The sequence below is a fragment of the Neofelis nebulosa genome, chromosome 7 (genome assembly GCF_028018385.1).
Source record: "Neofelis nebulosa isolate mNeoNeb1 chromosome 7, mNeoNeb1.pri, whole genome shotgun sequence".
Classification (NCBI taxonomy): domain Eukaryota; kingdom Metazoa; phylum Chordata; class Mammalia; order Carnivora; family Felidae; genus Neofelis; species Neofelis nebulosa.
In genome coordinates this window covers 58810241-59098598 of record NC_080788.1, presented here as the reverse complement: position 1 = coordinate 59098598, position 288358 = coordinate 58810241, and the positions used below count along the sequence as shown (strand labels likewise).

General features: G+C 41.7%; 5 protein-coding genes, 1 long non-coding RNA gene and 1 pseudogene across 19 annotated transcripts; 6 read left to right on the top strand and 1 right to left on the bottom strand.

The window, feature by feature from the left end:
* The first annotated feature begins 27808 nt into the window (after positions 1-27808).
* Positions 27809-46580, top strand: AFG2B (AFG2 AAA ATPase homolog B). Of its 4 annotated transcripts, none has more exons than XM_058737853.1 (8): positions 27809-28983; positions 30461-30646; positions 35559-35717; positions 38588-38797; positions 39313-39505; positions 43359-43489; positions 44632-44757; positions 46288-46580. In XM_058737853.1, exons 1-8 carry the CDS (start codon positions 27889-27891, stop codon positions 46453-46455), a joined length of 2268 nt encoding a protein of 755 aa, XP_058593836.1. In that variant the 5' UTR covers positions 27809-27888; the 3' UTR covers positions 46456-46580. The 4 variants fall into 4 exon arrangements, 2 of the variants coding, with proteins under 2 accessions (XP_058593836.1, XP_058593835.1); XM_058737852.1 differs by having other exon boundaries at positions 39313-39537; positions 43355-43489; XR_009264176.1 differs by lacking the exon at positions 46288-46580 and having other exon boundaries at positions 43355-43489; positions 44632-44754.
* Positions 46581-52990: 6410 nt separating this feature from the next.
* On the top strand, positions 52991-56781 carry C7H15orf48 (chromosome 7 C15orf48 homolog). Its single transcript, XM_058737880.1, has 5 exons — positions 52991-53132; positions 53245-53306; positions 53479-53564; positions 54407-54467; positions 56391-56781. The coding sequence occupies exons 2-5, from the start codon at positions 53271-53273 to the stop codon at positions 56457-56459; spliced, it is 252 nt and encodes an 83-aa protein (XP_058593863.1). The 5' UTR covers positions 52991-53132; positions 53245-53270; the 3' UTR covers positions 56460-56781.
* Positions 56782-68734: 11953 nt separating this feature from the next.
* On the top strand, positions 68735-201898 carry BLOC1S6 (biogenesis of lysosomal organelles complex 1 subunit 6). 4 transcript variants are annotated; one of them, XM_058737873.1, is made up of 7 exons: positions 68735-68900; positions 69862-70123; positions 76721-76804; positions 187190-187331; positions 196683-196770; positions 198731-198817; positions 199235-201898. In XM_058737873.1, exons 2-7 carry the CDS (start codon positions 70006-70008, stop codon positions 199352-199354), a joined length of 639 nt encoding a protein of 212 aa, XP_058593856.1. In that variant the 5' UTR covers positions 68735-68900; positions 69862-70005; the 3' UTR covers positions 199355-201898. The 4 variants fall into 4 exon arrangements, with proteins under 4 accessions (XP_058593856.1, XP_058593855.1, XP_058593857.1 ...); XM_058737872.1 differs by having other exon boundaries at positions 68735-70123; XM_058737874.1 differs by lacking the exons at positions 68735-68900; positions 69862-70123 and adding an exon at positions 74061-74598.
* Positions 88944-120331, bottom strand: SLC30A4 (solute carrier family 30 member 4). Of its 7 annotated transcripts, none has more exons than XM_058737864.1 (9): positions 120245-120331; positions 119193-119697; positions 111646-111792; positions 98653-98806; positions 96984-97182; positions 95969-96074; positions 94694-94828; positions 91400-94089; positions 88944-91356 (listed from the first exon to the last, which is right to left on the bottom strand). In XM_058737864.1, exons 2-8 carry the CDS (start codon positions 119581-119583, stop codon positions 93935-93937), a joined length of 1287 nt encoding a protein of 428 aa, XP_058593847.1. In that variant the 5' UTR covers positions 119584-119697; positions 120245-120331; the 3' UTR covers positions 88944-91356; positions 91400-93934. The 7 variants fall into 7 exon arrangements, with proteins under 7 accessions (XP_058593847.1, XP_058593846.1, XP_058593848.1 ...); XM_058737863.1 differs by lacking the exon at positions 120245-120331 and adding an exon at positions 119829-119943; XM_058737865.1 differs by lacking the exons at positions 94694-94828; positions 120245-120331 and having other exon boundaries at positions 119193-119731.
* On the top strand, positions 133130-137283 carry LOC131516622 (cAMP-regulated phosphoprotein 19-like; annotated as a pseudogene).
* Positions 201899-206435: 4537 nt separating the features above from the next.
* On the top strand, positions 206436-209648 carry LOC131516613 (uncharacterized). Its single transcript, XR_009264174.1, has 2 exons — positions 206436-209412; positions 209528-209648. It is a non-coding gene; the product is annotated as an uncharacterized LOC131516613 (long non-coding RNA).
* Positions 209649-219189: 9541 nt separating this feature from the next.
* Positions 219190-267818, top strand: SQOR (sulfide quinone oxidoreductase). 2 transcript variants are annotated; one of them, XM_058737851.1, is made up of 10 exons: positions 219190-219323; positions 240131-240371; positions 243340-243510; positions 249990-250043; positions 252400-252594; positions 254599-254808; positions 260576-260759; positions 265819-265886; positions 266171-266349; positions 267500-267818. In XM_058737851.1, exons 2-10 carry the CDS (start codon positions 240138-240140, stop codon positions 267555-267557), a joined length of 1353 nt encoding a protein of 450 aa, XP_058593834.1. In that variant the 5' UTR covers positions 219190-219323; positions 240131-240137; the 3' UTR covers positions 267558-267818. The 2 variants fall into 2 exon arrangements, with proteins under 2 accessions (XP_058593834.1, XP_058593833.1); XM_058737850.1 differs by lacking the exon at positions 219190-219323 and adding an exon at positions 221184-221335.
* The last annotated feature ends 20540 nt before the right edge of the window (positions 267819-288358 follow it).

Below are 288358 nucleotides of genomic sequence, written 5' to 3'. Positions count from 1 at the left end.
GTTTTCCAAAGCTCACTGATGGAAGGCACCAGACAAGCAGGATGGCAGGGGAGAAAGAGCCCTGGAGAGGGAATTGGGAGAACAGGGTTCACGTCTTGACTCTGTAATAGACTACTATGTGTCTTCTTGAGTAGCAATCTTCTTATCCTCAAAGGGAGAACACTTGCATTTATTGTCCCTAGTACACAGGGTTGTTAAGGGGCCAAAAGGAGAGATTGTGCATGCGGAACGTGGTGTGGCCCTAAGAGCTATATGAATATGAGGTAATATTTTACCAGCTCTAACAATAAGGAGGCCTCCAAATGTGATAATAGGGTGAAAGGAGTCAGTAAGTCTAAGGCCATATCTTAGCTCTGCTACTAACTTACTTTGTGACTTGGAACCAAATTCCTTCTCCTTTCTAATGAAGGCATCACACTTCTAGTGAAGGTTTTGGCAAATCTCTAATATTTCTCAAAATTTATAAAGTACCTCTCCCAGGAATTAAATGCAGAAAGTCTAATTTTCTAATGTACTTGCAATGGTCAGAGATGTACTCCTCAATAAGGGATTTTTTTTTAATTTTTATGAATATAATTTATTGTCAAATTGGCTTACATACAACACCCAGTGTTCATCCTGACAAGCGCCCTCCTCAATGCCCATCACCCATTTTCCCCTCTCCCCCACCCCCCATCAACCCTCAGTTTGTTCTCTGTATTTAAGTCTCTTGTGGTTTGCCTCCCTCCCTCTCTGTTTGTAACTTTTTTTTATCCCTTCCCTTCCCCCATGGTTTTCGGTTCAGTTTCTCAAGATCCACATATGAGTGAAAGCATATGATATCTGTCCATCTATGACTGACTTATTTCACTCAGCATAATACCTTCCAGTTCCATCCACATTGCTGCAAATGGCATAATTTCATTCTTTCTCATTGCCAAGTAGTATTCCATCGAATATATGAACCACATCTTCTTTATCCATTCATCAGTTGATGGACATTTAGGCTCTTTCCATAATTTGGCTATTGTTGAAAGTGCTGCTATAAACATTGGGGTACAAGTGCCCCTATGCATCAGCACTCCTGTATCCCTTGGGTAAATTCCTAGCAGTGCCATTGCTGGGTCATAGGGTAGGTCTATTTTTAATTTTTTGAGGAACCTCTACACTGTTTTCCAGAGCGGCTGCACCAGTTTGCATTCCCACCAACAGTGCAGGAGGGTTCCCATTTCTCCACATCCTCTCCAGGATCTATAGTCTCCTGATTTGTTCATTTTAGCCACTCTGACTGGAGTGAGGTGATAGCTCAGTGTGGTTTTGATTTGTATTTTCCTGATGAGGAGTGACGTTGAGCATCTTTTCATGTGCCTGTTGGCCATCAGGATGTCTTCTTTAGAGAAGTGTCTATTCATGTCTTCTGTCCATTTCTTCACTGGATTCTCTGTTTTTTGGGTGTGGAGTTTGGTGAGTTCTTTATAGATTTTGGATACTAGCCCTTTGTCCAATATGTCATTTGCAAATATCTTTTGCCATTTCGTCGGTTGCCTTTTAGTTTTTTTGATTGTTTCCTTTGCAGTGCAGAAGCTTTTTATCTTCATGAGGTCCCAATAGTTCATTCTTGCTTTTAATTCCTTTGCCTTCCCCTTCCCTCTAGGATTTTGATGGTTTCCTATGCTCTTTCATCCATTTTGAGTTTATTTTTGCGTATGGTGTAAGAAAGTGGTCTAGTTTCATTCTTCTGCGTGTTGCTGTCCAGTTCTCCCAGCACCATTGGATATTCTTTTTTCCATTGGATATTCTTTCCTGCTTTGTCAAAGATTAGTTGGCCATACATTTGTGGGTACAATTCTGGGTTCTCTATTCTATTCCATTGGTCTATGTGTCTGTTTTTGTGCCAATACCATACTGTCCTGATGAATACAGCTTTGTAGTAGAGGCTAAAGTATAGTAGGTACATATAACAGAAAGTATTGACATTACTGTATACCATTTCTGTTTGAGATCTGAGGACACCCTCATATTATTCATCAAAGACACTTTTAATTTTGGAGATGTAAGAATTGGAAATGCTTGGAAATAATTAAGCCAAGATGTCATTAAGGTTTATATAAAAGAAGCTTCATGGGATGCCTGGGTGGCTCAGTAGGTTAAGCATCTGACTCTTGATTTCAGCTCAGGTGAATGGAATCAAGCCCTGAGTTGGGCTCTGCGCTGACAGTATGGAGCCTGCCTGGGATTTCCTCCTCTCTCTCTCTCTCTCTCTCACTCTCTCTCTCTCTCTCTCTCTCTTAAAATAAATAAATAAACTTAAAAAAAAGAAAAGAAAAAAGAAAGACTCATAGCCACAGAACATATCCTAATCTCCCTGGAATCCAAGGGAAAGTTTGTGGATAAAGCCACCCAAACCAGTCCTATTGCTATAAAAGCAAGCCAAAGCACTTAACTCACTCTCTTTTTCTTTCTTATGTGTGGATATATGCATTGCTTTTGAAAACATTCTGTAACAATTTTTAGATTGATTTGATCAACGGGAAGCACAAGCCTTCCATACTGGTTTGTTTATCTTATATTGTGTGTCCAACTCTCCAAAGTATTGATGGTGATACCTGGCAACTCCTTGGTGTTCAGATACTGCTTTTTTTTTCTGAAGAAATGGAATAGACCGTGAACTCTTGTCTTCTTCTCCTTCTTTGGCAATAGGTTAGTGTAACACCAATTATTTTTATTGAACCAATAATTTTAGGATCTTGGTGGTCTCATAATTAATGGTTATGCATATTCATGTCTAATAGTAGTATACTTTTGTAGGTTAATCTAGAGGCATGATTTAGGGTCATGTAGGGATAAAAGGACAAGGAATAGGAAACTCATCAGAAGCATGGCAGATTATTCTGCTTTCCAATTTCTCCTTCATTACCATTGCTTTGTGGACCATACCCAGCTCTACCTGGTTCCAGCCAATGAAGTACAGAGTTTGAGAAATGTGTCCTGAGACTAAAAAAACCCAAAAAGCTAGTGCAGTCTTTGGGTCAACACAATGAACAACAGAAGAGCCTATTGTAAGAATTCATTATTTCATTGTCATGGTTAACATCAGAATCTGTGCATAGGAAGCAGTCATAATGTGTTCCTAGAACTTAAGAGATATGGGTACTCTGTGAAACTAGTAATACAGGCGTATACACACACACACACACACACACACACACACACACGGTGGATGAAATTAGCTATCTTCAGAAGTCAGCCTTTCTTTTTTTTTTTTTTTAAATTTTTTTTTCAACGTTTTTTATTTATTTTTGGGACAGAGAGAGACAGAGCATGAACAGGGGAGGGGCAGAGAGAGAGGGAGACACAGAATCAGAAACAGGCTCCAGGCTCCGAGCCATCAGCCCAGAGCCTGATGCGGGGCTCGAACTCACGGACCGCGAGATCGTGACCTGGCTGAAGTCGGACGCTTAACCAACTGCGCCACCCAGGCGCCCCAGAAGTCAGCCTTTCTGAGAGATATTTGTACTTATAGTTTAGGGGACAGGATATCTCTCAAATTAAATCAGAAAAAGATAGGACTACTCAAGTCAAACAAGATGACTACAACATATTCTCATGACTAGAATGTAATAAAAGAAAGATGCAATTTTTTAAAGTATTATTTGGGGGACACCTGGCTGGCTCAGTTGGTAGAGCATGTGACTCTTGATCTTGGGGTTGTGAGCCCCCCATTGGGGGTAGGGATTACTTTAAAAATTTTTTGTTTATTTAAAAAAAAAGTAGTAATTGGACTGCATCAATAAAATGTCTCTGTATACACAAAACAGTGATAACAGAAATTGTGTGGAGGGCAAGGGCCTGGGTCACTGTGGAACAGGGACAAGAAGGAGGTTTTTCACTGCATACCCTATTGTACTTTTAATTTTGAACATTTGAATGAATTTCCTATTAAGCAAATAAATATTTCAAAGACTGCATTTACAGAGGTGTGCTTGTCAAAATGGAGCTTTAAAAAAGGAAGCCAGAGTGCACAGTTTGTCAGAGTCTGTTCATCCAGCTCTATCTAAGGATGGAATCAGAATATTCTGGTCCCTGAAAAGGTAATACCTATTGAGGACAAGAATAATTTCATGGGTTTTGATGGAATATCCTTCTAGAATATTCACCTCCTCCAGCTTCTGAGTTCACTAAGCAACCTTATCATTCCTGGAAACCTTGACATGGGGAAAGGGTTCACACTTCAGGCTGAGCACAAGTGACAGAGCTGGGAATGTGGAACTTTCATTGTAAAGTTTTACATCAGTATTCTAGCTTATCCTTCACAGTCTGGTGTGTTTCAGTCCTTGCTCTCAAAGTATATTCCTCTTCTCAATGTTCTCCCTTTTCTGTCTGCCTGCTCAACTCTGGGTGAACTGATGGAATCCAGTTTCTGCCCCTGAAATTCTGCGGGACTGGCTTGCTACCACAACACCGTGTTCTCCTAGCTCACAGCACCTCTCCTGCTGCTCTGGAATTGCCTTCTTAGCTGTCTGTCTTTTGCTGGACTGTTCACTCCAACGGGGCGGGAAGCCTGTTTTATCCACTACTATATCCCCGGCACAGTGCCTGTCACAACACGGGTCCTCAATCAATCTTTCACTGAAGGAGGTGCTGCTCAGAAAGCCTGGACTAGAATAACCGGACCTCCCTCTTTGCTAACTATCTTACAGTCTTTGATTTCAGCATCCTTTATGTCTCTGGAAATCCTCTCACGTAACCTCAGCTATTCCCACTATTCAGATGATTTCCAGTAGTTTTAGAACCACTTTCTACCCTGGGTACCTGACCTACATTTTCAAGTACCTGCAGGTCAGAATGGTAGCCTGGGAGCTCTGATACCAATTTTCTCTTCATTCAGCCTGGGATTTCTCATCTGAAATTAAAGGCAATGGTCACTAGATAATCTCAGCTTTAAAAATGCCATTTCTACACTGGGATTTTGTCAGCAGCTCAAACTCAGTCTGTCTGCAGTGGAACTCACACCAGCCCTTCCTCCTTCCTCCTAGAAAGGGTTCTACCTTTTTCTAATCATTTAGGCTTGGAACTCTCTAGACATCTTTGCTTCCTCCTCCTAATCTAGTCCTCCATACCCAATGAGTGGCAAAATCTTATGAAGGCAGTTTCTGCCCAGTTCTCTTACAAAGCCTTTTAGGATTTTTATTGGCAACATCTGGGTCATTACTGCCAGCATGTCTTAGAGGTGGATTCTTTCATCAGATGACAACTGCAAAACAGTAACTCCAACTAAGTGAAATCCAGCTCTTTCCAAGTATTTAAAATAATCTCAGCTTAAGTCAGCACTCAAACCCATCTGGCTTTAAGAATATTGAAGAAGGGGGGCGCCTGGGTGGCTCAGTCGGTTAAGCATCCGACTTCAGCTCAGGTCACGATCTCGCGGTCCGTGAGTTCGAGCCCCGCGTCGGGCTCTGGGCTGATGGCTCAGAGCCTGGAGCCTGCTTCCGGTTCTGTGTCTCCCTCTCTCTCTCTGCCCCTCCCCTGTTCATGCTCTGTCTCTCTCTGTCTCAAAAATAAATAAACGTTAAAAAAAAAAATTAAAAAAAAAAAAAAGAATATTGAAGAAGGAACGTCGAGAGTCTGCTCCAAGGAATCTTATTTCTTTCACATCAATCTTCAGATACCTTTCTGGAATCTGAAAGCAGTAAACACTATTCTCTTTTAGGTCCTAACTAAACTTAAACTAAAAGGCAAAGGTCATCGCCATCTGTTCGTGTCTTGATACCATGAGTATATGGCAGGAAAAACAGCTGCATCTCTTGCGGTCTCACCCCACTATTTTTTTTAAAATAAAAAAATAAGTAACAGCTTTGTTGAGATATAATTCACAGAGCATAAAGTTCACTCTTTTAAAGAGTACAAGGTCAATGGCTTTTTACATACTTACAGTATGTGAATGTAAGTACTCACATACTTACTTGTTCATCTATCACCACGAATTCAAGTACAGTTTCATGATTCCAGCAAGAAATCCTGTCCCCATTAGCAGACACACTCCTCCTTCTTCCCCCTCCCACCCCCTGGCAGACACTAAGCTACTTTTTATCTATTGATTTGCCTATTCTGAGCATTTGATATAAATGGAACCATGCAAATATGGTCTCTAGTGTCTGGCTTCTTTCGCTTAGAATGTTTTTAAGGTTCATCCATATTGTAGCATGTATCAGTACTTCATTCCTTTTTAAGGCCAGATACTCTTCCATTATATAGATATACCTGATTTTGTTTATCTGCTCATCAGTTGATGGACATTTGTATTGTTTTTTGCTACTACAAATCATGCTGTTATTCATGTACAAATGTTTTGTGTGGATGTAGGTTTTGATTTCTTGTGGATATTGCTGCATCATATGCTAACTCCATATGTAACACTCTGAGGAACTAGCAAATTGTTTTCTGGGGTGGCTACACCAGTTTTGCATTCCCAACAGCAATATGTGGAGGGTTCCAGTTTCTCCTCACCAACACTTACATGTCCAACTTTTTTGATTATATCCATCCTAGTGGGTGTGATGTAGTTTATCACTGTGGGCTTAATTTGCACTTCCCTAATGACTAGTGATGTTGATAATCTTTTTATGTGCTTATTGTCCATTTGTACATCTTCTTTGGAACACCTGTCTTAGAACAGAAAAAAGTGAAATACCTTTATTTAGGGAGGAAGTGATGCCCATTTACAGGAACTAACATTCTTCTTTCAAATGAGGCAAAATTAATAGTTCTTTACAAATACAAAGAGGGAACACTTCTTTAAATACATTGCCTAAAGGGGTGCCTGGGTGGCTCAGTCATTTGGGCGGCTGACTTTGGCTCGGATCATGATCTCACAGTTTGTGAGTTTGAGCCCCACATTGGGCTCTGTGCTGACAGCTCAGAGCCTGGAGCCTACTCTCGATTCTGTGTCTCCCTCTCTCTGCCTCTCCCCTGCTCAGGCTCTGTCTCTCTGCCTCTCTCTCTCTCTCTCTCAAAAATAAATAAACATTAAAAAATAAAAATAAATAAATAAATACATTGCCTAAGACTGGGGTAAAAACACCTTTTATCTTTTAAAAAATCATGAAAGGTAACCTTAGCGCTAAATGATTGAGAGAAAATTTCATTTTTAGAGTAGATAAATAAATAAACAGTAACTTCAGTTTACTCCTGAAGAATTAAACATTGGGCTTGTGAGAGACATTGTCACCAATATTACTGTCTTTTGGAGGAGCATTTGAGACTTGCTTAGAAGTTAGTAGATAATGCAACAGATCTACTATTTTGAAAAAGGTCAAGTTATTTTAATATAAATGAACCCATGTAGACAAACTCAGTTTAGCAATCCTTATCAAAATAACACCAGCATTCTTCACAGAGTTAGAACCAACAATCCTAAAATTTGTATGGAACCAGAAAAAAACCCTGAATAGACAAAGCAATCTTGAAAAAGAAAACCGAAGCTGAAGGCATCACATTCCCAGACTTTAAGACATATTACAAAGCTGTAATCATCAAGACAGTATGGTACTGGCACAAAAACAGACACTCAGATCAATGGAACAGAATAGAAAACCCAGAAATGGACCCACAAATGTATGACCAACTAATCTTTGACAAAGCAGGAAAGAACATCCAATGGAATAAAGACAGTCTCTTCAGCAATTGGTGCTGGGAAAACTGGACAGCGACATGCAGAAAAATGAACCTGGACCACTTTCTTACACCATACACAAAAATAAACTCAAAATGGATGAAAGACCTCAATGTAAGACAGGAAGCCATCTAAATCCTAAAGGAGAAAACAGGCAAAAACCTCTCTGACCTCAGCCACAGTACCTTCTTACTCAACACGTCTCCGGAGGCAAGGGAAACCAAAGCAAAAATGAACTATTGGGACCTCATCAAAATAAAAGCTTCTGCACAGCAAAGGAAATAATCAGCAAAACTAAAAGGCAACTGACAGAATGGGAGAAGATATTTGCAAATGACATATCAGATAAAAGGTTAGTATCCGAAGTCTATAAAGAACTTATCAAACTCAACACCCAAAAAATGAATAATCCAGGGAAGAAATGGGCAAAAGACATGAATCGACACTTATCCAAAGAAGATATCCAGATGGTGAACAGACACATGAAAAAATGCTCAACATCACTCATCGTCAGGGAAATACAAATCAAAACCACAATGAGATACCACCTCATACCTGTCAGAATGGCTAACGTTAACAACTCAGGCAACAACAGATGTTGGTGAGGATGCAGAGAAAGAGGATCTCTTTTGCACTGTTGGTGGGAATGCAAACTGATGCAGCCACTCTGGAAAACAGTAGGTTCCTCAGAAAACTAAAAACAGAACTACCCTATGACCCAGGAATGGCATTACTAGGTATTTATCCAAGGGATACAGGTATGCTGTTTTGAAGGGGAACATGCACCCCAATATTTATAGCAGAGCTATCAACAATAGCCAAAGTATGGAAAGAGCCTGAATGTCCATCAACTGATGAATGGATAAAGAAGACATGGTATATATATACAATGGAGTATTACTCAGCAATCAAAAAGCACGAAATCTTGCCATTTGCAACTACGTGGATGGAACTGGAGGGTATTATGCTAAGTGAAATTAGTCAGAGAAAGACAAAAATCATATGAATTCACTCATATGAGGACTTTAAGATACAAAACAGATGAACATAAGGGAAAGGAAGCAAAAATAATACAAAAACAAGGAGGATCACAAAACATAAGAGACTCTTAAATATGGAGAACAAACAGAGGGTTGCTGGAGGGATTGTAGGAGAGGGGATGGGCTAAAAAGGTAAGAGGCATTAAGGAATCTACTCCTGAAATCACTGTTGCACTATATGCTAACTAACTTGGATGTAAATTAAGCTATACATAAATTAATTAATTTTAAAAAAGAAAGAAAAACTAAGTTTACATAAAAAATAAAGCATAAGTGTGTGGGGGCATCTGTCATACTGTCCTGCCCCTAATTTTACTCAATTAATATTTGTTGACTAATTTTAAAATCACCTTCACTCTACTTAACAATCATGGCTACTATTGACTGAGTGCTTACTGTGTGCCCGATAAGAGCTTTATCTCTGTTATCTTAATCACTCATCGACAAGGAGGTATTCCTACAATAATCTCCTGTAGATAAAGAATCTCTGAGCCTTAGAGAAATTAAATAAATTGTCCAAAGTCAGTTAAATAGCTGCCCAGTTCCTGACAGAGCCAAATGCAAACCCAGGCCTCTAAGACTCTAAAACCTATGCTCTTTGCCTGGGTGGCTCGGTCAGTTAAGTGTCCGACTTCAGCTTAGGTCATGATCTTGTGGTTCTTGAGTTTGAGCCCCACATTGGGTTCTATGGTGACTGCTCAGAGCCTACAGTGTACCTCAGATTTTGTGTGTGTGTCTCTCTCTGTCCCTCTCCTGCTTGTCCTCTGTCTCTGTCTCTCTCAAAAATAAATAAACATTAAAAAAAAAAAAAGCCTGTACCTCTCAGTTTTCTCACAATTCTCAGAGAATATCTATTCCATAACACAAGGTACATATGTAGCCCAACTACTTCCAATATTACATACTCTCCTGTAAGATTTATGTTGTATCACATGTTCCCATTTGTACTTCAAGATATCTGAGTATTTCTTCCGGGAGCCATTTATCAGATAATTGCCCTTCTTAGGATAACACTGTACCTATAAAGATTGTGTGGTAATGAGTCTTTGACAAATTGAACATCTGTAGTTCAGCTCTAGCTGAATGCTGACGATAAAGACCAGAACATAGTAAGAGTCCTCTAAACAAGTGCAGAAATAGCTGAGATGCTTTACTGAGAACTCTCTGGAGGCAAGAGAAGGTATTTTAGCAGAGTGTAGCTGTTGCCTCCTGGTCTGCAGTCAAAGAAGGGAAAATCTCAGGAAGGGGAAGATGCTCCAGAAGGCTCTATCCCATTGGGATGGCTCTGGAAATAAGCTACTTATTCATCCCCACTTGAGTCCAACCTTAAGCCTTTTAGCAGGGGCTAAAATAGCTCTACTCACTCTGCTGGAAAAACTGTGCCTCAGCTCTCCCTCTCAGTTGGCATTCTCCCCCTAAGTTGACACTTCCCTTTCCTAACCCAATAGCCAGGGGCACTGGTGGTGCTGGCCAGGGGTAGCCACAGCCAGTCAGCACCGCAAGAGGGAGAAACACATATTGGCGAATTCTAGAAATAATGCAGAAGTTAATGAGTCACCAGCATTATGTTATTTGGTGAGGGTGCCACAAAGATGACTTTGCTGATGAAAAATTCCTTGTTTTGCAGGAAATATGCTTTGGATGCCTTAGTGTGGGCGGAGGGATGGAAGGCAGCTGTCGCTGGACCCTCTCTCTTATCTCATTATTTCAGCCCAAATTCCTCTCCCAGTATTTTTTCAACCCTTCTCTTCAGTGTGACTCCCTATTTTCATTTCTGGCCTACATTCTCAAAAAACAAAATAAAACCCACACACAAAAAAAAACGCAAAACACCAAAAAAACTCCAAACAAAAACAAAACAAAACACTATGAAATAAACAGATTGAATGACCAACAACTAGAGAATGGTTAAGGAAATTGCAACACATTTGGCATTTACCCCCTAAGTGAATAAATGCATTTTTCTTAATGTCCTTTCTTTTTTTAAAATAGGCTCCACACCCGGTGTGGAGCCCAATGCGGGGCCTGAAATCATGACTCTGCGATCAAGACCTGAGCGGAGATCAAGAATCTGGACACCTTAGTGACTGAGCCACCCAGGAGCCTCTTAATGAATATTCTTAAATGATGAATACATTTAGGATTTAGAATACATAAATTTCATTGTAGGATGAAAGATGCAGCTACTAACAAGAATGTGTACAAAGAGTTTTAACAATCTAGGACAATTCTTTAAAAAAATTTTTTTTAAAAGTTTATTTATTATTGTGAGACAGAGAGACACAGAGTGTGAGCAGGGGAGGGGAAGAGAGAGAAAGGGAGACACAGAATCTGAAGCAGGCTCCAGGCTCTGAGCTGTCAGCACAGAGCCTGACTTGGGGCTCGAACTCACGGACCGTGAGACCATGACCTGAACTGAAGTTGGATGCTTAACTGACTGAGCCACCCAGGAGCCCCTGGGACAATTCTTATGTCATAATAGTAAGAGAAAAAGGATAGAATATGAAATTATCCACACAGTAATCTCTTAACCATGTTGAATATCCATGCATATAAAATCCTGGAAAGAAACTCACTAAGTGGCGACTCTCTTTGGATAGAGAGATAATGGGTATTCTTTATATTCTTCCTTCTACTTTTCTGCAACCTGTACAGTTTTCTCTATAAGCCATTATTACTTTTTATAATCAGAAAAAGAAAACATAAATGCCAATTTTTTTTTAAGAAGCAAAGAGTTCTGTGTATGCCCAGAAAGAAGTCTCTTATTGTCACAGATGTTTTCCCTTGAAGCTCTGCCCCAAGAAAACTGTAGACACTGTTCTGGGAGAAAACCTCCCACAGCCACCTGGCTCCTCTCATGTGTACCCCCGCAGAGATCTGGCAGGACTGGGAGATTAGCGTGGGAAGGCACTTCTGTCTGTCTGTCGTGCACTTTGCCCGTCTCCCTCAGGTCTGTACTTGCTATTTCACTCCTATCTGTCTCACTTGTTGCTGATAAAGTGTTTTCCAGAATTATGACTCCCAGCAAAAGGCACTTTTCCACTTGGGCCCTGGGAAAAAGAGAACTAACATTTGCCAGTTTTCTGTAACCCTCTGCAGCAGTCCTCCTTGGCTTGAGCAGCATTCCAGCAGAAAGCCCCCATCCCCACCCCTCGAGACCATGTAAGTGACAAAACTTCCCCCACAGTCATGTTGTTCTCCCTAAAGAAAGGTCTGCCAAGGTAGAAAATTCAGAATTTGCAAGCTTGGGGTCAAAGTAGGAGCCAGTTTTAAACTTTTCCTTAGGAACCCTACATTTGTGTTTCGACCATGCTGTTCAGAACGTAAAAGCCCAACTCTATACAGGCTTCCTCTGCTATCTGAAAGTTTGGGTCACACCACTCTGCTTTCACAAAAGACCTACTACGTTAGTACCTGTTTTGGTTAACAGAAGGAAATCCAAAAAGGATTTTTCCCTTTTAGGAAAAGGTGATTGTTTCTTCGCTCTCCACCATTTCACCTTACGAAATGTTTCATAGGAGCGTTGTACTTTTGGAACAAAAGAACATGAGCAAGGGAAACCCGTACTGAGACAGGCTTGCAAAGCCTGTGCAGCTGTAAGATGGAAAGAGAATGATCTCAGAGGCATGGATTATGATGGCTTGATTTAGAAATGACAGAACATGACAGCCAACACACAGCCTTTTCTAGAAAGTTATGTTGTTCATGTGACAGTTAAAGCACCTCAGGGGACAGATTTCATGCATATCGACCAGCATTCCCAAGAGAGTGCATCTGCAACGTGAGACACTTGTGACTTTCTGGGCCAGCTCTGTAGCAACCCGATTTCTGATAAGCAGCCAGTTTATGGCTGGGAAGTCCAGTGATCCCACGTTTTCATACCCAGCCAGTTAAAATAAATGTTTAATATAGGACCAATTCTTCACTGACTCTGGTTAGAACAAATGGTAGTATTTCATGGTCTTCCTAGTTGTCAGGTCCTACGCCTTCTGTAGCCTGCACAGGCAGAGTGAAGCAGTTCCTCCCTGTGCACCAGCGCATGTCTTGCTGCCTCCTTTACAACACTTAATCACATGGCTGTAACAGCTTGTTTACAGATCTGTCTCTTTCACCAGACTGAGACCTCTGGAGGGCAAGCTTTATAACCCTTATACCTAGCACAGTGATTGCCGCTTAATAAATGTTTGTGGAATTAATTGCCTGATAAAAATGTTAATTTTAGCTCCTCCTTCCACTATAAAGCTTTGACTGTACTTTGTGAATAATCCATATTTATTCAGAGCTCTTTGCAGCATGAGAGAAAAGCTCTGCCCTGTCAGGGGAACTCCCTGAACTCATAAAGCCCTGTCAACAGCCAGACTATGAAGTTTCTATGTGGGATTCCCTGGGTCTGTGATTCCCAAAGAGTACTCTGTGTATGTATGGACCAGCAGCACTGGGAAAACCTGAGAGGTTGTTAGAAATGTAGAATCTCAGGCCTGAATCCATCTTCCTTTTAACAACCTCCCTGAGTGATTTGTATGTGCTGTCCTGGATGCTTTTGTGTATCTCTGATGTAGAAGTAAGGCTGTGATTATTGTACCCTCACCCTGAGGTAAAAACCTTAGGTTGAAAACAAGAAGTCTTTTGTTATTCGGGGACATAGCTTCATTAATACTGTCTTATAGTTACTAACTTGGGTTAGAAGAAACTTGAGAGGTCATCAAGTTCAGCCATCACCGCTATCATGAATTTCAGTATAATGATCAACTTTTGTAAAAAGGTTAAACTGTTCAGGATATTCTGTTCAAGAAGGTGAAAGCCTATAATACATCTTAGAAAGGCAGCCATTTAAGAATGGACAAATTTGTATATTAAAAAGACTTTTGATGATTAAAGGAATAAACAGTTATCTGGAAATCTTCTAATATAAGCCAGAGGAAGGAGAGAGAATTGTCTTCCTTACAAAAACTGCTTTTGAAGTAAACATTTCCTCAACTCTGTGTTTCCTTTGACGTTGAAAAGAAGTACCCAGACTACATCAAAAAGACAATAAGTTAGTTTTATGTAGAGATGAGTTTTGTGGAGAGAAGTTCTACTTTTAGAACTTGAGGCTTTTTTTTTTTTTAAGTTTATTTATTTTGAGAGAGCATGCGCAGGGGAGGGGCAGAGAGAGAGGGAGGGAGAGAATCATAAGCAGACTATGCTCTGACAGCAGGAAGCCTGACACAGGGCTCAGTTGCATGACCATGAGATCGTGACCGGAACCGAAATCAAGAGTCAGATGCTCAATCAATTGAGCCACCTAGGCGCCCCTAGAACTTGAGGCTTCTTACCCTAAAATTGCACTTGAGGATTTTAGTAAGGCACTCACATTTTTAAAACTATGATTGTTTCTACTACTATTTTCTCACAAACAGGAAGTAGGTTTGTCTGTCCTTCAAGTTCTAAGCCATACCAGCCAAACACTCAGTTGCTTTCATATTAAGCTAACATGACATACAAAATTTACTTATTTAAATATGTAATGAAATTGTGATTCTTGAGTGAAGTGTAGTGTCTTCATTAGGGCAACAAATGTAGGGTTTTTTTGAATATGAGAAGGCTTTCACATCATTGTATATGTGACAGCAGCCTGTCTGAAGTAGTTCTAGTCAGAAGTGCAGTGCTAAGGAAATGCATGCTGACATAGAGACCCGACTTCTAGCCCCTGCTCAAACATTAACCACTTGAATAACTAACTACTTGGACAAGTCACTTAACCTCTGCAGGCCTAACTACTTAATCTCAAGGTTTCTCTCAAGTCCTGGTTTTTCACCACTTCATTCTGATGTCTCAGAAAGATACTTTGCATACATTTCAAAACAATGTTGGGGCACAGCTGGCCGGCTCAATCAGTAGAGCATTCAACCTCGATCTCAGGGTTGTGAGTTCAAGCCCCATGTTGGGTGTGGAGATTACTTAAAAATAAAAATTTAAAAACAAAACAGAACAATGCTTATCCCTGTTTAATCCCAATGCCATTAATAAAGCTGATTCTGCCAAGTTTGCGCCTAACCTTTGAACAAGTAGCAGCCTGATATTATCATATTACATGATATCATGTAATCATCAGAGGAAAAATAGCTGAGATTTTGACCTCATTTCTTGAATAGATATATTTATGGTTGTGAGCTAGCTAGCTTTCAGTTAATATTATACAGAGTTATTGCTAAATTATCCTTTTCCTCAGATAATGAATAAAAATAAAAGTTTATAGCATGAGTTATTGCCAGTCGATTAGATTCTGAATTTATCACAGCAAATGTTATGTTAGAGTTGATTTAAAAAAAAAAGACTCAGGTTTCACTGACTAGATTATAAAAGACAAAGAGGAAAAATGCTGACTGCTGCTTGAAGAATTTTGGCTTGGTAAATATGTATCTAAGACAATGGTACGCACTAGTGCAGAGTGAAATACAGTAAGAGCATGTGCTCTAGAGCTGTACTTCTAGGCTTGAAGCCTGACTCTGCCACTTCCTGGCTGCAGGAACTTGTGAGGTTATCTAACCCTCTGTATCTCAACTTTCTTGAATATAATAGGCATAATACTAATACCTAACCATAGAATTGTTATGATGATTTAATGAATACAGGTGTTTCCCGGTTGAGGATAGTTCGACTTACGATTTCTCGACATTATGATGGTGGACGGTGTGAAAGCTAGATGCATTCAGTAGAAACCATACTTGGAATTTTGAATTTTGATCTTTTCTCAGGATGGTGATGTGTGGTACGATACTGTCTCATGATTCTGGGCAGCAGTAGGGAGCCGCAGCTCCATCCACCACACAATCACAAGGGTCAACAACGCACGCACTTACAACCATTCTGGTTTTCACTTTCAGTACAATATTCAATAAGTTACATGAGGTATTCAACACTTTATTATAAAATAGGCTTTTTGTTATATGATTTTGACCAACTGTAGGCTAATGTAAGTGTCCTGAGCCTGTTGAAGTCTAAGCTATGATGTTCAGTAGGCTAGGTACATAAAGTTCATTTTCTACTTAGGATATTTTCAACTTACAGTGGGTGTATCATGATGTGACCCCAGCTGCATGTAGAGCGCTTACAATGCCACTCAGTAGAAATTAGCTATCATCATCATCACTATTATTATTAGGAACTGAAATGAGGAGAAGGGGAACAAGGACAAGAATGTAAGGACAAGAATTCACATTAGGAAACCAAAAGATGTTGAGAGCAATTTCAGAAATGGGGGAGATAGTACTTTGCACATCTGCTCCTACATTAAGTATTCTCTGTACGTGACTACAGCACTCTTATATAAAATTCTTTACTATTTGCATGCATGTGTGTGTATAGCACTTCAAAGTGATATATATCATTTGATTATCAGCAATCTAGGGAGGTAAAGTCTCTTATGCAACCTAGCAAAGACTGCTGAGTCCCTCAGAATGTGGGTAAGACAAGCCTAGGATGGACCCTGTGAGCACCAAAGCACAGCACAGGAGAGCACAGCAGGCCCTCCCTTTCTGTTTAGAGTCTGAGGGTGGTGCTGGGCAGAGATGTCATGTGGGGCTATTTCATTTCCCAAGATGACCTCATCATACATTTCTTGGAAGCGTTATATTTGATCATCTCCATAGCTTCACATTCACCAAATGTATTTCATATTCCTTGGTAGTAAGCATATTTTGCATGGCTGGCCTGGCCTTAGCTATGCATCAGAAAGTACCTATTTAAAGCACTTTCTGTATTTAGCGCTGAGAAATTCTTGCACCATGTTTTGTTTTGCTTCATTTTTGCTGTGATAGCAAGTAATATCCTATAGAACAGTGCCACAAAAATGTTTCAAATGACAACATAATCTCTAGCCAAGTAATAGGAAATATGTATCAGAGAAGTTACTGGCTTCTTACAACTCACTGAAATAATAATTAACATTGACCACTTACTATGTGCCTGTCAATATGCCAACTGTTTTATGTGACTGTAGTCATCATGATATTACAGTTTGCCCAGCATGTAGCAAACTGTAGGAACTCAATAAATACTGCTGAGTAAATGAATCTGAGGTAGGGATTACCTTTATCTATTTTACAAATGATGAAAAGCAGGTTTAGAATTTTAAGCTTTGCTTAAGGTCACATAACTATTAAGCAACAAGTGAACCTAGTTTGTAAAAGCCCACATTTGATTATAGCATTGCATAGCGTGGTAGCTCAGAGTGGGAACTTTGGAGTCAGTGAGATCACCTAGTCTTGAATCCAAGCTCTGCCACTTACTAGCTGTGTCACCTTGGGAAAGTTACTTAACCTTTATGTGCTTTAATTCCTTCATTTGTAAAGTAAAATAATAATTCCAACCTGCCAAGGTTATTGGGGGGTTAAATGAGCACTTAGAACTGTGCCTTAGTGTCCAACTTCAGTTCAGGTCATGATCTCACCATTTGTGAGTTCAAGCCCCAGTTCAAGCTCCTGACAGCTAGGAGCCTGGAGCTTGCATTGGATTCTGTGTCTCCCTCTCCCTCTGACCCTCCCCTCCTCACGTGCTTTCTCTCTCTCTCTCTCAAAAATAAGTAAACAAAACATTTTTTTTAAAAAAAGTATAGAGTTTGGGGCGCCTGGGTGGCTCAGTCGGTTGAGCATCTGACTTCAGCTCAGGTCATGATCTCACGGTCTGTGAGTTCGAGCCCCGCGTCGGGCTCTGTGCTGACAGCTCAGAGCCTGGAGCCTGCTTCGGATTCTGTGTCTCCCTCTCTCTCTGCCCCTCCCTGCTCATGCTCACGCTCTCTCTCTCTCTCTCTCTCTCTCTCTCTGTCAAAAATAAATAAACATTAAAAAAAGTATAGAGTTTAGTAGAGCCTTATATACACCAATAGAGCTTTCTATTTTCCAAAATAAATGTCCATAAATTATCTCATAATGTTCTTAAAAGGTAGACAACAATAATTACAGTTAGTATAATACCATGTCATTTAGTTTTCACAATAATCCATTTTATAGATGACAAGAATCAGGCTCAGAAAGGTTAAATGGATTGCCCAAGGTCACACAGCAGCAAGTCAGTAGCCCCCATTGGGAGAAGAAACAATGAAAGATTTAAAATGGCTAACACACAGTGTCAACTCTTAAAATCAGAAGAGACTAGAGGGAATGCAGATAGGAAAACAACCAGCTCATTTAATGATAAATGCAGCCATGTGCTGAAATGGGTGCACACTATATGCTGAAGAAAGCCAGAAGAATCGATGAATTCTGTCTGGAGGTAGTATGTTTGCCTAGAAGTCATCCCAATGGCAACAAAGCAGGTCAGGCGCTGTTTTGTGGTAATGAAACATATTGGGTTTACTTGAAGGCAGAAAAGTTTGTAGGTCTGGGAGTAACAGAACAACAAGTGAAAGAAGTTGCCCAAAGAAAACTTTGAAAAATGCCTGGGCATTCATGGCAACTCCTACACATTTCTGAACGTAGGAGGGAAACAGCGACCTTCATTTTAAGGACAAATGAAGTATTCAGTACCAAGGATAATGTGAACAATGTGATTATTCTAAAGAAAGTTCCCTATCTGCTTGAAGGGATTCAGACTGTGTATCTTCTTCCTTTTATCTTTAGTTTTGCTACTTTGGAACCTAGTGGATCAATTTCTTTTGGAGACAGACCTACCATTTTGAGGCCTTAGGGTTATGAGATTTTCTCTCTCTCTCTCTCTCTCTCTCTCTCTCTCTCTCTCTCTTTCTCCTCTCTCAGGGCTTGTACACTTCCAGCAAGATCTTGCCAATCAATGAGATATCATGGTGCAGCAAAGATGATTCCTTCTCCTCTGCCTGATCTTGGTGGCTTGGAAACTAGAAATAAAAGATTTTACTCCTATTTGGATGGGGTGTGGCAAAGCACTAGAGGAAAGTTTAATGAAGCAGATATCTGTGAATCACTATGAATAAACCATTTTCAGATAGTGTCTTCCCTCTTTCTGTAGACTGGCTTTGTTTCCAGCTCAGTCCCCAAGATGATATCTTAGGTTAATTCCTAGACAAGTCTGAGAGTGTGAAAGTTCTAGGATTCATTATGATAGACTACTGTTCTCAGATCCAATATATCTCAGGTGTACTACTCAAACCAGATTTTCTGAGATTCTTCAAGCTCATTCTGCTAAATTAAAACCAAATATCTAGGTGATGGAAAGAACATACATATTTAATTATTAAGCAACAAGCATTTTGCTCAATGTTGGGGGTGGGGAGCAAAAATTATAAAATATTCGAAAAAGGTGGTAAAAATCCCAAATCACTTGAAGATCTCACTGGAGAGAGAATACAAAGTTGCATTAAATAATTGCCTAACAAATACAAACAGAATGCAACTAGATGCATAAATGTATGGATAATGCTGTAGGACCTCAGACTAAGGCAAGAGCAATTTGAACCTCGATGTGGAAGAGGAAGTTAGCTTTGTATTGAGGATTTATAAATGAATGGACTGGAGTAAAGAATGTATTTGCAGGAGGGAATACCATTAACTCTGTCCTCTGCCCCCTTGTGGTGCTTTGAGTATTTCATTCCTGCCCATTTCTCAAGACATTGCCTGGCATGCAAAATGAACAAATGAAATGGTATTCAAGGCTTTCCACAACTGAGTCCTATATTACCAATCCAGCCTTGCTACTACTTATTCATTCACTCAGCAGATTTTTATTTTACAGGTAAATGCATTAGACTCTGTGGTAGGCACAGAGCATCCAGAGAAGAACTAGACCTATTTTTTGCCCTTACAGAGTTTAGACAAAGAGAGCAAAGCTATGATACAGTATGATAATCACTCTAAGAGGTATGTTCAGGCTAGTGAGGAAACCCACAGCAGAAACACTTATCTCAGAGGAGAGAATGCCTCAAGGAAAGTTATCAACTTTAAAGTGATCCAAAACAGAATTTTAAAATAAAGTTTACTAAAGTTTATCAAAGTTTACAACTTTCCTTGAAGCCAGTATGAAGAAAACATTTTCAGATAGTGTCTCCCCTATTCCTGTATACAGGACTTCTTTGTGGCTCAGTCTCTAAGATTAGATCTTACATAAACTTGAGTCCACTCTTCGACAAGTTTGAGTGTTTGAAAGATCTAGGATTCATGAAGATAGATATAACCCCTAAGCCAGTCAAAGTATAGTAGTTTCCTGACTAGATTAATATAATGGCAATGTGAGGAGGGACTGGAAGGGTGGAGTTTAGCTAGGAAGCTGTTGTAATAATTGGAAAAAAAGTGATATGAATTTCTATTGATAGTAGAAGAGAAAAAGGAAGATGAATGTTTAGATAAGTCAGCAGCACATGAGTTTCCAATTGGCACATTACAGTCAACCTTAAGATACAAATATTTGAACATTCGCAAGGATTCTGGGAACAATCCTGAAATTTAACAGACTCTTATAAAAATTAGTTTAACTGAAAATTTTAAAATGTCAAAAGGGAGAGAGATGAATGATAGAAATGGAAGAGGGGTAGCCTCAGACAGGAGCAAGAACATCCTTCTTGAAGATTACCCTTGAGGCCTACCTGAGTCTGCCCTGAATAGTGTCTGATGTGTTTGGATAGAACAAAATCTAACATACACAACAAGTCACCAGACTCTGTTCTCTAATTTCAATCAAATTCAATTCAACAAATATTTGCTGAGCACAAATATATTCCAGCACACTACCAGATATTTTTAAAAGTGTACCACAAATATTTTTAAAGTTAGTTTCTATCTTTATGTAACTTATTGTATACTCCGAGTAGTAATAAAGTATCTAGCTAGAAGAGAAGTATGAGTAATAAGTGTTCATCTATTTAGAAAAAATTGGAATGTAAATACCAAAGATATGGTTAAAAAAAAAAAGTAAAACATGCGTACACACACACACACACACACACACACACACACCACAAAAAGCTAGCCTCCTTTTAATTTCTCCAGTGTAGCAATCATGCTCCACCCTCGGGGCAGTGGCATAGCCCTTCCTCTAACTAGCACACCCTGCCTCCTATCCCCAATTCTCCTGCCTGGCTCCTTCTCTTCCTACAGGTTTCAGCTTAAATGTCACTTCCTCAGAGAGACCTTCCCTGCCTCCTATGTGAACTGGCCCTTTTCTGTTTTATTTCTTAACAGCAATTTTCATCACTTTTAATTATCTGGTTTATTCACTTATTGAGTCCTTTAATGTATGACTTCCCCACTAAACTATAAATTTCATGAAGGCAAGAATTACCGTTTTTTTTTTTTAACCATCATACACTAAGACTCTGGGACAGTAAGTGGCACAAAGTAGGTGTTCAATAAATATTTGTTTAATAAATATATGAATATTGTTACTTTCATTAGTTGAATAGTTTGAACTAACATCAAAGAGGATAATTATCATAAAGACTTAACTTGTAAAAAATGATGAAACAAGTAGTTTCTGAAAAATTTGCAAGAAGAGACTTTGCAAATGGTGTTCTGTGAACCATAGTCTGCAGGTCATTTGTAGTCCAGCCAAGATTTCTAATGGCTCTAATCACTTCCTGACTCTGGATCTTGCAAAGAATAATTCTAGCCTTGATATATGAGAAAGACTAAAGATGTCCAATTTTAAAGAACAATTTTAATGATGTCCTATTTTAGAGGATTTTCATTATATACTTTAAAATAAGAAACTCTGGGGGCGCCTGGGTGGCGCAGTCGGTTAAGCGGCCGACTTCAGCCAGGTCACGATCTCGCGGTCCGTGAGTTCGAGCCCCGCGTCGGGCTCTGTGCTGACAGCTCGGAGCCTGGAGCCTGTTTCCAATTCTGTGTCTCCCTCTCTCTCTGCCCCTCCCCCGTTCATGCTCTGTCTCTCTCTGTCCCAAAAATAAATTAAAAACGTTGAAAAAAAAAAATTTAAAAAAAAAAAATAAAAATAAAATAAAATAAGAAACTCTGTTTGGCATATTAAGTATCTGTGGAAATAAGTCATTTGATATACCTACAGGAACATGTTGAGATGAGAGCATTTGCAAATATGCCTTTTCAAGTGTGGTTAAATGATTCTCTATACTTATCGGTTACAGCTCATAATCATTACTACTGCTTAAGTATATTAGGGTTGAATGTAACATGTTCATAATATGAAAATGGAAACATAAGAAAGATTAGCATATGACTAACTTAACCATTTCCTTTAAATTTTTTACAATTATGGTATTTCACATCCTGAAATACATTATTTAATATGTAATATTATTGATGCTGAAGGCATACAATAATGTAGAGTCATTATTCTAAAAAACAAACAGTTCTGGGGCACCTGGGTGGCTCAGTCGGTTAGGGGTCCAACTTTGGCACAGGTTTTTCATGGTTAGTGAGTCTAAGCCCCACGTCAGGCTCTGTGCTGACAGCTCAGAGCCTGGAGCCTGTTTTGGATTCTGTGTCTCTCTGTTTCTGCCCCGCCCCTGCTCGTGCTCTGTCTCTCTCTGTCAAAAATAAATAAACATTAAAGAGAAAGAAGTAAATAATGAACAGGTTCCAACTACTTCTTTTGAATTTTAGACTTATTGCTAATGAAGAATGTTTACAGTTAATTTAATATTAAACAGATTGTAACCTTGAATGTAGCAACTAAAATGAAGAGGAATTATTTGTTAAATGCATCTCTTCAGGGAAATCTCACAAAAGATTTTGTTTAGCAAAGATATTTGAAACAACTCAGAGCTATAATTATTTCTAGGCTATCGCAAGATAAATTCATTTTGTTTGGATTTTGATCCACTAATAAATTTGGATTGGGGAGAGTGTCATTTTGATATTTAATACAACAATTAAATTATAACTTGGAAAGTGAGTTCCAAATGGCCTGAAGCATGTAGAAATTATGTGAAAAATAAGTAACTGTATAGACCAAAGACCCTTTCATACACCTGGGTGTGAGTCTTGGGAAATCTAACAGTCACAGATGAGAATTCCTCAGTATCCACAATCCTATAACCTTTGTGCTTGTTTGGTTTTGAACTCCCTCTAGTGGTTCAACCTTTTGGTGCTTCAATTGGTACTCTTCAGTTCATAGAATCACCAAATTTGGGGTCATATTAAAAACAAATAAGAAAAAAAAATAAAGCAAAAGAACCACACGACTACTATTAGAATAGTTTTCCACAAGGAGAAAACTATGTCACTAATTATTAAAATACTTGTCTTTTATCATTGATAGGATATATGTAAACATTAAGATAGTTGAAATAATAGTGTTGGAAATGGTTTGACCTAAAGGGAAGGGCTACCGTGAATTTCACCGGCTGACTGGAAAAGCTGGTTATAATTCTGCTGAGAGTGTGTGGATAAGGGTCGAAGGTCCAGAAACAGGATTCCTGGATGCTTTTGTTTGCAACCTAAGGTGAGAATGGGAACTTTTGGAGAAGGGTAAAGTAAATATTTTCTGGGCATATGGGTCCTACAAGTCAGAGAACCCAAAGCAACATGTATTTTCCTTTACATCAAATGCAGAAAATTCTAACATTGATTTAACTTTACTTACCTCCCTATGTTGGCTTTGGTTATGCCTCTTAGCTGTAGCATATAAAAACTCTTCATATAACCATATAACCATACTCAAAATATGAGGAGGAAGACTCTTATATTCGTTCCATTAACCTTTCACTTTCTGGACAATTCTGCACTGCAGATATATATAAATCTAGCAACTCTTTTATATGACAGCCCTCACATATTTAAGACAGTTATCATTTTCTCATTAAGTCTTCTCCCCCCGCCTTTTTTTTTTTTTTTTTATCTTCAAAGCTTCTTGGGACCAGAATAAAAGAACATCTGTGATAGAATAACTTGATGGGCATTATATCCACCCCTACAGGGGTCAGTGAAAATACTGGCTTTTTATTTCAGAAAATACAAAACTTTTCTTGACAAGTCTTACTTTGGAGTCTTTGTTCTCCAAACAGGCAATAAGATTAAGAAAAAGAAGAAAATGGTATGTAATGGGTGACTTATCCAGTTCAGAACCTCTCCTAGGTATGCTATTTCCTGATTCCTTTTAAGTTGTTCTAGCACTGGAGCTGGAAACATACAGCAGGAGACCAAATACGTGAATGTGGAATCTAGAAGTCAGTCACAGTGTCTGCCCTGAGGTTTGAGTAGAATAAAGGGAACTGGCATTGGTCTTAAGATCCCAGATCTCACAGTACTTTCTATTGAGAATACATTGCTAGAAAGTCCATAATAGATTATTTGTATTAGCAGAAAGAAACCCACCAGCCCCCAGTGACTTACGCACTCTGTCTGCAATCTCAGTTTTGTAATAAAATAAGTTTGGGGTGCAATGAAGTGGAAAAAATAGAGGTAGAGAGATGTGAGTAAGATAAAAACAAAGCATATTTTCTTGACCTTGAAAGATCTGGAGCCCTTTTTCCTGAGCAGAATTTAAAAGGATAGAAAATGTATTCTAGCTGATACAGAGGAAGAATAATAATCTAGAACAAATACTGCTAATGTCCATACTACCCAAAACAATCTACACATTTAATGCAGTCCCTATCAAAATACCAACAGCACTTTTTCACAGAACTAGAACAATCCTAAAATTTGTATGGAACCACAAAAGACCCTGAATAGCCAAAGCCAAAGAAAAACAAAACTGGAGGTATCACAATTCCAGATTTTAAGTTATACTACAAAGCTGTGGTAATCAAAACAATATGGTACTGGCACAAAAACGGACACATAGATCAATAGAACAGAATAGAAAACCCAGAAACAAATTCATTAATTATATGGTCGATTAATATTCAACAAAGGAGGCAAGAATATGCAATGGGAAATTTTGTCTTCAACAAATTGTGTGGGGGAAAACTGGACAGTTACATGTAAAAGAATGAAACTGGACCAGTTTTTTACACCATACACAAAAATAAACTCCAAATGGATTAAGGACCTAAATGTGAGACCTGAAACCATAAAAATCCTTAAAGAGAGCACAGCCAGTAATTTCTCTGACATTGGCCATAACAACATCTTTCTAGATATGTCTCTAAAGCAAGGGAAACAAAAGCAAAAATAAACTATGTTTGATTGGGACTACATCAAAATAAAAAGCTTCTGCACAGCAAAGGAAACAATCAACAAAACTAAAAGACAACTCTCTACTGAATGGGAAAAGATATTTGCAAATGACATATCCAATAAAGGGTTAGTATCCAAAATATATAAAGAGTTTATACAACTCAACACCAAAAAATAAAAATAAAAAAAAATAAATAATAATAATCCAATTAAAAATGGGCAAAAGACATGAATAAACATTTTATCAAAGAAGACCTATAGATGACGAACCGACACATGAAAAGATGCTCAACATCACTCATCATCAGGGAAATGTAAACCAAAACCACAATGAGATATTACCTCACAACTGTCTGAATGGCTAAAATAAAAAACACAAGAGGGGCGCCTGGGTGGCTCAGTTGGTGAAGCATCCGACTTTGGCTCAGGTCATGATCTCATGGTTATTGGTTCAAGCCCCACATTGGGCTCTGTGCTGACAGCTCAGAGCCTGGGGACTGTTTCAGATTCTGTGTCTCTCTCTCTCTCTCTCTCTCTCTCTCTCTCTCTCTCTCTGTCCCTCCCTTGCTCACACTCTGTCTCTCTCTCTCAAAAATAAACAAATATTGGGGCGCCTGGGTGGCGCAGTCGGTTAAGCGTCCGACTTCAGCCAGGTCACGATCTCGCGGTCTGTGAGTTCGAGCCCCGCGTCGGGCTCTGGGCTGATGGCTCGGAGCCTGGAGCCTGTTTCCGATTCTGTGTCTCCCTCTCTCTCTGCCCCTCCCCCGTTCATGCTCTGTCTCTCTCTGTCCCAAAAAAAAAAAAAAAAAAAAAAAAACGTTGAAAAATAAACAAATATTAAAAATTTTTTAAAAACACAATAAACAACAAGTGTTGGTGAAGATGTGGAGAAAATGGAACCTTCATGCACTGTTGGTGGGAATGTAAACTGGTGCAGCCACTGTGGCGGTTCCTCAAAAAATTAAAAATAGAACTACCCTCTGATTCAGTAATGACTCTACTGGGTATTTACCCAAAGAATATGAAAACACTAATTTGAAAGGATATATGTACCCCCTATGTATACTGAAGCCTTATTTATAATAGCTAAATTATGGAAGCAACCCAAGTGTCCATTGATAAATGGATAAAGAAGATGCGGTACATATGTACAATGGAATATTCAGCCATAAAAAGAATGAAACCCTGCCATTTGCAACAACATGGATGGAGCTAGAGACTATAATGCTAAGCAAGATAAGTCAGAGAAAGACAAATACCATATGATTTCACTCATATTGGAATTTAAGAAACAAATGAACAAAGGGAAAAAAAGACAACCCCCCAAAACAAACTCTTAACTATAGAGAACAAACAGATGGTTATCAGAGGGGAGATGGGTGAGAGGATGGATAAAACAGGTGAAGGAGATTCAAGAGTACACTTATCTTGATAATGATAAGCACTAATATATAGGATTGTTGCATTACTATATTGTACACCTGAAACTAATATAACACTGTTAAATATACTGGAATTAAAATAAATTCTAAAAAAATTTTAAGTTAAAAAAAAAGAGTAATCCCCTATGTGGAAGGGAGAAGAACAGTGGGAAGAGAAGAGCAGGCAGCAGTCTTAATGATGTAGACCACCATCATCTCCAATACAGGCCTTAGTACTGCTGTGCACCAAGAAGACAATAAACACATGAACAGAAGAGTTTATAATTGTTGTCAAAGAACATTCAGAGAAGTGTAAGGAAGGAGCATTCTCTCTCTGCCTTTCAAGATCTTTCTGCTAGACTAAGAATTAAATTTACACAAGACCAATTAAAAAGGGGAGAAAACCCAAAGTTTTATTGTTATGTATGCAGAGACCCAATAATGAAATTGAGACATAAAGAAATGACCAATGCAGGCAGTTTTTATGCTTCTTAGACAAAGAGACAATAAATTTGTGAGGAATTGACAGGATCTAAAAAAATGCTTGGGAGTTGTTTTTGTTTGTTTGTTTGTTTGTTTTATTTATTTTGAAAGAAAGAGATAGAGCATGAGCAGAGGAGGGAGAGAGGGAGGGAGGGACAGAGAGGAGACAGATCCCAAGCAGGCTCCGTGCAGTCAGCACGGAGCCCAATGTGGGGATTGAACTCAAATTGTGAGATCATGCCCTGAGCCAAAACGAAGAGTCTGATGCTTAACTGACTGAGCCATCCAGGCGCCCTGGAAGCTTTAATTAGTAATGAATTCTAAATGGAATTTGGGCTGAGGTAGTAGATTAGTAAAAAAGCAACAAGGTTTATTTCTACAGCTTTCTCAGTTTTTAAGTTCCTACTTCTTACTACCTTTCACATGGGAGGTTTATTTCCTGCTTTCAGGGGTACAGAGGAGAGCCTGAGTGTCCTTGCCCCAAGTAGCTTTAATTCAAAATAATCAGTGTGCCATTGTGGTAGTTTACCCAGCCTGCCCTTGCTCCCTACAGGAGTAAGGAATCTGAACAGAATGTATTGGTGTGCCACAAATAGGTTAGATGGCCTGGTTTTCCTTCTTTTCTCTCTCCTGGGGATTTAAAATGCTACCCTGTGCTTCTCTTTTGCAATCCTGGTGCTTTTCCGTAGGAGGGGCATGCCTGGATCTTCAGAACACGTTAGAATCCACATTCATCAGAGGTGCCAAGTTTTTCTCAGCTACTCTAAGTCACCTTAGATATTAGCACCAGAGCACTCCAAAATATTTTGCCCACCAGGACAGTTGAGGTTTTTTCACAAAATACAGCCTCTAAGATGATAGCCCAAAAGTACTGGTGGTGATGCTCGGCTCTGAGAGCCAGGGAGAGCATGCTATGCAGGGGACTAAGTCACCGGTATATATATATGCTTAATGGCCTACTGAAGCTAGCTTACGCAGCCTCCCAGACACCCATAACTAAAGCCTTTTCCTTAAAGTTCTGGAATGGGCCACTGAGTTTTGTCAAATCCAACACCACAACACCGACAGCCACAGCACAGTCTAAATTCCGATTGGCCCTTTCCGCTTCCGCTCAGGGACTGGCAACTGAGGGCCATCACTACGCATGCGCGTCACCTGTTTCCGGCCGAAGAGCGGGGTGTTCCCGCTTTCCCAGGCCGGGTGGAATTCCTATCCCACTTTCCTCGGCTTGAGTTTCTCTGTGGGCAATGGCTCCGGACTCAGGTCCCCTTCCTGAAGAGCCGCTCTTAAAGGTGCTACCCTTAGACACTAAGGACAGGGGCACTCAGCGCTGTCGCTTGGGCCCGGCCGCCCTCCGCGCCTTGGGCGCGCACTTGGGCTCGGCGGTGAAGATCTCTCTGCCTGACGGCGGCTCCTGCGTCTGCATCGCCTGGCTGCGGCGGGACGGAGCAGACGGCTTTGTGCAATTGGATCCGCAGTGCGCGAGCCCCGGGGCGGCCGTGGAGGCTTCAGTGTTCCGGGGGAATCTCCGCTTAAGCAGCCTCCGCCTGGTGTCCTGCCCGTCGCTGCGGCACCTCAGTGTGTGGCCGGTGTTGCGGGAGGGGGCGGGCGCGCCCGGTGCCTCGAATCCAGCCGCGGTGCTGGAGGTGGCGCAGGAGCTTCTCAGGAACCGACCTGTCTCCCGGGGCCACGTGGTGACCGCTCCGCCGGGCGCCCCGGGTCCCGTAGCCGCGCTGCACATCGTCAGCGGGGCGCCCAGCCCGGATCCGGCCGGGCTAGTCACTCCTCGCACCCGCATCAGTCTCAGCGGGGTGCCTCCGTCGGAAGCGGAGCCGCGGCCCGAGGTGTCCTTGGGGGGCCTTTCGGAGGCGGCCGACTCGCTGCGGGAGCTCCTCAGCCTGCCGCTCCGCTACCCTCGCACCTTGGCGGACCTGGGGCTGGCAGTGCCTCGCGGGGTGCTCCTGGCGGGTCCCCCCGGAGTGGGCAAGACTCAGCTAGTGCGGTCGGTGGTCCGGGAAGCGGGCGCGGAGCTGCTGGCAGTGAGCGCCCCCGCGCTACAGGGCGCCCGGCCCGGGGAGACCGAGGAGAACGTCAGGCAGGTCTTCCGGCGCGCGCGGGAGCTGGCCAGCCGCAGACCCACCCTCCTCTTCCTGGACGAGTTGGACGCTCTGTGTCCCCGGCGGGGCGGCCCACACCGAGCCCCCGAGAGCCGCGTGGTGGCCCAGGTGTTGACGCTGCTAGACGGCATCAGTGGGGACCGCGAGGTGGTGGTCGTGGCATCCACCAACCGGCCGGACGCTCTAGACCCAGCGCTGCGCAGACCGGGGAGATTTGACCGAGAGGTAAATAGGCAGGGCCAGTCAGACATCTGTTCCTGGAACCTCGGCCTCTTCTGGCCTTGATTGGCTTCCCTTAGGCGTTGCCACTTAGGTTGGCAGTCGGTGAGGCTGGAGTGGGGCTTTGTGTGGTGCAGAGAACCTGTTCTCTGTCCTTGTGTGATCTGTGAGCGGGGACCTGTTTTTCCCGAGTCAAATTGAAAAGCAAGGTGGCCTTTAGGGATGAGTTTTGTTGTGCAGGTCCTGAAGATGAGTACCACCAGTAATGTTAATTTTTTAGGGAACTAGTTCAGCCATAAGTGTATTCAACTCTTATGGATTTGGAATGAGAATTAAAATTAGGATAGCTTCAAGAAATGAGTGTGTTGAAATAAAAAGGGAGAAGTCGGGGAAGAACTAAATCAAAGCAGACATTAATTCTTCTGGACTTATTCATTCCTTGTCAGGACACCAGCATCCTGACCCACAAGTGAGAAATCACCCACAATTGCTCCCTGAGTTGCTAGAAAGATTGAGTACTCAAAAGCTGAACTATTTTACAAGCTTTAGTCTCAAATTGATTCCTGATTAAATAGTTTGAATAGTGGTTAATTTAAGTGATATTTGAACTTTGTGTTAGGAATCTAAAGAGACAGATGATAATTGCACACTTTTAGCTTAATCTGTGCAGAACTTGAGCACATTTGTTTCTTTTTTGCATCATCTAGTACTTGTCTCCTGAATAAAATCCATAAGGGCAGGGACCTAGACTATCTGGTTTACTGTCGCACCCCTGGCTGGTAGAACTTGGGAAGTTGTAAAAAATAACAAAATGTTGTTAAATGACATACAGAGGACCTCTGATTTTATGGTGGTGTGAATGCCATAGTCATTCAGTAGGAAACGTATTTTGAATTTTGATCTTTTGCCAGGCTAGCAATATACTGTAAAATGCTCTCTTGTGATGCTGGGCAGCCACGAGATCATGAGGGTAAACAGCTGACATGTTGACAATCGTTTTGTACTCATCCAAACATTCTGTTTTTCACTTTCATACAGCATTCAATAAATTGTATGAGGTACTCAAAACTTTATTGTAAAATAGGTTTTGTGCTAGATGATTTCGCCGAACCACTGGCTGATAATGTAAGTGCTCTGAGCATATTTAAGTAGGCTAGGCTAAGCTGTGATGTTCAGTACGTTAGGTATATTAAATGCATTATCCACTTACTTTAATTCCAACTTACGATGCATTTATTAGGATGTAACCCCATCTTAAGGTGAGGAAGATCTGTATGTAATTTTCATTGTGCAACTATCCAGCCAGTGTTACTCCTCTGGAAAATTAGGATTTTAATATATTCAGAATCTATGGCATCCTTAAGAGTACATAGTTGTAGTTCCAAATTTGCTCAGTAAGTATACACCTTCGAGAGGATATAAATATTATACAATGTTTTAAGCTGTGTAAGCTTTAATTTCTCTTTTTTTGCTTTGCATATAGGTTGTCATTGGGACTCCCACACTTAAACAAAGAAAGGCGATACTCCAGGTGATTACCGCAAAGATGCCCATCTCCAGTCAAGTCGATTTGAGCCTCCTTGCAGAAATGACAGTTGGTTACGTTGGTGCGGACTTGACTGCACTTTGTAGAGAAGCTGCCCTGCACGCTCTCCTTCATAGTAAGAAGGTAGGAAGCACTGATTTATGACTGTGTATGTTGGCCTTTTCATTAATATAGCAAATTAATTTGGGATTAAACAAGTGGTAAGTACATTTTTTTGGAACTTTTGATACCTTCCACAGTTATTTCTTACCTGTATTTCTACATCTCTGCTCCATGGGAATAGCATAAGACTGAAGGTGGGGATAGAGGGCTGAGTCTTCCAGGTCTACCAGGACATTTTCCCTCATTGCCAAAGGAACCGCCTAGTGCAGAAGCCCAGAGCAGCTAGGGAAAAGATAGCGTGGCCCCCAGAAGAATCAAATGTATTTATTTTTAATTTTTGGTTTTATTTATTTTGAAGCAATTTCAGACTTAGAGAAAAGTTGCAAAAACAGTACAAACAATTTCTGTATGTGCTTTACCTGGATTCTCCAAATGTAGCATTTTTCCAGTTTTGCTTTATCCTTCTCTCTTCTGTGTTTTTATATGTATGTACGTACATATATATTTCTCTTCATATATATGTCATATATATGATATATATATGTCTAGTGTGTGTGTGAAACATTTGAGAATGTACTGCAGCCATGATGTCCCTTTAACCTTAAAATCTTAAGTATATATTTTCTAAAAACAAAGACTTGAACCACAGTATAATTATCAACATGAGGAAATTAACACTGACATGATACTTTTGTATAATCTCTGTAGACCTTATCCAAATTTGACTCTATCCTATTAATTTCCTTTCTAGCAGAAATTTAAAAAGGAAAAAAAATAGTAATCCAAGATTACACATTGCATTTAGTTATCCTGATTTCTTAATATTCTTTAACCTAGAACCATTTTTAGTCTTTTATGGCTAACTTATTAAGACTACAGGTTATTTTTTCTATAGAGTATTCCTTGATTTGGGTTTCACTGATGTTTCCTCATGATTGGATTCAGTTTTTGCATTTTTGGCAGAAGGGTCACAGAAATACTGTGTTCCCATTCCATCTGTTTTTTTCCTTATTAATAAATATTTTGTAGGGAAAATAAACTTTTCTTTTCTTTTTTTTTGAAAGTAAACTTTTCTAACCCAGGAGAAGATTGGGCACCTGAAATTTTTCTCTAAACTTGTCTTTGACATTGAAATCCTTAATTCATGACTACTTTTCTTTAAAATATTTAAGATGTTAGCTTTAAATATAATAGTTTTCAACACTATGGATTGAAAAATCTCTTCACTTTGTATGTAATAAGTAGTCATTAATCCCTAAACCCCTTCAGAAAAAAATTAATTTCAGCACCCTGAGGATTCTAGGACAAAGTTTTCGATCTCTATTGTAACTATTATAACATTAAAATTGCCTTTAATCTTGTAATTTTTAAAAACCAGTTTTTAGTTTGTTTAAATTATAAAAGGATGATTTATCTTCCAAGGTTTGGGAAACCTTTTTACCTATATAATTTACATCCTTCCTCATTTCCATTTATTTTTACATGTACTCTGAAGGTGGGAAGGAGTTATGTGAACTTATAAGTTCTCTTCTTCTGGGTTTAGAACCAAAACTGCTTGAAGACTTAATGACGCTTCTCATGCATAGAGGTGTGAGAATATATGCCTTTTGAAGGGAGGATGAGAGCACCAGGGTTTGGGAAGGGAGATTTACATTTAGGATTCCCTCTGCTTTGAAGTTCCAGGTTTGACCTTAAACACCCTGGCTTAGGTGGACCAGCCAGCTGCTACTTCAGGAGGGGCCTTCCCAGGCATAGCTACCACAGGTGATGGCTGAGTTCATAAACAACCAGGGGAAGTGGAAGGAAGAAAGGCAAAAAGGAAGAAGGGACAGAGGCATCTGGGAAGGTACTGGCTTCACCTTTTTCTTCTTTACCCCTCTGGCAGCTGAGGGGCTCCTGCTGCCTCCATCTATACCAGGACAGACAAGGGATGCATTGAAGTTTGTTCAGCTTTTTGTGAAGTAATCCCATTAAAGGGTTTGAAATAGAGTTTAATATATACACACACAGGGGAAAGAATTTTATCTGCCTAAAAGGGTTATTAGAATCAAGTGAGATAATATACATATAAATGATCTTAGTTAGTGTTACTTAAAAATTAGTTAGGGGGTGCCTGGGTGGCTTAGGTCATGATCTCACAGTTCATGGGTTTGAGCCCTGTGTCGGGCTCTGTGCTGACAGCTCAGAGCCTGGAACCTGTTTCAGATTCTGTGTCTCCCTCTCTCTTTGCCCTTCCTCTGTTTGCGTTCTGTGTGTCTTTCTCTCTTTCAAAAATAAATTAACATTAAAAAAATAATTCAGGTACCCAATATCTAATACTCCTAGCCAATTAGGAAAAAAAACTATTAAAAAAATTATTTAATAGTTTTCTTTGTGAGAAATTAAACAAAATAAAAATATTATAAAGAAAGTAAAAATTGCATGAAATCTCACCTCCCAGAGATTCTAATTTTTAGGAACATTGTTCAGAATAGCTTTCTCTCTCTCTCTCTTTCTATATATGTATGTACTTATATAATCTTATATAAATGGGATAGAATAGTTTCTTGTTGAAAATGGGAATTTTTGGGGCGCCTGGGTGGCTCAGTCGGTTAAGCCTCCGACTTCAGCTCAGGTCATGATCTCACGGTCCTTGGGTTCGAGCCCCGCGTCGGGCTCTGTGCTGACAGCTCAGAGCCTGGAGCCTGTTTCAGATTCTGGGTCTCCTTCTCTCTCTGAGCCTCCCCCATTCATGCTCTGTCTCTCTCTGTCTCAGAAATAAATAAATGTTAAAAAAAATTTTTTAAAAAGAAAGAAAATGGGAATTTTTTGACAACTAAGTGTTCAGAATTTGATATGAGGGTAAATCTTAAATATAGTACAGATATTACAAATAGATATTATAAATATAAGCAGTTTTTAACTGTAACAAAAAATCTGTTTCACTAGAATGATCAAGGAAATTGCAAGAAAGATTCTCCACAATGTAATCTTAAAGTGAAGGTGGACTTTCTAAGCATAACATAAAACCTAATGCCAAAAAGGAAATGGTTTACTAATTTGACGATTTGGGGATGGCAAAACAATATATAAACAAAGACAAGACAAAAGACAGACTGGGAAAAAATACTTTGGCCTATGACAAAAAGACCAATTACCTTGATATAGAAAGAATTCTCACAGATCAATAAGACCAACAATCTAAGAGAAAATGGATAATAAAATATGAACAGGTAGGAGACAGTAAAAGGATTACAAGCAGCCAATAAACGTGAAAAATCCTCAACTTTACTTTCTTTAAAAATTAGTCTCTTTCAGTTATTTTTTAACTTTTTATTTTGAAATAATTAAAAACTTTAAGGAAAGTTGCAAAATAGAGAACTCCTGCTAAACCCTCCATCCAAATTCACCAATTTTTAACATTTTGCCAAATTAGCTTTATCATTCTCTCTCTCCTTCTCTGTCTCTAATTGTACATGTGTATACATATTACTTATTTTTTCTGAATCAATTGAGGCTGGGTTGCATGCATCATATCCCATTAGTTATCTATTTCCTAAGAACAAGTATGTCTTTATACGTGACCACAATATGATTATGTATAATCATTATATTCATGAAATTTAACACGGATACAAAACGTTATCAAATCTACAGCCCATATTCTTATTTTGGTAGTTGTTTCAATCATCTTAGCATTTTTTCCCCTCCAGTACAGGATCTTGTTCAGGTTAATATATTGCATTTAGTTTTTAGTTTCTTTTAATCTCCAGTACTCCCTTAGCTTTTTTAAATGACACATTTTACATTGACATTTTAGGTCAGTGATTTTATAAAATGTTTTTCAATTTGGGTTTGTCTAATATTTGTTCATAGTGAGGTTCAGGTTATGCATGCCCATTTGGAATACTCCATAAGTGATAGTGTGTCCTTAGGGTAATACACATGAAGGCACAGGATGTCTGCGTGCCCCTCGTTGGTGTTGTCTCTCATCGGTGATTGAGGTGATTAGCCAGTCCAAGTTTTGTCCAGTTTCTCCACTGTATAGTGGTGTGTTTCCCTTTGTAACTAATAAATCTGTGAAGAGACTCTTTGAGATCGTGCTCCTTGGCATACTTCCCTCCCCTTTTTTGTACCCATAGATGATTCTTGCCCCAACAGCCTTTACTTTAAATGGTTGCAAAATAGCTAACTTTCTAATTCCATCATTCCCTCTACCTCACTCTTGATTGAAGAAATTTAATGAACGCAATAGTGGTTACGATTTCCTCTATCACATTGGCAGAAATTTAAAAGTTTGGTGATCTACAGTGCTGGAGAGGTATGGGAAGAACAGCTTTATATTATTGGACAGCTTTGAGAGCAGTGTGATAATACCTGTCAAAATCATAAATGTGCATACTCTTAAATCCAGTAATTCTACTTGGAGGAAATTATATAAAATACTTGAACATGTGCACAAGCACTTTCAGCTGTAGCTTTGTTTTTAATAACAAAATACTGGAAACAACCTAACATTCAACAGAAAGATGCAGTTGAATTATGGTACACTCATACAATGGTGTCAGAAAGAGTGAGGTTGAACTATATTAATTGATAGAAAAGATTTCTAACATAAGTGGCACAAAAGTGCAGGTTAATTTGTACAGTGGGGTCCCATTTATATATCTGTTTGAAAAGATGTATGTGTCCTTACCGTCATAAAACATACTAGTGGCATACACAGAAAGTGGTTGACTTCCTCTAGAGATGTAGTGGGGAGAGCTGGGAGAGGAGAGGAGACTGTTCATTTTTTTTGTATTGTGTGTGTAGGATTCTTTATAATGATAGCAAAATAGATTTATAAATCAAAAGAAGGTTTAAAAAAAAAAAAAAGAAGAAATTGTGCTCCTGTATCACAAAAAGGCCCTGTAATTTTTGGTCTGATTTTGCTTTTTGGGGCATATTTCTTCAGAACCAGGACAACCCGACTATCGATGAAGCAGACTTCCTTGAAGCTTTTAAAAAGATTCAACCCTCATCCTTTCGAAGTGTCATTGGACTGATGGACATCAAGCCTGTTGGCTGGGAGCAGATTGGTGGCCTCGAAGATGTAAAACTGAAGTTAAAACAGGTGATTGAGAGAGTTTGCTTGCGCCAGTAGAATGGTGGAGTTTAACACTTTTGTGATGAAGACAAACTGCACTTGCTGAAACTAATGCCATCCGAACATCTGAATCCAAGGGTTACTTCTCAGTCCTTGTTTAACTGGGCTTCTATAGGTGTCAGATACCATTCATCATATTTTCCTACCTCACCCTTCTCTTGTTTGTTGTTTTCTTTAAAGACTGTATAATCTAGAGTGGAGTGAGCAGACTTTTTCTGTAGAGGGCCAGAGAGTAAACATTTTAGGTTTGGTGGGCCATACAGTCTTTATTGCAACCACTCAACTCGGTATTCATGGCATGAGAGCAGCCAAAGACAATATGTAATCACTACTTGCATTCTGATGGAACTTTATTTATGGACACTGAAATCATAATTGTCACACGTCACAAAATATTCTTCTGATTTTCTTTTCAAGCATTTAAAAATGTAAGAGTGGTTCTTAGTTTGTGGGTGGTACAAACACAGATTTTTAGTTTACAGGCCCGAGTTTGCCCTGGGACTGATAAAAGCACAAAGTTATAATACACAGTATGGCCTGGGTGGCTACGGTTCTCACAGTGGATGCTAAGGAGCACAACTCTCCAGATCCTCTCACTGGCACTGCAGTTTCAGAAATTAATTTTGTTCATTTACCTTCAGGTGATCCTGCCATAAGGAACTAGATTTCTCTAACCCCATACAAAAGACTGATGTATAAGTGTCACTACAATTTATTCATCATAACTAGAAGCTATGTCTACAGTGAACCCTAGAATCCTTGTGTCCGTGGATCAGTGCATTTATAACATTCCCTAATTTTTTACATGCATTGTCTCATTTAATCTTCACAAAGTGCGTGAGAGATCAGCCACACTTCCTGTTGCGAACACTATTTCTTTAGCTTTGAGATGTTAAGCTTTCTTGCCTTTCTGAACATTCCATTCCTTAATGTTGCCATAAGTGTTAGTACTCCAAGCTCCTAGGAATCCTCTTTTTGCATTCTGTGAGTCCATGATCTCAATATCCAGGGCTTTAGCTGTCCCCTGAAAACTGTTAACTCAAAAATCTTTATATCCAACACAGATAGTTCTTTCGATCATCAGAGCTACTTAGCTGTCTGCCTACCAGGTAACTTCCAGGAATCTCAAACTCAGGACATCCATAGCTGAGCTAATCAACCCACCCTCCACACCTGGATTCTCTACCTCTGTGAATAAAGCCAGCAACCCATCTCCTAAGTCAGAAACCTGTCTTCTAAATGCAGGGGTCGTGCCATACGTGCACGTAAGTTCCCCTTTGGATTTAGAACATAGTCCCTGCAGGGGCGCCTGAGTGGCTCAGTCAGTTAAGCACCTGACTTCAGGCTCAGATCATGATCTCAGGATTCGCAAGTTCAAGCCCCTCATTGGGCTCTGGGCTGACAGCGTGGAGCCTGGAGCCTGGAGCCTCCTCAGGTTCTGTGCCTCCCTCTCTCTCTCTCTACGCCTCCCCAGCTCACATTCTGTCTCCTTCCTCTCTCAGAAATAAATAAAAACATTAAAGAAAAAAAAAAAAAAGAGAGAGAGAGAGAAACATGGTCCCTGCATAAAAGAGTTAATTTTATGTTTCAAATCTATCCCTTCCAGTGCCTGTGACACATCCAGCCTTACTATTTTTGTAGTCAGAATTATTGCAAGAGACTTCTAACTGGTCGCCCTGCTTCTGTTTATTTCTTTCCAGTCCATTCTCCATCCTGCTTCCTCAGTGCTGACTAAAACTTTCAAGGCTTAACACAATCTGACTCCTACTTCCACTTTCATTCCATTACTCCTTGCTTCCCCTATTCTCCTTTCTGTTACTACTTACTGTTGGGATGAATAAGAGTTTCAAGTGTCTCTGTGTGTATTGTTCCTTCCGGTGGAATGCCCTTTTCTGGCCTCATTGTTAGTTTACAAGCCTGCCTCCCCAGCTAAAATCTGAGTTCCCTTGCTACCGGGATCTTATCCTTTTTTAATAGAAAGACAATACATCAGTAGTTAAGAGTTTGCACTTCCTGATTTACATTGCCTGGTGGGGGGGTGGGGGAGGGGGACAGCCTTAGTTCTGCTGCCTCACTAGAAATAAGACCTGGGTGAATTACTTCACTGTTGTAAGTCTGAGCTTCTGCATCTATAAAAGTATGATGACAATAAAACCACATACTCAGAGGTAATGGGGACTTGTTTACTATTTAGTTAACATTTGTAGAATGTTTACTTTGTGAAGGTGTCATTCTAGGTATGGGAATTTAAGTGGTAAACTTTATTTACATTCTAGCAGAGCAGAATGACAAACCCAACATGGAAAAATAATAATTTCAGATAGTGAATGAGTAAGTGCTCCCAAAGTAAAAGATGGGCAGTAGAATAGATTGGCGGGCGGGGATGGGGGTGGGGTCTACTTTAATTAAAGTAGTTAGGGAAGACCTCTCCAAGGAAATGACATTTGAGCTGAGACTGAATGATGAGGGATAGTCACACAGATTTTGAAGGAGTGTTCAGGCAGAGAAAGAATAGCAAACAAAGGCCCTGAGATGGGAACAAACTGTGGTGTTTGGGAAACAGGCTGCATGAGGCCTTGTAATAGGAAGGAGTGGTAGGAAGGAGTTCAGATGTGGCTTTTATTCTAATTCTGATGGGAAGTCACTGTAGGATTTGAAGCAGGAAATGATGTGACCTGACTTAGGTTATAAGATCACTGGTTGCTATGTGGAGAGTAGACTGCATTTCCAGCTCATAACAGGTACCTGAGAATTGTTGAGTGAACACTTGAATTTACTGGATCATATGATGTTTTATCATTATACTAAAACAATTGTCTCTTTTTGTGTACTTACAGAGTATTGAGTGGCCTCTAAAATTCCCTCGGGAATTTGTCAGGATGGGCCTGACACAGCCAAAGGGAGTTCTCCTGTATGGTCCCCCTGGATGTGCTAAAACCACCCTGGTGAGGGCCCTGGCCACAAGCTGTCATTGCTCTTTTGTTTCAGTGAGTGGAGCTGATCTCTTTTCTCCTTTTGTTGGAGATTCAGAAAAAGTCTTGTCTCAGGTTTGTTTGTTTATTTTCTCCCATATAGTTAAGTGTCTTTTTGAATTTTCATGATATGCCCTAAGGATAAACCTTAGTTATTAAAAATATTACTGGCCTTTTTTTCAACTAGAAAAGTTATGTATATTTGTTTATAGAAAATTTAGGAAATATAGGAAAGTGTTAGGTAAGAAATCCTTTGTAATCTCTACCTACTGTTAACGTTTTGGTGAATTTCCTTTATTTTTTTGCTTTTGTTTTAAACTTGAGGGCAGATTATATCTTTATCATGATTTTTTAAAATCATCATTTTTAAAACTCCATAGTATTAAATGTTTTGAAAATGTGATTTTTAACCTGTACATAATACTCCATTCTTTCTTGTTCTATTTATTCATTCCCCAATTCTTAAACATGTAGCATCTTTCTCTTCTTTTTACATTTTAAAAATTATAAGTAGTAATACATAAAGCATATACTCACTTGAATACTGAGTAATGTATAGCTTTTCAATAATTTTATTTTCCCAACAAAAGGTATTTCGACAAGCAAGAGCAAATACTCCAGCAATTGTGTTTTTGGATGAAATTGATTCAATCTTGGGCTCTCGATCCATCAGCAAAACAGAATGTAATGTTCAAGAGCGTGTTCTTTCTGTTCTCCTGAATGAATTAGATGGTGTAGGACTGAAGACTACAGAGAGAAGAGGAAGTAAATCAGATCAACAGGGTAAATACAAGGAGCTGAGAAAAAACGAAGAGGTATTTATTAGCCAGAATATACAAAACCCAGGCCAATATTAAATACAGTGCATATACACTAGCTTTCCCTATGTGGATTCATCTCATAAAAGGAATTATGTAATTTCAGTTTGGCTGGATGTTTACAGAGCTGCTAAAAATTGTGATTTGGCTAGAAAAGATGAGGTAAATTTTATAAGTTATCTTAAATATATATGGATGTGAATTTTATTTTTCCTGAGATTTAGAAACCTAACGTTACATATTGCATAGAAAAGGGGTTTATTCTTATTTTTATATCCTGAAGAACCAGTGTTCATCCCTTTCTAAAAGTTTTTATATGAAACAAAACAAAACATTGTTATTACCAATGATCTTAGTAATTCACAACTTCCGATTTTCTTGAGGAATGGGTTTCCCTGCTTATAATGAAATTAAAATGACCTTCAGAAGCCCCTTCTTCCCTTTCTGAGTCTCTTCCTAGATAGAGTTTGATACCCTTAAATTACCCAACAGATCCGTTTTCTTTTATTCTTTCCTTGTTTTTACTTGTTTCCCAGGTGAAAAATCATTCCACGGAAGAGTCTTATAGCTCTTGAGAAATATATGACACTAGAATCTGAAGGGACCCATGAGATTTTCTAATCAAATTTTCTTGTAACACAGGAATTCCTTCTACAGCATCTGACAGGTGTTCACTCACCTCTGCTAAAATTTTGCAGATACAGGGAATTCACTACTTTGAGAGATCACATTAATGGTGAACTACTCTGATTATTCAGTTCAATTAAAAAGAAAAAAATGTTTTAATTCCAGTGTAGTTAACATATAGTGTTATACTAGTTTCAGGTATACAATTTGGTGATTCAACAATTCCATGTATTACTCAGTGCTCATCACGATTACTCTTTAATCCCCATCACCTATTTTACCACCCACCCTGCCTCCTCCCCTCCCCTCTGTTTTCTATAGTTAAGAGTCTGTTTTTTGGTTTGTTTCTCTCTTTTTTTTTTTTTACCTGTGTCCATTTGTTTTGTTTCTTAAATTCCATGCATGAGTGAGATCATATGGTATTTGTCTTTCTCTGGCTTATTTCACTTAGCATTATACTCTCTAGAGTATTCATGTTGTTGCAAATGGCAGGACTTCATTCTTTTTTATGGCTGAATAATATTCCATTGTATATATACCATATCTTTATCCATTCATCTGTCAGTGGATACTTGGGCAGCTTCTGTAATTTGGCTATTGTATGATGCTACAGTAGGGGTGCCTGGGTGGCTCAGTAGGTTAAGTGTCCAACTTTTTTTTTTTTAATTTTTGTTAAGGTTATTAATTTTTGAGAGAGAGAGAGAGAGAGCACGCGCACACGAGTGGGGGAGGGGCAGAGAGAGGGAGACACAGAATCTGAAGCAGGCTCCAGGCTCTGAGCTGTCAGCACAGAGCTCTGCGCAGGGCTCGAACTCACGGACCATGAGATCATGACCTGAGCCGAAGTCGGACGCTCAATCGACTGAGCCACCCAGGCACCCCAAGTGTCCAATGTTGGCTCAGGTTGTGATCTCATGGTTTGTGGGTTCCAGCCCAGTGTCGGGCTCTGTGCTGACAGCTCAGAGCCTAGAGCCTGCTTCAGATTCTGTGTCTCCTTCTCCCTCTGCTTCTTCCCCACTTGTGCTTTGTCTCTGAAAGCTTGTTTCCCTTGCCTCAGGAGACAAGAAAAATGTCGTTACGGCTGATGCAGAGAAATTACTGCCTGTGCTCTTTAAGGATTTTTATGGTTTCAGGTCTCACAATTAAGTCCTTAATTCATTTTGAGTTTATTTTTCTGTATGGTGTAAGAAAATAGTCCAGTTTCATTCTTTTGCATGTAGCTGTCCAGTTTTCCCAACACCATTTGTTGAAGAGACTGTCTTTTTCCCATTGCATATTCTTGCCTCCTTTGTTGAGGCAAAGGCACCATATAATTGTGAATTTGTTTCTGGGCTTTCTATTCTGTTTTATTGATCTATGTGTCTATTTTTGTGCCAATACCATCAGTACCATACTGTTTAGATTACTACAGCTTTGTAGTGTAACTTGAAATCTGGGATGATGATGCTTCCACCTTTGTTTTTCTTTTTCAAGGTTACTTTGGGGTCTTTTGTAGTCCCATACAAATTTTAGCATTCTTGTTCTAGTTTTATGGCAAGTGCTGTTGGTATTTTGATAGAGATTGCATTAAATCTGTAGATTGCTGGGTAGTATAGACATTTTAACAATGTTTGTTCTTCCAATCCATGAGCATGGGATGTCTTTTCATTCTTCAATTTCTTTCATCAGTGTTTTATAATTTTCAGAGTACACAGGGCTTTCACCTCCTTTGTTAAGTTTAATTCCTCGGTATTTTATTATTTTTGGTGCAGTTGTAAATGGGATTGTTTTTTAAATTTCTCTTTCTGCTGTTTCATTATTAGTGTATAGAAATGCAATGGATTTCTGTACATTGAGTATCCTGCAACCTTACTGCATTCATTTATCAGTTCTAGCAGTCTTTCGGCAGAGTCTTTTGGATTTTCTTAATATAGTATCATGTCATCTGCAAATAGTGAAAGTTTTACTTCCTCCTTGCCATTTTTGGTGCCTTTGTTTCTTTTTGTTGTCTGATTGCTGTGATTAGGACTTTTAGTCCAGTGTTGAATAAAAGTAGTTGAGAGTGGACATCTCTGTCCTGTTCTTGAGACCTTAGGGGAAAGCTCTCAGTTTTTTTTTTATCACTGAGTATGATGTTAGCTGTGGGTTTTTCATATATGGACTTTATTATGTTGGGGTGTGTTCCCTCTAAACCTATTTTGTTGAGGGTTTTTATCATGAATGGATGTTGTACTTTGTCAGTTGCTTTTTGTGCATCTATTGAGAGGATCATATGGTTCTTGTCCTTTCTCTATTGATGTATCACATTGATTGATCTGAGAATATTGAACCACCCTTGCATCCCAGGAATAAATCCCACTTGATCGTAGTGAATGATTTTTTTTAATATATTGTTGGATTCAGTTTGCTAATATTTTGTTGAGGATTTTTGCATTCATGTACATCAGAGATACTGGCCTTTAGTTCTCTTTTATTGTGGTATCTTTATCTGGTTTTGGTATCAGGGTAATGCTGGCCTCAAAGAATGAATTTGGAAGTTTTCCTTCTTCTTCTATTTTATGGAATAGTTTGAGAAGAACAGGTATTAACTCTTCTTTAAATGTTTGGTAGAATTCCCCTTTGAAGCCATCAGGTCCTGGACTTTTTGAACTCTCAACAAACAATTTTGAATGCTTAGCATTCAATTTGAATGCAAGGCCTTGCCCTGACTGCTTTTCGGTATTTCTTACCTTCATCTAGGATTTACCCATCTGCGGCTTATGTTGTCATATTTCTGCCTCTGGAAAGAAAAATAAATAAAAAGTAAAGTAAATCTCCATCTTCCAGGACATTAGAGCCAGGGTGTTTCATAGCCATACATCTCTACCTGTTAGTCATATGCTTTGTCTTTTCAAGTCATCTACCATTCACTGGGGCTCAGGTACATTCAGTAGGTGTTCTCTGCTGTGGTGTAGGCTTTCCATTGGTTCTCACATGGAGAGATGTCCCCCAGATTTGGCCAGTTCTTTCACCACACACAGAAAGTAGTTCTTTGGTTAATAATTTGTATTTGCATACCTTGAGATCAAGAAGGGGGTATAAGCGTTCCCGTCCCAAGAAAAGGATATGCTTATTTAAAAATAAATGGACCCTTCTTATCTATATTTCTTAAAAATGTAATAATGAACAACTTACTGACATTACTTTTGTGTTGTGTATTTTCCCTCAGTTAGAGTTGCAAGAAGTTTTTAATAGAAATGTCATGATTGTTGCTGCAACAAATAGACCTGATGTATTAGATGATGCCTTATTACGACCTGGAAGATTAGATAAGATTATTTATATTCCACCTCCAGATGAAGAGGTAACTGTACATGTTTTACTCTATGTTAGGATTCTTTTTTTTTTTTTTTTTTTTTCAACATGAACGGGGGAGGGGCAGAGAGAGAGGGAGACACAGAATCAGAAACAGGCTCCAGGCTCCGAGCCATCAGCCCAGAGCCTGACGCGGGGCTCGAACTCACGGAGGGCGAGATCATGACCTGAGCTGAAGTCGGACGCTTAACCGACTGCGCCACCCAGGCGCCCCTATGTTAGGATTCTTAATACATCAGTGTTGGAGCTGTAAGGAGCCTGGCAGCATTGAATCCCAAACTGGATATATGTGTACCTGGTGTGTGTCTTACACTGGGCTCTGCATTCTTCCTCGCCTGGTGGCCCTTCATAAAGTCATAATTTTGATCTGCTTTTGCTGGATACTCTGGGCATATTTTCAGAGAAACATAAGCCTAAAAGTTAAAAGTAGTTGCCTTATTTCATTATTGTGGCAGACTCAAAATATCGAGCTTATTAGGTATACTCAACATTATTTTACAACTAGAATGGAGGAATCCTAAAATGTCTGGAGAATATTTGTATCTGTATCCTTATTTTACAGTGGGAAAATCTGCTGTTAGAGTGATTACACAATGTATCCATAGTCAAAGAATCAGTAAATCTTTTGCCCTTAACATCCACAGCCACCGATAGGGAGAGACTAATGACAAAGAATGAATTTTTTCCTCCCTTCCTAAAAAAATAAATAAATAAATAAATAAATAAATAAATAAATAAATATTTAAATGTCTGTTTATTTTTAAATTATGTCTGGATAAGTCATGTGTTTCCTTCTTAATCCATGTCTGATAACACTATTTGTACCCAAAAGAGGGGATTCATCATGTCTCTTAAAGAAATATATCTACAATCAGCTATTTTAAAAATGATTATAAAAGTATTAGAAATTTTTCATGTCATTATTTTTACCACTGTCATATGAGCCATTGATGAGGTACTCTTTCTTAACTCTTCAGAAGTGATTCTTTCTTATTGTTTAATCATTAAAGTATACATAACACTTTCTCTGTAGTATGACAGGAAACACTCCCTTGAAATATTTTAATCTAGCTTTGTGTCACACATAAATGTTATAAGATTATAAACATATTACTTTTAATTTTGTTCCAGGGCAGGCTTTCTATTTTGAAAGTCTATACCAAAAACATGCCAATGGGACCCGATGTTTCCTTAGAAAACCTAGCAGCAGAAACCTGTTTTTTCTCTGGTGCTGATCTTGGAAACCTTTGCAAAGAAGTAAGTTAATTAGTGAAGGAACATATGGTTGAGAACATTTCTTCATTTATTCAGATCTTCATTCACTTGGTAGCATTTACTGAAAGACTGCTATGTGGTGGGCACTGTGGAAGGTGAAACAGATGTGGCCACTGCCCTTCCCTTCCAGAGCTTACAGGTGCATGGCAAGTTGCAGAGAGGCAAATTGTAGTACTCAGTTGGCAACTGAAAATATGTGGTGAATCAGGAAATTCAGGGTGCTGTGGGACTGAACCAGACTTGGGGGCATCAGAGAAGGCTCTCTTGTGTAAACTGAGATTGGAAGGATGGTGAGACCATTGACCAGGCTAAGGGAGGGGAGAAAATGTGCGGACGACTGGAGTAAGAGATAACATGCCTTTATTGAGGAGATGGACAATGGCCAGATCACACAGGTCCTTGTAAGCCACTTTAAGGGATTTAGACTTTATTTTGAGAGCAAAAGAAGCCATCGTAGGTGTTTCCTTTTCCATAACCTTTTATTAAATATACTGTTCAGGAAAATGCACAGACCATAAGGATATGGTTCACTGAATTAACATAAAATGAACACACTGTGTAACTACCAAGAAAGAGAACATTATCAATACCCCAGAAGCTTCGCTTGGGGCTTTCTCAATCTCTCTCCCAAAAGGGAAGTACTCTTCTGACTTCCAGCACTGGAGATTAGTCTGCATATTTTTGAACTTTGTAAAAATAGGACCATACTGTACACTTTTATGTCTGCTTCTTTAACTCAGGATTATGTTTGTGAAATTCATCTGTGATTTTGTGCATAACAGTAGTTTGTGCATGCCCATCACTTTATGGTTTATGAATATAGTGTGTTCATTCTTTTGAATGTTTGGGTTACGACTTTTTTTTTATAAATTGTGCTGCTATGAACAATCTTGTGTATGTGTCTGTATATACTTATAGAGAGAATTGCTATGTTATAGAGTATGTGTTTGACCTTTTCCTTTATGATCAGTGCTGTGTCCTATTTAAAAACTCCTACTCTGGGGTACCTGGGTGGCTCAATCAGTTAAACATCTGACTCTTGATTTTGGCTCAGGTCATGATCTCGTGGTTCGTGAGTTTGAGCCCCGCATCAGCTCTGCACTGACAGTGTGGAGCCTGCTTGGGATTCTCTGTCTCCCTCTCTCTCCCTACCCCACTCATGTGCACATACTGTCTCTCAAAATAAATAAACTTTAAAAAAAAAAAACAAACTACTCTGAGGTCAGGGAGATAGTCTCTCATCTGTAAATATTTTTATGGGCTCATAGTGTATATATTATTATTACAACTTGCATTTTCTTTTTTCCCATTTAAGGCTAGAGTTTAATGTAGAAGAAATGATGATCTATTGAGACAACTTTTAAACACCGTATTTAACTTTTTAATATTTGGTCATGAGTATTGGAATTCTGAGAAGTGGGACTGAGGTTTTTACACTTAGGTTTTGAAGTATTGCCATAAATTGTAAAAAATGAAGCACATTAATTACTTCCTATTGTTTGTCTCTTATAGGCTGCCTTGCTGGCTCTGCAAGAAAATGGACTAGACGCAACCACAGTGAAACAAGAGCACTTTCTGAAATCACTGAAGTCTATAAAACCGTCCTTAAGTCACGCGGACTTGACTTTATATGAAAACTTATTTCAGGAACAAGGATTATCTAACTTAGAGGATTTTTAAAAATTACGTTACATCCCTGCTCAAGGATTAATTGGACTGTGAACTTGCTCTATGATTTGCAACTTCGCATTTTTAGAGTTTGTGTGTATCATTTCCTGTAAATAAAAGGGATAAGCACCTGATAAGCTAAAGTTCATCTTATTTCTAAAAAGTATATGAAAATACCATAATTTGGGAAGAGAGTATATGTATGTTGATTTTTGTAATGGGGATGGTGGATGCTTTTGTTTGGGGTTGGTTTTTTTTTTTTTAAGTTTTATTTATTTTTGAGAGAGAGAGAGAGTGAGTGAGCAGGGGAGGCGTAAAGAGAAAGGAAGACAGAGGATCCCAAGCAGGCTCCATCTGCCAGTGCAGAGCCCAACCTAGGGCTCAAACTCACAAACACTTAGATCGTGACCTAAGCCAAAATCAGGAGTCAGATCTCAACCAACTGAGCCACCCAAGCACCCCGGGTTGGTTGCTTATAGGAAAGTTGCAAGAATTGTACCAAGAACTCTTATGTTCTCTTAAACCAGATTCACCAATTTTTAACATTTTGCCGTATTTACTTTCTCCTTTTTTATATATACATAAACACAGTATTTTTCAGAACTATTTAAGAATAGATTTCATGTATCATGCCCCTTTACCCCTTGATACTTCAGTGTACATTTTTTAGGATTTTATTTTTAAGTAATCTCTACACCCAACATGGGGCTCGAACTCAAAGCCCTGAGATTGAGTCTCATACTCCACCAACGGAGCTAGCCAGGCGCCCCTTCAGTGGATATTTCTTACAAATGTGATTATTTATTATGTAACCATGGTGTATTTATCAAGCTCAGGAAATTTAACATGGATACAATATTTTAATCTAATAAATTTCATCTATGGTCTCCACAGTAATGTTTTTCTAGTTACAGGATCCAGTCTCAGATCATACATTGCATTTAGTTATCATGTATCTTTAACCTCTTTAGATTTGTAACAGTTCCTCAGTCTTTCTAGACCTTGACATTTTTTAAGGAGTACAGACTAACTACTTAATAGAACCACTGGCTTCTGATTTGTGTTTGCCTGCTTTTGCATCTAGATTCAGGCTATGCATCACCAGCGGTGCACTGCATAAGTGCTGTGTTCTCAGAGATCACAGCTGGAGGCACGTGAGTCTGCTCATATTGGTGGTGTTGATTTTGATCACTTGTTCACAGGATTGTCCAATTTCTCCACGTATAGCTGTAATTTTCCTTTTGCAATCCTAAACAATTTTTAAGGAGCTAGTGATATGTATGTTTTTATTCCCTTTTACTACAAAAGTAATAGAATGTTAGAAAATACAGATAAACACAAAGAAAATACTTGGATATTTAACCTTTTAGACCCTTATGCCTGTGTAGATCTTTTTTTTAAAACCGAAAATGCATGGTATAGCTCTTAACTTGTTTTTCTCACCTAACAGTGTCTGTCTGGTAAGCATCTTACTGAGCCTTTCTTCACCAAGGAGGTGCCATACGAGATGCCGGAGTGTAAATGGATGAGATGGACATGCCGCTGTAGGCCGGCTGTGAGCACAGACCTCAGACAAATCATGCAGTGAATTAAGCACAATGAAGATGTGCTTCAAAACAAGTGTAGGGTACTGGAGAGCATAGTGCGTGACACATGCGAGTTATAAATGTCGGGAAGTTTCCTATTTTTTTTTTTTTAATTTTTAATGTGTATTTATTTTGAGAGAGAGGGAAAGAGCATGAGCAGGGGAGGGGCAGAGAGAAGAAAGAAAGAATCCCAGGCAGGCTCCGTGCTTGGGGTTTGAACTACGAACCAGGAGATGATTTGCTGAACTGAAATTGAGAGTCGACACTTAACCGACTGAGCCACCCGGTGCCCCTGTTTTGTTTTGTTTTTTTTAATGTTAAGTTATTTATTTATTTTTTTTTTAATTTTTTTTTCAATGTTTTTTATTTATTTTTGGGACAGAGAGAGACAGAGCATGAACGGGGGAGGGGCAGAGAGAGAGGGAAACACAGAATCGGAAGCAGGCTCCAGGCTCCGAGCCATCAGCCCAGAGCCTGACGCGGGGCTCGAACTCACGGAGGGCGAGATCGTGACCTGGCTGAAGTCGGACGCTTAACCGACTGCACCACCCAGGCGCCCCAATGTTAAGTTATTTTTGAGAGAGAAAGGGAGGGAGATAGGATCCGAAGCAAGCTCAGAGCTGTCAGCACAGAGCCAGATGCGAGGGCTTGAACTCACAAACCATGAGTTCATGACCCAAGCCACAGTCAGCCGTCCAACCAACTGAGCCACCCAAGTGCCCAGAAAGTTTCCTATTTCTGACTGGAACCAGGTCTGTTGATTAAGCAAAACCTCACTACTTGGGAATAATTAAAAGACCGGTCTTATTTATAGGCATAAAATAGAATGCAATTAAAATTATTCTAACAAACTGACCCCTTTTGAATAGTAGGGAAGACACCCAGAAACCTTATTAGAATTCTGACAGTTCATTCATGTTCTCTCTCAGCTACTGATTTTATGGGATAAGGCAGCCATTAAGGCTTCACCATCCTAGTCCTGAGACATCTTGGCCCTTAACTCAGACTCTAGCTATGGACTCCTTGTTTTCCCTAGAAAAAGTTTCTAGTGTCCAGACTGGAAATGTAGTACCTGCACATCGTTTAGAGGAGTTTTGATTTGAAAATGTCTTTTTAAATTGTAATGGTAACTTCTCAACAAAACTTTGGAAGCCCCCTGAGAACAAAAACCATGTGTCTCCTCTCATTGAAAAACTTGATAAATAATGAAGTCAGATCAAGGATTTCTTTGGATCAGTTTTAATGTGATTTGAAGATGGCTCTGGGCAACTTGTAAAAGCTGTGTTCTTAATCAGTGAGAAAAGAATACTTCAGCTTCCGAGCACCTGGGAAGTGTGAACAGCTTTCCCTATACACTGAGCTCAAACTCTTTTCTGAGCCACAATTAACAGCCATAAACAATATAGTGTACTCCCAGACATTCCAAAATTAAGCAAATGCAGTTTTTACTAAACCTGGTAACTAGGTAGACACTGAAGGATGGGCAGAAAGAATTTCAACCAAAAATATTTTTCTTATAAAGACTAAGCTGGGCTGATTAAAATCTAAGTTGAAATTCTTAGACTGGGAGCCAAGCAGCCATGGTTCAACACCCCTGTAAAGGGCATCAGCTAGAGAAGGTTCTAGAAGTTACTGGCAATTAAAGTGCAGTGGGGAGGCTTCCTGAAGGGATTATAGGCTTTGGAGCAGATGCGGACAGTGATGCTGGTGAGTGTCCTAAGTGGGTTCTTTGGGAGCTGCCAGAGTTTGAAGGGTGGGAGCTGTGCCTGCAAGTAATCCTGGAAAAAAACAAACTACATATTGACCTTGAAGCTCCCACAAGGTCAGTAAAATGGCATTAATTTAAAGGAAGGTAAGTGTGGTTGTCTGGGTCTAATTTTCATTGCCGCAAATAGAAATAAGCAGATCTTAAAGGTTATATGGGCACATTATATCTGTGTATATAATTTGTAATTTTAAAAACATTTTATTCTGAACATTTTCAAACATACAATAGTATAAAAAACTCCCACATACTTACCACCTAGACTAATTAATATTTTACTAAAGTTGACCATTTGTGTTTTTTTAAAGATGTTTATTTTTGAGAAAGAGAGTGCAAGCGGGGGAGGGGCAGAGACAGAGAGAGAGACAGAGAGAGAGAGAGAGAGAGAGAGAGACAATCCCAAGCAGCCTCCATGCTGTCAGCCTGATGTGGGGGTCAAACCCATGAAGCGTGAGATCATTGCCTGATGAACCCCTGCTTCATTTGGTTTTTTTTAGCAGAAATATTTTAAAGTAAATCTCAGTCAGGGTTCCTGGGTGGCTCAGTCTGTTGAGCCTCCGACTTTAGCTCAGGTCATGATCTCATGGTTCATGAGTTCAAGCCCCACATTGGGCTTTCTGCTGTCAGAGCAGACCAAATTTGGATCCTCTATCCCCCTCTCTCTGCCCCTCCCCAGCTTGCACTCTCTCAATAAATAAACGTTTAAAAACTAAATAAAGTAAATCTCAGTCATTATATTTCTCCCTTACAGGGCACCTGGCTGGCTCAGTTGGTAGAGCATGCAATTCTTGAGATTGTGAGTTCAAGCTCCAAGTTGGGCCTAGAGCTTACTTTAAAAAAAAAAAAAAAAAAAAAAAAACACAAAAAACCCCCAAAAAACAAAACAAACAAACAAACAAAAACAAAATTTTTTTCCACCTGAGTTGGGCGGCCGACTTAGGTTCAGGTCATGATCTCACAGCTCATGAGTTCGGGCCCGCATCGGGCTCTGTGCTGACAGCTTAGAGCCTGGATCCTGCTTCGGATTCTGTGTCTCCCTCTCTCTTTCTGCCCCTTCCCTGCTAACGCTCTGTCTCTGTCTCTCTCTCTCTCTCAAAAATTAAACATTAAAAAGATTTAAAAAGATGTTTCCCCCTTAAATATTTTCATATATAATCTCTATAAAGGGGGGGGTATTTTTTAACATAAACATAATATCATTATCACACCTAACAAAATGAACAATACTTCTTTAATATTCTTTCATATCTGGTCTGCATTTGGTTTCCTTAACTGCTGCCAAATAAACATCTTCACCTTTCGTAAGTTTTCTCAAAGACCGCCTTGGTGGAATTATTCACCTGCCTTTGGTAGCCACATCATGCCTGGGGTTATTTACAGGCACTAAATTGTTAAGAACCTTGAAGTAAGGGACTCATATCCTATTAATCTTTTAAATTTACTGTGCCCTTGTCCCCAGGTTAATGCCTAGATTACTACAAAACAGTACTGCATTTTGAAAAGAAACGGCATTGGCGAAGCAGTTTACAGACGTCAGTGAGCAAGGGCTACACTCTAATTTTAATTTGGGGGCCATAATACATTCTCGTAAAATTTCTTTCTTCCTCTTTCTTCCTTCCTCCTTCCCCTTCTCTCTCCCTTCCTTTTTCCTCCCTTCCTTCCTGGAAACACAAGACGCTTTTTAAAGAAACTTCTGACAAAAGTAGTTTTAGAAATCCCACAGGAGCATTAAAAGGCTCCTTTGATTCTATTCGAAACAAACCACAGAGAATTAATGTTGAGTTTTCTTTGATGTATTGATTACTGAACCGAACCAACCAGAAAATGTCTCCAGTTACAGCTCTGGGGTTACATAGGGAGAATCCTTATCAGAATAAGTGGGTGTGATGCTACATTTATGATCTTCCTTATATAAAACAAAACAGATATTTGCAAATAGTAATTACTATTTATTGATGTGCTTTACATACATTCTAACATTTTTTCCAACTGCCTCCCCTGCTAGGTTTGTTCCCATTTTACGGATATATAAACTGAGACTCATAAAGGTTAAGTTTCATTTCCTCAAAGTCCTTCAGCTAATGAAGTGTAGCAGGGGTGGGCTCTGAATTCTGGGCCATTTCACTGCAAAGCCGGAGCCTTAAACTAAAAGGGGGTTGAAACAGATCTTGGGTCTGATCATTTCCAGGGAACATGAAGGTGTTTCCCTTTTAACGTTAACTGGTAGCTTGAACCTCAAACAATTTAAAAATAATTGTTTTTAATAACTATTTTCAAATAACGGCGCTTGTTTTCTTGGCTTAATTGCAGTATCTAAGAGCGCCACCATGCAGAAAGAATAGGGGTGTTGGGTGTCAGACAGGCATGGGTTCTGATTACATTTCCGCCTCTTACTATGTGACTTGAGTATCTCTGAGCCTCTATATAACATACTCACCTTGTAAAAATGCCGAGACGATTCCGGCACAGAGTCTAGCACATGGGCTTGCTTTAATGGAGTTTTTAGCATTATTTCCGTGGTTTTGCAGCTGCCTGCATGCTCTGTGCAAGGCGAGACTGCTAGTTAAAAGGAGACTTCCAGACGACGCCAAGGACTGAGTCGACTCCGAGAAGGAAACCTTTCCAAACCTGATTCTCTCTGTATCTTCTCCCTCACCTGCTGATTTTTTCCATTAAAAAAAAAAAAAAAAAAAATGGGGGGGAGGGGGATGGAAATTAAAATTTTTTAAGGAACAAATCAGGACACCATGGGAGTTCTGAAGTGAATTTTACATTTAATTATAATTATCTCCATATGTGGAGATACATCTTATTTTAGAGCTTTTAATGTGATTGGATGGATTTTAATTTACCTGCCTGTTCCTGGGAGCCACACACCCCTCCATCCCTCTAGACCCCGGCTCTCCGGCTTCTTTTCCAGGCCTCCTTTTAGGGAGCTTGGTTTTCATCCAGGCCTTGGCCATCAGAGAGAGCTCCGCTTGTTCTCGGTGCCGCTCTCTTGCAGGCGCTGGGCCCGGCTGGGAGCAACCTGGGGCATCAACGCCGAGCCTCAGCTCTCTGGGCGGCAAGTAAGGACCACGCCGGACGGCAGGGGGCGCCAGCTCCCGCGTTCTGCTGCTGCGCGTCCTCCAGCTGGCTGTCCTGCAGGGGGCGCCCGGAAGCCGGGCGCCGGGAAGGGAAAGCGAGTCAGGCTCCGCACGCCCCCCGCCAGGCCCGCGTGACCTGAGCGCCCTGGCCCGGCCCATCATTTGCGGTCCGTATATAAAGTGAGGACGCAGAGGGCTAGTTCGGTTCGGGGCGTTTTCATCGTCCGCGCGCCGCTCTGCCCCGCCTCCCAGGTGAGCTGCCTCAGGCTGCCTTGGGGAGTACGTTGGCCGGTTGGAGCCCGCCAGATTGGGTCCTTAGTGGCTGAAGTTTTCAGCAGCATCTTGGATTTTTTTTTAATTCTAGATTTGGCATTCAACACTGAAGTCATCATGAACCTCTTCCAACTCCTGAGGAAAAAGAAGGAAGTAAGTTTTAAAGCAATTGAAATTCTTGACTTAAAATATTAATTTTTAAAGATGAAAAGATGGTGCAAATTTTGAAGAAAGTATATAAGATGATATATAGTTATTCTGTTATATGTCACATGTTTCACATTGAAACATGGGAATATTCACCCTCAAACCTGTTCTCTGTTAGCTTATTCCTTTGGTGCTGATCATGACCACAGCAGCGGGTGGAGCTTCGGCTTTTGCAGTATATTCCCTTCAAAAGACTGATGTGATGTAAGTAGCCATCATTTATACAAACGTTTTTAGCAGTGCTAGATTGACCTTCCGCATATGAAATGCATGGTGTTAGTTTCCTAGTTTTACCCCCAGGATAAGAATGTCAAATTGTCAACTTGGAGTTGGGACTGGAAAGCAGCCTGATATCGGAAGACCCTTGAATTATGATATTAATAGGATAAGTTTGTTCCTTGTATCTAAGTATCCTTTCATCCACTGACCCTCCTCTTCTTCAGCAAGGTTTGATTTTTTTTTTTTAACTTAAGTTTTGAAATTTAAAGTTCTTAAATGGCCTTTACAGATTCATTTGTCTATAGTGAACCTAACCTCAGCTCTGGATATAGGCAGGTAAAATGCCATGTATCCTGGAATATGAGGAAGAAAGAAACTTGAAACTGATCTTGGCCCAGTGCAGGGCTGGAGAGGGTGGTAATGCCAGGCTCTGGCCCAGGGGCCTTGCACCTCGGAGTTCACCATCTACAGAGTTCAAGCCCGGCCCCTCTGCCTGTCCCAGAAACCAGGGCAAGAATGTTTTTGCTTGCATTTATCCTGGCATTTCCACCCCCATTGCTGTTCAGCTTATGGGAACATTCTCCAGTTCAGCCCAATAAAAGGAATACAGACCTTTCACCCTGCAGAGGAATCGATCCTTAATGTTTGAGCCAAATCGTGAAGTTCCCTTAAGTAACCTTCCATTAATTTCATTGAACTAACAGATATATGCCTGTTTGTCAGTCTAGGTCTGTCCTGTGATGTCCCAGCATGTTTATAGACCCACTGTCAGAGTTGGTTTAAATTTACTTACTTTGATGTTTAATCAGCTTTCTTTTACTTTTTAGCATTGATCGGAAAAAAAATCCAGAACCTTGGGAAACTGTGGATCCTAATGTACCTAGCAAGGTATTGCTAAATTAAAAAGTGGTTTACATTTACCCCAAGCTTTAGTACCCTTGTCAGCAAAATGGATTTAATACCTTTCCCTTTTGGCACCTGGGTGGTTCAGTTAGTAAAGCAGCTGACTCTTGATTTTGGCTCAGGTCATGATCTAGTGGTTGGTGAGCTCAAGCCCCTCGTTGGGCTCTATGCTGACAGCGTGGAGCCTGCTTTGGATTCTCTCTCTGCCCCTCCCACACTCATTTTCTCCCTCTCTAAATAAATAAATAACTTTAAAAAATACCTTTCACTTTCAGGGTGCCTTTGAGTGTAGTGGTAAAGGGAGTGCCATGGAATTCTGGAGATCTAGTTCAAATCCTTGTTCCATTATTCACAGGTGATTTTGGACAACCTGGCCTTTCTGAGGCTCTCAGAATCTCTAAACTGGGCTCAATAATAGGATTCTACCTTGGAGTTAAGAGGATTAAAGAATGTAAAATACATAACGCCCTTTAGCATAGTGCCTAGCCCATAGTCCATACTTAAATATTAACTTTCATCATTATTGTAATATATTATCTCATTGTATCCATTGCTTATCTAAGGTTAATACAAGGTCTATTGTGATAAATAACAGGGGCTCCTGAAAACAGGAGTGGCGTTCTCTTTATGCAAAATCACCTAATAGTCGCTCATTCTTTTAAGACTATAGCAAAGACTTTTTTATATTTCTGAGTCTGTTGGAATCAACACTACTTAGATCTGTCAGGAAAGCTTTTTTTAAACAAAACTTTCAAATAGTTGAGTTTGACCTAGTGAGGGACATTTAGAATCTTTAAAACTACCTGCATCTCTAAGCAAAATAAGTCAGGGAAAGACAAGTACCATATGATTTCATTCATATGTGGAATTAAGAAACAAAACAAATGAGCAAAGGAAAAATGAGAGAGAGACACCAAGAAACAGATTCTTAACTATAGAGAACAAACTGATGGTTGCCAGAGGGTGGCGGGTGGGAGGATGGGCGAAGGAGGTGATAGGGATTACGAGCACACTTATCATGATGAGCACTGAGTAATGTACAGAAACGTTGAATCACTATATTGTACAACTGAAACTAATATAACACTGTAGGTTAACTATAACTGAAGTTAAAATTAAAATTTTTTAAATTTTTATTTATTTTTGAGAGTGGGAGAAGGGCAGAGAGAGAGGGAGACCAAGGATCCAAAGCGGGCTCTGCACTGACAGCAGAGAGCCCCTGATGCAGGGCTCCAGTTGACGAACTGTGAGATCATGACCTGAGCCAAAGTTGTTTGCTCAACGAACTGAGCAACCCAGGCGCCCTCCAAAAAATTTTTGAAACAACAAAAAAAAACCCTATCTACATCTCCTGTGTCCTGGGGTATGATATGTATGGGGTATGTCCTATGTCCTGTAACTGTGACGATAAATGAGAACCTCTGAATTTGAGTTTTTGGGAAGTCAAGGACTATCCACAGCTCTGTCCCTTTTCCCTTACTGCATAACTTAGATCATGTGTACCTTTGTCGAGTAATTACAATGAGGAAGTTTGGTTAAGAGCCTACTGTGTGCCAAGCCCTGTGCTAGAGCATTTTACATCCACTCACCGGGAGCAGACACACTTTTTGAACTTATAGTTCACCTAAAGCCATAGGAAGCTTAGAAATCTAGAACCTGTTATGTGAAAGTGGGCAAATGTATATGACCTTTCTTGATGATCCTATAACACTCAGGAACCCAAAGGCTTTTTAGAGCTCATATTACTGGTTTGTGCATGTTCTTAGAGATGGGAAGAAATGGTTCTTTGACTACAAATATTATGGTGATGCTCTTTCCAAAAGGGAGTGTGGACAAACCCTAAAAAGGGACATGAGGATGAAGGACAGATCCTGAAAAACATTTGTATTTTCCTTCTTTTTTTTCAAGCTTATAACAATCAACCAACAATGGAAGCCCATTGAAGAGTTGCAGAAGGTCCGAAGGGCCACCAAATGACCAGCTCTTGCTTCTTTCTTCCAAAGAGTACTCTATGAATCTAGTGGAAACATTTCTGCACAAACTAGATTATGGATACCAGTGTGCGGAAATGCTTCTGCTACATTTTTAGGGCTTGACTACATTTTTGGACTCTGGATAGGAATTATAAAGGTAGTGCAGCAATAACCACGTAGTTCAAAAATAAGTTTGTGTTTATTTTCTTGTTGTGAATTTAATGTTGCGTATTGAAATTTTTATGTTTATGATGCCTGAATATTTTCCTAAAGTGTATAAAGATTTGTAAACTAGATTGTCTATAATAAAATACTATTTGTGCAAGGTTTCTTAAAGATACATATTTAAATAGAGGAGAAAGTCTTTTTATGGAAGAAAAACATATTTTGAAGCATGGAGCTTCATTTTCTAAAACAGCATACAGTGCAAATTTGTGTGTAAACTTTTCTTCCAAGTTTATTCATTCACCAGAAATTTATTGAGCCCCTGCTGTTAGCTATGCCCTGTTCTTGTGCAGGTGAGATAAAGCAGTGAATAAAACCAAACTTTGGAAGGAAATGAATAAAAGATGGTAAGCACAACGAGGAAAATGAAGAAGATATGGGGGATGAGACTTGCATGACAATTGGGCTTGGAAGGAAGTGCTGGGATTACAACGTAGGAAGGTGGGGCACACCGAAACCGGCCTTGCAGATGCCAAGGATAACATGGTTCTCCCGTGAGGGTGGGGGAGGCGAGAATGGAGAGCTTTGCCCATGCACGATAGAGTCCAGGGCCACTCTTGACTCTGGCCAATGGTGACTTGGAGACTAAAGGTGCAACCAAACCCACATGTTCCTGGGCTCCCCGTTGACTTTTCTTAAAAATAGGACCAAGTATGGGGCGCCTGGGTGGCTCAGTTGGTTAAGTGTCTCACTCTCGGTTTCAGCTCAGGTCATGATCTCACAGGTAGTCAGTTCAAACCCCAAGTTGGGCTCTTGCACTCATAGCATGGAGCCTTCTTGGGATTCTCACTCTGCCCCTTGCCTGCTTGTTCTCTCTCTCTCAAAATAAATAAACTCAAAAATGGGACCAAGTAGGGATTGCTTTTCATTAAGTTATTTTTTTAAAAAGGAGGTATAATTTATTTAAAAAAGGAGCTATGAACACACCATAGTATTCATCCATGTAAAGTGCACACTTCATTGGTTTTTAGTGTATTCACACAAAATTTTACAACCACCTCCACCATCTGACTCCAGGATATTTTCATCACCCTAAAGAGAACCCTCTACCCATTAGCAGTCATTCCCTATTCCTGACCCCTCTGCTCCCAGCCCCAGGCAAACACTGATAAATTTAATCTTTATGGATTTGCCCATGCTGGACATTTCACATAAATGAAATCATACATTATGTAGCCTTTGTCTCTAGCTCTTTTAACTTAGCATAATGTTTTCAAGATTCATCCCTGTTGTGCCATGTGTGAGTATTTTATTCCTTTTTATGACTAATTTTCCGTTGTATGGATGTACCATATTTTGTTTATCCATCAGTTGATGTGGATTGTTTGCACTTTTTGGTTGTTACATCAGTAATAGTGCTGTGAACAGCCACGTCCAAGTTTTTGTGTAGCCATACATTTTCAGTTCTCTTGGGTGTTCATCACCTCTTTTAAATAAAGATGATGCATGCTTTTAAAATTTTCCATCTGAGGGGCTCCTGGGTAGCTCAGTCAGTTAAGCATCGAACTTTGGCTCAGGTCATGATCTCACGGTTCGTGGGTTTGAGCCCGGCGTTGGGCCCTGTGCTGATGGCTCAGAGCATGGAGCCTGCTTCTGATTCTGTGTCTCCCTCTCTCTGCCCCTCCCCTGCTCCTACTCTGTCTCCTTCTGTCTCTCAAAAATAAAGAAAAGTTAAAAAAATATTTTTTTAATAAAAAAATTCCATCTGAGGAGCACCTGGGTGGCTTGGTCAGTTGAGCGTCCAACTCTTGATTTCAGCTTAGGTCATGATCCTGTCATGGGATTGAGGCCCGTATCAAGCTCCACGCTGACCATGGACCTGGCTTGAGATTCTCTGTCCCTCTGCTCCTCTTCATCCCTCGCAGCTCTTTCTCTCTCAAAAAAAAAAAAATAATAATAATAATAATTTAAAAAATTGTTTTAGTTTCCATCTGAATATAATAGAAATTTGAGAGAAGGGGTGCCTGGGTGGCTCAGTAGGTTAAGTGGCCGACTTCAGCTCAGGTCATGATCTCGCGGTCCGTGAGTTCGAGCCCCGCGTCGGGCTCTGTGCTGACCGCTCAGAGCCTGGAGCCTGTTTCAGATTCTGTGTCTCCCTCTCCCTGACCCTCCCCCGTTCATGCTTTGTCTCTGTCTCAAAAATAAATAAACTTTAAAAAATAAATAAATAAATAAAACACAAAAATTAAAAAAAAAAAAAAAAGAAATTTGAGAGAAGGGCTAAATTCCTATCACCTTCCCAGCAATAAAAAATAACTAGCTCTTGCTAGAGACTTGGCGATTCTGAAAGGATTAAAACAAGACTACTTCCGCCAACCTTTGTGATTCCTTATTACCTCATTTTCCCAGATGAAAATCTCCAGTGGTTGATCTCACGGTATTACCCGTACCAATTAGGAAGCAAAATTTTATTTGCTTAAGTTTTTAAAGTGCACTATGGTACCCTTTAGGCAAATAAAAATGAACAACTTTGTGAAGTTTGGCCAACTAGGAGAACAAACTGCAGAGTGTTGTGTGAGGGGTAACCTTTCAACTTTAAAACACAAACCTGACTGAAATGCAGTAGCTTTAAGGGATGGGCATGGCAATGGAGGGTGGCAGGTTTGGGAGGAAGAAACCCCAAGAGCAATATTGATAATTAAATTTCAACACTGACTGATTTTATTTTTGCTTGTGTTCTTAGCATTTGCCCCAAATGTTTTATTTTGAAAATTTTCAAATATGTGGAAAAGGTGGAAAATCAGTACAAGGAATACTCACAACTTTTAATCAAACATTTTGCCACATTCGCTGTATCTCTCCGTATATTATTTTGCTCTTTTAAAATGAACTCTTTGAAGGAGTGCCTGGGTGGTTCAGGCAGTTAAGCATCCAACTCTTGATTTTGGCTCAGGTCATGATCTCATAGTTCATGAGATTGAGCCCCACACTGGGACAGTGTGGGGCCTGCTTGAGATTCGCTCTTCTCTCTTTCCCTCTCTCTGCCTCTTACCCGCTGTGATCTCTCTCTCTCTCAAAATAAACAAATAGAAATTTAAACATATAAATAAATAAAATGAACTCTTTGAAAATGAGTATACACCTCATAAAGCTTCTTATACCTAATACATTATACATTATACATTATAGTATATATATACGTATATGTATATATATGTATATATATATATATACATTATACATTATAGCTAACTGTAATACCATTACCATTCCTAAGAAGATTCACACTAATTCAATTGTATCACCCAACATACAATCCATTTCCATTTTCTCTAATTGTAATGTCCTTTATAGCTGTATTTTTTTTTTTGAGAAATGAAAACATTTTATTTCTGTCTTTTTTTTCTATAATTTATTTATTTCTTATAATTTACATCCAAGTTAGTTAGCATATGGTGCAACAATGATTTCAGGAGTAGATTCCTTAATGCCCCTTACCCATTTACCCCATCCCCCCTCCCACACCCCCTCCAGTAACCCTCTGTTTGTTCTCCATATTTAAGAGTCTCTTATGTTTTGTCCCTCTCCCTGTTTTTATATTATTTTTGCTTCCCTTCCCTTATGTTTATCTGTTTTGGATCTTAAAGTCCTCATATGAGTAAATTCATATGATATTTGTCTTTCTCTAATTCCACTTAGCATAATACCCTCTAGTTCTATCCACATAGTTGCAAGTGGCAAGATCTCATAATATTCCATTGTATATATGTACCACATCTTTATCCATTCATCCATCAATGGACATTTGTGCTCTTTCCATACTTTGGCTATTGTTGATAGTGCTGCTGTAAACATTGGGAGGCACGTGTCCTTTTGAAACAGCATATCTGTATCCCTTGGGTAAATACCTAGTAGTGCAATTGCTGGGTCGTAGGCTAGTTCTGTTTTTAACCTTTTGAGGAACCTCCATACTGTTTTCCAGAGTGGCTGCACCAGTTTACATTCCCACCAGCAGTGCAAAAGTGTTCCTCTTTGTCCACATCCTCACCAACATGTGTTGTTGCCTGAGTTGTTAATGTTAGCCATTCTGACGGCTGTGAGGTGGTATCTCATTGTGGTTTTGATTTGTATTTCCCCAGTGATGAGTGATGTTGAGCATTTTTTCATGTGTCTGTTTGCTATCTGGATGTCTTCTTTGGAGAAGTGTCTATTCATGTCTTCTGCCCATTTCTTCACTGGATGATTCGTTTTTTGGGTGTTGAGTTTAATAAGATCTTTATAGATTTTGGATACTAACCCTTTATCTGACATGTCATTTGCAAATATCTTCTCCCATTCCATCAGTTGCCTTTTAGTTTTGCTGATTGTTTCCTTCACGTGGAGAAGCCTTTTATTTTGATGAGGTCCCAAGAGGTTTGTTTCCCTTCTGGAGACGTATTGAGGAAGAAGTTGCCGCGGCCAAGGTCAAAGAGGTTTTTGCCTGCTTTCTCCTCGAGGATTTTGATGGCTTCCTGTCTTACATTGAGGTCTTTCATCCATTTTGAGCTCATTTTTATGTATGGTGTGAGAAAGTGGTCCAGGTTCATTTTTCTGCATGTCACTGTCCAGTTTTCCCAGCACCACTTGCTGAAGAGACTGTCTTTATTCCATTGGATATTCTTTCCTGCTTTGTCAAAGATAGTTGGCCATACATTTGTGGGTCCATTTCTGGGTTCTCTATTCTGTTCCATTGATCTGAGTGCCTGTTTTTGTGCCAGATAACTGTATTTTTATGTCTGGAATCCAATTCAAGATTCGCTTGTTGCATATGATTGTTAGGTCGTTTGTACTGAGTATTTGACAAATATGTGGTCATCAAAATGACTCCATAGGAGCATTGTAGAACTGTTATCTCTATAGAGTTTGATCTGGATAAAATACTCCTGGATGTGGACTTCGAATTTTCAAAATTTGAGATATAATAATGTTTTCATGTAATTTAAAGAAATTTAAGAAATTGCACATGATTGAGCATCCACTATGTGGTAGGCATGGTGCTGGCCTCAAGAATCTGGCATAGGAAAGGCTCACACTTATGAACAAATCAAAGCAATACAGTGACCACACAGCAAGGATAGAACTGAGCATAAGGTACAAAAAAAAGCTTCCCTAAAAAAAATTTAAAAAAATTAAAAAAAAAAAAAAAAACTCTGCCCCTCCCCTGTTCATGCTCTGTCTCTCTTTGTCTCAAAAATACATAAACGTTAAAAAAAAATTTAAAAAAAAAAAAAAAAAAAAAAAAGCTTCCCAAAAAACGCGGATCGCTGAAAGACTGATCAGTCTGGCTTCTTGAAAAACCAATCATTGGAAGTCAGCAGTTCAGTTGAAGTAGAGGGGCATGTTTACCAAGGCACAGAGGGCTAAAATAGCCTATCTTCCAGGAACTTGAAGTCGGTTAATGTGTGGAATTTAATATCGGAGTGTAGAGTGGGATGCATGGAACATGTAGGGCCCTTTATGCTATTATCCTGCAGGCACAAAGGAACCAGAAAAGGGTTTTAAGCTGTGGAAGGAGAGAATGCACTTTACTTAATGGGGCGTTGGCTACGGCAAGTTGAAGTAGGGCGTGCACGCTGGAAGGGACTTTGTGGTTGGAGGCCAGAGACCAGCTGCTGCCAACGGTCTAGGGTGCAGGTAGTGAGGGCCATAACCTTTGCCTTGGTTAAAGCAATGGCAGAGAGAATAGAAAAAGAGAGGGTGCGTTTGAGGGACATTGATGAGAAGACTTCAAGGCTCATTGAAGGTAGATGGAGGATGTCCAAAATGACTCCCCGATTTCTCACCTGAGGAAGTGGGTGGGGGGTGGTGCCAAGATAGAGAATATAGGAGGGAAACAAAATGGAATATTCAAGGGAAAGGTAGATAATGAGGGAAATGAGTTAGACTTTGGAATTGTTGCCTTTGAAAACCCAGTGAGCTATGTAGGTAGATTGCTTCTGGAGAACTGCAAGGAGGTGTGAGCTGGAGGCAGCTCAGGGGCGGTAAGACCAAAGACATGCCTACAGAGTGCAGAGGGCATCAAAGGGAAATGAAGACCGAAGAGAGAGGAATGTTATCATGAAGGGTGTGGGTAGAGGAGGAGGATCTGATCCCTGACGGGGACTGAGAGGTCATGGCCAGGGAAGGAGGACTGAAACATGCGTCCAGGGGCCCAGAGAGGGAGGAGTGCTCTTCCCTGTCAGATTTTTCCAGCAATTAAACCAGAGTCCATTCAACTTTATGGCCTTGAGCCTTAAGCAAACATCTATTATTTTCTCTTACATAAAAAATTAGATGTGAAGCTTAGATAAATAAGCTTTCTGAATAAAAACGTTAAAATCACATTCGATATCACTAAAAACTGGCCTGGGGTCTAATTAAATACTCACTCATCATATTTTCCCCCTTTGGAAGATTGTGTCACATTTTAGTTGGGACTTTCTGGTAGAGAGTGAAATTACAGGCTCTGAAATCAGATTGTTCTGCCACTTAGCACTTGTGTTGCTTTGGACAAGCCTCAGATTCCTCATCTATAAAACTGGGTTAATTTGTACCTGCTTATGTTAGTTGTGAAAATCAGGTGAGATAATAAAATACTGAAAGAGGTGTTTTGCATGTACAGGGCTAGTTGTTCAAAAAGTGTTCCCTTCTTTAAAAAAAAAAATTATCTCTGTAAAGTAGAAGGGTCTTAATGTATTTAAAAGTATATTCTTCTGTGGCTGGGAACATTGCCTGTTTGAAATTCACACATACCTACCTGTAGTAACTGGTCCGCTTTGGGTGCACAACGCCCCAATTATAAACCTTTGGGAGAGCACAAACACACCCATAGATAAATACATCTCACCTCAGCTCTCATCTACATAGATACCTAGCTGGAGATAAGAATCCCTACATATATGCCCACATAGATGTGCTCACATCCAGAAAACACATAGTAACAAAAATATTTATATATATAGATAAATACATATAAATATTAGAAATATTTATATGTAAATATATAAATATTATAAATATACATTATAAATATATAAATATATATTATAAATATTATAAATATAAATATCCATATATAAATATTATAGAAATATAAACATTTATTATATATACATATATTATAATATTATAAATATTTATATATATAAATATTTGTATATATTTATAATATACTATATATTATATATATGCATACATATGTATATGTATATACATATATATATATACATATATATGTATATACATATACATATCCTGGGGCACCTGGGTGGCTCCGTTGGTTGAGCATCTGACTGACTCTTGATTTCAGTTCAGGTCATGATCCCAGGGTGGTGAGGTCAAGCCCCGTGCTGGCAGCATGAAGCCTGCTTAAGAATCTCTCTCTCCCTCTCCCTCTGCCCCTCCCCCCCACTCATGTTCTCTTTCTCTCTAAAATTAAAATATGTATGTATACATATATACATATATGCCTCCATAGAGATAAATGTCTGTATTTTAGTAATCACTATATTCACATAAGTACATTACATATATTCTCACATTCAAAAATGATGATATGTGGTTTGAACAAGGAAGGCAGGTGAAGTTGAGTGCATGTACCTAAGACAGCTATAGAAATTTAAAAACATGGGTGGGGGGGCGGTATTGCCTGGGTAGCTCAGTTGGTTAAGCGTCCAACTTCAGCTCAGGTCATGATCTCGCGGTTCTTGAGTTTGAGCCCCGAGTCAGGCTCTGTGCTGACAGTTCAGAGCCTGGAGGCTGCTTCAGATTCTGTGTCTCCCTCTCTCTCTGCCCCTTCCCTACTCATGCTGTCTCTCTCTTTCTCAAGAATAAACATTAAAAAAAAGAAATCAAATTAGGTTTTCTGGTCATTGGCCCTTATAGCATTTTTTCCCCATGCTTAGAAAGTTGCCTCAGGTAATTATGTAATTTTTCTCTAGAAACTAAAGCTTTTGTTTTGGTTTTCATGGTGTTTTATTCCATCATTTGCCTGTGTGCATGTTACTTAACTTTAAAATGAAAATTAGTGGGGCGCCTGGGTGGCTCGGTCGGTTAAGCGGCCGACTTCGGCTCAGGTCATGATCTTGCAGTCCGTGAGTTCGAGCCCCCCGTTGGGCTCTGTGCTGACAGCTCAGAGCCTGGAGCCTGTTTCAGATTCTGTGTCTCCCTCTCTCTGACCCTCCCCCGTTCGTGCTCTGTCTCTCTCTGTCTCAAAAATAAATAAATGTTATTAAAAAAAAATGAAAATTAGAATAAAATGAAGGAAAACCCCAAATTTTATAACTCTGGAAGACATGCTAAAACCAACTTTCTCATTCAGCTGGTATGACTTATAACACATATATAATAAAATACTGCTTGTTTGGAGAGTGGGCATACTGTTTAAAAAATTGCACTCCACTTTTTTGTATTTACATCAAGTAATGTATGTGATTTTTCCTTTACATAGTTGTGTGTAATCATGAAGTTGATACTATTCCTTGGTGTTTGTTAAGGATATATTGCCTCAGGAAAGTTAGCCTGACTTATTTCATAATGCCTTTGCTTATCTGAATTTTCCTTTTCAACATAAATGAGAAATGAATCTGTACCACAAGACCAATGTGACCTGTAGTTTGCTTGTTATTTGGAGACAAGTGCATTAAGTTTAGATATAACAAAATGAATCGGTCTTAATGCTTCAGTTAGAAGAGGGTTTTGTTTTTTTTTTATGTTTGTTTTTGAGAGAGAGACAGAGAGACAGGGCGACAGCAAGAGGAGAGGAGGACAGGCAGAGAGAGAGGACACAGGATCCGAAGCAGGCTCCAGGCTCTGAGCTGTCAGCACAGAGCCCGAAGCGGGGTTCAAACTCACAAATCATGAGATCAGGACCTGTGTTGAGGTTGGCTTAACCGACTGAGCCATCCTGGCACCCCTATAAGAGTTTTGATAATTATATAAACCCATGAAGGTATCATGCAAAACAAGCTACTGAACATTTCTATCACCCCAGAAGGTTCTCCTGTGACACTTTTTAAATTAAAAACCACCAAACTGTACACATAAAAAGGGTGAATTTTATTGTATGTGAATTATTGCCCCCCTCTCTAAAAAAAAAAAAATCTGTTCCACATTTACTTGCTTTCTTACCTTCAGAAATAAGAGAGGCTGGCATAATTTTTTCCCTCCATATGAAGTAATCCTCTAGCCTATATATTACATTTGATTTGCTTTTTTTCTGAAAACAGGAAATTGGACATTGCTGAAGATTGTAAGAAACACACTAACAAGATCACCTGGACCAGGGCTTCTAGTTCAGTCTGTCCCTGCAGGGACAACAAATAGGCTTCCTTGGGCTGTGGTGTGGAGAGACCTCAGAGCAAAGTGTGGACACTGGGTTTACCTAGTGTCTAAGTGATACAAATATTACCACCTGCAGAGGAAGGGCCCAGGCAGAGTGCAAGAGTCCCCATAGCAACAAGGCTATCCCGGCAGTAAATCCTCTGTAGGGCAAGGCTGTAACCAAGTGAAGCAGGAGAAGGTATAGTTGACTTCACAGCTGGACTAGCATATGCTTCACCAACTCCTGTGCCACTGGGGTACGTCAGAGCTCGCCCAGAGAGCAGGGAGCCCTCTGTGGCACCAGATCAAGTCCTCCACTAGCAATCTAATTCTGTCAGTAGGACAGCGGTCCTCAGACTTCAGCCGTGCATCAGAATCTCCCGGAAGGCACATTGAAATGTGGATTGCTGGGCCCCAAACCCAAAATTTCTGCTTTGGTGTATCTGGGGTGGGAGCCAAGGATCTGGGTTTCTAACAAGTTCCCAGGTAAGACTGATGCTGCTGGTTGGGGGACCACACTTTGGGCACAGTGTTGAAGCTCTTTGCCCCTTACAACATTTGATAATTAGTGGGGAATTCTGCCCACTCAGTAACATCTTAGTCCAGTCCCTAGCCACCAGTTGAACTCTTGCTGTGAGGAGAGCAGGGTCAGGCCAGGCATGGAAGATTCAAGGGTGGGAACGCCTCTCCCAGGGAGGCTGCCCTGCTTGCCTGCTTAGTCACTCTGGTCGGGTGACTTACCCTGAGGAGCGGTGGATTTATCGGGCATGTGCGTAAATGCATCTGCATTTGTGAACATCATTTCTCTGCAGAGATGACACTGCTGACCACCCGTATCAGGACCCATGACAGTGGTTCTGCCATTGTGACAATCAAATCAAACATTAATCCAGCTTCACAGCTGACACGGCGGGCCAGGAGCAAGCAGACAGGCCAGCACCTGACTCCAGGATCTGTCAGTTAGGAGCTGGGTGCCCTGGGCAAGTTTCCTAACTTCTCAGAACCTTGCTTTGCAAAGGGGGATTCATCTCAGGGGTAGGCCTGTGGGCTGGGTTAATACTTACATATGTTTTCACTGAGATATTACATTCCTGCATCACTTCCTCACTGATCTTCCTTCCGCTTTTAAGGCAGGAGCATCCCTTGCCTCAGGGTGAGGGCTCAGGTATGAGCCCTGTCCCACTCCTAGGGCAGTTGGGTTAGATGGGCAGCGTGGGCAGCATCTGGGGGGGGCGCCCCAGGCCGACCAACTCTGAATCTCAGGACTCTGTGTTTTAACACATAAACCCTTCAGGTTATTATATGTGGCTAAAGTTTGAAACGCTCTGGTCTAGAACAAGGAAGTTTCAGCATAGAAGCTTCAAAATCCACAGCTGAGACCATAGCCCGAAAGCCAGGGCGCATATGTATGCAGCATAAGGTAGGAGAGAAAGAGTGTTCCTTGGGAGGGGGACAAAGCTCAGGCTGCAGCAGAGCGCATGTTCTAAGCCATGGAGTCAGGAAGAACAATAGCCATCTGTACATCCAAAGGGAGAAGCGATTTGATGAGCAGGAAAGAGAGAGAATGAGAGGGGGTGAGCTTAGATCTTAGGGGGCCTGCTGTGTTTTCAGTCCCCTTCTCAAAGACCCCAGGAGGCCTGGCTTGCAAAGGCTTACTAGGTCACTCAGACCATCTCTGGAGCTTAAAGGAAGAGACAGACAGGAGTTACAGTTAGAGGCACACAACCTGGGGAGAAGAGTCAGGGCTGAGAAGCTGTAACAGGGCCACTTGCACCTCAAGTTACTGAGGGAGTAGAGATGGAGGAAAGCCAGTCAGGAGAGAGAGAGAGAGAGAGAGAGAGAGAGAGAGAGCTGAGGAGAAAGCCAGAAGCCTAGTGGACAGAGCAGCTGTCCAGAGCCAGTAGGAATTATTATCATGAGCTACGAGCCCTGAAAAGGCATGAGGGCAGTTCAGGGGCAAAGCATCAGAGGGAACAGAGTCCTCATCCATCTCCTGGTTGTTGACACACTATTTGGTTTCTGAGTCTCGTCTGGCTGGTCCGAGGGTCACTCCTCCAGGCCTGCCCTTAATCTCACCCTGTGCTGACCCTGGAGAAGGTTCTGTCTGGGGTCATCCCCTGTGGACCTTTGGCTCTAGAGGAGCTGGCACTAAGGAGGATGTCCCCCCAGGGTCCTGCGGCTGGGGAAGGGGCCTGGGAGGTGTCTGACCTGTGCTGCCCTGCACTGTTGGGCAATCCGGGTGTGGCCTCAAGGTTCCTGGAAAGTTGGCTCACTTCCTTCTTTGCTGACCGAAAACAACCTCAGACGCCCATGGTGAGATCAGTTTCAGTTTAATCTGCTTTGCATAAAAAAACAAAAGTCCTCTTTCCTCTTGACCAGAAAACTTAGCCCTAGAAGCTTGAGGTGGCATGAGGAAGGACGGGGCAGTCAGAAGCCTCAGGTTTTCCTCTTGTCCTTCAGGGCCCTGGGGGAAAATCACCCAAGCAGCCAACGTGTGCCTGACATCTTGCTAAGCAAACTCTGGAGCACAGTCCATAATGGTGGTTTGGTGGGTCGATGTGCAGACCTCTTCCTCAAAGAAGCCTTCTCTGACCCCCACACAGACCCTCTCCCCTGGACTCCCGCTGTCCTGGGGCTCTTGCCTTAGAAACGTTATGTAGTGTCATTTGATGTGCCTTGGTGAAAGTAATTCATTTCTTCCCCCACAAAAGTGGAGCTCCATGAGGAACCAATTTTTTTTTTTTTTTTTTTTTGCATCATTAGCCGCTGGCATGTGCCTGGCACATAGAAGGCACTCGTCTATGTGTTGAATAAATGCATACCTCAAACGCCGAAGATTCCATATGCCAGGGATCCATCATGGCATGGGTCTTTGCAAAAGGATTCGTCACTGGGCTTCATCATCCAGAAAACTTTTAAGGACCGCGTGCCAACATGCCAGGTATCGTACCAGGGAATATGGGGAGGAAGGGGCTTAGGTAAACGTAAAACGGGACCTCTACTCTTAATGAGTACAGGCTGGGGGTGAGACCCACCTTCTGCCATGGCTGCTCTGGGGCCTCACCGGTGGTTCTCCTGCACGGAAAGCCAGTTCCCGTATGGTCACGGTGGGGTGCAGCCATGAGGCACACCCTAACCCCCAAGATTCCAAGAACAGACATGGCCACCCTAAGTGATGGCTTCTCATAGTCAGCCAGCCGGTCGTGACTCATGACTTAGAACTAGAGAGGCAGAAGTTTGACATCGGGGGACATCTGGGAGACGGCCTAAGTCCATTCACCCTGAGCCCCCGGGTGGGAGCCCAGCCCTGCTGCCCGAGGGCCCGTGTGACCTGGGAAGCCCCATGCCCACTGTGCTGAAAAGCTGCACCTCAAGCTCTGTGGCGAAGAGCCAATGAAACTGTGCTCACAGCACCTCTGTGAGGAGCAGGGTCTCAAGGGTCCTCGCCAGCGAATGAGGACGGTGTCCGGGGTACTCCAGACACGCGCACTGTGCTGCCAGTCTCCATCCCACTGGTTCCTGGACTCACTGCTCCTCAGATGTTCTGGGGTAAGGTCATGCTCCCCACTGGGCAAGTATGCCGAGGTCACCATTTGCTTTCGATACTTGTGCCCTGAGTCACTGCCCGGGCCTGAAAAGGGGAAACCCAGCCTTGCCGCCTGCAGCCACACAGCCCGGCTCCACTAGCTCTGGGGAGCCTCACTGCCCCTCAGGGCCTGCAGGAGCAGGGGGGCCAGCAGCTGCCGCATGCTGAAGTCACATGGTGGGCCCACTCTTCTCCCACAGAGCCCGCCTACTGGGACGTGTGGTAGTGGGTGGCGTTTTGCCCTCTCTGCCTGCCTGCGGCCCACAAGCCACCCACCCAGGCTCCTCACATCAGCGGTCTTCACTGTGACCCACAGATCTTGGCTCCTTCACACGGAAAGCTGGGCGGCTCCCCGGAGAGCCCATGCCCCCTTGCACGGAAACCATGGAATTTCCCCAGCACGTTGTCTTTGGCAACTCCAATGCCACAGGAAGGTCAGGACTGGTGAGACACGGAGAGAATGCAGGGGAGGAAGTGCTGGTCCTGCCTACGCTGCCGGGGGCCCCTCCCAGGAGGACAGGACAGCTCGTGTCTCCACAAACAGGACCCTGACACGAGCGGGAGCGTCTCGGCGGCAGGTGGGTCTCCCCTTCCACATTTGACACTGGCCTCCCTCATTTCAGCGGAGGTGGGGGGACTCAGCCCTGACTGCACATTAGAACCCCCATGCCCAGGCTGCACCCCACCTCAGTTACATCAGCATCTCTGGGTGGGACCAGCGTGGGCACCAATCTTTTTAAAGCCCCTCCCCCCACCACCCCCCAAACACCAGTGTTTGCAGAATGCAGACAATGCTGAGGGCCACGACTGAGAAAATAAAACACTTGTAACAGACCTTTCTGTTTGAGCATGTGATGTCTGGGGGAACCACAGCCTGGGTTCAAATCCTGACCTCATGACTTACAAGCAAGTCTATCCACTTGTGAAAGCCTCAGTCTCCTCATCTGTGAAGTGAGACTAATAATAAAAGTGCCTACGTCCCAGGGCTGACGTCAGATTACATGCAATAAACTGCTTACACCCGCACTGGTCTGTCACTCCAGACATTTCCCTACAGCTAGTACTCTTCTCTCCCCATCTGTACCCCCAAATTGTCCATTCCTGTGTCTACTCCAGCTTCTGAGTTTCTAGTACTTTGTATAGTGCTTTGGATATAACCGTCCCCAATAAATGAATTGGAAGGGGATTCTTGTGTCACATTGAGACTTGCTTCCTAATTTAGCTCTGGAATAAATGCAGCGTCCACGTATTGATTTAGTTTAGTCATTTATTCCTTTGTTTTGTTTTGTTTTGTTTTGTCTTTCGAGTGTCTACTCTGTGCCACGCTCCAAGAATTTGAAGACAAAGGCACATTGCTGTCATTGAGGAGTTGAGAGTCCAGTGGGGACACAGATTCGTGACCTTGTATTTTCTTTATTGTCCTATAAAGTTGGCACAGAAGCCCTGCAGACACACTGAGGAGGAGGGAGGCTTCTACACGGAGGGTGGGAGATGACCTCGGAGCTGGTCTCCTGAGAAGGAGCTTGCTCTATGCAGAAGCAAGGAAGGGCGTTAAAGGCAGAAGGAACAGCACCTACAAAGCCAGCGAGGCCTGGAGAGTGCGGTGGGGTCTGAGGATGGTTTGATGTGACAGGAAAGAGCTTGGGGTGGGAGCGGTGGGAGATGAGGCTGGATGGGCAGGTTGTAGCCGGAATGGCAGAGGCTTTAGGGCCGGGCTAAGAGGACGAGGCCTTATCCTGTCAGGCTGTGAGAGCCCGGGTCGTGCTTGTGGGCCAGGAAGGTGAACAGAGCACACCTGTGCAGCCACTCCTTATGCAGGTGACTCCTGAGGCTGAGTGACTGTGCCGTCCCTCCTCTGGGTCCCTGCCTGGGAGAGGCCTGCCAGGTTGGGTCCGGCTTTGCCCTCACTTGTGTGTCAGAAGGTTGGAGGAAGGAGAGTGGGTGTGGAAGAGGGTGTAGGCTGGGGGTGGCAATGATTCCTTCGAGTGTCATTTGGTGTAGGCTTAACTTTCGGGTTCAGACCAACTGGCAAAGCTGGGGCGGCCTACCAGAACCAGGCTGACAGCAGGGCGTCACGGAGGGGGGCCCCCCGCTGCCCGGGAGTCAGGGCGCTGCCCTGTTTGTTTAAAAGCACAACTCTGCCCTTACCAGATCTGGTACCTCGGACACTTAATTCCCTCCAGTTTCATCAGCTGTAAGAGGTAGTGGGTGGGCCAGGTGATCTTCCAGCTCTGACTCCAGGGAAAGAGAAAACTCAAGGGAGCCCCCGGGGATCTGGAGGAAGAGCTGCGGCAGGTGGGGGCTTTCAGCCAGAACAAAGCCTCCTCTAGAGAGGATGGGAGGCTTTTCAGAGTGGGTAGGGGGTCAGGGTCACCTCCCTGCTGGGCCTCTGCTGCTGGGAGACCTGTTCTGAGCCCCCAGGCCCTGACTGGAGGCAGGAAGTGGAGCTCCCCGCCAGGCCCAGGCCAGGAGTCCTGACGCCTCGCCTCGGTAAGGCTGGTAAGGCTGCTGCAGGTAGTAAAGTGCTAGAAGGCAGCTGGGGTCAGCGGCTCCAGCCCCCCTGGAGGTTCCCCTCCTTTCCCAGATGTCCCTCTGTGTCTCAGCAAAGTGCAGCCCACAGGAGGGGAGCCCAGGAGCAGATACAGGGCTCCAGGGGGTGGGGTGCTGGGTGATAGTGGAAGGTCAGCGGGACCCCTGGGCCAGGAGCCCGAGGAAAGATGAAGGCCCTGCATGGACAGCGTGGGGCTGGGTAGCGGGCTGCCTCCCCTTGGCTGCCATGCCACACGGGCTGGGGCCTCCCGGGCATTTTCTGAATGTATGGTAGATATCAAGGTAAATTTCATGATGAAGTTTTTAAAACACACAGACTTTTGTAAGTGGATGGATTTTTTTTTTTTTAATCCACTTTTTTAAAGAGGACCCAGCAGTCATTCACGCAGCAAGCGTTTACTGAGCGTTTACAGTGCTGAATCCCATGCCGGTCTGTATGCTGCATTCTCGCGGAGTTGAGGGCAGGATCTCATGAAACCACCTAGGAGGTTCAGGGAAGACTCCCCACCAGGGGAGGACCCTGGTCTGAGACGTGGACAGCTGGAGAGATTTGGCCAACTGAAGGAGAGAGGCATTTCAGGAGAGGGAACAGCCTAGGCGGGGTCAGGAGGCAGGCACCAGAGATGCTGACCGTGGTTGGAGCAGACCGTTGACAAGGAAATGTTCCTTTTCCTGCACTTGTTACAATTCAATGATCTGTATAAGTCTCTTTAATATCTGTATCCCCTGCTAGACCACAAGCTCCAGGAGAGAGAATGGTGTGCATTAATATTGTCTGCGGGATTCCCGTGCACAGCAGAATGCCCAGCACATAGCAAGTGTTCAGTTAAACTGGTATTAAGTGAACAAGTTAAAGGGAAAGAATTCTCATGTTAACGTGAGTTCAATCAGAAAGGGTTGTGAAGCTGTGCTCGGGAGTTTGGATGTTATCCTAGTGGCAGTAGGGAGCCGCTGAAGGTTTTTAATAGGGGAATCAGTCAGCTTTGTACTCTGGGAATCCCTTTTTGGCTCTGGTCTGGAGAATGGCTGGGGACAGAGAGTCCAAGTGGCGGAGTCTGGTGACCTAATCTCCAGCCATGGCTGTGTTGGTGAGGGGACTGCATACAACTTCCGGAGAGTTAAAGAGTTAAACTGAGAGTTTAAAGGGACATGCACATGAGGAGCGAAGGAGACTGAGGTGCTGTAGGACTGTGTGCACATCCCATCGCTGGCCTTACCCCAAGGCATCATTAAAATTTATGATCTTCTGTGACTCTCCCCTCAGTAGGCCATGAACCCTGGAGGGCCAGGGCCTGGCCCTATTCACGGTGTCATCCCTCGTGCCTGGCTGGCACAGCACCCAGTACGCAGTAACTGCTCAGTAGGTGTTTAATGGATGAAGTTGTGACTGGAAATTGTATGCACAACTTTAAGGGTGGCTGATATTACTATTTAATAAATGCGATGTCTTAGCATCTTTTAAAACATGGGGCACAAAGAAGAAGTCCTGTAAGTTTGGGGAGCAGTGGTCTGAGGCCTGGGAGGTGGGTTGGGGAAGGAAGAGGGACGTGGCGGGGGAGATGCAGGGAGAGCCCCCCTGAGTCATGAGGACTGCTGAGCAAAGGAGGCCTCCTAGTTTTGGCAGCCAGCGCCCAACGTGCCTCTCCCCGGGATGGGAGTTTGTGGGGAACGGCAGTTTTGGAGGAGTCCGTGATGAGTTTGGGTGCCTGTGGGACATCCGGTTCAAGGCAGAAGTTGGGGTGTCTCCGGCAATGGCAGGTTCTGGAAACCTTAGGTGTGAGGGGGAGGATGTAGGGTGAGTCGGTGGCAGAAAGTGGAGGGGGGGGCTGCGATGCCCCAGAGAAAGGGAATTTTAAGGAGGGGGCAGAGGTGTGAGTTAGGGATGGAGAAGGGCCAGCACTGGGAGTCCTGTGACTTCCTCAGGGCTCCACCACCCTCCTCGTGATTATTACCCCATCGTTACAGCTGGGGAGAGGTGCCAGTGCAGCAGGGCCTTCCAGAGACCCCAGCTCCACAGGGTGCAGCCCCGGCAGGTGGAGCTCTTTCACTTCCACTCAGTCACATGTTTCCTTCCTGCCTGTCCCCCTCCTTACCCTCCTGACACTCGTGAGTTCCTGAGTTAGTCCTGCTCACCCAGGAGGAAGCCAGGCCCTTCTCTGCTGCGTCCTGGTCCCTGGTCGAGGAGCCAAAGGTGTTTGTTGCTTTCCTTCTCCTTCCTCCCCTTCCCTCTCCTCCCTCTGGTCTGGCTGAGAGGAAGGTCCCGAGCTGGCTGCAGCGAGGGAAGGAAGTCCCAGGGCTGGCTGCCTGCCCGGCCGTTGCATATCCAGCTTCCACAGGCCGGAGGCCAAGTGCAGCGGTGAGCCAGCAAATGCGTGACAGGCGCTTGGGGCAAAAAGCCCTTGGTTGATAGAATTTATTGATTCCTGTGGTGTCAATATTCCCGCTGTGACCAATTTCAAGCTACCAACATGATGTCACCGAATGCAGACTTGGGACGAGACGTGTAAGTAACACACTCTCATGTAACATTCCCGCTGGACAGACACAACAGGTGTAGACAGCTTCAAGAGTGTGTGATCACAAAGGGTGGCAAATTAATTAGGAAGTGATGAGGTTTGAGTATTTATTGCTTTTTAAGAGTATAACTTACTTTCTTGTAAGTATTTATAATGTAACTTTTAAAATAATGGCTGTTTAGGGGTGCCTGGGTGGCACAGTTGTTTCAGCATCTGACTTCGGCTCAGGTGGTGATCTCACGGTTTGTGAGTTCGAGCCCCATGTCCGGCTCTCTGCTGTCAGCACAGAGCCTGCTTCGGATCCTCTGTTCCCCTCTCTTTGCCCATCCTCTGCTCGTTCTCTCTCTCTCTCCTTAAATTTTAAAAAAAATCTTTTATTTTATTTTTGAGAGAGAGACGGAGTATGAGTGAGGGAGGAACAGAGAGAGAGGGAGACACAGAATCTGAAACAGGCTCCAGGCTCTGAGCTGTCAGCGCAGAGCCCGACATGGGGCTCGAACTCATGGACCGCGAGACCATGACCTGAGCCGAAGTCGGACGCTCAACCGACTGAGCCACCCAGGCACCCCCCCACCGCCCTCTTTCAAAATAAAAAAACTTAAAAAAAAAAATAATAAAATAATGTCTAACAACCACTTTGCCAAATTCTTGAAAGTTTAACAATAAGCTTTGCAAGTAGTACAGATCGGCTCCAGCAACCACTAAGTGCCACCAGGGCCATGAGAAAAGGGGGAGACTCCAAACCCCAAATTCTAGGGGATGACATTTCCATGGATGTGGATCTCCTCTGGCATCCTTCCCCTGTCCAGGCTGTGGGCAATGTCAGTCTGGATGGCAGGAGGTGGGCAGTGAGCCTCAGCATCCCTGTTTACAGTAAGACCCACAGGAGCAGAGCCCAGCCCTGGGCACCCCTCCTGCCTGCAGACTTGTGCTTTCCTGGCCTGGATCCCTGGGCCCTGTGTCTGCCCAGGTCCCAGCCTCTGGACACCTACCCTGGCAGCCCGGAGCCAGGAAGTTTGAGTCGTGCCATGCCCTTCTCCTTTGAATGTGTGAAATCTTGTGAGGGTTGGAACTTCCACACTGGGGATGATTGGGCAAGCCTGCTTTCTGAGCAATGACGAAAACAAAAGAGAACAGAGCCTCTATTTCTTTACTCTGGGCTACGATGCAATTGGGATAGTGCTGGGTGTGAACAAACAAGGGATAGAGGAGAGCTTCAGGGCTGCAACTCAGCCCAGGCTCATTGAGAATGAAAAGCACTGATGAGTCTATTTGACACATTCTGAATGTGCCAGAGTTTGCACTAGGTCTTGGCGATGTCAAAGGTGGTGACACACAGTGGCGAAAACTTTGTCTTGGCCACCCCAGGAAATGAGTTGGGTCTCTGGCTTGATGCTCCTGTGTTCCTGTCAATGACCATTGTGAAGGCTGGAGGAAAGAGGTCACCTTCCTACCACATCCCAAATATGCCTCAGGCCCTGGTTCACGTCTGTCCCTCAACTGAAGGTGCCTTCCCCTTGTCCATAACCGTAGCCCGTCACAAGGCAACCTATCACACCAGGCTTCCTCCTAGCTCCCTCTCAGATGAGCTGCCTCTACTTGTAGGGCTTCTGCATTCTCCCTTGGGTCTTCCTTTGGGCGTGGGGTTTATGTGCTCTGATTCTAAGATCAGGAAGGCTGGGACCTTGTCATTCGCTCATTCATTCATTCTCATTCATTCAGTGGGGAGCAGGGCTGGGGAGGAGAAGGAGGATGAAGGTCTGTCCAATACTGAGTGAGAGCCCAGCTCGAGGGGAGCATCCATTCTGAATGGAGGGACAAAGAGGGGCAGAGTGGGCAGGCTGCTCATCACCAACGGGGCCTCAGGGTTCAAACATGTTCACTCTTAGACACCATTTCCATCACAGCGGGTGGGCTGGTTTCCCTCGAGGTTTCTGAGACCCACCAAGTCAGTTTTAAGCAATCATAAACTATAACTAATAAAAGACAAAACAAAAAGGAATAATGAAGAGGAGGTGGAAAAACACCTATAACCCCCTGACAAATCCCTGTTCTGCTGTCATTTCAGACCCTGTGCTGGTACTTATTCTCTTTTTTATCTGCCTGCAGGTTACTCTCAGAAGGTGTTTCCATGGATTCTGCTTGGTGCCCGCCTGCCTGAGGACAGCCCCACCCCTGCCTTTCTGCCTGGTGGTAAAGACCTTTTCTATTCCTTTTTTCTGAGCAAAAAAGATTAGTGTGTTGTTTCCTCCAAGAAACTAAGTTCCATCTGTATTATGTGTAGCTGCATAGTGGTTTAAATTTTCTCTTTCATTTCTCTCTCTTTAATATTGCTTACTTGTAAAATGCAATTTGGGGAGATTTAGCTGAAATTCAGGCAGTCGGCGGAAGGCTCAGGTGTGAGACTCGGGCGCCATCTGCTGGTCACTTCTGAGTATGACAAAATTGAATTTGCCTTGAGCCTCTGGTGTGTACAAGTGAAAATGAGTTGATTTGAAAGTTAAAGATGGAAAAGGTGTGTGCAACAACACGTGTAACCAACAAAGCGTTTGTGTCAGAATCCATAAAGAACTCTTAAAAGTTAACATAAAGAATGCAATAAATAGAGGGGAGCCTGGGTGCTCAGTGAGTTGAGCCTCTGACTCTGATTTCTGCTCGGGTCATGATCCCAAGGTTGTGGGATCAAGCCCTGTGTCTGGCTCAGCGCTGAGCATGGAACCTGCTTAAAATTCTGTCTCCCTCTGCCCCTCTACCTTCTAGCGTTCATGGTCTCTCTCTCTCTCTCTCTCTCTCTCTCAAGGAAAAAAAAATGCAATAGAAAAAGGAGCAAGAGTCTTGTAAAGAGGCACTTAATAAAAAAGGATATCCAATGGACAGTGAATTTATGACAAATGGTCAACTTCTTATTCTTAGACTCTTGGAGGAGGAAGAGAGGTGGAGAAAGGCCAAGGTATGGTGGAAGCCTGAAAACTAAAACTAAAACAAAACAAAACAAAAAACCCCAGTCTCCCAAGTCGTTCAGATTTTACCCACTAGGGAGAAAAAACTTCACCTCAGTTTAATTTGCATTAGGGAAGATGGAAAATCTTTTGCTGTGAACGTAAAACTGCTCTAGGAAAAAATAAAGCCTTAAGAAAAACCCTTGCCCATTCAGTGAAGAGTCAGCTAAACAAAAGCCTGAGGGAGTGCTAGGCTTGCCGGCCTGAAAAATCAGTGAACAGAGAGCACTGTGTGTGCTCTGCAGGGTGGGGAGACAAATCGGGGAGTAGGTTCTGGAAGAAGACACCTAAGGAGCTAAAACAGGTGGTTACTGATTGGGGGGAGACAGATGTTTGCCGTGTGTCTTTCTATCTGGCTTTAATGTTTGAAGCATATGCCGGTTTACGTATTGAAAATAAAGAGAAAGCTTGAAACCTAGTAACTTAAAAGGCTAAAATATGTTCAGTGGTGATGTCACTTGAAAGAGCACTGGTGACCTTGGGGGAGAGATTTGGTCAAGAGGGGGCAGTAAAATCCAAAGTCTAATAAGTTTGGGCAAAAAGGAGGAGAAGAAGCGGGGACAGACTCCCCACACTTGCCTGATTTTGCTTGCGAGGGAGGGAAGGAGGGCAGCAGCCAGACTTGGGGCCAGGATCCAAAAGGAGGCTTACTTTGTTTCTCAGGAGAGAGATGTGAGGTATTCACTGAGGGCAAAGGGGTGAAAGAGAAGGCATCCCAGGGGAGGGAAGGTGAAGGCCAGGGGCTGGTAGAGCACAGTGGATGGAATGAAGAGCTTGGTGAGAACCGCCCTGGGGCTAAGCACGTTGCGGGGTGAGCCCCATGGACTTGTGAGGCCACAGGAACAGTCCAGGAATTTTGCAGCAGCTTTATGGTCTGGTGGCGGGTTGTGCAGATGGCTTCTGAGGCCCCCCGCGCATCCGATTTTCTTATTCCAGAGCAGCGCCGTGCAACAGACTTTCTGCATGGAAAGTTCTGTCTCTTTGCTGTCCAGTGAGGTAGCCATAAGCCACATAAAGCTATTGAGTGCTTGAAATGTGGCCAAAGTGACTTAGGAACTGAATTTTAGTTTTATTGAAATTTTTTTAACACTCGATTTTAATTGAGATATAATTGACAAGCAATGTCCTCTGCACATGTTTAAAAAGTACGACCGAATAATATTTGGTATGTGTATACACCTGTGCAACAATCACCACAGCTGAGACAGGGAGCCTCTCTCTCAGCCCAGGGTTTCCTCATGTGCCTTTGTAATCCTTCCCTCTCGCCCTTCCTTCTTCCCACCCAGAAAACCACTGATCTGCTTTCGGTCAGTATGTCAGTCAGTATAGATTAGTTTGAATTTTATACAAGTGGAATTACACAATATTTATTTTTGTCTATGTTATTTGCTCAGCAGAGTTATTTAGAGATTCCTCCATGTTGTATGTATCAATAGTTCATTCCTTTTTGTCACTCAGTAGTATTTCGTTGTATGGATATACCACATTTGTTTTTATCCCTTCATCTGTGGATGAACATTTGCTTCTTTTCTCCAGTTTTTAGCCAATACACATAAAGTTGCTATAAAGATCATTATACAAATCTCTATGTGGATCTATGCTTCCATTTTTCTTAGGTATATATCTAGGAATGCTGTGGCTGTAATATATGGTAGTTGTAACTTTACAGTGTTATTTAATTTTTTTAAAATATAATTTATTGTCGGGGCGCCTGGGTGGCTCAGTCGGTTGGACGTCTGACTTCGGCTCAGGTCATGATCTCGCGGTCCGTGAGTTCGAGCCCTGCGTCGGGCTCTCTGCTGACAGCTCAAAGCCTGGAGCCTGTTTCGGATTCTGTGTCTCCCTCTATCTCTGACCCTCCCCCGTCCATGCTCTGTCTCTCTCTGTCTCAAAAATAAATAAACGTTAAAAAAATTTAAAAAATATATAATTTATTGTCAAATTGGCTAACATACAGTGTATGAAGTGTGCTCTTGGTTTTTTGGGTAGATTCCCGTGGGTCATCGCTTACGTGTAACACCCAGTGCTCATCCCAACAGGTGCTCTCCGCAATGCCCATCACCCATTTTCCCCTCTCCCCCACCCTCCCATCCACCCTCAGTTTGTTCTCTGTATTTAAGGGTCTCTTATGGTTTGGCTCCCTCCCTCCTCTGTTTGTAACTATTTTTTCCCCTTCCCTTCCCCCATGGTCTTCTGTTCAGTTTCTCAAGATCCACATATGAATGAAAACATATGATACCTGTCTTTCTTTGACTGACTTACTTCACTCAGCATGATACCTTCCAGTTCTATCCACATTGCTGCAAATGGCATGATTTCATTCTTTCTCATTACCAAATAGTATTCTTTTGTATGTATAAACCATGTCTTCTTTATCCATTCATCCATTGATGGACATTTAGGCTCTTTCCATAATTTGGCTATTGTTGAGAGTGCTGCTATAAACATTCAAGTGCTATGAATCAGCACTCCTGGATCCTTTGGATAAATTCCTACTAGTCCTATTGCTGGGTCATAGGGTAGTTCTATTTTTCATTTTTTGAGGAACCTCCACACTGTTTTCCAGAGCGGCTGCACCAGTTTGCATTCCCACCAACAGTGCAAGAGGGTTCCCGTTTCCCCACATCCTCGCCAGCATCTGTAGTTTCCTGAGTTGTTCATTTTAGCCACTCTGACTGGTGTGAGGTGGTATCTCAGTGTGGCTGTGATTTGTGTTTCCCTGAAGATGAGTGATGTTGAGTATCTTTTCAGGTGTAGGTTGGCCATCTGGATGTCTTCTTTGGAAAAGGATCTATTCATGTCTTCTGCCCATTTCTTCACAGGATTATTTGTTTTTTGGGTGTGGAGTTTGGTGAGTTCTTTATAGATTTTGGATACTAGCCCTTTGTCTAAGATGTCATTTGCAAATATCTTTTTCCATTCCGTTGGTTGTCTTTTAGTTTTGTTGATTGTTTCCTTTGCAGTGCAGAAGCTTTTTATCTGGATGAGGTCCCAATAGTTCATTTTTGCTTTTAATTCCCTTGCCTTTGGGGATGTGTCAAACAAGAAATTGCCGTGGCCAAGGTCAAAGAGGTTGTTGCCTGCTTTCTCTTCTAGGGTTTTGATGGTTTCCTGTCTCACGTTTAGGTCTTTCATCCATTTTGAGTTTATTTTTGTGAGTTAATTTTATTTAATTTTAATTAATATTAGTTAAAATTTAGGGGAACCTGGATGGCTCAGTCGGTTAAGTGTCCAACTCTTGATTTCAGCTCAGGTCATGATCCCAGGGTTGTGAAATTGAGCTCTAAATCTGGATCTGAGCTGACAGTGCGGACCCTGCTTGGGATTCTCTCTCTTCCTCTCTCTCTGCCCCTCTACCACTCACGCTCGCGCACATGTGTACTCTCTCTCTCTCAAAATAAACGTTAAAAAATATAGTAATTAAATTTAAATGGCCAAATGTAGCTAGTGGCTCCCATATTGGGCAGCACAGTTGTAGAATGTATTTATTACTCCAGTGATTTCATACCAGGGAGAGACTTTCACTCCTGCTCTAATCTTGGAATATATTCATTCTTTATTCATTCAGTGAAGATCTATTGAGACTCACTTTGTGCTGCTCATTTTGCCAGACACTAAGGATGGGATGGGGCAAAATGGATACAGACCCCGCCCTTAAGATACTTACATTCTAGTGGACTCAGTCTGGTTGCCTATGGGTGTACTAAGCCCACTGGGGAATGAGAGGATGAATCCAGTGCGATTATAAAGTAGAGTAGTTCAAGTCTGTGTAGGTGTTGGGATGGCCCCAGGAGTGGTATGGGCTTAGGGTGAAGGATGAAGCCTCTCCCTCTCCTAGTGATATAACCTATGAAAATAAGAACCAGGTACAGAGATGGTGGTATGTTTAGAGAATAGAGGTACAGTTGGTGAATTTGGTGTTTCAGGCAGTTTTTTTTTTTGGGGGGGGGGGACATTTGCTGTGAAGGGGAGGGAGAAGGAGACACATGCTGTGTTAGGACCAGTTGTGCCTGTCCCAGGCACGTGGTGGGGGCACCATGCTCATTGGAACTCCCCATAGTCTAAGCCCTCACTCGGTCACTGTGACAGTATACACACATCTCTACTTATGTTTCCCTCTGGAGGAAAACTAGTTTAGGCCCTGAGTTAGTGGCTGTGGGTGTACTGAGCCAAGAATCTTCCTAAGAATTTTTAGGTCCTTCTGCTCATGACTCACAGATTCTGCCTGTGGATACTTTGCCAGAAGCAGTCCCCAGCCCGGGACGTTGGTGGAAGGAAGTGCAAGCATAGTAAGATGTCATCTTTGCACTGACGGCATGACCTGTGCTGGGGTGGTTATGAATGAGTCATTTGGGGAGCAGGTCCTGCCCCTCAATTGTGTATTTAAGTTATGACGTTGGTGTTCTTTTCAGGGTGTCAGGAAAGCTTCTAGTGAGGCCAGGGAAGCTCAGGAAACCAAAATGGGAATAATGGCAGCTGCAGCCACCACTCAGGAGCACCTGGCATGCACCAGGCACTTGGCATGCATCCCCTCGTGTAATCCTCCCAACAGTCCTGGGGTCAGGTGACATTTATGACCCCCATTTTACTGGTGAAAGAACTGAGCCCAAAGAGGTCAAATAATTTACCTTAGTTCATACTGACAGAACCTGAACATACACTTGGGGGTCACTTCTGCCCCAGTGAGATAAGCTGATAGGTTTGAAATGACTTGACATAAAATCTCAGATGTTAGTTTCTGTCCATCCTTCCGTTACTCCCTGGTATAAGAGGCTTCCTGAATTATACTAAGTAGATAGGTCCAGTGGTGACACTTGCGATTTCTCAATCACGGAGTGGGGAGCGGGAGGAGGAGATGACAATGTATTGAGCGGCAAGCACCACACTAGACATTTCATGGACATCGTGGTAGTTCACCCCTAAAGCAAACCTGTGACATCCAGGGTGTTACCTTGTGCAGCTGAGAGGGCTAGGTGCAGGCTAAGATCACCCAGCTATTAAGTTCATAGAGCCGAATCTGAGCCCTCACAGGTTGGATCCAAACTTTCTCCTTATCACACCATACTGCCTCTCCTTAGTGTCTCAACAACAAAACACATAAAAGAAGAGGCTGTAAGAGCATAGCCCCTTGGGGTCTTTATTGACAAAAAATGTCAGTAAGCCTCAGGCAGTTCTGGGAGAGATGAGGTCAGAGTTAAGGTAACCTGTCCATCCAGTTGGGCAATTATTATTTTTTTAATGTTTATTTATTTTCAGAGAGAACGAGAGAGAGAATGTGCATGCGTGTGCATGAGCAGGGTATGGGCCGAGAGAGAGAGAATCCCAAGCAGTCTCCGCACCGTCATTGTAGAGCCCGAAGTGGGGCTTGATCTCACAAACCAAGAGATCAAGACCCGAGCTGAGATCAAGAGTCAGACGCTTAACCCACTGGGCCACCCAGGCGCCCCTCCTGAGAAGCCTTTAGAACACTGCTCGGCATGTACAGGGCTAAGCATTCAATCATTGTTTTGTTATTATTAACTATGCAGACAGGCAGGCTGAATCCCAGCAAAACAGAGTAACTTGTCCAATTAGACACACCTAGCAAAGCTGAGACCAGAATCGGTTCTTCTGCCTCCTACTCCAGGGTACATCTGTCTGTTTGGTATTATGTTTTAGCCGTGAGAATAAAGGGTGATTAGGTTGCTGGAGGGGTTGTGGGTGGGGGGAGGGGCTAAATGGGTAAGGGGCATTAAGGAAGACACTTGGTGGGATGAGCACTGGGTGTTACATGTAGGGGATAAATCACTGGAATCTACTCCTGAAATCATTATTGCACCACATAACTGAGTTAGCTACATACTAAATAACTTGGATGTAAATTAAAAAGAAAAAAATTAATTAGTTTTAAAAAATGAGTGATTTAGGGGTGCCTGGGTGGCTCAGTCACTTAAGCGTCTGACTTCAGCTCAGGTCATGATCTCATGGTTTGAGTTCGAGCCCTGCGTTGGGCTCTGTGCTGACAGCTCAGAGCCTGGAGCCTGCTTGTGATTCTGTGTCTCCCTGTCTCTGCCCCTCCCCTGCTTACACTCTGTCTCTTTCTAAATAAATAAATAAATAAAACATTAGATATAAAATCTTTCTTTGAGGTTTATTTATTTTGAGAGAGTGCAAGCAGGGGAGGGGCAAGAAGAGAGGGGGACAGAGGATCTGAAGTGGGCTCCGGGGCACCTGGGTGGCTCAGTCGGTTAAGCAACTGACTTCAGCTCAGGTCATGATCTTGCAGTTCGTGGGTTCGAGCCCTGTGCTGACAGCTCAGAGCCTGGAGCCTGCTTCGGATTCTGTGTCTCCCTCTCTCTCTCTCTGCCCCTGCTCTGCTTGTGCTCTGTCTCTGTCTCTCAAAAAGTGAATAAACATTAAAATATATATATATATTAAAAATGAGTGATTTAAACTCCATCAGTACTTTCAAAGTAGTGTAAGCTGTCCCCCAGCTTCAAGCTGAAAATAGTTACTATTCATCTTCTAAAAATAAAGTGTCTTTTGTAAAACAAACAAGCTGTTATCAGCAAGATAGGAATTGACAAGCACTAGCTTGGTGCTACTAAGGAGGGGCTCTGGGAGAGATTATCAGGTGCTGTAAGTGATAATAGCTACTGGCTGTTAATACCAATTTAGTTGCAATTAATTGTGTAATTGTCTGGGATGTTTCAGAAATGGGTCTAATTTCTGTTGTAATCTTTTTAAAGAGATACAGAAAATAACCAGAAATTCTTGAATAGCTATACTATAATTACACATACCCAAGTATAAAAAAACCCAATTCTTTGTTATTGGGAGATAGCCAATCTGGAACATTTTTTCAGAGAAGCAATTTTATGATAGGGTTTCAGTTACATTATGGAAAAGAGATTACAGCATTGACAGTGAGGATTCTTAGGGCTCCTTAAAAAATTTCCATGCAAAAATAGATGTTTAGTGGGGCACCTGGGTGGCTCAGTTGGGTACACGGCTGACTGGCTCAGGTCATGATGTCACGGTTTGTGAGTTTGAGTCACACATCAGGCTCTGCACTGACAGCTCAGAGCCTGGAGCCTTCTTCGGATTCTGTGTCTACTTCTGTCCCTCCCCCGCTCATGCTCTCTCTCTCTCTCTCTCTCTCTCTCTCTCTCTTTCTCTCTCAAAAACAAACATTAAAAAAAAAGATATTTAGTGTATGTATGGTTTCTAACCGTGGGAATATTCACACAGCCCTTCTATGTCTCTTAACACTAGAAATTCAAAGAAAACACTTAGGTCCCTCCCCCAAGGGCTTGTGGGTAATCAGACAGTGGTGGCTCCCACAGTGACCAAATGAGGGAGGGAGGTAGGCACAGAAGAAGGGCTCCTAATTCACATAGGGAGGGAAAGGAAGGCTTTTTGGAGGAGATGATACCTGAGGAGAATCTTTAAGGATGAGTTGGCTTTTATGAGGTAAAGAAGCTGGGGAAATGATTTTCCAGATAAAGAAGGGGCAAAGGAGCAGAGGATAAGAAAATTTGCCTTGTTCTGGGAGCTGTAAGACTGGCACTGCTCAATTAGCCAAGTAAAAAAATAACAGGCAGTGCCTTTGTGAAGAAATTAACTTGCAGTAATAATGATGTGTTCCCAGCACTTTCTTTATGTAGCTCATTTAATCCTCATAAAAGTCACATGAGGCAGGAACAGTTAATATTTTTATTTTGTGGACAGAGGAACTGAGCACAGAGAAGTTCAAAATTTTCCCCAAATCTCAATGTTAGAAAGGGAGGGGGAGGGCCAGGATGGAAACCTAGGCAGTCTGCTCTGAGTCCATACTTCTGTGTGAGCTCACAATGAAAGCATCTATTTGGTTTGGAGCTACCTAGTAACTAACCCAGATATCTACTACATCTTACCCACTCCCAACCAAGATGAGATCAGCTTTAACCCATAATTCCATGGCTTGTGGGAAGTTCATTGACTTCCTGGAAATATCTATGAATTACTGGAGGCTTGTGTTTTTTGTTTCCCATGGGTTCACAGTCTGTATGTAATATTTCCGAGCTGTTTCTTTGTCTCGATCCTGTCTTGGTAATGATTCAATGGTGGGCACAACCCTTTCTGCTTGTTTTAGCCACCTTTCCCTCCCCCCCACCCCCAAGCAACGTAAACATGGACTTAAGATTTGGGGGATTGTTGTGCCCAGGGGGTCCCATGGTATGTTGACTGTAACGTGGGCTAGCCCCTCCCCTTCACAAACAAGACCAGTTGTGGACACAGAAGTGCATTGTCCTGAGAGCAAAGCAGTGGCTGGCTACTGAAGAAATGGCAGAAGGAGCCTGGCCCTTGTGGCTTGGGTCCCAACTCTTCCCAGTCATGGCTATGAGGACTGAGGAATGAAGAGAGGAAAGGCTAGTGAGAACATGCTGAAACCCGATTTAGCACTATCCTGGTGCCTCAAAAAACAAGAACTCAATTAAGAAATAGAGTAAACTTTTGGCTACTTTTTTGCTAAGCATGTATATAAATTATGGAAAGTTGTGTGTTCCTAAACTATTATACTTCTGTTATTTGTATACATCTATGGTCTAATGGTTGTGATTTTGACTACAGTAGTCTACACTGGATCCCTTTTATATTGTTTACTAGTTATAACTATATTTAAGAGATGTCTGTGACCTTCTCTTTCTACATTATGACTACCTATGTGACTTTCAGCAAGGCACTTAACTTCTCCTGGTCTCAGTTTCTTCATTTGTAAAGTGAAGATTATAATATTTATCAAAATACCATCATGAGAATTACACAATTAAGTATATAGCAGTGTCTGAAAGGCAGTAAAGTTTCAATAAATGTTAGCAATTATTTCCCCCGTTAACCAAAATTGGACTGTGGTTTGATATGGCTGAAGCATGGGAGATAGGATAGTGGTTGTAGAAAGGGTGGAATTGTGGGTGGAGAAGTGAGCAGTCACCAAACCAGAAGGATTTTGTATGTTGTTACCAAGAGGATGGACTTTATCCTACAGGCCAGTTTCTCAAGCCATCCGTAATGGGAGTGTGATCTTCTATTTGTAGGGGTGAGGGTATGACCCAAGACGCTCTCCAAGAACATAATATTGTTTCATTTCCTGTTTAATTTTTAAAAATACACAGGAATTTTTTGTTCTAGTCCACAACATATTCAGTGGTAGGGAGGTGGCCTTCATAGATTTCTTGGCTGAATGATTGTAAAATGAATTGACATCTGGAAGTAGTCTCAATATACCTTATTAAAGTCCAACCTACTGAACCAATTCTTTGAGATGTCCCAATTTCAGTATTATGGTATCTTAAAGATGAGAATGCTTCTCAAACCAAGTATGTAGATCTCAGTGGCTAAAACACTGAATTATATAATATTTCTTAGAACTTTAACAAATATGCAGGACTTTGGAAAATATTCTTACACAAAAAAGCAAAGCAACAATGGTATAGGCTTGTGTTCAGATACTGCTGAAACCCCAGTCAGACCGTAAAGTGATTAAGAGCCTGTTGGAACTAGGATTTGCCAGTAGCCTTCACAGGGAACTGATTTAATGAATGGAAGTCCAGGAAACTCTCCTCTTCACCCCACTTCTTCATTCCTTGACTAGGCCAGATATCCACTACAATCACTGTCCGGAGGCAAGTATCCCTGTAACCATTTATGTTGTTAGGATTCCTCTGGGGAGGAAGTAGAAGAAAGAATAATTAGGGACGGTGGGAGCAGATCTTCAATCCTAGGAAAGTCAAGGGAACAGAGGTGGTCTGTCTTGCTTTAAGGTTGGCTTTGCGTTCATGGGGTCTCTGAAAATTTCCATTAAAAAAAAAAATCCTACTTTCTTCCCAAGAAATAGCTCAGTATATTTTGTAGAAAAACCAACTCACACACATTTTCCCCATGGCGCCAGCATTTTGTTAAAGTGAACAAAAGTGTTAAAAAAAAAAAACCCAAAAGACCAAAACCCAAAACACACCAAAACCCCACAAACCAATATGCAGAAGCTGGCAAGTAAAACAAACAGGAATTTCAAGTCAAACCAGAACAAATTTTTGAAAAGTTCACAGAAGCATGTTTATTGGCCAAACTTTATAGTTCATGTTCTGTAAAAGTCACATAGAGCCTTAAACCAGAATTCTGCCTGAAAATTTCACTGAGGCTGGATTTTTAAAGCTCCTAATCTTAAATACAATTTATATAAAGATATTTAGTCAGAAGGCTTCATACTTCCTATTTATGCTTAGGCTATATTCTGGCGTAAAGAAAATATACTATATCATAGCTGGAATTGAATTATAACCAAAAATATTATCCAACTAATATATAAAATAAAATGGAAAGTTTGGCATAAGTAAGAGTTTGTAAGTCTAATTTATAATTTATTGTAAAGTAAATTCAAATTCATTTTGGCATCTGACAAGGACGAAAAAAATGACACATCAAAATAGACATACAGCTAGGTAAGTAATCAAATCATATGTTAACGTCTCACTACTATAACTTACCTAAAACTATATTTTATTACTATTTTCAAAAATAGAGGAGTCTTTCTCTAGGTGACTGGGAAACTTTAAAGAACATGCTATTTTTAAAGCCCAATAACCAAATTTCATCTTAGCAGATAAAATGGGATTTTTCATTCGTGAGCGCCCAGTTGGCACAAGCTGCATAGGGTACTCAACACACGTAAGGTACTTTAACGCATATTTGTTAAAGTTCTAAGAAATATTATATAATTCAGTGTTTTAGCCACTGAGATCTACATACTTGGTTTGAGAAGCATTCTCATCTTTAAGATACCATAAAACTGAAATTGGGACATCTCAAAGAATTGGTTCAGTAGGTTGAACATTTTACTTTTTGTCATAACTTAAGTGAAAATTAAAAAATCCAGTAAACCTGTATATTGAAAAGTATTCTGAAATGATCCTGGTGTTAGGGGGTAGAAAACTGCTTTGCTAGTAAACTTAGAGAGTATATGGCACATAGACGGTGTTTGAAATCCTGCTCCTCTTCTCCTCTATCTCTGCCTCAAACTTCCGAGGAAGACAGACAAAAGAAAAAAGGTGAGGGAGGGGAAGAAGCTTTGACAGCGCAGGTGGCCTTCAGACTGGCCAGTCACAGAAACTTCCGAGCAGGCTCCAGAAAAGCCTGCCGCATCCATCTGCGCTGTTAGAGCCTTGAAACCATACGACAGTGTTTACCAAGGGCGGGCAAACTTCGCCTACAAATGGTCAGATAGTAAATATTTTATATCTGTCCCAACTACTCGACTCTGCCACCGCGGCACGAAAGCAGCCACAGGTAACCATACTTGATGAAATGAGTGTGGCTGTGTTTGAGGAATACTTTATTTACACTGAAATTTAAAGTTCAACGTAATTTTCACATATCATTCTTCTGATTTTTTTTTTTAACCATTAAAAAATACAAAAACCATCTTCAGCTCCATGGGCCACGCAAAACAGGCTGCAGGCCCATGAGGCACAGTGTGCTGACCCCCTGTCTGTACCATTGGAGGGTCACCAGGTCATTCCTCTCAGACTTCACAAAGGCCCTCACCAATCTTACTTTCACGGGAGCATCTCTTTCCTTTCTGCCATTGTTGCTGGGCCTGCAGGAATATTAAAAGTGACTTGTAGAAAAAGTTATAGATTCTTTTAATAGCTCTTTTTTTCTTTATCTGGAAAGTTTTTCCCAGGTTTAGTTCTTAAACACCTTAAACAGGGCATTACAGTCTGAGTTTATAAAACTAGGTTATCTATTTTCCAATGCTTTTTAAGATTATTACTATGTTTTAAGGTCTGCTATTGCTCAATAAAGCAGCCCAGAAATTTCAGGATTATATATTTTCATTTTTTAATAAACCACACGGCAAAACAATACTTTATTTAATAAATGTATAGGAAATTACAATTTGAAAATTGCAAATACAGTACATATACATATACTATACCTTGATCTTAAATTATATGGACAAACACCAGCTTCAAAATCTTCCTAAAATCAATCATATGCAAAATACCTGGTTTCTGAAAGGGCATATGGAAAAGTATATACAATTTCTTAAACTGTGATATGGCTTAATAACATATATTTTTAGAGAAGCATAAGCTTTCCAAATATAAGGTATCTTCCAGGTGCAAAGCTGACATACTGGCCATTTCAATTTTTCAGAATATACTTAACTGCAATATTTAAATTGACGCTGTCATAGATGTAATTGGGAAAGTCTCCGTAAATGTTTTCCAGTCTTACCAAAAATCAGAAAATATTGGTCTTTACAATACGATCGGAAGAATAACGTAACAGAGTAAACCCTTTGTAAGCAGGAATTCAAGGATCGGATGGCCTGAATGCATATACACAATTCAATACTGAGGAATTCCCACGACAATTTCTTCTAATTTGCGGGCTCCTACGAACATAACAAAAAATATCCCTGATTGGTGAGCTGTAAAACAAATCTGATGTCCTTTCCGGCAAGATTCCCGTGGCAGATCTGTAGTTAGAGTTTGCAAATCATGTTTTGGTTAGAGACAAATAAAACTTAATCATTTGGAAATCAGACTCACCTCCCCTCAACACAGCATATAGCAAGGTGTCACTATTCTTTGGGACTAATACTCAACTGGCTCATGAGCTAAGCTTGGTTTAAAAAGAAACCAAGCCAAAGGAACTAATCTTACATCTATTAACACATTCTGTAACTTTAAATTTAGTATATGTAAGGTAGAGTCAACAGGAAAATTGCCTAAAATCTTATTCCAAAGGGGCTCAGATTCTGTAAAAACACACCTTATTCATTATGGTGAACCAATTCACATAAATTCATAAAAAGAAAATTTACCTCATTGTGCTTGTTTCAAAAGTGAATGACTATCTCTTCTAAAGTGGTGAGAGTAGTTGTTTAAGAAATACAATCCAGTCTTATTAGAGAGAATCTTCACTTATGGTTGTATAGTGTAGTCTATTTCTATCATACTTACACTGTAAAGTTCAGTGTCCAAGAGAAATCTGGATCAAGAACAATCAGCTGTTTAAAAAAAGGGTTCTTCCTCACGAAGAAAAAGTTTATAAGTGGTGCTTTGTTTCTGAAAGATGGTTTTCCTCACATTTAAACAAAAGGGAAGCTCATGTATCTGATCTTGCCTGTGTCTATTCTGGGAAAATTCTACTAAAAACAAACACTGTCAGTGAGGACACCTGGGTTCAAGACACAGAACCAGAACACTGAGACTTTTAAGAGCAGGAAACTTAGTTTTAGAAAATGGAAATAAAGTACCCAAACTTGAAACGAAAACAGTAAAATAAGAGAGCCTGTGATTTGGCAAACAATACTGACAGGAGCTGCAAGCTGCGAAAATCTGGGCTCACATTACACAAGGCACAGCTAATGGGAAGTGTATGTGGGAATTCTATTTGAAATGGTTCTACATTTCAAAGCTCTCTGAAAGATGCCCTATTCAACTATATTCCTCACATTAGGTTTGTAAGGCAGCATGGTCGTTAATGAAAAATAGGTCTTTTCCTAAAATAAATCAAAATGCTGCCTCTGCCAGAGTTTTGACAGACAGGTTTATATATACAAGTAACTCTGATTATTTGCAAATGTTAATTAAAATACATCAAACTGGGGCACCTGGGTGCATCAGTTGATTAACTGTCCAATTCTTGATGTCAGCTCAGGTCTTGATCTCTGGGATGGGAGTTCAAGCCTGGCACTGGGCTCCACACTTTGTGGAGCTTAAAACAAAACAAAACAAAACAAAACAAAACAAAACAAAACAAAACAAAAAACCAAAAAAAAAAACCATCACACTGAAGAACTGCCCAGTTTTTAGGTTGTGATCTGTTTTCTCAGTGCAAAATTAACAATGCAAAATGTTTATCCAAAATTACCCAGCGCCTGTGTCAGGACAGTGGAGAACTCTTCCTGTGAGGGCTGTCTGAGGGGTGTGACTCAGGGTTGCAGCTAAGCAGGGTAGGGACAGACCCAAGGCTCTGTGGCTTCCGTCGTGCAGTCCCTGGTCCTATCTGCTAAGTTCACATCGTCCTGTGTGGGTTTTGTCAAGTTACAAAAAGTGAAATCTATCAATTTTCAGTCTCAGCCCCAGGAAAGCACAAGTACAAAATGTGTAGTCCTTGCTACAAAAGACAAAGCACAGGGAACTTCATGTGTACCTCACTTATACAAAGCACACTCACTAAAATTTACAAAAGTTTTCACTGTTTCTGCATTTTACAAAAAATCCTTTTCAATCCTCAAATGAATTTCAGACTGTTTTATCATATAACTTTTTCAAGGAACAGGTCGATATGAAAAGTAAGATACGCCTATTTAGGATAAAGGAAAGTTTACAAGAAACAAGCTCAGTGGACACATGGGAAACACCTGCAAATATGGGGAAAGCCATAAGCATACAATGCATGTTCTTTTCCTTTCTCTTGCTAGGTACCCAAAGTCGGTAATGCCCAGATGTCCACTGAAATGCTTCTCATTTATTCTTATTTGCCTTCCACATTTAAGAGAATTTTGACTTAAACTATGTATGTACTACTCAAATTTTTGAAAAATTCAAATCATTTGAAATGGATTCACAGCAAGAACCGCATAAGGTTAATTTTCAATTCAATTCAATAAACACTGGGTTTTACTAGATACCATTAACCCTCATCAACCCTTTTTTGGGGGATACCATCAACTCTTAATCATCTTTTAGGGAACTTCAGGTTTTATCTTAGGTTTACTTACAGTGAGGTACTTGGTAGAAACACGAAATCTGTTTCCTCTCCTTCTTTGATATTATAAGTCATCTGCATGTTTATCTAGGCTTCTAATTCACAACTTGCCTAGTAATTGTACTCTGATTCTCTGAGAACCTCAAGAACCATATCCATTCTTGGTTAAGAAACTGTCCCTGTGAAAATAGACTTCTAAAGTGCATAAAGATAATCACAAAACCAACAGTTGCAAAATGAAATCCTGATTATTCACAGCTACCCCTTTAACACAACTGGTACCAATTAGGTTGCATTCGGTTTGGAAAGTTTCAGGTTTAGCCTCCCTACAACACAGATTGAATGTCCATCCCAATTCCTGTGTTTCAAACAACACAAATACAAGGTCAAACCCTTGATGTTTTCTTTCTTTTTAAATGTCTTCTCCCTATCTCTTTGGGCATTTCTGCTATGGTATTATTGGAAAACCTCAAAATTATATCTTAGGGTTTCTGGAGTCCGTGGAGAATCCCTAACCCATATCATCAAACAAATTCTCTCTGGAAGAATGTGGTTAATCTACATGTGAAAGACAGGCATTACAAACTGAACCACAGCTCTCCAGAGTTTTACCCTGAAGGGGCACAGACTAACCGGTATGGAGGCAGGAAGCAAGGTACCAAGCACACTTTCAGTTCTTACAAGGACAGAGGATCATTGTTTACATTTTGCAGTCTCCTGCTATTCTTAAGATAATTCCATGAATAATAAAAGTGACTGCAGGAAGACTTAAATCTGACATTCCACACTCCATCCCCACTCCTATATTTTAAATCACCATATAGTAATTTAAGATTAACTTCTGCCATTTAGAATAGTATTGAAAATATTTCCTAAATATTCCTAATGACAGTGACCACCACAACATGTAAAGATTTGGTTCTGATTAAGATTACAAGTAACCAAAATGATAACTTTGAGATTCAAAACCCTGTAACATCTGGAAAAAGTTGTTTATAAAGTATAACCATAACAATAACATTATTTGTGAAATAAAACATTTCTGAAACACTTAGGAATGCATGCTTATTCCACTATCTGGATAATTTCTAGTATTCTCTGAAATCTGTTGAGAAATAATTTCTGTAAAAACATAACTGGGTGTCAAATTCCAGAAGCTGGCTGTCAAGATTACCTAATAAAAAAAAATCAGTTTTCCAGCACTAGCTTGATAAAAAATGGTCCTTAAAAAGGATTTTTAAATGCAAATACTGAATTCTTGATGCTTCCTTTAAGACATGTACTCTGTCACAGTTAGCGAAATGTGGTCTTGGATTGTCTTCTTTGAGGTATCCGTAGAGTCACGTCTCATTCTATAAATAGTGTTTTGGAAACATCTTCATCTGAAAACCATGGTGAAGTCTCCTTTTACCATTAAACAGAAAGTAGCACTCTCAGGCTAGAGTGATTGTTTTGAGAGACAGGTGCTTGATATGGACACAGCTGTCAGGGATTCCATTTTCTCTTTCAGGTGTGCACATTTATTGCTCTCAGGTCTGTGACTGCAGGATAAATAAGGCAGTGGTCCCCAAAACATATAAAATTAGGAACTGGAACTCTGACAATGTGCACAAGTTCTGTCCACTTCTTGCCTGTAACTCTGAAGCTGAATAGTACATTTATACATGCCAAATGTGTTCAATAACACATGCTTTGCTTTGGACTGTACTTCTTCCCATTTAGATGAACTTCCAGGAACTGCAATGTCAAGGAAATATCATTACTATTCATTGTACAAAGTTACAATGACACAGGGAAATAACAAATTTCATATACAGTGAACCTATTTTTATTAGTTTGATTTCTCCCCTCTTGAAGCTCCTCTCTTGGAGAAGCACACCAGCTTAAAAAGCCAGGATGGCTTGTCATTATTCCAATCCCTCTAGTCCACTCTCAGAGAAAGAATACTGGACATCAATTGCAAGTCTTCTGTACTTAAAAAAAAAAAAATAAACCACATGCATGTTTTATTTTGATAAATAAAAAGCATCAATCTGTGAAATGACCTAAAGAAATAAAAACAGAGCCAGCTTTTCTTATGTAGAAATACAGCATGGTAGATACACTTCATGCTTTAATCTGAAAGCAAAAATCAATTTGTAACGTCTCATCTTAAAGAGATTGAAAATTATTGCTCGGCTGCCATTATTATCTGCAACTCACCTTTTGAAAAGTCTGAACCCTCCCTTAAAGCAAGTCTTTCCAGCAGAAACAATTTTCCTACTTATTTAAAAGCAAAAATGTTAAATTCAATTCCAAAGACAAAGTCCACCAACCCCAGGATTTACCGTCAGCAACATACTTAGCTGTATGTGTACTATGGCAGTAGGTTTTCCTGAAGTGAGAGACCAGATATTTAAATCTTCCACTGAATATACATCTTCTATTTTCATCAAGGCTTCTTTGATATAGTCTACATTCAAATGGCTTGGTACACCTATTAGTTTAGAATATATCATAAGTAAAGTTTATTTGGGGGAAAAAGTTATACATAACTGATAGAATTTTTTTTTCCAAAGAACTCAAACGGCTTTACCAAATTCAGTTTAAATGAATACTTTAAAATATCTTAATACTTTAAGACAAGGATGCACCTGGGTGGCTCAGTCGGTTAAGCATCCAAGTCTTGATTTTGGCTCAGGTTATGATCTCACATGAGATTGAGCCCCACGATGGGCTGGGTGCTGTCTCTGTCTGTCTCTCTCTCTCTCTCTCTCTCTCTCTCTCTGCCCCTCCCCTACCTGCGCTTGGCACACGTGCACATGCACTCTCTCTCTCTCTCAAAATAAATCAACTTAAAAAAATATATATCAAACCTGAATACTTCATTTAACAAATAAGCTAGGATAGAGGCACCTGGTGGTTTAGTCAGTTAAGTGTCTGACTCTTGATTTTGGCTCAGGTCATGACCTCACAGTTCATGGGTTCGAGCCCTGATGATAGCACAGAGCCTGCTTGGGATTCTGTGTCTCCCTCTGTCTCTGCCCTTCTCCAGCTTGCACTCTCACGCTGTCTCTCTCAAAAATAAACAAACATTAAAAAAAAAAAGCCAGGATAGACAGAAAAAAAATGAAAAAAAGGGAACATCCAATGATAATGAATGTACTGTTGAAAATATAGGCATATACTTAATATAAGTAGGGATGTAGGAAATATAACAAAATAGCAAGTTAAATGGGAATTAAGGAATTAATAAATAAACCAGTAGACATAATTGTATTAAGACTCGAAAGAGTTGCATCTTTATCCTAGCACCATAGTTTATTTATTAGCAGCATTACCTTAATTAAGCAAGTTATGTTACCCCTCTGAACCTCAATTTCCTTGTTGGTAAATAGGGATAATAATGTCTACCTTACCTACCTTTCTCAGTGATTATAAGGATCAAATAGGTAACAGATGGGAGAGCACATCAATTCTTATATTTTATATACACATAAAGTGGTGTTACTATAACCTATAAGCATCTGTAAAAAGAAAAGACAGGACTCCTACGTACCCTAGAGTGCCCCGCCCACCCCCAATCTGATTTAGGGAAGTAATAAACCCACAACGAGGGATATTAGTGAGATCTTACCTTCTAGTATTATAACTACTGTGTCCCATATGATACGAAATGTTGTGAAAGCCACAAGTAATGAAAATACATATGTACAGATGGGATCGGCAATCTTGTATTCTGGCTGAAAGGTGACAGAGCAAAATTATATGTTAAGTACAGACTGACATAAAACAGACTGTAAAGCAAAACAAGCCATACTCTGTCCCCATGTCCCCCATTCTTTAGCTGCCTTTGCCAGGACTGAAGAATACCTTTACAATTTAGATACTGTGGCTCTTTCCTGGATTGTTTAAATGCCTTTCCTCGTAAGACCTATTTCCAGAGGTTTAATCATTTGTCCTACTGCTTTCCTCTGTGCCTTCCCTAAATCTTCCAACCAGAACCAGAGAATATCAGAGCTCAAACGAGTTTTAGCAGCCACTTATCTGATCTAGAGGGGCTCCTGGATGGCTCAATTGGTTAAGTGTCTGACTCTTGATTTTAGCTCAGGTCATGATCTCATGGTCATGGGATAGAGCCCTGAGTCAGGCTCCGTGCTGAGTGAGAAGCCTGAGTTTCTCGCTCACTAGCTCGCTCTCTCTCTCTCTCTCTGTTGCCCTTCCCCTACTCGTGCATGTGTGTGCCTGTGTGTACTCTTTCAAAATAAATAAACCTAATAAATAAGAGTTTAGAGTTAAGGGACTTACTTGCTCAATACTTGCTCATAGTATTAATGGCAGAGCCAAGACTAGAACCCAAATCTCTGGATTTCTAGTCCAGCACACATGCCAGTACCTAGCAGTTCAGGGACAAGGCTTAAACTTGAGTGAAGGTGGTACTGAAGCCAGCTACAGATTGTTACTCTGTAAAATGATACTACTGTGTTTAGTGTTAGCAAAAGAGCTATACTGGTGGCTCAGTTAAGCCTCCCTAAATGCAAAATGAGTAAGACTAGCTTTGGTGTCCAATATACTGATAAAGGACAATTACCTTTAGTTTTAATATTGAAATTAAATATATTTTAAAATAGAAAAATTAGCAATCCTATTACCTTGAATCGTATGATGTATGCAGCTATTAGTACACCAACACTCTGTACCAAATCCCCCAAGGCATGTACAAATGCAGCTCTCACTGCTAGGCTGTCCTGCCCATGGTTGTGTCTGCACCCAGAACCTACGGTAGGAGAATTCGAAGGCAGAGAGTGGGAATGGGCGTGGTGACCAGACTGGTTCAATAGAAACCCCATTCTGTCAAAAATAAAAGAAAACATTATTATTCTTCCTAGCAATATTGATAAAAATATTTATTGCTAATCAGACACTAATGAGACAACATGGAACTCATTCATTTAATATATATCTGAGCACCTATTGCGTAACAGGTACTATTCTAGGTGCTGGGGTCAAAACAGTGAATCAGACAGACCTATCCCTATCCCCATGCTAGCAGTAGAAGCTCTACTAGCTTCTGTCCTAGTAGAGAAGGCAGAGAATTCAACAAATGAATACAGAAAATACTGCCAGGCAATGCAACTATTCTGAAGAAAAGTAAGGCACTTCGAGGGATGGAGAGTGCTAGGGTCAGGTGGGGGGCGGGGGTGGTCGGTCAGACAATGTCTCTCTGAGATTCCTTCTCAGCAGAGACTCGAATCAAGTCAAAGAAGCAGGTGGTGGTGAAAGGGTGGTTCTAGGCAGAAGGAATACCAGGGCAAAGGCCTTTGTATGAAAATGTGCTCTACGTGTTTCAAAAAAGCAAGATAACCATCGTCGCTAAAGTGAGCAAGAATGCTAGGATATGAGTTAGAGAGGTACACAGGATCTTATCAAAAAGGTGATGGTAAGGATTTTGATTTTATTTTAAGTAGGAATGGAAGCCAGAGCAGGGATTGGCAAACCATGGTCTGTAAAGCGTATGTGGCCCAATGCCTGGTTTTGTACACAAAGTTTTACTGGGACACAGCCATGCTCATTTGTTTATATATTACATGTTGCTGCTTTTGTTCTGTAACAGCAGAGTTGAGCAGCTGCAAAAGAGACTGCATGGCTCTCAAAGCCTAAAATATTTACTGTCTGGCCCTTTACAAGAAAGTTTGCTGACTGCTGATCCAAATGATTAAGTATAAACTTAAAAATTTCATAGTTTTTAGGGAAAAAAGTTTGGAGTTAAAAATATCTTATTAATACAAAAGTATTATAAAATAAAAGTTAAAAAAAACTTTGTCCCACTTAAATTCCTCATTGTTGGTCAAACTTCAGCATAATTGAGCAAACTAGTGAGGAATTTATAATTCCAAGTGTTTTATTAGCATAAGAAAAATTACATATTTAACATATATAATTTCAAAATACATAAAAATACCACTGCACATTACTGAATGCATGTATAAAAATCTCTCAGTTCACAGTACTTAAAAATATCGATGTGAAAACAATATAGAGTGTGTGACACCATAATGTCCAAACCCAAAGAATATACAACACCAAGAATGAATGAACCCAAATGTAAACTAGGGACACCGTGTGGTGATGTGCTCACGTTGGTTCATCAACTGTAACACATGCATGACTCTGCTGAAGGATGCTGATAATACGGAAGCTACGCATGTTTGAAGGCAGGGGATATATGGGAAATCTCTATGCCTTCTGCTCAATTTTTGCTGTGAACCTAAAACTAGTCTAAAAAATAAAGCTATTACATTAAAAAAAAATAGAGCTTACATTACATTAACAGCAACTCCAACAGCTGCAGTGATGAGCATTATATCTCCATTTATTTCATATTTCATATGGATAGTTCTTTGGACAGCTTCATATAGGAGGAATCCCATAAGTATATACACCAAGAGCACACTAATCATAGCTGATAAAACCTCTGGAGGGAAAAATATAAAAAATGATATATCTGCGTGTTGTTACACTTCATACAAACTGAACACTTCACAATCGTTTATTTATATCTTTTCTCTAAAGAGACAAAAACACTGTATCATTTCTGTCATGTTATTTTCCTTATTCAAAATGTGTTTAGTAGTTTTCTCTGGATCTTCCATTAATTCATTCCCAGCACTCTCCACCTTTTCCTCATCTCTTTAGGGTCCAAACTGTGTATATTTAACAGAACATACACATGGTAAAAAATGAAAAACTGAGAAAAAATTATTTCTAACATACATGATCACAGACTACTTCCTAATAGAAGACTACACTTACAAATCACACCAAAGTGAACAACCCATAACAAAAATGTGTAAAGGACACAAATATTAACACATAGAAAATTAACAGAAATGACCAACTTATCATAATACAAGAAGTTCAAATAAGAGTATGATTGTGTTTTGTCATTTACTAAACACATAAAGATTTAAAAGTTTTGATCTTACTAACCAGAGTTAGCAAGGATATACTGGTGGACGTATCGAGTGGAACTATCTTTTTGGAGAGCAGTTTATGAAATGAATCAATATTTAAAATGCATGTATTCCCTGATTCAAGGAATCTATTCAATAGAACGAACACATGATATGTATGCAAATACATGTATCTACATGGCTCTTCACTGTAACCTCACTAGTATCAAAAAATATCTGGAGGGGCGCCTGGGTGGCTCAGTCGGTTAAGCGTCTGACTTCAGCTCAGGTCACGATCTTGTGGTCCGCGAGTTCAAGCCCCGCGTCGGGCTCTGGGCTGATGGCTCAGAGCCTGGAGCCTGCTTCCGATTCTGTGTTTCCCTCTCTCTCTGCCCCTCCCCCGTTCATGCTGTGTCTCTCTCTGTCTCAAAAATAAATACAAACGTTAAAAAAAAAATTAAAAAAAAAATATCTGGAGACATCTTAAATGGCTACCAATCAGGAACTTACTGGATGAAGTATGATATATCCATATACTGGAATATCATACAGCCATTTATGTTTAAAAAAACAAGGAAAAAAAAGAAAAATGAGTATTAGGCAAGTTGATAATCACAAGAAAGACAACAAAGTGTTACATCTAGGAAGTGGGGCTAGAAGCTTGGAGAACTTATTTTTCATTTTATTCTTTTCAGTAAGGTTTTAAGTTTTACCACAGATATGTATTACCTTTAAAGAAAAACAATTAGACATAAAAACAGTAAGACATTCAACTATTCGTGAATACAATTTGACCCAGAAATTCTTCTTGCAATGATATACACATTCATGCTAATTGAGTTGCACATGTGCAAAATGAGATGTTATGAAGCTGTTCATCAAGCACTGTATATAAGAGCAAGCAACTGAAAACAATAAAGTGATTAGTAGGGGCCTTGTAACACGGAATAATATGCAGCTCTTAAAAAAAGGACTATAGCTCTTTATGTTCTGGTAAGGAGTAATCTCTAAGATACAGTGTTACATAAAAAAAGCAAAGTACACAAGAGTGCATATGGTATGTTATGTGAAAATAAAAAAGAATATATAATAATATCTGCACATGTAATCTCTTAAAGGATATACAAAATATTGACAAAAAACTGGTTATGAAAAGAATGGGTGGCTGGGAGACAGGGATGACTGCACTATATATGCTTTTATATCATATAAACTTTTTACCATGTGAGTATACAGTAGAAATAATTTTATAGCTTTTCAAGATAACACAAATAGGGCAGTGGGAAGTACTTACATTTTTAAATAATTAACCAACATTATAATATAAAACAACTGTTGATAATCAAAACAATAAAAGCAAGAAAATACTTGTAAAGAAAATTTTTCCTTTAGAGAAACCAGGTAATCTTGTTAAAGGTAAAACAATCTGAGAAACTGTTATCTGAGTCAACTCATTGCTCAAAGGTTCCTCAGGCAGTTCAAATCTGTTGAACTTTGATACATTTTTATTCTGATGCATAAGTTACAGCACAGAAAAATTATCTAGTAGTTATTTTAAGCTGTTTCCTGAACACCTCTCATTAATGTAGACAAAATTTCAATAAAATCCTGTGCATCAGCCGAACAAATGTTGGAATAAGACAACATACAGTTCCTATTCAAAACCATGCTATGCTCATTTCTGACATACTAATCATGACACTTCAAAAGAGACAGGGGGTTAAGAAGACAGAGAAAAACAATGTGAAATATACAAAGCTGTGGAGAGACTACCACATCAAGTGCACACTCTCAGCAGCTTAAGGACAGGACCAGTTTCCTCCCATGTCACATTTATTGTAGCACTCAGCAGAGTGGTTGTCATGTAGCAAATATCTATGGGTGGATTTGCAAAATGAAGTTAGTTAGGTTGAGCAAGGGCAGATGATAAAAGGCTATGAAATTAAGAAGGATGAGCTAAATGTGAATAATAGGTTATTTACTATATCCCTCAAAACAAGAAGTACACAGGTTAGAAGAGAAGAATTAAGTCAAATACAAGACAGAAAACATACAGAATTTCTTGTCTTAAGTTATAACTGCTGATAGTAAAATACACATATATATAATAAAAAGAAGTAATTAAAACCGTAATTTCATGTACTTAGTGGTGGCTTCACTTAACTCACAAAGTAAGAGAATTTTATCTTTAGAATTCATATTTAATACCAATTCTGGCATGCCTGGCTGGCTCGGACGGTGGAGCATGCAACTCTTGATCTTGGGGTCATGAGTTTGGGCCCCATGTTGTGTTTAGAGTTTACTTAAAAAAATACCAGGGCACCTAGATGGCTAAGTCAGTTAAGCATTCAATTCTTGATTTTGGTTCAGGTCATGATCTCGCAGTTTTGTGAGTCTGAGCCCCATATCTGGTTCTGTGCTGACAGCTCAGGGCCTGTTTGGGATTCTCTCTCTCTCTCTCTCTCTCTCTCTCTCTTTCTCTCTCTCTCTGTTCCTCCCCTGCTCCCACTCACTCATTCACTCACTCAATAAATAAAACCAATTCTTCTCAAACTCTTCCCCCAACACCTTCCCAAAAAAGAGAACTTCAATCATATGTCAAGATGCCTTAGTCATATTTCTTAATATAAAATTATAAAGCAATACACTTTACATTTATAAAGATTCATAGTAATACAAGTTAATGACATAAAGATGTGATTGCTTATGAAAATCTAAAACCAGTAATCAAAAATCCTTTCAGAACCTCTTATCATTAGGCTGACAATACTTTATAGTTTTCTTGGGATAGTCCCAATATGTCTGTTGTCCTGGCAAAATTATTAAAAGTGCTCCACTTTACTCTCAAAAGTGTCCTGGTTTGGATGGTAAATGATACAGTTACACTAGTAGGTATGCCAGATAAAAAACATTGAATGTCGAGTTAAATTTGCATTTCAGATAAACAAAAAATAATTTTTTAGTATAAGTATGTCCCATGCAATTTTTCAGACATACTGGGTGTCTTGAAAGAATGTGTGTATGCACATAACACATGCTAAATCTGGCAACCCCACCTCCCAGTGATAATTTTCCTAAACACTTAAAATTATCTTACTGTGAACTTTCAGATAAGGCAAAAAACACATTGAAAATAAAGTAAAATGGAGGCACCTGAGTAGCTCATTCAGTTGAGCGTCCAACTCTTGATTTCGGCTCAGGTCATGATCTCATGGTTGGTGAGACTGAGCCCCATGTCCTTCTGGCTCTGCACTGACAGCACAGAACCTGCTTGGGGTTCTCTCTCCCTCCTCTCTGCCCCTCCCCTGCTCACACGTGCACTTTCTCTCAAAATAAATAAATAAACTTAAAAAAAAAAATAAATAAAGTGAGGGGCGCCTGGGTGGCTCAGTCAGTTAAACATCCACTTCGGCCCAGGTCATGATCTCACAGTTTGAGTTCGAGCCCTGCTTTGGTGTATGGGTTGACAGCTCAGAGCCTAGAGACTGCTTCAGATTCTGTGTCTCCCTCCCTCCCTCTCTCTCTCTGCCTCTCCCCCCACTCTCAAAAATAAACATTGAAAAATAAATAAATAAATGAAGTGAAAGTCAAACTAAAGCATGACCAGATTTTTGGTAGGGAGGATTCCCATACTTAGAAGGCCCACTAGGGTTCCTGCCACGGAACACGCAGTTCTCCATACCAGTTTTCACCCATGTGAGTAGCATAAAAGGGATCCCAATGCTTGCCCACAGTTAAGAGTAATGGAATCCAGCTGATTCCTAGAACTTTCCAAAATAACATATTAGGATCCTGGTATCAATATCTCTTTTCCAGTAATCAGTAAGGAATGGCCTCATGTCTAGTTCCCTTGGTGAAAAGCAAAGACATCCATCTGTTATTTTTAATTTTTTTTTTTTTAATGTTTATATAGTTTTGAGACAGAGAGAGACACAGCATGAACGGGGGAGGGGCAGAGAGAGAGGGAGACACAGAATCGGAAGCAGGCTCCAGACTCTGGGCCATCAGCCCAGAGCCCGACGCGGAGCTCGAACTCACGGACCGCGAAATAGTGACCTGAGCTGAAGTCGGACGCTTAACCGACTGAGCCACCCAGGCGCCCCTTTAATTTTTTTTTTTTAATGTTTATATAGTTTTGAGACAGAGAGAGACAGAGCATGAACGGGGAGGGTCAGAGAGAGAGGGAGACACAGAATCCGAAGCAGACTCCAGGCTCCGACCTGTCAGCACAGAGCCCAAGGCGGGGCTCGAACCCACAAGCTGTGAGATCATGACCTGAGCCGAAGTCGGATGCTTAACCGACTGAGCCACCCGGGCGCCCCTCATCTGTTATTTTTTATTCTAATCACCTGTCAAAATGTCTTCTAGACAGGATACCGATAACTGCAAAAGGAGAAAAACAAAACCTGAAATAGATTTTTAGGGCTGAGATTTATAACTGAGAAGTATAAGGCACAGATGATAGTATATAGCTAAAAATCCTAATAGTACTACTATGATCATTTCCTTTGATAAAAGCTCTTTCACCATGAATAAATGAGATTTTGGTGAAATATCAAGAATGGGAGGAATGAGCGTTTAAGATTTTTTTCCCCATAGTATCTTTAACATGATGGAATGCAGATAAACATAGGCAAGATTTTTGTCCCCCAACAATTAAGAGGGAAGTTTTCCATCAACAACCACATTATGACTTGCTCTACTCCTCTCAATTTTGCTCTGGGTTAGTCTCTGGTCACATAACATACAATAAAGGTTTTCAACTAAAAAAGAATACATAACATACAGATTTTTCATCTTTGAAGGGAGACCCAGGAACTTTCACAATTGAAACCCCAGATTTCTGGAGCGCCTGGGTGGCTCAGGTTAAGCCTCCGACTTTAGCTCAGGTCATGATCTCATGGTTCGTGAGTTCAAGCCCCACGTCGAGCTCTGTGCTGACAGCTGAGAGCCTGGAGCCTGCTTCGGATTCTGTGTCTCCCTCCATCTCTCTGCCCCTCCCCTGCTCATGCTGTCTCTCTCTCTCTCTCTCAGAAATAAACAAACATTAAAAAAAATTTTTTTTAATAAAAATAAACAAAAACAAAAACCCAGATTTCTGTGAAAGTTACTACCTTGGTAACTTTAGGTAAACTTGACTGGAAATGTATCATAATTTAAAATTTAAATTTAGGTAAACTTAAATTTAAAATTTAGGTAAACTTAAATTTAAAATTTAAATTTAGGTAAACTTGACTGGAAATGTATCATAAAGTAAAAAACTCTTGAAAGATTTTTATGGAAATTCTAGAAAACCTATTATTATAATAGTTCTAACATATTTTGCTACTTTACACACAAATAATTAACTCACTCCACCTGACTGAAATGTAGCACTGGAAGAGGAAGGTGAGTGAATACATGTTATTATTACATCACTTAGGTCTTTTAAAATATACCCTGAATTTCACATACAGAGAATAAACAGTTTTGGTTTGAATGGCTAATAAATGGTAAGAAAAAAAAAATCAAATGGGAGAAAACACAGATGATTATCAAGTTTTGACAGTACTATAAAGTGTGAAAAATGCATATTTTAACACATCTATAAATTGCCAAAACTAGAGGTTTTCAAGGTTCATATGAAAAACACTGAGTCCTTCCTTCTCTGTCCTCCAGTTATTCTCCATCATAGTACCATATTCGTTTGCTCCATAGCATTTAAATTTTTTTTTTAATGTTTATTCATTTTTGAGAGAGACAGACACAGCACGAGCAGGGGAGGGGCAGGGAGAGAGAGACACACACACAATCTGAAACAGGCTCAGGCTCTGAGCTGTCAGCACAGAGACCGACGTGGGGCTCGAACCCACAAGCTGTGAGATCATGACCAGAGCTGAAGTCAGACATTTAATCAATTGAGCCACCCAGGTGCCCCTACTTCATAGCATTTAACATAATTTATAATTATGTTGTATTTGTGTATATATTTACTGCTGGTCTCCCCAAGCTATACTACTATTCATTCAATTAACCTGTTGAGCACCGATTCAGTGAATGATTAACAATCTGCTTCAACTATGTAAACCAAACTCAACCCAAGCATACTTTGTTTTCCATGAGTGTGGCCAGATGTACTGGCCTATCATAACTGCTAACTTTTCTAATGCTATGATGCCAATAATGAATAGATTTCCTTCAAATTATATAATGTTTGTCTTTCTATTGCCTCAAAAAATTATAGCAAACATCTAAAGACAGGTTTCAGAGGTTTACAAAAATGAACAGGGAAGGAGAATGGAGACACATTGTCTCTTGTATTTCCTTTTATGCTACTACCTTCTTCCAACAAAAGATAGGAAGGAAACAGAAGGAAAATCAGTAGGCTGTGCTGGATTTGGCTAGAATTTCCAAACGTGTATTTGAATTTCAACTTAATCACAGACAGCCGTACTGCATTCAGGCTAAGGCATTTTTCAGTGGCCCACTGTTGCCACCAGAACACCAAGCTAAACTGCAAAGTTCATCTTTGGATCCTTTCAACTGCTATTCTCAATTCTCTTCTATTTCCTGCCTTCTCACCACTCCCTCTACCCCACACCCAAGGTACCCAGCACTGTCAAACTGACGTTTGGCCGTCCAACATTGACCACCTCACTCATGGCTTCCTTCAGCCTTAGTAAAAACTCCCATTTCTAGGACACACCTATTCTTTTCCAGATGTTCAGGTGATATAAATTCTAAGATGTGAATAATTAATAGGCATAATTCTTGTCAGGGGTGGGAGGAAGCTGTTAAAATGAATCACTAAGGAGAAGAGATGATGTTTTTTTTGCTGCATGTATGGGGGAAGAGATTTTTTAGCTGAAAACTTTCTGCTCCTTTAGCATCAGGGAATAAAATAACAAACTACACAGAATTAACATTACAACTATATACCTACCTTAGGACAACCATCATCTAGCCAGATCTGCCAAGGTCTTTGCTGAGTGGAACCACACACTGCTACACTCCTACACTGTCACTTTGCCATTAACCTAGGCTGATGATTCGCATTGCCAAAATGTAAATCTTGCTTTTTTTATTTCAAATACAGACAACTCTGCTTACTATAGTCCTTTCATATTATCTCTATCTTTATCTAAGCCATGCAGCTTCTTCAGCCCAAGAAGTGACAGAAAAGCCAAAAATAAGAGTCAATTATGCTCATAATCCATAAAGAAGGATAAAAGTAGAAAGCAAGCAAGGGTTTTCACAGTTTTCTTTAGAAAAACATTTCCCCTGGGGCGCCTGGGTGGCGCAGTCGGTTAAGCGTCCGACTTCAGCCAGGTCACGATCTCGCGGTCCGTGAGTTCGAGCCCCGCGTCGGGCTCTGGGCTGATGGCTCGGAGCCTGGAGCCTGCTTCCGATTCTGTGTCTCCCTCTCTCTCTGCCCCTCCCCCGTTCATGCTCTGTCTCTCTCTGTCCCAAAAATAAATAAAAAACGTTGGAAAAAAAAATTTAAAAAAAAAAAAAAGAAAAACATTTCCCCTTGTCTGGCAGATAGTGCTATTCCTCCTAAGGATTTGTAGGATTTCTCCTATAGTATGTTTCATTAAGTTCTAAGGTTTTTAACTTCCAGAAAAAGAGGACATACCCACAGTCAAATAAATCCAAGCATTTAAAAATAGCTCATATAATGGTTCCTAGCCAACTCTCCCTCTTCCCACAAAAGAATTGCCACTGTAATGTAATAAAAGAAAACAAAAAGAAAAACAGAAAAACCTGAACGATTTTACACAATCTCTGAGTTCACATGAAGGAAAGGAATGTATCACCAGAATGGACTCCTGGGACGGCCACTTGCTTTTCCCCTCAAACTAAAACTACCTTTCTCTCACCTTCACTAAATGATTTTTGCTAAAATAAATTTTATATTGCCAAAAGTGCTACAAAAGACCTGAATTAAATAGTGCATCTTTAAAAACTGTTGTTTAGGGGCGCCTGGGTGGCTCAGTTGGTTAAGCATCCAAGTTCGCTCAGGTCATGATCTCATGGTTCATGGGTTCGAGCCCCATGTCAGGCTCTGTGCTGACAGCTCGAGCCTTGAGCCTGATTTGGATTCTGTGTTCCTCTCTCTCTCTCTTCCTCCCCCACTCACACTGTCTCTCTCTCAAAAATAAATAAAAGATTAAAAAAAAATTTAAACTGTTGCTTAATCATCAGGATGAATCACCTTTCTTTTCTCCTACCTAGCTTAGACAGTTACACAAAGACAAGAATTCCAATTAGCAGGGAGGGAAGGCAGGCAGTTTGGGGGCGTGGACCATTTTCAAAGATATGAAAAGTGTGGGTAAGTGTGGGCAGGGAGAAGAGGGAAGGAAAAGAAGATTGGAACTAACTTTTATTGGGAATTTACTCTGTGCCAGGTAGCAGGTTCGGTAAGTACTTATACCTTACCACCTTAATGTATTTTTTACAATTCTGCAGTGGAAGTATTATCATTCCTATTTTACAGAAAAAAAAAAAAACAAACACAAAAATTTGTACTTAGATTAAATCACTCTCCAAAAGGTCTTAATAGCTAGTAAAACTGCAGATCTCCTATCTGAACCAAAGACAATTTATTCACAAAACTCTAAAAGTGGTAAAAAACAAATAGGGCTGCCCCTGACTGACACCAAGAAGAAACACTCTTTTGACTAATTTCTTACTATGTCAAAGGGATCTAGAAGTCAGTACTCAGTTATGTTATGGATCATATAAATTTTTATAGTGTAGTTTGTGAACATGACCACAGTTTCAGAATTACAGATAAATGTTTTCAAGTCCCAAATACATTAGTCCCCAAATTTCAAAAATATCCCTATTCCTAGTTTGGACACTGGTTTAATGCACCCCAAACACAATGATTTTAGGTTCATGAGCTATACTAAATAATCTGTTTCACAGTTTTCATGTCTTTAGTTACTCAGCCTGACTATGCAACAATTAATAATCTCTTATACTGCACTTACATACGTTTCCATTCCTACTTCATTCATGGTCTAGGAGATACGGTTTCATAAAAAATAGCTATAAAAATGTGATAAATGCTATTAGGCATACATAAAGTGTGATGAGCAAACAAAAAGGAAATAAATTTAAGGAATGGTACTACTAATATCTGACTATCATTCACAGGCACCCACCTCTAGGTCTAGAACAGGGTACACAGTATGCTGCCTTTTGCATAAGAAAGGGTGACAGGTAACAGGATATGAACATGTATGAAAAACACATAAAGTAAGGTGGTAAGGTATATGTATATATTCTCTTGTACTTTCAAAAGGAAATGCTGGAAGGATAGGTCAGAAACAGATTTAAAATCATTACTAATAAGGAGTGGGATTAGAGGAAGGGATGGAGGGGACAGAATGAAAACAAGGCTTCTCTGAGGAAATCCTTTCTATTAGAAATTAATTGTTTATTCTTGCAACACATAAACTTTACATATTTACAAGACAGATCAACAAAGAAAAAAACCAACTCCTGTCTTACCCCCTCCCCCTACCCTGCATCAAAACAAAATTCAACGACAGTTAACACACCAGAAGGGGATTCCTTTTGCAGCGTTTTTTTAGGACCTGAATCCCCAAGACACAAGAGGCACACTACTTAAAAGTGTCCAATATAAACATACGTTCTCCTACAGAACGTGAAGAGATTACTCATGAAGCAATATATTTTGTGGAACACAGGACAGCCACTGCTTTGTTTTACAGCCTTATTCAATTCTACATATCCTTGTCTTTTTAATCCTCCTCCAAAGAGCAGAATAAGTGAAGTAAGTTCTATATCTAGATACAGCTTCATAAAATTTTGGAATGCAAAGAAGAAAATGAAGATCCCAAAAGGCCCTTCTAGTGAAGATTTGAGTCCCTCTGTACCTTTGGAAAATACTCATCTACCTAGATTTTAACAACTCTTTTTTTTTTAGATGACTTTTAAAAACTTCAGACAAAATTCATCATTTCAACAATTTAAAGTGCCCAAGTCAGTGGCTTTTAGTATAGGCACAAGGTTGTGCAACAGTTTCCCATTTATTTATAGTCATTCAATTAATTGTGCTTATTTTCAGCCCCAGTTCTCCCTCCTACTCATCTCTGTCCCTGGCTCTTCTTTGGAGATCTGCTGGGCTGATCCAGCTCCTGGCTCAGTGTACTCTAGGCTACAGCTTCCCTGTTTCTTCCTCCAACCCACTCCCATCTATCTTCCAACTTCCAGAAATTTCTTGCTTATTGGTGACCCAATCCCTTGCTTCTCTTTGTTGTTTTTATTTCAAGGAACTCTCAAGAGAGACAGGAGTCAAATGCTGGTATCTAGGCCACAAATGTGAACTTTGTACTTTTAAGGAAAAAGGAAGATTCAACTCTCCACAGAAACTTGTAGAGATAAATAGAACACCGAGTTCTGTTTTCTCTCATGTTTTCATAGTGCTTGTTATCTATGATGAAACAAAGTGACTACCTAGAGAAACACTAAGTACTACTTTGATATCTAACAGAATTTTCATGATTATGGGTTCTTATTATATGCGGGACTTTCTATATTCTGTTATTGCATGTTTCTGGGGGAGAACTCCACTATTTTCATTAGCATTCCAAATGCTCTATAACCTAAAAGGTTAAGAGCCACAGGACAAAATGAAATGCACTCTTCCAAATAGTAGTGGAAGGTAAAAACCCCCATTCCATGATGCTGTGTTTGAGTGTCAGATCTTAAATCGAAGGTGTTTAAATCACAAGAAATTAAAGTTTGAAAATAATCTTGAAGTTGTTTAAAAGGCCCAAGGCAATCAGGTAACAAATGAGCGTATAGTATGTTGGTAAACAGTGCGGTGTGTTTTAGGAACACATCCCAATGTACTCTATGCAGTGGCTTAACAAATAACAGAAACACCTCACTCAGGGCATTAGCTCTCGTGTACAGCAAGCAGCTAAGGGGTAGGGATGCCAAATAATTTCCCAATCTGATAATCAGGATAGCTCCTTGAAATATATAGCCTTTAAGGCACAATGTCAAGTTTTACATAGAAAGCCCAGGGACTAAATTTTAGAAGACCTAGAGCTTAGTTAAGATTAGGCTAAAAAGTAACCAAGAAGGGGAAGAACTGATTGATATATTAGCAGTGTCAGTGACAGCAGATATACTGATATATTAGAGTGTCAGTGTCTCTACAAAATTAAACTACAAGTTGTTAATTCTGGTTCTTTAAGATAGGTTTTGCTGAAGCCACCTAAATGTCAATTTTTGGGTTCTAAGCAAATGACATCTGGATATATGGCATTTCACATATTAGTTCAAGTAACTGCCTTATACATATTTTAAAAATAAGTAAAAAATCTAAAAACACAGTAACACAGGAAAGAATTGTATGGATAACAATGTATGATTTTAACTCTCAATTCTTATTTGCTCAAAATAGTAAAATAAAAATATGTGTACAGTGAAAGAAAAAAATTTTAATGACACTTGTCAACACATGGTAAAGAAGACTTTATTCAGGGAGAGGAAGCTACCAAGATAGGTTACATGACCACTGTAACAGAACTCTGCAGTGGGGGAAGAGATTGGGCTCAACGTTGAATACTGAATAAGCAAGGGGGAATTTACAGCCATGGAGCAAGGTGGGAGTCAGTGGATGGAAAATTACTAAGGGGAAACATCAGGAGTATGGGGACTCTGGCTAAACTGACATAACAGAATTCTCGCTAGACACAAGCCAGTGCAATGAGACATCACCTAGGGGATAATCCATCAGACATTAAGAGTGGGGGTGCTGTTAAATTGGCTTAGAAGGGTTTTTGCTAAAATAAGATTTTATAAGGAAGTGCACAGATGGGCTTGGGAGAAGATTCAGGAGACTGACTAAACTTTGGTCAAGCAAAGAATCTTTGTCAGCACTTACAGAATTATATTGATACAGTGGCAGCAGTGAAGGTCAGCCACACAGTATATGTTATACCTATGACAGTACTGCTTAAGATCTGGGCTACAGTAGCTTTGGTTGGAACACCTGAAGTGAAAGAAAAAAGTTAATACACATTAACAAACCCATGTCGTTTTGCCTGGTTGAATAAAATGAAGGTAAACTTTTTTTCTGATAACATCTTCAGGAAATAGGGAACAACACTTAAAGATTAATGATTACCATATAATTTTACATGTGTAAGCAGTTTAGCTGACTAGGCTGAATGTACCCTGGAATATATGTATCTGAATAAATCTTGTTCATCTGTTGTCATTTGCTTTTTTCAAATAGGTTATCACCAGAAAGATTTCAGTTAATCAAAGGTTAGTTATAGTTCATTGTGGTTTTACTATAAAACTTGATAAACCAAAAGAAACTCCAATTACCTACCTAAGCGATGAAATCCAAAGGTGAATCTTTTGGTTGGAGATTTTGAGGACAGCCACAAAGCAAGCAGGGTCAGTATGATAGCACTTAGGTCAGTTAACATATGAAGTGCATCTGTCATGATTGCTAGGCTATTTGCAATGTATCCACCTTGGAGTAAGGGTGAGAGAGAAGAAGGAATACGTTAGTTAAAATAATAAACATAAGCAATCAAACCAAAAATATGTAACATCCTACAAAACATCAACTTTCAATTAAATATTTATCCAATCACAATTAAATCAAGGTATTCTGAAATTTTATACAGAACACTAAATATGTATATATTTTTGTGATGAAAACATCCCCTTCATGGGGCGCCTGGATGGCTCAGTTGGTTAAGTCCGAGTTCAGCTCAGGTCACGATCTCACAGTTGTGAGTTCCAGCCCCCCATCCGACTCTGCTACAGCTCAGAGCCTGGGGCCTGCTTTGGATTCCGTTTCTCCTTCTCTCTTTGCCCCTTTCCTGCTTGCTCGCTCTCTCAAAAATAAATAAACATTAAAAACAATAAAAAAAAAGAAAATTTTCATTTCTAAGAACAGATTCTCTGAGGAGTCAATGACCTTAAAAAATTAAGTACCACTAAATTGGAGGCTAACACACAAATTTTTGTGGTTTAGCACTGCAGCTTTTACTCAAACTACTAATCCTATGAGACACTGAAATTAATAACCACAATATATAAATATTACAAAAAAGGTAAACGTAGAGACTCACTTGTTGTGAGGGTTTGAACACAAAATTAAATGGAAGACATTTTTTTAAAGTACATGAGTACATTAACTAATTAGTACCTTAACTGATTCCCTTGGTTATAGACAGCAATGTTTCAGAAGGATTAAAGATGGTATTTAGAGTACAATTTTTAACACTGATTTTCCAGCCATTATATGTATATGTAGCATGTAAAATTCATTTCATAGATGTGTATGTGTGTGTATACATATATGTATGTTGTTCTATTATGGTGAATCAATTTTCCTAGCACCATTCATTAAATAAGCTTTTTTATGCCAAGCATTCAAACTTTTGTGTATCAGAATCACCTGGAAGATTTGTTAAACTGCAGATTGCTTGCCCCACTCCCAGAATTTCTAATTCAATAGAGCTGGATGAGGCTTGAGAATCCCTATTTTTAACATGTTCCCAAGGTGACGTCAATGCTTCTAGTCTTGGTACCTCTGAGAATCACTGTTACAATGAACTTCATGGTCAGGGTATTATGACACATAAGTGTGCTGAGCCACTGTTCCCTCTCTTTCTGGGATGAGTGTGCACAGCCAAGAGCAGCAGGACACAAGCTGGCGATCTTGAAATCACATCCATTTACTTCAGTGTGCTCTATACAAATACCAGTTTTTATGTATTCCCTTGACATTAAAAAGCTAAAATCACTAAGAGAAAGTATAACTTGGTAGTTAATAATATGAGATTTTAGACTCTCTGAAACTCTCAGCCAGTTAGTGAATACTTTTGAGCCTCAGTTTCTTTATAAAATAAAAATAATACCTCAAAGTTGTACTGTCCATTAACTTTCTGAGATGATGAAAATATTCTATGTATGCTGTCCAGTAGACACTAGTCACATGTAACTTTTGAGCATTTGAAATATGGCTAGTGCAACTGAGGAGTTGAATTTATTTAATTTTAGTTAACATATTTAAAGAGCCACGTGTTGATAATGATCAGCAAATCTAGCAAACTAAGGACCTCCGAAAATAATCTCCTCCACAAAAGCAGGGAGAATGTGTGCAAAAATGGTCCAAATCAGCTTTTTCAGAACCCTGGAAATTAACCAAAGGCTGACACAAAAAGTATTAATTCAAGGAAAATGACTGAATCTTTATAAGAACAGTGAGCTCTGTGGCATTCTAATTCACCTTGGACCCATCTCCCTCTCTCCAGCTCTGTGGTAGCCCTGAAAACCAACAAGCACAGTGAAAATCAGTCTGGCAGCCACTGCAAGGTATCAAATGGGGTTAGAGCTCCTAAAAAGCCCAATCCCAAAGAACTAGCATTATTGGATCTGTCTGGTAGTTCCCTGGAAGGCCATACTAGCAAGGCTGTTTTCACTGGACTTGACTTGGGGATCTGCCCTATGCAAACCCTAAGGAAGGTTTGTCAAAAACAATCACAGGGAATTGTTCAACACTGCAGCTGCCTGAGGCAACAGATAACAAAGTGTTCCCTGTATTCTGAAATTTCACAATGATACGTCTTGGTGTGGGTTTATTTTCACCCAACTTGCTGGGTTTTTGTTGACTGTTTTAATCTGGAAATGTACACCCTTCAGTTCTGGAGAAATTTCTTAAACTATATTGTTGGTAATTTCTTTTCTTCTGCTTTCTCTATTCCTCAAACTCCTATTACTTGGAGTTTGGATTGATACACTAATTTTCTTATGTTTTTTCTCTTATCTTTTTGCTCTACTCTCTAAGAGATTACCTTAATTCATCTTCTCTTCTAACTTTTATGAAGTTTAAAAATTTTGTTTTTATTGTTGAAAAGCTCTTTACCCTGATTTTCTTTTTTACAACAGCTCATTTTTTTCTAATCTTTTTTTTTTTTAAGTTTGTTTTGAGAGACAGCGAAAGTGGGGTAGGGGTAGGGAGAGGGGGGTACTTAGGATCGCAAGTGGGCTCTGTGCTGACAGCAGAGAGCCTGATGTGGGGCTCAAACACATGATTGTGAGATTGTAACCTGATCAGAAGTCAGACGCTCAACCAACAGAGCCACCCAGCTGCCGTAGCCTATTCTTGTTAATAAATAATCTATTTCTCTGGATAGGAATTATATTATTATATACGACTGGCTCTTAAACAGGGTTTAACTAGCTTCCTTAGTCTTCCTCTTTACCCACACTCCTAGGGGTATCTGGTGCAAACAATTCTGGGCCTACTAAGGCTTCTGAAGTGCAGTAGTTAGTTCTCAGTATGGTCCCTAGATCAGCAGTATCAGCATCCCCTGGGAACTTGTTAGAAAAGCAAATTCTCAGGCCCTATCCCAGACCTACGAAATTAGAAACTCTCCCCCAGCAATTTGTGTTTTATTTAATAAATTCTCTAGGTGTGGGGCACCTGGGTGGCTCAGTTGGTTAAGCGTCCAATTCTTGATTTCAGTTCAGGTCATGATCTTATGGGCCCTGCATCAGGTTCCACGCTGTCCGCGTAGAGCCTGCTTGGAATTCTGTCTCTCCTTCTCTCTCTGCCTCTCCTCAACTCGTGCTGTCTCTATATACATAAATAAATAAACAAACTTACAAATAAATTCTCTAGGTACTTCTGATGAATTCTGATGAATTAGGTTGCTTCTTGGCGGTCCCCAACTGCTTGCTTAGGAGCTGGCTTCCTAGGGTCTATTAAGTCAGTTACTTCTTTCATCCATCTCTGGTTTCCCAAATTTATCTTGTCTCTAGTTTTCCCAATCTTTGTGGATATACATACACATACACATATGGATGGATATACGGTTTTGTGTGTGTGTGTATTTAAAATTCCCTTTATTATAGTTTAAGAGAGGCTTCAGGAGAAACTACATTTAGATACATGAGTTCATTTGCTATCTTTATCTGGAAGTCTGTTTGCATTCATTCATTCAAGTTTTTTCACTCCCAATAAAAATGCAGTTGTTGGGGCGCCTGGGTGGCGCAGTCGGTTAAGCGTCCGACTTCAGCCAGGTCACGATCTCGCGGTCCGTGAGTTCGAGCCCCGCGTCAGGCTCTGGGCTGATGGCTCGGAGCCTGGAGCCTGTTTCCGATCCTGTGTCTCCCTCTCTCTCTGCCCCTCCCCCGTTCATGCTCTGTCTCTCTCTGTCCCAAAAATAAAAAAAATAAAAAAAAAAAAAAAAACGTTGAAAAAAATGCAGTTGTTAATCAATAACCATTACTAAATCCAAAGGATATTTTAGTTCTCATCTTATTAGACCTTTCAGCAGCTTCAACTTATTTCCACTTGGAAATACTCTATTTTCTGAGATTCTGGAATACCTGTTTGTCTTCTGCCTGACTTCCAAAGTTGGAGTTCCCCAAAACCTGGGTTTTCTAGGTGGTTTTTCACATTCTGATGGCATTACACACTGTATCTCTTAACTTGACCTCTCTTCTGGACTACTGACTCATATGTAACAGCTCACTAGGCATCTTTACTTGGCTATTTTACATACAATTGATAATTAACATGTCTGAAACAACCCTTGAGCCGATGCCTATATCCTGCTCTGTATTTCCTCCCTGCTTCATACATGACATACATTTCCCTACACTCAGATGCTTAAATGAGAAACTTCAGAATCATTCCTGATGCTGCTCTCCCATTAATCCCCATATCTAAACCATTAGTAAGTTTTGTTAATGTTACCTCTAGAATGATTCTCAACCAGTTCATTTTTCTCCATCCACACTAATCCAAGCCATAATCATTTCTTGTCTGGACCCCTGCAATAGTTTACTTGCTTCCATTTTTGCACTCTCCAATCCATCTCCACATAAGAGCCACAATAGTATTTTAAAAAGATAAATCCCATCATGTCATTCTCCATTTAAAAGGCTCCACTGGCTTTTCGTAGTACTTATAATTAAAAACTGCACTCTTGGGGCACCTGAGTGGTTCAGTCGGTAAAGCTTCTGACTTCAGCTCCGGTCATGATCTTGCGACTCGTGAGTTCGAGCCCCGCATCCGGCTCTGTGCTGACAGCTCAGAGCCTGGAGCCAGCTTCTGATTCTGTCTCCCTCTCTCTGCTCCTCCCCTGTTCACTCTCTCTCTCTCTTTCTCTCAAAATTAAATAAACTTAAAAAAAAAACAAACTGCACTCTTAACATGGTCTATCAGAACCAACCTGACCTGGCGCTCCGGTCTCTTTTCCTTTTTTCTTACTATATTCGAGCCAAACTTGCCTCCTTTTATGTCCTTTTAAAAAATTGGAGGCTTTTAGGACCTTTGTACATGCTGTTCTCTTCACTTGGAAAACTCCTCTACTCCTTTTGCTTGGATAACTCCTACCATTCTTTTTTTTTGGTTTAACTATATATGGCTCATACATAAACTATGTCCCCTTGGTTACAATGTCTTATACTACCTAATTTTTTTTCTTCATAACACTTAAGTCCATATGAATTTTAAATTTATTTATGTATTTAATATCTGTGCCCTATATTAGACTAAGTGCTTCAAACACTAGGGATTATAATAGTTTTGTCTGCATTGCATACCACAATACATAATACGGTGCCTGGCATAGAGTTAAGTACTCAAAAAATACTTGCTGAATGAAAGAAGAATAGACCTGTCTAAAGTCTCAGAGCAAATTAGTGCAATGCCAAGATTCAAAATCAAGTCTTCTCTTTCAGATCTTTAAATTACTTCATTTTTTAAATTATTCCATACTTCCTATATAAGATACGTTATTTCTAAGTGTTTTTGATACACTTTAATAAATGCTCTACTATATACAATTTAACTCTACCTAATATTCTGAATATTTGTTAATGCTTATCCTAAGTATTAGCATTTCTGTATTAACAAAAGATTTTTCTATTTGAAAATAAATATTTGAGAGAAAATACTTATTGTGGCTTTCACAAAACCACATTTACCAAATAACAGATTTTAAAAATGGTATGTCAGAACAATTTTATCTTAATTTTTACTTAGGTAACATAATTTTAAGGGGGAAAATTGTGATTAATGTGACTTTAACTTCAAATATTAAATATTAACTTCAAGAATCACTAAGTCTGACTGACTCAACTTTCTAGCTGTGTGAATTTGGGCAAGTCATTGAATCTTAGTCTGTTGAGGCCATGCCTTATCAGCTACAGCTTAACTCCTTTTAATTTCTTTACAGCTTAAGCATTTATAATTCTCTAACACAATAAAAATTAATTCAACACAAATTTATTGAGTGTCAACTCTGTGCCAGTCATTGTTTTCGGTGCTGAGAACGCAGCTTACATTTCAGCAGAAGAGAGATATTAAACAAGTGAATATACAAACAAGATAATCTCATGCTTTGGGCTTTTAAAGTTGGGGACAGAACAGGAGAGAGGAGATGTTTACTTTAGTCAGTCAGAAAAGGTCTCTCAGAGGTATCTTTTGGAGTAAGATATGAATGTCAAGACACCAGTCAAGAGAAGATTTGGGAAAAGCCACTCAAGGTTAAGCAGTGTTTTTCAAACTGCAAGCCCTGATCTATTTTGTGGAACATGAAATCAATTAAGTGGGCTGGGGGGATAACTGAAAAAATATTAGAATGCATCACAAGAAATAAGACTTTTGTCTTAATTATACATATATATGCTGTGTGTGTGTGTGTGTGTGTGTGTGTGTGTGTGTGTGTGTGTACATACATGCCTACATATGTATGCATGCATGCCCACCCGGGGAACAGTGTTAAGTGTATTTCTTACTATATAGTGAGATCAAAAAAGTTTACGAGCCACTGAGGTAGAGGGATCAGCTAGTTTGAAGGCCTTAGGGACAGTAAAGGGCTTTGTAAGTCATAGGGACAAAGAAGGCCAGCATGGCTGAAGTGAGGACTGGGGAGGAGGTATAAAATGAGGTAGGAAATGTATATAATTTTCCCACATATAACCTCCAGCCAGCATCTTAATCTGGACTGCCACCTCTATTCTCATCATGGGTCCTCGTTAAGAAACATGGCAGAATAAGATCCTTGCTTTTATGTCACTTTGTAAACTGTCACTAAGAGAAGTTAGCAATTACACTAATGTGACTGTGAAATTAATCTCTAAGAATGTATTTTATAGTGAGAATGTATTACTTGAGTAATTAAAAAGTGAAAAAACCAAGTTCATAAACCCTGGGGGAGCCGTCTGTTTCCTTTCAGATCCTCACTATAATGAAAAACTTTAAAGGTTAGTAGTATCTAATTCTGAAAATCTCTTGGCTATAAATACAAAAGGAAAGAGTATGAAGAGACCCCTGAAGTCAAATGCAGACAAAAAAGAAAAAAAAAAAAAAAAAAAAAAGAGACCGGGACTGTAGATGTGGCTCTTTCACTAACCAGCTAAGTGTCCTCACAACTTATTTAAACCTCTTTTGGGCCCTCAGATTCCTTAAGTGTGAAAAAGAAAGTAAAGCAGGTGTTCAGTAAGGTCATTTCATACCTTCATAATTTTATGATTCTAAGTTATTCTAGGTCATTTACTATTTTTAAAGGTTGCAAAAATTAACCTGGCCATTATTATTTTTTAAAATTTTTTTAAAGAGGAAGTTAAATGATATACGATGAAGCTCATGTCCTTAGCTTTACAGTAGATGTCACGGTGTTTGGAGAACTGGAAGAAAATGTCAGTTATCTCTGAAAGTTTATGTTGTACTTAGGTTGATCTGCACTTTGGAACCGTGTGGCCTTTCCATATCACCAGATCGGTATACTGATAAATAACAAACTTCCTGAAAAGAACGTTTAAACCTGAAATCCTGTGTAGCTAAAGCTTGACAACAACCCTCCGGACAAGGTAAATGGAAAGTGAGTTGGCCACACAACTCACCTACAAGTTCTCCAATCATGAAAAGCAAGTAAAGAACGGCAGCAATGGTCAACCTGGTTTTCACCTTTCTCTGCTTCAGTAACTCTCGCTGTCTGCTGCAGTTGTCACAGGGGTCCACCTTCAGACTCAGCTGACTGTTGGTCAAAGGGAAGTCCTGGTCCAGTAAGGAATCATCGTCGGCCTGGAGGGCCGGGTGCGCCCCGTTAACAGGCCTTTCTGGGATTTCAGAACCATCATCGGCCACCACAACTCGAAGTTTGTTAAACCGAGAAAGCCCCTCGTCCCCCACCTCGTCCGAGAAGTCAAAGGCGCTGGTGTCATTTAAAAACAGCGGCGCATCATCCTTCCGTAGCAGAGATTTGAGACGCTTCCACGCGCCGGATCCGGCCATGGCAGAGGCTGAGCGGCCGCGGCGCGGAATGGCTCGGTGCAGGCGGCCGGCCGGCGGCTCCTACTTCACCGGAGAGCCAGTTCCCGATGGCACTGCCGCGCGTCCCTCCCCATCCTGTGGAACACGAAACACGCTATAAATTAAAGGCGCCCCAATACTGCCCACAAGTTCCGAAGCCCGGGGCGGCAAGGGGCGCCAGGCCGGCCCGGAGGCTCCGGGGCTCCGCGAGGGGGCGGCGCATCTACCTGGGGCGCTGCCGCGGGGCCGCCGCTCATCTCCCCGCCCCCGGCCGGCCGGCTCGGCGGGGCCGACTCGCGCAGCTCGGCCCGGGGCCGGGCGGGGAGCGGGGCCGTCCTCGCGCCTGCCGCGCCCGCAACTCCAGGCCGGCTTCAAGAGTCTGACAGGTTCGGAGCCGGCCGCCGGGGGCCGCCGCCTCTCCCCGCCCTGCGCGAGGCCGCGCGCGTGCGCCGCAGCGGCCGCAGGCGAGGAGCGCGAAGGAGGGGTCCGCACGAGCCCACGCAGGCCCGCGGCGCAGGGTTGCGGCGCCCGCAAAGGGGCGGGGCAGGGGCTCGTGCCGCATCCAGTCCTCCGCCTCCCGCCCGTAGCCCCCAGTCTCGGCTGCGGAGCCCCGCGCGCCCGGCTCTGCCCGAGGGGCACTCACAGGGAAGCCCCAGTCTCTGGTGCCGCACTGTCGCCTCCCCAGGCGGAGAGGCGCTAGCGGATGGAGCCGGGGCCTGCGGTCCGAGTGGGTAGATTCGAACGGTCCCGCCCGCCTGGGGCTGGGCGTTGCTGCGGGAGGTCGCTCTACCCTAGAGGGCCTCAGGAATCTCGGGGCAGGATCTCGGTTGCGGATCCTGGGCAGAAAAAGAATTTGTGCTTTCTTGCTAAGTGAGAAACTATGCAGCTTTCTTTCTTCGAGTTGCTGCTTCTCTGGCAAGTTGACAAAATTTGCTGCACGGGTGAGAGGGCAAGCAAAGCTTATGGTCAGCAGTTCTATGGCCTGCTTTATATTTACTATTGCTTTTCAGCAAGTATGTGTTATCCTGTGTGTTCGCTTAGTGTCCCTTCTCCCTCCATATAACATAGACTAAACCCAAGCAGAAAATCTAGTAGGGGTGTTCGTTTTGGCCTTTGGTTCTGTTAACAACCACAAATTTAAAAGAAGTTCTGAGAAGCAGTTTCTGATTTAGATTTAAGTTTTGGGGCGTCTGGGTGTGGCTCAGTTAAGCGTCTGACTTCAGCTCAGCTCATGATCTCCCGGATGATCTCGTGGTTCCTGGGTTCCAGCCCTGCTTAGGGCTCTGTGCTGACAGCTGAGCCTGGAGCCTGCTTCAGGTTCCTTGACTCCCTCTGTCTCTGCCCATCCTCTGCTCAGACTCATGCTCGCTCTCTCTCTCTCTCTCTCTCTCTCTCTCTCTCTCAAAAATAAATATCTAAAAAAAAATTTTTTTTTAAAGATATAACTTTTAATAGTAACATGGAGGGGTGCCTGGGCGGCTCAGTGGGTTAAGCCTGACTTCAGCTCACGTCATGAGCTTGGAGTTTCAGACCGTGTTGGGCTCTGTGCTGACAGCTCTGACCCTGGAGCTGCTTTGGATTCTGTGTCTCCCTCTCTGTGCCCCTCCTGCTCATGCTCTGTCCCTCTGTCTCACTCTCTCTCTCTCTCTCAAATAAATAAACTTTAAAAAATAATAGCAGAATAGAACGGCAATAGGCCTCCCCACTCCTCTTCTCCCTTGAAAGTCTAAGAGATTCTTAATCCAGAGCCCTTGAATGGGTTTTAGGGGCTTCTGGAAGCCTTAAATTCATGTGCAAAATATTGTGGCTTATATGGGTTTTCTTGAGTCAAGTCCCCTAGCTTTCATCATGTTCTAAATGGGTTTAAGACTCAAGTAAGATTTAAAACAGCAACACTGTCAGGAGAACTCATAGATCAACCCCCTAGCTTCCACTCAGAGTTGACTTGTAGTGCAAACTCCTCTATTTATCCTGTGTTAATGGATGTCATATTTGGATAGTAGTCTACATGGATTGCCAAATTTCAAGTTACAAAATCTGCAATAAAAGTCACATGGAACATCATTTTCCTCTGAAGACTTAGAATGCACTTTCGAATCTTGCATGCCTTTGGTGCAAGAGCACCAACTGCCTTTGAACTCCCCAGCAATCCTTTCACTTTTGAATGCCCACCATATCCCCACAGAGCTGCAGCCATGGGAGTCAGGTTAGGAAACCTGGATCAGAGATCCCATGGTTCCCAAGACCCGGGAGGGAAGTCTTGCTAGGAAATTATTCAATAATCAGGGCCCTCAGTTCATTATCAGCTGAAGGGAGAGTGCTTAGTGAGTAGAGCTTTCCTAACCCCAAATAGCTTAATCCACCCAATTTGGGAGTAGGTTAGTGGTTTTTCATTTGTTATACTGCTTGAAATTCTGCTAATGAGAAAGATAAATGAACAAAGCAACTATGTCAGGAGTGTGATTGCTCTCTCTTTAGTATGAGTTCTTCAAATAGGATTCCATCCAAGGAAAGGCGATAGATGTTTTCAAGGAAAGTTGAGGCAGGAGCATGGATTGTTTTGGGTACTTACGGTAAGCTTTGTTGGGAAGAGGTGCAGTTCTGTGTCCCCATTTATTTTTACTATTTTGTATCGCTGGGTATCTGGACAGAGTGATGGGTGGATAACAAAAACTATATAGTGATTTTAATGTATGTTCACAAATTCAGATACTTGTCCCATCCAGAGGTAGAGCTTAATCTCCCTCCCAGTGAATGTGAGCTGCTCTTATTGAATAGCATAATGGCTTACAAGGAATAGAATGTGACATAAGTGACAGTAGATGACTTAAAAGACTAGGTCATAAGAGGCACTGTAGTTGCCTGCTTGTTCTCTCTTGGATCACTTGCACTGGGAGAAGCCAGAGTTACCATGTCACGAGGAACTCAAGCAGCCCCAAGGAAAGCCCCATGTGATGAGAATGGAGACCTCCTGCCAGCAGCGATGTGAATGAGCCGTATTGGAAGCAGGTCCTCCACCCTAGTTAAACCTTCAGATGTTTGTAGCCCAGGAGATGTTGACTGAAACCCCATGAGAGATCCTGAGCAGAAGCTCCCATCTAAGCCACTCCCAGATGACCCACAGAGACTGAGATAATAATGTTCATTGTTTTAGTATGGTAAGTTTGGGGATAATTCGTTACACAGCAATAGATAATGAATATACTCAATCTCAACTTTGCTCTGTACCAGGAAAGACACTTTTCTTATTCTTTTATCACGCACGCCCTTGTTCCTAGGCCTGTCCTTGGGCTAGTGGCATGATTTCTATCACTGAACTTTAAAATGTGCTAAATAAATAGACTTCTGTGAATAGTCTTGGAATTTGCAACCTTATTTCTATGTATTCAGAATTTATAACAACAGACAAATGAACTTTTGAAAAATAATCCTTTTTTTTTTTTTTTTTTAATGCAAGCCTCTTAGGCCACATGTTGATCTTTTTTTTTTTTTAATTTTTTTTCAATGTTTTTTATTTATTTTTGGGACAGAGAGAGACAGAGCATGAACGGGGGAGGGGCAGAGAGAGAGGGAGACACAGAATCGGAAACAGGCTCCAGGCTCCGAGCCATCAGCCCAGAGCCTGACGCTGGGCTCGAACTCACGGACCGCGAGATCGTGACCTGGCTGAAGTCGGACGCTTAACCGACTGTGCCACCCAGGCACCCCAAAATAATCCATTTATAATCTGGGTACTGCCTGCAATTCAGCTAGCTATTGCTCACCATGCCATTCTTTTATAAGAGACTTAATACTTCTTTCCAGTTGAAGAACTTTTTTGCATGGGCAAATAGAAAAAGTTGCCAACCATTTATCCTATTTCTTACCCAGGTAACTCCTAACACACAAACTGTTTAGGTAATACCAGAAGTCTGACATTTGCAAGACACACACTCCAGCAGTCAACGAGAATAGCCCCCAAATATCCTTCGTCAAAACCTGTTTTGTGGCCCAGATTATCTCTTGGGACAAATGACAATGCTGAAAATAATACCACAGCTAACATTTACTTGGGGCTTGTTCATGCACCAAGCACCTCTGCAGGGGACCTGATTTCCATTAGAGGGGAAGTTAAGAATTCAAAGCATGGGTCTTAAAGTCTGACCGTATTTGTATCCTGGTTTCACCATTTAGTTATATGTCTCTGGAAAACTAACCAATCTGTGCTTCAATTTTCTTACATATAAAATGGGGATGGTAAGAGTACCCACTTCACGAAGCTGTGGTGAGGATTCAATGAGATGATGCATGTAAAGCATGTAAAACATAGCATATGTAGTTCCTAGCACATAGTAAGTGCTCAATCGATGACAGCTCATATTTTTTTAAGTAGATGAAGACGTGGAGTTTCAGGGAAGTGAAGTAAATTGACTGGAGTCATGCAGCTAAAAAACAGAGCAGGAGTTCAATTCCAGATCAGTTTGGTTTCAGAGCTCAAGCTCTCAAACACTAGCCTGCACTGTCCTCTCAGTTTCACACACAAATGGAATGATGTGCAGAAAAGCACCTAGACTCCTTCAGGTGTGCTGGGAGAAATCCCTGTTCCATATATCAAAGCCGTGCCAGCACCTTGAGACTTCAACATCACCCTGTGAAATCCTTCTTGGAAAGGAAAGGAAAAAAGTGGAAAAGTGTTTAAAAACCGAGGTATGGGGAAAGGTGCCACTTACTTGACAGGCTCACATGTTGCATATTCCCAACCTGAGAATTCCTTTCTCCATTGGAATAGATGATTGTAGAAGATTTCCAAAGGATGAATTTGGAATGTGACTCCTTATCTTTTTCAGGAGGGGTTGAAAGCTATCAGATACAAATGGACAAGGGCTAGTGATGTGATACACAACTATGGAGAGTATAATAATTTCTTCTTTCTATGGAGTGCTATGCTAACAGAGTGGCTGGAGAGTCAGTTAAACCCCTCCTCCAGGGGAAGAGAAGGATGCAAAGTAGGTAAGAGAATTGCCCAAGGACAGGCAAGTTGCCTTCTTGGACAGTGAGTAGATAAAGGAGAGGGTCTCTGGGCCACACCCATGTATCTGTCAGGAAAACCAACCTGTGAGCTAAAACACTCAATCAAGTTCATTGTTTTCATACCTTTGTTTTGTCTTTCCTTACTTTTTAAAGGAAATGTACCTGTGAATTTCTCTAACCATATCTGGCTAAAATTAGAGGGAATAGGAGCTGGGATGGGTTTAAGACATAAGCACACCCACCCTGGAGTCTGGAGGTAACAGCTTGAAGGTGAGGGTGGAACGCTGATTTTGGACATGCTTTAGGAATCCATCACAGACAAGAGAAGTTCCTTCCTTCAGCCTCTAATTTTGCTATCCTTTCACAGTGATCCCCAACACCGTACTGTTGCTGAACTCATTTTCTTGGCTGTAAAAGTAGAAAATAGTATTTGTCCTACCTCTGTCACAGGAACACTGTAAGAATCCAATGAAATTTTGCATGTGAAAACATTCCCTTACTTACTTTACTAGAGAGAGCTATTAAAAACCATACCATCTGGGGCACCTGGGTGCCTCAGTCAGTTAAGCATCTGCTCTGGATTTTGGCTCAGGTCATGATCTTGTGGTTCATGGGATCGAGCCCTCCATTGGGTTCGACACTCACAGCGTCAAACCTGCTTGGGATTTTCTTCCTCTCTCTCTCTCTGCCTCTCCCTAGTTCGTGCTCTCTCTCAAAATAAATAAACATTAAAAAAAGAAAGAAAGAAAAAAGAAAGAAAGAAAAAAAATATTTTAATCATAGTTCATTCATAACTTTAAATTCCCCTCTAAAAAACATTTGTATTTCTTGAAACTGATGTTTAATTTCTAAGAAATTCTTAGTGGTGAGATTAATCTGTCTCATACTGATTGGAGATGATTAAAACACTAATACTCAGTTTATACTTATAGTAGACTTATTTCAGAGAACATTATAACATTTATGAATTAAACCAAGACAGAGAAGCAAATGCGGACAAAGTGACTCTTGTGACCTCTTAGAACTGGTGGCTTTAAACAATGAAGGCCATTGTATAAAAACTCCCTCCCAGGGTTATTGTGAGGATTAATTAGATTAAAATCTGCAAAGTGCTTTGAGTTTTTTCCCAGAATTCCTTTACAAATAAAGATGGCATTAATTATTTTTTTATATGGATCTTCCCAGAATCAAATGTAACAAATTCACCTGTTGTTTAACTTGTACTCCCTGAAGCAAAAAACCCAAGACCAAGCCAACCTAAATGACCTCTAATGGTTTTAAAATGACTATAGATAGGAGCATGCTTGAATGAGCAGAAGTTAGTACCCTAATCACAAAGATCTTGGTGTATGTTTTACATGACCGGGTAATGCCTCATAATCACTATGCCATATGGTAATTAGGTATAAATTACTGTAATTATTACAGCTGTTTTATACTGATCAACCAAGTTTTACTCTCCTCTTTGTTATTTATATTTTACTAACTCACATTCTACTCACTTACAAATAGGCTTTAAGGCAGTCTTCCCATTAGTAGGCCTTCCTCACCTCAAAATACTAGAAAGGATGAGAATGAGAGTTTTTCCTGATACTAGATACTGTCTAATCCTCATTGTATGCACAGAAACAAATAGACACAGACGAAAGACAGGTGTCTTAACAACCAACTCTCCAGCAGCTGAGGTTCCTTGGGAACCCTTCTCAGTTTCCCAGTCTCTGATCTTAATCCTGTTCCCAGTGACCCACCCAGCCCGCGCTGTGAGCTTCCCCCCCACACCCCAAGAAGGAGCTACTCTGAATATTCTGAGTGTGGGTGTGGGGCAACCCATTTGGGTGGAGGCCTGTGATGTGGGTGGTGAAAGAATTCACCCTGGGCAGAACAAAGGAGATAGAAGTTTATTAAATACACCGCAAGGGAGCTACAGGAAGGACAGCAAAGGAGAGACTGTTTGATAGGGGGCTGTGGGTGGGGGGGTGGGGTGTAGTTAAGGGGGGATGGTGGGGAGGTATGAGAATGTGTGGAATTTTGGTACCTTTTTTTGGTACCTGTGCCCCATTGTAAGTAGCTCAGTTGTCAACTAGGTCTTAAGGCTATTTTGAGGCGGGTCACCTAATGGGCCTATTTGCATTTAGCCTGGTGGTCACTGTGGGCCCTTTTACCTTACTGAGGTTTCCATTGCTCAGGCATGTTGCCTAAAAGCTGCCTCTACAGTGGGCTTAAGGTAGCAGAAACTCTGTAGCAGGTCCAGGTGAAGTCTGGGGAACAGTAGGGTAAGAAGCCCATTGTAAATGAGGAACCGGTCTGGCAGGCAACCAGCTGTCCTGATTTACTCGGGATGGAGGGTATTTCCAAGACCTGAGACCACAGTTTACTGGGATGAGTTTACCTTGTAGCAAGAATAGATTCTGTAACCGTGATGTTGCTGGGCAGGGAGAGTATCTTACCTGGGCAAGACACCTTGTTCCTGTTGGGCCCTGCAGCACACTGGGCTGGGTGTTCTCGGAATTCTCAGGATGTGACTCCTGTTACAGTGAAATGGAAGAGGTCAAAGGTGTCTGAGAGGGAGGCCAACCACCTCAGATAGGACCCCCAAGGTACCATGACCCTGTTAGAGCCACGGAGATCCCAAGTCAGTTCTGTAACTTTGCAGGTGTGGAAACTCTGCCTGAGGGTGAGGCTGGGGAAGTCAGTGTATGCCAGACTGCCCCAAGAGACTGAGTAAATTACTGTGTGGTTGATTGCTTAATTATCCTGGGGTACAACTCTCTTACTGCCCTGGATGCCCTCTTCACAGGACCAGTGAATATGAGAAACCAAGTTACCTTACAGCTAGAACAAAGGTGGCTGGGGGGTTTCAGTGACATCATTTACAGGCCTCATGGCCTCTCCTGGCCTTTTGTGTTCCTTTTTCCCTGCTGGGGTGTTCTTCCTTCTCAGTGTCTGGCTAACTGCCATTCAGCTTTCAAACCCAATGGATTCTGCCCAATTTTCCTCCTTCTTTCCCTCTTTCCTCCTCTCCTTCCCTTCTTTCTTCCCTCCCTTTTGTTTTTAAACTTAAAAAAGTTTATTTTTGAGAGAGAGTGCACATACACACACATGTGCATGAGTGGGGGAGGGGCAAAGAGAGAGGGGCACAGAGGACCTGAAGCAGGCAGCACTGACAGCAGAGAGCCGGATGTGGGGCTCAAACTGGCAGATGGCAAGATCATCACCTGAGCCAAAGTTGGACACTTAACCAACTGAGCCACTCAGGTGCCCTTCCTTCCCTTTCCTCTTTCCTTTTCTCTTTCTTTCTTCCCTTCCACAAATGTTATTTGAGTGTTTATCATATGCCAGTCACTAAAGTAGACACTGGAGCTATAGAATTGGATAAGACAAAGTCTAGATGATAACCCACCCCTGATTAGTCCTGTGTATACAGCATAAATTCTAATTCTTTATTACTAATTTCCACCCCTCCCAGATTCCATGCAGACTGTTGATATCTATATATAACTTTCGAGCGAAAGTGAAAATAATATAGCCTTTCTTCTTGGTTCAATTTTAGTTTAGTCTTTCTGAAATCATTCCCCAGGCCCCCATCTGGTAAAGTCTTCAGATAACCACCTCCATCCATGGCGTGCTGATTTTTATCACTTAGTATTACTGTTACTGCCTTTAGTTCTCCCAGTTGTGCTTAGTTCTGAGTTGTGACCTCGCAGCTCAGAGCCCTGTCTTCATTTTATAAATAGTCGGGATATTTTTATCCCAAAGTACATTACTTTGCACTTGTTCCCACTAAAGCTCACTTGTCAGTTGTCTGACCACAGAGTCAGATTTATAGGCTCTTCTGACTAGCCCAAGGATTGGCAAACTTTTTCTATAAAGGGCCAGATAATAAATAATTTCCGGTTTGCAGCAATACCTTGGTGCTGGTCGAATTTGCTCATTTCTGCCCTTGTGAAAGCAGCCGTAGGTGATAATAAGCAAATGAGTATGGCTATGTTCCCATAAAACACTGGACACTGAAATGTGAATTTCGTATACTTTTCACCTGCCACAAAATATTAGTCTTCTTTTGATTTTGTTCAACCATTTAAAAATGGAGAAACCATTCTTAGCTCAAGGGATGCACAAAAATAGGTGTAGGCTGGATTTGGCTTGTGGGCTGTAGTTTGCTGGCCATGATCTAGACTCATCACTAGTTAGAAGTGTTGTTCGAGATTTCACTGCTCATTCCCTCCTCCTGATCACTTATACATATAAGTGATATACATTGTAATTGCAGTTGCCTTATATGGCATGGTTTTTTTCACCACTCCTTTACCTACTCAATTCTAGATAAAGTCTAGAGCCACTCTCCCCCATGGCATCCATCCCACCCCAAGTCTAGACAAGTCCATTTGTTACATATGCTCATGTCTCACGTTGTAAATTTATCTTCATTAGTGGCATTATTTGACTAGTGGCTGCTTCTCACTCCCTTGTTAGGCTTTATGCTCCATGAGACTGGGGACTGTCTATCTTTGCTCATATCTCCTGCACCTGACCCTGTGCCTGGCACGCAGTAGGTGCTCAATAAAGCATTTGTTGAACAGAGGAACCAGATCCACAGCAGACATCAGCTTATTGGCTGGGCATTGTTGTCTATAATAGCTCCTCCCCTTACTAGCAGAGAGACCTTGAATTTTAAGATCTCTTTGAGCTTCAGTTTCTTTCTCTGTCAAAAGTAACAATAGTTACTATCAGTGGGTTGTGGTGACTTAAATGAGGAGATGTAACTGGCACATGGCTTGCTCCAGTCACTGTTAGATTAATGTCAGGCTCCTTCCCCACTTCCTCTCATTGCTGTCAACTCTATGGTTGTCTGATGTCCAACTACCACTTGCTCAGATATCCCAAGTGCATAGGACTCCACCTGCCTGAAGAGAACTGCACTGTTTCCTTTGAGAAACCCAGAATTAGAAATATGATGAGTACACCCTTCATATATCTGCTGCCTTTCTAAGACCTGTCACTTGGGCCCTCTAGTTCCCTCCCCTGGCTGGAATCAACAGGCTGCACCCATTGTTTTTGCTTCCTTATGTTTGCTTATGTTTGCTTAGTTCCTTATGGCCTCACAAAACATTCCAATCTTATGTGACTTTTATTTCAGCCTCTCCTTTGGAAATCTGTTAAAGGTTTTTTAAGGTGTTAAGGTAGAAAATATAAAGCATTTCCCTTTTACCTACACACTATTTACTTCCTCAAAAATTAAGTAAATTAATTTTTCTTTTTATAGATACCATTTGACCATCTTTGTCTAAAGTTAACTTTAAGTGTTTACCATGCCTATTTCACAAATAAACCATAACTTCCTAGGTTCTCTCCAGAGATTTCTTAATGATAATAATTATCATGTCATAAAAATTACAAGATTTTGAGCCCAAAATGTGTTAAGCACTGTGCTAGGAACTTTAATTAAATACATCATTTAATTTAATCCTTATAACAGCCTTGCATAGTGGATACTATTATCCCCATTTTATACATGGGATAAATGAAGTTTTTTTTGAGAGAGAGAGAGTGTGTGTGTGTATGAGAGCAGAGTAGGGGGAGGGGCAGGAACACAAGAGAGAGAGAGACAGAGAGAGAGAGAGAGAGAGAGAGGGAGAGAGAGAGAGAGAGAGAGAGAGAGAGAGAGAGAGAGAGAGAGAAACTCTCAAGCAGACTGTATGCCCAGCACAGAGCCCCATGCGGGGCTCTGTCCCATGACCCTGAGATCATTACCCGAGCCAGATTCAACAGCCGGATACTTAACCTACTGAACTACGCAGGCACCCAAGGATAAATGAAGTCTTTTAAATAATTTATTGAAAGCCACGTTATTAGAAGACGGTGGACTCAAGGTTTGCATTCAGGTTTCCCCCAGCCCAGTGCCCATCATCTTTCCATCCTGACATTTTCTTCCCTTCTTATGCTTGGTAGCTGGTGGTGCTGGGAAGGGCACGTGTATCACATTTTCACTCTTGTAACCTCCCGAGTGAACAGCCAGCTATGATGACTAGTTGCCCATTTTGGCTAATGGATCCTCAGTGTCATAGCAAAGTTCCATCAGAACTCATGTGGGTTTTAAAGTATTACCCTTTCGCTTAAAACCACTCATCATCCATCCATCCAACCAATATGTCTATTTTTTTAAGTTTGTTTGTTTGTTTGTTTTTGAGAGAGAGAGACCAAGCAGGAGGGGCAGAGAGAGAGGGAGACAGAATCTCAAGCAGGCTCCCCACCATTGGCACAGAGTCGGATGTGGGGCTTGAACTAGACACTTAACCTACTGAGCCACCCAGGTGCCCCTAACCAATATTTCTCAACAGGCTATCTCACTCCGTTTGGGCTGCTATAACAAAATACCACAGGCTGGGTGTCATAGAAACAGCAGAAATCTACTTCTCACAGTTCTGGAGGCTTAGAAGTCCTAGATCAGGGGGCACCTGGGTGGCTCAGTCAGTTGACCATCTGACTCCTGGTTTCAGCTCAGGTCATGACCTCACAGTTCGTGGGTTCAAGCCCCATGTCAGGCTCTATGCTGACAGTGCAGAGCCTGCTTGGGATTCTCTCTCTCTGCCCCTCCCCTGTTTGCTCTCTCTCTCTCTCTCTCTCAAAATAAATAAACAAACAAACAAAAAAAAGTCCAAGATGAAGGCACTAGCAGGGTCATCTTCTGGTGAGGACCCTCTTCCCGATTCATAGCCATTGCTTTTTCACTGTGTCCTCACAGAGTAGGAAGGGTAGGGAGGTCTGTGGGACCTCCTTTGTAAGAACATGAATCCCATTCATGAGGGCTCCATCCTTGTGTCGTAATCACCTCCCAAAGTCTCCATCTTCTAACATCATCACTTCGGCATTAGGATTCCAACTGGTGACTTTTGGGGGACACACACATTCAGATCATAGCAGAGATTGTATACCAGACACTGTGCTATGTGTTGAATGTGTCTTAGGCCAAAGAAATGTGTCTTTAGTGCTTAAAATTAGTTTAAAATGAAGACATTGGGAGTGGGGGGTGCACCTGGGTGGCTCAGTCGTTCAAGCTTCTGAGTCTTGATTTCGGCTCAAGTCATGATCTCACAGTTTGTGAAGTTGAGCCCTGTGTCAGGCTCTGCACTGACAGCGTGGGGCTGCTTGGAATTCTCTTCCATCTCTCTGCCCCTCCCCCACTTACACACATGTGTGCACTTTTTCTCTCTCTCTCTCAAATAAAATTAAAGAAAGAAAGAAAGAAATAATAAAATTAAGGCACTGGGTAGTTAATAAAAGAGGCATCTGGAGAGGAGGGAAGATGGAGAGAAAGGATGGGAAAGAGAAGAACTGCCTATGAAATCACTGCCTTGGGGACCCATGGGTCAGGAGGAGGTCAGTGGGTATGGTGAGGAAGGCAAGGGAAGATTAATGAGATTCTCACACACCAGGATAGAAGTGATAAGGTGGAACCAGCAGAATTTCGCTCTGGCATGACATACTGCTTCTGTTGATATGGCTTATGGTTTTCGGTTCCCTTTCCAACAGCCAGTACTTTCCTAGCTCTCTGACGTTCTTGTTTTCTCTTTCCCAAGCCAGCATAGATGATACCTTTGCATTGGTGTTCTCTGTCTGGGTAGAATCCCCATTTATCTTGATGGCCTACCAGAATTGCTGCAGTGACAGCCTGTTTCACTGTGTAGAAGGCGCTTACTTCATTTCTGCTTTAGTTTTGTGTGTGTGTGTGTGTGTGTGTGTGTGTGTATGCACAGTGTGTGCGTGTGTACGCACATGAGAAGTGAGAGCGCCTGGATTGTTGTAGTTCAGACCATGCTCACACAAAGGGATCCTGGTGACCAGAAGAGTCCTTACAGGCACATCCACCTCAGTGCGTTCGCTGTGCATCAGAGTCAGAAACTTGATTTTGTCGACACCCTGAGAATATATTCATCTCCTATTAACTAGCTCACAGAAAGTAATAAATACAAAGCAGAATATTGAGGGTGTGTAGGAAAGTGTACATATGTTTTAGAGATCCATACTGAAATGAGTAGGGATGAAGTGACTTGGGTCTATCTATCTGCTTTAAAATATTTTAGTTTTGGGGCACCTGGGTGGCTCAGTCAGTTAAGTGTCTGACTTCCATTCAGGTCATGGTCTCACAGTTTGTGGGTTCAAGCCCTGCATCAGGCTCTGTACTGACAGCTCAGAGCCTGCAGCCTGCTCCAGATTCTGTACCTCCCTCTCTCTCTGCCCCTCCCCTGCTCATACTCACTCTCTCTCTCTCAAAAATAAACAAACATTTAAAAAAAAATTTTTTTTTTCAACGCTTTTTATTTATTTTTGGGACAGAGAGAGACAGAGCATGAACGGGGGAGGGGCAGAGAGAGAGGGAGACACAGAATCGGAAACAGGCTCCAGGCTCCGAGCCATCAGCCCAGGGCCTGATGCGGGGCTCGAACTCACGGGCTGTGAGATCGTGACCTGGCTGAAGTCGGACGCTTAACCGACTGCGCCACCCAGGCGCCCCTTAAAAAAATTTTTAAGTGAAGCAGGTGTGGGAAAATCTTGATAATAATGATTGAATTTGGTTAATGGGTATTTTATACTCTTTGTACATTATATATGTTATATACTAATTATATTATTTCCCTACTTCTGTGTGTTTGAAATTTTTCTTAACATGAAAATTAAAATAAAGGAAATGACAATAATTTACAGAAAGAAATACAAAATCGTCAGGTTACCTCGTGCAAGTTAAGTTAATGAGGAAGCCAAGGTGGAGAGCTAAGTCGATGTAAGACTGTTGGGTCACCCAGGGCAATGACATATTCCTGTCTGCAACCAGGCGCTCCTCTCTCCCCTTCTGCTGTCATGTCCCGGGACCTAATTCCTGGGACTATCTCAGAAACTTAGAAATCTGATTCCTACATCCACGGCTGCTCCCATCGCACTCCCTGTCCCCTGTCAGATACTGAAATCCTGCTCCAGGCTGAGGGGATTGGTGCCTCTATTGCTACCACCCCTGGCAACAGACATCTATCTCTCCCGCTTGCAGCTTCTAGTTTTGCTTTAGGACTGCCCATTCTTGGGGTACATGAGAGACCCTGCTAACTCAAATGCTGGTTCAGTTTCCACTCCTGCTGGCACCCCCCTCCCATCAGATCTCTTAGGGGCTTGAAACCTGAGAAGCAATAAGGCATGGGCACAGGGAGGATTCCTGACCTTGCCGCAGCCTGACCTATCTGCCGGGCTCTGCCTTGTTTGCCGGGCACCAGCTCCAGGAATGGCACAGATGGCTAAAGGGAAAGGCACTAAGGATGCCTCATTTTCAAAGGCACAATTTATTTAATTTGATTCTTATTCAGATCTGTGAGATATAGTTATCATTCCTACTTGAAGAGATAGGGAACTAGGGCACTGTGAGGTGAAGCAATGTGTTTACAGTCACAGAGTTAATCTGCAGCAGCACCATGATGTGAACTGAGGCGTTCCCATCCCCTAAAGGAGTTTATCGGTGTCTAAATCCAAGTTATTAGTAAACTACTGTATTTCTCAAATTAAACTAGTATGTGTAGCAACCAGGTTGTGTTACCGCAAAAGACGATTCGTTATTAGCAGCAGGTTGGATTTATCCAATAGCTAAATGCTGTATTTCATTTTCATCCATGTGTCGAATTTACTAATTTTTAAAAAATGTTTATTTATTTATTTTGAGAGAGAAAGAGCAGGGGAGGGGCAGAGAGAGAGAATCCCAAACAGGCTCGACAATCAGTGTGGAGCCCGACTCAGGGCTTGATTCCAGGACCAACCATGAGATCATGGCCTGAGCCAAAATCAAAAGTCGGATGCTTAACTGACTGAGCCACCCAGGCACCCCTGAATTTACAAATTTAAATAAAACGGTCCTAATTTTTCATTATGAGGAGTTAATAACTAATATCTATAGTTTATAAATCAAGAAAAAAGGGTGTAAATATATTACATATAGTTTCGGTGGTAAACAGTAGTAGAATTTAAAACAGAAACTATTGGGGCCCCTGGGTGGCTCAGTGGGTTAAGCATCTGACTTCAGCTCAGGTCATGATCTCACTGCTCGAGAGTTTGAGCCCCACTTCGGGCTCTGTGCTGACAGCTCAGAGCCTGGAGCCTGTTTTGGATTGTGTGTCTCCCTTTCTCTCTCCCCCTCTCCTGCTCACACTGTGTCTCTTTCTCTCAAAAATAAATAAATGTTAAAAAAAATTTAAAAACCCCAAAAACAGAAAGTATTGATAAAAAACCTCTGAGTAATGGGTGTGGCAGTGATGTGGTTGGTGGGGATGGGAGGTAGGAGATGTTTTTGTTTTTCATTTTACACACATCTATACGGTCTGAATTTTTAAAAATATGGGCAAGTTTTACTTGTATAGATTAAAAATAATAGTTTAAAAATAGAAAAAAGAAGTGAAATACAATGAAACATATCCCCTCAATGAGTGATTGCTGAAATTGTCATATGTAATACTATGTAGCCAATAGAAATTTTAAGTAGGAAAGGCAAATCAAGAATGATGTGGTTAGGATAATACCTAATCATGTATATACTGCGTGTAGGTATATGTGCATACAAACAGGAAGGATACATATCAAAGTGATACCAAAGTGTAGGGATGAGGGGTGAGGAGGAGAGGAGGATTCTGATGATTCACTGCATTCACTTCTATATATGGCTTGATTTTTTTTTGAGGGGCATGTACTGAATATGAAAGTGTGCAGAATATTTTGCAGGTTCAAAGCTACAGCGATTCTGAGAGTTCCCTCTTTTCCTCTTTGTCACAGAACAGCCAAATGTGATTGCACTGTGTTACATATAAGTGTCAGGATCTTACACTTGATTTACAGTGAAGAAATTCACTGTTCCTAAATATTGTTACAAAAGAGAAGTTTGTGAATTGCATTATTCCACTCTCAGGCCTTAATGTTACCACAGAGCTGACCAAGTCTGATTCATGGTTTTGTTTTGTTTTGGTTTTTTTGTATTGTTACATTTCCTTCCTTTGCTTGGTTTTGACCAAGGGTGTGTGGGGTTTAAATCTCCAAATCCAGTATCTCATGACTGTTAACAAGGTATGTATCCCACACTGTAGAGTCCTGGACTTGGAGTCTTTAACCCTGATACTTGATAGAATCCTTCTGATGAAGAGAAGCAGGGGAAGAGGAAGCAGTATGTCCATGGAGGTCCCCAAGGCAGCCTCCACGGAGGAGTAGAAGGCAATGGAAGATAAAGTGATGAGTCCAGAGAAAGCCGAGGAAGCAAAATTAAAACCAAGGTATCGTCATCTGGGACAAAAGCCTGGAGGTTTAGATTTCTTAAGGAAACGATTGCAGAAAGGGCAAAAATACTTTGATGCCAGGGATTACAACCTGGCTAAAACACAACTGAAGAGGAAGCAGCTTCCTACTGCAGCTCTGACTAAGACAAGTCACTGATGACCCGCATTCCCACTCCACAGAAACTTCCTCCACAGAAACCATTCCTTGCCGCCAGCAAGCTGGCTGGCTGATTAAAAGAGCTGAACTGCATGAATCTTCTAATTCTCATTATTTCTCCTTGTTCTTTCTCTGCTTTTCATTTCCTTTCATTCAGTAAGTCATTTGAGAATGAGAGCTTTGCAGGTAGCAGTAGTGTGTGCTGCTATTGTAAGGAAATATACGCGTGGAGAGTTTTTGATTAGTTTAACAGTGCGCTGATAAAGAGAACGTGTTTGAGCAACATAAAGTAATCTGCTTGAAAATAATTGTATATATTACCTAACTCCTAGTGTAGGACTGGTTCCAACAAGTAACAAGCAAGTTTTATGATTGTAATGTTTTGGCTTTCTTTAATTCATCTTAATTCAGCTCTGTATGTTACTCTTGTTTAAAATAACCATGGGGTGCCTAGGTGGCTCAGTAGGTTAAGCCTCCGACTTCAGCTCAGGTTATGATCTCACAGCTCCTGAGTTCAAGCCCCGCATCGGGGTCTGTGCTGACAGCTCAGAGCCTGGAGCCTGCTTCGGATTCTGCATCTCCCTCTCTCTCTCTCTGCCCCTCCCCACCCATTTTTTTTTTCTCTCTGTCTCTCTCAAAAAATAAACATTAAAAAAAATAAAATAAATAAAATAACCTCTATTGTATTAATTTCTTTTGCATTTCCTTTTGGATTTTTTTAAATTTTTTTTAATGTTTATTTATTATTGAGAGACAGAGCATGAGCAGGGGAGGGGCAGAGAGAGAGGGAGACACAGAGTTTGAAGCAGGTTCCAGGCTCTGAGCTGGCAGCACAGAGCCCCTGGCGGGGCTTGAACTCACAAACTGTGAGATCATGACCTGAGCCGAAGTCAGACACTTAACTGACTGAGCCACCCAGGCACCCCTCCTTTTAGATTTTGTAAAACAGAAGTTTAAGACCACAAGTTGGAAGAAAGGTCACATTCTTCAAACAAAAATAGATGGGGCTCTGAAAGATTTGTATCTCTGTGCTTGAACTTGAATGTCCTTAAACCTGTTTCAGCTCTAACAATAGAATTTTACTTGGGCAATATTTGCCTGATCTGGTGTAACTTATATGACTCTAGTGCTTAACAGCTGCTGTTCTTATTCAGTTCTATAGTGTTAGAATATCTTTTGTTAAAGAGATGAATAAAATACTCAAGTGCATCGACTGTTGAATTCACTTTTGTGCCATTTTTGTAGATACAATAGTTTTGCGCACACACACACACACACAAAGGATCCTTTTGGTGATTCAATTTTTTTTGTATTTTACTTTATCGTGGAAAGAACAGTTAACATAAGATTTACCCCCCTAACAATATTTTGTGATTTTTTTTTAATGTTTATTTTTGAGAGACACACACACACACACACACACACACACACACACAAACACACAGAGTGTGAGCAGGGGAGGGGCAGAGAGAGAGGGAGACACAGAATCTGAAGCAGGCTCCAGGCTCTGAGTTCTCAGCACAGAGCCTGACACAGGGCTTGAACTCATGAACAGTGAGATCATGGCCTGAGCCAAAGTCAGATGTTTAACCAGCTGAGCCACCTAGTTGCCCCTACCCTCCTAACAACTTTTTAAGTATTGATATATTATTGTTGACTATAGGTACAGTGTTGTATGGTAGTTCTCTAGAACTTACTCATTTTTTTAAATGTTCATTTATTTATTTATTTTGAGAGAGAAAGAGAGAGAGTGTGGATGGAGGAGTGGCAGAAAGAGGAGAGAGAGAATCCCTCTCATAGGGATTGAGCCTGACATAGGGCTTGATCTCATGACCCTGGGATCATGACTCAAGCCAAAATCAAAAGAGTCAGATGCTCAACTGACTGAGCCACCCAGGTGCTTCATCATCATTGCTTTTAATAAAAGAAGTTAAATTTATAAACACTTAAGATAACTTGGGAAATGTTACAGAGGTTTTGCTAAAATGCAAACTGTCAGCAAACTGCCAGCAAACTGCAAAATTTGTCATATCCAATGTATTTAATCTGAGTGGTAATTTTGCTAACAAAACTCAGTTGGAGGACAGCTGATATATCAATGCTCTTGATGGAAATAACATGTGTGGTATTGTGGCTAAGAAAGGAGAATATAAGTCGGTGCATGTTTTCATCATACAAATCTTCTGGTTGATCCTCTTTATCTCCATCAGGAAAATATATAGGGAATGGTAGCTTTTTACTTTTTAATCTTTTTAATGTTTATTTATTTTTGAGAGAGAGACACCCACACAGAGTACGAGTGGAGGAGGGGCAGAGAGAGAGGGAGACACAGAATCCAAAGCAGGCTCCAGGCTCTGAGCTGTCAGCACAGAGCCCAACGCGGGGATCAAACTCGAACTGTGAGATTATGACCTGAGCTGAAGTCAGGCACATAACTGACTGAGCCACCCAGGCACCCCAGAAATGGTAGATTTTTACAGAAATACTTAGATGAAGACAGTTTAGAATCTCTGATAGTCACTGAGCTGTTGTTATGTCCTGGTAGAGAGTCATTTACATAGATTATATTGTGTGTTGTGTCCACACTTAGGGTCCATATGCTGTCCATCTATGCTTCCCATTTGTCTAGCCTGTTTTAGTTCCAGGCCAGAATGGAAGCATTCTTGTTTGAAAGAGCTCCAAGTCTCCTGTGGATTTTCATTTAATGGTAAGTAGCAGGCTGGTCTTCAAATCCCCATCTTTTCATGGCACCTTGAAGCCTTCACCAATAGTTTTTACTGTGGCATTCACATACTGTCCTGGGTGAAAGTGAGCAGCATGAAGAGGAATGCCTGGCTTAATTATAGCTGATTGCTATGGCTAGAACTTCCAGTACTAGGTTGAATCAAAGTGGTGAGAGTGGACATCCTTGTCTTGGAGGAAAAACTCTCGATTTTCCACCACTGAGTATGATGTTAGCTTTGAGGTTTTCATATATGGTCTTTAGTATGTTGATGTATGCTCCCTCTAGCCCTACTTTGTTGAGAGTTTTTATCATGGGTGGACGTTGTACTTTGCTTTTTTTAACAAATGGTTTTTCTGCATCTATTGAGATAATTGTATGGTTTTTATCCTTTCTCTTGTTAATGCGATGTATCACATTGATTGATTTGCAAGTATTGAACCACCCTTACATCCCTGGAATAAATCCCACTTGATGATGGTGAATGATTTTATTTTAAGTACTGTTGGATTCAGGGGCAACTGGGTGGCTCAGTTGGTTGAGATAGGGCTCTGCGCTGATAGCACAGAGCCTGCTTGGGATTCTCACTCTCTCTCTGCCCCACCCCCTTCCTCTCCCCTCCCCTCCTTTGTGTGCACACACTCTCTGTCTCAAAATTAATAAATAAACTTAAAGAAAGAAGTACTGTTGGATTCAGTTTGCTAATATTTTGTTGAGGATTTTTGCATCTATGTTCACGAAAGATATTGGCCTGTAGCTTTCTTTTTTTGTGATGTCTTTTGGTATCAGGGTAATGCTGGTCACATAGAATGAATTTGGAAGCTTTTCTTTGTCTTTTGTTTTTTGCAATAGTTTGAGAAGAGTAGGTATTGACTCTTCTTTAAATTTTTTTTTTTCAACGTTTTCTATTTATTTTTGGGACAGAGAGAGACAGAGCATGAACGGGGGAGGGGCAGAGAGAGAGGGAGACACAGAATTGGAAACAGGCTCCAGGCTCCGAGCCATCGGCCCAGAGCCTGACGCGGGGCTCGAACTCACAGACCGCGAGATCGTGACCTGGCTGAAGTCGGACGCTTAACCGACTGCGCCACCCAGGCGCCCCTATTGACTCTTCTTTAAATGTTTGATAGAATTCACCTGTGAAGCCATCTGGTCCTGGACTTTTGTTTGTTGGGAACTTTTTTTGTCTTCTTTGTTGGGAGTTTTTCTTTTGAGAATTTTTTTTGGGTGCCTGGGTGGCTCAGTCAATTAAGTATCTGACTCTTGATTCTGGCTCAGGTCATGATCTGGCGGTTGGTGAGTTCAAGCCCCATATCAGGCTCTGCACTGACAGCATGGAGCCTGCTTGAGATTCTCTCTCTCTCTTTCTCTCTCTGCACCTCCCCCCCTACCCCTGCCACTGCTCCTGCTCTCTTTCTCTCTCTCTCAAAGTAAATAAATAAATGAACATTTTTTTTAAAAAAGCCAAAATGGAGAGTCAGACGCTTAACCGACTGAGCTACCCAGGCACCCCTGCTGGGAGTTTTGATTACTGATTCAATCTCATTGCTAGTAATTAGTCAGTTCAAATTTTCTATTTCTTTCTGATTTTGTTTTGGAAGATTAGATGTTTCTAGGAATTTATTCATTACTTCTAAGTTGTCCAATTCATTGGCATATAATTTTTCATAATAGTCTCATAATCTTTTCTATTTCTGTGCTTTCAGTTGTTATTTTGCCTCTCATTTCTGATTTTATTTGAGTCTTTCTTTGTTACATTACTTAGTCAAAGGGCTTGTCAATTTTGTTTTTCATTTCAAAATATCTACTGTTAATTTTGTTGATTTTTTCCCATTTCTTTTTTAAAATTTATTTCTGCTCTAATTTTTGCTGTTTCCAGACTTTTGCTAAATTTGGGCTTAATCTTTTTCTTTTTCCAGCTCTTTGTGGTACAAATTACTTACTTGAGATTTTTCTTCTTTTTTAATATAGGCATTTATTGCTATCAACTTCCCTCTCAGCACTGCTTTTGCTGCATCCCTTAAGTTTTGGTAGGTTGGGTTTTTATTTTTCTTTGTCTTGAGGTATTTTCTAATTTCCCTTTTGACTTATTCTTTGAACCAGTGGTTGCTTAAAAGTTGTTTAACTTCAACATATTTGTGAATTTCCCAATTTTCCTTTTGCTGTTGATTTCCAGTTTTATTCTATTGTGATTAGAAAAGATACTTGGTATGGTTTCAGTCTTCTTAATTTGTTAAGACTTGTTTTGTGACCTGACATGTGATCTCACCTGGAGAGAGACCCATGTGCCCTTGAGAAGATTATGTTTTTTTCTGCTGTTGGCTGGAATGTTCAGTAGGTATCTGTTAGGTCCATTTGCTCGATAGTGTTTTTCACTTATAGTGATCTTCTATCTGGATGTTCTGTTCATTATTGAAAATGGGGATTAAAGTCTCCTACTGTGATTGTATTCCTGTCTATTTCTCCCTTCAGTTTTGTCAGTTTGCTTGATATATTTGGATGCTTTGATGTTGAGTGCATATATACTTGAAATTGTTTTATCTTCGTGGTATATTGACCCTTTTCTCACTGTATAATGTCCTTCTTTGTCTCCTGTGACAATTTTTTTTTTTTTTTTTTTTTATTTATTTTTGGGACAGAGAGAGACAGAGCATGAACGGGGGAAGGGCAGAGAGAGAGGGAGACACAGAATCGGAAACAGGCTCCAGGCTCCGAGCCATCAGCCCAGAGCCTGACGCGGGGCTCGAACTCACGGACCGCGAGATCGTGACCTGGCTGAAGTCGGACGCTCAACCGACTGCGCCACCCAGGCGCCCCTCCTGTGACAATTTTTAATTTAAATTCTATTTTGTCTGATGTCAACATAGCCACTCTATTTAACAGTTTACACTTAGCCTGGATTTCTAGCCAAAATACTAGACATGTGTGTGAAGCCATCTTGGATGCCCCAGACCACTCCATCTGCCAGATGAATATCAAGTTGTCCTCCATGATGCTTCGTGGAACAGATTTCTCCAGCTGAGTCATGCTTAAATTCATGACCCATACTTTTATTTTGCAGTAGTTTGTTACACAGCACTCGCTAGCCAGAACAGGAACAACTGACCCCTGTTATCCCCATTTTAGCCCAGCTTTTGGGCAGATTAAGCACCATTATAGAGTAATTCATCTTCCTTTACTTCTCTTTTTTCCTTTGGACAGAACTTCAGATATAAAAACATTCTGATCCTTTTGACTAACAGTAAATATACATATATTTTTACCTAGTTGTGATATCTTTATGCTTATTATTTTCTTCTCCTTTATACTTTAATTTTATCTGATATTTTCATTAAGTCAGTAGCTACTGGTCTGTTTTAAACAGCAACAGCATATTCCAGATGTCATAGTAGGCTTAACATCCCTTTTTTGTTGGATTTTGAGAGGTCCCTACCCCTGGGGTTGGGGTGTTTCCACACAGACTACTCATTTCTTGTTAGTATCCATGTCATTATCTTTGTCCTCTTTTCTTGGCTGGGGCAAACAGCTTGCAGTTAGGTGAGGCCTTCTCCCTGAGTTCTGGCCAATAAAATGTAAACAAACTGATATGTGCCCTTCCAGCCTGCCCCATAAAAAATACTAGTAATAGAGGAAGGCACAGCCATTCAGTGGAAGGAGCAGAGCTCCCACAACCTGCTGACCTCCACAGGACTGTATGGTGAAGGAGAAATGCACTTTGGTTAATACTTGGAGATTCTAGGGTGCATCTGTTAGAGCAGCTGGCATTATTTACCTTAACTAACAAGGGTATTTTAAATGCCTCTGTTATCAGCATGTACATTAACCCAGCTGACAGAGTGTGACAGTAATTACTACTGACTCCTTCAAGTAATTACTACATTTTGTTTACTTTCAGTAAGTGAATTTCAGGGGTCCTGCTAGCATTTAGAATTTTGAAAGAAAAATTTCACTGGCTTGTCAAAGCTATATCTCTAAAGTATCTATATGCAAAACAAAACAAAAAAAGCCTTAAATTAAAAATTGTGTCTTAAAAATAGGGCTGTTAGAGTTACTGTAGAATAGAGACACTAGTGTGTATTCTCTGAAGTCAGACAGTCAAGTGCTTCTACCATTCACTAGTTCATTCATTCATTCATTCATTCATTTACATAATCAATTTGTGCTGGACTTTGGTAACCCAAAGATGAAAGAGACAGATTCATTTCTTTTAGCCATGGTATGTATAATCATGAATTTACCTGGGTGACCATGGGCAAACTCTCTTTAGTTACTCCATTTGTAAAATGAAGGAAATATTACTGTTGTATTCACTGCTAGGATTTTGGTGGCACCTAAATGAGATTAACCACATAACACAGTGCCTGTCATATACTAAGTGCTCAATAAATATCTTTCTTTTTTCTTTTTTTTTTAAGCTTACTAACCAATCTTGAGTTAGTTAAGCTGAGTAGTTAAGGACAAACATTTCCAAAGAGGGACCCTTAGCTTTAATTCTTCCCCCAAATAAGCAGCACCAGAACATCCCTTGCTGTCATCTTCCTGAGGGCTTTCCTTGAATTGGGGCTACTGAGTCAATAACATTCTCCACAAAAAGAATTTTATAATATTCATAGATATCCATCATTTCTTTTAGGTAAATGCCTAACAGAATTTCTAGGTTATGGGAGTGCTACATGTATAACTTGGTAAGAAACCTCCAGCTTTCCAAAGAGTTTATACCATTTTATACCTACATTAGGAAAGTATAAGAGGTTACTGCTAATCCTCACCAACATGGGGTATTGTCAGGGTTTCTTTTCATTTAATTTTGTTGAATTCTGATTTATCTATTTTTCTTTTTTTGTTTGTGTTTTTGGTGTTAGAGCTAAGAAATCATTGCCTAATCCAAAGTTACAAGTATTTACATCTATTTTTTCTGTTAGGAGTTCTGTAGCTTTATCTTTTACATATAAATTTATAATTCGAGATGCCTGGGTGGCTCAGTTGGTTAAGCATCTGAGTTTTTATTTCAGCTCAGATCATGATCTCATGGTTTGTTGGTTTGAGCTGTGCACTGGGGCTCCATACGAATTCTTTCTCTCTTTCTCTCCATCTCTCTCCATCCCTTCCCCCACTCATGTCCTCCCCACCCCCAAAATAAACATTTTAAAAAATCTATAATCCACTTTGAGTTAATTTTTGTGTATGGTGTGAAGGAAGGGCCCAAACTGCATCTTTTACCTGTGGATATCCAGATGTCCCAGCATCATTTGTTGAAAAGGCTATTCTCTTCATTGAATTGTCTTGGCTATTTTGTGGAAAAACAATTGACCACTAATGTGTGGGCTTATTTCTGGACTCTCAGTTCTGTTCCATTGATTTATATGCCTATCTTGGTGCATAGTTTTCGTTGGAGTAATTCATTGTAGTTCTAACTTGCACTTTGTATGTATTTTCCTGATGACTAATAATTGCGCTGGAAAGTTTCATCTTGTTCATTCCAGTCATTCTCTTTCCTTATCCCCCATAACTAGCCATTGTTTTGATTAGTTTATGTCATAAATCAGTCTTTCCTGTTCTAGAACTTTATGTAAACACGGTATACATTGTTTAGTACAGGCTCCTTTCATTAAACACAATGTTTTTGAAATTCATCCATGTTATCGTGTTTCAGTAGTAACCCCAAATTTTTTTATAGCAAAGATTTTCTAATTTATTTTAACTACTTCTTTTTCATGTAATTTCTATGTGAAAAATTCTAGCCTACCAGGTGAATTTTTACAATTCTCATCCAATTGCTAATTCCTTTAATATTTGGTATAATTTTAAGTCTGTCCAGTTTTGGATCTCTGACTTTTCGCTTATTCTTGATTTTTGTCATTTGGATGTAGTTGCCTTCTTAAAGTCCCCTGAAGATTGTACTATAGTCAAGGGTTATTTTATTCTTTCAAAACTCATATACACTGCCATCTTTTTACTAACTTGCTTATTAAAGTATGTATTTATCCCAACATCCTATCTGAATTATATTCTTCCTATTGAATTATTCAAATATGCACTTAGTTTAGAATACCTACTAGTTTCTGGAAAATTTGCCAGAATTATCCATGGTATTTGGGGAAACACTCTAGATATAGAAGAAACTCAATTCCCTCTGATCTTTCTTTTTTCTTTTTTTTCTTTTCTCTTTTTCTTTCTTTTTTTCTTTCTTTCTTTTTTTCTTCCTTCCTTCCTTCCTTTCTTTTTTTTCAGGTGCATTTGACTTTGCAGGTGATTTGGAAGCATTAATTGCAAAGGTATACATTTACCTCTCTGGTTACACAAAGGAATAGGAATGCACAAAGTAGCAAATGTGAACTTGTGGTGTTCCAAGGAATAACTTTCATACAATCTGCAGATTCAAGGTTCCATCAGAAAGTCAATACTCCCTCTCCACCCCCACTGCTGGCAATAATTAAAGCTGCTGAAGAAGAGTGAGTTTTTGGTGCAGTGTCCCCACCTTTCTTGCTTCCTTTACTTTGAACTCTCAGTGTCCTCTGACTCCTGGGTTTTTTTTGTTTCTGTTTTTGGGTTGTTTTTTTTTTTTTTTTTTTGCCTTTTACTTTCCCCAAATGCACCCTGCCTGGGGTAGAATTGTCAAATCAACTACCCTGTCAGCCCTCCCTTTGCTGTTCCTCTACATTTATTCCTTCTGCAAGCCTCTCCCTGCCTATCCTCCTATCCCTAACTAATAAGACATTAATGCATGGAATTAGTTTATAGGACTGTGGTGGTCTGGCAAGGCACACTGGTAGGGTAGGCCATTAAGAAGAGCAGACTGAGACTCCTGGGCACCAGCTGAAGTTGTTCTGTACAGAGGAATTTCTTCTTCAGAGGAAACTCAGTTTTTCTTTTTAAAAAAAAAATTTTTTTTTAACGTTTATTTATTTTTGAGACAGAGAGAAACAGAGCATGAACGGGGGAGGGTCAGAGAGAGGGAGACACAGAATCTGAAATAGGCTCCAGGCTCTGAGCTGTCAGCACAGAGCCTGACGTGGGGCTTGAACTCACGGACCGCGAGATCATGACCTGAGCCAAAGTCGGCCACTTAACCAACTGAGCCACCCAGGCGCCCCTCAGTTTTTCTTTTAAAACCCTTTAACTTACTGAGTCAGGCCCACCCAGATTATCTACAATAATCTCTCTTATTTAAAATCTACTGATTATAGGATGCCTGGGTGGTGCAGTCAGTTAAACACCCGACTCTGGATCTTGGCTAAGGTCATGATCTCGGCTCAGGTCATGATCTCATAGTTCATGAGTTCAAGACCCACATCAGGTTCTGAGCTGATGGGGTGGAGCCTGCTTGGGATTCTGTCTCTCCTTCCATTTGCCCCTCCCCTGCTTGTGTGTATGCTCTCTCTCTCAAAATAAATAAAAAACTTAATTTTTTTCAAATAAAATCAACTGGTTATGGATTTAATTCATATTTACAAAATACCTTCACTGTAACACTTAAATTAGTGTTTGATTGAGTAACTAGGGAGCTATAGTCTAACCAAATTGACATATAAAACTAACCACTACACCCCATTGCTTTTACCCACTGGTTTAATTGGTAACTAAAATGTTAACTGATGGAAGCTGAATGCTTCCCAAGGCTATTTTCATTTTATGAAGAAATCTTCAAGAACCAAAGGAATAAAACAATAATAAAATACAAATAGCTAAGTATGTGTGAGGTGAGGTTGGGCAAGAATAGAATGAAAGCCCCTGCCTATTCAGAAGTCCAAGATTGCCCACAGGTACGGTCACTGCTTCTCATTGTCCTACGTCTTCCCTTCAGTCTCCTGGTATGCCAACCATTTCTAATTCAGCTTTCTGTGTTTGGTCCACTCCTTTCCAGATCCTTTGACTAGAGAGAGAATAGAATATCTTGAGCCTTTTTTTCTTTTCTGTGTCCATTGGCACAGATTTCTCCAGCACCTAGTCTACAGTATCTGAAAAGTTTTTAATCAAGGGGCGCCTGGGTGCCTCAGTCCGTTAGGCATTTGTCACTTGGGTACAGGTCAGGTCATGATCTCACAGTTCCTGGGATGGAACTCCCCCCCCCCCCCGCCCCCTCCCCCCCCCCCCCCCCCCCCCCCCCAGCCAGTACTGCGCTGACAGGGCAGAGCCTGCTTGGGATTCTCTCCCTCCACACCCCCGCCACCTCTCCCCTGCTCACTCTCTCTTTCAAAATAAACATTTAAAATAAATAAATAAAAGTTTTTAATCAATTTATTCAGGTATAATTGACGTGCAATATGGTATACTCATTTTAAGCATATAGTTCTGTGAATTTCTTTTTAATGAATATTTAAAAAAAAATTTTTTTTTCAACGTTTTTTAATTTATTTTTGGGACAGAGAGAGACATAGCATGAACGGGGGAGGGGCAGAGAGAGAGGGAGACACAGAATCGGAAACAGGCTCCAGGCTCCGAGCCATCAGCCCAGAGCCTGACGCGGGGCTCGAACTCACGGACCACGAGATGGTGACCTGGCTGAAGTCGGACGCTTAACCGACTGCGCCACCCAGGCGCCCCTTAATGAATATTTTTGAGAGAGAGCACAGCAGAGGAGGGGCAGAGAGAGGGAAACAGGATCTGTGCTGACAGCAGAGAGCCCAGTGTGGGGCTTGAACTCATGACCCATGAGATCGTGATCTGAGCCAAAGTTGGATGTTCAACTGACTGAGCCACCCAGGTGCCCCAGCTCTGTGAATTTTGAAAAATAATGCACTCATGTATCATCACAATCAAGACATAGAACTTTTTTATCATCAAAATTTTCCTTATTTCATATGTTAGTACGACCCAAAGTAATGTATAGTTTCAGTGCGAGCCCTATCAAAATTTCTACATTTTTTGCAGATACAGAAAAATCCATCCTAAAATTCATATGGAACCTAAAGGACACTGATTAGGCAAAAACAATCTTGGAAAACAAGAGCAAAGTTGGAGGCCACACAATTCCCAATTTCAAAACTTACTACAAAGCTATAGTAATCTAAACTACTATTCTGGCATAAACACAGACATATGGACTAATGGACTAAAACAGAGAGCCCATAAATGAGCCCTCACATAAATGGTCAAATGATTTTCAAGGGCATCAAGATCATTCAATGGGGAAAGGGCAGTCTTCTTAACAAGTGGTATTGGAAAAACTGGATATCCAAATGAAAAAAAAAAAAAGATTGAACTTTTATTTTACATCATATACAGAAATCAAGTCAATATGGATCAAAGACCTAAGTATAAGAGCTAAAACTATAAAACTCAGATGAAAACATAGGGGGAGAAACTTCATGATACTGGATTTGGCAACGATTTCTTGGATATGACACCAAATGCACAGGCAATTAAAGAAAAATAGGTAAGTTGTACTTCCTCCAAATTTAAAACTTTTGTGCATCAAAGCACACTATCAACAATGAAAAAGCAACCCATGGAATAGGAGAAAATATTTACAAATTATATCTGAAAAGGGATTGGTATCCAGAATTTATAAAGAACTCCTACAACCCAAGAACAACAACAACAAAAACATACTGATTAAAATTTGGAGAAAGGACTTGAGTAAACATTTCTCTGAAGAAGATCTATAAACAATAAACAAATGAAAAGATGCTCAACATCATCATTAGGGAAATCCAAATAAAAAAACACAATTAAATACAACTTTAATCCATTAGGATGGCTATTATTAAAAAACACAAAACAAGTGTTGCCGAGGATGTGGAGAAATTGGACCCCTTGTGCATTGGTGGTGGGAATGTAAGATGGTGCAGCTGCTGTAGAAAATGTTATGGCAATTCCTCAAAAAATTAAAATTACCACATGATCCAGCTATTCCACTTCCGAGCATGCACCCAAAAGAAGTAAAAGCAGGGGCTCCAACAGATATTTGTACACCCGTGTCCATAGTAGCATTATCCACGTAGCCAAAAGGTGGAAGCAACCCAAGTGCCCATCAATAGATGAGTGGACAAACAAAATGTGGACTATACATGCTATGGAATATTATTTAGCCTTAAAAGTGAAGGAGATTCTGACACATGCTATACCACAGATGGACTTTAAAGACATTCTACTAAGTGAAATAAGCTAATCACAGATGGACAAATATCATATGATTCTATTTGAATGAGGTACCTGGAACAGTCAAATTCATAGAGATAAAAAGTAGAGGGGTGCCTGGGTGGCTCAGTCGGTTGTGTCTGACTTCGGCTCAGGTCATCATCTCGCAGTTTGTGAGACCCAGTCCCATATAGGGCTCTGTGATGACAGCTCGGAGCCTGTAGCCTGCTTTGAATTCTGTATCTCCCTTTCCGACCCGCTCAATCTCTCTCTCTCTCTTGCACTGTCAATCTTGCACTGTCAATCTCTCTCTCTCTCTCTGTCTCTCTCTCTCTGTCTCTCTCTCAAAAAGAAACATTAAAAAAAATTTTTTTAAGTAGAATGGTGGTTATATGGGGCTGGGAGGGGGATGGGGAGATAGTATTTAACAGGTATGGAGTTTCAGTTGGGGAAAATGAGGATAGTGAAGGCTGCCCAACAATGTGAATGTACTTAATGCCACACAGTGCACACTTAAAAGTGGTAAACTTTATGTTATATGCATTTAACTACAATAAAAAAAATAAAGGCCAAAACGTTTCCTTGTGCCTCTCATTAGTCAACCCCCTTCCCCTCAGGTCCATGTGACTACTTTTCTGCTTTCTATCACTATGGCTTAGTCTTGACAGTTCTACAGCGTATTGCAAATGGGATCATACAAAGTGTACTTACTCCTTTGTGTCTGTCTGCTTTTGTTCAGCATAATGATTTTGAGATTATTCCATGTTGTGTGTACCAATGCTTTGATCCTTTTGCTGTTGCCTAGGATTCTACTGTGTGAACAGACTCTGGTTTGTTTATTTGTTCTTTTCTGCTGGATACTTGGGTTGTTTCCAGCTTGGGAGTATGCCTGATTTTAAGAAATAACTTTTATAACAATTAGGGCTAAGAGAGGGGGTGGAGGAAGAGAAACAATTAAGGGGAAGTGAACGTATTATGGAAGGGACATCGGACATCTTCTAGTCCCGCTAATAAATCTAGTCTTTAAATTTGGTTAATACAGAGAATATAGTATAAGCTGCAAAGACAATAGTTTTTCCTAAAAGTCTTTGCTGTGAGTCCATCTTCCCATTTTCTGTCCTCTTTCTCCCTTAAATAGAGGGGAAAACACAGCTACTCTAGAAGGCTTTCGCAAATAGTAATTTGAAAGAAAGGAAACTCTTAATAGATGAGGTATCTAGTTACTTGGAATTATTATTGGCTGTGACAGTCTGAGTTGTTTCTTATTTCTGGCTCAAATCAGACATGTGAATCCACTGTATGGCCAAAGTGGCTTTGAAGAAGTCTTTGCTGAGGGAGGAAAGACCATCTTTTTGAGAGAGAACTGGACTCCAGTCAGCTGGGGGCATCTAGTGATAGTGTCAACTCAAAAGGAGTTTCTGATTCTCTACCTTCTCTCTCATTCTTTTTCTTCTCTTTCCCACTCAGCAATCATGCCTATTTTTTTTTCTTTTTTACCTTTCCTCTTTCCCAATCTGCTAGCACATCTCTGCGAGTGAAGTAAATATTTTTTAATGTTATCTTTTAAAGCAGGCTTTCATTGATTCTGTGGCAAGACTGCTAATTTCTCTCCAATATCCATTTTCTCCTTCCTCCCAATGTTCTACCTGAGTACGTGACTGTTCTGTAAAAGACTACATCTCCCAACCTCTCCCACAGCTAAGTTTGGCTGAGCTCTATCCAATGGGACTTGAGTGGAAATGTATGTGCAATTCCAGGTCACGCCATGGGTGGTGTGTTCTTTCTCTCCACCCCTCCTTCTCCATCCCACTGCCTGACATGTGGATATAGTGGGGCTCTCTAAGACATACACATGAGGCTGACACTCAAATGGTGACAGAGCTATGAGCTACAAGGAACCTACATCCCTGTGTGAGAGAGATAGACTTTTTTCTATCTTGTTTGAGCCACTATTACCTTGGTCTTTGCCACAGCAACTGAATATGTACCCTAGCTAAAATAAACCCTACATTAGGCAAAAGACTGGCAATAAATGTGTAAAGATGAGTAAAACTACTTGATAGTGCAAGTACTGAAGAGAGTTCACAACCTTCGTAGAAAGACAGATACAAATTCAATAACCATAATACAGGGTAGACAATGGTAACTTCTTTATTTGAGATATATATATTTTTAATTTTTTTTTAATTTTAGAGAGAGAGAGATAGAGTATGCGTGTGCAAATGGGGGAGAGGGGCAGAGGGAGAGAATCTTTTCTTTCTTCTTTCTTTCTTTCCTTTTTTTTTTTTTTTTTTTAGAGAGAATCTTGAGCCAGCTCCATGCTTAGCATGGAGCCCAATATGGGGCTAGATCCCACAACCCTAGGATCATGATCTGAGCCAAAATCAGGAATTGGATGTTCAACAAACTGATGCACCCAGGCGCCCTTTTATTGGAGGTATAAATGAGGCCTCATGGAAGAGATTAATTCTAATGGTAATGTTAGGAAAGATTTCTTAAATCAAGTGATATGCAACTTGGAATTTGGACAGCAAACTGAATTCTGATAAATGGAGAAGGCTAAACAGAGTATCCAGTCAGAAAGAACTGCATGTATATCCCAAAACTAACCAGCAGAAAAGGCAGAATGTCAGTGAATGTAGAGGAGCAATAGCCCAATTAGATGGGGACCAGATTGTGATGGCTCTTGAATGTTCTATTAAGGAATTTTGTTTAAGGGTACCTGACTGGCTCGGTCAAAAGAGCATGTGACTCTTGATCTCAGGGTTGTGAGCTTGAGCCCCATGTTGGGTGTAGAGATTAATTAAATAAATGAATAAATAAAAACCTTAAAAAAAGGAATTTTGTTTTTGATGTGTTGAATTTGAAGTGAGATAGAAGGGATGGCCAGCAGGTAGCAGGAATACAGTCTGGAGCTCAGAAGTGAGGTGAGAGCTGGATTCATAGATCCGGGTGTCCTTTGCACTTAAGGAACAAAGTGAAATAGACAAGAAAGGAAGTGCAAAGCAGAGGACTGGGGACACACAGGCTACATTTTTAGAGGAGTGGGGAAGGTGTTAGAAAAGGTGTTTGTGAAGGAAACTGGGAAGTGATCAAATAGAAACTCGGGGAAAGTTGTTATCAGGAATGTCAAGGAATTCAGAAATGACCTCAGTTTACTTGTAATGTCAAAATGAAAATTATTCTTTCATTATTAACCCATTTCCCAGCATTTCCTATCTAAGAAGCAAATCCTTTTAAGAATATAATAGTTGTCTCATCTCTTTTGGACTGCTTCAATACATCTCTCCTTTCTCTTGGCTTGTGAATCTTGTGAGCAGAAACTAACTATAGTAGATGTTGTGGTGTGCTTCTCGGTCCCTCCTTCAGGACAGAGGTGCCAATTCTCCCAGCTGCTGGGTATGTTGACAGCTGGTGGTATACACGGCTAAGGTCCTTGCTGAAGGGCACTAATTTGCCCAGTTATACACCTCTTCCTAGGGGATACCTGCATCCAATGATTAATTGCAGGTATAAAAGGTCCAGCCAATGCCTCTATTTGAGACAACTCGCAGGATCAATTGAAGCCTCTGATGCAACTCCTAAACAGTTCAACTCATCTCCTTCTAGCCAATCCCTCTTCCCTCACTTCCTGACAGGTATTGTTCCTGAAGGTACCTTCCCATAAGCCTCCTGTATACAAATCTCTAATGCAGAATCTATTTCCTAGGCAGTCCCATATAGGAATGTTGGTGGCCAAGCTGTCCTAGCAATGAAGCCCACTTCAGCAATGAGGATCTATCATTGGCAGTAGGTGAAGTTCTGAGAGTGCCGTGTAGTTACTAAAACTTTCACTGGTGGTAGGGGCGCCTACCTTCCTACCTGCCAGTTAGGCGTCATGATCTCACGGTTTGTGGGTTCGAACCCTGCATCAGGCTCTGTGCTGACAGCTCGGAACCTGGAGCCTGTGTCTCCCTTTCTCTCTGCCCTCCCCTGCTTGTGTTGTCTCTCTGTCTCTCAAAAATAATAAATAAACGTTTTAAAAAAAGTTATTTAAAACTTTCACTGGTGGGGGCGCCTGGGTGGCACAGTCGGTTAAGCGTCCGACTTCAGCCAGGTCACGATCTCGCGGTCCGTGAGTTCGAGCCCCGCGTCAGGCTCTGGGCTGATGGCTTGGAGCCTGGAGCCTGTTTCCGATTCTGTGTCTCCCTCTCTCTCTGCCCCTCCCCCATTCATGCTCTGTCTCTCTCTGTCCCAAAAATAAATAAAAAACGTTGAAAAAAAATTTTTTTAAAAAAAATAAAACTTTCACTGGTGGAGAACTGGGATAGGGCTCTAGTAGAAGGGATGCAAGGTATAATAACTCAGTTCTTTGAAATGTTTGGGAGAAGTAGTAATTATAAGGACTGTGGAATTTAATGGCTCTTGCTGTATGCTACCGAAGCATTGGAGAAAAAAAAAAAGCAACAAAATATTGAGGGCAATTAATTTCCAATTCAAGATGAAATATGAAAAGCCAGAGGACTTTCCTGGCAGCATATAAGCAGACTCTCAAATCCTGCAGCCAGATGGAAGCAAAAGTTGAAGATTGGGTCCAAGACTTTATAAATAGTAGCACAACCCCATAGAAGAGTGAATTCTTAGCCATGCCAAGTCTGTTACACCAAGGTTAGGGTCTTGAATGGGAAGGAGTGGGACCCTGAAACTTGAGATGGGGATATCTTATCTGGGTTGATGAACTTGAAAATCTGGAATCCTTGGATTCCCTTGGCCCCTCTGGGCCTGCAGAAGTAACCCATTTCTTCCAGCTGAAGGCCACTTATCCTCCTCTACTTGAAGATGATGTCGAGGTCTTCACTCTGTTAGACAGCATGTACTTGCTCCCCATAATCAACCCCCATCTCGCCTCCTGGCCATCAGACTAATGACTAGGGTCAAGTAACAATATAACCTAGCACATTCCATAGCTGTTCAGGGAAGGAATGGACTATAGCTAAAGGCGCTGCAGGGTCTAGCCAACATATATTGGCAGGAGCTGGGAGAATGTAAGTGGGACTGGATCTAAGGATGTTAGATTAATGGAGGTAAGGTATAAACATTGGATAAAGAAGAATTTATGGTTATGAGAGCAATCTCTGTAGCAGGATTTAATACTCTGGGGAATAGTGTTAATTTGCTGCAGGAATGGTTTTTTGAGGAAGCTTTGAAAAATAGAAAATAGAAAATTTCTATTCTGAAATAGAAAATTCAGAACTGCTTTGGAAGCAGTAGAGGATTAAAAGGCTCAGAGAAATGTGTATTCTAAAGTGGATATATTATAGAAGTCTGAAAAACCCATTTGTTCACCATGTTCTACAGAAGAATCCAGATGATATCTCATTTACTAAAGTGATAAAGAATGTGCTGGTAAAAGGGGCACCAGAATCATTGAGAAACTCCATGGTGACTATCTTCTGCAGGACAGGGTTTCAGCACTAAGCTCCATCATTATAAGACTGAACCACCTGAGAACCATGGGGATGATAGGATCCTAAAGTCATAGAGGCTGAGTGGTAGGACTAAAACCACCAGGAGCAAAGTGGGGACAATTATCATAAGAAAAAAGGGTGGAGTTATGAAGGAGTTAGGAAGATGTGTGTCTAGGGGTGCCAGGCTGGCTGAGTCAGAAGAGTGTTTGACTCTTGATCTTGGGGTCATGAGTTTGAGCCCCACTTTGGGTGTAGAGAATACTTAAGTAAATAAAACTTAATAAAGAAACAAACAAACCTCTTCCCCCAAAGAGATGTGTGTCTAGGAGCAAGATGAATGGACAACGAATAGGAGTTTTGACTATTGCTCAATCTGTAAAATAAGAAATCAAGAATGATCAGGAGGCTGAGAGCAGCCACCCCCCAAAAAGTCATGATTCCTTGCCCAGTTTCCATATCAGAGTCAGCTTTCAGATCCAGAGCTCAGTGGGTGAAGTCTGCTAAAGTCCTTGCCAGAGGAGATTAATATGGTCTCAAGTACAGACTTCTGATATGATGAATGCATTCTTTTCCATCCTGGTAAGAAAAGAAAATAAAGAAGCAGTTTGTATTCCTGTGGGATGCATACAGCAATACACATTTATGTTGTTGTCCTAGGGCCATGTTAACTTTATCTTCAGATGTAATATAGTACAAAAGGACCTGGACAACCTGGAAATGCAGAATGTCACATTAGTCTATTATATTTATGGATGACTTCATTAGACTAGATGAGCCAGAAGGCTCAAGTATATTGGTGAACTTGGAAAGACACCTGTGCTCCAGTCAGTGGGAGATAAGCCCTTTGAAGATTCAATGGCCAAAACATCAGTTTTTAGAGATCCAGTGGTCTGGGTAGGTCAGGACATTTTCCTCTAAAGTAAAGGTCAACTTATTGTAATTATGTTAGGTAGGAGTTAGAACAGAGCAATAGAAGGAATGCCCTGAGGCAGAGTCCCAAGTCCTTGAAGAGGAATGATAGAGACAAGCGCTGGAGACAAGGAAGGTAATAATAATAAAAAAAAAAAAGTTACACATTATAAGCCCTGGAGCTCAACATCCTGACCTTGTGGCTTCCAAGACTTTGGGCCTCACAGATAAAGAGGCACAGGTGCAGAACATGCACTCTTCTCTTCCACTTTTGCCCTAGGGTAACCCCTAGGCTCATTATAATGCATTTGCCTTGTGGGCACAGGCTCCCCACCCCACCGAGCCCCGCCCTTTTACCCAGGCGCCATTACAGTTCTGGCACAAACCTTGTATGGTCAAAAACTCCCCCTCCCAACCTGTGAGATGAGTGTCCCAAATGATTGGAAACAGACTCCATTAGAGACCACCCCACTGTACCTCACAGTTCCTCCCAACCCAGAAAGACCCAATAATATCCAATGCCAAAACAACCTAGGGTCTGTCCACTCTCCCACCTTGCGAGTGTACTTTTGCTTTAATAAATTGCATCTGCTTGCTACTTTCCTTCTGACCGTCTTTATTCTGGGCATGGACCCTCATGAAAATCCTCTCATGGGGAGTCCCAGGACTGAGACTTCTACTCACACAACGTAGACACACTCTCACCCCTGACAATTGTACCTCCCACCACTAAGAAGGAAGCACAACACCTCATAGATTTCTCTGGGTTCTGGAGACAGCATATTCCACATTCCAGCCCATTTACTGAGTAACATGGAAGGTTTGGAGTAACTGGAGTTGATGGAATAAACAGCACCGTTGCCTGGAACTTACAAGATCTTATGATGTTGGAGGTATGTATGTATGTATGTATGTGTGTATTTATATTGCGAGAAAGAGGGCACAAGTGAGCAAGGGCAGAGAGAGAGAAAGAGAGAGAGGGAGAGAGAGAGAAACGGGGCTCACCCAAAGCTGGGCTCGTGCTCACCCAAAGCAGGGTTTGTGCTCGTCTGAAGCAGGGCACAAGCTCACCTGATGTGGGACTCAAATTCACCCGATGCAGGGCTCAAACCCTAGAATTGTGAGATCATGACCTGAGCCAAATTCAGATGCTTAACCAACTGCACCACCCAGGCACGCTATTTTTTTTTTTTTAAGTTCATTTATTTATTTTGAGAGGGAGAGAGTGTGAGCAAGGGAGAGGCAGAGAGAGAGAATCTCAAGCCAGCTCCGCACTGTCAGTGCAGAGACTGATGTGGGGCTCAAACTCATGCAACAGCGAGATCATGACCTGAGGCAAAACCAAGAGTCAGACTCTCAACTGACTGAACCATCCAGGCACCCCAATGTTGGAGGTATTAATGGTGGGAAAGGCTGCCTTGTGCAGTTTATGGCAAACCCAATAAAAGTATCACTATGTAGACCCTAGGTTCTGGAACAAGGTCCACAATCTGCACAAAACTTAAAACACTTTTGAAAATCAGCTCCCATTATGCTACTGAACCTTGATAGAAATGGAGCATCTGATTATGTAATATCGTGTATCGATGTGGCCAGACTGCTATGAGCTGGGTCTGCTAAGACCCACCAAGTCATAAAGCCAAATGAATCTAATAATAAACCATTGTAATTTGGGACTGGTGCATCTGAATTGGGCACAAGCAGGGTCAGAAGAGAAAAATTAACTGCAAAGGCAGGTGATCCAGACCCCAATTCCATGTATAAACTTTGCCACTTTTATGGTTTTACCCAAAGTTGCCTGAGTGAAAACACACCAGCAAAACTTTATCTTAATAAAAGTCTAACTAGAGAAAAAAAACAACAACCCTATTCTGAGTATTTGAAACACAGAATTTAGTACAGGGAGTCATAACATATGGATGAGGAAGCAGACAAAAAATCAATAGGCGGTGGTAGGGCAACCTAGAGTTTAGCAATGGTTGACAGTTGCTTTCTTCTTGGCTGGAGGCTTGATGTTTCTGGAACCCAGGAGTTAGAGTTATTCCACTCCAGATTTACCCTTCATTGCCTATAGGCATAATTCTAAGATGACCCCCAAGATTTCTACCTCTTTGGTATACATACTGTATAATCCCTTCCTCTTAAGTGTGGGTAGGACTGTGATTATGATGGATTTCACACGTATGATTGGATTACACCAGATGACAAAGGAAAAGGACTTTTGCAAATGCAGTTGATGTCTCAAATCAGGTGACTGAGTTAATCAAAAGGGGGATTTTCCTGGGTGGGCATGGCACCAAAGTGACCCCTAAAAGGGACTGTGTTCTCTCCTAAAACAAGAGATTCAAAGTTTAAGAGGGCCTATGATGGGGCCGCATGGCAACAGTGGCCTCTAGTTGTTGAGAGTGGTCCTCAGTCAACAGTCAACAAGAAAACAGAGACTTTAGTCTTACATCTTCTCGGAACTAGATTCTGCCAGCAACGTCAATGAACTTGGAAATGGATCATTCCCTCACTGAGCCTCCAGATGAGGATGCAGCAGATGAAACCTTGATTTCAGCCTTGTGAGATCCTAAGCAGAGACCCAGACAAAATGTGTCAGACTCCTAATGCACAGAAGGAGTGAGATGATAAGTTTGTATTGTGTAAGTTACTGACTTTGTGGTAATATATTATGCAGCTGTATAAATATTGCTCCATCTGAGTATTTCTCCTTTGTCAGTTGGCATAATGGTAAGCTTTGTCAGTAGGAGGCACTGGAGAGTCATTTCAGAAGGAATTTTGAGTCGTCCCCCTCTTCCTTTTCCTGATTCCCAGGTGCTTCTCCTACCAGTGCTCCCACAGTTTTGCCTCTGCAGAGCCTGGCTTCTGCAGCATGCATGGTATCTGCAGTGCCCAGCTTCTGCAGTATCCCCTAGCCAGTAGCACATGGTACCCCCCTGCAGGCAGTGTCTCCCAGCATTCCCTAGAGTGGCTTTGCAGTGAGTTGCAAAGTGAGGCATCTGCCTGTAGCTGGCTTCCCTCCGAACCTCAGTAAGTTCTGCTGCCACGGCGCCTCAGCAAACTTCTCCACCATCCAGTGAGCCATGACGATTCTGTCTCCAGTAAGATCTAGATCTTTGTTTTGGGGAGGTTGGGAAGGATTGTACTTGGATTCTCTATCTCAGCCCCAAGGTGGTGACTGTTCCTTATATCTGCTATTTTTAAGTTCTTTAGAGTTCCCTTTATTTCTTACTGGCCAATCCCCTATTACTCCAGTGTCTGTTATAGTGAATAATTCTTTGTACTAAACTTCCCCCATTCGCAGTACGGTGTAGGTTCTCTCTCCGATGACTGGACCCTGACTGACATACTTGGTAAAGCTGAAATCACGGTAGGGCTCTCCAGTGGGAAGCTAGGGCTTTCTAAGGCAGAGAGGAAGGAGGGACAAAGACCCTAACTTCCCTTTTACTCTCCCCTTCCAATCTCCCAGCCTCTGGTCCCTACTAGTGCTCCACACTGGCCAAACCCAGCTGGAAGCCACATGACACACACAGGCAACAGGGACCACAGACCACCGTGATACAGAGCAAAGAAGGGAAAGGTGAGGAATGGGTCTGTTAAAAAGAGAGAGAGAGAGAGAAAAGAAAATTGCAGGCCCTAAATGGTGTCACTTAGAGTTTCCAAACCAGAGCATAATACCCAGTGTAATTGCAGATTCAACCTCCCCAAGAAATGTAGCCTTAACTGGTTAGTCAAGAAATGTTTCTTTTCATCATTGCCCATGAGTCTGTCACCTGGGTCCTCTCTATCCACCAAAAAAAGAGGAGGAAATCTGCATGATAAGGCCTCTTGTTTTTCCTCCTAACAAACAGCTTCCTCTGGAACAATCCTTTTCTTTTGCTAGTAGCTTTCTTGTCCCCACCATCTGTCTATAAAAACCTTCCATTCTGTACAACTCCTTGGACCACCTCTCTACTTGCTAGGTGGGGTGCTGTCTGATTCATGAATTGTTTTTTTTAATGTTTATTTATTTTTGAGACAGCCAGAGTGTGAGCAGGGTGCAGCAGAGAGAGAGAGAGGGAGACACAGAATCAGAAGCAGGCTCCAGGCTCTGAGCTGCCAGCACAGGGCCCGATGTGGGGCTTGAACTCACACACCGTGAAATCATGACCTGAGCTGAAGTCAGACACTTAACCGACTGAGCCACCCGGGCGCCCCATGAGTTGCTTAATAAAGCCAATTAGATCTTCAGATTTACTTGGTTGAATTTTGTTATTTAATAGATTTGGTGGCAGTGGTGGAATCCAAAGCACACTTCCAGCAGCACTGGGAGACCATGAGAATCACAGGTGTGCTACCCGCAAGCCCTTTGAGTTCACTGTGTTTCTTGCAGTTTCCAGGGGCAAGTTCCTCTTAGTCGAAGTTCTACTCTATTTTGTGTTTGAGCTCTTCATCGAATTGGCTTTTCTTTACAGAGCGGGTCAGCTTGAGCTGGCAGACAGTTATGGCCAGAGCCGTTTGAGCCGGCATGATTTCCTGGAGCCCAGCTGAGCTGGCAGAAGTGTCTGCCCCCAGCCAAGCCTCTAGACTCTCAGACCACAAATCTCCAGGTGGAAAACCTCAGTAGGATTCCATGAAAATTGGTGGTGGTGTGCAGAGGACCAGCTTACGGCCAGGACGCATTTCTACTGATACATTAAGGTGAACGTTTGTTTGTCCTACTTTGCGCCAAGAGAGGCTATCGCTAGCAGGATCTTGGAGGCCCAAAAGCTGCAAAAACTGATGGGCATGTGTTGAGCATTTAAAGCCGTTAGAGAGCTTGTCACCTGAAGAAGACTCCTTCGATAGGATTATTTGTTACAGAACAGGTTAGATCGACACTAGGTCACCCACTAACCTCAAGAAAACTTCCATACAATGAAGTACGCTGTGAAACATGCACAATCCACAACGCTGCGGCAAATCCCTTTCAAGTATTAGTTCAGCTCCAAGAAACCCAAAGCTTTAGCTAATGAAATCCTTAAACTCTAAAGAGTCAAGAGTAATACCTTTGAGCACACCTGCTTATTTTATGTCTAAGAACTGTAGTCCTAGAAGTTGCAGATATCTAGAAAGATGAGAAAACTGTATTAAAAATAACTGAGAGTTATAGTGGCCACTATGGGGAACATTCAATTAGACAATCTTGTTCATTTAAAAAGTGCACTTGGGGGCGCCTGGATGGCCCAGTCAGTTAAGCATCTGACTTCAGCTCAGGTCATGATCTCGAGGTTCCTAAGTTCGAGCCCTCTGTTGGGCTCTGTGCTGACAGCATGGAGCCTGGAGTCTGCTTCAGATTCTGTCTCCCTCTCTCTCTGCCCTTCCCCAGCTTACGCTGTATCTCTCAAAAATAAAAACATTTAAACAAAAATTTATAAAGAAGTACATTTGAAAGCAAAGTTTCCCAAATTAAACAGAATGGGAGGCCCATTTTAATTGGTGTGCAGAAACTTCCAAAAGGCTTCAAGATTCCAAAATAGTCTCATTGAAGATTTGTTACAAAAGGCTAATAAAAAAATTAAAAACATAAGAGGTACCTGAGACAAAAGACCCTAAGGCTAACGTAATTCCTACCTTTCCCCTCTATTTTTCTTTACCTGAGTACCAATTTTCTGTCTGAACTGCCTTTTCATTCTGAAGGGACAGTTACCCTTTCAAAGAAAACTGCCTGAGGTTACAGGTGATCCTCCTCAGATATCCTTCCTTCCTTGGTCAAAGGCTAAGGGTCATGGTAAAAAAATAAATAAATAAATAAAAATGTAGAGAGAATCCTCAGAAGCGTTTTGTTTTTGTTTTTGTTTTTTTTAATACTTTACTTCCTGAGCTCAATTGAGAGAAGGTAATAAAAATTGAAATTATCCCTTTCTTTCCAAATCCAGATGCCATTGGCTAGTAACTCTTTTCCTTTTGGGAATAGCTGTGTCCTTGCTAATCTCATTTTGCATCTTAAGAATGTGGTTTGACTTTTTGCCTCTCTGGGACCTACAGGTTATCCATTCTTTCTTTGACTATCTTTGGAAGAAGCCCTACAACCTGTAAAAATAAGATCTTTTATCCCCTCTTTGAGAACGCCTCTTGGGTTCAAGAGTTTGTTTAACACTGCCAGAAATCTTTATTATTTATCCCAGCTAAAACCTAACAAGATAGTTTAAAAGATTCAATAATCAGAAATTTGGCCAAATTAAACACTGATATGCAGAGCCTGATAAAAAAAAAAAAATTTAAGGCCTTCTCCCCTAAGCTAAATGTGCCCAGAGGAAAAGAAGACTTTCTTATAGGTAGATGAATGTGTCAGTCCTTTGATATTATTTAGGTAATAATCCAGTTCTTTGAGAAACTAAAAATGGCTGACCATGCTTTACAAATCTGGTCTTTATAGGACCAGAGGTGTAATTCCAAAAACTATTCAAACGCAATCATTTTTACCAATCCCCAAACCTCTCTTATTTATCCCAAAAGGCTTATAAAGTATTGTAAAAATTCTGCCCTTAAGAGAAGGAAAGTCCTTCTAGAAAGTGCTTGCATTTTCCCCCTGCACCTTCACGCTGTAAATACAGTGTTCTGCCTAGTCTTTCTAGGAATTCTTAATCTAGCCCATCCCTTAAAATGCAAATTCCAGGGAGGTAACACTAACCGAGTAAAAATAAGGAGGAAAGGCCATTTAAAACTTGATTTGCCAAGGACAAATACAAACCTTAAGTGTCTTCTCCACAAATATGTGTATATATATATATATATATTTAATAATTATATATATTTTAATAATTATATATATATTGTAATTTTTTTTTTTTTAGGTTTTCCAAGGAGTTTACTTGGGCAGACCTGGGGACAGGAGGCTCTGCATCTAAAAGAAGGTGTTGGGTCTATTGGTGGTGAAGGGTGACTTGTGCTGACAATGTACGACCTGGTGGGGTAGTGAGAATTTGATCTTAGAGTCATTGATCTTAGACTGCTTGACTGCCAGTCAGCGACACATGCTGGCAGCAATCTCCTCCATCTTCATGATCTGGATCAAGAGGGCCCAGGCAGGAACGGTGCCACGCACCCATGTCTTGGCAACACTGGGTGGTAGGGGCAGTGGTCAGGCCCTGGTACTTCTGGTACATGTTGTGGGTGCCACTGTGGGAGTCATAGTGCAGCCAGATGCCAAAGTTCTTCACCCACAAGGGGGATTTCTCACACACCCTGAAGACTTCATCTTCTTCAGCTAAGGTACAAAGTGATGATGGATAAAAGCAGAAAAATGTTCACCTTTAGCCCAGAAGGCTGATCTACAGTATGCTTGGTTTTGACAAGGATCAAGTAAGTGCTGGTTGTTACATTCTTAAAGGGTCTCACGACTGTCTATATATCTCATCAATAGTTAATATCAAACCTAATTATAAGCACCAGAGAATTCTTGCGAAAGTGGTTTTACAAGTAGAAATACGAAGATATTAATGATCTAATGCTTCCTGCACGTCCCCTCCCCCTTGAGCACTAAGCATGTAACCACCAGCTTCATGCAGCAGAATGCTGCTTTTTCTGCCCATGGGTCCTGTCCCCTTGCTACTTACTAAGTAAACTTACTAAGTGGCACCATAAAATTTCTCAAGAATTCTTTCTTGACCGTCACGCTTAACAATCCTGCAATAAAAGTACCAGAAACGGAACGTGGTGACAAGCGGACTACGTGCAAAGATTTGCATGCGATAGAGTGTGGAGTGCTGCACTTGGGGGTGGATAGGCAGTGCCCCACCACCTTGCACCCTTGCGGTGTGCCTGAGGTCTTCATGGCACACTCTCTGCTCTTGCCACCACCCACGAAAGGCCATAAATACACGTTTAAAAAGCTTTAGCTATCTAGACCAATAACCTTAACTTATTTCATCCACCAAAATAACCAAACAAACCTAAAAAAAAAAAAAAAAAAGAAAATTCAGGTCCAACCTTTATAAACTAGTAAATTTTGTACCTGTTTCATGGCAGAATTTTCAAACAGAAGCTATAAGGTCAAAGTCTATGTCTATCTTATCTATTCACATGTGTCCATGGATGTGTTGTAACTGAGTTTCTACTTCTGGATGGTATTGCTAAAAGTAACTTATAAATGGGCTATATTTAGTTGGTTTTTTTTTTTTAATTTTTTTTTTCAACGTTTTTTTATTTATTTTTGGGACAGAGAGAGACAGAGCATGAACGGGGGAGGGGCAGAGAGAGAGGGAGACACAGAATCGGAAGCAGGCTCCAGGCTCCGAGCCATCAGCCCAGAGCCTGACGCGGGGCTCGAACTCACGGAACGTGAGATCGTGACCTGGCTGAAGTCGGACGCTTAACCGACCGCGCCACCCAGGCGCCCCCTTTTTTTTTTTTTTTTTTAATTTTTTTTTATTTAGTTGGTTTAAAGACACATGCTTGTAAGGATTGGGCTTGTAATGCTTTTCAAGTCCATGTGATCTAAAAAAATTTTTTTGATATAAAAATTAGTTTGGGATTGATGGTTTAATTAAAATAAGCATGTCCTTAGAGTTATCAAGATTAAATATAAAACTTTTATCTACATGAGTTTACTAACCAAATAATTTTATTATCTCTTATAATATCTATCAACGAAAAAGTAATGGCTTAAAATAATGACTGACTTTGTCTAATGTTTCATAAAGTTTTTGTAAGTAAGTAATCTAAATATAATTGTTAAAAAAAAAAGTTTTAGGTAAGGGGTCAATGGCCCTCCCAACAGTAGTTTCCCTGATTTTTTTTGTAACTTATAATCTTAAAAGTTTTGCTAAGTTAAATAATGAGTTAAGTTAAATTCATTAAACATCTAGATTATTTCCAAATAAGACAAAATACTGGACACTAATTACTAGACATAGGTTTATCTACTTTTGGCTTCTTATTAAAGAGAAACTAAACTTGTTTGGATATGTTAATGTTACATTAAAATAAATTATGTTTAATAATTTAATAGTAATTATTATTAATAATATAATAATTATAATAATTATTATTTTATCCTAAAATGAGGTTGGTTTAAAATGAAAACATAACGTAATGCCAACAAGTCTACTTGACATCATACTGGGAATGTTTCCCCTGCATGTTGACCCTCACCACTTCCCATACCTTCCCATTATATAAAACCCAGCTTTAGGGCACTTGGCTGGCTCAGTTGGTTAAGAGGTTAAGCATCCGACTTTGGCTCAGATCATGATCTCACATGTTTGTGGGTTCGAGCCCCGTGCCCTGCATTGAGCTCTGTGTGGACAGCTCAGAGCCTGGAATGTGCTTCTGATTTTGTGTCTCCTTCTCTCTCTGCCCCTCCCCCAGTTGTGCTCTGTCTCTCTGTGTCTCTCACAAATAAATAATAAACATTAAAATCTTTTTAAACAAACAAACAAACCCCGCTTGGTCCAGGACTTTGGAGATGGTGTTTGGACATTAGTTCCCCATCTTCCTAGGTTTTCAGCCTCTGGAATAAAGCAAACTTTCCTTTTCAACAAACAGATGTCTCTCAAGTATTGGCTTTTGAGCGTTCAACAGCCAAACTTGGGTCTTGGTAACAATAGGACAAAAATCAGAGTATAGGAAAAAAAAGTAGAGGTTTATAAAAAAAAAAAAAAGGTCTTTAAAACATTTTAATGTGTGGTCGTGGTCAAGCTATGATCAAAATAAATTTATTAAAAATAATAAGTTTTAATATCAAAATTAAGCTGGTGCATAGTTAAAATTTGGTTTTCTCTCTGCTAAAATAACAAAGTTTTCTTGGATTTTTAGTCTGCTTTTGATAAGGTTGTATAAGTTTCCTTACCTTTTAAGTACCGAGTTTCATAATGATCCATGATCCTATTTAGGTAAGTGCTTTAAAATCTTTTTTTTTTTTTTTGAAACGTTTGACAAACTTCCCAAAATCAAATTCTTAAAAAAAATTCTTTTTGATATGAAATATTCCAAGAGTTGTAAAACTAATTAGGCTTATTTACTATATAAATTACATAGAAAATATTGTCAAATAAATAATACTAAGCCTTCTTTAAATTATATTTGTAGGGGCGCCTGGGTGGCTCAGTCGGTTAAGTGTCCGACTTCAGCTCAGGTCACGATCTCGCGGTCCGTGAGTTCGAGCCCCACATCGGGCTCTGGGCTGATGGCTCAGAGCCTGGAGCCTGCTTCTGATTCTGTGTCTCCCTCTCTCTCTGACCCTCCCCCGTTCATGCTCTGTCTCTCTCTGTCTCAAAAATAAATAAACTTAAAAAAAAATTAAAAAAAAATAATAAATTATATTTGTAAAAAGGGCACGTGGGTAGCTCAGTTGGTTAAGCATCCAACTTCAGCCCAGGACATGATCTCACAGTTGGGTGAGTTAGATCCCTGCATCGGGCTCTGTGCTGACAGCTCAGAGCCTGGAGCCTGCTTCGATTCTGTGTCTCCCTCTCTCTCTGCCCCTCCCCTGCTCTTACTCTATGTCTCTCTCTCTCAAAAATAAACAAACATTAAAAAAAATTTTTTAAATTATATTTGTCAGATTGTGGCACATTGTAGATGAAATCCATTCTGCTGCAAAAACGGCCTCTTAAGGGCCACCTGGGTGGCTCAGTCGGTTGAGCATCCGACTTTGTCTCAGGTCATGATCTCACAGTTTGTGGGTTGGAGCCCCGCATCAGGCTCTGTGCTGACCGCTTGCTCAGAGCCTGGAGCCTGCTTCAGATTCTGTGTCTCCTTCTCTCTCTGCCCCTCCCCCACTCACACTTTGTCTCATTCTGTTTCTCCAAAATAAATAAAGGTAAAAAAAAAAAAAGTTTTTTTTAAATGGCCCCTTAATGCCACACTTTTGCCATCTTAATGTCCTTGTGACATGGCAACAGTCTGCATCTGAAAAAAAAATAAATTCAACAAACAGGACTATGAGAAGCCCAAAACAGCTGCTTGCTTCTTCCTGGTTCCTTGAAAAACCCCATTTTTTGGCTTTTGCATTCCTTCATCCACCATAATATATTTAAGATGACTCAGATATAAATAGACATTAGTGTAGAGACTTCTATAAAACTTCAACACCTGTTGGGGCACCTGGGTGGCTCAGTCAGCTAAATGTCCGACTTTGGCTCAGGGCATGATCTTGTGGTTTGTGAGTTTGAGCCCCGTGTCAGGCTCTGTGCTGACAGTTCAGAGCCTGGGGTCTGCTTCGGATTTTGTGTCTCTGCCCCTCCCCTGCTCGTGCTAGCATTCTCTTTTTCTCTCTCTCTCTCATTCTCTCTCTCTCTCTCAAAAATGAATTAAATTAAAAACAAAAACATAAACAAAACTTTAACACCTGCAACTGGATTTTATTAAGCTGTCACTTAGTAGGAATTATCAATACATACTGGTTGGAATATACGTATTTTCTGGCTGGGTTAAAACCTTTCCTTGCTACAAGGCTGATGCCCTAATAGTAATACAACAAAACAAAACAAAACTGGTAAAAAAAAAAAAAAAATGTTTCCCACTCGGGGTATACTTTCCACTATATCTAGGAATCAGGGCACCCACTTCACTGGACAAATCATAGGAATCTTAACAAAACCTTAGAAAATTCTAGAAATTCTATCAGTACGCAACCTTCTGGTCACTGTTGTTTTAGGCTAGTATGACCAGCTACCGTAAGTCTCTAATGTTTTTATGCTCAAGACTGTCACCAACAGGATAAGAAGCCTTCCTGGATCCTAATTCAAAGAAACCTGTCTGTCACAGTCTAGAGCCAGGTAATTTTGTGTTCTAAAATATCATCAGAGGAAAACAGCCCTCATTGATTAAAAGGACTTTACCAAGTGCTCCTGACCACCCACGCCGCTGCAAAATGAAGAGATGCTAGAGACCCCTAAATCAAACTGGCCAGGAAGAGAAGTTGACATCGAGGTGTAGACTGCTTCCACCCAAGACACTGGATCAAGACATCACACTCTAAACAGAAAACCCTTTCTCCTTCTTCTCCCATCCTTTTCTGGCACTGGTCCAAACGGACCCTCAGCTGGATCTCCCAGGTCATTGTGAAGGGGAGTGGGGTGGTAATCTCTTTTCTCTCAGGCTAGGAAAAAAATCTAACTGTGTTTCTAATTTTTCACAGGCAAAATAACTGAACCGACACGAATTCACTCCTTTGGTGAGTCACAGGATAGAAACTATAGCAGGTGGAATTGCCACATATAGTAAACTTGATTTGCAGCAAATAAGATCACGGGGATCCTTGTATGTAGAGGTGGGCATAAGGTTGAGCATGTGCCTTAAGGAAACATGCCTATACATACATTGTCTGTTATGTTGATGAGGCTTATGCTCCTCCATCGGCAGAGATTTTGACATCAAAATGAGGTAAAGGTAACTGTCATCATTCCATGGGTTACTCCATGGTCCATCTGCACAGGTGAGTTGAGCTTGAACCCGTGTGGGTGGTCTGAGCCAGCTGGGCGTCTTGTCAGGGCAGTTGTTATCCATGTGGAGAACAAAGGCAAAAGAAATGTAGACAAAATTAAATTTCCTTCTAACCCGCAGCCCATTGACAAATACTTGAAACAAGCTGAGCGTGACATTTCTCCAGGAACTCCTGATCTTAATGCTTTCCTAGAGGGAAAAACCAACCTCAGCTTGACAATAGCCAGGCCTCCAGGATCCTTTAACATATGAAAATGCTTTTGGAAACTTCCCTTGTTTTTACCTCCCCCAACTCCACAGTATATAACCAATTGATCTTCACAACCCCAGTGCAGCTCTTTCTGCCCAGGTGTCCTGTCTATATGTCCTGTGCTATATGATAAAAACATCTGTTTGCACCGAAAACATCTCAAGAATTCTTTCGAGGCTGTTGGCTCCTGAGCCCTGTCTCAAACCACATCAGTTATTGTTTAAAGGGTAGTTTCAGTTTCTATCATGAAATGCTTTGTGCCTCAGGTCTCTTGCCTGTATTAAGAGATAAGGTGGAAAGAAGAACTTAAGGAAGAATGTGGGACAAAGGTTGGTGGGTATAAGCAGGTGGGCAGTAAAGGTCAGGTCTTGGGGTTTAGCTGGTGACAATCTCATTGGTCACTCCTCTAAATTCACATTGTTAAGTTAAAAAGGACACTTCTTTCTGGCGTGTCCCCATCTCCCTGGTTAGGGAAAAATGCAAATGAAGCTTTGATCCAAAACTTCTTCTTAATTCTTAAAATCATCACAAAATCTGCTGTTAAAGCAACAGCAGCCCAATAAAAATCCTTAGACTCTTGGGGCACCTGGGTGACTCAGTTGGTTAAGCATTCGACTCTTGATTTCAGCTCGGGTTATGATCCCAGGGTCATGAGATCAAGCCCCACGTTGGATTCCGCGCTGACAGCACGAAGCCGGCTTGGGATTCTCTCTCCCTCTTTCTCTGCACCCCCCTCCCTTAAAAATAAAGAAACATTAAATATATATATTATATATTTATAGTTATAAATATATATGGAACTATAAATATATATTTAACTATATATATAAGTGTATATATATATATATATATATATATATATATACATATATATATATAGTTAAAACAATCCTGAGACTATCTGGTTAAAATTGTCCTTAATAATAGAATAGCTCTTGATTGTCTTTTAGCTGATCAAGGAGTTGTCTGTGTGATGTCCAACACCACCTGCTATGCTGGATTTACCATCCTGGGGAAGTTAAAACTGCTTGGCTTAAAAAAATGAATTCCTTCCATGGGGTCTTTCTTTGGCTTATTTGATTTTAATTGGTTTAGGTACTGGGGACCATGGCTCTAAAAGTGCACTCCAAATATTGGGAATTATCCTGTTTGCAGTGTGGTAAGGTTTCCCCCCCCCCCCCACCTCTGCACAATGTGGTGAGAAAAAAAACCTCAAGATAAGGGAAGATAATCTGGCTACGCGCATACATCCCTCACAACCCTGTAACATGAAACCACCCAATCAGACTGTATGTCTCTACATTACCCTTATAAGGGAGACAAAGTAGTAGAAAATGCATAAAAGGCTAACCCAACCTGGCATTTGGAGCTCAGTTTTTTTGGGTATAAACCCAACTGAGCCCGTGCTGGCATGAATAAAGTTGCTTCTTAGAAAGAGAAATTTCGGTGTCATGGCTTTGTGTGAGAATCCTGCTACAGTAGTAATCCTAATAATTTCCCTGGCACATCGTATTCTCTTATAAGCCTTAAATATATGTTTATAGCTGCTAACCACCAAGTAAATGATCTCCTTAAGACTGGAACATCTAAGGAATGAGGAATATAACCAACTTGAAGCATGTGAACTAGAAACTGTGACCTATACCACAGAAGCTAAGTAAAAAAGTTAAGAGCTATAGATACCACGGAAAGGAGCAACAAAAACTGTGACCTGCAGAGCAGTAGCTGAGAGTACTGCCGAAGCCTGAAAATTTGATCACATCTCTCAGTTAAACTGAGAGTCTGATCGAAAGGGGAAAATTGTTGATTAAAAAAAAAAAAAAAAAAAAGAGTAAATCACAGGTCCCAAATGGTGTCACTTAGAGTTTCCAAACAGAGGCTTAATACCCAGTTTAAGTGCAGTTTCAACCTCCTCAAGAAATGTGGCCTTAACTGGTCAGTCAGGAAATGTTTCTTTCCATCAGTGCCCTGAGTCTGTCAGTTGAGTCCTCTCCATCCACCAAAGAAAGAGGAGGTAATGTGCATGATAAGACCCCTTGCTTTTCCTCCTAGCAAACAGCTTCTTTTGGGACAATCCTTTTCTTTTGCTACTTTCTTGTCCCCACCCTCTGTCTATAAAAACCTTCCATTTTGTGCAACTCCTTGGACTGCCTCTCTACCTTCTAGATGGGGTGTTGTCTGATTCATGAGTTGTTTAATAAAGCCAATTGGATCTTCAAATTTACTTGGTTGAATTTTGTTATCTAACAGGTCTGAGCGCAACTGGAACTGGCAAAATCCTCAAGTAGTGACATTAAGGAATTAGTTCTACCAGGTTTATGATGAAATGTAGACAGATTCTATTTATCTCTTTATGTAAATCACAGTTCATTTATCCCCCTGAGAACACATAATAGAGACTTTTCTAAAACCTTAAAAAGAAAAATGACATTTTGAAATCTTTAGTTGTGTTAAAAGTTAAACTGAGGCATATTAAAGTTTATTTGAGCAAAGATAAGTTTGAATTAGGCAGCATCCAGTCTAGCAGACAGAAAGGAGCACCAAGGAGCTGTGTACAATGAACAAGCCTTTTATAAAGGAGCAGTAACAAGGAATTTATACTGGCAAGAAAGATTGGTTATTGCAAAGTTACTTTCCTTTAGGAGATAACAGAGGTCTCCCAAGCACATTACCTAGCTAGTGCAGATTAGGTGATTTTTTTTTTTAATGTTTTAATTTATTTTTGAGGTGGGGGAGGGGCAGAGAGAGGTCAGAATTCGAAGCAGGCTCTGCACTGACAGTAGAGAGCCCAATATGGGGCTCCGACTGACGAACCCTGAGATTGTGATCTGAACCAAAGTGGGATGCTCCACTGAGCCACCCAGGTGCCCCCAGGTGATTTTTGATTGACTGGTTTAAGATTCCATTTCTGGGAGAGCCAAAAATCTAAGTCTGTTTTGGTGACCTGGGGCTTGGTATATATAACTCTGTTTGGGGCCTGTTGCCTTGTTTGTAATAGCTATTAATAAAAATTCATGCTTTTAGCGGCACCTGGGTGGCTCAGTTGGTTACGGGTCTGACTCTTCATTTTAGCTCAGGTCATGATCTCAGGGTTCCTGAGTTCAAGCCCTGCAGCCTGCTTGGGATTCTCTCTCTCTCTCTCTCTCTCTCCCTCTCTCCCTCTCTCCCTCTTTCTCTCCCTCTCTGCTCCTCCCCCACTTGTGCTCATGCTCACATTCTGTCTCAAAATTAGTGCTTTGAAATGTGCTCTTTCATGTTAGTACATTAAATGAACAATTTAGAAAAAATACTTATAGATGAAGGTAAGTGAATAATTAAATTTAAAGATATCACTTTCATAAAATAATTAAAAATATGTTGTTGGGAAATTTATAGGAAGGCCAAAGACTAGAGCAACAATTTAAAAATAACTCAATTCACTGGAATTTTTAAATTGAAAAAGGAATTAGAGATTGAACTCTCTTTATTACTGATCTCAACACATTACAAAGAAATTGAATTTGTATATGTCATCTCACCATCTTATCTGGAGAATCTTTGGAAATTATTCATAAACACTTTGAAAAGAACATTTTAAGTAAGGAATAAGGACCATTATGGAAAGCCGATACAAGTACTACTTTTAGCAATTTTGAATGAAGCATGATAAATATATCCTAGCTAATTTACATAAATCTATCCTAAAAAGAAAGCTGAGTACTGGAAAAATTTATGCTGCCTATAGACATTAAAATCCCACTTTTTATATCACATAGAAAGAGAATATAGCAATAAGGGTTGGTGTCCACTTTGTTATCTACACACTAAGATTAAAAAATGAATTTTGGGCATACCTGGGTGGCTCAGTTGGTTAAGCGGCCAACTCTTGATTTCAGCTCAGGTCTTGGTCTCATGGTTCGTGAATTTGAGCCTCTCACTGTTGGCACAGAGCTGCTTGGGATTCTCTCTTTCCCTCTCTCTCTGTACCTCCCTGCCTCTCTCTCTCTCTTTCCCAAAATAAATAAATAAACTTAAAAAAAAAATACCCCCCCCAAAAAAAACCCAAATGAATTTTGGGAAACCCCAGAGTAGACGAATCATTGTCTTTTGAACCATTATAAACATATGAAAAAAGAATTTTAAGATGTAAAATTTTTTGAATGAATAAAAATGTTGCCACTAGTTTTACTAATAGTCCCAAAGCACTAATAATGTTTCAATAATTACCAGCCAATATTATGAATATTCATTTACTCATGAATAATATCATGAGTCAGACATCAGAAAACTAACAAAAAATAGAAGAAAATAAGACACCTCCCCCACCCCCACTAATAAAATCGGAACATTGAAAGAGGTATTGATGCTAAAGAAAGCCTTGGTGTTGGTGGTATTCTCTACAAGACGTGATCTGCTAAGTCTGCAGGTCTGGAACTTCAGTTACCAGCTTAGCCAGTAGATATTTTACCCACCCCCCATCCCCCCAAAAAACTCCCTTATTATATGACATTGATTTGTACAAAAGAAGCAAGTTTTTAATAAAACATAAATTTGTCAAGCCCTCTGATATTTATCTAAATCATTTAGTCTCTTTTATCTCATTATGAAAGTCTACTTAAGAAACCAAGTTAAGGTTGGTGAATATATGTAACCAAGGCACTAATAACAGAAATAATATTTCTTCTGGCATATAAATACCTAGTCAGGGGTTGCTATTATTTCCCATAGTGCTTTACAGCTTACAGATCTTTTTTGTGTGTTTTGTCAAGCGTTTGATTCTCACTCACAAGAACTATATCAAGTAGGGGGTCTGGTATTATCATCTTCCTATCTCTTTTCCTGATGAAACAAAAAAAAAAAAACAAAAAACAAAATAAAAAACCTAGAGGTACAGAGAGTTTAAGTGCCTTAATTAAAATATCATAACTGATATAATTGACGTCTGTTGCTTTGGTTGGGCCAATTTCCTTCCTCCTTTTGATAACAGGACCCTGATTCTCCTTTAAGGAACTACTTCTGTGCCTTTTAGAACTCCTAGCAGGACTGTCATTCAAGAGGCTCCACATCTCTCCAATACATGTGACCCACATTAGTCTATCAGGATCTTCTATATCCCCTGGATGTAGAGACTAGTATACAGGTAGGCATTGTGGTCTGAGTACTTTAAGGTTTTTGTTTTAAGAGATTGAAATAAGTGAATTCTAGGAGTGAGTTGGCTTCACTTGAGAGCTATAAGAAGTATGAAAACCTCAAGCTGTTTTCCAGAGAGAAAGCTGCTAGATGGGAGCCAATATGGAGGAAAGTCCAGTGGAGAAAGAGAGAGAGAGAGCGAGAGAAAGCGAGAGAGAGAGAGAGAGAGAGAGAAATATTCCTGATTTCATTTGAGAAAATGGATATAGCTGATGTAGTTTGAAGTGTTGGGGTTTGGAGCCAACAGCCAAGAAATCTTCAAACCTTTTCAGTACAAAAAGAGTGTTTTTATTATAGTCCATGGCAAAGACCCAAGAGCAGAAAGAGCTGCACTGGGGTTGTGAGGAATGACTGGTTATATAATTTGGAGTTGAGGGAGGTAAAGATAAAGGAAGATTCCAAAAGGATTTTCTTATGTTAAAGAAGACTTACCAGATCCTCTAGCTATTGTCAAGCTAAGGTTGTTTTTCCCTCTAGCAAAGCCATTAACATTAAGACCCTTGGGAGTTCCTGGAGGAACGTACTCTGCCTGTCTCAAGTACTGTATTTGTCAATGGGCTGTATGTTATATGGAAATTTAATTTTATCTACATTTCCTTTTGCCTTTATTCTCCACTTCACAGCTATCTCTGAACCTAGATCGACTCCTGGATTTTCAAATTCAGTGAGTTAGTAAATCCCGTTTTGCTTAGACAAGTTTAGACTTCTTCACTTGCAATTAAAAAAAAAAATTCTAGTACAGCTAATAAAAATCTTAGTTATGGTTGAAACACATGTTTTGACGTTAGATCTTTTGCTATTTCCACTGCTGCATACTTCAGAAAGGTTCCCCTACCTATAAATGTCAAACCTGATTAAGAGCCACTGTGGGAGACTTGAGAACCTGCCCTCTTTTCAAGGAGACAACCTGTCTTCTGTTCTAGGTTCTGTCCAAATTTTCATCTTTCAAATAATATCAAGAGAATGAGAAGACAAGCCACAGACTGGGAGGGAGAAAATATTTGCAAAAGACATATCTGATACAGGACTGTTTTTCAAGATACACAAAGAACTCTTAAAACTCAACAGGAAAACAAACAACCTGATTAAAAAATGGGCAGAAGCTCTGAACAGACACTTCACCAAAGAAGATAAACAGATGGCAAATACGCATATGAAAAGATCCACATCCTATTTTATCAGGAAATACAAATTGAAACAACTATGAGATACCACTACACACATGTTAGAAGGCCAAAATCCAGAACACTGGCATCACCAAATGCTTGTGAGGACATAGAGTAATAGAAACTCTCATTCATTGCCAGTGGGAATACAAAATGGTACAGTCACTTCGGAAGACAGTTTGGCAGTTTCTTAAAAAACTAAACATACTCACAGAGCCTCGGTGGCTCAGTTAGTTGAGCATCTGAGTCTTGATTTCAGCTGAGGTCAAGGTCTCATGGTTTATGATATAGAGCCCGTTCCAGGCTCTGCACTGACAGCAGGGATGCTGCTTGGGATTGCCCTCCCTCTGCTCCCCACCTGCTCATGAGTGCAGGCACGCATGCATGCTCTTTCTGTCTCAAATAAGTCAACTTAAAAAAAACCAAAGACTGTGGGGTGCCTGGGTGGCTCAGTTGGTTAGGCTTCCGATTCTTGGTTTCAGCTCAGGTCATGATCTAGTGGTTCATGGGTTCAAGCCCCACATCGGACCCCGTGTTGATGGTGTGGAGCCTGCTGTGATTCTCTCTCTCTCCCTCTCTACCCCTCTCTACTCATGCTCTCTCTCTCTCTCAAAACAAATAGATAAACTTAAAAAAAAAAAGTAAACATATGCTTATCATGCAATCTTGCTCTTTGGTATTTACCAAAAGGATTTGAAAACGTATGTCTGCACAAAAATCTGTACATGGATAGAAGCTTTATTCATAATTGCCAAAACTTAGAAACAAACCAAGATGTCCTTCATCAATAAACTGTGGTACATCTGAAACTGTTTAAAAGCATAAAGTGGAACAAAAATCAAAATGGCTGCCCTAATACTTCAGCAAAGCTGGATTTTAAAGTACTCTGTTTCCTCTTTTCTGCAAACTTCCGCTCCTCCCATCTTAGTTTTTTGTTTCAGGAACCAGGTACCATGACCCCTAAAGACCTGACAAAGGAGGGTAGGAGTAGGTAAACAATGGTTCCTGTCAAAACCAGCTAGATCCTGTATTTTCCTCTAAAAACCTCAGCCCCTTTCTCTAGGAGGGCTTGCAGGTTTTGAAGGCCATAGCCTGCTGTAGCCTCCTTTGCCCAGCAAAGAAATAAAGCTGTTGTTCCTCTTTATCCCAAACTCTGCCTTCGCATTATATTTTGGCTCCAAAGCACAGTGGTTGGTTTTTCACAACACAACTAGACGATGGAATATTCCTCTCTGCCAAAAAGAAATGAGTCACCAAGCCACAAAAAGGCATGGAAGAACCTTAAATGCATATTACTGAGTGAAAAAAGCCAATCTGAAAATGCTACACACTGTATGATTCCAAATATATGAACATTCTGAAAAAAGCAAACCATGGAGTGAAAAGATCAGTGATTGCCAGGGACTAGGGGGATGGATGAACAGGCAGTGCACAGAGGATTTTTAGGGCAGTTAAACTAACTTGGTATGATACTAACAGTGAAGGATACAGGTCATTGTAATTTGTGCGCTCCCATAGAACATGCAACATGAAGAGTAAGCCTTAATGAAAACTATTGGGGGGGTGGGTAAGAGGGACATAAGAAATCTCTACACTCTTAATTTTTTTTTAAACGAGATTCATTTTTTTTTAATGTCTATTTTTATTTTTGAGAGAGACAGCAAACAGGGGAGGGGCAGAGAGAGAGAGAGGGAGACACAGAATCTGAAACAGGCTCCAGGCTCTGAGTGTCAGCACAGAGCCCCATGCGGGGCTCCAACTCAGGAAGGACAAAATCATGACCTAGGCCAAAGTCAGAAGCCTAACCAACTGAGACACCCAGGTGCCCTGAGATTCATTTTTTTAAATGTTTATTTATTTTTGAGAGAGAGAGAGAGAGACAGACAGACGGAGTGCAAGCATGGGAGGGACAGAGAGAGAGGGAGACACAGAATCTAAAGCAGGCTCCAGGCTGTGAGCTGTCAGCACAGAGCCCAATGTGGGGCTTGAATTCATGAACCATGAGATCATGACCTGAGTAAAGTCAGATGCTTAATTGACTGAGCCACCCAGACGCCCCCTCTCTACTCTTAATTTTGCTATGAACCTAAAATTGCTCTAAAAATAGTCTAGGGGTACCTGGCTGGCTCTGTTGGTGGAGTGTGCAACTCTTGATCTTAGGGTTGTGAATTCGAGCCCCACGGTGGGTGCAGAGATTACTTAAAAATAAAACCTTAAAAAATAATAAAAATAAAAAGTGGTCTATTTAAAACATTTCAAAAGCCACTGCTTTGACCTCTGCATATATTTTACAAACCTTTTGGTGGCAAGGTTAAGAAAATGTGAGGGGTGCCTGGCTGGCTCAGTCAGTAGAGCATGCGACTCTTGATCTCAGGGTTGTAAGTTCGAGCCCCTTGTTGGGTGTAGAGATTACTTGAAAAAGTAAAATCTTAAAAAGAGAGAGAATGTGTTGGTGAAATAATCCATGTGAAAATATGTTTTGATTTTTTTGAGAGAGAGCATGTATGTGTGTGAGCAGGGGAGGGTCTGAGGAGAGGGAGAGAGAGAATCTTAAGCAGGTTCAAAGACCGTGAGATTATGACCTGAGCCGAAATCAAGAGTCGGATGCTTAACTGACTGTGCCAGTTAGGCACCCCAAAATATGTTTTTTTCTACATAGCACAAGGAAGGAATTGTTAACCTTAAAAATAAAACTGTCAGTTATTTTACCAACAAAAATGGGTTTATGTAGGAATGACAAAGAATTGCAATTCAAGGCATATAAGCTTCAGCAAGACCATAGGCAAATCCAATGAGGGAGAAGAATGTTATCTTATGAGAAGAAGAAGGAAGTTGGATGGGGTTGTTTTGAATGAAAGTCCATTGAAGGAAGGCAAAAGTTCAGTGTGTGATGAGTTTCACACTGGCTGAATTGCAAGGGTGGTTGAGTTCTTATAGGAGATGCAATATACATCTTTCTCTGTTGGGGGGTGTAAGATGATTCTGCCTGTTGAAGAATCTTCTGTTGGGGTCTATAATTGGTAATTTTTCCTGTAATTGAGTGGTACTGTGATACTGTTTCCCTTTCTAGCCTCCTGACTCTACTATAGTGAAGTTATCCTTTATTAATTCTCACAGAATGATGGAAAGTGCAGGAGCATTGCATTGAATGGAATTATTTTAGCAGTTTGCAAATGTAAAAGAATATTTTTCATGTAAATGTATTAGAGAAAAGTGGTTAAAATTGCTTGAGCAATCCTTTTAGACTGGTTAACCATAGGTAAAATGGTAGACTGTTTTCTCTTAGTACCCCAACTTCTCTGATTTCCTATCTTCAGTTCTTTCTTCCTTTTTTAATTTTTCTAAAAGATTTTCTTTATTTTTAAGTAATCTCTACACCCAACATGGGGCTTGAACTCACAACCCTGAGATCGAGAGTTGCATGCTCTACCAACTGAGCCATCCAGGTTCCCCCCTTCTTTCCATTTTTAAAGTTTGTTTGAATACTTATTTAGAGGACAAGTGGGGAAGGGGCAGAGAGGGGGACAGAGGATCCAAAACAGGCTTTGTCCTGACCGCAGAGAGTCCAATGGGGGCCTTAAACTCATGACTGTGAGATTGTGACCTGAGCTGAAGTCAGATGCTTAATTGACTGAGCCACCCAGCTGCTCCCCACCCCGTTTTTTTCTTTTTTATTATTTTGTGAGCACATACCCTATATAAATGTGTTCAAATTCGCAGCACTTTAAAAAAAATTTTTTTTTTATGTTTATTTATTTTTGAGAGAGAGAGCATGAGCAGGGGAGGAGCAGAGAGAGAAGGAGACACAGAATCTGAAACAGGCTCCAGGTTCTGAGCTATCAGCACAGAGCCCAATGCAGAGCTCGAATTCACAAACCATGAGATCATGACCTGAGCCGAAGCCAGATGCTCAACTGACTGAGCCATCCAGGCACCCCAAAATTCACAACACTTTAATGCACTAGAAGCTTAAGGTCGTGGGCTGTAATGTCTTTCTCCTGTTTATCTTCCCCTTTTCCATCCCTTTTCTCTGCAGGCCCTGGTTCCTACATCTTTTTCACTCAAATCTTTTGTCCCCTCCTCCCCATTCTTTCTTCTGTTTTTGGAAAAGGATGGAAAAAAATAAAGGGGAAGGATGAAGCAAATCCTGTGAGAGAAGTAGGTCAAACTGGGAGTAGATTTATCAAATCTTAGCACATTCTAAATGTAGGACATCCTGATCAATAAAAGGAAGAGAAAATCTTCATGTATTAACATTTTTTCCCCTTACTTAAAGCCCCTCCTACATACCTACTCATTTTCAGTTAGCACAAATAAAGGATATAGGGAAATTTAAGGTAAACCACAAAATTGAGGTGAATAAATAGTTTTGGCATATTTATTACATTACACTTGCTCCTTCTCTTTTTGGTTTCAAGGACCAGTAGACTTATTTTCCTTTTGCTATGAGTAAATTCAGTGTTTAACTCTTTCTGGACATCGTTTCTTTGGACTAACTTCTTCAGAGCTATGTGACTATACTTTGTGTTATCTTTTGTCTTCTTAAGTTGTTTTGGCCAAAAAGACTATAGAACACCTTTTAACTGTTGAATCTGTTTTGGTTTTGTCTCTCCAAAAGGCACCATTTTGAGGTCCTTGAGTCTGAAGTACTGTTTTGCTACTTGTGGTGGTGTGTGTTGTTCCCCGCACCCCACCCCCCCCCCCCCCCCCCCCCCGTTGGAAGGCTTTACTATTTTTTCTCTGCATATTACATTTGACCTGACCTCCAAGGTTTGGCTTAAGTTTATTTCCTCTATTAAGTTTTTAAACATTTTCTCCAGTTACTTCCCAATTGTGCAATTGTGGTTGGCTGAATAATGGCCCCTGCCCCTAAACATGTCCACTTTCAATTCCCCAGAATCTGTGAATGTTACCTTACATGGCAAAAAGTACTTGGCAGATGTGGGTTAAATTAAGGACCTTGAGATGGAGAAATGATCCTGGGTTATGTAGGTGGGATTAATGTAAGCACAAGGGTTCTTGTAAGAGGGAGCCCAGAGGATCGGAGTAGGAGAGGTGATGCTACAATGGTAATAGAGGGAGAAAAGGCAATGGGATACGGGGCCAGGAGTCAAGTAATGTGGGCTGTCTCTAGAAGCTGCAAAAGGCAAGGAAACAGATTCCTTCTTCAGAGCCTCCAGAGTAACCAGTCCTGTCAACACCTTGATTTTGGCCCACTGAGACTGATTTTTGACTTCTGACCTCCAGAACTGTCAGATAATGAATTTGTGTTGTTTTAAGCTACCAAGTTTGTGGTGATTTGTTATAGCTCAACAGGAAACTAATATTACATCATTACACCTTTTACAATCCTCTAGGTCTGTTCCACATAATTTATCATTTTATACTGTCGTGTTCTCTAATTCTACTACATATAAGTGGTAGAATATAAATTCTTGGTAGACAGGAACAAGAATTTTTACTTCTTTTTTAATGATTTCCTTTATTATTTTATTTATGAATTTTTGCTGAAAGCAAAATAGAAGAGAGGACAAGATGATAAAAATAGGCAGGGTGTGACAGTCTAATTTCATCCTATTAAATTCAAATAACCAGTATTTTAAAATCCAAGTAATATGTTTAATACTGTGCATTTGCCATAAGAGGTAAAGAGGTTACAGACAACACATAGGACACAGATCTATTCTAAAAAGCTTTGATATCTAGTTGGGATGATACTAACAAATAACTAGGGTTACCAGGCAGCTTGTAAAAGGCCATCCTGCGTGATTCAGACTTTGGAGATTATAGGTATTTGGAATTTGGCTCTGGAGAATCAATACTTCATTCATTCATCAAATATTTATTGAGAACCCATTATGGCTCTCTGTGAATAAGAGTTTCTGTCTGGAGTTTAAAATCAAATAAAGGAAGTCAAGGGAAATAACTAATACAAGAATGGATTAAGTGCTAAACAGCAGGAGGATGCTTTGTAGTTGAGAAAGTTTATTACTACAATTTCTGAAAGTTGAAAGGGTAGGTGGGATTGTGAATCATTTTAAATTAAAGGTATTATTTTGGCCAAGCCTTGGAAGATGAGTAGGACTTTGAAAAGAATAGAATATTCTGAAGCATGAGTAAGAATACCGTAGACATTAAAGGGCATAGTTTTAGTAGTATGCTGGGATGCAACAAAGGATGTTTGAAGGGTAGTGCATTACTTTATTGCCGTGGTAACAAATTACCACAAACATTATAAATTTATTTTCTTATAGTTCTATAGGTCAGAAGTCTTAACACAGGTCTCATTGGGATAAAATTAAGATGTCAGCAGGGCTAAGTTTCATTCTAGAAGCTCTAAGGGTGAATCCACTTGTTTTTTCTAGCTTCTAGAGGTCACCACACACCTGGCGAGTGGTTCTCTTCCTGTATTCTCAAAGCCTTTCTAACGATTCTTCATAGTCACATCTCCCTCTCTACTCTCCTCTTCTGCCTCCCTTTTCCAGTTTTGAAGGCATTTGATTGATTGATTGAACTTGGCCCACTTAATCCAGGATAATCTATTTTAGAGTCAAGTGACTAGCAACCTTAATTACTCTGTGGGTGAAGTTTAACATATTCACAGGTTCTGGGGGTTAAGACCCTGGACATCTTTTTTTTTGGGGGGGGGGTACATTATTCTGCTTACCACAGATAGTAAGGAGCTAGCTAATCTTTAAAGGAAAGGAGGCCAAAAGGTGTGAATGCACTGATATAGGGCAATGAAGAACAGGTTCATGTTTCTGAGGATTGACATAAATCCTCATTGTTTTGAAGACAGCTTTGGCTGCCCTGTAATACACTGAACAGGCAATTTTGGAGTGCAACATTAGGAAGCCATTATTCCACTCAAGGTGAGAGAGTCTAAGGGAGGGAATAACTGATGTTGTTTTTATTTGGTCTGAAGCCTCATCTGCCCATTTCTTTAAACATTTTTTTTTAATGGTTATTTGTTTTTGAGAGAGAGAGAGAGAGAGAGAGAGAGAGAGAGAGAGAGAGAACAAGCAGGGGAGGGGCAGAGAGACACCCAGACACAGAATCTGAAGCAGGCTCCAGGCTCTGAGCTGTCAGCACAGCTGACACAGGCTTGAACTCAGGACCGGTGAGATCGACCTGAACAGAAGTCCGACACTTAACCGACTGAGCCACCCAGGCGCCCCTGCATCTGCCCATTTCTAAGTTTTTCATCAAAATCATTACAACCTCCCACAGGATCGCTGCATGGGCAGTTTCCGGTAATGGGGCTTAATTTGTCCAGTAGATACTGCAACCCAGGCCTTAAAATCATTCACCTACAATCAACAAGGGGAGACTGGAATCCTAGCAAATCCCCAGTTAGTAAGGCTAAAGCTCAAAAAGCTAAACACGGATATATATATATATATATATATATATATATATATATATGTATACATATATATATACATATATATACATATATATATATATATATATTTTTTTAAATTAATAGTCCAAACCGAAGGGAAAGCACGCAGTCCTTGTTTTTAAGGTGTTTTCCTTAATATGGACAAGAAACTGAAAAGCTGTGCCTGGCTTCGGTGAACAAAGCCCGACTCTGCATGGTCACACTCAACACAATCGCAACCCACCAGGGAGCGCCCTCTCCACCCTCTCCCGGACAATCAGTCGCAGGAAGTCCCGCACAGCTAACTCTACTGACGCCACGCCCTCCACCCTTCCATGACGTGGGCGCGAAGTCCCAGGAGCGCTGGGGGGTAGTAGTCCGGGAGGTGGAAGGTGGAGGCGGAAGGTGGAGGCGGAAGGTGGAGGCGGAGGCAAGAAAGGAGGCGGTGGACGGGCGGTCACACCGTCTTCCGCTTCCGTCATTTCCGGGTGCGACCGCCGCTTCTGTCCGGCTGGGCGCTGGACGCGTGGGGTGCCCCCTTACTGCCTCTGACCGTTTGCACAACCGCCCCTTCCCTGTTCCCAGCGGGAAGGACATGAGTGTTCCTGGGCCGACGTCCCCGGACGGGGTCCTGGCAGGGCCACCCCACGGCCTGGGGGCCGGGGAGCCGACGCCGGGTACGTGCTACTGGGCGGGGCGGGCGGCCGGGACTCCGGCCGCTCCGCGGGAGAGAGCAGCTTGGTCCCGAGGCTCTGGCCCCCGTGCGGAAGTGGGGAACCGCGCCGGCCCCGGTGCCCAGCTGAATGAGTGGGAAACGAAGTTTGGAGGGGAGGCAGTGTTTGGGTGGCGATTGATGGTGAGGTCATTCTGTGACTGTGTGTTGACTCCAGCACATTGTTAGTGGTTGAAGATGAATTTGTCAGAAAGTTGATCGGTTTGTAATTCAGAGAATTGATGTATTCAAGTATTATTGACTACTCACTCATGAAATGTTTTACTTACTGTCATTCCTCCAGCGGTTTTCTCAACCCGAGTTCCAAGAGAGATTTAAGCCCTAATACCCTAAGACATCCATTGCATGCAATGAATTGACTTGCTAGGCATCCTGAATGGTACTGTTTACCATTCTCGGGAGAATTGAGAAAACAGGGCATGAAAACAGTTTCTGTGTCCTCTGGTTCAGATGAGGAACCCCACGTAAGAAAGGCTACAGGGCTTTCGATGTGTAGTTTCTACCTCCTGTTCTAGGAATATAGGGGTTACTTAAAAATAGTGCTTTCAGCCCTTTCTTGGTCATGCTTTTCCTCAGTGATCGCCCCCTCTTTACACTTGCATAAGCTGACTTCCTTGTGCATGTGCAGCTTGGGTCCTTCTCCGTTTGCCTTTCCATTCGCTTGCTGGATACTTTGACATGGTTGTTTTGCACCAGCCTCACATACGGCATGTGCATGAATAAAAGTAGATGTCTGATTCCATTAGTGCCAAGTCACCCTCAGTTGAAACTTTGACGGTAACTCTTGCTTTTCTTCTCACTTGCCTCCTATTTCTGTTTTAGTCTAGGGGATTCCACTATGCAATTTCCATCTCGTCTCTAGTTTTACTCTTCCAAGAGCAGTTGTAAGGCTATCCACCCCCAGTCTCTTACGCTTCCATTGCACGTATCCCACTGTTGTCATACCACTGCCCCAAGATAAAGCGCCAGTCATGTCATTTTCTTGCTGGGAAACCTTAAAATGGCTCCTTACTACTTCCTAAGCAAAAGGGCAAACCCCTTAGCTTGACACTCAGGGATCCTCATAGGCTGGCCAGATGGTCTTGTGGCTCACTTTTGCGTATGCCCTATGCTCCAGACCCTCCCAAACTACCTTGTCTTTCCAGAGCAATCCTATAGTCCCACCTTTCCTTATGATGCCTTTTTTTTTTTTTTAACCTATATCTTATTCCTTCTTTTAGAATTCTTACCCATTTGGAAATAGTGGCTCTCAAAGATTGTTCTGGGAGTGTAAATTGGTGCCATCTCTTAGGAAGGCAGTTTTGCAGTGTCTGTTTAAGAAATGCATAAACTCTGTCCCGTGATTCAACTTCTAAGAATTTATCCTACACAAACATTGACATAGATACGCAAAGACAAGCAAGGAAACTCCTGGCAACATTGAAATAGCAAAAAGTGAAAATAACCTAAATACCTATCCTTAGGTATCTTAGTCTCCATGGGCTGCTACAACTAAGTACCACAGGCCGGGTGGCTTAAACAACAGACATTTATTCCTCAAAGTTCTGGAGTTCTACGAAGTCCAGGATCTATGTGCTGACCAGTTAGGTTCCTGGTAAGAGTCCTCTTCTGATCTTGCAGACAGCTGCCTTCTCGCCTTGCCGATACCTCACATGGTAGAGGGAGAGAGTTTGGTTTCTCTTTATCTTTTAAGGATGCAACCCCATCATGGGGCCCCACCTTCATGACCTCATCTAAACTGAATTACTTCCCAAAGGTCCCACCTCCAGCTACCTTTATGTTGGAGGTTGGGGCTACAAAATAATGTAGGGGGGACACATTCAGTCCATAGCAGGGAACTAGTTAAACAAAATATAGTAGAATTCTATTCTGTTAAAAACAATGTAGTAGATGCATATATGCTCATATGGAAAGATATCTAAGATGTATATTTAAGAGTTGCAGAACAATATGAGTAATATTTATGATTAAAACGGCTTCTGCATAGGTATGCAGTGATAATTTTTTTGAAGGCTATATTGGAAACTACAGAGTGACTGCATTAAGGGAGTTAGAAAGAGTATTTTTTTTAAAGATTTTATTTATTTTTAAGTAATCTGCACCAAATGTGGGGCTCAAACTCGTAACCCCGAGATCAAAAGTCGCATACTCTACCAACTGAGCCAGCCAGTGTATGCTGAGAAAGAGTATTTTTACTATTAGCCTTTACCTCCCCCTTCTGTGTTTTAAGCTTTTACAATGAGTAATACTTTAAAAAAAATGTTTATTTATTTTGAGAGAGAGCATGGGGGAGGGGCAGAGAGAAAGAGGGGGACAGAGGATCTGGAGCAAAGCAGGCTCCCTGCCGACCATAGACAGAAGATAGCCCAAGATGGTGCTCAAATTCACGAACTGTGAGATCATGAGATCATGACCCTGAACTGAAAAGTCAGACGCTGCTCAACTGACTGAACCACCCAGACGCCTCCTTTTTTTTTTTTTTTTTTTTATGTTTCCCTCTGAGTTTCCATAACAGTTTCTGTTTCTCTAATGCCCCTTCTCATATATTATCATTATGATTCCCCTGTATCAAGCTCTTTGTACAGGGGGAGGGGGACTTGCTTAATTTATTCTTGTAACCTTGGAAACTAGTAGGGAGTACAGGTGTGCAACTAATGTTTCTTGTATGAGTAGGGTAAGGACCCTTTCTTTTAATCTCCCACAGTAAAGTACCTTGAACTTAGTAACTTAATGTATGTAGAGACGTAAGTCAGACTCTTCCAATTATTAACCAGAATATTGGGGTAGAGTAGGAGGAGGACTGTGAGTTAAATGTTTATATATTGTAAGGGAGACATAGTAGCTGTTGTTCTTAAAGTTGAGATATCCTTATTTGGGTGTTTCTGTTTATCTGTAATACTTGTTTTCTGTATTTCCTTAAAGAGAGTTGCTGTTGTTTGCACTGTTACTGTAATCAAGCCTTAAGCAATGGCATTAATTTTCAGATATTCTTTATTCACTTCCCATCTGATGGTACATGAATGGCAATATTTGCAAATACTCTGCTTTTTCCTGTTAAATTTTTATTTCATTTGTGGAGTGCTTCAGTTTCTAGTTAGCTCTTGTCCGTTTGAACATTGCTTTGTGATTTAGAGAATTCCAAAATTTGTTCATGTATTTCTCAGAATCAAAATAAAAACCATACTACTTTTTTATCTATAAAAACTTACTTTGAATATGACAGCATGTTGTTTTCCTCCATCTTGCTAAAATGTAAATCTGTGGTAAAAACTATACTTGGAAGTGAGCTATAAGGAATGTGGCATGATAAATGTATTTTACATAATGATCTAATTTGATGTTACTGAGTATTACCAGATTATGATTAAATGGAGATGTTTCAGAATTTAATGTTGAAAAATGCTCTTAGAGTACAATTTTAGTAATGTGACCATCTGACTTTCTTATATCATTAAAAAAATTTTTTTTTACTGTTTATTTTTGAGAGAGAGAGACAGAGCATGAACGGGGGAGAGGCAGAGAGAGAGGGAGACACAGAATCTGAAGCAGGCTGTCAGCACAGAGCCCCACGCAGGGCCCGAACCCATGAACCGTGAGTTCATGACCTGAGCTGAAATCAGACATTCAACTGACTAAGCCACCCAGGCACCCCTTTTTCCCTCATTTTAAGCCAGTGATTCTAAAATCTTAAAAACCACTCACCGAACCATGTTTAGAAATAGTTTTGTACTTTTCTTGTTGGAGTAGTGATTGACGGTTATTCATTTTAGACATCTTTTGTACAGGTTTTATTTTTAAGTAATCTCTCTGCTCAACGTGGGGCTCATGTTTATCTCACAGCTCTGAGATAAAGAGTTGCATGCTCCATTGACTGAGCCAGTCAGGCGCCCCCATTTTAGATGTTTTTGAGTGCCTAACTGCTTACACTGTTATTATTCAAAGGAAAAGCATGAGGCGTAGTTCCTGGCGTACGTCTAGATTTACATGCAATTATTATATACTATTTTCTATGGTAAATTAAGGTGCTGAGTCTCCAGAGAAGAGAAATCCTTTGAAAATCTTCTTCTAACAATGATAAAACAGCTTCCCTTTTACATATAAATAGTATATCAAGCTTTATGAAAAGTAAATATTGACCCACATTTTTACTTACATTGAATTGAAAAAGAAATTTTTTTAGGCATTGCATTTATATGAATGTATATAGAATTTCTGCATGGTTTTGAAAGGAAGGATTTATTGCTTTCATTCAGTGACTTTTCCCTACTTTTAGGCCTCAGACTCTTAATAATCCACTGAAAACTATACATCTCTTGCCCTGAAAAATACATAAACATATGGAATATGTTTTGCATATGTTAATGTTCTTTTAATCCAGACTTTACCTTATACTAGTAGCTTAAAAGCATTTTTTTGAATGCACATATCCTGTTTATTAGAGGACACTCAGAAGGTAAAGCTCAAAGAAAAGGAAGGGGGTGCCTGGGTGGCTCCATCAGTTAAGTGCCTGATTCTCGATTTCGGCTCAGGTCACGATCTCATGGTTTGTGATATTGAGCCCCGTTTTGGGTTCCAAGATGACCACACGGAGCCTCCTTGGGATTCTCTCTCCCTTTCTCTCTGGCCCTCTCCCACTTGTGTGTACATTCTCTCTTTCTCTGTCTCTCCCTCTCCCTCTCTCTCTCTCTCTCTCTCTCTCTCTCTCAAAATAAATAAAAGAAAAGGAAGGAAGGATGCCTGTAGTGTCCTGTGTGTATGTGCTCTGAATCTCACTGTCAGCCCCCTCCCTCACTATTACTTCTTTTACCCCTGTGTCCATTTAAAAGATCCTACATTTGATTTTCTTTTGGGGACAGGTTTAAGTGACACTTCTCCAGATGAAGGGTTACTAGAGGACTTGGCTGTAGAAGACAAAGCTGTGGAGCAGCTGGCAGAAGGATTGCTTTCTCACTACCTGCCAGACCTTCAGAGATCAAAACAAGCTCTTCAGGAACTCACGTGAGCTAACAAAAACCATGGTTGCACTCATTTCCCCTTTGGCATAGTTATGGTTTACTGTATATGTATAAGTGTATGCTTTATTAAGGTATAATATTTTGCAATATTGAATACAGTTGAGTATTTCTGTCTTTAGCGGTAGCAAATGGGAGTGAAGGAATACTTAGTAACCTAAATGTAAAAAGTGAAATGAATACTTCTAGAGTGTGTGGTCTCATAAGAAGTACCCCTGGGTGCTTGGGTGGCTCAGTCAGTTAAGTATCTGACTTTGGCTCAGGTCATGATCTCACAGGTTCGTGAGTTCGAGTCCCACATCAGGTGAACTTCAGCCCTGCTTTGGGTGAGCACGATCCCTGCTTCGGGTGAACACGAGCCCTGCTTTAAGTGAGCCCCTCTCCTGTCTCTCTGTCTCCCTCTCTCTCTCCTCCTTGTGGGATTCTCTCTCTCCCTCTCTCTCTCTGCCTCACACTCACTGTGTCCTCTCTCTCTCAAAAGGAAAGAAAAAAAAAAAAAAGAAGAAGAAGCACCCCTGTATCTTATCTAGACTCTTTGATTAGTTTTGGTGTTTTACCATCATTTTATGAAAATATTGCCTGTTGGAAGTGTTGCAAAATTGCCGTGGGAGTCAGATGTGTTTTCAGTCGCTGGTTCACATGAGTTGCCAAAAATGTTTAAGTGTCTTTTTTAGGGAGGACCCATTTCTTTTCTGGTGGTCTACCAGCTAAATAAAGGATTGGAGGATACACTAAGAGAAGAACAGGATAAGGAAGAACGGAACTCGTAGAGGAGGATCAGTATATAAAACTACACACTAACTTTATCAGCTCGCACTCGGAAACAGTGGACCAAACTTCTGCTTCCTCTTGGGTAGGACCTCGCATGGTTGCCCAAGCTGGCCTATCATTTCTTTCTGTGGTGGTCAGCCATAAACTGGCCTGTGAGCTGCTGCTGCTGTAAGACCTACCCTTTGAAAAGTTACCTTAAAGGGCTGTATTAGTGCAAAAGGAGGGAAACAATCACCCACGATGTCCATTTTGTAAATACCAGTAAGTAATGTTATAATCCTTGGATTTGGAGGTGATAAATGAGTATGTAAGTGGTTCCGTGTTCTGCTATGTGTGGCACACTACTGTAGTCAGGGCGTTGGCAGCACCCTTGGTTTTCTGCTGGTTCTGATGAGATTTTTTATCCCAAGTGTGTGGTATGCCTTGTATTTTAAAGCCGGTCAATTCATGTGGCAAAAAAGTCATAAAGATTTTGTAGGGGAGTTTGAATGAAGTAAAAGTATGATCAACTGAAGGATGGTAAGAAACTCTGCAAGCAAAAGATATCTGGATATGTTTTGCTGGGAAGGAAGCTGGGAACCACAGTTTAATTGCAGAGTTTAACTGATGACATTGGCTAAAATGTAGTGGTTTATTTTTTTTATTAAAAAAAAATGTTTTTTAACGTTTATTTATTATTGAGAGACAGACACGGAGTGTGAGCAGGGGAGGGGCACAGAGAGAGGGAGACCCAGAATCTGAAGCAGGCTCCAGGCTCTGAGCTGTCAGCACAGAGCCCGACGCGGGGCTCGAACTCACAAGCTGTGAGATCATGACCTGAGCCGAAGCCGGATGCTTAACCGACTGAGCCACCCAGGTGCCCCTAAAATTTAGTGTTTTATTTATTTATTTAATTAATTTATTTTTATTAAAAAAAATTTTTTTTTAATGTTTATTTATTTTTGAGAGAGATAGAGCCCAAGCAGGGGAGGAGCAGAGAAGGAGAGAGGGAGACACAGAATCCAGAGCAGTCTCTAGAGCCCCACACAGGGCTCGAACTCACAAACTGTGAGATCATGACCTGAGCTGAAGTCAGAAGCTTAGCCGGCTGAGCCACCCAGGTGCCCCTAAGATTTAGTGTTTTATTTATTTATTTTATTTTTATTATTTTTTTTTTTTTGAGACAGAGAGAGACAGAGCATGAACAGGGGAGGGGCAGAGAGAGAGGGAGACACAGAATCGGAAAGAGGCTCCAGGCTCCGAGCCATCAGCCCAGAGCCCGACGCGGGGCTCGAACTCACGGACCGCGAGATCGTGACCTGGCTGAAGTCGGACGCTTAACCGACTGCGCCACCCAGGCGCCCCAAGATTTAGTGTTTTAAATAACCCCTCTTATCTTCTGAGGCACCTAGACGACGACGACGATGATAGTAACATCAGCTACTGTTTATTGCTATATGTTCTACTTGCCTGGCACTTTATATACCATATCTCAATCCTGACACCTGCTTTTGAAGTGTTAATATTATTCCTGTTTACGGTTGAGGAAACCGAGGTTCAGAAATGTTAAGTAAACCGAAAAAGATTACACAGGTAGTGGTAGAATTAATAATGGAATATGATGAGTAAGCAGTTATTTTACCTCTTTAGTGTTAAGGAAAGTCACGTTTCAGAGAAAGGAAAAAGGTGTTTTCAAGCAGCTGCCTCTTTCATCCCTGTCTACAAATCCTACTGCTGATAAAGATTTAGGGGAAAGAGTACTGGATGGAGCCAGGCATCCTGACTGTTGTGAAACAGTTTAATTTTCATTAAGCCACTTTAAGTTACAGAAACAGGCCCATAGAGGTGAAGGAGAAGGTTGTGGTAGATACAAGTTAAGTTTATTTTGTAGCTAGTAATGGGAAGACCGGGAACAAAACTAACTTTATATATAAGAAAGGTTATGAATGTTCTTTTACATGTATTTGTCATTTTAAGAACCCCTGGAAAGAAAGAAAAGAGGGAGTCTGGGATTTAGGCCCTAAAAGTCTCTGGCAAGGTATAATCATAAGTAGCCTTAGTGGCGTTCCTTTTGAGATAAGCCACACTTGGACCGTCCAAGGAAATAGCTTTTTTCTCAGAGGATCATCCCCCAGATACTGCATTGATACTGCCTGGTCACTCCCAGCACATTTACTACAGATGATACAAAACTTTTAAGGGACAGGAAGGCGAGTCATTTCTACCTGATATTGAAGCTAAATATTCTGTGGAACCATTTCCTAGAGTGTCTAGACTTATGGATCATGAAAACACTGTACTTACAATTACTGTTTTATTATTATTACTTTTTTTTTTTTTTTTTTTTTTAGAGAGAGAGAGAGAGAGAGAGTGTAAGCAGGGAGAGGGGCAGAGGGAGAGAGAGAGAGAGAATCTTAAGCAGGCTCCACACTCAGTGCAGAGCCCAATGCAGGGCTCAATCCTATGACCATGGGATCATGACTTGAGCCGAAATTGAGAGTTGTACACTCAACTGACTGAGCCACGCAGGCGCTCCTAATTACCATTTTATTATAAAGAATACAGATCAGGACCAGCCAAATGAAGAGACACATAGGGGAAGGTGTGGGAGTATATCCACCACAGAGCTTCTGTGGCTTCTTCTAGTGAAATTAGGGCATGTTACCTTCTTGGCACATCGATGTGTTTACCAACCAGGAAGCTCTACTGAGCCTCAGTGTTTAAAGTTTTTATTGCTGCTTCACTCTGTGAGCACAACTGATTGAATCATTGGCTATGTAATTGAACTCACTCTCTAGCCCCCCTCCTACAACCTCCCTTCTCTGGAGAATGGACTGATATCAAATGGCTCAAAGCCCCAACCCTGTGACCACATGATTGATCTTTCTGGCATGAGCAGCCCCCATCCTGAAGCTCTAGGGGCCCACCATATGTCCCAAACTCTGGTGTGCTTGAAGAGGGGTTCATGACTAATGAAGATACTTCTATCATTTGAGAAATTACAGAAGTCTTAGAACAGACTTGCCAGGAACCTGGGACAAAGATCAGGCAAATTCATGCTTCTACAATAAATGTTTATTCAGATTTTTTGCCTGTTTTTTGTTTTTTTTTTTCAACTTTTTTTTTTTTTTTTTTTTAATTTATTTTTGGGACAGAGAGAGACAGAGCATGAACGGGGGAGGGACAGAGAGAGGGAGACACAGAATCGGAAACAGGCTCCAGGCTCTGAGCCATCAGCCCACAGCCCGACGCGGGGCTCGAACTCATGGACCGCGAGATCGTGACCTGGCTGAAGTCGGACGCTTAACTGACTGCGCCACCCAGGCGCCCCTGTTTTTTGTTTTTTTAAGTTTATTTATTTATTTTGAGGTGGGGAGGAGCAGAGAGAGAGAGGAAGAGAAAGAATCCTAAGCAGGCTTTGCAATGTCAGCATGGAGCCTGATACTGGGCTCGATATCACAAACTGAGATCACGACCTGAGCCGAAATCAAGAGTCGGACACTTAACTGACTGAGCCACCCAGCCGCCCCTCTTTTGCCTATTTTTTAACTGGGTTGTTTATTTTCTTTTTTAAAAATGTTTATTTATTTTTTGAGAGAGAGAGAGAGAGAGAGGATGTGCATGTACGTGTGCGTTGGGGAGGGGCAGAGACAGGGAGACAGAGGATCAGAAGCAGGCCCTGGCTGTCAGTGCAGAGCTTGACTCAGGACTCAAACTCATGAACCATGAGACCATGACCTGAGCCATGACCTGACCCGAAGTCAAATGCTTAACTGACTGACCCACCCAGGTGCCTTGGGTTATTTATTTTCTTACTGTTGAGTTTTAAGTATTCTTTGTATACTTTGATACAAATCCTTTATATGTCTTACAAATATTTTCTCCAAGCATGTGGCTTGTCTTCGTACTTTTTTTTTTTTCAACGTTTTTTATTTATTTTTGGGACAGAGAGAGACAGAGCATGAACGGGGGAGGGGCAGAGAGAGAGGGAGACACAGAATCGGAAACAGGCTCCAGGCTCTCAGCCATCAGCCCAGAGCCTGACGCGGGGCTCGAACTCACGGACCGCGAGATCGTGACCTGGCTGAAGTCGGACGCTTAACCGACTGCGCCACCCAGGCGCCCCGTTGTCTTTGTACTTTTAAGAGTGTCTTTTACAGAGCAGAATTTTTAATTTTAAAAGTCTGACTTACCAATTTTTTTAAAGTTTTTTTTTTTTATGTTTGTTTATTTTTGAGAGAGCAGTAGTGGGGGAGGGGCAGAGCGAGGGGTATAGGATCTGAAGGGGGCTCTGCGCTGACAGGCTGACAGCCGTGATGCCGATGATGCGGCTCCAACTCAAGAGCTGTGAGATCATGACCTGAGCCAAAGTTGGACACTTAACCGACTGGACCTCCCAGGTGCCTCTTAAAGTTTTGTTTTGTTTTTTTTAATGTTTATTTATTTCTTTTGAGAGAGAGAGAGAGAGAGAGAGAGAGAGAGAGAGAGAATATCCCAAGCAGGCTCTGTGCTGTTAGCTCAGAGCCTGATGTGGGGCTTGATCCCACAAACCATGAGATCATGACCTGAGCCTAAATCAAGACTCAGACACTTAACCAGACTGAGCCACTTAATTTTTTTTTCATGGATCATGATTTTGATATTTCATGTAAAAATTCATCACCGAATCAAGGTCACCTAAGATTTTCTCCTGTGTTTTCTTCTAGATGTTTTAGGGTTTTACTTTTTATATTTAGACCTATGGTCCATTTTGAGTTAATTCTTATGAAATTGTAAGATCTTTGTTTAGGTTAATTTCTTTGCACGCCAGTGTCCAGTTGTTCGCTCGCATTTGTTGAAAAGACTAGCCTGAATCCACTGCATTGTCTTTGCTCTTTTGTCAAAGAGGAGTTGACTGTATTTGTGTGGATCTACTTGAGAGCTTTCTATACTGTTGCATTGATGTGTCTGTTTTACCGGTATCATGCTGTTTTGATTTCTATAGTTTTGCAGTAAATCTTGAAATTGGGTAGTGTAAGTCTTCCAGCTTTGTTCTTATTCATTGTGTTTTGGCTATTCTTGGTCTTTGCCTTTCTATGTGAATTTTAGGATCAGTTTGTTGATATCTCCAAAATAACTTGGTGTGGTTTAAATTGAGATTGCATAGATTCCATAGATCAAGTTGGGAAGAATTGGGAGGATAACAATATTGAGTTTCTTATTCCATGTACTTGCAATATGTTACTTGGATCTTTTAAAATTTATTTCATTGGAGTTTTATAGTTTTTGCTTATAGCTCCCGTACATATTTTGTTAGATTTATATCAAAGTATTTCATATGAAGTATTGATTTTTCTAATTTCTCTAATTATTCACTGCTGACTTTTATACATTAACCTGATACCCTCCTGAAACCTTGCTATACTCACATATTTTGTTGATTCTTTGGGATTTTCCACATGGGCAATCATCTGTGAACAAAGACAGTTTTATTTCTTCCTTTCCAGTCTGTATACATTTTATTTCCTTTTCTTGTGTCATTACATTAGCTAGAGCTTCCAGTACAATGTTGAATAGGAGTAGGGAGCAGACATCCTCTCCTTACTCCTGATCATAAAGGGAAAGCGTCTAGTTAGTTTCTCACAAGTGTGATGTTAGCTGTAGTTTTTTTTAAATGTTCTTTATCAAGTTGAGGAAGTTCCTCTCTCTAGTTTGTTGAGAGTTTTTAATCATGAATGGGTGTTGGACTTTGTCAAATGTCTTTTCTGCATCATATAATAGTACCAAATGATTTTTCTTCTTTAGTCAGTTGATATGCTGGATCACACTGATTGATTTTCAAATGTTGAACCGGCTTTGAATACTTGGAATAAATCTCATTTGATTGTGGTGTATAATTCTTTTTATATATTGTTGGATTTTTTTTGTTAATATTTTGTGGAGGATTTTTCCATCTCTGTTCATAAAAGATACTGGTCTAGAGTTGCTTGGGTGGCTCAGTCAGTTAAGTGTCTGACTCTTGATCTCAGCTCAGGTCTTTATCTCAGGGAGGTGAGTTCAGGCCCTGCTTTGAGTTCTGTGTTGTATGTAGAGCCTACTTTAAAAAAAGATACTGGTCTATGGTTTTCCTTTCTTGTAATATCTTTATCTGGTTTTGGTTTTCACGTAATGTTGGCCTCGTAGAATGAGTTAGGAAGTGCTCCCTCTGCCTTGGCTTTGCTGGAAACTATTGTGGAGAATTTGCGTCATTCCTTCCTTAAATATTTGGCAGAAATTAAGTGTGAAGCCATCTGGTCCTGGCATTTTCATTTCTGGAAGGTTATAACTTACTGACTGAATTCCTTTAACAAATGTAGACCTACTTAGATGATCTGTGTCTCCTTGTGTGAGTTTTGGAAGTTTGTGTCTTTCAAGGAATTAGTTATTTTCATCTGAGATATCAATTTGTGGACAGAGTTGTTGGAGGTATTCTTTTATGGTCCCTTTAATGTCCATGGAGTCAGTGATGGTTTCTCTTCTATAAGTCATGTTAGTAATTTGTGTCCTCTCTCTTTTTCTTTGTGAGCCTGGCCAGAGGTTTATCCATTTTATTGATCTTTTGAAGAACCAACTTTTGGTTTCATTGATTGTTCTTTACTGTTTTCTAGTTGTAACAGTGTCATTGCTTTCCTGTTTACGCGGGATCATTGACTTGCTGGCTTCTTCTTATTTGTTCTATATTTCACTTTCTGTGGTCTCTAGTCAGAGCTGAAGGGACAAACTTGTGACCTGTGGGATTTGCCAAACTTACTGCTGGATGGTGGAGATGTTGTAACTGCTTTTCATTCTCTACATTGCTATTTTTTTCATCATTGTTCTCTGTTTAGCATAGCTTCACAAGCAAATCACGTCATATTTTGCTTTGCCTGTAGTATTCTTTAAAATGTTTAGAGGCGCCTGGGTGGCTCAGTCAGTTAAGCATCATGATGTCAGCTCAGGTCATGATCTCGCAGTTTGTGAGATTGAGTCCCTGCGTCGGGCTCTGCGCTGACAGCATGGAGCTGCTTGGGATTCTCTCTCTCTCTCTCTCTCTCTCTCTCTCTCTCTCTGTCTCTCTCTCTCTCTCTCTGTGTCCCTCTCCAGCTTGTGCACCCATGTGCACTCTATCTCTCTCAAAATAAATAAATAAACCTTAAAAAAATTGTTTTAATGTTTAATTCAGTGGCCCCTTAGTGTTTCTTATCCTGTGAGCCTGGCGTTGGTTGATCCAGAGAGGGACGTCAGGAAAGTTGGCTTCTATTCCTCAATAAAAGGATTTGAATCAGAATTTTCATGAGGAACCTTAGAAGTTACCTGGTGTGAGCTTCCCACTTTATAAATAAAGAAATTTAGGCCAGGAAAATAAATTTCCAAGATTATACAACTGGTTATTGGTGGGGCATCTTGTGATTCCTGGTCCTGTTTTTTCATCTTCTTACTACCCTCTTCTGATTTAGTATAACTTGATACTGCATTTTCCCCAACTCTAATCTAAAAAGTCATGGCTCCCCAGAGCACCTGGGTGGCTCAGGCGGTTGAGCATCAGACTTCAGTTCAGGTCACGATGTCACGTTTCAGGAGTTCAAGCTCAAGCTCGCTGCTGCCGGCGTGTAGTCTGCTTAGGATCCTCTATCTCCCTATCTCTGTTCCTGCCTGGCTCCTGGACTCTGTCTCAAAAAGAAATAAACCTTTAAAAAAGTCGTTGCTCCCCATTGCCTTTATGATAATGTTGCAGGTTTAATATACATAAAACATCACGTTTTTTGGGCAAGATGGTATAAAAAACTTTTTTGTTAGAAGTAACAAATAATAATTTTAAATGATTTGATGATTTCAGTCATCACAGTTAGATTTAATTATTAGAATTATTGCTCATTTAGGCAAGAATAAAAGACACAGTTATCAGAATGTGGCTGTGGAATATTATTTTGAAAAGGATTTTATTAGACCAAATAAGCCTTGGAGAGTGAATAAATTTTCAACTGAATTTTTTTTTTTTTAAACTGAGTTGAATCTTCAGCAGCTTTTTTTTTTTTTTAAGTTTATTTATTTTTGAGACAGAGAGAGACAGAGCATGAATGGGGGAGGGGCAGAGAGAGAGGGAGACACAGAATCAAGCAGGCTCCAGGCTCTGAGCCATCAGCCCAGAGCCCGACGTGGGGCTCGAACTCACGGACTGCAAGATCGTGACCTGAGCTGAAGACGGATGCTTAACCGACTGAGCCACCCAGGCGCCCCTAACTGAATGTTTACTTTTGACATTAACCAAGATGAAATGTGATTCCTCTTTAAAAAAAGTTTTTTTTAATGTTTATTTATTTTTGAGAGAGAGAGAGAGAGAGTGTGAGCAGGGGCAGGGGAGGGGCAAAGAGAGAGGGAGACATAGAACTGGAAGCAGGCTCCAGGCTCCGCACTGTCAGCACAGAGCACAACATGGGGCTCAAACTCACAAACTGTGAGATCATGACCTGAGCCGAAGTTGGACGCTTAACCGACTGAGCCACCCGGGCATCCCAAATGTGATTCCTTTTTAATGAACGAGCACTTAACAGTATGTATGGTTTATTTTGGCTATGTGCTTTTGTTTCAGACAGAACCAAGTTGTATTACTAGACACACTGGAACAAGAGATTTCAAAATTTAAAGAATGCCATTCTATGTTGGATATTAATGCTTTGGTAAGTATGATGTGAGTTGACACAGCTTAATGACATCTTGGCTTAGAAATAACTAGGTTTTTCCTGTGCGACGTTGTAGTTAGGTATGTTTAGGATCTTTTCCTCTAATTTTTTTTTTAACATTTTTTTAAAAGTTTATTTATTTATTTTGAGGGGGGGGGCGGGGGGAGAGAATCCCAAGCAGGCTCTGCACCAGCAGCACGGAGCCCATTGCAAGGCTTGAACCCACAACTGTGAGATCATGACCTGAGCCAAAACCAGGAGCCGGACACTTAACCGACTGAGTCACCCAGGCACCCATTTTCTCTAATTTTTAAATTTTAGAATTTGTCCTTTAATGGGAAACCTTGATTTACTTTACTAGAACTTCTATTGTCTTGACTTGTTATCTTTCAGATGTTGAGCCTATAGTAGAAAAAGGAACTTATTTGTGACAGTCTGGAATAGATGTGCTCATAGTTAAAGACTTCTAAAAGGGAACTAAAAGTAAGGAACTTTTGGGGTACTGTTTTCCCTTAAGGAAAGTGCATCTTTCCTAATCAATTACATGGCTTTTTTAAAACCAGCATTTTGTTTAATTGTATGGCCCATTCATAATGCCATCACAAATTAATACTGAAATGGACTCTTTGGGGATCCTTTATAGACGCTTTATATCTTTCAGTATATATGACAGTAGTTTAGTTTCATCAGAAGCTTTATAGATTTTTGATGAGAGGAACTGCTACTCTTTAAGAAACAGGGAATTGACAAAAATAAGGAACTTGTGGCTACCTTTCTCTTCACCTCAACGTGAAGCAGTAGCTTGGTTTGCATGATTTTGTAGACTTTTATATGAATGTCAAAAAATGAGCTTTCTGTTGGACAAGTGTGGCTCATTAATTTTTCCCTTTATTATAATCAAAAACAAGTCTGTTTTCTCTTGCATTAGGCAGAAGCCTGGGGTAGTAAATACAAAGTTTTCTGACTTGTGAAGGAAGTGGACAAGGCTACACTGACCTACTTGTGTCTTCCCCACTGAGTTCATATTGCAGCAGAACGAATATTTGCTGAGTGAATGAATGATAAATGAATGAACCAAGCAGATGTAATAGTGTTGCTTCAGTCTGAAGGGGCAGAAACTGTCTTCCTGTTTTTTCCTCTCTCAGCCCAAGTGGTTAGATTATCATTCAGGAACTGAAAACTGTGAGGCCCAGAGAGAGAGGGAGAGGGTCTGGAAGCTCTAGAGCTCATCAGACTAAGACTTTACTTGTAGATACATGAAGGCTGCTAATTTCTCTATTGACACTCCTCTCACTCTTATTACCTGGTCTCTGTCTGTTAACCTTGGCTCCTGAGAATGAGGTGCTTTTTCTTTCTCTCCCATCCCTGGCTGAGATGGAAAAGTCTATACTTACCATGGCTTGGGAAGACAAGTGTCCTTACAGAGCTTGTTCTGCTTGGTCTCGCTTTAGAAGCCCCAGGAACGTGACCAGATTTATCCACAGCCCTCCCAGGATTCTCTGACCACAGCTTGGTTTTTCCTGATGGGCGGACTCTTCACTTCAGCTGTCCTGTTCTCCTTTGTGAAGACAGTAGAGTGTTGTACTTTTTCTCAAATGAAACTCATAGCATTATTGGATAGTCTTACTAAAAGTTTAGGATTATATTGCATGTTTTTAAAGCACAGTGTTACCTGTACACAATATAAATGTCTGTTTTATGTTTAGTAACTTTTTTTTTTTATCAGTTTGAACTGAATCAAGTGTTATCAAATACCTACTAAAGGCTTAAATAAAATTTGAATTTTGGAATGAAAATGTGGAGATAATTAAGGCTTTAAAAAATTTGGCCAATTTAGGCAGAGTGAGCAGTAATTTATTATTCATCCATCTTACTCTTTCAGTCTATTTTTTTTCCCCCTTTTAAAAAAACTTTGGCCTATTTGAACTTGACTTTTCATTTCCTTTTCCATATTTAGTTCACTGAAGCTAAACACTATCATGCCAAGTTGGTGAATATAAGAAAAGAGATGCTGATGCTTCATGAAAAGACATCGAAGTTAAAAGTGAGTTGAAAATTGTTTCACATTCTTTATAGAAGTGGAGGTTTAATTGTTTTTTCAAGTATTCATTTTCTGACTTCTTACGTACCCATATGCAATAACATAATTCATGGTACGTTGTTTTCCTTTAAAACATATTCTTTTGAACCCCACTCTGGGCTTTTCTACTAATAGCTGGGCTGAGGAGCTCATATTTTCATTGTCACAGCAGTTCTCAGTCAGTAAGAGTTTGGAGTAAGAAATTAAATTTTGTGTGTGTTTTAAGGGGGACCTTAAATTACCCAGAACAGGCTTAAAAGTTAAATATGAAATTTAGTAATGCCTGTGGATTACCTCAAGTCAAAGCACTGCTACTTTTAAATTAGGCCATAACAGATAAGCCTTGATTGTTCTCTTGGTTTAAAATTTTTTTTGACATAGAAAAGAGCACTTAAACTGCAACAGAAGAGGCAAAAAGAAGAGTTGGAAAGGGAGCAGCAACGGGAGAAGGAATTTGAAAGAGAAAAGCAGTTAACCGCCAAACCAGCAAAGAGGACCTGAGAAGCTGAGTGTGTCTATGTTCTTCCTCCCCCTGCCCCCTGTTACTTGCATGCAGGGCAGCCCAGGTGTGGGCTGGAGTGAAGGTAGTGCCTTACACCACCGGCCCGGCTCACGTTTGCAGTCCTTTTCCCGGGAGTGCTGTCTCCGGATCTTCATTTCCGCCATCAAGGAGCTTTTTGCCCCAAGTAGAAGACAAAATGTCACTCGCTTTGAGTCTTTGAATGTAATTTTTCAACTTCTGTTTTGCATCATTTTTAAATTCCTTACTTTGGCTTTGCATCATTTATCAATGGGAAAATGGATTGATTGCTTTAATAGTCTAGACTCTAAGTGATTAAAAACTAGTATTTTTTAGCGTCTTGAGAAGTGTGGATTGAAAAGATTCCATTTCTTTTATGACTTGCCTTTCTGGCAATATAGTGCTGGTTTTTGGTAATTGCTTTATCGTTGCTTGGTTCAGAAGAAATGCCAACCGTTTAAGCACATGTGCCCGTGGAGAAGAGGTGGTGTGACCCTTTGTGAAGAACACAATGGAGAAATGCATAACGGGAAATAATAGCATCTTAGACGTCGGACCGATGGGCAAGATTCCAGATAGATTCTGCTAACTGTATGCTCTGTCTGCTTCCTAGCGTTGTTGCTCTTTAGTTTTTACGTATTCTCTGCGTTCAGAGTCGATTCTCTCTACTTCTAAAGTTTGGCAAGGGTGGTAGAGCTGTCACACACACAAATATGCTGAAATATGTCGAATACTTAGTAAGAGTCATCACACACTGAGATACAGTTGCCAGATTGATAAGATACGAGTCCAGCTTTCCAAATGGAAGTTCTTATCGCTAGCTCTGTCCATCCACTGATTTGCTGTGTGGCCTTACATGTAGTTACTTTTTCTGTGCTTTAAAAAAAGTTCTTAAGGTAGAATGATATCTTTACCCACTACCCATGTTATAGATAATGACAAGAATGGTGGAAAATTAGCAAATAGCTTCTTCACAAGAGACAGCATGATACCTTTCGTATTTGCTAGATTTTCCCCCTCAGTAGTTTCAGTAGGAACTTATGTGAGGAAATATTAGGAAGTTTCATTTTCTAAAATTGAGAGTATGTTACTAATTGTTTTAGTATTATTTAATATCCAACTGGTCTCCAATCTATATCACATAGAGACTGTACAGAACCTATAAAGGTGTGTGCTTAGAATGTGTATCTTTTATAGTCTCTGTTACATTTTGGTAAGCTGGAATCACTACCTCTGATCTCATATCAGGCTAATTAATGATGGAGAGGGCATTAGATTTAAGCTGATTGCTAAAAACTGGTCTGTTTGAAGGTTTACACAGTTTTGGGGAAGCTGTTCCCTTCTTTGATGAATGAATTAAGATCTCACAATTTACTTGACTTTGACCTTATATTAAGAATATAAATACATTTTATTTTAAAAGGCTACATTTGTCCTCAAACACTAGCTAAAACTGCCTAGGGCAGGATTCATTAGCGCTTGTGGGACAATGTCACTTAAATTGGTGAATGAACTCCTCTGTAAAGGCTGTGCACTGTTTCTCAGAGTGTTTTATGGGCCAGCTGCATTAAATGCTGGTTCCTGGACACCGCTCTCAATCTGCTGGAGCAAATCTGTTTGTTTGTTTTGTCTTTTTTTTTTAATTTCCCCACATGATTCTGATGGACCTTAAAAGTTGAGACCCACTGGTCCAGTGGTCTAGGTCAGAGGTTCCCACACTAGACTGTATGCCACTGTCACCTGGGAACTTAAAACAGACATTCTGGAAGATTCTTACTCGTTAGTTCTGAGGTGGGGTCCATGCAAATTTTGAAGAGCTCCCCACATAATTCTGATGCGGGGGACCACTGGTCTATAATGTCTAGTGATTTATATTATAAGAAATGAAATAGCTTAAAAGCTACCCAATAACTCTTGGGATTAATCTTATGAAATAAATTCTCAACTGCTTTTGATAGAAAGTCAGATTTAAGACTGAAGTAGATAGCAGGCAGGAGATAGATATAGAATTCTGGTTAATTAATTGAACTTTTTGCGACCTGTGTTAAAATAAATCATGTTTATTGAATGAGTGACAAGGCACATGTACTTTTAGAATTGTATTTAAGGTTTGAAGTTTTTTTTTTTTAAATGTCAAGGACATATATTAGCAACCACTATTTTTAGGTCAGTTGTAAATCAAAAGTACTGTTACGTTGGTAATTACAATCTAACACTTGAGCTGTATTTCAGTAGCATAGAAACATATCTTATTGACTAAACCTAAATGGAATCCTTCTAGTAGTCTTGCTGTATTTTTGCACAGTATAATGAATTGGTACTTGGGTTGGTTGTTTGGTTGAAAAAAATTGCCTTTGTTTTGAACTATATCACGTGTGTACTGAACCAAAATGTTAAGAGTTAATTTTGTATTTACTTTGCAGTAGGTAATATGTAAAGATGCAGACATTGAATGTAATATGGATTGTGTCTGCAGTGAGTTTTTGAGTGGGTACAGTTTATAAATATGCCAGTTATACACCCTTGTACATTTGTCTGATTTTGAACTTGTACAATGAGGACTACTTTTTACACATTTAATAAAAAAAAAAGTCTCTGAACCATCCCATGTCATTTATCCAGCACCGTTTTGTTCACAGCACTGTATACCTCCCTTTATGTTTCTTATTTTAAACATTTCACTCCTTTGCTTTCCCCTCCTGTCATCTTTCTGTTAATGTTCTCTGTAGATTGTATCACAAAATGAGTGGTCCACTCATGGAATCCTTTTCAGAAAGGTGATAGAAAGTGTTGTGAAAAGAGTCTGGGTGAAACAACCCAACTTCATAAAGTTATTTACTATCTGAGAATAAAAATAATTACACATTTTAGTAATTTGGTAGGAAGTGCTTCATAAGGATCCCTGCATGAATCGCCTGTAAATAATGAAAATTCCCAGCTAATAGGATATTTTAGGTCAGTTTAAAAATTTTTTTTTAACCTGGGGCCACCTGGGTGGCTCAGTAAGTCAAGCATCTAACTCTTGATTTTGGCTCAGGACATGATCTCACGGTTCGTGGGTTTGAGCCCCACTCTGTACTGACAGCGTGGAACCTGTTTGGGATTCTCTCTCTCTGTCTCTCTGTCTCTCTCTCTCTTTCTCTGTCCTGTCCCCCACTGCCTCTCAAAAATATATAAATATTTAAATTTAAATTTGTTTAACCCGTGAGTCCGTGGACTTCTGTGGATGGCCTTTGGAGGGGACATGAACTCTCATAAATCCCTTGTAGAATTTTGTATGTGTTTCCCAGGATTGGGTCTGTAGATTTCATTAGATTCTCTTATATACATGTAATATTTCCTTCAAAGCAATGATCCTTAAACATTAAGCCTCCAAACTTCACTGTGAATATTAAAAAAAAGTTACTTAGTTTCTAGGTTTTCCTTTTGGATGAAGATAGTTCAGTTTTTTTGTTTGTTTGTTTTTTGTTTTTCAAACTCACTCAAAACCCAGAGGTCAAGAATTGCATGCACTACCAACTGAGACTGTCAGGCACCCCGATAGTTCCTGTATTATGTACTTGTTCAAACACTGTGTTTATACGGATAAATCAGTTATTTGAGATTTGCTCTGTTGCACATTCATACTGTTTCAGCTCTGTTTTGCATGTATGTGGCCAGATGCCACCTAGTCTTCAGGTTAGCATTTGGGTGAGGGCAGGTTTATTTCAAAGCCATTGAGAGAGTGAAGAGAGTAGTCAAGGGAGACAGTTTTAACGGCTAGTTTAAAAAGCATTTAAAGCAAAAATTCCAAAAAACGCAATGTGAAGGAAGGGCAGTCAAAGAGAGGGTAGGGAAAATTTGGAGCAGTGTGGGAGTGGTAATCAAGAAAGATGATTGTTTTTCAGTAGCTCGATGTCGGGAACTGGAAAAAAAAAAAAAAAGGAAAGGCAAGAGTGAAGTAGAAGGGGAGGCAATGTATCTTTTGTAGACCCGTGTATCCTGAAAATAAGGGAAGTTCATAGGCATGTACAGAATAATAAATTAATAATATTCACCAATTTAGGATAAGGTCGCCCCCTACTGTCACTTCATTGTAAATTGGAGAGAAAGTTCTAGCCTGCTGTTCCTTCGGGTTTCGATCATAAAGACAATCTGTTCTCAATGTGTTTCAGGCCTGCAGTGTTCAAATCTGGATAAGGATGGGGCTGAAAATGTCTGAGTGCGTATGGGTGTTGCTCACTCCTATTCTAGGCTTGACTTTTATTCCGACTTTGGAAAAGACAGTCAAAAAGTATATTGAACACTGCAAGGGAATACTAAGTAACAAAATTGTGATGTGTGTTTAGACCTGAACATTCCTGGCCTCTGCTTTGATCCTAAAACTTTTCAGTATGTAGGGCTTTAGAAGTAGTGGTTAGGATTGTGGACTCTGAAGTCAGACTGCTGTGGTTTATATTTGGGCTTGGACTTGCCTGACCCCTGTGTACCTTACTTTCCTAAGCTGTAAGGTTGGGATAAATGTTTCTGGGTTTATAAGTTAGAAGATTTTATGATATCCACAGGAAAACAAATTAGTTAGAGCTCACGAACTGTTGGATGTTGTAGTATCTTGATGGCACATATCCACGTGGGGGTCTTGGTGCTTATTTTGCCCCTTTTTACATGTTTTTTGCTCACAGGGTTTCTGCTGCCTAGGATCCTTCATCCTCTAATGTTTATTACTTGTTGAGACACCTATTCGTTCTTTGGAACTCAAATGTCACTTACTTAACAGTTTTTCAAACCACTTCCCAAAGACTTTCTTTTTTCTTTGTGTTCTGTAGTAGTTAATAATACATTTGGCATTTACAGTATCAGTTATGTGCTCACAAGTCTCTTCAAGATCAAGGATACTTCATGGTCATCTTTTTATTCCATGGTGCAGTAGTGGACCATGGTCTACAGTTGGTGTATATTAGGGTTCTCCAGAGAAACAGAACCAATAGGGTAGGTGTGTGTGTGTGTGTGTGTGGAGAGAGAGAGAGAGAGAGAGAGAGAGAGAGAGAGAGGAGAAAGAGATTTAAGGAATTGGTTCTTATGATTGAGGGGGCTGGTAATTCCAAAATCTGCAGGGCAGGCTGGAGACCCAGAGAAGAGCTGATGTTGCAGCTTGAGTTCAAGGGCAATCTGGAGGGAATTCTCTCTTCCTCAGAGGACCTCAGTGTTTTCCTCTTGAGACTTTCAACTAATTAAGGGCCACCCACAGTAAGCAGGTACTCTTACATCTAGACTGGCATTTGACCAAATACCTAGATACCATGAACTAGCCAAGTTGCCAAGTTCAGCTCTTAACCTCAGTTAAGAGATTGACTTGAATCTAGTAGGAGAGAGATATACAGATATTAAAAGCAGCTACAGTAAAAAGCTGGCTTGCATGAATGTCAGATAAGGAATATTGCAATAGAAAGATCAAATTTCTGCAATTCAAACATGCCTCAGGAGCCTGTCATCCTTGGATAATCCATGGTACCTGCTTCCATTAATTCACTTAGACTAAAACAAGTGATAGCCAGTTTGAAGACCTTGGGAATCAAATGAGCTCAGAGATCATGAATGTACTGTTTAGATTTATACTTTCTCTATCAAGTACGGGCTGTTTCAGTCTCTTAAGAATAGCTTCAAGGAAGGAGGTGGACGGTTTTATTATTTTATTTATTTATTTATTTATTTATTTTTTTTTTCCCAATATATGAAATTTATTGTCAAATTGGTTTCCATACACCACCCAGTGCTCATCCCAACAGGTGCCCTCCTCAGTACCCATCACCCACCCTCCCCTCCCTCCCACCCCCCATCAACCCTCAGTTTGTTCTCAGTTTTTAACAGTCTCTTATGCTTTGACTCTCTCCCACTCTAATCTCTTTTTTTTTTTTCCTTCCCCTCCCCCATGGGTTTCTGTTAAGTTTCTCAGGATCCACATAAGAGTGACACCATATGGTATCTGGCTTTCTCTGTATGGCTTATTTCACTTAGCATCACACTCTCCAGTTCCATCCACGTTGCTACAAAAGGACATATTTCATTCTTTCTCATTGCCACGTAGTATTCCATTGTGTACATAAACCACAATTTCTTTATCCATTCATCAGTTGATGGACATTTAGGCTCTTTCCATAATTTGGCTATTGTTGAGAGTGCTGCTATAAACATTGGGGTAAAAGTGCCCCTATGCATCAGCACTCCTGTATCCCTTGGATAAATTCCTAGCAGTACTATTGCTGGGTCATAGGGTAGGTCTATTTTTAATTTTCTGAGGAACCTCCACACTGCTTTCCAGAGCGGCTGCACCAATTTGCATTCCCACCAACAGTGCAAGAGGGTTCCCGTTTCTCCACATCCTCTCCAGCATCTATAGTCTCCTGATTTGTTCATTTGGGCCACTCTGACTGGCGTGAGGTGATATCTGAGTGTGGTTTTGATTTGTATTTCCCTGATAAGGAGCGACGTTGAACATCTTTTCATGTGCCTGTTGGCCATCCGGATGTCTTCTTTAGAGGTGTCTATTCATGTTTTCTGCCCATTTCTTCACTGGGTTATTTGTTTTTCGGGTGTGGAGTTTGGTGAGCTCTTTATAGATTTTGGATACTAGCCCTTTGAGGAGGTGGACGGTTTTAGAGCAGGCTCAACAGATGAGCACGTGCTTCGATTTCTAATCCGATAAGGCACAGATGGGATGATGCTGCCATCTTGTGGTACTTTTTGCTCCCCTAGTTCTATAAATTCTAGTATTGTCTGATGAAATTTGGCCTGTTTTCAACTATACTTTTAGGTAAGTCATGATTTTCTGTATGGTCTGAACTTTTTTTTTTTTTTTTTTTTAATTTTTTTTTTCAACGTTTTTTATTTATTTTTGGGACAGAGAGAGACAGAGCATGAACAGGGGAGGTGCAGAGAGAGGGAGACACAGAATCGGAAACAGGCTCCAGGCTCCGAGCCATCAGCCCAGAGCCTGACGCGGGGCTCAAACTCACGGACCGCGAGATCGTGACCTGGCTGAAGTCGGACGCTTAACCGACTGCGCCACCCAGGCGCCCCTATGGTCTGAACTTTTGTTTGAACATTGAGGTGTTTGAAAGTAATCTCTGTGAAGCAGCTGATAAAGTTTAAAATTACATTTTTCTAACTTTTTTGAGTCTTTCAGTTTTTTGTTTTTTTTTTTTTAAGATTTAAAAAAGAATTACTTTGACTACAATCCACCCCCCCCATATGGGGTTTGAACTCATGACCCCAACATCAAGAGTCACATGCTCTACTGGCTGAGCCAGCCAGGGACCCTGAGTCTTTTAGTTTGATGGTGGGCTTGAGGGCTTTTTTCTTCTTCAGTCATGTAATCTATCATCAACCATACTCAGCATCCTGTTCTAAGGCTAAAAAGATTTTGCTTTGGGAAATTTCTGTGTTTTTATTCCCCTGAGCCTCCACATCGGGGCCTCAGCTGATAGGATTTGGGGTGGGCACTTGACCCAAGGGCAGCCAACCTGTAGGCCACTTGGTGAAAAATTAGCCTGGCATTAAAAACTTTGCGTAAATGGGAACTACATAGACTCTCATTGGTTTAGTTGATTATTGTCTTGGGACTATGTTTTAGAATACTCAGAATCAGCCCTTTAGTAATTGAAGGAGGAATAAAAAGACACATAGATGCAGACAGAGAACAGCTGAGTGTCAAATGAGGAGGAGTAGGGAACCATGAACTTCCACTTCTTGAAAGGGGTTGAGGTCATCAGACCCCTCAACATGACTTGGATCCTGAGAAGTTTTCCTGCAGAAGGCTCCGTGTGACTCACGTGCTGGACTTTTCTTGGGTTCCTACGGGATTTGATTCCTGAGCTAAGTTTACTATTTCCCACAGGGATCTTACAATACCACCCTCCCTTCTCCTACCTTTCCCACTTATGAGGTAACCTTAACAAATCTCTATTTATTGCAACTAGAAGCCCCTAATACTGTCATTGTTTTTCAGGTTGTCCTAGCATTTTGTATTTTTCAAAGTGTTTTAATATGCATTATCTAATTTAATAATAAGGATGCTACTTAGGAGTGTATGTATCTCCCTGCCTACTTATCCAGGAATTCAAGGAAGAAGATGACAATGACCAGCACCCAGATGCAGTCCTACCATCAACCACACACCTGTTCTCATTGTTCATTGTTTTTTTTTTTTCTTCTCTTGTTTTGTTCAATTTCTTAGAGTAGTGTCATCTCTGACTGGATTGCTGATCCCGCTATATTTAGAGCTCATTCTCAAGCCTAACATTCCGAGCCCCAGTTCCGTGGAGCATCTGGTACATGCAGGTGCATTACTACACATGTTGTATAACCGTGGCAGTAGACGGTGATCACCGTAACACTGTATTCTTATTGTCGTGTTATAGATGAGGACTGGTGGTGGAGCTGGGGTTTGGTTTAGAGAAACACCCAAAGCTACCCCATTGCTGGGGGACTTTCTTGGGCTGGAGACCCTAGAAACAGAGATTAAATGCTCTAACTTGAGAGTTTAACTCTTTTGATAAAACTATACCAGTGATGGGGAGTTACATGGATGTACCACTTCATCTGCTAATTCCCTTAATCGAGTCTGACAATACGGGAAGAACAGAAGTGGAAGAGGCATGCGTTCCTCCGTTAGGAGAGAGCCGAGTGGGAAGAAGGCACAGAAGTCTTTCATTTTCCTGCAAGGCTGTTTTAATTCTAGACTGACCGTGAAGCTCCACACCTCTTGGAGAGAAACAAGCAACGGAGAGACTGGAACTGGGTGGGATGTGGCTCACAAGCCTTGCCTTGAGATGATGACGAGGATGGAGTTGACAGAAGACAAGCCACACTGCTAGGAGAAATGAACAACTCCAGTGTGGCCAGGACATTCCCATTATGGCTGTTCTGAGACATGTCACCACCGCCACCTCAAGAAAGCTTTTTTTTTTTTTTTTTTTAAATGTTTATTATTTTTGAGAGATTGTGCACGAGCTGGGGAGGGGCAGAGAGAGAGGGAGATAGAGGATCTGAAGCGGGCTCTGTGCTGACCACAGACAGCCCGATGCGGGGCTCGAACTCATGCACCGTGATCGTGACCTGAGCTGAAGTTGGACGCTTAACTGACTGAGCCACCCAGGCGCCCCAAGAAAGCTATCTTTGATGTGGCCTTGCTGAGCCTGCATTTCTAGATCTTCAGCCTACCTCTCAGCTCCATCTGTTCTGTACTTTAATAGCTTTGGGGAAAGAGCACAGCTAGAGTTAGAATCCCCGTTTTCTCACTGGGGGGGGGGCCCTAAGTACTTCAGTTTCCCTTGGGGGTAAACATGCAGCCCGGAGGGGAGCCCTAACACTTTCCAACATTAATTAACATTATAAGACACCTTGTATTCTGTGGCTGTCAAGTAGCATTGACTCCTGGACTGTCGTTTTCGCTCAATAATGGCACCAGTGTATTTGTTCAGTGCGGTGGCAGCATCCAGGCAAATGAATTCATCTCAGATGAGATGTTTCTGGCCGTTAACGACCTCACAGTGTGGGCCTCACACAAATCCTGCGGTCCATAAGTTTACCCTCTCAGAACAGGGTGGGGAGGGAGGCAGAGAAGAGATTGCTTGTTTGCTTGTGACTGAGGGCGGATACCCCTTTCCTGTCTGGATTATGATGGGATAAAAGTCTAATGGTAAGTACAGGAGGTGAGGCATGATGAGTCACCTCGCCTCTCTGCAGTCCACCCTGGAGTTTTCTTACCCCACTGACTCACCTCCTCTCCCCAGAGAGCTGTCACACTCAGCAGCAGCTTGTGGCACCTTACAAGTCAGACCTGAATTTAAGGATGGAGACTGGCAATTAAATCAGACTGTGTCACATCCACTTCAGTTGAGGGTTCCCATCGTGGCCATGAGAACGTGCCTCGCACACCTCTACCTACGGGGACCATCACTGACCAAGGGCCCCCAGCTGTGGTTCTCTGAGACCCATCTGCATTTGCACTGAGGCGGGCTTCCCACGGGCTGCTCCTGGGAAAGACAGGACTTCTCTGACGGTCAGCTTTGGCTAAAGGACTCCCCATGGGTATCACTGAAGTTCTGCTCAGCAGTTTAGGATCCTCCCCTCCCCACCCCCCACAACTTGCTTCCTTTTCTTCTTCATTCTGGCAGGCAGTACAAGAAGGAATAAAGAGGTTGACGGAAGTAGACATGCTGGAAAGGCTGTATCATGTAAGGCCAAAAGATGCACCGGAGAATATGTGCCATGAGAGAGCACAGGACATATCACCAAGTCATCACAATGCACTGGAGAGAGGGCCACCAGCATCACTAAGAGGTTTTGCAGGCCAGGAATGGTGGAGTTTCTGAGAAGTGATTATAAACTGAGCATGTTAGCACATGGGAGGATTGATAGATATCTATATCTATATCTATATCTATATCTATATCTATCTATATCTATATATCTATATCTATATCTATATCTATATTATCTATATCTATATCTATATCTATATCTATATCTATATAGATAGATAGATAGCTATAGATAGATAGCCACAGGGGGTGGCTCTTAACTGCTGAAAGCCCCGAGGCTAGACTTCTCTTACTCACCAAAGGGCAAGGTTGGAGGGTAGTCCATGGGCTTTACGGCAGGGGGTTGTGGAGATGGTTAGTGGACCTTGGTGTCAATTTTGCATCAGGGGACAAAATAAGCAGATCAACAAGGGTGCAGCTTAGCATCCGTAACAGGGGTCAGCAACTTTGTAGGTAATGGGCTATATAGTAAATATTTTAGGTTTTGTAGGTCACATCAGCTGTTACAGTACAAAAGCACCCACAGACAATACGTAAACCAATGAGTGTAGCTATGCGTCAATACAACTTCCTTTACAAAAACAGGCGGTTGTTTGATTTGGTCCATGGGCCATTGTTTGCTGATCCCTTATCTCTTTTTTTTTTTTTAAAGCAAAATTAGAGGAGCAACAAGCTGGTGGCAGTCACTTCAATACGAAGTCATGATCTCTTGGGGCGCCTGGGTGGGACGGTTGAGCATCTGACTTTGGCTCAGGTCATGATCTCACAGATCATGGGTTCAAGTCCCATGTCGGTCTCTGTACTGATGGCTCAGAGTCTGGAGCCCGCTTCGGATTCTGTGTCTCCTCTCTCTGTTCCTTCCCTACTTGTGTTCTGTCTCTCTCAAAAATAAATAAACATTAAAAAAAAAAAAAAAAAAAAGAAGTCATGATCTCTTGCTCAGTTCCCAGACTTGAGTCAGTTTTGAGATCTGGAGCCCACTGACTAAAGAGGTGTCTGGAGGAAGGACCCTGCAGCACTCTGGCTTGTACAGACTGTGACAATTCCCCCAGTCCTTCCTCCAAGGAGCCCATGGCCATTTACTTGGGTGACTGTTCACTAGGACTGTTGGACAAAAGATTCTGAGTTGATACTGATACATAGAGGCCTAAAGAGGCATCATGGCCCCCCTGTTGGAACGGGGGCCTATGAGGACCAAGTAAAAAATTAGGTCCTGCATGAAGTCCAGTTTACAATGGGTCTACTGGGGCCACAGCCCCATCCAGGGGCCACACTAGATCTTTTCCCATCATTGACACCCCTAACACAATGGGGGCAGCTAGCAGGGCTGACAGCACTGGGTTGAACCTTTTGGAACACCCTTTCCTGTTTCAGCTCCAGTCAAAGCGGCAGCCTTCTGTGCCACCCAATATATGGTCCAGAGAAATATCCCTGGGGTGGAAAGTGTTGCCTTTAGCACACAAAGAGGTCTACAAGGCACTGTACTTCCTTCTTTGTGACGGGATAGTATGAGGCAGCAGTTTGTTTTCTATCTCAGAAGGGGATGTCCCAGAATACCCCTGGCCTCTGGAACTCTAAAAATGTCACTGAAATAGCCTGTTCCTGACTCTTCATAGAGTTTTCTCCCATCCTCTGAAGTGAATGCATCTTACTGAGACCTGTAAGCCTCTCTTACTCGACCTGTCCAGTCAGCTGGATGTCATCAGTGAAATGGGTCAGTGTGCTCTTCTCTTACATGTCTAAGAAACCCAGAGCTCTCAGACTGTATAATGATAGGAAGTGGGAGATTTTTTAAAAAAGGTTTGTTTTTGAGAGAGAGAGGGAGCAGGGGTGGAGCAGAGAGAGAGGGGGACAGGGGATCTGAAGCAGGATCTGTGCTGACAGTAGACAGTCTGCTGTGAGGCTTGAACTCACAATCCGTGAGATCATAACATGAGCCCAAGCCGGATGCTTAACTGACTGAGCCACCCAGGCACCCCGCAAATGGGAGAATTAACATAACCCTGAAGCAAACTGTAAATTGAATGTTGTCTATTTTCCCTGCCCACAGAGTCTCAGCCAACACTTGTCTCTGGGGGCTTAAGAAGTGTCTCATCCACAGGTATGGAATCCCACTCAGCAGAGCATCGAACCAGGAGATCTACATTAAGTGAAGGAGGTGTAGGAGAGGGTCATAGCTATGAGATCCTCTGGCTGTGTCAGGTACTGCACCACCCAGAAGTAACTGGTCTTACAGATTGTTGGAATGGCCTTCTAAAAGCCAACGGAAGCTCCATCTGTGAGAAAGCACTCTGAGAAGGTGGACTGATGTCCTTCAGGACATGGTGTATTTATTAAATTAGAGACTTCCACAGGGTACACTAAGAAGGATACAAGGGTCTGAAAACCAAGGGGTGGAAGCAGGAATGGCATAACTTACCATCATACCTAATGACCCACAGGGAATTTATGCTTCCTTTCCTTGAAACTCTGGGCTCTGCATGATTGGGGTTCCTGGTCCCAGAGCATGGGTCCTGGTCCCAAGTACTTCATGGTTGGAGCACCCTTCCCAGAGGCACAGTGAAGGTCCCACTGAATAAGAAGTTATGACTGCTGACTTTGGAGTTTTGTGTCCAGGGACAAGAAGGCAAGAGAGGAGTTGCTATACTAGCAGGAATAACTGACCCTGATCCTCAGGAGGAGGGGAGCTACTTTTACATAACAGGGGCCAGGAGGAATGTGTGTGGGACTCAGGTGGGCACCTCCTATGCTCCCTTGCCCGATTAGAACTGTGAATAGGACACATGCAGCAACCCAGCCTGAGAAGGGAAGGTATGATTATCAAGTGTTCAAACCCCTCAGGAATAAGGTCTGGTCACACCACCACTGAAGGCCCAAGACCTGCTAAGGTGAAGCTGCGGCTGAAGGCGGTTTAGAAAGGGTGGTGGAGAAGGGAGAAGGTGAGTATTCACTGTGGCCTTGAGATCAATTGTGATGATCTTGGGGGTCTGTAGTTCATCCAGTAAAGGCCTTCTGAATTGTTTCACAGGAGGAGGGAGGTCAGGAGGCCCATGGTAGAACTGCTCTCTGCACCTTTGTGGAGAGGTAGATCTGTGTGGCCCAGGAGGTACACAGTGGGGCCAGGAGACCAGGCCTCACAGCCCGCCAACTATAGGGAGCATAACTGAACAAGGACCCCAACCACTTCACTCTGAATTCTAACACCACATTTTTGCTAAAGTATGCTTCCCATGGGCTGCTCCTAGTCAATGACTGAGTTCAGCAGGGATATTAAAGCAAGCCCAGGGCCTCTTGTTCAAATTTTGTTAAGAATTTCAAGACGGCGGGGCACCTGGGTGGCTCAGTCGGTTAAGTGTTTGACTCCTGATTTCTGCTCAGGTCATGATCTCACGGTTCATGGGATCGAGCCCTGTGTATGGCTCTGTGCCAATAGTGCAAAGCCTGCTTGAGATTCTCTCTCTCCTTCTCTCTCTGCCCCTTTATCCTCAAAATAAATAAATAAACATTAAAAAAATAATTTTAAAACAATAGCAGCATAGCATTAAACCAGGTGTGGGCCCTGTGTGACTACAGGTCATATTCTCATTAAGCTGGCTTTGCCTAGGAGATACAGGTATCCCCCAGGCTGACTTTGGCCTGATAGCTTTGTTGAAACTTATTTAGACTATACAGCTGTCTGAAAGCTTCCATTCAACCTTCCTTCCCTCTCTTCTTCTATTAGGGTCAGACTTACATCGTACTCTGATGGTTATCCCAACCTTCTCCAGCTTCCTCCTCATTTTTTCTCCCAAGAATTTCCTAATAAAATCCTTGCATGTTTAATTTTGTACTGGTATCTGCTTCTCACAAGGCCTAGACTCACACAGCCTTTTAATCCTGCTATGCTATCACATATGTATGTAACAGACCCTTCATCATGACTTTGAGGGTTTTCTTCCCAGCAATAAAAACAAGTTAGGCCCCCTGTCTCCTGGGTCTCAGCTGGATGATACTGCTTATGCACAAAATGACCTGATTTCAATATTATTCATTTTTGAGAGACAGAGAGAGATAGAGTGTGAGTGGGGTAGGGGCAGAGAGAAGGAGACACAGAATCTGGAGCAGGCTCCAGGCTCTGAGCTGTCAGCACAGAGCCCCACGTGGGGCTCAAACCTACAAACCGCGAGATTGTGACCTGAGCCAAAGTCAAATGCTTAACCGACTAAGTCACCCAGGCACCCCCAAAATGACCTGATTTCAAATGGGCAACACAGGTTATACAGAGGCTAAACTTTTTTTTATCCCATTTTCATCATGACTTCTCTCCTGTTTGACAAGGCTGACTGTATTTTGGGCATGAGTTTGTAATAGAAGTTAAAACTCCTGCAGGAGAAAGAGATACCAGATAGAAAAGGGAGATATCAGTAACAGGAGAGAGGATGCATGTAAGAAAGAAGGACACAAGTAGGGAATAGTTGAGAGAGAAAACAAGGAAGCCTAAAAGTGGCATTTTCTAGAGAAAGACTCTGAACAGGCATCCCCTTGGATCTTGGATGTTGGTAGTCCCAGGGCCAATGTCATTGGCTGCTGGAAAGAGGCTGCTTGCTTTCACTCACTCACTGCTCTCTTCAGGTCCCCAGCCACTTTTTCAGGGTTGTGTCAATCGCCCAACTTTAACAGAGTTACCACAAACCAGGCCCAAGCTCATCCATTCTTCATGCTCCATCTGGAGCTATGGGAATCCCCCAGTCCTCCAGGGAAATGCCTGTTGCAACTTCATAGCCCCTAGAGCTCCCTTCTAGATGGACTGTTCCTGTGTTACTCAAAACATGTGTAAAAAGTGGTAAGTGAACAACTAGGAGAATTGCTACCTGCTCCAGGGATCAGGAAGACCTTAGATTCCCATACTCCCCCCAGTCCTGAGCTTTTCATCAAATTCCTAGCCCTCCAGGTGCTTATCCGTTGTGAGTTGTAAGTTTACTGGATTTTTAACACTCCTTTGAGGCAGCCTGTTTGAACTGTTTTGGTGCTCCTACTCTTACCTAGAGACTATTCTGCTGAGCCCAACACACTTTTATTAGATAAAAGACATAGTGCTAAGCCCTGGGAACAAGAAGAGGACACAGTTCCTGTCTTCAATGGGCTTATATTTTTCTTGGAGAGACACAGTTTGTCACATTATACATAACTATATTCGTGGGAGCAGTAAGTAATGATGACTTAAAAAGTATGAGAGGAACTGAGATGGGGAATGAGGAGACTCACTGCTTGGGGAGGCTTGGGGAGAAAAGGATCTTTGACAAGGAGCCAACCATCAACTCCATAGAAACCCCTTTCACTCACCAGCTCTTGCTCTTGAGGCAGAAGGAACACCCACTGCATGTATGTGCCCCTGAGGATGGACTGGGGCCTTCCCCCCTTTTGCTTCATCTCTTGGGAGCATCACTCCCACACTCAGGTTTAATTTATGTCTAAGGGGCACCTTGGGTGCAGTATATCTGCCTGTAGAGAAAACAGTTAGCTTTTCCACGTCTCAAATCCCTCCCATCTTTGAGAAACTGGGTTTAATATTCATGCACCAGGGCAATGTTTGTACCGTTCCATTTGTCTTCGGGCAGGCACGTTGAACTTCTTTCTCTCCAGTACCCAGTATAACACCTGCCTGAACACTGGATAGCAACAATAAGAAAAACTATAATACTATAGTTACTTTAGTAATTACCACTTACAGAATACATATTCTATGCCACGTATGGTACTGATCACTTTATATGTATTAACTCTTTTAATTTTCGTAAGGATACCATGAGGTAGGCGCTTTAAAACATACCCATTTTACTGATACAGTTAACTGAGGTATATTAATACATTCTCTTTGAGACTGGTGGTGTACAAACCCAAAGTATATGGGTCCTCATAGTCCCACACACTCTTAAGTATTCATGGCCTAAGAGGCACAATGTTTATTCTTGTGTATCCTGGAGATAGGAGGGCAGGTTTTATCTCTATTTTATTTTATTTTATTTTTAAAAAAAAATTTTTTTTAATGTTTATTTTTATTTTTGACAGAGATGGAGACAGAGCATGAGCGGGGGAGGAGCAGAGAGAGAGGGAGCCACAGAATCGGAAGCAGGCTCCAGGCTCTGAGCTGTCAGCACAGAGCCCGACGCGGGGCTCGAACTCACAGACTGTGAGATCACGACCTGAGCCGAAGTCAGACGCTCAACCGACTGAGCCACCCAGGTGCCCCTATCTCTATTTTATAAACAAGGAAGTTTGGGCAAAAAAGAATTGCCCCAAACTGAGTCTGAGACTAAGTGTCTGAGAAAGAGGTCATTTCAAATCCAGTATTATTTTTCCATCCTAGGAGACTCCCGTGGATGGAGAGTCTGATCCCGCCTGAGCCACACCTTCACGCCACAGCATTCGAACACAGGATTCAGCAGAACCCTTTGTTGCTGTAGGACTGTGGGTTTCCACTATCATACCACCTTGCTTATGTATGTAGAAGACATCTATATTAATAAGATCTTATATTTGTGGAGCCGATAGTAAACAGCTTTTTGTTTTGTTTTGTTTTGCTGTCCAGTATTCATCCCCTTTCCCCATCTCGGGGTGGGGTGGTGGTGGGGAGGCGGCGGGGGGGAACGCCCATCATAAGAATACTTGTGGAGGGGCGCCTGGGTGGCGCAGTCGGTTAAGCGTCCGACTTCAGCCAGGTCACGATCTCGCGGTCCGTGAGTTCGAGCCCCACGTCAGGCTCTGGGCTGATGGCTCGGAGCCTGGAGCCTGTTTCCGATTCTGTGTCTCCCTCTCTCTCTGCCCCTCCCCCGTTCATGCTCTGTCTCTCTCTGTCCCAAAAAAAAAATGAATAAAAAACGTTGAAAAAAAAAAATTTAAAAAAAAAAAAAAAAAAAAAAAAAAAAAAGAATACTTGTGGAATTCAGAGGGGCCGGATGTGCTCGCTCTCTGCTTTGATAGCTACAATGCTGGCCTTTGACATAGATTTGGTCTGTGGACACTCCCACCGAGGACTGGAATTCTCATTCCCTTTATATTTGTGTCATTTGTGAAAGCAGTTGGGAGCATTCTTGTGGTGCCAGATGGTGTTGTGTTTTCTGATTTTTTTTTCTTTCTTTTTTTTTTTTTGATTCTGCAGAGCTGTCTTGATTCCTGTCCACTTCTCCTGCCATTATTACTTCATCATTCTGGTAGTTCTATGAGCCCCCCTGAGAGCCTTTATTTTTTATTTTATTTAAAAAAATTTTTAATGTTTATTTATTTTTGAGAGACAAAGTGCAGGGAGGGGCAGAGAGAGAGGGAGACACAGAGCCCGAAGCAGGCTCCTCTGAGCTGTGGGCACAGAGCCCGATGCAGGGCTCAAACCCACGAACCACAAGATCATGAGCTGAAGTTGGGATGCTTAACCGACTGAACCACTGAGGCGCTCCCCTGGGAGCCCTTAATATCCCTTTTCTACACGAGGTCTCCTGCTTGTTACCAAGAATGTCGATTGAGATAGAGCCCTTTGTAGTGTGTGAAGTGCTTCTGGTCTGAAAAACAACTTCATCTTCTATGTAACCGATGAGGAACCTCTAGCTCTCCTGGAGCCTGATAGCAATTTTAGTTCTTATTTGACATGGAGGATGGCTCTGAGGAAAACAGCACATTTGGGAGATGTGGGGCAGCTTTTAAAAACTCAGCATGACTCTATCATTATGCCCTGTTTGCCGCTGTGGGTCTTTGGCTGCCCAGCGGTCTGGCTGGATGATTGCTGTGTGTGCCGCTCTGTCCCAGCAGTGGGGACCCGGGAGGAACCCAGCCCCAGTTCCCCTATAAGTGTCACTGCAGGCCCTCAGAAGCTGACGTCACCTTCACCTTGGCTGGGCTGCTGTCTCAGCTAGGGAGGGTGTGCTGGGGCCAGGGAGTGAGCCTTTTCTCTAGCTACTCTTCCACCCAGGGAAGAGCGGGAAGGGACGAGGGTGGGGCTTGCTGGGGAGCTGAGCGGGGAGTACTGTTTACAGCTGCCTGTTTGCAGGACCGGCCTCTACGTGTCCTTCCTTCCCACCTTCCCTTTCTTGTTCTCCAGAGGCTCCCTTTCTCTGTTCCATTCCCTATTCCCGCCCATTCCCATTGCTGGCCCTTCCTGCTCAGGAGCCTGCACCATCTTCCCAGAGCCATGTCAGTTTGCTTTTCCTTCTCCTAAATGTTCCCGAATTGGGTTGAGTTCCTCTCAGTGTGAGTCCTTCTTCTTCCCACCTTTAATGATGCTTTTCCTAGACCCCCATCTCCACAAGTGCACTTTGACTACTTAGCGAGCCCCACATGGGGAGGAACCAAGTCTGTTTTGTCAACAGCATATGACCAGGGAGCAGGCAGAAGGCTTGCTTGACACTCGCAGGCAGGGACTGGGGAGTATCCATCATATGAAAGAATGACTGCATGAGTGAGTGAGTAACCTCTTAGCCCCTTCCTGGCTGTCTGATGTTACAGTCACTGATCTTCTTGGAAGAAGGAAGGGTGTTAGGGGAGGCGTGATGCCTCCAACTTTATTCTTTTTTCTCAAGATTGCATTGAATATTCTGGGTCTTGTGGTTCCGTACAAATTTTAGGGTTGTTTGTTTTATTTCTGTGAGAAAAAAAAAGTCATTGGAAGTTTTGTAAACATTGTATCGAACCTATAGATTGCTTGGAGTAGTATGGACATTTTAACATTAATCCTTTCAATCCATGAGCATGGACTATGTTTCCATTTGTCTTCTCTTTCATTCATCAGCGTCTGGTAGTTTTCAACGTCTTCTAGCTTCAAATTGCAGTAAGGCCTTGGGGACACCCCATATTTATCATGAAAAGGTGCCGCTCCATCTGATTTGGTGGAGGACCGCTCATCTACACTTTGCAACCCCCTTGAAAGAGCAGCCAACTGAAAATGTCCATTTATGATGGTAGTATGGAAGACGGCGTGAAGGCTAGTGGCTGAAGCCAGCTGACCCCAGCCTGTGCCTTGAGGTGAGAGCGCGGCTCCGTCGTTTACCAGCGTTTACCAAAACCAGCGGCTGGGCTTCTCTGAGCCACGGTGGCCTTATCTGTGAGGTGTGCGCTAGGGTAGCTGTTTTCCTGGGACGTCCTGGGAACCGGGCGGGAAGCACGCACCCAAAGTGCCTGGCTTCAGTCCACAGCCCTGCCTCCACCTTTGCCCCTCCCAGTTACGCAGTGCAGGTGGCACAGGCCGGGAGAGTGGGTGGGGAAGGAGGACTTGAGGGAAGGGGGGGGGGGGGGCGGGAGTGACAGGTGGCTCCAGTGCCCTTCGCAGGCGCGCGCTAGGACGCCGGCCAGTTTCCAGAGCGCCCCAGGGGTAGGGGCGAGCGTGCCCCGCCGGCAGAGCTCTGGGCCCGCGGGACCCCGCGTTCCTGGCTCCGTCTTCTGGGCGCGCTCAAAGCCGGGGTCCAGTCTGCACTTGGCCTCGGCGTCAGGCTGCGGCGGCAGGCGGGGCAGCGGTAGAACCTTTCCGGACCTTTCTTGCCGGGAGCCCCGCTCTCCCCGCCTCCAGCGTCCGCCCCGGGGCCGGGCAGGCGGGCGGGCGGGGCCCCAGCCGCGGCGCCCAGCCCGGGCAGGGAGCCGCCGCTTTTGCTGCGCCGACACTGTGGCCGGAAGCTCCGCTCGCCCCTGGGTAAGAGGCCTCCCGCGGCCGATCTCGGGCCCTCGGCCAGGGGAGGGGGACCGGGCGGGGACACGGGTGGTTGTGGGCCCACCTCCGCCCACACAGCTGGCACCGTGCGTCCCATCCCGCTTCACACCCTTTCCCCACCCGCGACCCCCGCCGCTCTCGCTGCCCTAGTCTGGAGCTCGGGGGTGGTGCTCGCGCTTCCTTCCCGGAGCGTCAGGTTTCGGGGGCGCGGAGGGGCCAACCTGCGAGGGGAGGTTGAAAACTGGAGTATCCGTGGGTTTGGTGTGTGGGAATTTCTGGCGCCTTCCACTTGTTGAATGTGCCACTTAGCACCGTTCCGGGACACCAATAAGTGCTCAGCCTCGGGGACCGGAGGTTGACAGCCCATCTGAACGCCGCGGGGACCCATTTATCCTCTGACACTGCGCGTGGGACAGAGGGGGGACTCAAGGAATCAGCTTCGCCGGGAGCAAGCAGAGGAGAGCATTCAGGGCTCGTGCCGAACCGGAATTCGTGGAAAGGAGAGAAAAGTTCTTTGGTGGAATCGAGCGTCTCAGCATTTGCTCTTCATCTCTCTTAATTAGGAAAATCCCAGCCTAGCTTTTTGCTCAAGGACATCGGGAGAAGAGCCTCTGCTTCTGCCTCGGCTTCTCATTGCTGTAATGTAGGGTTCTGACCCACCTTTGTGCCATGTACCCCTTTGGCAGTTCTGGGGAGACTAAGGATGCCTTCTCAGAAAAATACTTTTTAAAAGTTAAAAATTTTTTTAAAAAAATATTTATTTATTTTGAGAGATAGAGCACAAGCAGGAGAGGGGCAGAGAGAAGGAGAGGCAGAATCCCAAGCAGGCTCCGCATCATCAGTGCAGAGCCCGACTAGGGGCTAGAACTCACAAATTGTGAGATCACTATCTGAGCTGAAATCAAGAGTCCGATGCTAAACTGACTGAGCCACCCAGTCGCCCCTGAAAGGCCAAGCATTATAAAGAAAGCTACTTCCAAAGCTCTTGTCAAAATATTAAAAAGAATTTATAATGTAGTAATATATGTGTGTTTAAGAAAACCTAATGCATTGGGGCACCTGGGAGGCTCAGTCAGTTGAGCGTCTGACTTCAGCTCAAGTCATGATCTCACAGTTGTGGGTTACAGTCGTTTGTGGGTTCGAGCCCCACGTGGGGCTCTGTGCTGACAGCTCAGAGCCTAGAGCCTGCTTCAGATCTATGTCTCCCTCTCTCTCTGCCCCTCCCCTGCTCGCGCTCTGTCTCTTTGTCTCTCTCTCTCAAACATAAAATGAACATAAAAAAAAAAAATACCCTAATGCATTAAAGATCTGGCCTCAGTCCACAGCCCTGCCTCCCCCTTTGTGCCCCCCCCCCCCCCAGTTACACAGTGCAGGTGGCACTGGCCGGGAGAGTGGGTGGGGAAGGAGGACTTGGGGGAAGCGGGGGCGGGAGTGACAGGTGGCCCCAGCGCCCTTCTGGGGATCTGACAGCTACCATAATTTTGAAGTAGTAATGAGCATAAACTGTATTTCAAGATATAGGCAACCCCTGTAATAAAAGAAAACATCTGCAGTTTCTTTTGGCAACAATCATAGGTATTGCTAATGCTGCTGTGGTTTTTGGCAACACGTACAATTGAAAAAAATGTTAAATTTCAGTTAGAGATTGGTGAAAGTAGAGATGTGATTTTTTTTTTTCCCCATTCAAGTTCACACCTTAGGGTAAGATACCCCCCTGATAGTGGGAAGGACAGTGCCCAAGGTCAGGTGACATAGCTGTGGTCTCGACACTTCCATTGACTAGCAGCATGACCTTGGCTTTGAACTTCTTTGCACCTTAGATTCTTCACTGCTCAGTGGGGATAATCATGTCTTCCTGCGTGTTTAGAGTACCCAGCACTGTACCTGACAAAGAGATGTGAATGGTTACATTTGTTAGAACTTGTGTGTCTTCCTCACTGGACTACAAGTTTATGGCCGTCACCATTGGTATCACCAGTTCTGGTACATGGAAGGTACTCAGTAAAAATTTATTGAATGAATAAGTGGGTTGGAAAGGGTTGCTTATGATTATATCCAAAAAAACCAAAATTCATCAAGGAGACAGCTGGTGGTTTGAGATATGTCTGAAATTTGGGCTTCTCCTCCTCCTCCTTCTTCTTTTACTGGTTGAACAAATATATAAACACATCTGGAGTTGGCGAGCTTGAGATATCATTCAGGACGATAGGTTGTGTGTGTGGGTCTGTGTGGTTGGTGTTCTACCAGAGAAAATGAAATTGAATGTTGATAGGAAACCAGGATTCCTCTGCAGAGCAGTTTCTCTTCCATCTTGCCTGTGTCTCGGCCTGTTAATCCTATGTGTTGCAACACAGGAAATGTCTAATAGGGAATGGAGACTGACCCATGATGAGGCATTTCTGGGCATAGATGCACATTTCTTTTTCCTCTTTTCTTCTTATCTTTCCCTGCCCGCCACCCATTACGTACCTCCTCTGTGACCCTGAAGATTTGGTAAATAGCAGCAGAGGGGGTAAGTTGCTAGAAGGTGCCAAGACTAGGCCGGAAGCAAACTAGTTGCTTCTTAATTCCCAGCCTTAAAAGTCTATGTAACAACAATTGTGGATGGTAACAGGAAGAAGAAAAGTAGGTCCAGCCAGCCCTGAGGTTTACTTTGTAAAAGTGCTAAATTGGGGCAGGAAGATGGGGAGAGAACTTTGAAAGGAAGAAGAAATTTAGAACACACTATAGCTAACTATGTCTGTAACTTTGGGAAGGGCAAATACAGGTGTTATGGACTGAATTGTGTCCCCTCAAAATTCGTGTGTCGAAGCATTAATCCCCAGTGCCTTGGAATGTGACTCTATTTGGAGATAGGGCTCTTAAAAAGGTAATTAAGATTAGAGATGGTAAGGGTAGGGCTTAATCCAATATGACTGATGTTCTTATAAGAGGAAGTGACACCAGGGCAGGCCTGGTTAATACCTTTGTCATTCTCTGCTGCAATAATTTACAGCACTGATCAATCTAAGGAGTTAGTACAACAAGTATTCCCATTTGAAATATCTTTTTTTTTTTTTTTTTTTTCTGAGAGGGAGTGGGGAGGGACAGAGAGAGAGAGAGGGAGGGGCAGAGAGAGGGAGACAGAGGATTGAAGTGGGCTCTGCGCTGACAGCAGAGAGCACAATGCAGGACTCAAACACACAAGCGCCTGATTTCATGACCTGAGCCCAAGTCGGATGCTTAACTGAGCCACCCGGGCACCCCGCAAGTGTTCCCATTTGAGTACTTGCTTGTGAACCTCCGTTTCCCTTTCCCCCTCATTTAGAAGATCACAGCATTTTGGAAGAGGAAGGGACCTTTGAAGCTTTATCCTTTGCCGAAGAAAGTGTGGCCCAGAATGGTTAAGGACGGGCCCTGCCTGGCCCTGCCTGGAATGTGGACCCAGTCTCCCAACTCCCTGACTCCTGACACGCCCTCAGACAAAGCTTCACCAGGAAGGGGAACTGTGCCATTGGTCAGACATAGGACAGACATGGGCTTAGGGAACCCGGCACACCTGTTACCCAGCCTACCCCTCATTCTGTTCTAACCAGTAAAGGATTGAGTTTGTCATCCCTTCAGTCACATTCAAACAAAAGATATATAACTTGTAATTAAAGAGTCTTTTCTCATTGTGTGAAGACCTCACATCCTGGATTCCGAGGAACAATATGAGAGATTAATTGGCCAGTCCCTGTTTGTAGTGAAATTCCGTGTATGTGGGACTGAGCCAGAATCCCAGCACTCCTGAGGCTGATGAGTAATTTTATGGTGATCATTTAATAGACTCCGCCTAAGCTGACCCCCTGCTGTGTGACTAGGAGCAAATTAATTTCTCATCAGGCCTCCCTCCCCAGTGTGTCCCGTCTATAGTCTGGGGATGGGCTCACACATGCATGTGCAGATGTTGAAAGGAAGCCTGCAATATACTTGACTAGAGGCCAACTGAGAGTGATGGACTTGAAGGAGAGCTAAATTGTGACTATTTATACCCCAGAGCATGAGCCACACTCCCATTGGCTAATGCAAGCAGAAAAGCAAGGCACCCCCCCTCCCCCGCCCCATATAATTCAATCAAAACTTTTTACTTTCAGTTGAAATAATCCAGTTGACTGACTTATTTCTTCCTTTTCTGAAGCCAAAGTGTAAGAATTTTCCTTTTGTAAATAGAATTTTTATTTTCTGCGTAGCAAATATGAGGCTGGTGAAATTGTCAGTTCCTCCCCCCTTATTAGGCTTTCTTGATTGTAAAATGCATGTAGCCTAGGGAAACTTGTAGGACATTTTTCAGCAGCAAAGGGGGCCCAAGTCCTCATTAGTAACTCTTTTTCAGTAACTCTTCAAAGACATTTATTTATTTTTTAATGTTTATTTATCGAGAGAGAGAGAGAGAGAGAGAGAGAGAGAGAGAGAGAGAGAGAATCTGAAGCAGGTTCCATGCTCGGCACAGAGTCTGACACAGGGCTCCGTCTCTCCACTCTGGGATCGTGACCTGAGCCGAAATCAAGAGCCGGACGCTCAACCGACTGAACCCCCCAGGCGCCCCCAAAGACATTTCTTATGCTTTGTTCCTAAAGAGTTAGGGAACTAAAGAACCCCACTGTGGCTCTAACCCCTGAATCATCAGGAGCAGTACATGGTATTTGTTTTCTGGATGATTTGCTCCTGGTCCACTACCAGAGCACTTGCTCCACAGCTTAATATTTAATGTTAAAATATTAAAATATTTAATTGTACAACTCTGTAGAGTTCCAACATGGTCCTGCAGGCCTAAATGAAGATTGCTTAATTTTGTTCATTTGTTAACAATAAAGTAATCCAGTTCCTGAATGCACAGGCAGCGACAGCACCTCCATTACTCAAGAAGAGGTGTGCCAAGAGGAAGGGTGCGACCTGCATTACGCCTTTGCAGAACAACTCTCAGTGGACTTTCAGGGGGTGTGGTTTCCTTCTCTTTCATCTTGCTTTGGACCTGTACCGCACTTTGACTAATCCGACAGTGTCACTTACACCCTCTCTCATTGTATCCACCTGAGCAAGGTCATATCCACCTCCTTCCTTTTTTATCCCCTGTGGCTAATTTGTCACAAAAATTCAGTAGGCATGCGTATTCACACCTCCATCTCTGTTGTCACCGTCTTTTCCAAGCACCACACCCCCCCTGCCCCACCTGAGTTTCTGAAACAACCACTTAGGGGATCCTTATGCTCCTGGTCTCTCCTGTTAAAACAGACCACTCTTTTATCGTTGCCGTCTCCCCAGCATCTAGCTCAATGCTTGGCACATAGTAAACACGCGGAAATGCTGAACTCAACGGACTTGCTTCAATTTATCCTCTGTACTTCCCCTTGGGGATCTTCCAAGACATCAGTTGCATCGAGAACGGCCATTAGCAGGGACCATGAGTTCAAATGCACGCCAAGGCGGAGCAGGTGACACAAATGAGTAACATAGACCGGGTGGGGCTGGGGAGAACTGTAACCTTGTGTGGAGTATAGATGAGCAATGACTGCTCAGCTCCAGCTAAGGGTTGACATGCGAGAAGGTGGGCCCAGTGTTGTAAGGCCAAAAATCTGGAGGTTTGTTTCGGTGTGATAACCAAAAATTTTACTGTTGGCATTAATTCAAAATTTGAGAAAACTCTGGGAGCCAACCCAAACACATCTCTGGTCTGCATTTCACCTGCACATTGCTGCTCTGTGACCCCTAGATGGGATTGCAACTGTCCGGGGTTAAGCTCCCAGCCGAAACTTCAGTCATGTATGCTTATCCAATCTTATTTCTCTCTTCCCAGTGGACATTTATCTGCTGTAGTCTGCCCTCTTCCTTGTTCACAGTTATATGATGCTCATTCTAGGTGATTCTGCTTGCCAAACCTCAAACCTAACTCCCTGAAACTACCCCAAACAGGCCCTTACCTTGCCCTCCATGTTTCCTGTTTCATAGAATTCTTTCTTCTGCCATTCGAATGTCAACTTTGCCTTTTTTTTTCCTTTTTTTTTTCCGCCCAGGGTGCCCTTCCCACTTCTCATTCAATCATTCCTTTTCCTCTACCTTGTTCTTATCTGATTCTTTATTTGCATTTCTAATGCCTGCCCCTAACCAGGCCCTTGTCATTCACATTTAGACCACTGCACTAGTCTCCAGAATGACTTCCAGAACTGGTTTGACGCTCCTCCTATTTAATTTGCTCCCTGACACCAGATTCATTTTCTCATAACTTCCCGAAGTTCCCCATTTCTCAAAATGGATTTTCAGTAGAAAGCCTCAGTGTGGCCCTTTATTTTATCTTATTATTATTATTTTTTGATGTTTTTATTTATTTTTGAGACAGAGAGAGACAGAGCATGAGCAGGGGAGGGGCAGAGAGAGAGAGACATACACACACAGAATCCGAAGCAGGCCCCAGGCTCCCAGCGCTCAGCACAGAGCCCGACATAGGGCTCGAACTCACAGACTGTGAGATCATGATCTGAGCCCAAGTCAGACGTCCAACCGACTGAGCCACCCAGGCACCCCATCAGTGTGGCGCTTTAGAATCAGGCTGTGATATTTTTTTCTTGTCTACTTTTCTACTCCTCTGAACAGCAGCCAAATCTGGTTGGCCTTCCATCGCCCAAACACATTCTGGGCCTTTCCACCTTATCAGCCAGCGTCTCTGGGAAACAGTTGGCACACTCAAACATGTTATTGAGAAGGATTTAATAAAATAACTATTTGTAAAGGTGTGGGCAAGGTGAACAGAAACCAACGAGAAGGTGAAGCAATCGTATTGATTTGAGGCCTGAAAAAAGCAAAGAGAGGACAGGATTACCAGAACCCTGAGAAAGAGCTGTGGCTGAGGGCCACCCCACAGGAAGCCAAGGGTTTTGGCTGAGCAATACACCCAAGTGGAAGTTAGAAGACAAGAGAGGGGAGTCGATGCCTCACAGGTCAGCTCTCAGGGCTCTGAGCAGGGCAGAGGAGGTTGGAGTGAGGTGTGCAGGGAAGTCACCATATCATTGATTCATTTACTTCTGCTATTCCCTCCTCTTGGTGCACCCTCCCATAGTGTTTCCACTTGTCAAAATGCTGCCAGTCTTTTGCCTCCTGCTCAGATTCTGTCTGTCCCACTAAGCTTTCATTGATTACTCTTTCATCAAAATGCCTAAGGTGTTTGGCTTGTACTGATTACCTTGCACTATAGTCACTAAAGTTAAGGGTAGTTAGAAGTGTGCATGCCATTCTCTTACTAGCTTGGGAAGGGATACAGGCTAGAACTTTGCGTTTTCCTCCACACTCAGTAAATTTTTTTTGGAATGAATTAAGTCTCACCTTCATTCGTTGTGTGTGCACCTGGCATATAAGGGTATTGAATAAATCTGCTCATCTCTTAATTATTTTATTTTTTTTTTAACGTTTATTTATTTTTGAGACAGAGAGAGACAGAGCATGAACGGGGGAGGGGCAGAGAGAGAGGGAGACACAGAATCGGAAACAGGCTCCAGGCTCTGAGCCGTCAGCCCAGAGCCTGACGAGGGGCTCGAACTCACGGACCGTGAGATCATGACCTGAGCCGAAGTCGGCCGCTTAACCAGCTGAGCCACCCAGGCGCCCCTCTTGATTCATTTTTTAAAGCAAATATTACTTCTGTGGTCTGAATGTCTGTGTTCCCTCCAAAACTTATCTGTTGAAATCCTGGCCCCCAAAAGTGATGGTATTAGTTGGTGGGGTCGTTGGGAGGTGATTAAGTCATTAGCCTTCACGAATGGGATTATTGCCTTATCAAAGAGGGTCCAAAGAGATCTAGAGCCTCTTCTAACATGTGAGGACATAGGAAAAAGGTCCTCACTCACCATGCTGGTGCCTTGATCTTGGACTTCCCAGCCTCCAGAACCGTGAGAAATAAATTTCTATTTATAGGCCACCCTGCCTGTGGTATTTCATAGTAGCCTGGAAGGACTAAGGCAATTACTGAGATCCTTCATTGTGGCAGGTGCTGTGCTAGGTGCTGGGACTAAAACAATGAGCATGTTACATGAGGTGTTTGTACTGACAGGGCTTACTTTCCAGGGGAATGGAGTACATGGTATTCCTTTGTCCCCTTATTATTATACCCTCCTGAAATGCCCTGCTCAACGTCCAGCCCAGGTCCTAGCTGCTCTAGTCCCTTCAGCCCAAGTCGATTCTGTAAGTCATGTTGCCTTCCTTGCCCTTCTCGGAACTTTCTTGTGGTCACTCAGTCATTTGTTGGCATTTTGATGCATCTTTTTTCCCAGAGAGATTAAAACCTCCTGGTGTTTTTGGGCTCTGGTGCTAGACTCTGGTCTTATCTATCCCCACTGGACCATTCCTGTCATCCTCTGGGATGGTCAGGATAGTTGGTGGTAGCAGGCAGAAAACCTCTGTAGTCTACCAAGAGGGTAGCACTAAACTCTCTGGCCACCTCCGTAGGAACAGTTGCCAAAAAATTTGGTACCTTTATTTTCTACACGTCCACCATCTCTGGGTTAGTGGAAGGAGTGTTAGGATTGACTTTCAAAAATCTAGGTTTATATTCAAGTTCTTGGATTTAACTAGAATGTTACTTAAACTTCTCTGAACCTCATTTTCAGCATCTATAAATGGGAATAACAACACCTTCCTCTTGAGACGGTTGTGATGATTAAGTAAGAGGATGCATTAGTTCCCTATTGCTGCTATAACAGATTCCCATGGACTTGGTGGTTTAAACAATACAAATTTCTGTTCCTACAGTACTGTAGTCCAGAAGTCCAACATGGGTCTCACCATAAATCCAAGTGCCAGCAGGGCCACATTCGTTTTGGAAGCTCCAAGGGAGAATCTGTTTTGCTCTGTTTTGTTTTTCTTTTCCAGCTTCTAGATGCTGCTCACATCTTTGGTTCATGAACCCCTTCTTCCATCTTCAGAACCAGCAACTTTTGTTTCTCTCTGACCTTTCTTCTAAGAGTCATGCCTGCCCTCTGGCCACAGCTAGGAAAGGTTCTCCACTCTTGAGGATCCATCCTATTCATACATGGGCCCACCTGTATAACAATGCAGACCACTTTCCCCATCTCAATGTCCTTAGGTTAATCGCATCTGCAAAGTCCCCTTTGCCTGCAATGTAACATATTCATAGATTCCAGGGAATCTTTGGTGGGGGGGTGTTATTCTGCCTGCCACAGTTCATACTCTGGCTCCCCAAAATTCAGACTTATCCCATATAGAAAATATATTCCCTCCAAGGTCCCTAAATAGGTCCCCTATTAGAGTATTAACGACGGCACAAAATCCAATTTGAGTCTCATTAGCTCCGAAGTCTCAATTTCATCTACTGAATAATCTAAATTACGTGTGAGCGAGGCTCTAGGGATGATCCATCCTAGGGTTCAATTCCTGTTCGTCTGTGCGCCTATGAAACTAAAGAAACAAGTTATCTGCTCCCAAAATACAGCGGTGGGGTAGGCATAGGATAAAAGTTATATAGGCATAGGATAAAGGTTCTGCTTGGAAAAGGGAAAAAGTGGAAGGAAAGAAAGGAGTCACTGGTCCCAAGAAATTTTAGAAATCCAGTTGGACAGGGGCCCCTGGGCGGCTCAATTGGTTGGGTGTTCGACTTCAGCTCTCAGGTCATGATCTCACAGTTCGAGTTTGAGCCCTATGTCGGGTTCTGTGCTGACAGCTCAGAGCCTGGAGCCTGCTTCGTATCCTGTGTCTCCCTCTCCCTGCCCCTCCCCCACTCGCACTTTGTCTCTCTCTCTCTCTCTCTCTCTCTCTTTCTCTCTCTCTGTCTCAAAAATAAAATAAACATTAGAAAAATAAAAATAAAATCCAGTTGGACAAATTACATTCGGTTTCAAGGCCTGGGAATAATCCTCTGCGGCTCTAGGCTCCACCCACTGGGCCATCCTTGATTTGTCACCAAATAGAGTATGTGGTTGCCAGTAAGTAGTCCTAGTTCATTTTTGCTGAACAATTCTTCCTTTAGTTTATCTCTTTTCTTTCACATTTTCCTAAAGGAGCAAGAAGAAATCTGGCTGCACCTTCAACACTTTGCTTGGGAATTTCCTCAGCTAAATGTTTAATTTTATCTCTTAACAAATTCTCCTTCTCACATAACTGTAGGACAGAATTATCTTAAGCTTTCTGCCCCTCTATAACAAGGATCCTTTTTCTCCAGTGTTCAGAAATATGTTCCTCACTTCATTCTAAGCCCTCACCATCAGAGCCTTTAATGTTTATATTTCTACTAATTGTCTGTTCCTGGTGCTCTAGGTGGTCTCTAAGATGATTTGTTTTTTTTCTCTACTGTGCTCCTTACTTCTTTCTGAATCTTACCCAGCATGGTGGTAATTGTGGTACACTAAGAAAGATTTTTTAAAAAAATATTACTCAGCAATGATGCCAATGGTCCACTTAAAATTTCTTCTAGCTTGGGGTGCCTGGGTGGCTCAGTTGGTTAAGCACCCACCTCCTGATTTCAGCTTAGGTCATGGTCTCACAGTTCATGGGTTTGAGCCCTGTGTAGGGCTCTACTCTGACAGCATGGAACCTGCTTGGGATTCTCTCTCTCCCTCCCTCTCTCTGTCCCTCCCGTGTTCACTCTCTCTCAAGATAAATAGATAAACTTAAAAAAATTTTTCTTCTAGCTTTTTTATGGCTTATTTTTAACATTCTAATATTTAAATTAGACCATATCATATTAAAAGAAAAAACTTTCCCCTGGAATTTGGCTCACCCTTATTCTTGGCCTACATTATAATTAGGTGGCAGAGCTGTGCTGTTCTGCCCTTAGGACCTGAAGCTAATAGACTGGGACCAGGACCAGGACTGGGGTGGGGAGGTGTCTGTCCAGCAGCACAGGTCCTGGTGTGTAGTAGATTCTCAATAAGCACTTGTGGAAACAGTCTTAGCATCATAGAGATTTCATGTAACTCTACTCTTTCCATAAAGATATACTTACACATTTAGCACAGCTAAATATAATTTAATTTGCAGACCTGTTGTGCGGGAAATAAATCTGTACATAAAAAGGTAGCTTAGATTATGTTTCCTGATTTTTGGCTCTGCAAATTTAGCCACTGCATGATTGAGACAAATTTAGTATAGGTATGAATGTGCACATGTATTTCTATCCTGTAGAAAACTTGTTCCTTAAACCCCTTTCTGAGCAACTCTGGCTAATGACACTTACCCTCTATCAAGAGTAAAAGGACAAAAAGGACGGGAAGACTTTCCTTGGTGGAGAAGATCGCTCATTTTGGTAGAGCAGGTGATAAATATATGACAAAGGAAAGGAAGGTCCAGTGCTCTATTCTTCTGGAGTAATTATTGCATTAAAAAATTCTACTGTAGCTATGTTACTTACTTGTAAAAATTTGACCCAATCACCCACATAATTATAACATTCCACAGTAATATGTAATTAAATTGCTTTTTAGGGGAGCCTGGGTGGCTCAGTCGGTTAAGCGGCTGACTTCGGCTCAGGTCATAATCTCGCGGTCCGTGAGTTCGAGCCCTGCGTCAGGCTCTGTGCTGACAGCTCAGAGCCTGGAGCCTGTTTCAGATTCTGTGTCTCCCTCTCTCTGACCCTCCCTCATTCATGCTCTGTCACTCTCTGTCTCAAAAATAAATAAACGTTAAAAAAAAATTAAAAAAAAATTGCTTTTTAAATGCTTGCCACCTGACAGTTCAATGGATATGTAAGGAGGAGCAGAGAAAAAAATTTGTTACACGTATAAAATCTTCCAACACATCAGGAGATGACTGCTATGAAGGAAGAAATTGTTCCTCAGAGTTCCCCGGGAACAGGAGCAAGATACCCCCATTGGGCCACACGGGGAAGCACCTGGTGGGTCAGTAGGCAGGAAAATTGAGGGGAAAGCATGGGCAAAATCTATATTTTTTATTATTTTTTATTTTTAAAATAGTTTTTTATTTTTTTATTTTTAAAAAGCACTTTATTTTAAAAAAATGTTTATTTGTGAAAGGGAGAGAAAGAGAGTGCGTGTGTGCACACAGGGGAGGGGCAGAGAGCGACGGGGACAGAGCATCTGAAGCAGGCAGCCAATGTGGGGCTCAAACTTTTGAACCAGGGGATCATGACCTGAGCCAAAGTCCGATGCATAACCGACTAAGCCACCCAAGGCCCCCACAAACCTATATCGTAGTTTTTGTGAGGCAGGGGGAACGAGATGACCAGGTTTGGGGTTGGCTAATTTGAATAAATTTTAGTGGGCTTTGGGGTATAGGGGCTACCCCAGTTGTCTGATGTCTGGTGGTAGAATAATTAGGGCAGAAGGATACTGCTTTATGAAGTGTACAGCCAGATGGGGGAGGTGGTTTGGAGTATGGGCTCCCCATGGGTTGGTTTACATAATAGAGGGGTGCTCCCAGACAAGCTATTTACTGTCTTAAGGAGTTAGCTAGCACTGGAGGGGCAGTCTCTCTAGGATTAGCAAGTCGCCCAGATGTCAAACAATCCTAAAATACAAAAAATTAAAAACATTATTAATACAGTAGGACTCAAAACACCTCCAGAAAGATTTCATGAAGTGTCTAATCCAGTGCCTTTGATATGTACCACAAATATGACTGCATCATTTACTTGAATGCCCTTCAGATTAAGATGAGATCATATTAAGGAACCACAGTATTTATGAGACAATGTTTGGCATTTTCTTGAGACCCAAAAGTGGTACTAATCCAACCGTAGTAACAATTTCTTTCCTAAGATTTTTCTAGATTTGGATTTGCCGTTTTATAGGTTAAGTCAGAGGGTATGATAGTTAACTTTATGTGTCAACTTGCCTGGGCCACACGGTGCCCGCACATTTGGTCAGACATCACTCCCGTGTGTCTATGAGGGTGTTTTCTTGAGGAATCCTTATGCAGATTGCCCTTCCAATGTGGGTAACCTCATCCAATCAGGTGAAGATCTGAATAGAACCAACAGGCTGACCTTCCCACTAACAGAGAATCTTTCCTACCTGATTGCCTTGAACAGGAATGTTAGTTTTCTCCTGCCTATACTTGGAACTGAAACATGAGCTCTCCCTGGGTCTTGAGCCTGCTGACCTTTGGACAGAAACTGCACCATTGGCTGTCCTAGGTCTCCAGCTTGCTGACTGAAGATCTTGGACTTGTCTGCTTTCATAATTGTGTAAGCCAGTTCCCAGGAGTATTCTCCATGTCATAGGGAAAATGATGATGTTTGCTTTCGTTCTCTTCCTTACTCTTTTCCGTCTCCTCTGGTCGAATCCTGATTCTATTCTATTTTATTTTTCTATTTTATTTTGTAATTTAATTTAATTTAACTTAATTTACTTATTGGCCGTGTGCCCTTGAGAATGTAATCTATCTTCTACAACTTTTTTCAGTTGTAAAATGAGGCTAAAGTGTCCACCTCAAGTGCCCAGCACAGTGCCTGGCACTTAGGAATGTGCTGTAGGGCAGTGATGGACCAGTTTTACATTAGGGATCCGGATGTAGCTTCAGATTGTTCAGAGAAGCTGTGTTGTGTTGGGAAGGGGTGAGAGGGGGATTGGCAAAACTCAGAACTGGTAAAAGGAAAGGTTGGCAAGTTGTGAGTCCCAGGCAGGTGGGTGGGCAGTGTGCCCTAAAGAAGTGCTGTAGGCACTAGATGTGGATTTACCCAGAAGCAAATGGAGTTCAAGCTTCAGGGGCCATCTCTTGTATAGGTCCACCTGCATGCAGAGCGGGGGGTTCCAGGAGGGGAGGGGTAGCCAGGCTGTAACCAGGAATTATTTCTATGCTTGTATTTCTGATAAATTGCCTCAAAGACAGATCAGAAGAAAGAGTCCTGAATCACCAAGAATCCAGACATTTATTGTGATTTATTTTCTCATTCAAAGTTAACATTAACTATCATATCTAATTTTGTATTTGTAACTTCAGTCCCTAAATTGTATAGGCTTCGATGGCCATAAAACCAGGACTGGAGTCCTGCCCCTCTGGGAGATGGTATGTGTGGCCATTTGGGGTTGCAGGATTCTTCTGCCCTGCCCTACCCAACCCAGCACAGAGGCTGTCCCGGGATCTGGAGCCCGGAGAAGGTCCCTCTTCTCCTCTGAACTGTGAGCTCTGGCTAATGCCTGCCTTGCTACCCCAGGGGATATTCAGAAAAAGTTGTTGTTCACATAAAGTATTCATCATGGCTCCAGCCCTGATGCGGACTCATTGTGTGAGTTTTGGAGGATCACCTTGCCTCTCTGATCCTCAGTTTGCCCATTTGTAAAGTGGTATCCATACCTCCCATGCAGGTTCAGGTGTGGGCCCTGTGAATTGTACAGCTCTGTGCACATGGGAGGGAAATATGATTATAATTATGTTGCTATTCCTGTATTTCTGTTATCTTGCTATTACTTGAAATATGCCCACAACTTACCATTTCAGTAACTAAAGAGCAAAGTCACTGCCCACTCTGACACCGGTGTTTTTATTTTTTTAGTTTTTATAAACATTTATTTATTATTAAGAGACAGAGAGAGACAGAGAGAGACAGAGCATGAGCATGGGAGGAGAAGAGAGAGGAGGAGACACAGAATCTGAAGCAGGCTCCAGGCTCTGAGCTGTCAGCACAGAGCCCGATGAGGGGCTTGAACTCACAAACTGTGAGATCATGACCTGAGCCGAAGTCGGATGCTCAATGGACTGAGCCACTCAGGCACCCCTGACACACTGGTTTTTAATTTTTGTTTTTTGCTGTTTCTTCTTCTTCTTCTTCTTTTTTTTTTTTTTTTAAGTTTATTTATTTATTTTGAGAGAGAGAGAGACAGACTGAGAGAGGGAGAGGGAGAATCCCAAGCAGGCTCTGTGCTGTCAGGTTAGAGCCTGATGTGGGGCTCCAACTCATGAACCATGAGATCACAACCTAACCTGAAACCAAGAGTCAGACAGTCAACTGACTAAGATACCCAGGTGCCCATTTTTTATTGTGGAAACTTTTCAATATGTACAAAAATACACTACCATGGGGAATGCCCTCATATATCCATAGTTGGCTTCAAATTATTATCAACTCATGGCCAATCTTGTGTCTTCTAAGCTCCTACCCACTCTGCCTTAAGCAAGTTCCAAATCATTTCAATTGTAAGAATTTCAGTATGTATTTATAAAAGATAAGGGCTCTTTAAAAATTATATCAGTATTATTGTTGTATCTCACCCCTCTCCAAGAAATGTAATTTTTTTACTTTTCAGTTTGTAGATTCCTTCCCACCCCTCTCCGTGGGGCAGAAGTTACTTTAAATTTGAACATAAATAGAATTCAGCTGTGAGGCATGTTCCGTCAACTATCTCTTAGGTCTAAAACTGTGAGAACATCCAACTGAAGAGTTAGTTTGAATTAAACTCTGCTGCTTAAATTAGTGCTATAACCTTAGGTAAGTTCTCTAACCTTATACTAAACCTCAATGTTCTTATCTGTAAAATGGGGATACTAACATCTCTTTTATAAAGTTATTTTAAGGAGTCTCTGAGACGGTGTCAGTAAAGTACAACCAGTAAATACTCAGTAAATGTTAGCTATTATTATTATGACAGTTTCTCCCCACTTCTTCCTATCAAATCCTGTCTTCTGGGAGTAATTGGTTGAGAGCTGTAACTGATGATAGATAGCCTAAGGGCTGACTTAAGTAAATAAGCCTAGAGAGCCCAAGGGGGAGGAGCAGATGGGAGAGGAGGAACCTTTCAGGAGTCCTACCACCTGGGCACTAGGGGAAAGCCCTACCTGTGCTGCGTGGACAAGGCTCACTTGTGTCTCGGAGACTGGGACTCACAGGGATTCAGACCATCAGGACATAACAGTTCAGAGTAAGTTTGGCCCAGGGAAGCTGGAGGCCGAGAGGTAGGGTGGGAGGAACAGAGTGGGTGACCAGAGCTGGAGGCTGTTCGTTATCTATTTTTTGCTTTGATTTTGGAAGTGTTCTACAAAGCCGACAAGTTGAAGGTTTGGCTTTGTGGTTATTGAAACCCAAAGCAAGGAGGGCCCTGCCTGATGTCGGCTTGAGGTAAAACAATTGTGAACCATACAAAGACCCACTGTTTCCTCAAGAGCAAAAGTAGCCGAAAGGTTAAGTACAAGTCTTGCTGGCCCCATGGATCTTTCATTAAGAATGCTCTGAATAATCCTTACTTAGAGGCCTGCTCTGTTTGAACTCAGCCAGGTGTCCTGACACCCAGCGAGTGTCATGTCATGTGCCATAAGATTAGGGAGATTTTGACACAGGCGATCTGCACTGCCTGTGCAAGAAGGGCCAGGAGTGGAAGGCGTGGAGGCCCAAAGACTTGTCTGGACCGCGGCCCAGAGCCCGCAGTCAGGGATGTAAGTAGGAGATGCCGAGGAGACTGACTTCTCCTTTCAGTCAGCAGGGATTTTACTTTGCTAGTTAGGCTACAGATACAGCAAAGCATTTATTCTGATCCCTTAAAGGAGGCACTCGATTTAGGATTCACTGAAGACTGTTTATCTAACTTCAAATAATGAAATTATTTAATTATAAAATCTATTGCATGCACATGTTAAATGAAAGTTAAATTTGCCTTATTTATTTTTTAAGTGTGTTTCACCTCTTAAGAATGTAGAGATAAAGTGGCTGTATTCTTCTGTATCATTGGTAGTTAATTCTTATTTCTTTTTTTAATTAAAAAAATATTTATTTTAGAGAGAGAGAGTGTGTGCTCATGTTGGGGGAGGGGCAGAGGGGAGAGAAAGAGAAAGGGGGAGAGAGAGAAAGAGAGAGAGAGAGAGAGAGAGAGAGAGAGAGAGAGAGAGAGAGAATCTTAAGCAGGCTCCACTCGGGGCTTGATCCCATGACCCTGGGATCATGACCTGAGCCAAAATCAAGAGTTAGATGCTCAACCAACTGAGCCCCCCAAGTGCCCCTTAAAAAATTTTTTTTTGTCATTTTATTTATTTTAGAAAGAGAGAGAGTTAATTCTTATTTCTTAACCTCACCAGTTTCAGGCTACCTTTACAAGAGACTATGTATGAAATCATGTAAGATTTATGCTTCTTAGTTATTTGGTTGACAGAAATTATCTGTTTCTTTTCTGATCTGATCCAATGACTGTCATAAAAGGCCAGGTCAGGCCTGGCCTTTCTTTTCTGTTTGCTTTCTGGTTAAGATTGTGTGACCGTTGCTTCCTTCGATTGTCTGGTTGTTTTGGTTGTTGCTATAGACTTGATTTAGGTCAATGTCAGACCTTCTTATTGGTTCCTGTGTAATGTTTTCTGACAACACTTCTAGCACCAAATATATGGTTTTTCCAACACCAATCAGTTCTCTGACACCAAGTGGGTGTCCAAAAATTCAATTCTGACATTAATTCCCAGAATTAAATCAGACCCCACAGGTTAAGGGCTCAGCCACATAAGACTGCCCCCACCTCAGATGTCAGCTGCAAATGGGGGTCCCAGGGGACCCACACTTCTGCCTGGCTGACTACAAGTTTGGGGGCTCCCATGATCCCCACTCCTTAAGTTTTGACAGTTCACTAAAATGATACACGGAACTCAGGAAAACACTTTACTTATGCTTATCAGTTTATTATAAAGTTTGTTTCAACACAGAAACAGCCAGGTTGAAGAGAGCATAGGTATGGGGATTGGGTGGGGGGTAGGAGCCAGGTAGCGACCCCCCCCCCCCAGCACTTCCGCGTGTTCACTAACACAGAAGTTCTCAGAATCTTGTTCAAGAGTTTTTATAGAATCAGTCCCCACGACATTCTGTTTGATGACTGTTATTAATGAAGCTGATAAAACTGTTTCAGAGGACTTTGTGTTTATAAATATCGAATCCAGAAACAGCCTATGGGTAGCTGCTGAAATAAAACAGAACTAGCTTTCTTGGCTGAATGAGGGAAATATTTGCGTGGACTCTTCCTCTTTCAAGAGGAAAACCATGGCGTGTTAGGCTGGAAGGGAACGAGGAGGTTATATGATGTTGGATGGAGTGGCTGGAAACCAGGAACTTAGCCAGGCCTCCTCCTAGATCACTATTGTTCAACCCTTTCCAGGAGGTTTTAAGATGTAGTGTGAAGACCATGAAAAAAGGGCTTCTCTTTCTGGGAAGTGAAGGGTTTTGCTGTGATTCTGTCATTTTGTGGATAATATGAAAAGGCAGAATGTGACAACTGTCTGTTCACCATAAAACATCTTCTTTCCCTACCAAACAGCAACATCCAACTTGGTGGTTTCCTCTACTCCTCAGTCATTTAAAAAAAAAAAAAATCAAATTGAGTGATTTTTAAAATTTAAAAATCTAGAGTTCATTAAAGAACACTTGAGAAAAACACCCAGAAAGAAGAGGAAAAAGCCAATTATAGTTATATCAAAACATTAATATTGAGGTGTCAGTACCATTAAAAAATAGTTTGCCTTCTCTGGGAAGTATGGAAAATATATGTCTGGATTTTTTCCCTTTAACATCATCGCATAGGCAGTGTTTTGTTGCTGCTGATAAAGATCACAGAGACAGTAGAGTACAGTGGTGGTTTAAAACAGAGGCTGTGGCACCAAAGTGCCTGGGTTCAAATCATGGCCACCACTTATGGGCTATATCATCTTGAGGAAGTCACTTACCAGCTCCCTGGCTCGATTTTATCATCTGTAAAATGGAGATGATAATGGCATCCGGGTCACAAATTAAATGCTTGTGTAAAGGACTTAGTAAATGTTACTAATCAAAATAAAGATTTTATTATAACATTAACATATGTATGTAGTAGACACTTTATAAAACACAGAAAAGCGGAAGAAATCAAAATCACCCATTATCTTACATAACCATACTTAACCTTTCTCCCTGATGTTTTGACGTTCAGACTGCTATTCCCTGCCCCTCCCTACCACATTAAATTGAGTCAGTCATAAATTCACGTTAGTTAAAACTGGGCCCCGAGCCTTCCCTGGCCAATGTGGAGTCTGTAGTTTTTTCTGTAACCAGGATGTAATCAGAGCCAGTCCACAAACCACTTAACTGAGGGTTCACCATATTAGGAATAAATATGTGAGAAATACTTGTGTAAAGTTTTTTTTTCTTTAGCATTATTAGTTATTTCCTTAGTCTGGAATCCCAGAAATGGAAATGCAGGGGCAATGGCTGAGAAATGTTACCTTCTAGAAGGGTCACACTGATTTTAAACTTCTAGCTACAGTTTATGAGCCTGCCCCACTTACTGTGGGCACCCAAATCCGCCCACCTCCCTCGCTTGGAAGTTGTGTGTTTGTGGGGGGTGAGGAGGGGGTGGTGGGGTGGGTACCCAAACCCTGGAATAGTTAATTCTAATTAAAATCAGCACTTGGCTCCTCCTTCCCACTGGGTTGATTCTGCCTCCTCCAGAGCCTTTCTTGCTTCCTTTTACGTCCTTTCCCCCTCTTGGCTTTGTTTAATCCCCTCCTGTAGCCTTCTTCTTCTTTTGTTGGGGGAAAATCATATCATTAAATCATTCCCAGTAAGAAGTTAGTGACCTCAGCAGCTGGAAGTGTTATCCCCCAGCTGTGTTTGCATTTTAATAAAGCGTTGTTGAACCCAGAGGACTAAACTTGATGGTGAAATTTGGGCCACGGAATACCCAGAGAAGGTGATATTTTTGAGTCTGGGCCCTTCACCTATTGGTAAGTAGGTGGCATCCAAGGTGTAGGTCCCCTTCTGTGGATGGGGTGAAGCCAGGGCCAGTTTCTGAGAAGCTTTCACTTTCTCACTGCCACTGCACTAACGACTCAGCAAAGAGACACCTTTGCCTAAAGGTAAAGTGTGTCTCTGGGGGGAACTGGGAAGGAGAGATTGTTTACTGAATTGGATATAATAAAAGACCAGTCAGCAGCATGTGCGGATTCTTTACATAAAATATAACTTTATGATACCAGGCAGGGCTCCTTTTATGGCCTTTTAATCATCGAGTTGCAATTACCAAGGGTGTGGAGGGCTTTTGCTTATGTGCAGCCAGTGATTTGATTACACTGCATGTCCGTGAGCAGGCGGAGCCACGAGGCCTCTGAGTGGGGCCAACAGCCCCATTTACCTTGCTCTGAACTCCAGGTTGCAGAAGGTGGGTTTCTTCTGGACTGTTTCTGTTCCATCAAGATCTGGGGTGCCCTTTATGGCAGGGAATTGTACAGGTGTCTCTTCGTGGACTCCTACATCTTTGATGGGCTCAAAGGTCAAAGAAACAGTTGTAGAGTGTGCCTGAGAGGAGAATGGGTGACACCCTAGGTTTATGGATGGACAAGGATAAGCGTTGGCTAATTATTTTTATGATTATTATTATTTTAAGTTTATTTATTTATCTTGAGAGAGAGAAAATGAGCAGGGGAGGGGCAGAGAAAGAGAGGGAAAGAGAGAATCCCAAGCAGGCTCCATGCTGTCAGTACAGAACCCAATGTGGGGCTCCATCTCATGAAATGTGAGATCATGACCTGAGCCAAAACCATGAATCAGACACTTAACTGACTGAGCCACCCAGGCGCCCTAGTGTAGGCAAATTATTAGAACTTAAAAAGTAAGTTCTAGTTCAAACAAAAGTCCTAGGGGTCCTGAAAGAAGGAGGGAGAGTAATAGAAAGCTTAGCCAATTATTAACTATCAGTGGAGTGTTCCCAGGAGACTTCTGACCACAGCTGGATGGGAATATAAGGGTCTTGAGAATAGATGGTGGGAACCAACTAGAGCTGGTCAGATGCCAGCGCCCCCTTCCTCCCTGAAAGAAAATGTTTTAGTCCCATAGGGTCCCTACCTTACGCACGGCCTTGTCTGCTCCTTTCCAGCCTGAAGATGACCCCATTGGCCACTGTGGTGTCTGGCCCCCGGGCCCGGCTCTTTGCCTGCTTCCTCAGGCTGGGTACTCAGCAGGCTGGCCCACTTCGGCTGCACACAGGGGCCAGCCTTGCAGCCAAGAACTACTATGAAGTGCTGGTACTGGGTGGGGGCAGTGGCGGGATCACCATGGCTGCCCGCATGAAGAGGAGAGTGGGTGCAGAGAACGTGGCCGTTGTCGAGCCTAGTGAGGTAAGTGTCCCTGTTCTGAGTACATGAGTGTGTGTGCACGTGCACCTGTGTGTTCAGGGGTAGGCCGTGGATGGCTGTCAGGCACTGTGTCGTCACATTCCCAGATTAGTGCTTCTCCTTCTGGGCACAAAAAGCAGGCTGTCTAAAAGGACTGGGAGAAGGTGGAGAGAGGGAGGGAGGGAGAAAGAGAGAGAGAGAGAGAGAGAGAGAGAGAGAGAGAGAGGACAGATCTCTGGGCTGTTATGGTCTTCTTTGTATTAGTTTCTGAGCATTGCCATAACAAATTATCATAAACTTTGTGGCTTAAAACAACAGATTTATTTGTTCACAGTTCTGGAGGCTAAGGTGTTAGTAGGGTGATGCTCCCTCTGAAGGCTGTGGAGGGGAGAGGGAGTCAGTCCCAGGCCTCTCTCCTAGCTTCTGGTGGTTGTGGACCATCCTTGGCATGCTTTGGCTTGTAGCTGCTTCATTCCAGTCTCTTCCTTCATCTTCGCGTGGCCTTCTCTCTGTGTGTCTTTAGTGTCTTCGTCTGACCTTATTATAAGGACACCAGTCTTTGGATTTAGGGCCTACTCTAATCCAGTCTGACCTCATCTTAACTTGATTACATCTGCAAAGTCCCTATTTCCAAATAAGATCACATTCACAGGCACTGGAGGGAGGACTTGAACATATCTTTTTGAGAGAGACAGTTCAACCCACAAAAGCTTCCCAATTCCAACCCAGCATCCAGAGGAAAATCAGTGACCATTGTACTTTCCTTTCTCCGTTCTAGTCTGGAGAACGGGTGATGAGTTGAGCAGCAGGGAGGCCTCTGGGAAAGGTGTTAGTGGGTTTGGGAAATTTAAATGCAAAGGTTTACAAATAGATAACAAAGCAGAAAAAGGTAGAGATACCAGAAAGGAAGTTGGGAAGTGTTTGTATGGCACTATTTCATGCACAACATTTTAAGGTGGTCCTCAAAGCTTCAGCAAAGCTTCAGAAAAATGATTCCAGAGTTTTGGGGGTTTGACTAAGGTTTCCTAGGGTACTAGGTATGTACCCATTGGGGCCTGTGCCCTTGGGAGGGAAGCAAAATGGATCCAATGCCTGTTTGGTGGGGAGGGTAGGTCAAGAAAAGCACACACCTTTTCAAGAAGTCTCCCCAGTTCCTCATGCACTGCCTAGGGCTTTGTTGTAATCTCTGTTGTAATCACTGTATGCTGTGATCTGAGAGTAGAGTAGAGGGGGTGTGCCCTACCATTTTCCTTTCTAAAGTGATTGATTCAGGATCCATGTTAAAAAAATTTTTTTTTAAATGTTTATTTTGAGAGAGAGAGAGAGAGAGAGAGAGCAAGCTGGGGAGGGACAGAGAGAGAGGGAGACAGAAGATCCAAAGCAGACTCTGTGCTGTCAGTATAGAGAGGGACGTGGGGCTCCCACAAATTGTGGGATTGTGACCTGAGCTGAAGTTGGCCACTTAACCGACTGAGCCTCTCAGGCGCCCCTGGATCCGTGTTTTAAATCACAGTGATCTGAGAGCTCTGTCAGGGGCCTGTGGTGTATTATAGCTAAGCCATGGGCAGGTCTCCCATTGGGGTTACTCTTTGTATGAGGGCACTTCTGAAGCAATGGGCACAATTTAGGAGGCCAGAATCCTGGCCTCCTGGTCCTTCCCCGTGAGGAAGTTTGGGACAGGAGTCTTTCAAAGGTGCTGCCAGGGGCTCAGGGGTTTGGTACTTTCCTTCCCGTGTCCCGTGTTGTGATTGGTGGAGCTGAGGCTTGTGTGTAGTCTGAAAAAGAGTCTGGGCTTCTATTTTTATTCCTTTTTCTGTTCAAGATGGAGTTGAAATCAGTAAGTTCTCACCATTGGAGGCGTCTGCCCCCCTCATCTTTGATCACATCCATTACTGGCTGTAGGGAGATTGCAAAGCCATTTTTCATATCCTCTTTACTGCTCTGTGGCTGGCAACTCTGTCCAGCCAGATTAAGGCGTTTTGACAGTGTTGAGAGTTCTTGGTCCCCCAGGCCACTCCATGAGTGTATTGGGGTTCTCAGAAGCCATTAGATCAATCTGCCCTTTGCCCATGAGTCTAGAACTTTCGAAACTAACTTATATCAAGAGAGGACCATCTGAAGCAGGAGAATTCCAGGACACAGTGGGATTTTGGCATTATAAGGTAGACTCTGGTGCCTACCGGCTTCAGGTATAAAGCCTCAGAGAGAAGAGGAGGGTGTACTGGGGCTGATAGGGAATGTATGTAGTCTTCCATGGGCTTGGGAAACACAGTTGGAAGTTAAAGAAGTTTTGAGGGGCATCTGGGTGACTAAGTCGGTTAAGTGTCTGACCTCAGCTCAGGTCATGATCTCGTGGTTCACGAGTTCGAGCCCCACATTTGGCTCTGTGCTGACAGCTCGGAGCCTGGAGACTGCTTCGGATTCTGTGTTTCCCTCTATCTCTGCCCCTCCCCCACTCGCACTGTCTCTCTCTTAAAAATAAATAAATACTAAAAATTTTTTTGTAATTAAAAAGAAAAGAAGAGTTTTGAGACTCCTCAAAAAAGGTTATAAACTTTCCAGACTTACTGTAGTCTCCAGATGCTTCTAAGGAACCATATTTAGGATTCTAGGCTTGATTTTCCTTTATGTCTGTGTGCATAAATGTATCCATCATGTATATGTATGTATGCATGTATATATAACATGTACGTGTTAAGCACCAAGTCAACTTTGAGCAATAAATAATACAATGGTCATGAAACATAGTTGATGGCTTTTTTTTTTTTTTTTAATGTTCTTGGCAGAATTCTTATGTTGGGTGACTGCCCTTCAGAGCTTAGCATAATGGGAGACACCAATGGAGGGAGGAGGCTAAACTTCTAAGACTTCTAGTTGTGATGATCCAAGGGTTGGAAGGGAGTAACTGAGAGTCTAGCTCATGTGCCTTTAATTTTAACCCTTTTGAATCGCCAAATACTTTGCTTCTCAGAGACATTTCTACCAGCCAATCTGGACGCTGGTGGGTGCAGGTGCCAAACAGTTATCCTCGTCAGGCCGTCCCACCGCGAGTGTGATACCATCTGGAGTAGAATGGATCAAAGCCAGAGTGATTGAGCTGAACCCAGACAAGAACTGCATCCACACAGACAATGGCAAGGAGGTAACCACTGGGGTCCTTTGGCTTTTGTTAATCAGGGCTTGTGTTAACGCACAACAGTTACCAAGCTAGACAGCTTCATGGAGAGAGAGCAACATATATGAATGTGTGTTCATGGATGTATGTGTGTTGATACAGCATGAGGTGGGAAAGCATGTGGTGATTGGAGGATGGGGTAGACAAAAGGACTGAGTGATGCTGAATAAATGAACAACTAAGACATGTGTTTGTTGAACACCCACTGTTGCTCTGTTGCCTGATACAGTATCTTGCATCTGAATGTTTATTCAACAAATACTACTGCTACGTGTTAAAATAGCAGGCACCTCCCTTCTTTTACCTTTGAAACTGCCAGCTTCTTTACCTGATGGCTGACCTCCCAGAGGAAGGGGATGTGGGAAAATATCCATCCCAGTTACACCAGGGGTTGCTATGCCAGAGTGATGAGGGACTGTGTGAGTCTGGATTGTACCAGGGCTAAGAAGATTTTCTGTGGCTAGAGCTTGAGGCTCTCAAGTGTTCAGGACCATTTAGAGTCTCCTCCCATCACCCAGAGATCAAAGCCCCTGTGTTTGACTGAGGGGATGAGGGCGGATGGTGAGATGATGGACTCAGGAGGCATCTGCAGTGTCATGTCCTCTTGTCTGTTGCCACGCTCACGGCTGTGGCAGGCGGTGCACTCTGGCATTTTCACAGAGCTGTAGAATCTGGAAGTGGGTGGGGATCTGAAGGGTTTCAAGTCCAATCCCTTCCTCTAAGCAGGGGCTCATTGGTGACAGGCATTTGTAACCCTTCCTTGGGTCATGGATCTTTCTGAACACCTGAAAATAAGCCCTGTCTAGAAAATTCACATTCATACCAAATTTTGCATTTAATTTCACTGAGTTCAGATTCTTTGTAGCTTTTTTCTAAACCCAGATCAGGAGTACCTGCCTTATAGCGTTATTGATCTTGGCTCTCTAGCCAGCCAGCCAGCCTGCTTGTCTGTGTGCCTGCCTGCCTGCCTTGCTCTTCCCACAAATAATTATTAAGTATATTTTCTACTTTGAGAGAGAGACTGCGAGCATGATTGTGTGTAAGCAAGAGGGGGAGGGGCAGAGAGAGAGAGAGAGAGAGAGGGAGAGAGAGAATCCCTAGCAGGCTCTGTGCTCAGCAGAGTCTGACTCGGGGCTCAATGATGACCTGAGCTGATATCAAGAGTTGAAAGCTTAACTGACTGAGCCACCCAGGTGCCTCTTTCCCTTCCCTCTCCTTCTCTCCCCTCCCCTTCTTCTTTCATAAGCTCTATGCCCAATGTGGGGTCAAACTCATGACTCTGAGATCAAGAGTTCCATGCTCTACTGACTGAGCCAGCTGGGTACCCCTATTAAGCATCTTCTATAAGCTAGATACAGATTTAGGCATGAGTGAACAAAAAGAAACAAAAATCCTTACTGTCCTTGATTTTATATTCAAGTGGGGAAGGGCATCCGATAACTAATAGACATAGTAAGTAAATTATATAGTGTGTTAGAAGGTGATGAGTATTAATGAAAATAAATAGAGCAGAGTAACTGAGATTGGGGCATGTGGGAGAGGGATTGAATTTAAAATGGGCTGGTATTTACATGTCCCAGGGTCAAGGAGCTCTCTGATAACAAGTGATCTGTCTCCATTTTTTAGACAGACAGACAGACAGACAGACAGACAGACAGACAGACATGTTATATGAAATTTTTGCCTTTACTGAGTCAGAATCCATTTCTGTAACTACTTTCATACTCTTTGTTAGACCCCCAGGGTGTTATTGGCCTCAATAATTTCTTGTTCCTTGTTTTATCCTGTAGCCTGGCCAAGAATATCTTTTCTTTTCTGTGGGAGAATCCTTCAACTATTTGAAGATGGCTCTTATCATCTGTGTAAATCTATTCTTCAGGTAGATTTGTGCCCTGTCTCCACTTTCCTCAATTCTTTCTCCTGTTTTGTGGTCTCTGATCCTCTCACTGTTCTCTCTACCCTGCTTTGGACATCATCTGGCTTGTTAGTGCCCCCATGAAAAAGGTTGCCTGGAAGAATAGGCAACTTTACAGAATAGCCCAGAATAGAGTGAGATCATTCTCTCCCACAACTGGATATAGCCTAAGTTAGCATTTGCCTTTTTAGCAGGCAGTTACCACAATGCTGATTCATGCTGGGCTTGAGGTCAGTTCAAACTTCTGGGTGTTTTTCTCATATGAACCAATGTCAAGTCAGGCTATATATATATATATATATATATATATATATATACACACACATACATAAATGTGCATATATTTACATACATATATGTACATGTATGTATATATATGTAGAAAGCCATATATGGATATGGAAATATGTAATGGATTAGAATATATATGTTCTATATATTACATATATGATATATATCATATTCTATATATAATATATATATATATATATATATATATATATACATACATACGTAAGAATTATTTATCTCTCCCTGTTGATGAACTTATTTTCTGTCTCTTTTGTCTGTCTCTAAGAGAACAGACAGAATTAAACAGAAGATTATTCATAGTTCACAAGTTTGAGCTTTGGGGCTCATTTCCTCTGTCAGTTCACTGCTTGTGGGGCCAGGGCACCTGTCCCTGACAGCATATATCACCTCTTTGGTACAGCAGTGCCTGCCTCCTTGATTAGACCCCTTCATATTACACGTATGGCTCAGAGTCCTCTGTGGTTGGGTTTGTGCATATCTTAAGAATCATAAACTTGTCCCATGTCTTAAGAATGAAAGGCACTGGTAGGTGTTCTCACTTCTGAGCCTTAGACATGTAAGGCTCAGACTCTTAGGAAAGTTGCAGGGTTTTGTTTTAGGGCTGGGGAAGAAATTGCCGTGAGCTGGCAGGACTTTATTCCAAGATTTTATTAAGTATGTTAGCCAGATATCAGAGATCTGCATAAAACATCTCATGGGGGAGATGTTGTCTTGTTGGTTTTAGTTCCTCTTCCCAATTTGCCTGGATCTTTTGGATTTGTGACTCTGTCATCCGATTAACATTTTTCCCCTAGCCATTATCTATGATAGATTCATTTAAGTTCAGGGTTTTAATTTGGTAAAACCAAATCTCTGTCTCTAGAGAGCTTTTTCTAGCTCGCATCAATGAATCAACATTCTTCAGCAAATATTTTTTGCTAAAAATTTACCAAAATTATTCCATTCTTAGTTTACACTTCACTATTTTTTCAAGACTGAGTTGAAGGGATTGCTGAAATCCAGCCTCGTTGTGTCTCTGACTCTTCCCTGATGCAAGGGTCTCTGTCTGGAATGTGTCCCTTAGGCTCTGTGTGGGCTGGCCCTTGTCCTTCTCCAGACTTAACCTGATTCTGGTTCTATTCTCTGTCTCATTTCTGCTCCAGTAGATTTTCCTTTCATTTCACATGCCTTGGCCTCCTTCTTCCCCAGGACATTTTCACATGCTGAGTTTATCTCTTTCCCTAGCTAACTCCTACTTAGCTTTACCTTAGCTGTACCCCTTCAGGAAAGCCTTTCCTAACCTACTGGACTGGGTCAGGTATCCCCTGGAGACGCTATCACAGCATTCTGTGATTTAGTAATTATTTGTGTGATTATCTGGTAATACCTATCTCACCCACTAGGCTGAGTTCTTGGAGGGGTAGGAAATGTATCTTTATTGTTCGGTGTTATCTGTCCAGGACCTAGCACAAGATCTGTCACATAGAAGGTGCTCCATAAATATTTGTGAACAAATTGTGTCTCAGTTTCTTTATCTGTATAAAATGGGACTAGTAATACCACCTCTACCTCATTGGGTTATTTTGAGGATTAAACGGATTAAAACATGTGAAGGATTAAAAAAATTTGTTTTAATGTTTAATGTTTGTTTATTGTGTGTGTGTGTGTGTGTGTGAGAGAGAGAGAGAGAGAGAGAGAGAGAGAGAAAGAGAGAGAGAGAGAGATAAAGCATGAGTGAGGCAGGGACAGAGAGAGAGAGAATCCGAATCCAAAACAGAATCCAAAACAGGCTCCAGACTCTGAGCTGTCAGCACAGAGCACCACATGGGACTCAAACTCATGAACCAGGAGATCATGTCCTGAGCTGAAGTCGGATGCTTAACTGACTGAGCCACTCAAGCACCCCAAAACATGTGAAGGATTTAGAGCCGTGCCCTGCACAGAGTGCATGCTCAAGAAATGTTACTGTTATTATGTTTTAAAGAATACCTGAAAAAAAGGAACAGGAAATTCTTATTAAGTACCTACTATGTGCCAGCATAGTTCTTGACTGCTGACTGACTGAAAGCAGTTTACAATCTGTGAACCTATGTTGGAGCTCTTTTCCCAAATCACTTGGGAATCACAAATCACAAACATTTGCTAAGCAAAAGAGACATTTGCTTAGCAAATGAGCCTAGAATTTTGCAATGGAGGACATCCTATCTACTAAGTTATTAGTATCAGAGTTTACTGCCCCCATTCCCCTGTATAAAATTAGAATATTTGCCTGTATTTAGCCTTCTGGCAATGTCTACACTGTTCTCTGTCATTGCTCAAAAGTCTTGTCTACAAATTTTTGAAATTCCTTAGAATTTAGATCATCTGGCCTCAAAACTTGAATTCATTCAGAAGGCTTGAGGCTTTCTTTTTGTTCTTTGCTCTTTTAGGGTTTATTCTCCCTTAATGATTTTTTTTTTCATAATCTTAAACTTGACAGTTACTAGTCCTTAAAAATAATCAATATTATGCTCTTATTAGACAGTCAGGGCAGATACGAACCAAAGGTTTTTCTTGTTGATAGTGTTCATGTTTTGCCTGTAGATCATCACCTCCCGCTCCGACCCCATGTCCCATCTGACCTCACATACCCTGAAGACTCAACATAGTTCAGTCAGGTAGTTAATGGGCCTGGTACAGTTTCCTACAGAACAAGGAGTTTCAGGGCACAGCTGTCATGAATAGACAAATCATAAGGAGGAAGATGTGTATATTATCCACTTTGAAAAATTATATATTTCATAAACAACTGAAACCATCCATCCATCCACCCATCAAACATTACTGAGCTCCTCACTTTAATTTAGTGGCTGTGCTAGATTCTAGGAATATAAAGAATAAGACCTAACCTTTATCTTCTGGGAGTCATCAATGTAGTGGAAGGAGACATTACTCCTATATAATAGCACCAGTGCTATAATGCATCATGTACACCACACTAAGAGAGCTCCCAGAAGGAGCCAGTGGGGAGGAATCATTGGAAGGCCTCACTGTAGAGGTGACCTTGGAGCTGAGCCTCCTGGATCCCAGGGCAAGACCTCTGCAGAAGCTTGCTGCCCATGGATCCCCAGCCTGAGCCAAGCACTCTCTGGTCTTGGAGTTCTCTCTCTTCAATTGTGACCTGCTCCGCTCGCTGCTCTGCTTCTCCATTTAGTACAAGATTGTGATAATTAATTACAATCCATTTCTCCTTTCTGGGCTCCTGACTTTCATTACAATCATTCTCCACCTCTAGTTTTCAGGGCAAGTCCTATTTCTTTCTTTCTTTCTTTCTTTCTTTCTTTCTTTCTTTCTTTCTTTCTTTCTTTCTTTCTTTCTTTTTCTTTTATGTTTATTTATTTATTTTGAGAGACAGAGACAGAGAGACAGAGAGAAAAGGAGAGAGAGAATTCCAAGCAAGTTCTGTGTTGTCAGCACAGAGCTGGAGGTAGGGCTCGATCTCACGAACCAAAAGATCATGACCTGAGCCAAAATCAAGAGTTGGATACTTAACTGACTGAGCCACCCAGCTGCCCCTGCAAGTTCTGTTTCTTTATATCCTTTTTGCTTACACTCTTCTGGCCTCAACTTGTCTTCCTTCTGATCTTAAACCCACATTTCCATCATGATAAATATGGATACTTTGCCCTTGGCATGAGTGATCACAATACCCATGTTTAAAGAGGGAGCTTTTAGGTTATAAATAGATCATTAAGTAAGATCAGGTACATTATATCACATTTTTTTCCATGGCCCTCAAAAGAGCAGTTTCTCACAATGTTGGTCCAATCCACACGACAGGTCAGATTTGCTTGGGATTCACACATCACTCCATAGATTTTAAAGAAAGTTGATTGTCTTTTAAGATGAGGAAGTGATTCTCCCACCCCTCAGCATGAGAAAGTGTTAACACAGGCACCATACAAATAATTGTGACTTCTTTGTATCGCTGTCCACTATGTAAAAATACAGGAGTCTCAAGCCCTTGCGGGGGGTGGTTATACAATACAGTACCTGCGAAACAGTGAGGTGTGAGGTGACAGAGAATGGCAGACGTGATGGCAAACTGGAGTGTGCCTCCCTCCCTGTGCCCTGCCCATCAACCACAGCCTCAAGGCATACACATTAAAAAATGGAAACATGATGGTGGCCGCACAGGGGTGGGGCTGAGGGCTGCCGCTCCTGGGATCCTGGTCTAAAATGTTACTGTTTTGTGTTGCAGATCTCCTACAAATATCTTATTATTGCTCTTGGAATCCAGCTGGACTATGAGAAGGTACTATTTTAAGATTTATTTATTTACTTTTGAGAGAGAGAGAGAGAGAGAGAGAACACAGGGGAGGGGCAGAGGGACAGGGAGAAAGGGAGAGAGAATCCCAAGCAAGCTCTGCCCTGACAGTGTGGAGCCCACCACAGGTCTTGAACTCAAGAACTGTGAGATGATGACCTGAGCTGAAATCAAGAGTCCGACGCTTAATGGACTGAGCTACCCAGGCACCTGAGAAGGTACCGTTTTAAACTACTTCTGTGTTACACTGGCCTACTTATGCTAAGATCAAATGCTGTATTTAGTTGCTTTGTATTCGTTTTGACAAGAAACATTTCTAAGGGATCCTCTTAGTTTTTTTTTTTTTTTTTTTTTTTCTTCTCAGTGGTCTTTTTATGGTTTTTGAAAAATCATCTCTAAGATTCTGTCAGTGATAATGATATATTTTAGCTTTAAGCTTCAGTCTGAGTTTAGTATGTCCATCCCTAATGGCAGTTCTTGCAAAACAGCAGGGTTTTTCACACTCACAGGAAAACTACCTTGCTGTGTAGGACTGAGTTGCCTCTTCCCCTCCCAAGCTCCATGGAGTCCCTGCAGTGTGAGGTCCTGCTCCCTGGCCAGCTCGGCCAAAGGGGGAGTGAGGTCTCCTCTCTTTCTGTGACTCTCCCTGCCCCTCTCTGCTCCCGAGTTCCCAGGGAAGCAACTTGAATTGGATGAGGAGTCATAAACGGCCCTTTGTGACCAGTCTCCCTAAAATAAACCTGGTTACCACTTTGTGGCACCTTTTTCCTTGACAACAATGTCTTCAAACTAGAGAAAAGTGATGAGGGAGATAAAAGATCAGCTGTTTGTTTGTCTCTTGGATAGTGCGTTTTGCTTTGGGAACCAGGAAGTATGGAGGTCGTGTGAGAAGAACCCTAGGCAGTGGTCAGGAGCCTCGGCATCTGGTTCTGTAAGATTCTAGGTGGGTCTCTCAACCTTGCTCTCCTCAGTTTCCTCGTCTGTGTCTAGGAGCCAGTACTGTTTTCCTACCTGCCTCAGAGGCATGCAGCGAATATCCACTGTTAGCATGGGGTGAAACTTCAGAAACATTAAAATACAAGGTGATTCTATAATAATAATGATAATCATAATGATGATGATTGTTGAGACTGCTGATATTATAACTACTTAAACTGCAGCAGGAGATATGATCAGAGAAATGGTTGCTTTTTACACCAAGGAGGAGACCATAGCCCTCTGTTTCCTTGAGAGCTGAGGGATGTGCGTGTTGAGTGGTGGCCCTATGGCCTGGAGAGCAGCTGGCAGGGTTCTGAAGGACCAGTGCATCTTGATGACTGTTGTTTGACAGTTCTCTGCTCTTGCTGGAAGAACTGGTGCCTGAGTCTCAACTCAATCTATTCCATCTTCATTGTCCTCTATCAACCTCCTAACATTTAGGACAAGCGCCCAGGTAATCTTCCTGGCAGGAATACACTAACACTTATGGAGCACTTACTGCGTGGGTGTTATTTTCCCAAGCGCTTTCCATGCATGGTTTCACATGCTTCTGCCAACAAACCTCCGAAGCAGTTACTTTTATCCCCATTTTATAGGTGAGGAACATAAACTTCTTGGTGTACATTAGAACCACCCAGAGATCCTGTTAAAACAGATTTCTGGGCTTGCCCCTGAGTTTCTGAGTCAGTAGGTCTGGGTGGGGCCTGATAATTTGCATTTCTAGGAAGTTCCCGGGTACCATACTTTGAAACCCCACTGGCTCAGGGATATTAGGTAATTTACCCAGGGTCATAACACTTGTAAGTAGAAAAGCTGGGACTCAAGCCAGATCTGTGGGGTTCCCAAGTCCATGTTTTTAATTACCTGCCCTTACTGCCTTTGCCAAGAGTCTGATATGGTACAACCTTCGATAATGGGTAGTTGACGTTTGCGATTATTGACAGTATGGGTCTTGGTTCTGTCTGTCATTCTTCTTCTTCCCAGGATGGCAGCTCGTTCTCCAAAAGGGAAGTATGGCTGGCTTCTTGTCCTCCCTGTGATGGTGGGAAGAGGTCTGTCCAAATCATGGTCTCAAGGCCAGGGAGGCGAAGGGGTTCCCTGGGGCTGGGCCCATTCTGCGGGTTGACAGTTGACTTCAGGTCCCACAGCCCTGGTCTTAGCAGATCCCTCACCCACCTACCTGCCTGCTCTAATGTGTGTGTGAATACTGGGGGATAATAATTGGACTGAAATACTTGAGAGGTTATAGAAATGGCAGAGAACAAAGGCTCTAAACAAGAGTTTTTGCACTTTGGTCAAAAAATTTACACTCCTGTGAATTTGCACTTCTGTTAAAAAACTAGTTTCTTGCTGTGCTTTCTTGCAGATTAAAGGCTTACCTGAAGGTTTTGAGCATCCCAAAATTGGGTCCAATTATTCAGTGAAGACAGTAGAGAAGACATGGAAAGCTTTGCAGGACTTCAAGGAGGGCAATGCTGTCTTCACCTTCCCGAATACCCCTGTAAAGTGTGCTGGGGCCCCCCAGAAGATCATGTATTTGTCAGAAGCCTATTTCAGGAAGGTATGCTTCCTGTCCAGGGACAGAGACAAGGAGGGCAGACGGTGCTAATAAAGAGATGCCAGAATTCCATTTTGTCCTTGTCACAATACCTTTTTGATTTCTCAATTTTTATTACATATGTACAAAATTATATAATTGGTGGCTTATAAACTAGAAAAAAAGGAAGTCCCTATAATCCAATTACTCTGATATAGCTGCTGTTATCAATTTGACACATCCTTCTATTTTTTTTCCTGTACATTTTTTAACATGGTTACAATCATACCATGCAAATTTAGATGTACTCATTGTTATTAAATAGTCTTTGTAACATACTTTCTAATGTGTATATAGAAATCTACTGGGGAGCCGTGTTAGACATTGTTTAAATATTTCCATAAAGTTGGACAATTTGTTGTACATTGTTTGTTCTTACACATACAGTATCCTCAATTGCTCCCGCTTAAGTTCAAGGTTATGTATATTTTCAGGTTCTTAATAAACATCATTGAGAATACAGTAGGCAAATGCCAATTCTAAAGACAAAAAAAAAAAAATGTTGACCTAGAACTTCAAACCTTAGTGGAAAGAGGTATTTGGGTGGGGACACTTCCAGCATTCCTCAAAGATACATGTCAGAGCCAGTGTCCACAGCTTGAGTATACCTGGCATGAAGCTCCGGGAAGCTGCTCTCACCCTCCGGCCCTTGTGTGACATGTCACATGTGGTTTACCACAGCGTGGTCTGACTTGAGGCAGTGTCAGGATTCAAAGCAGTCTGTGGTTCTGTAAAGGGACAGGTGAGAGAAGGGGAGAGAAGGGAAGGGGCAGGTGGGACCAAAGAACCTTTGGACGTGTGCTTGGAACCACACTGGGAAGCCTTCATCTGAGTTATGCAAACCTGCGCCAACTCCCCCGGGGAATTAAGCAACAGTCGGACTCATCATTTCTCTTTCTTTTTTTAAATTTTTTTATTATTTATTTTTTTTAAATATGAAATTTATTGTCAAACTGGTTTCCATACAACACCCAGTGCTCATCCCAACAGGTGCCCTCCTCAATACCCCTCACCCACCCTCCCCTCCCTCCCACGCCCCGTAAACCTTCAGTTTGTTCTCAGTTTTTAAGAGTCTCTTATGTTTTGGCTCCCTCCCTTTCTAACCCTTTTTTTCCCTTCCCCTCCCCCATGGTCTTCTGTTAAGTTTCTAAGGATCCACATAGGAGTGAAAACATATGGTATCTGTCTTTCTCTGTACAACTTATTTCACTTAGCATCACACTCTCCAGTTCCATCCACGTTGCTACAAAAGGCCATATTTCATTCTTTCTCATCTTTTCTATTTCTAAGAAATGGCTTCTGATTTAAGAGAATTCCTGGATGGCACATCCTTTGGAGGTTTTCACCCACCTCACTTCTTTCAAATAGTATGATTCAGCTGAGCAAATCTGAAAAGGAACTGAACAAAGGAAAAGGGGAGGAGACGAGTTGTTTCTTCCTTCCTGGAATTGTCTCTGCAAAACTCTTTTCTTCTAAGTCTTGGACAGCTGAGAGGAAGTTTCTCTTTCAGGCGCCATAAGATCTTAGGCATCTGGGAGAATATTAGCCTCTGAAACATACGAAGAATTCTAGTGTGTATGAGCCAGTGGGATGGGAACTTTGTTCACTACTGTTTCTGCAGCACCTAGAACAGTGCCTGACCAGCTCTAGGACCTCATTAAGTATTTATTGAGTGAATGAACAAATGAGTATATGAATAAATAGTTCAGCCCATCTTTCCCTGGACTTGACCTTCATCTCTGGCCTGCAAATAAGCAGTGCCCTCTTAACCCCCCCAACTCAAATGTGCCCTTAGTTGCTGTGTCACTGGCAGAAAGTAAGAAGGAGGCCTCGCCCCACCAGTGCCTAGTGATAGAGAAAGCTGGTGAGCTCTCTTGTAAGGGTTTTAATTCTTGTGTAAGTTAAAAAACGAAGTGGCTGAAGTAATGCTTTGGTGTCGGCTGTTTCTGTTCTTTCCTTTTTTCCCAGACAGGGAAGCGATCCAAGGCCAATATCATCTTCAACACTTCCCTCGGAGCAATTTTTGGGGTTAAGAAGTACGCTGCTGCCCTGCAGGAGATCATCCAGGAGAGGGACCTCACTGTTAACTACAAGCAAAACCTCATTGAAGTCCGAGCCGATAGACAAGAGGCCGTTTTTGAGAATCTGGACAAACCTGGAGAGACCCAAGTGATTTCAGTGAGTGGTGAGGTCCAGCTGTCGGTGAAACACTGCCCTAGATGCCGACAACACTGTGGCTCCCTCCTCCCTGTTGCCCTCTGCATGCTGGGGGAGGCTGGTTCCAATGAGCATATTAGGGCAGTAATAGGAGAGAAGGTGGACTAGAATGGATGGGGAAGAGAAAGAGGGGGGCTGCATGCATGGGAGCTGAGGAGGGTTTATCTCCTGGTTTCAAGTGAATTTATATCCTATTTTGTATCTCCACTTTTCTTCTACTGAGTCACTTGAAGCAGCCAAAAATATTTGATGACTTCAGGTTTGCCTAGAATTCAGGAAGGGCTTCCTTAAATGGAGGATTTGATGATTTCTCTATTTATGCTGTGTGAGAAACAGCCTTGTTTGTGGGTAGTTTACAGGTGACAGGGGTGTCTTTCCCCTGTGGAAGAGGATGTCTTTAAACATCTTTCACTGGTGGGGCGCCTGGGTGGCTCAGTCGGTTAAGCGTCCAACTTCAGCTCAGGTCACGATCTCGCGGTCTGTGAGTTCAAGCCCCGCGTTGGGCTCTGGGCTGATGGCTCAGAGCCTGGAGCCTGCTTCCAATTCTGTGTCTCCCTCTCTCTCTGCCCCCTCCCGCATTCATGCTCTGTCTCTCTCTGTCTCAAAAGTAAATAAACTTAAAAAGAAAAAAGCATCTTTCACTGGTGCACAAAAGGAAGCACTTCAAAATCCTTGAAAGGTGTTTTGGAGCCATACCCTAACTTGGGAAGATTGAGCCTCTGTACATGGGCTTGGATCCTGTGTGTTTCTTCTTCTTCTGCTGTGTAGCAGGAATAGTACTTTTGTAGAGGCTTATGAGGATTAAGAACAAGATGTAAAGGCATCTGGAGAAGCATACATGGGAGAATCGTTTGTTTATATCACTCTGGCAAGAGCCGTTAGCGACGAGAAAACAGCGCATAGTGACATTTTATTCATTCAGCAATTTTAGAGGAATGAAGGGTTCCATAAAAAAGGAATTTTGAAGTGAACCAACAACTAATCTTCTAAACATCAAAACTTCATGTTTTAGGCTTTTTAGTGCAGGCTTTTTCTAAAATGTATTGCACACATCTTTCCTTTCTTAAATGGTATGTATTGACTATCATTTAAGGTGTTACTGATGATTCAAAGTCATAATTTAAACTTTTATTTGCAAATAATCTTAAACTTAGAGAAGCTGCAAAAAATGCAAACAGTACGAAGGAAACTGTATACTGTGTAGCCTTTACCTAGATTCATTTATTTTCATTTTATCCAATTGGCTTTATCATTTGATCTCTCTCTCTCTCCACATATAATGTAATGTAGTATGATGTGACATGATATAATATTCCCAAAGCATCTAAAGGTAAGTTATATACATCATACATCATGGCCATTTACCTAAATTCTTTGCTGTAAATCTGTTGAGAGATCCCTCTTCTCTTGCATAACCATAGTACAGTATCAGTTCGGTAATTTAGCATGGATACAATATTTTAATCTACCATTTGTATTTGTTTTGTTGATTGACCCAATAGCACTTATAGCATGCTCCAGGGCAGAACCCAGTCAACAGGCAGGTATTGCATTTATTTGTGATGTCTCTTGAACATCCTTTGATCTGGGACATTTCCATAGCCTTTTCTGGTGGATATTTTGGAATAATACAGCCCCCCTCTCCGCTTTTATTTTTTAATAGCATGTTCCTCAGTTGGGGTTTGTTTATATTTTCTTGTGATCAGTTTCAGGCTCTGCATTTTAAGTTTATTTATTTATTTTTGCTTTAAGAGAGCAAGTGGGAGGGGGCAGAGAGAGAGGGGGACAGAGGATCCGAAGCGGGTTCTGTGCTGACAGCAGAGAGCCTGATGTGGGGCTCGAACTCACGAATTGCAAGATCATGACCTGAGCTGAAACCAAGAGTCGGATGCTTAATTGACTGAGCTACCAGGTGCCCCTCAGGCTCTACATTTTTAGACTGAAATGCTGTTTAAGCAATGTCGTGTCTTTCTGGTGTATCACATTTGAAAGCACATGATGGTCACCTGCCCCTCATTAATGATATTTATTTTGATCACCAGTCAAAAGATGGCCCAATTTCTCCACTGTATATTGTTATTCTTTTCCTCCTTTGCTACTAATAAGTCTTGGGGGGTGGGGAGACACTTTAAGACCAAGCAAATACCCTACTCCCTCCTCATTAGGTTTCCCACTGGATTTATCATCCACTGATAATTTTTGCCTAGTCCAGTCTTTATTATGGTGGTTGCAAAATGATGATTTTTCCAATCAAGCGTTCTGTCCACCTTTAACAGTAAGCTGTTGGCATTCTGTCTGCAAAAGCCCTCCTTTCTCTCAGTTCATTAGTTACAGGTATAAATTCATGAATTCTTTTTTTTGCCTCCAATGGTTTGTAATTCATTACTGTCCTTAACTCATTACTGTCCTTTTGGCACTCAAACTGTCCCAGATTTGGCCAGTAGGAGTCCTTTCAAGATGGCTATGTCCTTGTGACATGTCGCCATCATATTTTGAGCACGTTCTTGCTTTCTGGTGTCACAGGGTGTCCTAGGCTCACCTAGTATGTACTTGCCCCAGCTCAGGGTCATTATTTTGAATAGCTTTTATAAAGTTATGCTCCTAGAGCCTCCTAGGGCTAGTTATCACTTTATAAAAGGGTCTCAAAGTACTTTGCTATTTTATTTTGTATGTGTCCTTTTTGTGGCTTTCCAGTTTTCTTCTTTCTTGGCTGTCAGGCAGTCGTGAGTGACGTTAGAAGGTCCCTCCCACTTCAGCTCCTTTAAGCTGCTGCTGTTAATTCTTTATTGGCTGGAAAATGAGATAGCCAAACTTGTTTGATTTTATGTAAAGTAACAGCGAGTGGGCTACAAGTGAGGGCCCACAACATACTTTTCTGAGCAAACTATATGGGCTTGAGTGCATGAACTTCATTTTGTTATTTGGTCTTTTTCACTTTGGTTCTCAGCTGTGCTGTGGATTGTTGAAGTTGCAGATAGAAACTTGGATATGTAAATGGTTATTGTTCTTCTAAAGGGTTTATAAAGAAAAGAGATATTTGTGTCTGTTTTAAATGATAGGATGTCAGGTCAGAATTTCTTTCCAGACCCAATTCCACTCTTAAAATATGAATTTCAAAAAATCTACCAAAAGGCGTTAAAGTAGCGGCTCTCAGCCCTGGCTGCACATTGGAATCACCTGGGGAGCTTTTAAACGCTCTGATGTCTGGGTCTAACCCCCAGATTTTGATTAATTAGTTTGGGGGTGTGGACTGATGATTGGGCGTTTCAAAAGTTCCTCTAATAATTCTCATGTACAATCAGGATTGAGAACTACTACTGTAAGGAATTAAAAAAAAAAAGAAAAGAAAAGAAAAAGAAAGCCTATAGCCTAACCCCCGCAGTGTTCAATGGTCAACTGTGATGTATTTCTTTTTTTTTGTTGTTGTTTTATTTATTTTGAAAGAGAGAGAGAGAGAGCCTGAGAGAGAGCATGAGCAGGGGAGGGGCAGAAAGAAAGGGAGAGAGCGGATCCCCAGCAGGCTCAGAGTGGAGCCTGATGCACGGCTGGAACTCATGAACTGTGAGATCATGACCTGAGCTGAGATTAAGAGTTAGATGCTTAATGACTGAGCTACCCAGGGACCCCTGTAATGTATTTCTTTATAGGTAAACAAATGGAAGGTAAAGTGACTTACCATATAATAACATTCTGTTTTTCCTTGTAAATGGACCTGTTCCTTCAAGCCAGAGCTTCTAAGACTGTTACCTACAGGTTTCATGTGTCAGAATCTCTAGGAGATTTTGTTCAAGTGCAGATTCCTATGCCTCACCCAGACCTACTGGATTGGGATCGTGGGGTGGTGGGGCCCAAGAATCTGCATTTCCCACAGGTCTCCCAAATGCTGCTTATAAACATTAAAGTTTGAAAACCACTACCCTGAATAGATTATTTATATTAATGAAGGAGAACCAAGTTATCTGTCACACACAGTTTGTGGAAATAGTGGATAAAGAGCAAGTTACAACTAAATGCCAATGTTATTTTTTAATAAATCTATAAAGCAGACCCTAGTATATCTTTTGTAGGATATTAGTTTGAGTAAAACTTCATGCCTTTATGATGATTGTATGGAAATATTTAACTTTTCTTCTAGCAAAGATGTGTGGAATTCATGTGTGCTTGTGAAATTTAAGCACATTAATGCCAGTAGGTAGATATGTCTCTGGTAAGACTTAGCCCTCAGCTAAAAAAAAGTGGTTCTACTTAACTATGGAAAAACAGACATAGCCTTCATAATTTGGTGGCTGATGGCTGTTGGATTCCATACATTATCCTGCAGACATGTGCTCAGTCTCCATGTTCATTAGCACAGCCAGCCTCAGGAACCCGTCCCCTTAAGGAACCCAAGATGACCTTGCAGAGGAGCAGAGCCTATTGACAGCTCTCCTTTACTTTAAGGTTAATTAAGCTTATAATTGTTTGGGAGGAGGAATACATACAAGTCACCTCCTTACTTCCCTCTGCTGTAGAGAACTGACCAGCCCTGACAAGGGCTGGGCCTCCTCAGAGAAACCAGGGGCTATGGACTGCCACAAGGTGGGGATTGTCTTAAGACACTAAATTTTCTCCTTAGTGAAATGTTTTGGAGCTCTTAAATCAGTTTGAAATTGCTAGATGGAGTTTGTGAACAATAATAAAAAGAATAGGAAGGATAAACCACAAAAATATTACATAAGCAAATAAGTACTACATAAACAATACATTAAATGAGCCATCCAAATTGATCAGGGTGGGTTAGTGCACTGCTACCAAGGGTAACGTTGATACAGGTTTTCTGGGAAAAATACACAAACAGACAAACCATCCTGCCCCCCTAGACTGTTCAGTAAACCTATTACTGAATCAGATCACTCTCTCCTCCAAAATGCTAGCCGATATTCTCACCACCCTTTATGTCATATTTTTTTTTATTAAAAATTTTTAAAATGTTTATTATTTATTTTTTAGAGAGAGAGACAGATAGAGCATGAGGAGGAGGGGAGGGGCAGAGAGAGAGGAAGTCACAGAATCCAAAGCGGGCTCCAGGCTCCGAGCTGTCAGCACAGAGTCTCATGTACAGCTCGAACTCACAAACCATGCAATCATGACCTGAGCCGAAGTTGGATGCTCAACTGACTGAGCCACCCAGGCGCTCCCTTTTATGTCATCTTAAGTTGGTGTTCCAATGGTTTCCTTTATGTGTTTTGAGAGTTGATCCATGTTTGAAAATGGTGCTCACTTACCAGCCCCGAACATGACCTTTGTGGGTTTCAGCGACTCTGAGCACCACTTTGCGGAATAAAACGGAAGTAACGGACTTTACAAGTAGTCAGCTGAGGGTCAGGCAGAGAGCAACCGAGAAACACCACTTCCTTTGTTTTAGTAATAATAGAAACATCAGTGGGTTCTTTCAGAATGTGAGTGAGGTTCATTCCAGTGCTTCTGATTTCCCCACGCCTCTGGCCAAAAGGATCATGTTGACTCTGTATGGGGAAACAACATCAACTGAGTGAGTGGTTAGTTGTATCACCACGCTGCATGGAAGCATGGAAAACCTTGGAGGGGGTGTGTATTAGGACAGCCACTGAGTATACAGTGTGCCATGCAGCCATAGTATGGTGTATGGGTAAGGGAGATCAGGGGACAGCTGTGGGGCTGTAGAAATACTGCAATAAACAGAAGTTTGGATGCTTTCCTTTTTTTGTAGTATGAAATGCTTCACGTGACCCCACCAATGAGCCCGCCAGATGTCCTCAAGACAAGTCCCGTGGCTGACGCTGCTGGTTGGGTGGATGTGGATAAAGAAACTCTGCAGCACAAGAAATACCCAAATGTGTTTGGGATTGGGGACTGCACTAACCTTCCCACATCAAAGACCGCTGCTGCAGTAGGTAAGAGAACGAATGAGCTATGTTCCGACTCTCTTAGAATGATGTTACCCTAAGGCACCATCATAACAAAAACCAAAGCCTGGCACAAACAGCATTCCATTCGTAAGGAAACTTTTGTGGCCTCAAAATGACTTCAACCTCCCTGACACACAGGCTAGCTGTTGATGAACGTGGTGTCATATGAAGAGTAAAGAGTAGCATCACCTCCTCTGCCCTTTGTAGGTCAGGGTGGTTGTTTACAGAGGAGGGGGCATTAGAGAGAGGGTACCACTCTTCCAGCTCTGCAATTCTTTTGCTTCTCATACTGCCATACTCGTATCCTTGGCCTTTTTTTGGCCTGTGACCCTAGGCGGGTTGGCTATTTTTCCTTCTGCTTGAAACACCATAAAGCTAGGGAAGCGTTTGTTTCCACAGAAAACACATGCGAGTCAATGAAAGCTTGCAGACCAGAAAATTGTTCTGTTAGGACAAATACAGTGGAGCATGCCCTGATTGGTACACGATTGAGGCCTCAGCCTGGAAAACGAAATTCTTTACCTCCATGTTCTGCACTAGCAGTGATGAGGAGAATTGCCTTTTAGATGCTGTCCTCTGTAGATAGGGATGGTCTTCTCCACATGCTATAAAACACAGACATCCCTGTTGGTTGGGTTGGTAGTGTTTTTGTGGGAATTGCATACCTGCAGAACATGTTGTGTTACTGTCACTATTTCAACCTATTTCCTTTCTAGGAAACCCGCTGAATATCTTTTTCATTATTAAAAATAATTCCCTCGCAATTTTTTATTTTAAAAATCTCAAACCTATGACAAATTTGAAACAAAGCACAATGAATTTCATAGGCCCCTCAGATATTAACCAATTATTATCTTTTGTAGTATTTGCTTTATTACTCTATGTACATTTTTTGCTGAGTCATTTGAAAGCAAGTTAAAAAAATTTTTTTTTAATGTTTATTTATTTTTGAGAGAGAGAGAGGGAGACAGAGTGTAAGCAGGGGAGGGGCAGAGAGAGAAGGAGGCACAGAATCTGAAGCAAGCTCCAGGCTCTGAGCTGTCAGCACAGAGCCCGACGTGGGGCTTGAACTCATGAGCCATGTAATCATGACCTGAGCCAAAGTGGGATGCTCAACGACTGAGCCACACAGGTGCCCCCTGAAAGCAATTTTTGACAATAATACCTCGCCCCCAAATACTATTGTATTTCTTAAGAAAAAGGACTTTCTCCTCCATATCCACAAGGCCATTATCATGTCCAAGGAATTGAACACTGTATTATCTGATATATAATCATCTCATATACAATCCAGTTCAGATTTCTCCAGTTCTCCTTTATTACCCCCACCCCTACCCTCCCTTAAATCCATGAGTCAGTTAAGGGCCATACACTGCACTGGATGTCATGTCTTTTTGGTTTCCTTTAATCTGGAACAGGCCCTCAGACATTTTTTTACTTTCATGATATTGGCATTTTTGGAGACCAGGTTGGTTGTCTTGTAGAACATACATAATTTAGAGTTGTCTGGTGGTTTTCTTTCTTTCTTTTTTCTTTAAAGTTTATTTTTTATGTATTTTGAGAGGGAGAGAGAGAGAGAGAGAGCAGGAGGGGCAGAGAAAGAAAGGGAGAGAGACAGAATTTGAAGCAGGTTCTGTGCTGTCAGCACAGAGCCCAATGTGGGGCTTGAACTCATGAACTGTGAGATCATGACCTGAGCCGAAATCAGGAATCAGACACCTAACTGACTGAGCCACCCAGGTGCCCCTTTCTGGTTCCCCTTTCTGTTGGTTTTCTTCTTTCTTTCTTCCCTTTTTTTTTAAGTTTCTTTATTTTTGAGAGAGAGAGAGAGAGAGAGAGAGAGAGAGAGAGAGAGAGACATGCTGTGAACAGGGGAGGGGCAGAGAGAGAGAGGGAGACACAGAATCCAAAGCAGGCTCCAGGCTCTGAGCTGTCAGCACAGAGCCCCATGTGGGGCTCAAACTCAAGAGCCATGTGATAATGACCTGAGCAGAAGTCAGATGCTTAACTGACTGAGCCACCCAGGCGCCCCTGGTGGCTTTCTTAAGATTAGATTCAGGTTATCCATTTGGTAAGACCCTCTGTACATGAGGCTGTGTGCCTCCCACTGCATCACCTTGGGAGCCTCTTGTTAGCATGTCTTGTCCTTGGTAAGGCTAGATTTCATCACTGGGTGAAGGAGTGACCGTTAGTTCTCTCCACCGTAAAGGTATCTTTTCTCTTTGTGACTTATAGGTAGACTGTGAGACAATGCTTTCCATTTGCTTTTATCTTCTTGTAAGTCTGCTGAATTTATGTGGTGAGAATACCTGTGGGAGCACCTGGGTGACTCAGTCCATTAAGCGTCTGACCTCAGCTCAGGTCATGATCTCATGGTTCGTGAGTTTGAGCCCCACATCGGGCTCTGTGCTGACAGCTCAGAGCCTGGAACCTGCTTCGGATTCTGTCTCCCTCTCCCTCTGCCCCTCCCCGACTCGTGCTCTGTCTCTCTCTCTCTCTCAAAAATAAATAAACATTAAAAAAAATTTTTTTAAAGAAAATACCTGTGGATGCATATGAGGCCCAGATTACCCAGTCTGTGGCCTACTTCAAACAAACACATGTCATTCATCGTTCTGAATAGATAATATTAAATTTGATTAAATGGAAAGTTATAAGTGAAAAATCTTGCTCCCCGCCCTGTCTTGCATCTCTCTGCTCTGCTTCTTTGTTCCCCCTGACCATGTAGAGAGCATCCCCATTGTTTTTACCTGTTATTTTCCAGTCTGTATTCTCTTGCATGGTTGCTCCAGAATTTATTTAATGAGTCTACTCTTAATTTATATTTACGTTGTTTCCAATCCATTTGTATTTCAGACAGTGCTGTAGTGAATGCTTTTTTTTTTTTTTTTTTTTTTTTTTTTTTTTTTTTTATGTCATTTCACATTTCAGGAAGTAAATAACAGAAGTCCCAGTGTTCCCCAAGCAGATCTACGCTTTTCACTAGATTCCCTTCCCTGGGTCCTCTCAGTATCCCTGGCAATGCTCTCACTGGTTCTACTAATCCATCCTTGGCTTTACTTGCTACCCAGACAGGTGTTTTACCTCATTCTAGACCACTATGCTACTGTGGGTGACACCCCATCTTGCTACATTGAATCTAGTTTCCTGTGGCTCATGCCTCTTTCTCTTTCCCAAGATTCTCCCTTAATTACCCACAGCACAGCCAAGACCAGGATGTGGCATTAACAAAAGTTAAGTGAAGGTTTGGGCATAGCCAAAGGGGATTATAATACACGAAAAAAGTGCACAACAATTCACATACCCTTTCATACACACATACCTGGACAGTGTGACTGCTTCCTGGGTCCCAACCTCTTGGCAACTGGTACCCACCCAACATCTTCTCTCCTCTTCGTTGATCTTGATGCCCTGCTGCAGGCACCTCTTTGGAACTTCTCAGTTAAGATTCTAAACTCTGTACGGCCCTCAAAGGGGAACAAAGTTTTCCAAAAGGGAAATAGGATCTTTAGAGATGTTAAAACAATGAGGACAGCCAGTTAATCTTTTTAAAGCGGAATCATTTACTCCTCATTTTTTTGAAACTGCTCATTCGAGAAAAAAAATTATTGCTCTTTTGATGTGGGCATCAGTAAACTATACTCTGTGGGCCAAATGCAACCTGCTTCCTGTTTTTGTACAACTGGCTAGGAATGATTTTTACTGGTTAACATTTATAATCAATTTATGATAGGGGACATTGAGGTTCAGAAAAAAGAATTTCATTCTTCTTATTAGTAGACCTGTATTACAGAAAATTATTGTTATATTTTGGATTTTGTTAATAAACTTTTTTTTTCTCTCTTGGTACTTAATATCTTTGATATTTGCCTCTTGGCCCACAAGGTGTAAAATTTTCCTTTACAGAAAAAGCTTGTTGACTCCTGATTTTGGGGATTGCAAAACAACTGCTTTAATGAGTATTATACAGTATAAATCGAATCCATCTTTCCTCAAAAGCAAATCCAGTTTTCCACCTCGAGAGACACAAACTGCTTGTATTTTTAAAAGGGCAGTCTTAATTATTCAAAATTGAGCACAGACTGGGATTAGATGGTATTAAGGAATTATTGCTAATAATTCAGGTATATTGAATTGTGTTTGTATTTAAAAATTGCTATTGAGTTTGTATTTAAAAAGTTCCTCATATATCGGAGATATACACAGAAATATTTCTGGGTGAATTGTTGTGATGTTTGCCCTGAAAATACTCCAGAAAATAAAAGTAGCATCTGTGATGGGATAGATGAAACAAGAAAGATAAGAGTTTGAATATTTTCATAATAAAAATAGTAGTCTCCCACTCTTACCATCAAAAACAAAAACATCCGTCTACCTATCTAATTGTCTATATTTGGTCCAGCCTTAGCCAGGGCGCTCTAGTACAGAGGAAAGCTCACTGTGTTACCTAATTGAATATACCTGGGGCAATCTAGGCCGTCTGAACAAGAACAAAGGGACATATGAAAGTCTAGGGGATTCTGGACACACAGACCAAGTTGGTAACTATTGGCCCCTAGGAGTAGGGGGTCTGCGGTTGGGATAGGGCCACCCTAACAGTTTTCTTGTTTGGAGAGAGCTGGCTCTTGAGTTTCAAACTTAGAGAGGCATCTGTGTAGGCTTTTGATGAATTGAAGAACCCCTCCTGGTAGTGAGAACTTCAAGTGGTAAGATGAGTCATGTTCTAGTTAAAATTTAGAGGGATCGGTTAAGCATCTGGCTCAGGTCATGATCTCATGGTAATGAGTTCAAACTCCACATCAGGCTTTGTCCGCACTGACAGTGTGGAGCCTGCTTGGGATTCTGTCTCTCTGTCTCTCTGTCTGTCTGTCTCTTTCAAAAATAAATAAATAAACTTTAAAAAAGTTAAACATAATAAAACAATGAAAAAATCTAGAGGGATAGGGAATGGAGGCTTCTTAATTTGTCTACATTTATTTGCAAATTAGTTTTCTTGGAAAACCTAGATGCTTATACTTTTCTGACTTTTCCATTTCTCTTATAGCTGCCCAGTCAGGAATACTGGACAGAACAATTTCTCTGGTTATGAAGAATCAAACACCAACAAAGAAGGTTTGTATGCCTTGTAAGAACCACTGTCTGAATTATCATCTCTTATTCTGCCTGAAAGCAATGTTTTCCCACAATTCTGCCACTTCCTTAATAGGTGTCTCTAATATGGGCACTTTAATTTTTATCCTCAGTATATTTTTGTTATATAATTTCCATTTTTTCACTGTACAAAAATATTCAAGAACATAAAACCGTAATTACTTAGAGTAAATAATAAATTCTGAAGTATTATATAATGCCAGATAAAGAGCCACTTTCCAACTCAGTCTCACATGCAAATTTAGTATGATGGCTACACCTCGTGTCCACTGGTGACTGGCTACAACCGTGTGATTCTTGCGGAGTTTGACTACAACGCTCAGCCGCTGGAAACCTTCCCCTTTGACCAGAGCAAAGAGCGACTTTCCATGTACCTCATGAAGGCCGACCTGATGCCTTTCCTGTATTGGAACATGATGCTAAGGTAAGGTCATCGCCTAGGGTAGAGAGACACGCCTTTTGGCATATTGCACCGCCTTGTGCAGGGTGGTTGTCTCAAGGAAGCCTTCAAGCTACAGGAGACATCATGACCCAAGGCAGAAATGACACAGGGGATCTGCTTTGCTGTGTTGTTTCTTAGGGATTTGTGATGGCAGCCTATAAAGGATCTGAAACCTTAGCTGTGTTCTCTTGCTACTGGATTAATAACAACAACAACAACAACAACAACAACAACAACAGTAAATCAATTACACATGTCAAGTACTTTTTCATCTGACACCGTGTGTGTGTGTGTGTGTGTGTGTGTGTGTGTGTGTGTGTTCTAGGAAAAATAAAACATAGTGATTAAGAGCAAAAGCTTTGGAGTCAGACCTGTGCCCTGAGTCCTGCTTCTGCCATTTACTAGCTGTGTGTCGTAGGGCAAGTTGCTTAACTACTCTCATCTACAAAATGAACTTAACATCACAGGATGAAGATCAATGAGATGACATATAAAAAGCTACATAGTAGGCATTCAATAAGTAAATAGAGTAATAAAAACTAAGATTCTCTTGGGTCAAAAAATGACAATCTCATTTCACTTGTCCAAACCCTTAAGAGATAGTTAAGTCAGGATATGTATATCAGTGATTTTGTCTTCAAGGGGACATTTGGCAATATCAGGAGACATGTTTGATTGTCACAACTGGAGGGGATGCTTGTGAGTATCTAGTGAATAGAGAGGCCAGAGATGCTGCTAACCATCTTAAAATGCACATGTCAGTCCCACAACAAAGAAATATCTGGTCCAAATTGTCAGTAGGGCCGTGATTGAGAAACCCTGAACTATACTTAATTTACAAGCAAATGAGAGTAGAAAGGATTGCAGTTTGCGTGTAGCAGAGGCTTCATACGGGTTTGCTGAGTTGCGTCTGCATGTCCAGGCTCACGTAGCAAGTCAGTGTCAAAGCCAGGATCCAAAGTATGTTGTCCCCTCATGATCATGGGATCTTTCTACCTCACTGGACAAGTCTTGCTTTATGTGCTGAGAAGCAAGCTGTGTGAGCAACTTGGCTTCCCTTTCAACATTCTGCTGCTGAAGTCACCCCCATCTTTTCTGAAACAAATAATCTTCTGTATGTCATTTCTTACAGGGGTTATTGGGGAGGACCAGCCATTCTGCGGAAGTTGTTCCATCTGGGTATGAGTTAAGGATGGCTCAACCCTTGCTCTCCTCGGATGGCTTCTGAACCCGAATCACAGTCATTGATTGACCAAGAGCAGCATGAAGAAGTTAAAACCTAACACTGTGCAAAGAGTTTACTGCTGGGTGATGGTGACCAAATGCCTCCTTTTTCAGTGCCTCTGGACAGCTACCTTGTGATATGCCCAGGATGAGTTTGATTCTTCAGAAATATTCAAATGAAAGATTAGATTTCTATTTTTTAAATAAAAGCTTGCCATTGATTGAGATTCTATGAGACAATTTTATCTTGACTGGTAGAATGACAAGTTACAGCAGTTGGGAGCGAAAATTGCTGGTGGGAGCTTGCCTGTTACCTACTGTGAGTGTTCTATTGATGGCTGATGCATTTTCGCCAGACCCTGTTTGGATTCACACAAAGTCACTCCAGGGAGAGTATTATTTCAAGTGGTGTGTGTGTGAGAGCCCTGAACATGTGATGCTTAGAATTCCTCAGCAGGGGCATAGTAGTTGTTGCCCTCTCCTCGGCCGCCATGTTTGTGCTGAGGCCATACTTCCTCCTGGTTAATGACTGATGCGATGCTGGCGCATTCCTGTAGAATGTAGGACTCTTCTACTTGGCAGCTGGCTCCAAGTTATTCCCCATCAACCTGGCTGAAGCTTTCTTAGAACTGTGTCATCAGAGATTCTCTTTCCCTGACCCTCCTACCTATCCCCCTTCCTCTCCCAGGTGTCCTGCCTACATCATGGTCTGAAAGCCCTCCATGCTTCTCCTGTTCTGTTCCTTCTGCCCCCCCAAAGGTCTGGGGGCAGACCTTTGCCCCACTGAACCTCTTGCAAATCTTACTCTCTTATGGCACCTGCTTCTCAGGGAACTTATGCACAGTGAGGATGGGGCTAGAGGAATTCTGATGTGTGTGATGAACATTTGCTTGATTCAGTCCCAAATTTGGCCAGTAAAATTTTGAGTGAGTTCACATTGGAAATATTGCAGAAAGTAGTTCATTTATTTGAAGTTCAGCAGTGGCTTCAAAATCATTTGTTTCCAATTGGTTTACTTGTGGAAACTTAGTTTCAGTTCAGTCTGGTATTTATTTTCATTTCATTTCATTTCATTTCATTTCATTTCATTTCATTTCATTCATTTCATTTTTTAAATGTTTACTTATTTTTGAGAGAGAGAGAGAGAGAGAGAGAAACAGAGAGAAAGGGGGACAGAAAATCCAAACCAAGCTCTGTGCTAACAGCAGAGGGTCCAATGCGAGGCTTGAACTCACGGACTGTGAGATCATGACCTGAGCTGAAGTCAGAGGCTTAAACAACTAAGCCACCCAGGCACCCCCCAGTCTGGTATTTTAAAGCTTTGTACATTTTAGGGGCACCTGGGTGGCACAGTCGGTTAAGCGTCCGACTTCAGCCAGGTCACGATCTCGCGGTCCGTGAGTTCGAGCCCCGCGTCAGGCTCTGGGCTGATGGCTCGGAGCCTGGAGCCTGTTTCCGATTCTGTGTCTCCCTCTCTCTCTGCCCCTCCCCCGTTCATGCTCTGTCTCTCTCTGTCCCAAAAATAAAAAATAAAAAAACGTTGAAAAAAAAATTAAAAAAAAAAAAGCTTTGTACATTTTATATTTATTTATAAACTCCACCAAAAGGAAATGCATAGCAGTCTATGCAAAACCTTAGATTTTTACAACAGTTCAGAGTTCAAACCTAAACAGCTACCTACTTTAGGCAACAGTGTTATCTGGGATTACCAAGTCTCTCTGGTTTCCTGGAGTTCTGCTGATGACTTGAGAAACTGCTCAGCCATTCGTGAATTAACCCAACAAGTATTTACTGAGCACCTACTACCTGCCGAGCACTATTTTGGCCCAGGGGATGCAGTGGTGAACCAGACAGAGAGGGCTCTGCCCACACTTTTGTGGTTCATGTGATAGTTCCCTCTTCTCTTGTGGGATGCCAGGGGGTTGCTGGATGAGGCCTTGGTTGATTTGGAAAGTAGACTTTCCTCAGTGGCACAAGTTCTGAAGAAAGAGAACAGGGTGCCACTCTCTCAGCAGAGCCCGGGCAATAGGAGTGGAAGATGTTTTCTGTGGTAGCCACACATCTGGTTTGTCTGCAATATTCCTATTTAACATCTGTTATCTTGCCAGTGCCCCTTTCATTCCAAAATGTCCTGTCTGGACAATATATTGACCATGCTCCTGGGAACACTCTCCCCACCGAGCCCTGCCCCAGTCCTAGAATGGGAGAGGAGAGCCACAAAAGCTACGTTCACATCGTGCTTGTGAAAACAGGCAGTGGTGGGATTATTCTGCCCTGTACTCTGAGTCCTGGCCTGAGGTGGCCGCAGCTTGGCTCCTGGTGGGCTGCCCATTCTCACAAGGCGTGCAAGTCAGGGAGAGCTGGGGGCTATTCATCCCACATGACCTTCTTCTGCAATGCCCAAGAGGTCCTGGGAAGAGCCAGCCATTACTTTCTCCCTGGTTGTAGACAAACATGCTGGTGAAGACGGTTTCTGCGTTTTTAGCAATGGGCTGGGATTCTGGGAATAGCTGAGGCTTTAGTAGGTCAAGTCTCTTTGAAATCTCTTGCAAGGTGAACTGGAGCCTCCTAGGTCTGTTTATGATCATGCATTCTGAATAAACCTCTAAGCACCAAGGGATTTCTTCTGGATTCGCATTAGCTGGGCAGAATTTATTGCCAAGGCTGGAGGGAGCAGTAACCACTATTGGCCAGAAGTCCAGGAAAACTTGGCCTTTGAAGACTATCTCAACCACAAATGTGGGGTTGGCCAAGGGAGGGATCTGCCCTTTCGACTGCCTCCAGTTATTGGGATCAGGCAGCAGGGGGGTAAGACCAGGATAGAGACGAGGGTGTGTGGTTTCTCCACTGGTGGGGCCTCTGACTCAGAGGCTGATGCCTTTCGGTCTAGGACCAATGACTTGAGAAATCTCTCCTTAGTCCCCTCCCCTTGTTCCTGGAGCTTCTAGGGAATTGAAATTCCTGCCCTGGGTGAGCTATGGGTGTAATAATAGAGCTGGGGTGCAGCTTAGGGACCACTGGGGTAGAGGGAGGGAAATGAGACTTAAGTCACCAGGGGGAACATGGTTTCAGATTTAGTAGATGTTTTTGGTATTAAAGACATTTTTAGTGCTTTTTTCTTATGCTAACTTTTGTAGAAAATTTGGATAACAGAGATAAACAAAAATAATAAAAATTAGCCCAAATCCATCTTCCAGTGATAACTAATAATGTCTTAGTGTCTTTTTCTCTGTTGCTCTAATATTACCACATATAAAGTTGCTGAAAACAAAAAGAATCACACTCCAAAGTACTGTTTGTGTTTTATACTTCATATGTGTTGAAGACCTAGAGATTGATTACAGAGAGGAGTAGGAGATTGGTGAGTAATTAATTACTCAAGGAGCACAGATCATTTGTGTTGGCTAAGAAGATTGCTAATTAATTAATTAATGTAATAAATCTATGTGCCATGCCCAGTAGGGTATTGGGCTATAGTCAGCCCTAGATACTTTTCTCATATAATCCTACAATAATCCTATGCACAAATTTATCAAAGACATGAAATAGTACTCTTTTTGAGGAAGGTGGCTTTTGTAACCCAATATTTAAAAATAGCTTCTCTGATTGTTTTCATGCACTGGATAACTCCAGTCTCATTTTTTTAAATGTTTATTTATTTATTTTTGAGAGGGAGATAGAGAGAAGGAGGGGCAGAGAGAGAGAGAGGGAGAGAGAGAGAATCCCAAGATGGCTCTGCACTGTCAGCACAGAGCCTGATGCAGGGCTGGAACTCATCAACAGTGACATTGAGCTGAAATCAAGAGTTGGACACTTAACTTACTGAGCCACCTAGGTGCCCCCACTCCAGTCTGATTTTAAAATAGTGTCTTCCATTCATCCCTAAGACCACACTTGGAGCTTTCAGTCAGGGAAGGATCATCTCAGGGAAGGAAGGAACGAGAGAAATGCTTTGGATAAGATGAGCCTTTTTGGATGGATTAATGAAAACCAAGTCTCTCTAGTTAGGTTCTTTTTTTTTAATTTTTTTTTTGTTTTGTTTTCAAAGAGAGAAAGAGAGAGAGAGAAAGAGAGAGAGAGAGACAGGGCATGAGTGGGGAAGGGACAGAGAGAAGAAGGGGACAGAGGATCCAAAGTGGTCTCTGTCCTGACAGCAGAAAGCCGGATGTGAGGCTCAACCTCAGGAGCCTCATGACCTGAGATCATGACCTGAGCTGAAGTCAATTCACTCAACTGACTGAGCCACCCAGGTACCCCTCTAGTTAGGTTAACTGCCAGTTAGCTAAGGAGATAGCTTGTCCGTATGCTGGAGAAAGTGAAGGTTAATACTTTGAAGATAGAAAGATCACAAAAGACAGTTGAGAAAGATGGATGGTGAAATACTGGGCAGTTTTCCCTCTCTCAATATTGATTTTTAAAATTAACTTCCTTGGAGAAGAGCATGCTTCAAACGACCCTAAATTAAGTTATAGCTTTCCATATTTGCATGCGGTAAAACTCCTTCGATCGCATCGCTCAGGTACAATCTGGGGCGCCTTACAGGCCAACAGTGGGGCAGAAGCTGCAGAAAGGCAGGCTCTCTGGTGCTGCCCTGGCACAAGCTGGCTTCAGATCTTCTCGAAGGACAGCCCAGTGGAACGCAGGACTTGGAACCACAGACCTGGATTTGGGTCTTGGGCCTCCCATTCACTGGCCCTCCCATTCAGTGTCTCAGCATTCAACTCAAGCTGCTGCTGCTTCTTTTCTTCTTCTTTTAACGTTTATCTATTTATTTTGAAGAGAAGGAGTGTGCAGGGGGTGGGGGGGGGGCGGGGAGAGAGGGAGAGAGAAAGAGAGAGAGAATCTCAAGCAGGCTCCACACTGTCAGCACAGAGCCCGGTGCAGGGCTTGATCTCATGAACTGTGAGATCACGACCCGGGGCCAAAAGCAAGAGTTGGATGCTTAATGACTGGGCTACCCAAATGCTATAGCAGGATTCTTTCTGACACTGAGGCTTTTCTTTCCAGGAAGTAACTTTATTCCTGCCAGCACCGCTCAGTTGGGTTTGTACCTGGAGAACTGAGCCCCGAACGCCACGTGGTGTAGTTTTCTACCTATTTTTTACTTCTTTGTCTCCCATATATGGTAACACACAAACATGCGGTCTGATTAAGTGATCTCACGTTACTCGGTCATGAGGGATGTTGTCACGCATGCCTACAGCCAGGTTGCCTTGAGGTTTGTTTGTTTTTTTCTTTCCTTAGGGCCGGGAACCCTACCACAGTGCCCTCCAACTCAAGCTTTTAAATCACCATTTTGTCACCTGTAGAGTGGGTGGTAACACCTACTTCACAGAATTGATGTAAGCACTAAAAGAATCAAGGTAGAGCTTTTGGCAGTTTGGCGTATGGACCGAAGCTATTATTATTGTCGTTGACTCTGGTAGTTGAATGAAGCACTCAGAAATAGCTTTGCCTTAGACTAGGAATTCCTGCCTGCCTGGGAGAAGTGGGGTTTTCCATGACACTTGTTACTGTCTTTTGATAGTAGTCATTCTGGCTCGTGTGAGGTAATATCACATTGTGGTTTTAATTTGCAATTCCCTGATGACTAGTCAGGTTGAGCAACTTGTCATGTGTCTGTCGGACATTCATATGTCTTCTTTAGAAGAATGTCTGTTCAGATCCTCTGCCCATTTTTAAACTGGATTTTCTCTCTTTCTGTTGCTATTGAGTTGTATGAGTTGTTTAGGTATTTTGCATATGAACTCCTTATCGTATTTATGACTTGCAGATATCTTCTCCCATTCAGTATGATGCCTTTTCATTTTGTCGATGGTTTCCTTTGCTGTGCAGAACCTTCTAGGTCGATGTTGTCCCACTTGTTATTTGTGCTTTTGGCGCCTTTGCTTTTAATGTCAAATCCAAAAAATCATCACGAAGACTGGTGTGAAGGAGCTTGCTGCCTATGTTTTCTTCTAGGAGTTTTATGATTTCGGGCCTCCCATTCAAGTCTTTAATCCATTTTGAATTAATTTTTGTGTGTGGTGTATGACAGTGGTCTAGTTTCATTCTTTGTATATGGCTGTCCAGTTTTCCCAACACCGTTTATTGAAGAGACTGTTCTTTCCCCATTGTACATTTTTGGCTGCTTTGTTGATATTTAATGATATGTGTGTGGGTTTATTTCTGGGCTCCCTATTTTGTTGCACTGTGTCTGTTTTTATGCCAATGCCACGCTATTTTGATTACTATAGCTTTGAAATACAGTTTGAAATCACCAAGCACAATGCCTCCAGCTTTGTTCTTTTTCCTTGGGATTGCTTTGGCTATTCAGGGTTTTTTTGTGGTTCCATACACATTTTGGGATTGTTTATTCTAGTTCTGTGACAGGGCTGGGATTTCTTTCTTTCTTTCTTTTTTTTCCTTTTAAGTTTCTATTTAAATTCTAGTTAGTTAACATATATGGTAAAATTGGTTTCTGGTGTAGAATTTAGTGATTCATCACTTGCATATAACACCCAGTGTTCATCACAAGCTGGGATTCCTTGTGTTGCTTTCTGTTCCTCCAGCTCCACCCTTCACCTCTGCACCCCATCCTCTGCCCTAGGAGACTGGGTGGCATGGGTTGTGTGAAAAGTCTCTCCTGCTGCCTGGTTTCTGGCTGGTTTTGGCCAGTGAGGGTTGTTGGTAGGGAATGAGAGAGAGGGAGGAAAATAAGGTTGGGAGTTAATTCCTCTGGCTCCCTCTCTGCAGGGTTGTCTTGGCCCCATGATGAGGTAATAACAGAAATTGAGAGTAAGAGTTTATAAACTTTCATAGCAATTTGACAGGGATATTTTATATCTGTTGAATCTAATAACAAAAAATTGAGCTTGTACTTTATGTGCTTTCAAATATCATATTTTCTTCTAATAAATTTTGATTGCATTTTATAAAAGTACTAGTCTGAGAAGAGTTAGGTTAAGAAAAATCAACATGGAAACAAAAACTCCAAACCTGGTCTTTCCGAACGACTCTCTTTTTGCATTCTGAGGATCACTCCTGCACAGTCCCCGCGGGCCTAAAGGTGGAAACACCCCTATGGATACAAATCCCAAATGACTCCACTGTGCCTGTGGCTCCCCTAATCCAGGCCACCTTTGTAAATGAGCCTATCTTGAATGATCCTAACTAAACCTTGTCATCTGATTCCTATTGGGACCCTGACTGACACAAGGTAAACTAAAAGGGGTGGGGAGACATTGAAGGAGTTTACATAAAAATGGCAGGGAATTAATTGTAGCAGCATGAGTGAGGTATGGATGGAGAAGAAGATTCCAGATGACGTGACCAAAGCCAGGGTCAACTAGATTTAGTAAGAGATGAAGACGGCTTGAATTAAGGCACTAAGGAAGGAGTGTATTCATGGATATTTAGGGAACTGCATTAGACAAACAGAAACCACTGTATAAATAGTTCAGGCAGAAAGAAATTGAAGATAGAGAGGTCGGCAAACTAGGATCTGTGCACCAAATTCAGTCCACTGTTTGTTTTTATAAATAAAGTTTTAGTGGAACACAGTCACACTCCTCTGTGTATGTATTGTTCAGGACTGCTTTTGCACTACAATGGCAGAGTTGAGCACTTGTGACAGAGACTGCACGTGGCCCTCAAAGCCTAAAATGTTTACCATCTGGCTTTTCACAGAAAGTTTGGTGCCTCCTGGAACATTGGGAAGTAGGTATATACAGAACTGTAGGAATAGATGGGGAAACAAACGTCATGGAAAATTACTGCTGGTTTTTAGGAGATCAGGAGGCTGAAGAAATTGCAGGAAATACTGGCTCCACTGATCTCAGCTGTCCGACACATCAGAATAGGTGGTTGCCTACAAATCTCTGCAAGTCTCACGTGGGCAGACACACATGCCCCCTACTGCCAGAGGGGAAAGGGCTTCTTTTCTTTTGTTTTTCAGTCTGATGCAAGTGCCCCTCACTCACTGGCAGACTCTAAATGAAACTAGTTGTCTTTTCCCAGCTTGCCTCTTTAATACAGAGGTCAGTATAAGAGGGGCTGGATTCACAAGCCCAGAGCTTTGAGATGACTAGTAAGGGGTAAGGAAATATGGAGGATGGGTTGACTCCCAGGCTTGGGTGACTGTGATGGATGGTAATGCCATCATGGAGAGGGAGAAGAGCTGAAGAGAAGGTTCTGGACAGGAAGAGAGGCATTGCCAAGAGGTTAGATCCCCAAAACCCCTGCCAACCGTGGAGTCGCAGCCATCTTCCCCAATGGGATTTTACTCAGACTCCCTCAGTCAGTGACATTCATGGAATAAAACCATAACGTATTTTTGACATAAAAAATTAGTATTCCAAACCTGGGATTAACATATGTTTCCACAGCTGACGAATATCCAGCCTTCGGGCTAAAGCAGTTATAAATCTTCCTTTGGTAGGTTTATGGGAGACCTTCTAGGACTGGGAAATGTTGGCAATCTCTTCGGCCCAAGGACCCTGTTTTCATGCCTAGTACTGTGAATGGCATAGAGAGGCCTGAAGTGAAGCAAAGCAAAGCAGTGAGAGGAGCAGACTGGAGGAAGAGGTCACGAGGCAAAGGATGGAGAGGAGAGAAAGTGGTTGACCTGGGGATGGGTCTCATTAAAATGATGAGAGGTCATCAATCCCCACACGGGACAATGGGAGGACGTGAGGAAGGGGTGTTGCGACAACTGCTGACCAGCCTTACACCTCTGTCTTCACCTCATTTCCTGTCTCAGTTGTCAGCCAGGGCCCTTCCTCCTGGAGTCCATGCTATGCTGTTGACTGGGGACCATACTCTGAAATTTAACAACACTGATATAAAACTCTCTTTATCCTACTCCTTTCTTATCTGAGCAAATGGAAGCCATGAGACGCAAGGACTTCACTGTGTGCCATTTTGCTCCAGCAAAGCTCATTTTATTAGTTTGCTTCCTCCAAATCAGTAATAGTCCAGCTTGTAAATACATCCTTATGTCCTACCTTAGATCTAATTAGTGGCTGTCTCCTAACTGAGGAATTCCTTCTAATGGTTTCTATATGCAAATACAATAGGTGCTTAAACATCAGTAATTGTAAACACACAGTAATTTGAACGGTTATAGTTAAGATAAAAGTTTTGAGTCCAATTTGTAAATATAGAAATGGGTCGTCATCTGTGACTAGGAACTCTGTGGTCATTGTCAAAAGGCCTGAGAGATTTTCAAGATCTCATAACAAATGAGAAGCCTAACAGGGATCTGCACCTGTCTGTTCTCACACTGTCTTGGAAAAATTGGTGATATTAGGATTACTTTGGAAGGCTTCTCCTGGTTCAGCCCTGTGATATTTTTGGTTGGGAGTAAAAGAAAATGGAGAAATGTATTAGTCCAAATCCTGTTATTTTCCAAGTAGCAAAAAAGCAATTTATTGGCTTATACATCTATAAACCTGAGAAGGAGTTCAGGCATGGCCAGATCCAGAGGCTCAAGGTGTTCCTCTCCAGTTCTGGCTTGCCTTTTTTTGTTTTGGTTTCCTCCTCAGTACCACCTCACAAGCAGACAAAGAGGCCCCAGGCAGCATCAGGCTTACCTGCTCCTTAAAGCAACAGTCCCTCTTTTCTGACTGTGAAGATGGTAAAAATCTGCGAAGAGATTTGATGGTCCAAGCTGGGGTTGACTTTTCTTGAACCAGTCACGTGCCCACTCTTAGGGAAGAGGACTGTGTCAGCTCTGTGTAAGTTGATTTGGGAGGGGAGAGGATTGATTCTCCAAGCAGATGCTAAGGTTAAAAACCTAGTTTTATTACAAGGATAACAAGGTGGACACATCCTGTATTCTACTCCATCATCAACTTTAATCTATTCATTCATTCATTCTGCAAACACATATGCATGTGGCCTGGCCAGCTGCGGGGGTCACCAGGTGAGTAAGATGGGTTCCTGTCCTCTTAAATCTAAGGGAGGAGCTTGAATCTAAGGGATCCTGAGTTCCTAGGGAGGATCCTCTTGGTTACTTGCAAAGCATCCTACTGACTAGGAAGGGGGAACCGCAGCTCCTCCAGGAAGCTTGCTGACACTGGGGGTTCCTGCCAGCACCTGCCAATAACGGCCCTTTCAGCTTCATGGGGCTCCTCAGTGGGTTCTGTGACCCAACCAATTAAGTAATGGCTGGTGGAGAGCGAAAGGGGAGCGCGCTGCTGGCTCTCCTTCTGCCTGGGCTGTGGGCGCCCCATGCAGGAGGACTGGAGCACTTGCGCGCCGCGGACACCTGCGGGTCTCCGCTGGCTTCTTTCCTTCCTGATCTTGTAACAAACTGGGCCTAGAAACGCTTGGTTTGAAGCGATGCCAAGCTGTGTTATGTTTACCACCTGCGCCTCATTAACTGGCGGCGCCATAAGCGCCTTGTAAAGGAGCCCAAACTGACGTCACGTGGAACCCGGGCCCGTCTCTCCAGCCACTTGGCCCGCCAGGGCGCCGCGCTCCCAGGCCTTGACACTTTCCTGATCAGGTGAGTTTGCTCAGCCACGGTCATAGTCACAGTCCTCATCAAAATAGTATCAACTGCTACAGTTTTGAGGTAGACACCCGGCTAGGCGCTCTGCATCCAATTTCTTGTTTAATATTCACAATCACCGTACCCGAGAGCGCGTTTTACCGACGACAGAGGCTTGAAGAGAAGCAGCTGGCCCAGCTCACGTGGTTAGGAAGCGACAGGGTCAGGCCAGAGCCACAAGAGGGCGCGCTCCTCATTTTTCCATATTGTTCTACGGTTTCGCTTTTCCTGGGGGAAACCGACGTTGTATTTTGACTCCGGTAAAAATCCACGTGAACACCGTACGCATGTATGTATGCGTATGTATGTATATGTATGCATGTATGTATTGGAAGGACAGGGCGGCATTGGGAAACGGGCTGCAGGTACTGTAAGCACATTTCTGGAACAGAACATGATGCTGCATCTGTTGTGACAGGAGGCAGAATTTTTGCATTAGGCGTCATGTACCATTTGGGAGGTTGGTCATCAGTGCCATATGGGGCGAAACTGTAAAGCTACCAGAGGCTTTTGTGAGTTATGGCTGGCAAGCCACATCGTGTGTGTATGCATGCAAGCTTCCACACTTTTCTAGATCTTCCTTTCATGTTAGTCCTGGGCACTCCCTTGCCTTGGCGACATTTGGAATTAAAGTCTGGAGAGGCTGTTTTCCTCTGCCTAAGGTAATCTAAAGGCTCCAGTCTTCCTTTTTTTCCACCGCTCTCTCGCCCCTCCCCGCCTTTCCCCTTGTTCCCAACTCTTGGTCTGACTGAAGCTTACGTTCTGTACGTTTAAGTTGTACTTACTCTTTTTTTAAAAAAAAATTGAGTGTGTAAATATTTATTTTGCATACCCTTTGCGTTTATCAATAATAACACAAAGGAATATATAGACATATACAATCTGCCCTTAAAAATATTTCTTAATTAATTTTTTTATTGAAGTGTAGTTGACACATGATGTTACATTTGTTTTAGGTGTACAATGTAGTGATTTGACAACTCTGTACCTTATGCTGTGCTTTCCACAAGTGTAGTTACTGTTCCATTAAATTATTATTAAACTATTACTGTAATTATTATTAAATATTACAAAATAACATTGACTACATTCTTTATGCTATACCTTTCATCCCCGTACCTCCCACCCCCCACCTTCACCCATTTTGCCCACCCCCCAGCACCCTCCTTTCTGGCGACTACCAGTTTGTTTTCTTTTTTTGTTTGTTTTTAATTTTTTAAATGTTTATTCATTTTTGATATAGAGACAGAGTGTGGGCAGGGGAGGGGCAGAGAGAGAGACAGACACAGAATCCGAAGCAGGCTCCAGGTTCTGAGCTGTCAACACAGAGCCCAACACAGGGCTCAAACTCACAGACTGTGAGATCATGACCTGAGCCCAAATCAGATGCTTAACTGACTGAGCCACTCAGGTGCCCCTACCAGTTTGTTTTCTGAATTTATGGGTCTATTTCTGCTTTGTTCCTTTTTTTTTTTTTTATTCCACATATAAGTACAATCATGTGGTATTTTTCTTTCTCTGTAGGGTTTATTTCACTTAGCATAATATCCTCTATGTCCATCCATGTTGTCATAAATGGCAAGATCTCGTGCTTTTTTTATGGCTAATATTCCATTGTGGGTATGTATATCCATATATATATATATATATATATATATATATATATATATATATACACACCACATCCTCTTCATTCACCTGTTGATGGACACTTGGGTTGCTTCCATATCTTGGCTACCGTAAATAATGTTGCAAAAAACATAGGTATATATTTTTTGAATTAGTGTTTTTGTTTTCTCTGGGTAAATATCCAACAGTGGAATTACTGGATCATATGGTATTTCTGTTTTTAATATTTTGAGGAACCTCCATACTATTTCCCATTATGCCCATACCAGTTTACATCCCCACCAACAGTGCACAAAGGTTCCTTTTTCTCCCATCCTCGCCAACACTTGTTAGTGTCTTTTTGACACTAGCAAGTCTGACAGGTATGAGGTGATATCTCATTGTGGTTTTGATTTGCATTTCCCTGATGATTAGTGATGTTGAGTGTCTTTTCAGGTGTCTTTTGGCCATCTATATATCTTTGGGAAAATGGCTATTCAGGTTTTCTATCCATTTTTGAATTGGATTATTTGTTTTCTTGGTCTTGAGTTGGATAAGTTCTTTATATATTTTGGATATTAACTCCTTTATTGGATAGATAACTTGCAAATATCTTCTCCCATTTGATAGGCCTTTTCCTTTTGTTGATGGTTTCCTTTGCTGTGCAGAAGCTTTTTATTAGGTGTAGTCCCAATAGTTTATTTTTTAATTTTTTTAATTAATTTTTTTAAACATATATTTATTTTTGAGAGACAGAGTATGAATGGGGGGAGGGGCAGAGAGAGAGAGAGGGAGACACAGAATCTGAAGCAGGCTCCAGGCTCTGAACTGTCAGCACAGAACCCGATGTGGGGCTTGAACCCACAAACCATGAGATCATGACCTGAGCTGAAGTTGGATGCTTAACCGACTGAACCACCTAGGTGCCCCCAATAGTTTAGTTTTGCTTTTGTTTTTCTTGACTGAGGAGATGTATGTAGAAAATGTTGTGAAGGCTGATGTCAAGGAAATTACTGCCTATGTTTTCTTCTAGGAGTTTTATGGTTTCGGTTCTCATATTTAGGTCTTTAATCCATTTTGAGTTTATTTTTGTGAAGTTCTACTTATTCTTCACAGAGGGGAATATTGGTGTTGGGAAAGGCCATTTCTGATTGCCTCATTTCAACAGGCCCTTTCTGATTACAAGTATTGCAATCTAATCTCTGATTATCAATTGATTTAAAGTGATAGTTTTTAAACCTTCATTAAAGAGGTTTGTATACACTGATCCCCCCCAACACCCCTCGCCCTGACACCAGACTTGAGGCTTCTGGAGGGCAAAGACCCTGTCTACTTTATGCATTGAAGCCTTACCGTATAGCTGTGTTCGGTGTTGACACCAGGTAAGTGCATATCTGTGGTTTCCAAACCTGGTGGTACCTCAGAATCAACTTTTTCTCTTTTTAAAAGGCTTTGCTTGGGGATTATGCCAAGATCACTTTGGGCCGAAGCCTGGCAATCTGTGTTACCTGAAGAAGTGGTCTGCATCCCTGTGGCATCCATCCCTGCTGCACTGATGTCTCCCTCCGGCTTGCATCATGGCTTCATGAGGTGGGATGGGGTGAGGGGTTCTCTATGACACTGGGAGAAGAGCTTGAGTCTGTGGGTAGGGGGTTGAAAATGGATTGCTGTCACACTACTGCTCCACTCAGAAGTGGACCCTGTGGTGAGAGAAATCCTTCTGATGGGCTGAGCTGTGAGCAGTACCCTTGTTGGTCTATTTTGTATGGAAGGAGAGATGGCCTGAGGTACTTTACACAGTCTCCTAGGCAGTGGTGAATAATTTGGTTAGTGTGGAAGGAATAGGTGTGGAAGATCTGAGGCCAGGATTCTGGAGAAGCCTTTGATTGAACCAGAGGAGTGGTCACAAAGCATGTAGATCTTTATGTTGACCATCAAGACCCAGCAGAAGGGTCACTCCACAACCAGGTAGACGAGATGACTCACCTGGTAGATGTCTGTCAGCCTCTGCCCTTGGTCACCGCAGTGCTCACACGATGGGTCCATGGATGGTGGAACTTCAGTAGCAGGGATAGAGGCTCTGCATGGGTTCCTTCTGACCCAAACTGGTCCAGTTACTGTCACTGCTGAATATCCAAAGTGTTGCTGGCAGAGACCAAAAATGAACCTTCAGTGCGGTACTACTTCTTAAGGAGTCCAGCTAGATTTGCTGGCAAGTTGATGCCACCAGGCCTTTATCACACTGCAGGGGACAGTGATCCATCCTTTATGGAACTGATTCCTCAGATACCTGTTTTCTTTTCCTGTGCCTCTGCTAGTATCATCAAGGGTTCATAGACTGCCTGCTTACTGACATGGGATCCCATGTTACAGCTTTTCATACCAGGGGCCTGTTTTTACAGTGAAGGAAGTGTGGTAATGAGCATATAAGCACAGAATCATCATATGCCGTATCACATAGGAGCCAAATAGAAGATTGGAATGGCCTGTGGTGCCTTTTACCCTTCAGCTGGAATCAGCTGGCCACAGATCTCAGTTATGTTGTTGAGATAAAGCCTCCAAGGGACCCAGGGACTCTGGATGCTTATGTTTCCGTAGAGAAGGCCATAGGCTAGAGGGGCCAGATGAGTAGGGGCAGTGGTCTGGGAGGGTGTCTTCAGAGGCACGCCAGATAGCTAGGAGTAGGGGCACTGGAAGAGCTTAATGGCGGCAGAAGAGGGTGGCAGACAACCAAACAAAACCCAGAAATAGGTGTCTGTATCCCCTCTCTGGTGGTTCTGACCAATGAAGCTGAGGGAGGACTTGGGAGTCTGTACTTTAAAAAACTCTTGAGGTGAGTAGGGTGCTCACCCAGGTTTGGAAACCACGTAAGTGTGGAAAGGGGATTGAACATGGAGCAGAAAGAGGCAGATGTGAGTCCTGGCTTCCCCATTTGCCCAGGGTGACCTCCCTTCATACAGGGTTACCGATTTGCTCATTTATACCCTTTTCTCATTTATAAAATTGGGCTTATGATATCAAATGGGATAATAGTGTGTGAACCATTATTAAATGAGTTAATACACATAAGGCACGCAGAGCAGTGTGTGATTAGCACCAGAGTGCTATTAAAGCATCAGCTATTTAAATGTGCACAGAAAAGAGACTGATGAGGGCCAAAGACAGACCTGAATTTTTCCTGTCTATTATCAGCTCTTCCAGAATCCAGCAGTGGGGGCCCAGGCTACATTTCTTTCTTTCTCCTCCCCTAATTTTTCTTTGGAAATAACTTCAAACTTACAAAATGTTGCAAATATGAAATAGTGCAAGGAGCCCCTATATACCCTTTACTCACATTCACCTATCAGGACACTTTGCTCCTGTTTATCATTTGTGTGTATGTGTGTTTTGGTATTTTATTTATTTTTTTAATTGACATCCAAGTTAGTTAGCTTATAGTGCAACCATGATTTCAGGAGTAGATTCCTTGATGCCCCTTACCCATTTAGCCCATCCCGCCTCCCACAACCCCTCTAGTAACCCTCAGTTTTTTCTCCATATTTATGAGTCTCTTATGTTTTGTCCCCCTCTCTGTTTTTATATTATTTTTGTTTCTCTTACTTATGTTCATCCCTTATATGAGTGAAATCATATGATTATTGTCTTTCTCTGACTAATTTCACTTAGCATAATACCCTCCAGTTCCATCCACATAGTTGCAAATGGCAAGATTTCATTCTTTTTGATTGCCGAGTAATACTCCATTGTATATGTATATACCACATCTTCTTTATCCGTTCATCCATCGATGGACATTTGGGCTCTTTCCATACTTTGGCTATTGTTGATAATGCTGCTATAAACATTGGGGTGTATGTGTCCCTTCGAGACAGCACACCTGTATCCCGTGGATAAATGCCTAGTAGTGCAATTGCTGGGTCGTAGGGTAGTTCTATTTTTAGTTTTTTGAGGAACCTCCATACCATTTTCCAGAGTGGCTGCTCCAGCTTGCATTCCCAACAATGCAAAAGAGATCCTCTTTCTCTGCATCCTCACCAACATCTGCTGTTGCCTGAATTGTTAATGTTAGCTGTTCTGACAGGTGTGAGGTGGTATCTCATTGTGGCTTTGATTTATGTTTCCCTGATGATGAGTGATGTGGAGCATTTTTTCATGTGTCAGTTGGCCATCTGGATGTCTTCTTTGGAGAAGTGTCCATTCGTGTCTTTTGCCTGTTTCTTCACTGGATGATATGTTTTTGGGTGTTGAGTTTGATAAGTTCCTTATAGATTTTGGGTACTAACCCTTTATGTAATATGTTGTTTGCAAATATCTTCTCCCATTCCATTGGTTGCCTTTTAGTTTTACTGATTATTTCCTTTTCTGTGCAGAAGCTTTTTATTTTGATGAGGTCCCAATAGTTCATTTTTGCTTATTTGTGTTATCTTTCTTCCTCTCTCTCTAAATATATGGAATATTTGTATGTACACATTTATATATACATACATACACATGTACACATTTATATATACATACATACATTTATATATGTATACATATATATATATATGTGTATATACATTTTTTGAATAATTTAAGGTAAAGTACATGTATCATGGCCTTTAACCCTAAATACTGCACTATACTAAGTACTAAAGTATAGTATTAGGTGTACTAAATACTGCAATATGGGTAGTCTCTGACATAACTATAGTACAGTTATCAACCTCACAAATTTTCACTGATACAATATTTTGCCTAGTCTAGTGTTCATATTCTACTTTTATTACTGATCTAATGATCTCCTCTCAAGCACTTCCCTCTTTAGTATAGGATCCAGTGTCATGCGGGGTATTACGATTAGTTGTCATGTCTCTTTAGCTTTCTTTAATCTGGAACATTTCCATAGCCTTTGTTTGTCTTTTGTGACATTGACATCTTCCCCAGCTTTATTGAGATATAATTGACTTGTATATTGCAAATTGATGACCACCCTAGCATTAGCTAACACTTGCATCATGTCCTGTAATTACCATTTCTTTTTTTGTGGGAAGAACATCTAAGATCTACTCTTTTAGCAACTTTCAAGTATATGATATAGTAATATTAACTATAATCAGTATGCTGCACATTAGATCCACAGAACTTACTCATCTTCTAACTGTTGCAGAGGTAGAAACCATATACTGGGGGTCATAGGGCCCATTTTCAGGAATGTTAAGATCAGGCTGGACCAGATCCAGAGTGAGTACACAATTATAGTGTTTTCTTTTGGGTCCTGAGAGATGCCTCTGTGGTCCACAGAATATTAGGCTATTATATAGCCTAATATGAGTGCATGCAAGTTATGAGTATAATCTTGCTTCTCTCCCTGAAAAGGTAAACCATCATTTTAATTATTATTTATTTAGCCCTACTCTGAGGTCTCTGAACTGCCATTTCTTCATAATAATAAGTGTAATAATAGTATAAAAAACCAGCAACAATAATGATAATTGCCTGTCTCCCTGGGGTACTGTGAGGATAAAATGAGATAATGAACTCAAAAGTGCTTTGTAATCCAAAAAGAACTATCATTATACTGTGTGTTGCTAAATACCTGTTATTAGCACTTCTCTCTTAGGGTGGGCCTCCCCCCCTTGTAAGTTGGAGAGTTTATGTGATGTCTTTATTTTGGACAGAGTGTGTCAACACAGCCTTAGCATTTTCTCCCTCTTTCTTGCGGGAGACAACTAACTTGTAATGAGAGTCTACCATGTGTAAGGTGCTTTATATATACCATCTTATAGTAATTAAAAATAAAACCTTGTTATGATACAGAATCATTGTTATCACTCTTTTTTTTTCTGAACTATTTAAGAGCAAGTTGCAGATACGAAAACTCTATACCTCTAAGTACTACATGGGATCTTTCCCCCCAAATAGTACTTTCCTTATAGCCACCAATCAATCCTCCAAAATGAAAAAAATCATTATTAATACATTTGTACCCAAGTTTTTCCAACTCTCCCAACAATGCCATCCCCCCCTTCCCCCCGCCCCAGCCTTTCTGGTTTAGGATTCAGCCGAGGATCTCACTATATTTCATTGTCATGTCTCTTTAATCTCCATCAGTCTGGAGTAGTTCCTCAGTATTTCCTTGTCTTGCATGGACTAGAAAGATTTACAGAGTACTGACCTTTCCATTCTGAAGGCTGACCTTCAACCTGGGTCTGTCTGATGTGTTCTCATGACCAGACTCACGCCATACATTCTTGGCAGGAATTCCACAGAAAGGATGCTGTGCTCTTGGTGCATCATACCAGCAGGCAACTGATAGTAACTCTTCCCATTAATATCTGGTGATATTAATCCTGACCACCTTGTCAAGTTGGTTTCTGTCAGATTTCTACACCAATAAAGCCACCATATTTTCCCCATTGTGATTAGCAAATATTTGGTGGGGAGATAGTCTGAAATCAGCAATATCCTGTTCCTCATTAAACCTCTACTCATGTGTCTTAGCAATTATTAATAACTCTCTCCATTATGGTTGCCAAATGGTTTTTTTTTTAAGTTTATTTATTTTGAGAGAGAGAGAGAGAGAGAGAGAGAGTGAGCACAAGTGGAGGAAGGGCAGAGAGAGAGAGAGAGAGAGAATCCTAAGCAGGCTCTGCACTGTCAATGCAGAGCCTGATATGGGGCTTGAACCCATGACCTGTGAGATCATGACCTGAGCCAAAATCAAGAGTCAGATGCTGAACTGACTGAACCACCCAGGTGCCCCCCAAATGGTGATTTTCTATGTCCATCATTCCATCTTCATTTATTAGCTGGCATTCTACTGTAAGGAAGGGCTTTGCCTCCCCCCCCCCCTTATTTATTTATCCATTTTTACCTTTAAGGTCTTATGGACTCTCATTTTATTCAGTGAGCTATAAGCCATCACTGTCATTTATTTTAGAGTTTAAAATATTCAGGTTTAGCTAGTGGGACCCCCTTTAAGCTGACTCCTTAGTCCTTTTGACATATCTTCATTAACCTCTGAGTGTTCCTCACTTCCTGACACAGCAGGATATTCCAGATTCATCTTGGACTTGTACTCCTTTATTTGTTTATATCTTTAAGGTCTTATAGATTCCCATTTTATTTAATGGTTGTAACCCATAACTATTATTATTTATTTCATGGTAACTGCTCCTTTCACCTCCATTTTGTCTCCCCTCAAATTCATCCTATACTTTCACCAGATCAATCTTCTAAAAGCTTAGCTACTGTCATTATCTCTTGAACAACCTGTCAGCTTTGATGAGGTAGAAAAAAATCAAAGCTTCTCACCTGGCATTTAAGACACCTCATACTATGTCCTCATCATCCCTAATATCTAATTTCCCAAGATCTTCCTCATTTGCTTCTAAGCGGGTGTCCTAAGTACCTCCATTCCTCCTATTCTTCCCATCCTTCCTCTCTTCCTTGCATCCTTCCTTCCTTCCTTCCTGTCTCCCTCCCTCTCTCCCTCCCTCCCTCTCTTCTTCCCTCCCTTCCTTCCTCCCTCCCTTCCTCCCTCCTTTCCTTCCTTCCTTCCTTCCTTCCTTCCTTCCTTCCTGTCTCCCTCCCTCTCTTCCTCCCTCCCTCCCTCCCTTCTTCCCTCCCTCCCTTCCTCCCTCCCTCCCTTTTTCCCTCCCTCTTTTCCTTTCTTCGTCCCTTCCTCCCTCCCTTCCTTCCTCCCTCCCTTTTTCCCTCCCTCTTTTCCTTTCTTCGTCCCTTCCTCCCTCCCTTCCTTCCTTCTGTACTGTCTCCCTCCCTCTCTTCCTCCCTCCCTCCCTCTCTTCCTTCCTCCCTCCCTTCCTTCCTCCCTCCCTTCTTTTCCTTTCCTTTCTTTTCCTTTCTTCCTCCCTTCCTCCCTTCCTCCCTTCCTTCCTTCCTTCCTTCCTTCCTTCCTTCCTTCCTTCCTTCCTTCCTTCCTTCCTTCCTACTTATATAGAAGCTATAATGCACCAGGCTTGGTACCAAGAACACAGCAGTGAATGAAACAAAGTTCTTGCTGTTGTGTAGCTTGTCACGGAGACAGAAAGTAATCACAGAAATACATATAAATCAGGTGATAATAAATGTGAGAGAGAGCAAAGCAGGATAACGAGACAGATAATGAGAGTAGATTTTGTGTGAGTGAAGGTGTTATCTGTCCCTCTTTCGACCTGTGTGTGTGTGTGTGTGTGTGTGCACAGTTGTGAGTGCTGTTTTATGGAGGGCACATCTAGTACCTCCATGACTTTGCTTGTGCCATTCTATTTCACAGACCGTCTCCTGTTGACATTTGAGCTTGAATTTGAAGAGGTAAGATTTTCTCCTCTGCATGAAGTTTTCCTTGCTTGCCCAAACACAGTGACCTTTCCTCTTTTAAGCAAATAAAACTTGGTAGAAAACATGGATCTGTATATTAAAGCACTTTATATTAAAGTGATAAAATTATACCAGGCAGTATAAATAGGGCAAGGTTTTTTTTTTTAAGGTTTATTTATTTTTGAGAGAGAGAGAGAAACAGAGTGTGAGTGGGGGAGGGGCAGAGAGAGAGGGAGACACAGAATCCAAAGTGGGCTGCAGGCTCTGAGCTGTCAGCACAGAGCCCGACATGGGGCTCGAACCCATGAACTGTGAGATCATGAC

Bases quoted from the DNA above. Each gene is read 5' to 3' on its own strand.
- AFG2B (XM_058737852.1), top strand. From the start codon at position 27,889: ATGGCTCCGGACTCAGGTCCCCTTCCTGAAGAGCCGCTCTTAAAGGTG. The intron at 35,718-38,587 runs GTGATTGAGAGA...GTGTACTTACAG, and splicing joins TAAAACTGAAGTTAAAACAG to AGTATTGAGTGGCCTCTAAA. The intron at 38,798-39,312 runs GTTTGTTTGTTT...TCCCAACAAAAG, and splicing joins CAGAAAAAGTCTTGTCTCAG to GTATTTCGACAAGCAAGAGC.
- SQOR (XM_058737851.1), top strand. From the start codon at position 240,138: ATGACCCCATTGGCCACTGTGGTGTCTGGCCCCCGGGCCCGGCTCTTT. The intron at 243,511-249,989 runs GTAACCACTGGG...TTTGTGTTGCAG, and splicing joins ACACAGACAATGGCAAGGAG to ATCTCCTACAAATATCTTAT. The intron at 254,809-260,575 runs GTGAGTGGTGAG...CTTTTTTTGTAG, and splicing joins GAGAGACCCAAGTGATTTCA to TATGAAATGCTTCACGTGAC.
- C7H15orf48 (XM_058737880.1), top strand. From the start codon at position 53,271: ATGAACCTCTTCCAACTCCTGAGGAAAAAGAAGGAA. The intron at 53,307-53,478 runs GTAAGTTTTAAA...GTTCTCTGTTAG, and splicing joins TCCTGAGGAAAAAGAAGGAA to CTTATTCCTTTGGTGCTGAT. The intron at 53,565-54,406 runs GTAAGTAGCCAT...TTTACTTTTTAG, and splicing joins CTTCAAAAGACTGATGTGAT to CATTGATCGGAAAAAAAATC.
- BLOC1S6 (XM_058737873.1), top strand. From the start codon at position 70,006: ATGCAGGGGAGGAAGTGCTGGTCCTGCCTACGCTGCCGGGGGCCCCTC. The intron at 187,332-196,682 runs GTGAGCTAACAA...CTTTTGTTTCAG, and splicing joins CAAGCTCTTCAGGAACTCAC to ACAGAACCAAGTTGTATTAC. The intron at 196,771-198,730 runs GTAAGTATGATG...TTCCATATTTAG, and splicing joins TGTTGGATATTAATGCTTTG to TTCACTGAAGCTAAACACTA.
- SLC30A4 (XM_058737864.1), bottom strand. From the start codon at position 119,583: ATGGCCGGATCCGGCGCGTGGAAGCGTCTCAAATCTCTGCTACGGAAG. The intron at 97,183-98,652 runs GTAAGCTCTATT...TATTTTTGACAG, and splicing joins GGAGTTGCTGTTAATGTAAT to AATGGGGTTTCTATTGAACC. The intron at 94,829-95,968 runs GTAAGATCTCAC...CTAAACTAATAG, and splicing joins AGTAGTTATAATACTAGAAG to GTGTACCAAGCCATTTGAAT.